General features: G+C 35.0%; 2 protein-coding genes and 1 pseudogene across 4 annotated transcripts; 2 read left to right on the top strand and 1 right to left on the bottom strand.

Moving 5' to 3' along the window:
- Positions 1-459: 459 nt before the first annotated feature.
- Positions 460-185,801, bottom strand: Gstcd (glutathione S-transferase C-terminal domain containing). The gene is made up of 12 exons (XM_034636144.2): positions 185,622-185,801; positions 176,604-177,044; positions 175,472-175,939; positions 167,949-168,200; positions 164,630-164,723; positions 36,435-36,550; positions 36,229-36,273; positions 32,900-33,028; positions 10,509-10,642; positions 9,295-9,325; positions 5,564-5,633; positions 460-2,115 (listed from the first exon to the last, which is right to left on the bottom strand). The coding sequence occupies exons 2-12, from the start codon at positions 177,030-177,032 to the stop codon at positions 1,979-1,981; spliced, it is 1,905 nt and encodes a 634-aa protein (XP_034492035.2). The 5' UTR covers positions 177,033-177,044; positions 185,622-185,801; the 3' UTR covers positions 460-1,978.
- LOC114092806 (uncharacterized) lies at positions 56,031-119,157 on the top strand (annotated as a pseudogene).
- A 75-nt stretch (positions 185,802-185,876) lies between the features above and the next one.
- Positions 185,877-208,764, top strand: Ints12 (integrator complex subunit 12). Of its 3 annotated transcripts, XM_027935480.2 has the most exons (8): positions 185,877-185,983; positions 186,381-186,494; positions 194,377-194,541; positions 195,873-196,025; positions 197,740-197,927; positions 199,392-199,551; positions 203,141-203,287; positions 206,889-208,764. In XM_027935480.2, exons 3-8 carry the CDS (start codon positions 194,386-194,388, stop codon positions 207,471-207,473), a joined length of 1,389 nt encoding a protein of 462 aa, XP_027791281.1. In that variant the 5' UTR covers positions 185,877-185,983; positions 186,381-186,494; positions 194,377-194,385; the 3' UTR covers positions 207,474-208,764. The 3 variants fall into 3 exon arrangements, with proteins under 3 accessions (XP_027791281.1, XP_027791282.1, XP_027791283.1); XM_027935481.2 differs by lacking the exon at positions 186,381-186,494 and having other exon boundaries at positions 185,882-185,983; XM_027935482.2 differs by lacking the exons at positions 185,877-185,983; positions 186,381-186,494 and adding an exon at positions 195,422-195,512 and having other exon boundaries at positions 194,396-194,541.
- The last annotated feature ends 5,693 nt before the right edge of the window (positions 208,765-214,457 follow it).

The raw sequence follows: 214,457 nt of genomic DNA on the forward strand, positions 1-214,457 counted from the left end.
AATGGATCTAGAACAGCAAATACAATCTAGAGAATGAAAAATTAAGTTGGAAGACTAACTACCTGCTTTTCTGACATACTATAAAGTTTTTGCAACCAATAAATTAGTAAGACAAACAAAAGAATTGAGAAAACACACACAAACCTGTATATCCATATGCATACACACACACACACACACACACACACACAAACACACACACAGATTTTCAACTGAGGTACCAAGTCATTTTAATGGGAAAGGATTTTTTAAAAATGGTACTGAAATAACTATTCATCAAAATATACCTACCTCTTTATGTGAAAAATGATTTGGGATAGATGATAGACCAGAATATAAAAAGATGGGATCATAAAGTTCTTATAATAGGAGAAATCTTTATGACCTTAGGGTAGATAAAAATTTATTAGAGAATATAAAGAAAATATGTATCATAAAAGAAAAAAAGATAAATCCAGCTTCATCAAAATTAAAACTTTTATTGTGAAAATGAATAGTCCACAGACTACAAAAATATTCTCAATACATATTTTTGGCAACATCTGACAGAAATATTCTACATCTTATTTTGGTGGAAGTTGTGTAGTTACATACAGTTGTTAAAACTTTTCAAATGGAACACTTAAAAACTTGTTATTATATTGTATATAAATGATATCTTGATTTAAAAAAGAAAGTCCACAGTAAAGGAGCATTGTAGCTACAGGCACAAAAGACTAAATTACTCAGAGCCAGTAGTGCTTTCCTTAAAATTTATGCCAGGAAATCAGACTACAAAACTCCCTTCTCCCATTCATATTATTGTAAATTATTCCTATTTTTATCTGAGTGATGAACAATCCAAGTTCTTTCCTCTTATGATATATGTCATATAGGAATTAAAAACAATAAAATAAATCTTAAATTGAATAATCTAGGACATGTGAAGTTAAATAAATAGCAGCATATGAGAGAAGATTACTACCTGTCTCTAAAAATGTTATCTGGAAGAAAAAGAATTTAGGCAGACAGAACTATTCAAATAAGCTTCCATACTCCGCACTCTTCACATTCCCAATTTATGCTTGATAATTTTTACCAAGAATTAAACAAAACAATAAGACCATACATTATGGTCTGACATAAAGAACTTCACTAATTCTTCAATATTTCCTTCTAATTGATTTACTTGCATAGGTAAAATTGTATTTCTTGCAATTCATCTTCATATCTTCAGAAAAATCTAGGCCAGGGTTGTGAAAAATAATGGATCCTAAATTATTATGAATAGATTTGAATTAAGATATCAATGTATTTGCCAATTAATTAGAATTTATGTCCAAATTCCATATTCCCACAAGATGAAACTTACTGCAATGACTTTAGAATCTTTTCACCCAAAATGTTTGAACCAGAAATGATCACATTTGGTAATTTATGGGCAATTATTTAAAAGGATAATCCTAAATGTATATAAGTTCAACTGACCCCAGCTTAAAAATACCCATACTGTAATTGCCTTCCTAGAGTTTTATAAAATTATAAAAGTACCATTGTTTGAAAAATATAAAAAAAACACAAAACCCCCACAAAGTTTTTCAGTTTCTGTGTGTAAATATCTAAGATTATAAAATAAAGGCTGCAAGTACATTGTTTTGAATTAAATATCACATTGGCAAGATCAGAAAAGCTTGTGAAATGAGAAGGAAATTGTTATTCCAGTAATGAAACCTTCAATGGTGAGTATTATTCTTTTGGCAGCTGAGACGTCAGGGGATTCTCACTATGAAAACCACCAGCCCTTGATCGCACATTGTAAGAGTATTTGTGATGCTTTGCAGGCAGCCTTTCTTCCAAGATTTTCCTGTTGCTTTCCTTCCTGAGCACAATAGGCTCAGGATGGCTAATGCTGTTTCCTACTTATGCCAAGAACCTCCTGAATGCCACTGGGCTTTCATCATGGAGCCAATGGCAAAATATCAAATGTAAACATCTCAATCTAAGTGGGGACTCCCACTATCATGTTGTTTTTGGGAGAGCAGCTCTCTGGCTCCATGGATATCACTTGAACAGAATAACCACGTTCTTCTGCAGCTCTTGCTCGGTCCAGATCCACCAGGCACATGCACTGTTTTCCTGAAATACAGTGAAATGGTATCATGAGAATACCCTTCTTCTAGCAGGACAATTTCATTTGGTCTAAAGAAATCCACACAGTGACAAAATCTACAAGTACTATGAAGAATACTGTTTACTCCCAAGTACTGTTCAGTTTTTTTTTTTATTTAATTCTTAATCAGTATGGAGAGAAGGTAGGTATAAATAATCACATTTCACAAATTAACTCTGCTAATTTAAAGACTAGTAGCCTTTTAATATATTTATAAATAAACCTCAAATATAACTTTAAATTCTGTTTTCTAATTTGGTTAAAATCCTTTTAAACATCTTGTCATTGTTTTCCTATAAAACTACATTTTCTCTAATATTGTAAAAAAAAAAAATCTGTATTTGAGAATATCTAAAGTAACATGCTGACAAAGGACCATCTGATAGTCATGCTACATTTTCTACCCGGAGCTTTTTCAGACTCCAGGAAATAAGAAATGGAAAATATGTTGAGAAATTCTCAATCGTGTACTCATTATTTAAGGTAGATATGTAATGTTGAGTAAAATATACTCTTAATTTTCAGACCTTGCCATCCCTATTAAAATATCAATTCTCTTTTTCCTTTGTAATCTCTGGAAAACAAAAGAGGAAACCTGACTGGCAAGCAAAACAGTCAATTTGTTTTCCTTTGGCAAACATGAACTTCAACTTTCAAAAGTAGCTCAGGGGAAAAAAAAAAAACTGATTTGGGGCTGAATATATTCAAAGCCATGGTTGTCTTTCCCATTTTTTGATTGCTCTAAATTCAATATGTAAGCTTCTTCGTCTTCTTGGGAACCTCATTTATTCTATTTTTCCTCAATAATTATAACAATGCCTAAACATTATTTTAATTATAGTAATTTATTTCCACTGAGTAACAGTGAAACTGTTAAACTAAAATGACTTCAGAAGTGAAGATAGTTAAATAAAATAGAAAAGAAGACAGAATTCTCACATTAAAAAAACAGCAGAAGGTGTAGATAAGAACTAAGAACAAGAGACTCAGAATGTTGATGTCACACACTTCCTTAGAAGGACCCATGCCATAAATAATGAACTGTGTTAGAAATGATGATATGAAGAGATATCCACAATTTTATTTAGGCAAATCACCCTTTCTTCATTAAACAGCTATTATGGCTAACTTTCTTTTTTTCTTTACTATCTTTCCTTTAAGATATCTGTAAATGTTCACCTCATCAACTTTTCAGTTTAAAATGAAACATTCTCTGTCATAATGGGATGCTCTACATTCCTTCAGTACCCACCCTTGGTTTACATTGCAGCTCATTTACCCTTGGCTTTGATCCCAGTTCAGTTAATTTTTTCTTTTTCATTATGCTGAAGAATCTCACTTTTTCACGTGTAAGTGCCATTACAACTGAAACTCGGTCATCAACATCTACATTTTGGGACTTGGTAAACATCCTAAAAATATTCAGAGAACACAGAAATGGTCTGTGCACAGATTCAGACATCTGATGGAATCTATAGCTTTATAGAAACCCATTCCTTTTCCCCTTCCTGTCCACATTATATCAAATGCTCTTCCTCCTCAATGATAGACACTTCCGTTACAGTTACTCCCCTTAAAATGCATATCCACCATAAATATATCCATCTACCATTATGTATTGATTGAATTGCTATGATTTGAACATGCCCCCCCAACAGTGTTGGGAAGTGGGACACAATAGGTGGTGATGAGTCCATAGGCACAAAATAACTGGATCAATGCTGTTATTATTGTAAGAGTGGGGTTGTTATCATAACTATGGGTTCCTTCTCATGTGAGCATTCACTCCCACTTTTCCCTCTCAGTGAGATGGCCACCATGTTATAACATAGCAAAATGGACCTTACCAGATGCCAGCCCCTCCACTGCAACTTTCTGATCCCCAGAATTAATAAGCCAAATAAATTTCTGTTAATTATAAATTACTCTGTGATAGTCTGTTATAGCAGCATAAAACAGACTAAGACATAGGTCTAGTGGTGTTACATCAAATGTATATTTCACTAACTCAAACTGTTGATGAGAAAAGGAAGAGGAATGGAGAAAAAAGAGCAAGTTCCTTTCATGTTATGTCTAAGAGTGTAAGAGAGAGAAGGAATTTCACTGTTCCCTCAATATCAGGTCTCTCATGCTTCTCCAAGTGTGAGCATCTTGCCCTGCTAACTCTTATTTTAGTGTTTAATGGTAGTTATTTCTTATACAACATGGTACCTGCATACAAGCTAACTACTTCATTCAAGCTAACTACTTTGGTGCTCGACCAAAGAAATAACAATCAGTTTTTACCAGTATAACATGGAAGAAAAATAGGCTCTGTACTAGAATTTTGGAAAGTGTGACAGTGCCTAATGTGGTGCTTCTCTGAATAATTTTTAAGATTAGTTTGAATTTGACCCATTTATGTAAAGCCCTAATTTCAGAATCTGAACTTGCAATAACGTAATTCCAATATGCTGAGAAGCAGTATCACAAAAGTAAATAAGAATTTTGTGTCTGGAATCATCTAATTTGCGTTCATAGTGTGGCTCTATCATCTGTTAGGTGAAGATCTCAGGTAAACTTTTGTCTCCATCCACTCATTAAAATTAAATAATAGTACCTATCCCATAAGAATTTATGGAGATAATAAGTGAGGACATTTAACTCAGTGTTTAAATTTATAGTAACAGTTGCTATTATTTTTCTAAATGTGATTTTTTCTAAAGCAATATCTTTTGATAAAACAATTACTTAATAAACTTGAAACACTTCTGTGGTCTTCCAATTTAGGCAACAATTTAATGTTGCAAATGTTGAGTAAAATGTTCTATTATAAATAATATACAAACATACTTTTTTTTGAAAGAAAACATTATCATTCTTGTTCATAACTTTTTTTTTTTTGTGGGGGGGGTACCAGGGATTGAACTCAGGGGCACTCGACCACTGAGCCACATCCTTAGCCTTATGTTGTATTTTATTGGAGACAGGGTCTCACTGAGTTGCTTAGCGTCTTGCTAAATTGCTGAGGCTGGCTTTGAACTCGTGATCCTCCTGCCTCCGCCTCCCAAGCAGCTGGGATTACACGCATGCACCACTACACCTGGCCATAATTTTTAAAAATTCGTCAATTTTGGCATAATGGTTGACTTTTCCATTTTTTGTTATTTTCTTTTGTGGCTTTTGATAGATTTTGTAGTTGGTTCATAATTGTTAGTGATTTAATTCAGTGTAAAAACACTGAAAATTTACTTAAAGGTATTGTTAACCCAAACAGGATAAAATGCTATTTTATATGGATTAAGTTTCTTGAGAAGAACAAACTTTAGTTTCTTATTGATAAATGGACTAGTTTTTCCCATATGGAATCTATCCATTAATTCCTAGGCATACTGTGAATAATCTACTCAACAGCTGTTGTATTAAAATACATACCTATGAGCCTTCTTTGGGGTGGAAGCTGGACAGCTGTCTGATCTGCAAACCGGCAAAGAATCATATGTTCCTAAAAGAAAAACCAATAGAATATGAGTTTATTTTAATCTTCTGCTTCAAAGTTATAAAAACAAACAAACAAAAACTACCTAATTTTTTCTGGAGTTCAAAATTGTTTAATTAAATAAAGCACTGCACAAAATGGTACTTTCAAAAAAGTCAACTCTGTGAATATGTTACTTGATAACTTCTTTTTTTCATGTATACTGCTCTTCAGCTGTAGTTCTTTTTTTTTTAAATTTTTTAGTTATTAGGGTAGATAAAAATACCTTTGTTTTATTTTTATTTATTTTTATGTGGTGCTGAGGATCAAACTCAGTGCCTCACATAGGCTCTACCACTGAGCCATAATCCCAGCCCCCAGATGTAGTTCTTAAGAAGAGATATACAGAAAATCTTCAAGACAATTTTGTCAAGTTGCTTTTAATCAAAATATGAAATAGTTACATTTTGTAATTACAATGTATTAAATTAAAAGACCAACAATTCACTTATACTTTTCCTTTTTAAATTTTATTTGAATCTTTTGAATTGTGATTCCAAGAAGGTGTGCTCTGTGGCTTCTCATACTACCAGAGGAAAAGGAAGTCATGCAGATCTCAAATTGCAGCTTCATTAGCTCTCTAGGAGTGCCAGCAGCATGCCAGCTACACCCTGGCTTTTCTTGACTCTTACTTCCACCCAGTCACTTTAGAGGACAGGAGCCTGGCTCCCTCTACTCTCACTCCACAAGGCTGCAGAGTGGATCTCTCTCTCAAAGACAAACCATTAGAAAGACCTGACGTAATGGGGCAGCTGGTGTTATTATTTTCTGCTTAACAATTTTAGGAAAGACTGAATTAATAGAAGGCAGCCCCTAAAGGGACAGAGTGAATGAGTTTGCACAGTACTTTTAAATCTGCATGTAGCCAAAGGTGAGTGACTAGGCAAACTCAAAATAAATATAATGCTCCTATGAGCTGTTCATTCAGAACAGCTTGAGTTCCCAAGAATGCTAATGATCTTCCAGCTGAACAAACAGGTTTAACTCATATTCAACATTTATCTTCTTCTTTTTTTTTTTTTTTAAAGAAAGGCTAAGAAGTTTCCTCCTCCCTCCCTCCCTCCCTCCCTTCCTCCCTTCCTTCCTTCCTTTCTTCCTTCCTTCCGCTAAGGATTGAGTTCAGGGCCTTACACATGCTAGGCAAGCACTCTACAGCTGAGCCACAATCCCAGCCCCTCTTCTTAGTATTTTGTACATTAAATTTGAAGCCTCTGGTTTTACATAAGAAAAGTGAAATGATTGCAATGTTGCAGGTTTTTTTTTTTTCTTTCTACAGGGATATCTTTGTCTCAACTTTTATGTATTTAAAAAACATTTTAATACTTACTATGAATTTAATGGCAAAGGGTAGGAAACTAATAAAGTAAGTCAAATGAATAACATTAATTAAGATTCTACAAACTAACTGCCATCAACAAAAGGACAAAAGAATAATTGAGAATTCCATGATTTGAGAAAAAGCCAAGAAAAAGCACATCCTTTATCCCCATGGTGTTTGTAATCTAAGATTCACTGTATATAAAGGTAATACTGAGGTAATTGCAACTTCAGATGGGATGCAATTCTATTGTCCTGATGGGTTTTACTATATTTTATTAAAATTATTCTTCTTTCTATTTGGTAGCAGGAATTGAACTTAGGGGTACTTAACCACTGAGCCACATCCCCAGCCCTTTTTTAAAAAATATTTTTTTATGTAGAGACAGGGTCTCACTAAGTTGCTTAGGGACTTGCTAAGTTGCTGAGGCTGGCTTTGAACATTTGATCTTCATGCCTCAGCTTCCCAAGTTGCGGGATTCCAGGCGTGGGCCACCTTGCCTGGATCTTTGTTCTTTTTAATCAAAGTTAAGTTCTGAAAGAACAAGGCATAAAGCAGGTACTCAGTAAAGGTTTCTGGCTAAATTTAATTGAGGAGAAAGACATTTCCCAAGTTGCTTCCAAATATTTGGGTAATAAGTCCATTTAGTTGTGCCTACGAGGCCACCCATTTTTATGAAGCTAAATGAAACTAAGAAACACTGAGATATTAGCTTGCCACAGAATCCAGGAAGTGAAGGCTTCTCTATAAAGCATTTATACCTGAGATCTTCCAGGGCTGGTGGCCAAGCAGCATTTTTGGGGGTGTGGGAGTTTGAGGAGATAAACTCAACTTTGGGGGTTCTAGAGATTTTCTGCTTTTGTGTGCAACATCTCTGCATTTCAGAAATTTTACATTCTTTTCCAGCCAGTGACATTGCATGTGCCCTACCCCATCACCTCCCTAGTTTTCCTTATTCATCCTCTTATTGTTTGCTTTACCTGTATAAGAATATGTGAAAGATTTGTTTACGGCTGGTAAAACCTAAAATATTTATTATCTGACCTTTTATAGAAAAAATTCTCTCTATTCCAGGTTATCTTTTCAAGTATATTTTTTATAGTGAACAAACTTGAAAAAAATACACTCTCTCTCTAGAACAAAAGGCAGGTATCCTTTGGCCCATTTCCAGATGCCCTATGGGAACTAGGCCTCAGTGAGTCAGTGTAAAAATGATGGTACTCTGTTTACTGTTATTGCTATGAACAATCAACTCTTTTGTCTCTGATTCAGGATTCTCATATCTTCTACCAGCATCCACCATATTGACCAATATGTTACAGCAGAATAACTTGAAAGTAGGTTAAAAATATCAGACCCTTCACACATCTCCAACTACTAAAAGAGTTCATCTGGGTTTGTTAATCCAGATACAATACATATTAGATGCTCATGAGTAATTTGCATATAACTAAAGATGATATACTCCCTCATAAATTCGAGATGGAAAACTATAAAGAGAGGATAAAAAGTAGCAGAATACAATAGTTACTAATAGGGCATTATGTATAAATGTGGATGTGTAACCGATGTGATTCTGCAATCTGTATTTGGGGTAAAATTGGGAGTTCATAACCAACTTGAATCTAATGTATGAAATATGATATGTCAACAGCTTTATAATGTTTTGAACAACCAATAAAAAAAATAAATTAAAAGTATTTCATAAAACTATAAAATTTTAGAAAAAATTATAGTATAATAAATGTGTTTCATTGATTTAATAAAGAATTTAAAATACCAAAATAAAAATAATAAATACAAATGTTGATGGATTTGATTGTTAATTTTAATTTCTATTAACCAATGGTATCATAAAGCAAAAATGTTGACCAAGTACTTGGACAAACTGTTTTCAACACAGTAACTGACAAAATATTAGTATCCAGCATATGCAAAGATTGCATGAACTAACAAAAGAAAAACATATAACCAAAAACAAATGGAAAAATGGGCAGGCATTTTTAAAATGATAAAAACAAAGTGATAAATCAACATAAAAAAGATTGTAAATCTTGTTATCAAATGATAAAATGTAAGTCAAAATTAAAATGCACTGTAATTTAAATTCATCAAGATGGCAAATATTACAATCTATAAATGTTACAAGTTGAGTTTTGATGTACATGGAATAAACACTTTCTGTAAAAATTCGACATTATCCTTTAACATAGTACTTGTATATAAAATATCATTCATTGTGTCTAGTGCTATAAAATTATCCTTTTATGAAAAAAAGTATATTATCTACATCTAGATCATTAAGAGTACCTTGTATGATAAAGTTTTCTTGAATTGTTCACTGAAATAGAAAAGAAAATGGAATTAATCACTGTTCTAATATTAAGAACACTGAATAAACTAAATTACAAATAAAAATATATATTGTAGCTGAAGAGTATAAAATGCTATCTGAAGTAAAAACTGACAGTTTGAAATATTGTGTAAAAGAATAAAAGCATATTATCAGCATATTATTAATTTTTAAAGAATTTCTTTCATAGGAAGAAACATTATTAGAGAAGTACGACCATTTTTTTCCCCCTCTTCTCATAGGAGCAAATAGATTCAGTGTTTTACTGTGTGAAATTTATTATTATTCAAGGGTAGTGAGCAAATATACAGGAGGTAATAAACATTGAAAAATTCCTTTGTTTCTCACAATTCCCCAGGAAGAAGGGTTATGCCATGTCATGCAGGCCATGTATTGAAGCATCAGGCCAGTTAGGAGGCAGAAAGACTATAGTAAGACACAGGCAATAGTCTTTATTGTGGATTCTATGTTAAAGGGTGAAAATGTCATAAACATGAAGAAGGTGATTCTCCTCTGGTGGGTTAAAGCTGCAAGAATGAAAATGCCTCCTCCTATGTGGGATTAGAAGGATTATAAAAAATGTATATCAAATTTAATCATCAACACTACAATTTAAAAATATTACTGCTACTACTGTTATAAGGAACACTTCACACTTATTGAGTGCTTACTCTCTGCTGCTTCTAAAGTCCTACATTACTACATATATCATATTCTCACAAGAACTTTGAGATAGTTACCAGTATAACCTTTATTTCATACATGAGAAAATTCAGGCAGACAGTAATTTGCCCGAGATGAAATAACTTATACAATGACAAGGAGACAGTATCGACACCCTGGTGTCCAGGTCCTAAACACTTAACCACTGTACCTCACTGCATCTTCCAAGTGGTATGTTTAATTTCATTTAGAAGAACACAAAGAAATTCTGATACTGACAGACTTCTAGTTAGCTGACACCTAGATAGACTTACTTCTAAATTTCAGCAAGAGCTGGATGCATGGGTAAAATCAGAGACAGACACAGAGAAGATCCTTTCTTGTACAATTTATAAACAACACTTGCCATGTGGAAAGTCAATAAACTGCATGTAAAATCTCACTGCAACTTCCTATCAAACAAGTCTGGCATGCACACTGGTGTCTAAGGTAGAATACTAAATTTCACCTTTTTGGAAAATTAAACTTTGAGGTGTTCTGAATGAAACCATAACAGCAAGGGCATGTGACAAAGGAAGCCCGTGTTTTGATGCAGTGCTCAATCACCATGTCTGTAGCCACTCCACAAGCATGCAACGCCACCTGGAAAATAAAACCCGACCTTAGCATTAAGTTCTTTCTTAATGAACAGTGCAACTTTTGTGCCTTAAAATTTGTGTGTGCATGTGTCTGTGTGACTTATCCTCAAGAGATTTCAATTAACCAGAGTATTATTCTATAATAGTTTAAATAGTTCTCATGTGAACATTTCAAAGGACTACTTACCTATTCATATATTAACTAAGAAAATTAAGAAAGGTTGAAAGATTATAAAAGGAGCACTGCAAAAGAAGTATAGGATTCATTCAAAAGGATATGTGAAGCAATCTTAAAAGTGGAAAACTGCATATATATGGATTACTAAACTAGCACTCTGGCTGATTATGAATTTATTTCAGTGGTAGTATTGTGACAAGAACACTAATAATATGCAATGAAAATTTCTAGTCTAGAGCGCTGGTTGGCTATGAGACCCTGTGTCGGACAAAACTTTTCAAGTCTTTGTCTATTCAGCTATAATCTATGCTAAATAATACTGACATAGCATACTCTTAATGCAAAGATTAAATAAAATGTATTTAAAAACACATTTTAAAATTCTATATGAATATAATATGATTAGTATTATATAAAATTGATTGAATCATATTTATGTAGCACCTTTCTGGGTGTTTTCCATGAATGAAAACTTGCATAAAATACTTTCAAAGGGTTTACTTTAAAAGGAAGGAGTGAGGGGCTGGGGCTGTAGCTAAATGCCAGAGCTCTTGCCTAGCTCTGTTTTAGGCACAGGGTTTGATCCTTAGCATCACATAAAAATAAACAAAATAAAGGGATGCTATTCATCTACAACTACCAAAACATTTTTTTAACAAAGTATAAAAAAAAAGGAAGGAGTGAAGTTAACTCTGAAAACAATTTCAATTTTAAAAAGTTTTCAAAACACATATCCTTAAACACAATTTATTACAACCTAAAATAAATAATTTTGAAAATTATTAGACTAAATGAGGCAAAATACAATTCTATGAAGGAAAATCAGATATGAGGATCCTGAAAAATAAATTATTACACTTTGCCAGAAAAATGTTCGGCTCTCCATTTCATTTTAGGCAGAAACATATTGTATTATACTTTCCCCTCCTAGGGACAGATCACATAAACTTCTGGGTAGAGGAGCACAATCATTGTGAAGAGGAGAGTTTCCTGGAAATGTCTGGATGTAGATTATTTTAGCTAGATTCCCTTTTGAACTGAAAAGCTAAAACCAATGCTATTCTGGGAAGAGAAAAGCCCTGTACCCCTCTGAATTCTTCCCTTCTTCTAGACTTATATAGGCTACACAGAAGTCAACATCTCAATTTCTATGGTAACTATGAACTCACCTTTCCTGTTTCATGGTGAAAATGGCCTAGGAAGGCAGCCATCCCCTGAGGGCAGTACCAACTATCAAGCAATAGGAGAATAAAGAACCTTGATTTCTCATCTGCTCCTTTTATTTAGTCAGCTTTTCAGTGTAAAAATCTTTCCTTTCATGAGTAGCTGGAGAAAATCTAAAGGTAAAGTTATGGGTGAATATTCCCTTGGAGTAAGAACAGAACTGAGGCTCACTGAGTGCCCTTTGCGCACAGGCACTATGAGGGCATGCTGACATTTCTATGATCACAACAACTCTGAAAGAAATGTATTATCTCCCTTTTAAAAGGGAGGAAACAATGACTTGGAGAAAGGAAGAACTTGCTCACAACAAAGCAGCTACTGAAGGGCAGGACTCTGACTATGGAGCATGACCCCATACATTAATTACACCAAGGTGCTTCTCTACAAATCCCTGTTGAGGCTCTGAAGAAAGAAAAGTTTAGACAATTTATTTTTAAGTATCTACTTAGGTTTACATTCTTTTAGCTACATGTAAAAGAGTGAATTTCTTTTCCTCATTTAAACTAAAGAAGTTAATCACAGAAAAATGAGAAATTATATCCCATCTGATTCAAATGTATGATATGTCAAGATCATTGTACTGTCATGTGTAACTAATTAAAACAAATTAAAAAAAGAAGTTAATCAACTATTTACACAATGGATTTTAGGTCTAAAAGGTTTTACTGCATTACATAATCCTAATTTTCACTGTAACCAAATGCAGGTCAGAAATAATAGGAAAAAATGAAAAGAGATATAGAGCAGTGGAATTATTTGAATATGGAAATTTAGCACATATAAGAAAGGTAGTATTTTAAACCAGGGAAGAAAAGATGGATTCTTCAGTAAGTAAAATTACATTAACCTGATAACATGTGAAAACCAAAAATTAGATAGTTCCATGTATCACATAAGAAAAAATAAATTTCAAATGGATTAGAGTTTTAAAATACAACAAATTATATATGTATATATATATATGTATGTATATAATACACACTATATATAATTATATATGTATATATGTATATAATACACACACTATATATAATTATATATGTATATATATATATATATAATACACACTATATATATATAATTTTATATAGGCTGCAGGTAAACAGGAAATATGAAAATGTCACAATCTTATGGAGGGGAAATTTAGCAAGATCTAGACAGATTACAAACATAATGTCTAAAAATTATGAGACACACTGGCAAAAATATATAAATATCTATTTATTGACCAATATTTGAAATAATAAGAAAATGATAGCAAACCAATTTCCCATTGACAGGAGACTAATTCAATAAACAAAATGGAGCACTCTGCAGTTCTAAAAAAGAATCTAATCTATAGACAAGACCATGGAGTAATAAACTGCAGGAAATACTGTTAAATAAAATGTTAAGGATTTAGGAAGATGGAGGCGAGGGGAGTGCATTGCCCCCGTGTGCTGCTTCACTGTGTGGGAGTATGACAAGTCAGGACGGCTAAAGGCTATCTTGTTAGGAATTTCCAGCAATAGTGGGGTGCTCCGGAACCTGGAGGAAGGATTTCCATCGCACGAGGATCGGCTACGGGGACTCAAACGCGAGAGGTTTGTCGCACGGAGGGTAACACTGCTTATTCAGCAAATTGCCCCGCGGCTAGAGTCTGCAGCGCGCGCTGGGAAATGAGGAGATAGCGACGCAGGGATACAGCGCTGCAGTTTCTGCCAGCCGTGCAAGCACCGTACTCAGGGCTGAATTCTGGGTTCGAGACGGGGGAAGGAAGCGGTCCATCTCGGTTCTCCACACCGGTCAGACCACAGAGGAGGCCAGCAGCCACCATGTTGGAAAGCTGACGTCACCATCCCTGTTTTCGACTGACCGCAGCTCATTCAGCCACAGAACAGGTAATTTCAGGCTGCCATTCGCCTGCGGCTTGCAGACAGATTGATTGCTAGGGTTCAGTGCCTGGGTGCTTCTTAGAACCTGATCTTATCAGAGCGAACACTGAGCGCGGGGCGGCCGAGTTCCGGCTCCCGGAACCGCCCTGGCCCAGGGCTGCGGAGCCTGCGGAGGCTGCTTCTTGGACCCTGCTCCTATCAGAGCATACACCAAGCACTAAGCGGCCGAATTCCGGCTCCCGGAACGGAGCCCGCGGGGACTGCTTCTTGGAGCCTACACTGCTTCTTGGAGCCTACTTATAGGAGCTTACACCGAGCACGGAGCGGCTGAGTTCGGGCTCCCGGAACTTCCCTGGCCCGGGGCTAGGAGCCCACGGAAACTGCTTCTCGGTCCGGGTCCTGCTGAGGGCCGGTCAGGACTCACCCATTGCTTTGGTTGCCCGGCAAGGGGAACGAAATGCTGCCATTCGCATAGGATACCAAGATGGCAGAGATCTGATGTCATCAGAAAGTGGTGGAGGAGAGAACTTCATCAATACCAGCGGAGACATAAATAGTTGGTCTCCTGGTAGGGGGAGTGAGGCACAGACACCCGAGTCTCCTCAATTTGTCGTCCAGCCAGAGGGGAGGAGCCGGGCCGCCGCCAGCGCCCGGAGCAGGCCCAGCGGCTCGCCAGCGTGGTGACCGCGTGACCCCAATTGGAGAGGGGGCGGAGCGGAGCCACCACCCGCACCCGCAAGGTGGGCAGACCCGTGACACAGTGGTACATGGGCGTGGTAGGAGGGGCAGGGCAGAGCCGCTGTTCGCGCTTGCAAGGTAAACAGACCTGTGACAGCCTGGCGGGTCAGGCCCAGTGGCCTGCCAGTGTGGTACACACGTCACCCCAACTGGAGTAGGGGCAGAGCAGATCCTTCTCCCACTCCCGGATCAGGCCCTGCCGGTGTGGTGGCCATGTGACCCCAATTGGAGTGGGGGCGGAGCGGAACCGCCACCCGTGCCCACAGGGTGAGCAGACCTGTGACCAACCTGCAGATCAGGCCCAGGGGTCCGCAGGCGTGGTAGGAGGGGCAGGGCAGATCCGCCGCCCGCACCTCCAAGGTAGGCAGACCTGCAACAGACCGGCAAATCAGGCCCAGGAGCCTGCTGGCGTGGTACACACACCACCCTAATTGGAGTAGGGGCAGAGCAGAGTCGCCGCCCGTGCCAGGAACAGGCCCAGCGTCCTACAGGCGGGGTAGTCACGACACCCCAATTGGAGTAGGGGCAGAGCAGAGCCTCCACCCATGCCCGAAAGGTGGGCAGATCTGCGACCGACCAGCGGGACAGGCCCAGTGGCCTGCCGGTACGACAGACACGTCACCCCATATGGAGTAGGGGCAGAGTAGAGCCGCCGCCCGCGCCTGCAGGGTAGGCAAACCTGCAACCGACCGGCGGATCAGGCCTGGTGGCCTGCCGGCGTGGTACACTCGTCACCCCAATTGGAGTAGGGGCAGAACAGAGCCGCCGCCAGCGCCCAGAACAGGCCCAGTGACCTGCCGGCGTGGTAGCCACGACACCCCAATTGGAATAAGGAGAGAGCAGAGCCGCCGCCCGCGCCTGCAGGAAAGATACGCAAGCAGTATGAAAAGACAAGGAAAGAAAGGACCACAAGCAATGCAGGTCAACGCAACTTTAGAAGAGGTAACAGCTGAAGCAGATGGAATGTCAGATAAAGAATTCAGGATATACATGCTTCAAATGATCTGGAGTATCAAGGAAGACATTAAACAGCAAAATCAGACAATGAAAGATCACTTCGACAATGAATTACGCAAACAAATCCAGGAAGCAAAGGATCAACTATACAGGGAGATAGAGGTTATAAAAAACAAACAAACAGAAATCCTAGAAATGCAGGAAGCAATAACCAACTTAAAAACTCAATGGAGAATACTACCAGCAGAGTAGAACACTTAGAAGATAGAACATCAGACAATGAAGACAAAGTATTTCAACTGGAAAAGAACATAGACAGCTCAGCAAGACTGTTAAGAAACCATGAGCAGAACATCCAAGAAATATGGGATAACATTAAGAGACCAAACTTAAGAGTCACTGGGATACAGGAAGGTATAGAACTCCAAACCAAAGGAATGAGCAGTCTATTCAATGAAATAATACGAGAAAACTTCCCAGACTTGAAGAATGAGACAGAATCCCAAATCCTAGAAGCCTACAGGATGCCGAATGTGCAAAATCATAAGAGATCCACACCTAGACACATTATAATGAAGATGCCCAACATACAGAATACGGAGAGAATTTTAAAAGCTACAAGAGAAAGGAAGCAGATTACATTTAGGGGTAAGCCAATCAGGATAACAGCTGACCTTTCAACACAGACTCTGAAAGCTAGAAGATCCTGGAATAACATATTTCAAACACTGAAAGAAAATGGGTTCCAACCAAGAATTGTGTATCCAGCGAAATTAAGCTTCAGGATGGAAGATGAAATTAAAACCTTCCACGATAAACAAAAGTTTAGAATTCGCAGCTAGAAAACCATCTCTTCAAAACATCCTCGCCAAAGCATTACAGGAAGAGGAAATGGAAAATAACAATGAAAACCAACAGTGGGAGGTAGGACAGTAAAGGGGGGGAAAATAATCAAAGAGGAAAACAAACCATGTTTAGTAACAGAAATAAACAAATATGGCTGGAAGAACAACCCATATCTCAATAATAACCCTAAATGTTAATGGCTTAAACTCACCAATTAAGAGACACAGGCTAGTAGAATGGATCACAAAACAAGACCCAACAATATGCTGCCTACAGGAGACGCATTTGATAGGAAAAGACATACATAGGCTGAAGGTGAAAGGTTGGGAAAAATCATATCACTCATATGGACTTCGGAAACAAGCAGGAGTGTCCATACTCATATCAAATAAAATAGATTTCAAGCCAAAGTTAATCAAAAGGGATAAAGAGGGACACTACATACTGCTTAAGGGCACCATACACCAACAAGACATAACAATCATAAATATTTATGCCCCAAACAATGGTGCAGCTATGTTCGTCAAACAAACTCTTCTCAAGTTCAAGAGTCTAATAGACCACCATACCATAATCATGGGAGACTTCAACACACCTCTCTCGCCACTGGACAGATCTTCCAAACAAAAGTTGAATAAGGAAACTATAGAACTCAATAACACTATTAATAACCTAGACCTAATTGACATATATAGAATATACCACCCAACATCAAGCAGTTACACTTTTTTCTCAGCAGCACATGGATCCTTCTCAAAAATAGATCATATATTATGTCACAGGGCAACTCTTAGACAATATAAAGGAGTAGAGATAATACCATGCATCTTATCTGATCATAATGGAATGAAACTGAAAATCAACGATAAAAGAAGGAAGGAAAAAGCATACATCACTTGGAGAATGAACAATAGGTTACTGAATGATCAATGGGTTATAGAAGACATCAAGGAGGAAATTAAAAAATTCTTAGAGATAAATGAAAACACAGACACAACATATCGGAATCTATGGGACACATTGAAAGCAGTTCTAAGAGGAAAATTCATTGCTTGGAGTTCATTCCTTAAAAAAAGAAAAAACCAACAAATAAATGATCTCATACTTCATCTCAAAATCCTAGAAAAAGAAGAGCAAAACAACAGCAAAAGAAGTAGAAGGCAAGAAATAATTAAAATCAGAGCTGAAATTAATGAAATCGAAACAAAAGAAACAATTGAAAAAATTGACAAAACTAAAAGTTGGTTCTTTGAAAAAATAAACAAAATCGACAGACCCTTAGCCATGCTAGCGAAGAGAAGAAGAGAGAGAACTCAAATTACTAGCATACGGGATGAAAAAGGCAATATCACAACAGACACTTCAGAAATACAGAAGATAATCAAAAACTATTTTGAATCCTTATACTCCAATAAATTAGAAGATAGTGAAGGCATAGATAAATTTCTTAAGTCATATGATCTGCCCAGATTGAGTCAGGAGGATATAGAAAACCTAAACAGACCAATATCAATTGAGGAAATAGAAGAAACCATAAAAAGACTACCAACTAAGAAAAGCCCAGGACCGGATGGGTATACAGCAGAATTTTACAAAACCGTTAAAGAAGAACTAATACCAATACTTTTGAAGCTACTTCAGGAAATAGAAAAAGAGGGAGAACTTCCAAATTCATTCTATGAGGCCAACATCACCCTGATACCTAAACCAGACAAAGACACTTCAAAGAAAGAAAACTACAGACCAATATCTCTAATGAACCTAGATGCAAAAATCCTCAATAAAATTCTGGCGAATAGGATACAAAAACATATCAAAAAAATTGTGCACCATGATCAAGTAGGATTCATCCCTGGGATGCAAGGCTGGTTCAATATACGGAAATCAATAAATGTTATTCACCACATCAATAGACTTAAAAATAAGAACCATATGATCATCTCGATAGATGCGGAAAAAGCATTCGACAAAGTACAGCATCCCTTTATGTTCAAAACTCTAGAAAAACTAGGGATAACAGGAACATACCTCAATATTGTAAAAGCAATCTATGCTAAGCCTCAGGCTAGCATCATTCTGAATGGAGAAAAACTGAAGGCATTCCCTCTAAAATCTGGAACAAGACAGGGATGCCCTCTCTCTCCACTTCTGTTCAACATAGTTCTCGAAACACTGGCCAGAGCAATTAGACAGACGAAAGAAATTAAAGGCATAAAAATAGGAAAAGAAGAACTTAAATTATCACTATTTGCAGATGATATGATTCTACACCTAGCAGACCCAAAAGGCTCTACAAAGAAACTATTAGAGCTAATAAATGAATTCAGCAAAGTGGCAGGATATAAAATCAACACGCATAAATCAAAGGCATTCCTGTATATCAGCGACAAATCCTCTGAAATGGAAATGAGGACAACCACTCCATTCACAATATCTTCAAAAAAAATAAAATACTTGGCAATCAACCTAACAAAAGAGGTGAAAGACTTATACAGTGAAAACTACAGAACCCTAAAGAGAGAAATAGAAGAAGATCTTAGAAGATGGAAAAATATACCCTGTTCATGGATAGGCAGAACCAACATCATCAAAATGGCAATATTACCAAAAGTTCTCTATAGGTTTAATGCAATGCCAATCAAAATCCCAACGGCATTTCTTGTAGAAATAGAGAAAGCAATCATGAAATTCATATGGAAAAATAAAAGACCCAGAATAGCAAAAACAATGCTAAGCAGGAAGTGTGAATCAGGCGGTATAGCGATACCAGACTTCAAACTATACTACAGAGCAATAGTAACAAAAACAGCATGGTACTGGTACCAAAACAGGCGGGTGGACCAATGGTACAGAATAGAGGACACAGAAACCAATCCACAAAACTACAACTATCTTATATTTGATAAAGGGGCTAAAAGCATGCAATGGAGGAAGGATAGCATCTTCAACAAATGGTGCTGGGAAAACTGGAAATCCATATGCAACAAAATGAAACTGAATCCCTTTCTCTCGCCATGCACAAAAGTTAATTCAAAATGGATCAAGGAGCTTGATATCAAATCAGAGACGCGCCGTCTGATAGAAGAAAAAGTTGGCTACGATCTATAGTCGGTGGGGTCGGGCTCCAAATTCCTCAATAGGACACCCATAGCACAAAAGTTAATAACTAGAATCAACAAATGGGACTTACTCAAACTAAAAAGTTTTTTCTCAGCAAAAGAAACAATAAGAGAGGTAAATAGGGAGCCTACACCCTGGGAACAAATCTTTACTCCTCACACTTCAGATAGAGCCCTAATATCCAGAGTATACAAAGAACTCAAAAAATTAGACAATAAGAGAACAAACAACCCAATCAACAAATGGGCCAAGGACCTGAACAGACACTTCTCAGAGGAGGACATACAGTCAATCAACAAGTACATGAAAAAATGCTCACCATCTCTAGCAGTCAGAGAAATGCAAATCAAAACCACCCTAAGATACCATCTCACTCCAGTAAGATTGGCAGCCATTATGAAGTCAAACAACAACAAGTGCTGGCGAGGATGTGGGGAAAAGGGTACACTTGTACATTGCTGGTGGGACTGCAGATTGGTGCAGCCAATTTGGAAAGCAGTATGGAGATTTCTTGGAAAGCTGGGAATGGAGCCACCATTTGACCCAGCTATTCCCCTTCTTGGTCTATTCCCTAAAGACCTAAAAAGAGCATGCTACAGGGACACTGCTACATCGATGTTCATAGCAGCACAGTTCACAATAGCAAGACTGTGGAACCAACCTAGATGCCCTTCAATAGACGAATGGATAAAAAAAATGTGGCATTTATACACAATGGAGTATTACTCTGCATTAAAAAATGACAAAATCATAGAATTTACAGGGAAATGGATGGCATTAGAGCAGATTATGCTAAGTGAAGCTAGCCAATCCCTAAAAAACAAATGCCAAATGTCTTCTTTGATATAAGGAGAGTAACTAAGATCAGAGTAGGGACGAAGAGCAGGAGAAGAAGATTAACATTTAACAGGGATGAGAGGTGGGAGGGAAAGGGAGAGAGAAGGGAAATTGCATGGTAATGGAAGGAGACCCTCAGGGTTATACAGTGGAGGGGGTAGAGAGAGAGGAGGGGAGGGGAGGGGAGAGGTGGGGAGGGGGGAGGGTGGAGGATGGGAAAGGCAGCGGAGCACAACAGACACTAGTATGGCAATATGTAAATCAATGGATGTGTAACTGATATGATTCTGCAATCTGTGTATGGGGTGAAGGTGGGAGTTCATAACCCACTTGAATCAAAGTGTGGAATATGATATGTCAAGAAATTTGTAATGTTTTGAACAACCCACAATAAAAAATTTAAAAAAAAATAAAAATAAAAAATAAATAAAATGTTAAAAATTATTAAACTATTCTCAGAAATTACCATTGATGGTTGTGTTGTGTGCTTCTAGCATGCTAGTGTGCATACTGTAAAATAAAGCAAATAAAAAATGTAGTGCCACTAGGAAACGATGCTAATTTTTAAGCATGGAAGAAAGAAGAAAGAGGAATAAGACTTAAAAAAAAAAGAGGCTAAGTTAAAACTCCATACTTCTGAATTTCAACTGGAGATATCAGTATAAATTCATGATGATTTTATTGTGTGTAGGGGAGGTATGGCCTGACTCAGAATACTAAAAAGAACAAACCAGCAGCAATGACTACCCTCAGTATCTAGACCAGGATATTCTAAATACTATTTTATCCTTAAAGACCCTAAGTTCAGCTCAGAGGAGAAATAGCTGAGATATGAAGTATAAAATACACAAGAAAGCAAGGAAGTTATCAACTGTTATTGAAGCCTTGTCCAAAGAACTCAAAACCCAAAACCCAAAGAGTAACCTGGTGAGCTTCACACTGAGCAAAGATGGGAATATCGGAACATCAATGAGAACAATAACTGTAAATGGATTAAGTTTTTCATTATCAAATTGATGAACCAATCATGATACTACAAAAATTCTATGGGTCACTTTTTGGTAGCTAGCTCACTTTGAAAACTGGAAAATATAGAGAAACATTGAATTGGACTTTGCTATGTGCACTGTACCTTAGGGTAATCAAATAGCTGATGGAAAGCAAATGAAGATGGAATGATAAAATTATAATATCACCATTTTGCAGTCCTTATTGATATAAGGGAAGCAGGGACAATGATCATTAATATTTCTAACATTCCAAAGTGACAACCAAACTGCTGATAGAACATACTATTAGCACCTATGATGTAATCTTACCCCCAAATAGAACCAGAATCTGCTTACACCTCTACAATATAGATCTAATCACCAATTTTCAGACAATATACAGAACAGGGTAATATATTAATACAACAATATCAGAGGGATGAAATCAGCAAAATCTTCATGTGGAAAACTTTAAAGGAAAAATATCATGGTTTTGTAAGCAAATAAGATGCAAAGACAAAACAAAACAAAACAAAAAAGGTGGGTAATGATGTGGTAGGCAGCATCATTCCACAAAGAGGCTGCATCCTAATCCCTGAAAATACAAACAAGGCTAAAGGATTTTTGCAGATGTGATTAAGGTTATGGTCTTTAGAATAACAAGATTATCCTGGTTGGTCTTAATCTAACTACACAATGCCTTAAAAGCAGATAATTTTCTCAGGTGGGAGCCCAGAAGAAATTATATAGAAGAGAAGGTCAGAGAGATTTAAAGCATGAGAAAGACTTCACCCACTATTTCAGGCTTTCATGGTGAAGGAGGGCAGGGAATGTGGGTGGCCTCTTGCAGCTGAGAAGACTCCTGGCTGACAGCCAGCAAGAAAACACAGACCTTAGCTCTATAACTACACAAAACCAAATTCTATCATCAACCTGAATGAACCTAAAGGTAGATTCTCCCTTACAAGCTTCACATAAGAGCCCAGTCAACATCTTGATTTTGGCCTCTGAGACCACAAGTGGAGAAACCAGTTAAGAAGACCTAGACTTCTGACATACAGAGTATGTCTGTTTGTTTGTTTGTTTTTTTTGGCACTGGCTTATTTCATTTAGCATAAGATTTTCCTGTTCTATCCATTTACTGGCAAATGCCATAATTTCATTCTTTATGGCTGAGTAATATTCCATGACATCAAACTAAAATGCTTCTTCACAGCAAAGGAAACAATCAAGAACATGAACAGAGAGCCTATGAAATGGGAGAAAATCTTCGCCACATGCACCTCAGATAGATAAATTAATCTCCAGGTACACAAAGAACTAAAAAAACTTAATACCAAAAAAAAAAAAAAAAACCAAAAACCCACCCCTAAATAACCCAATCAATATAAATGGACTAAGGAACTGAACAGCACTTCACAGAAGAAGAAATACAAATGGTCAAAAAATATGTGAAAAATGTTCAACTTCTCTAGCAATTACAGAAATGCAAATTAAAACCACACTGAGATTCCATTTAATTCCAGTCAGAATGGCAATTATTAAGAATATAAGTAACAATATATGCTAGCGAGAATATGGGGAAAAAGGTTTCATACATTGCTGGTGTGACTGAAAATTGGTGCAACCATTCTGGAAAGCAGTATGAAGATTTTTTAGAAAACTTTGAATGGAACCATCATTTGACCCACTTATCCCATTCCTCAGATTATACCCGAAGGACTTAAAATCTGCATACTACAGTGATGCAGCCACATCAATGTTTGTAGCAGCTCAATTCACAATAGCCAAGCTGTGGAACCAACCTAGGTGCCCTTCAACAGATGAAAGAATAAAACAAAATATTTTATACACACACACACACACACATACACCATACACACACACACATACACACAAGATTTTATGTCTTAAGACTCACATTAACTATCTCAATTTTTGTATCTTCTTTTAATACTGATTAAAATAAATAAATTGTTAAAAATTATCAGATACTAGGGAAATTTGAACATTGGCTGTTGTTAAGGTATGAAAATGGTATTGTGGTTATTTCTTTTCTGTTTAAAATATTTTTATTTTATTTTATTTTTTGTGGTGCTGGGATTAAACCTAAGCTGATAGCATAACAGTAGAAGCAATTGAGAGAGACAGATAAAGATAGAGATAGATAGATATCACATCATAAGCCAGGAAGCCAGAAGGTAGGAGATGACAGTTTTGTCATCTCTGAGTAGGCCCCACCTGTTAAAGGTCCTGCCACATCTTCACATCACCTTACCAGGGACCAAGCTTCCAACTTGGGAACTCTTGGGGAAAAACCCTTGGTGCATGCTAGGCAAATGTTCTACCACTGAATTACAACCCCAGCTAAGGATTTTAATTTTTTGTAAACAAATATTTTAATTATAGATGGACACAATATCTTTATTTTGTTTATTTTTATATGGTGCCGAGGATCGAATCCAGTGACTCACATGTGTGAGGCAAGCGCTCTGCCACTGAGCCCCAACCCCAGCCCCAGGATTTTAATTTTTTAAGAGCAGTTTTAAGCCGACAGCAAAACTCAAAGGAAGATAGAGTTTCTCATATGCACCCCGCCTCCAGATATACATAGCCTCCCCTATTATCAACATCCTGGATCATCCTAGACTGCATTGACACATCATTATCACTCAAAGTCCACAGTTTACATTGGGGCTCACTCTGCATGAGGGCTTGACAAATTGGTAATGCCTTAAGTCCATCATTGTAATATCATGCAGAGTATTTTCACTGACTTAAAAATTCTCTGCACTCTACCTATTCACCCCCAACCTCACCCTAATCTCTGGCAGTCATTTGATCGTTTTACTGTCACCATAGTTTTGCCTTCTTTAGACTACCATATAGTTGGAATCATACAATGTGTGGCATTTTCATACTGGCTTCTTTCATGGAGCAATATGAATTTAAGATTTGCTTCTTTTCATGATGTGATAGCTCATCTACTTTTAGTGCTGAAAAATATTCCATTGCATGGATGTACTAGAATTTATTTATATATTTACCTACTGAAAAACATCTTGGTTAACTCCAAATTTTGGCCATTACCAGGGAAGTTGCTATAAACATCCATTTGTCTGATATGTTTTCAACTCCTTTGGGCAAGTAAAAAGAAAAGCAATTTTTTGGATTGTAGGAATATATTTAGTTTTGCAAGATACTGCTGAACTATCTTCCAAAGTAGGTTGTAACCACTTTGCATTCCTACCAGCTATGAATTGGAGATTTTGTAGCTTCATAGTCTTACCAGCACTTGATGATGTGTTCTGGAATTTGGCTGCTCTAATAGGTGTATAGTGTCATTTCTATTTGCATTCCCCTGATGACATATAATATTGAGTATATTTTATATGCTTATTTTACCATCTTTATATCTTCTTTGGTTAGGTATCTGATCAGGTTTTTGGCTCATTTTTCAGTTGGGCTGTTTATTTTTTTTTATTGCTCAATTTTAAGAGTTCTTTGCATATTTTGGGTGACAATCCTTTATCGGTTCTTGCATATGTCTTTTACAAATATTTTCCCCATTGTGACTTGTTTTCTCATTCTCTTGACAATGTCTTTGCAGAGTAAAAGTTTTTAATTTTAACGAATTCCAGCTGATAATTCTTTCTTTCTTGTATCATGCCTTTGGTGTTTGGTAAATCATCACCAAACCCAATTCATTTCAACTTCCACCTAAGTTATCTTTTTGAAGTTTTATAGTTTTGGTTGTGGTTGATTTTGAGTATCTTTTGTGAGGGGTGTAAGTATATGTCTAGATTCTTTTTTTTTTTTTTTGCATGTACATATCCAGTTGCTCAGGCATTGTTTCATGGGAAATATTTTGTTTTTAAGTAATCATTATCCTTAAGAGATAAATGCTCTACTATTAAGAGTAAAATAAATTGATGTCTAGAATTTGCTTCAAAATAGCCCAGAGGTGGGAGAAAGCCATTGAGGGTATAAATGAAAAAAGAATGAACAGAAATTAATAACATAACTGGGTCATAGATATATGCATGCTAATCTAAACTTTTTAGTATCTAATGGAGACTAATGTGTTGGTGGGAAGGAAGCATTTACTCCATTGTTTACTTAACTTGATGGCAAACAACACTTTATTGAATGATGCAACAGTCAGTGGTTCTCAAATAGTGAATTTCTTATTATCTACCCGTTTCTCTGTACATACACGGAATTCCTATAAAGCTAAAAACTTAAGTTGTATACTTATCTTTTGGTCAAGGTAATGCATATTCTAAAGTAAATATAAATACTTTAGATTGAGATATATACTGTGAAATTCATGGATTATAAACTAAAAAACTTTCCTGTACATTTTATTTTTTCCCATATTTTTTATTAGTATATTATAATTATTTCTTATACATTTTTAAACTTCACTTTATCTCTATATAATAAAAATTCTCAGTAGAATTCTTATCATTTAAGTGATCAAAATGAAACTGAACAGACAAGGAACCTTATAGTACATGTTTTCTTACATGCAGTAGTAAGTTAATGAAATAAATCTTCATTCACTCTCATGTCTTTCAAATGGCAGTTTCTTAGGCAGACTCTAGACAAATGGACATAATTCTCTAGGAATGAAAAAAAGTATTCCTTGTAGTAGATTCTAAGAAAAAGAGTCTATATTGACTCTGAATATAAAGTATATCTTGAAAGATAATAAGCTTATGCTTTAGTTGTACCCCAAAGGTACACTGTTTATGATTCGAATAGGCTCCCTGTACTTATTTATTTACTGAGACTCATTTAACAGTTACTGAGCCTTTCCCTAAGCCCTGTCATACATACAGTTATTGTTATTTCCCATTTTGCAAATAAAGAATCTGAAGGTCAAAAAGGTTGAGTGGCTGGTTCAAGGTCACCAGTACTTAAAATTAATCTGTCCAACTCCAAACCAAACTTTAGTTCTCTGTGCTTGCATTTACTTCTATCTTTAGATATGGGGAATCAATAGGGAGTCACTGATTGGACTCTAGGTCCAGCTCTCACATTAACTTGGGCTATGTCACTTAAACTCTTTTGGAGCTTCATATTATCTATCTATATAGAATGAGAAGGTTGAATGAATGATCTCTAAAGTTCCCCTAATCCAAGCATGCCCTGACCTTTGCTTCTCAGGAAGGATTCTTAACCATAAATTTTGCAGATCAAAGCAGCCAAGGTCCCAACTCTGTAGTCATATCCCTCTCTTTAAAAAGTTTCATTCAATAATAATATGGGCAGTCAGCTTCAGAATTCAAATGATGCTAAAAGGCTTGCAGTTATAGAGTCCCTTGTTCTATACTCTTTCACTTCTGAAAGAATCTGGTTACCCAAGCCAATGTTGTTCAAAACATTGGTTTTCTTTCCTGAAATATGTTCTCCTATATAATAAATGTACATTTTCTTTCTTAATTTGTAAATATTAGATCTTACTTATTATATTTCTATTATGAAAGATGAACATTTTGACATGTTTACAACCTCTTCCTATTACCATTCTCTATGATAGTGTCATTTATACTGTGCACTGCTGATCCAAGTTTTTAAACATCTAAGACTTTCCCCACTCAAAAGCTATATAAAATGCTGAATAAATACAATTTTCCACAGTATGAAAAATACCAAATAATCACTCAGTTCCATTTTTCTTTCCTGAAGACATCTTTCTGGGCCTTCTGACCTTTGACTAAAAGACAAACTCAATGCTTTATAGATTTGCTGCCCAGAAGTTGTAAGACTCCCTATACTTATTTACTGAGACTCTGCCATAGACAAAGATTTCTCTTCATCCCTCTCTTGTATTAAATGCCACTTATTCCTTTTTTTTAACTTTTTTTTTTCATGCAGCATGTCTTCTAGTAGTTTGCCGAAAAGTGTTACACATGACATACATTTTCTTGAGAGCTTGAATATTTGGAAATGGTATTTTACTTTCATACTTGATTGATGGATTGGTTAGGTATAGAATTTTTGATTGAAAATTAACTGTTAGGATTTTGAAGGCATTACTTCTCTGCCTTCTAGCCTTTCATATAAGAAGTATGAAGGAATTTTTTTGTGGGGAGGGGGTACCAGGGATTAAACCCAGAGGGGCTTAACCACTGAGACATATCCCCAGCCCTTTAAAAAATATTTTAATTTGAGACAGGGTCTTGCTGAGTTGCTTAGGGCCTCAATAAGTTGCTGAGGCTGGCTTGGAATTCATGATCCTCCTGCCTCAGTCTCCTGAGCTGCTGGGATTTCACGCATGGGCCACCATGCCCAGCTGTATGATGGAATTTTGATTCCAAATTATTGTATATGACCTACATCTTTTTTTTCCTCTGTGGAAACTAGTAAGAATTTCTTGTCATTCTTGGAGTTCTGAAATTTCATACTGTGCCGTTAGTCTTGATAATTTTTCAAGTGAACTTCATCAATCAAGAGAAATGCATACTTCATTAATAGGATATTTTATTAAATTAGTTCTTTGATATTTTCCTCCTAATCATTTTATCTGTTTTCTCTTTCTGGCCTGTTTCTTGGACTAAATCTCTACTGTTTTTTTGTTTTGTTTTGAATGCTTCTCTTCATTTTTTTGTCTTTTCTTTGTTCTATTTTTCAGGTAATATCTTACACCTCTTTTTAAAAAATACCTATCTTTTAAATTTATTACTTCTTAATTTTGATTAGCAATTACAGCAGCACAATTCACAATAGCTAAATTGTGGAACCAACCCAGATACCCTTCAGTAGATGAATGGATAGGGAAACTTTGGTATATATACATAATGGAACATTACTCAGCATTAAAAGAGAATAAATCATGGCATTTTCAGGTAAATGGATGGAGTTGGAGAATATAATATGCTAAGTGAAGTAAGCCAATTCCAAAAACCCAAAGGCTGAATGTTTTCTTTGATATGAGGATGCTGACTCATAATGGTGATGGGGGGAAGGGAATGGGAGGAATGGAGGAACTTTAGATAGGGCCAAGAAATACTTTCTTATTCTCCAATCATTCATTTCTTTTTCTTTTTCATTCTATCCTAGCTTCATTAATTCAACATGTATTATCTTCTCTGATTTTTCTCTGAACAAGATCCTCTGTCATGTTGTTGCTTTCATCTTAGTCTTACATTCTGAATTTTCCGTCTTTGGTGTTCCATGTCTGTCAGTTTATATTAAAGAGTGAATCACTAAAAAAGGTGATTATAAGTTCTAAATGAAAGAGTAAAACAAAAAGGCTAGTTACTGAGTGGGTGAGTGGCTAGCTGACTTTTCTTTTTATAATTATAGCTCTAATATCTGTAGCTCTTTGAGGATAGTTCTGCTTTTACATAAGAGTAACTCATTCAGTCTTACTAATGATTCTCTGGTTTCTGAGGTTTTTGAATTAAGAGACAGATGTGGGTAGGGAAGATATCCATCATTCAGTATGCAGATTCTCACACAGTCCTTACATGACAAATCACCATTGCCCACCTATGGGCCTACATGGCACATACATCTTTTTTAAAATAATATTTCAGGTATCCTGTAACATGCTTCGTAATAACTTTCTTACCACCCTCCTTTCCATTTAAGCTTGATGTTCTTCACATCTACTTAATAACATTGTTATGGTTCAGATATGAGGTATCTTCTGAAAAGCTCATGCATTGATGCAGGAATGTTCAGAGATGAAATGATTAGATTATGAGAGCTGTAACTTCATTGGTGGATTAATGATTTGAATTGATTACTGGGTGGTAACTATAGGAAGGTAAGGTATGGTTGGAAGAAGTAAGTCATTGCGGGGTGTGCCTCTCTGGATTATATTTGTCCTCAATTGATTTCTCCCTGTCTTTCAGCTTCCTGGATGCAATGAACTGAGAAGCTTTCTTAAGTCACACCTTTCTTCCGTCACATCTTATACCCAGAGCAATGAACTTGGCTTATCATGGACTGAACTTCTAAAAATATCAGCTCCAAATAAACTTTTCTTCATCTAAAATAAACTTTTCTTCCAAATAAACTTTTCTTCATTGTTCTTGTCAGGTATTTTGGACACAGAGACAAAAAACTGACTACCGCACTTATTTTTTTTTCCCTTCAGTCTGCCTTCTACCTTAATACTTTGTATCATGATTTGAGTTAAAGACATTCAAATGCAGTTTCATCAAACATGGAGTTTGATCTTTTTTTTTTTTTTTTAATCACTCTTGTTATTTGAGGGTCCGATCTTTCTTGGGGAAAAGAGGTATTGAAATATCTCTATCTGCTTTCTCATCTTTTCTTTTTGCCTTTGTGATTTCTAAAAATTGTGTTTTCAGGATAGAAAATTTCTCTAGTCCTCATATGATTACTCATCAAAAGTATTACTGAATTATCATGTATAATTGCATATGCTTCTTTTAATTATATACTAACAGACCTAACTAAAAATGAGCTTGTAATTAAGCACTCACCACTGATAAACCATCAATAATCACATTAAAAATTATGTTATAGGCAAAATAGAAAAAAGCAAATGCAAATAGCTGGAAAATAAAACATTTGAGTTTTTGAAACACAATAACAAATCAAAAATATTCACTTATACTTAGAAATCAGTACCTTAGCACCCGGTTAAGATGATAGTTTGGAATTGCCCACTAAAAACATTTAGCCTTGAGAAACTTTTGTTTTTAATATGAAGTGTACACTTTTCCATAGTCATCACCATTTTATAACATTATAAACATTTTTGTGTTATTTTTTGAGAGCATTAGTATTAATATATATTATAAATTAAGTCTTTATTTGCCGCAGTCTGGCTGGGCACAAATGCCGCAGTCTGGCTGGGCACACAATCACAAGCCACCACACAGCTTGTAGATTCAAACAGCAACTCTTTATTCCTGAACTCACACCAGCCGTCTACAATCACGTTCTGGGGAAACCCACGTTCTCTGCCCAAATCCACCCCTACTGGGCTTCTGTCTCCCGAAAAAATACTGTCTGAATCCCGTGAGAACTCAAGGGGAACTCAGGCAGCAGGATACGCCCTATTCCCAGCAGGAATAATCTTAAACCTGGAACCACCCTAAACCCGGATAGTTCTAAAAGGTTAGTTCTAAACCGGGAACGCCCTAAACTCGGATCCGCCTTGGTCCTTGAGCAAGATCACCTACATGCAATGTCACTGCAAAATGTCCTATTTCCACGAGTCCTTCCACTAAGCAACATGGGGTACGCTGGCAAGGAAATTGTCATACCTACTTGGCTAATGGCTCCCAGCATTTATTAAGCTTAATCTTATAAATTTTCACAAGAATGAGACTAATCCTATACTACACAAAAAGAGGAAACAACATACCTTTTGTAAAAACAGCCTTAAAAAGTATACTTTTATAAATAATCTTTTGAAACTTACCCTTTAAGTGTATGGTAATAATGAATTGAATCAGGGTCATGCAGCTACATATATAGAAATTGGAAAAAAATTGCAAAACTTTTTGGGATGTTTCTTACTTTTGAAAAGACATATTTTCCTCAGGGAAATAATTAATCATTATAATCAAAATAAAAACAATTCAATTAAAAAGTATCCCTGTAACAATCAAATACTTGTTTTGAAGAAAAGAACATAGATTACAATCCCTGCTTAACAGTAGTTCTGCTTACAATGTTTTGATTTTACAATGGTGCAAAAGTGATAAACATTCAATAAATACCATACTTCAAATTTTGAGTTTTGATCTTTTTTGATATGCTTTGTGATACTCATTTGTGATGTTGGGCATTTGCAGCAGCAGCAGCAGCAGCAGCAGCAGCAGGAGCAGCAGCAGCAGCAGCAAGCCTCCAGTCCAGTCACATAATAACAGGCTAAACCACCACTTTTCTATAAGTACTGTATTGCTAAGCTTTGATGTACAACAGGTTAGTGTACTAAACATATTTTCTATTTATGATATTTTCCATTAAGTGTAAGTTTATCAAGAGGTAAACCCATCATGTATCAGAGTGAATCTGTATATATCTTATATACCATATAAAATATATACTTCTATATATAGAATTTATTAAAATAAATAACTATATATTTATTTCTATCTTTATTGCTTACATGTTTATGAATATAAAAATAACAAGTTGAGTGTAGTATATTTTAAAGATATTAAAAATTAAAAAAAATATTATTTCACAACATATAGGGACAGCCACCTTAAAAAAGTACATATTAGCATAATTTACTTCCATTAATTTCTTTTGGAAATGATTTTTAAAAATATTTTTCATTGTAGATGGACACAATACCTTTATTTATTTTTATGTGGTGCTCAGGATTGAACCTAGTGCCTCACACATGCTGGGTAAGTGCTCTTTTACTGAGCTACAACTCCAGCCCGTTCCATTCATTTGTAATGCAGTTTTCACCTGGTTAAGATCACATTGCAAAAAGTAGTAGGCTCAGTTCATTGAGTACTTCCTAAATGCTAGGCAACTCCTAAGGGCTTCACATACCTTGTGTCAACATTTTACCAGTAAGTTTTTTATGTTTATTTTATAGATGGAAATAGGATCAATAGTTTGAATAAATTGCCTAAGACCACAGTTATTGAGTGCCAAGCAGGAATTTAGCACAAGGTTGTCAAATATTAAAATCCATACTCTTAATAATAATAATATTTATACAATTTTGTCCATGTTAACTAAATTTTCATATCATTAATAAATCAATGCAAACATCATGAAAATGCAATTTTCAAAGCTCCTGAGCAGGCTCCTCTCACTGAGTCCTTGCAGTCTAGACTAATAATATTTTTAAAAAATCTTTGCAAAATTGAAAGCAAAAAAATGAAATGTCATTGTTGTTTAAATTAGAATGCACTTAATTACCAAAGACTGAGTTTTCATATGCTTATTAGTCACTTTTATTTCTAGAAAAATATATTCCTCAAATAAACCCAATGTAAATAAGAAACTTTAATGAGGGAGCTATAGTAAGTAGTAGGGGTGTTGGAATACCTGATATAAGAAAAAGCTAAAAACATTTTGATTTATTTCCTTTGATTATCTTAAGTCAAACTAAGTTAACAAAATCTAGTAACCCTAATTAGATTAGTAACTTTAATCATTTTTGCTTGATACAAGTTGTTGTATTAGTGGAGATAAGGCTAACAATTAGTATTTCAATTCTGATGTATAAATGATTTATTTAAAACTACTAAGAGTAGTTGGTTAAGACTTTAAAATTCTCTCCTTAAAATCTCCTTTACATCATTATTTTTTATATTTTAAGAAAAATATTGCTTTGAAAAAGACAAACATATACTTTTAATAATGAAGTACTATGAATATAATAATATTAATTAGTATACTATATTTTGTTGAGAAAGTATAGAAAGTTATAGATTTCTTTGTTTAGGAAAGAATATAAAATTAAATCCTTTATTTATTCTAAGGCATATAATTTTATTTAGCTATAATTAGGAAATTGAAATTGCATGATGACTTACCCCAATATTAAACATCCCTGTAAAATACTCCATGTTTGCTTGGATGAACCAAATGTTGCTTAAACCTAGATCATCACTTCTCTTCTTAGCACGAATTAGTGATAATTCCTTGTTTTCTATTAATATAACCTAGATTTTCCCGGGAAAAAACAGTATATTCAGTAACATAACACAAAATATTAGGACAAAACATTATTGCTATATTCCATAGCCTTAATAATGTTGAACATATTATATTGATCCTCTATTCTGTGCCAGGAAGTATGTCAGTTAATCTGATACTAAATTGAACAAGGTATTTGAACTCATGAAGCTTAGGGTGTAGTGATATAAGTGAAACAAGCAATAATAACACAGTGTGAAAATGTTTAATAAAAGATAAACAATGTATAATGGGAGCACTCAGACTTGATGACTAAGGAAGGATTTATTTGGGAAAGTAACATATCAACTGAGGTCTGAAAAATAAAAAGAACATAGCAAGGGGAATGGAAGAGTGTTAGGCAGAGAGAGAAATACATATGAAGGCCCAAGGTGGGAAAGAGTGTAGTATGTAAGAAGAAGTAAGAAAACTGGTATAGCTTGGCACAACGTACATGTTAGTGATAGTGGGGATGGAGGCAAAGGGTATGGAGGTGGATTTGAGGATGGAGAAGTAATGGACTCAGGTCATGCTATGATAAAAGAAGGTCCAACAGCTTCCATGAATAATACAGATTATGGAAGAGTGGGAGAAGCAGGGACAACAGGAATCTGCAACAGTGATTTCGAGTAGAATTAAGACAATATCATCACTATTATTCCTGGTTCTTATTTTGTACTTATGATTACATTTATGGAAAAATCTTGGATCCCTTTGAATAGAAATCCTGTCAGAGTATAAGTGGTATTAAAGGCTTTTCAGCCTTTATTCTAGCCAATCCAATCTAAGTTTTCAGAATTATTAAGAAGGGAACTAAAGATACTACGTTCCTGGCTCTGGTTCTCTATTCTATGAACTTTCTTCCTTGAAACTGTTATTTTCTTTAATAATAAAAAGGCACTCACCTCTTCTAGGATTATTGGTTTATTTTTTCTTTATTCTCTAATTTATCCCTCACCTCCAATTATTCTGTTAAATATCTTTCTGACCAGTAAATCAGTTTCTCCATAATTTTTTCTTCTGCAAGTAGTTACTATAGTTAGTTCACATCTCCCAGAAAACTCACAAATACTGTGCCCTAGTTGAATTTGTATTAAAAAATGACTTTTCTTCCGAAGACTTTTATGTTATAAGATGGCCACTGTGAGGAATTGATTTAATATGGTAGAAGATTAGAAACAACACAAATTTCTAACTGTACCAATGACTGAGTGGTATATTTACTTAAAAACATATCATCACTAAGATATGATGATATGTAAAACTATTAGCAAATGAAAAATATTTGTGATAAAATAGTGAACAAAGAGCAAGGGGACTAAAATTTTATTTGCATTTGTAGAATTTGTAACAGAAATATTAGTATGGGCATAACTTAATGAGAACAAGGGAAGAAAAACATTTGATGGATCAAAATGGTAGGTTTGGGTATTATTTTTTATTTTCTTTTTAAAAAATTGTTGTTATTATTTGTATTCTTTATAGCTGCCATTCTGACTGGAGTGAGATGAAACCTTAGAGTAGTTTTGATTTGCATTTCTCTAATTGTTAGACATGTTGAACATTTTTTCATATATTTGTTGATTGATTGTATATCTTTTTCTGAGAAGTGTCTGTTCAGTTCATTGGCCCATTTATTGATTGGGCTATTTGTTTTTTGGTGTTAAGATTTTTGTGTTCTTTATATATCCTACAGATTAGTGATCTATCTGATGTGTGTGTGGTAAAAATTTGCTCCCATTCTGTAGGCTCTCTATTCACCTCACTGATTGTTTCTTCTGCTGAGAAGAAACTTTTTAGTTTGAATCTGTCCCATTTAATGATTCTTGATTTTATTTCTTGTGCCATAGGAGTCTTATTAAGGAAGTTGGGGCCTAATCCAACATGATGGAGATTTGAGCCTATTTTTTCTTCTATTAGGCATAGAGTCTCTGGTTTAATTCCTAGGTCCTTGATCCACTTTCAGTTGAACTCTGTACATGGTGAGAGATAGGGACTTAATTTCATTTTGTTGCATATGGACTTCCAGTTTTCCTAGCACCATTTGTTGTGTTGGTGAGGTTGTGGTGATGAGGTTGTGGGGAAAAAGGCATACTCATACATTGCTGGTGGGGCTGCAAACTGGCGCAGCCAATATGGAAAGCAATGTGGAGATTCCTTGGAAAACTGGGAATGGAACCACCATTTGACCCAGCCATGTCACTCCTCGGTCTCTACCAAAAGGGCTTAAAAACAGCATACTATAGGGATACAGCCACATCAATGTTTATTGCAACACAATTTACAATAGCTAAATTGTGGAACCAACCTAGATGCCCTTCAATAGGTGAATGAATAAAGAAAATGTGATATTCTTTATACACACACACACACACACACACACACACACACATATATATGTAATGAAATATTACTCAGCATTAAAAGAGAATAAAATCATGGCATTTGCAGGTACATGGATGGAATTAGAGAACAGAAGCTAAGTAAGCCAATCCCCCCAAAACAAATGCTGAATGTTTTCTCTAATATAAGGATGTTGATTCATAATGGAGATGTGGGGAGAGCATGGGAGGAATGAACGAACTTTAGATAGGTCAAAGGGGAGGGAAAGGAAGGGAGGGGGCGGGAGGTAGGAAAGATGGTGGAATGAGACAGACATCATTACCCTAAGTACATGTATGAAAATATGAATGGTGTGACTCTACTTTGTGCACAACCAGAGACATGAAAAATTGTGCTCTACTTGTGTAATATTAATTGTAATGCATTCTGCTGTCATATATAACAAATTAGAACAAAACAACTGTTGTTATTTTTGTTAGAATTTTGATGTAATCGATCAAAAGAACATGCTCAACAAATTTTAGAAGCCATTATTTCCAGTTATAGTTATATTGAAAGTTAATTTAATTATAGATATTTTATTTAATGGAATTGCAATTAAAAATTTTTTAAAGACATGCAACTTTTTAAAAATTTGACAACTGTACTTTGGTCCTACTTTAATAATTTTCCCCTTAAGATTCTAAATCTTAGAAGTTTACTTCAAAGAAAAAAGAAAATGCCTGCGTCACATATTTAATTAGGGTGAATGATTAGGAACTCTTGAGTAAGGGATAAGCCAGACTTGGCTAGTTGAATTGTGTTAATCTTAAACATTTCTTTTTATATATTATTCAGACTTTACCTGGCACGATGGCAATATGTGAGCAAGAACAATTCCAACATGGCCCTGAAAAAGTCAGTAAAAGAACCAAGTTAACTTTGGTCCTCATGTCTTTTGCTCATTGTAAGACAACAATCTTGCCAAATGAAAACATGACCTTGAGTGTAATATAGACAAGTCACACACTCTTGGAAAGGCTAAAAAGTATAAAAGGAGACATATAATACCCCGCCACTGCAGAAATCCACAATTCTGTCACCAGGTTTGGCCTGTTTTATCACCACATAAACAAGGTTGTTTAACTGTTGCTGTTTCCTCAAAGCTCGATCACTGGACATTTTGCCTAGGAAAAACAAGAAATGAAAACAATATGTATTGTGAGAGACCAACTACACAACTTAGAACAGACTATTAGGATACTGGAGAAGGGATAAATATATGCATGTATGCAAGTATACATACACTCTCACATAAAAGAATAAATTTCACATAATTAGTAGAGGACTGGAGTATTAGAATCCAGAGATTAACTCTATTTTTGCTTATTTTACTTTTATTCCTATTCTATCAATGAAAAAAAGTCTTCTAAACAGTAGAAACAATAACTGAAACATTAAGTTCAGAGCCATAAACAAAGGGTTCAATAAATTTTATCTAGATGAAAAAAGTAATAATCATCTCTTCCTTTTGTCCCTCTCAGAGACATTATAAAGACTATCTATTTTCAACACATTGTTTAAATTTCCTTATAAAAAGATGTATAATAAATAATAAAAAATTTATTATTTCACTGGCAGGCACATCCTTGAACTCTGAATTCTTCTGGGTAGGATACTTGGAAACTTTGGAGTATGGATGTCACATGGCTGAACTATATTAATGGTTATTGTACTTAGAGAGAAATTGGATTTTTCCTTTTTCACTTTGAAGCTTCCTTTCCTCATGAGTCAGACATAGAACATTAATGTAATTAGAGATTAAAGATAGGGCACTTCCAAGTATGAAATGCCATGGACTCAGTACCATGAAAACATCTTAACTTCCCTTTCAAAAGCTACTGGGAAAGTTCACAAAAATATCTTCAGAAGGATGAATGACACTATTTGTTTTTACATTTTTCAAGTGCGTTCTTTACAAGAGTGGTTTGATAAAAAAAATCATATAAAGATACCAAGGTTTCCTTGTTCCATTTCAAAAGAAAAACATGTTATTTTCCTTTTCTCTCTTATGTTACTAAATAAAATTTAAAAACATTAGGAAATTTTTATTTTAGTAAAAAATAGAAAATTATAATTTCATAATTTAGAGGTAATATTTATATACATATACACATATTTTATATATATAATGTGTTTCTATATGTTATATTCATAAATTCTTAATTTTCTAGCCAGTATATAAAATTACAAATATCTTCTTATGTCAGTACATTTTTTCTGTATTGTATACTTTAATGGGTTCATAATATTCCTCTCACTATATACCATAATTTACATAACCACTTCCTTATTGTAATATGTGATTGTCATCATACTACATAATATTTAAACACATTCTGACAAGTTTCAAACATAAAGGGCAATTGAAAGCCTCCCACAGCAAATCCCTCTGTATTAGTTAAGGTTTTCATTAATATAAAAAATACTTGAGGTAGGCTACTTAAGAAGAAGCTTAGAGACCAACTGAATGCTGTTTGCTCAGGAACATCTGGCAATGCTGGGCTGAAGAGGATCTTGGTCGAGCAGTTTGAGCCTCTCAGAGGCCACATCCAGCTCGGCGCAGGTGAATTCAGGCTGCCCCTTGTACAGAGTTTCTGGATGATTGTTTGTGCCCCGCCACCAAACCGCCACGACTCAGCGCTACAGAGACGCTCCAGAGGAATAGAGAAACAACTCTTTGGTTCCTTTGTGAACCTTTTGAGGTGATGCCAACAGAGCCTCCATAGGCCAGCAGGCCGAGAGCTGAGGGGGGACCTGGGAGAGACAGACCGGACCCACCAGACCAGACCCACCCTTCCCATCGGACACCCCAGCAGAGAGAACAGCGTCCACCATGGAAGAGAACTGACGTCACCAGAGTTCAGCGGATAGGATCACTCTGCAGCGAAAGCGGCGACTGCAGGTGTGTGACCCTCAGCCCTCCTTCTCCACACAGCGGGGAAATCGCAAGGGCCCCTCTCCCCAGCTCTCCATGAGCGTGATTGTCGGACCGAGGGAGTCAGGAGGGGCACCTGACCCCTGGCTCCCTCTCCTACCAGCGCTGACAACTGAGGCCTCTTTCGCCAGCTCCTGGGGGCGTGGCTACTGGAGGGAACCAGGCAAAATAAGCTGACGGCCCACAGCCCTGCACTCCACAACCTTGGGGTCTGGGTGAATGGCAAATAGAGAGAGTGCCCAGTCGTTCAAGAGAACAGGGCACCCAGGGGGCTGTAGGCCCGGCGTGTAGCTAGTTCTGTGGAGAACGCCACCGGTGAGTGGGGCCTGGCTGGCAGGAGAAGCAGGGAGGTGGCTGGAGACCAGCAATGGCCCTGGGCAATCAGGACTGGAGAGCCCACCAGTGGGGGAGGAAGAGCCGCCTTACAGGGATTGTTTCCTGCATATTGAGAGGAGAAGCTTGGCCTGGTGGGTACAGCTCCACCTACTGGAAGAGAAGTTAATCGAACTTTAAAATTGCATTTATCTTTTTTTTTTTCATTTCTTTTCAATTTTCTTTTCCCCCTTTTCTTGTATTCTACCTATTTTCTCCTTTCTCTCATTCTCTTTAGTGACTTCTTCCTTCCCCTTCTCATACCTTTCCTCCCAGGCATTATGACTCCATTTATGTGTAATTTACTAAATGTATATAGGTAAATGTTCCGAGGCAATATATAGTGCTCCCAAGTCCCTAGCTACGCCCAAATACTCTGGTCCATTCTCCTGTTAATATCCCCCTTCAGTAGAGCAATCTTTCAAGGTTGCCAAGATATAAGAACCCCTATACCATCACATCACCCGACCTAAACATAAAGTCCCAAGACCAAACCGCAGATCGCTATGTGAATCTGTACGCATTTTATGAATAAAATGAATCTGCTTTAAAGTACAATAAAACTCAACATTTCTAGACATAGTCTCCCATCACAAAGAAGAGATCCTGGAAATATACAAAACCAAAATAAATTTATAGGAGTAAACAGTAACATAGCAGTCAAACAGAGCTGGAAGTAACATGAGTATCATGAAAAAACAAGGAAGAAAAGGAGTACAAACAATGCAGGACAGCCTAAATCTACAGGAGAACCTAGAGGCATCAGAAAAATGGTCAGATAAAGAACTCAAGGTATACCTGAGTCAGATAGAATGGAATCTTAAAGAGGTCATTAGACAGCAAATGCAAAGAATGAAAGAACACATTGAAAATGAATTACATAAACAGATGCAAGAAGCAAAAAATCAACTCTTCCAGGAGATGGAGATTATAAAAAAAATAAAACGATAATCCTAGAAATGAAGGAAACTATAAACCAAATTAAAAACTCAAACGAGAGTATCACTAGTAGAGTAGATCAAGTAGAAGTCAGAACGTCAGACAATAAAGACAAAATATATCATCTCGAAAAGAGTCTAGTCAACTCAGAAAGGCTGGTAAGAAACCACAGGCAAAACATCCGAGAGATATGGGATAACATAAAAAAAAAAAAACAAACTTAAGAGTCATTGGGATAGAGGAAGGTATAGAGGTCCAAACCAAAGGAATGAGTAATCTGTTGAATGAAATAATTTTAGAAAACTTTCCAGACATGAAAAATGAAACAGATGTACAAATCCAAGAAGCACACAGGACGCCAAGCACCCAACACTACAGTAGACCAACTCCAAGACACACTGTTATGAAGATATCTCATATACAGAACAAAGAGAGAATATTAAAAGCTACAAGAGAAAGGAGGTAGATTACATTCAGGGGTAAACCAATTAGGTTAACGGTTGATTTTTCATCAGAGACGCTGAAAGCGAGAAGATCCTGGAACAACGTATTTCAAACACTGAAAGACAATGGATGCCAACCAAGAATATTGTATCCAGCAAAATTAAGCTTCAGCTTCGACAAAGAAATAAAAATCTTTCACGATACACAAAAGTTAAAAGAATTCGCAGCCAGAAAACTGGCACTGCAAAGCATCTTGGGCAAAACACTACACGAAGAGGAAATGAAAAAAAACAACCAAAACAAACAGTGGGAAGTACCTCAGTAAAGCGAGGGCGGGGGGAACTAATCAAGGAGGGGAAAACAAACCAAATTAAAAATAAACAAATAAATAAACAAACAAACATGACTGGAAGTACAAACCATATATCAATAGTAACCCTAAACGTTAATGGCTTAAATTTACCAATAAAGTGACATAGGCTGGTAACCTGGATTAAAAAAACAGATCCAACAATATGCTGCCTTCAGGAGACTCATCTGATTGTAAAAGACATACACAGGCTGAAGGTGAAAGGTTGGAAAAAATATACCACTCACATGGTCCTAGGAAGCAAGCAGGGGTGGCCATCCTCATATCGAATAAAATCGACTTCAAGCCTAAGTTAATCAAAAGGGTTAAGGAAGGACAGTATATACTGTTAAAGGGAACCATTCACCAACAAGACATAACAATTATCAATATTTATGCACCAAACAATGGTTCGGCTACGTTCATAAAACAAACTCTCCTCATGTTCAATAGTCAAATAACCCACAACACAATAATTATGGGTGACTTCAAAACACCTCTCTCACGATTGGACAGATCTTCCAAATAAAAGTTGAATAAAGAAACTATAGAACTCAATAACACAATTAATAACATAGACTTAACCGTCATATAGAGAATATATCAACCATCATCAAGTGGATATAAATTTTCCTCAGCAGCACATGGATCCTTCTCAACAATAGACCATATATTATGCCATAGGGCAACCCTTAGAAATTATAAAGGTGTGGAGATAATACCATGCATCTTATCTGATCATAATGGAATGAAACTGGAAATCAGAGCTGAAATCCATGAAATTGAAACAAAAGAAACAATTGAAAAAATTGACAAAACTAAAAGTTGGTTCTTTGAAAAAATAAATAAGATCGACAGACCCTTAGCCATGCTAACAAAGAAGAGAGAGAACTCAAATTAGTAGCATACAAGATGAAAAAGGCAATATTACAACAGATACCACAGAAATACAGAAGATAATTAGAAATTATTTTGAAACCCTATATTCCAATAAAATAGAAGACAGTGAAGACATCAATAAATTTCTTAAGTCATATGACTTGCCCAGATTGAGTCAGGAGGATACACACAACTTAAACAGACCAATATCAATGGAGGAAATAGAAGAAGCCATCAAAAGACTACCAACCAAGAAAAGCCCAGGACCGGATGGGTATACAGCGGAGTTTTACAAAACCTTTAAAGAAGAACTAATACCAAAACTTTTCAAGTTATTTCAGGTAATAGAAAAAGAGGGAGCTCTTCCAAATTCATTCTATGAGGCCAACATCACCCTGAATCCGAAACCAGACAAAGACACTTCAAAGAAAGAAAATTACAGACCAATATCTCTAATGAACTTAGATGCAAAAATCCTCAATAAAATTCTGGCAAATCAGATACAAAAACATATCAAAAAAATTGTGCATCATGATCAAGTAGGATTCATCCCTAGGATGCAAGACTGGTTCAATATACGGAAATCAATAAATGTTATTCACCACATCAATAGACTTAACGATAAGAACCATATGATCATCTCGATAGATGCAAAAAAGCATTCTACAAAGTACAGCATCCCTTTATGTTCAAAACACTAGAAAAACTAGGGATAACAGGAACTTACCGCAACATTGTAAAAGCTATCTATGCTAAGCCTCAGGCTAGCATCACTCTAAATGGAGAAAAATTGAAGGCATTCCCTCTAAAATCTGGAACAAGACAGGGATGCCCTCTCTCACCACTTCTATTCAACATAGTTCTCTAAATACTGGCCAGAGCAATTAGACAGACGAAAGAAATTAAAGGCATAAAAATAGGAAAAGAAGAACTCAAATTGGCACTATTTGCAAATGACATGATCCTATACCTAGCAGACCCAAAAGGTTCTACAAAGAAACTTCTAGAGCTAGTAAATGAATTCAGCAAAGTGGCAGGATATAAAATCAACACCCATAAATCAAAGGCATTCCTGTATATCAGCGACAAATCCTCTGAAATGGAAATGAGGACAACCACCCCATTCACAATATGCTCAAAAAAAAAAAAAAATACTTGGGAATCAACCTACAAAAAAGGTGAAAGACTTATACAATGAAAACTACTGAACCTTAAAGAGAGAAATAGAAGAAGATCTTAGAAGATGGAAAGATATACTCTGTTCATGGATAGGCAGAACTAACATCATCAAAATGGTGATATTACCAAAAGTACTCAATAGGTTTAATGCAATGCCAATCAAAATCCCAATGACATTTCTTGTAGAAATAGATAAAGCAATCATGAAATTCATCTGGAAAAATAAAAGACCCAGAAGAGCAAAAGCAATTCTAAGCAGGAAGAGTGAAACAGGCAGTATAGTGATTCCAGAATTTAAACTATACTACAGAGCAATAGTAACAAAAACAGCATGGTACTGGTACCAAAACAGGTGGGTGGACCAGTGGTACAGAATAGAGGACACAGAGACCAATCCACAAAATTACAACTACCTTATATTAGACAAAGGTGCTAAAAGCATGCAAGGGAGAAAGGATAGCATCTTCAACAAATGGTGCTGGGAAAACTGGAAATCCATATGCAACAAAATGAAACTGAATCCCTTTCTCTCGCCATGCACAAAAGTTAAATCAAAATGAATTAAGGAGATAGGTATCAAACCAGAAACTCTGCATCTGATGGAAGAAAAAGTTGGCTCTAATCTCCATCTCGTGGGGTCGGGCTCCAAATTCCTTAATAGGACACCTATAGCACAAGAGTTAAAATCAAGAATCAATAAATGGGACATACTCAAACTAAAAAGTTTTTTTCTCAGCAAGAGAATCAATAAGAGAGGTAAATAGGGAGCCTACATCCTGGGAACAAATTTTTACTCCTCACACTTCAGATAGAGCCCTAATATCCAGAGTATACAAAGAACTCAAAAAATTAAACAATAAGAAAACAAATAACCCAACCAACAAATGGGCCAAGGACCTGAACAGACACTTCTCAGAGAAGAATATACAATTAATCAACAAATACACGAAAAAATTCTCACCATCTCTAGCAATCAGAGAAATGCAAATTAAAACCACTCTAAGATACCATCTCACTCCAGTAAGAATGGCAGCCATTATGAAGTAAAAAACAGCAAGTGTTGGCGAGGATGTGGGGAAAAGGGTACACTTATACATTGCTGGTGGGACTGCAAATTGGTGCAGCCAATCTGGAAAGCAGTATGGAGATTACTTGGAAAGCTGGGAATGGAACCACCATTCGACCCAGTTATTCCCCATCTTGGACTATTCCCTAAAGACCTAAAAAGAGCATACTATAGGGATACAGCTACATCAATGTTCATAGCAGCACAATTCACAATTGCTAGACTGTGGAACCAACGTAGATGCCCTTCAATAGATGAATGGATAAAAAAGTGGCATTTATACACAATGTAATATTACTCAGCACTAAAAAATAACAAAATCATGGCATTTACAGGGAAATGGATGGCATTAGAGCAGATTATGCTAAGTGAAGCTAGCCAATCCCTAAAAAATAAATGCCGAATGTCTTCTTTGATATAAGGAGGGCAACTCAAAACAGAGCAGGGAGGAAGAGCATGAGAAGAAAATTACCATTAAACAGGGACGAGAGGTGGGAGGGAATGGGAGAGAGAAGGGGAATTGCATGGAAATGGAAGGAGACCCTCATTGTTATACAAAATTACATATAAGAGGATGTGAGGGGAAAGGGAAAAAAAACAAGAGAGAGAAATGAATTACAATATATGGGGTAGAGAGAGAAGATGGGAGGGGAGGGAGGATAGGAAGGGGATAGGAAAGGCAGCAGAATACAACAGACACTAGTATGGTAGTATGTATAAACGTCGATGTGTAACCAATGTGATCCTGCAATCTGTATACATGGTAAAAATGGGAGTTCATAACCCACTTGAATCAAATGTATGAAATTTGATATGTCAAGAGCATTGTAATGTTTTTAGCAACCAATTAAAAAAAAAGAAGCTTATTAGAGGCTTCTTCTTCAGTTCATAGTTTTTGAGGTGCAAAGTCCAACCAACATCATACTGGCTGTTGAGGGGATCCAGTGACAGAAGACAGAAATCACATGGCAAAGCAGGAAGCTGAAGAGACTTCAAGGTTCAGGGTCAGGCTTTTATAATAGTTTGCCCTTAAGAGAACATAGTTTCTTCCTAGGCCAGTTTCGCAAATAACCTCAAATAACCTCAAATAAATCTCCCCTTAGGTCCTACCTCCTAAACGTTCCACACCACCTCCCAATACCAACATTGTAGGGACAAAGAAAGCTTCTAACAGATGAACCTTTTAAGGGACAAACAGCATCCAAGCAATGGCTTCCTCTATACCTGCCACCTAAATTCCAACACTGACAACTCACTTTGCTTGATTTATCACACTTTTATCTATCCACCCCTTTATTCATCCAATATGCCTTTTTTAAATGGCAATGCAGATTTAATTTGGAAAAGGAATAATAAGAACAAGGAAGAGGAGGAGAAAGGGTGGAGATCAGAAAAAAATATATTCTTATGTTTTTTGGAGAGGTAGAGTCACAAATACTGCTATGAAGCTGGGTGTGGAGGCACACACCCGTAACCACAGTGGCTGAGGCAGGAGGATCATAAGTTTAAGGCCAGCCTCAGAAACTTAGTAAGGCTCTAAGCAACTTCACTGAGACCCTATCTTAAAATGAAAAAAAAAATTTAAAAGGATTGAAGATGTAGCTCAGTGGTAAAATGTCTTTGGGTTCAATCCCAGTACCCACCCCCCCCAAAACAAAATGAAACAAAACAAAACAACCTCAAATACTGCCATGGGAGCCATCATGAGGCAAGGAACCGGCACAGGCATTTCTGACTTTGTTCTGTCTGGGGATTTCTTAAAAGTTCCTAGCCAAAGGATTTTTACAAAAGAAAGTCAAAAGAAATTATCTTTTTATTAAGAACAGGTGATACAAAAAGAAAATTTAGTAAATGGAATATATAATGTAAATCCTATATCATTATTTCTATTAGAAATTTAGAATTACCTAATTTCCTTAGATCTGTTTCAAAAGCAAAGGTTGACAGAGCTCTGTTTTTCTTACTAGGTCTGCATTTTGCATATAAAAATATTTATCGTGAAATGAAGGCTGAAGGTAGAAAGGTACTTTCCAGGGTTGTGTTTAAGTAGAGAGTATTAAGTAATGCTCACAGAGTTTGAGCTAAAAATACAGAAGCCAGATGCCCAGATGCTTTAAGGAAAAATTGCCTCTAATAAAACATTCCCTCTTCCCATTCCAGTTTTATAAATATTATGAAGCTCCTGGAAACATGAACAGGATCTCAAACATATTCAAAGGCAAAAAAGTGGTATTTTCAGATATGGTATTAATTTAAAAATCAAATCCTACTTTCTATTTTTATTCTCTATCCTTGTCCTTGAGACATCATTTACAAAAATAAAATTACAGTCTACTTTTAGCTTGAGTAAAAATGATGATTCTTTAGGTGCAATGGAAAAAGAACCCAGACATAGGATGTTTTAATACACATGATGCCAGTTGTTCTGTAATGTAATTCTTCTGCAGTGGAGTCTTTGTCTAATTCAAGTTAGAAGGTACTTGATTATTTGGACAACTTTAGTGTTGTTTGCACTGCTCTCAAAGAAAGGTAGACAAAGCCGATTTTTAAGCTAAGGACAAGACATATTAAAACAGTAGCATTTTTAGTCAGTTCAAAGCAACAGAAAAAAAAAAAAGGAAAAAAATCCACTGGACAATGTACACATCTTAGTCTAATAATTTATGTCCCAAATCAGGAGCTCTTAATTTTTTGTTTCTTAGCCTGAAGTGACAGAGTACCTTGTATGTTATAACTTACTTGTTAAAAAAAAAAGGGTTGGGTTGGATGTGTATTAGATTTCTTTACCAAAGATTATTTTTCTGTTTTGTTTTTAGAGCATTTCTTTGAAATATGGTACAAAAATCATATTCTGTGAATTTTTTTTAAAAAATAGCTAAATATGGAGACAGATGGCTAAAACTAATGGTTTAAAGATTTGTAAAACATACTTTTTGCTTGAAAAGTTATAAAATCAAGAGAGCAAAATCAAATTCCTTCAGTACACATCTGTGTAGTGGATGCCACTCTTCTGAAGAAGATGTAAGACAATTAAATACACAAGACCTTAGGGGAGAGAGAAGATAACCACAAATTTTAATGTTTTCAAACAAGTCCTTAAGAAAGACAAGTTGATGAATGGTCTTTATCATGTTTTATAGGACAATGAACAGTTCATGAAGCCCAGGTTCCACCATGCTAGATTTTAAGGTTTTCATGCTTAGAACAATTACTAAGGCACAAACTCTATGCCAGTACTTAGTATATACTAAGGGCACATTTCCTCAAAATGAATAAGATGCAATCCCTTTCTTTAAGAACTAGCAGCGTTCCTAAGAAGGTATGTGTGTTTATTCTATGCAAAGGTGTGTATACTAAAAATTAAATACTAACTTCTTGAGATATTATAGTCTATTTCACTGAAATTAGTGACATTTCAGCAACCCTTTGTAAAGGATCAGAAATTTTCCAGATAGAGTGGGGTGGGGAAGCGAGGTCAAGAACAGTCTAGCTTATTTAGGGAAAACCACAATTAACTCACTCATGCTTGAAAATAAGGGATCAACAGAGAAGTGGTAGAACATCAGTCAGAAAATACAAGTAGGGCCAGATGGGAAAAGAAATTGCTTGCTATTTTGCCTCTCTGCATCCTATAGAAAATATGACTTTGCTATAATACTTAATGTGTTTAGAGCTCCTTAGAGACTAGTTCTCTCAGGATATATAGCACTGTTATTTTTATGAAATTACATATATATTCTTTTATAATACCAGCCTACCTCCTTTTAGCTTTCCCCCTCTCCCCCTCTGGGGCATTCAACCTCAATTGATGCTCAATACATTAAGTGATTTAATTAAGCAAATGCAAATGAATCACTTGAATTCATTGAGTCATTCTGAAGCCTGGTTTACAGATAAAACAAACTCTTAGAGTCCATTTTGGATTCTCCTCACTCTCCTTCCCAGGTTCCTGAAGGGAAAGCCTTGTCATAATCCTGAAGTGCTCAACTTAACCAGCGTCTGTCTCTTTGTGCCATGGCTAATCACTGAGTGTGCTTTTCTTGGGCATATTACTAAAATCTCTTCCAAATCTACCCATGAAACTATCTCTCCTTTTGCTTAAATACATTTAAGGCTTCATTCTGTCTTAAGGGAGAAAAAAGTCTTGAAATGATCTGGGCTCAAATTGATTTGTCAACCTCACCTTCTGCTCCTTTCTATACATTCCCAATGTTCCAGCTTATCTAAACAAGCGACAGTTCCTTGAATTCATGACACTTCATGAGTCAAGTCAGTTTCTTTATATAATTTGTTACCTTTATTTGAAGCCTCTATCCTTGCTTTACAACCTCAGGAACCTTATCACCTTTCCTCACTTTAGGCTAAGTTTAAAATATATATTATTTTTGTGATAATAATAAAAAATATAATAATATATAGCTCAGTAGCAAAGTGCCCTTGGGTTCAACCCTCAGTACCAATAAACAATTATTATTATTATTATTATTATTATTATATTATTATTATTTTTAAAAGATGAAAGAGAACAAATTAGTTTTTCAAGTGCTTTGTCATTACCCCAAGTAACTAATATTTTCTACTATGAAGCTTATTCTTGTTAACTAGTTGAAATTTTTTTTATTATGAAATGATAGTATACAGGAACTCCCAAAGAAAGAACCATCAGTGGAAATTGCTTCTGTCTCCCTGAAATAGACACAGATGATTTTTCCTGGAACTACATAAGCTTGGTTCCAATTATATGGAAAGAGTAGTAGGAGACTGATAAGCACATAACAGGTACTCAATATAAGTTTTAATGAATGAATTTTCTCTTCAGTTGTGACTTAAACTGCATTTCAAGACAGTGCAATAATTTTTGCAGGTATTAAATATGAAAAAAGGTTAGATATCAATGCTATGCCTATACGTGTTGAAATAATAAAAGAGGTCAACTATGAAATAGTGTTTTAAGTAAGGAAGGAAATGTTTCTGAAAATTATTGTAAGGTAATAAAAAAGCAGCTATTTAAAGATGTATGAGTAGACTGTAGAGGTTAGAAGTGTAGGAAAAGAATTCCTAAAGAAACTCCCGAAACCATGCATGAAACTAAACAGCAACAGAGAATTTACATTTAAGGACAATTTTGTTTTAAATTTGAGATAACATGCTGAAAATACTAAAAATTTAATGCAGTCTTTTCAGTTTTACATTTTTAAATGTCAGTTGCAGGCATATATGGTAGTACATGCCTATAATCCTAGCCACTCTGAAGGCTGAGGCAGGAGGATTGCAAGTTCAAGACCAGCCTCAGCAATTTAGCAAGGCCCTAAGCAACTTAGTGAGACCCTGTCTCAAAATAAAAGATAAAAAGGGCTTGGGATATAGCTCAGTAGTTAAGTGTCCCTGGCTTCAACCCTCAGTACCAATAAACAAAGACAAAAATGTCATTGCAGGCTAGCATCACTAATCCTCCTGAACACACTGACCTAGGGGCAATAATACTGTTAACAATATTTGATATCTCCAGTCCCACTCACATACCCTATTGTTCAGTCTATGAAATCAACAACAGTGTAACAAGGTGATGGCATTTTTACTCTAATAATTTTGTTATGTTTACTATTAGAATGTTCAATAAGTATTAAGTAAAACAAGCGGAAATTCATAATGTTAAAAGAGGCCAATTTATACTTCCTAAATGGACAAATAATGATTTCATAAATATCATTCTCAATCTTTCAACAAGTAAATCAGCTAACTGGGTATGCATAAAACCTTTATAGAAAATGTTAGGGACACAAAGATGTATAACACTTGGTTTCTGTCCTTAATGAATTAAAACCTTGTTTAACAATATATTTGCGCTCATAAAATATATGTTTACATTTAAAAATGTTGTTTACTGTACAACACAGTTTTATAGTAATTTTAATAGCCATAATTTACAAAAATCCACATATGGATTCTAACAGGATTGAGAATAACTTTTGCTGATATGATGCTTTGCAATTTAATAAGCACTTGCATAATTGATATATTATCTAACCCCCAAATCTCTGATCAGATTGTTGGGGTGGATGACACCTTCCTTAGTTTACAGATGAGGACACTGAGTACTAAAGAGTTTGCTTAAACTTAGCACTTTCTCAAAGTAACAAAGCTGAAAAGTAGTGAAGCTGGGATTCTAATGAACAATTTCCAACTTCAGGTTCAGTCTTCTTTCAACGTGATCTGCTTTTTCTTAAGCAGAAGATTTTGATTAATTAATTAATTTCAGAAGCTCAGTGCTAGTATCTTTTATATGTGCGAACGTTCAAGGAAATGAGGCACTTTGTAGAAGGGAAGTAGGTGATTTCCCTAGTAATTACATCTTAGGAAAAAATTAATTCTTTAGAATCAGCCATAGAATACATTATATTTCAGGTTTTCCTCAAAGTAAAATTTCAAAGAGAGGCTTACCAGTAAAAAAGGATCAATTTAAGTTCTGAAAGTCAGTGTTTTGGAATAAGGCATTAGAGGCCTCATAAATCACTGTGTTTAATGAATTGACCTTTGATTGTCACCCTTTCCAGATAGGGACTGTATTTCCCCACCTTGTGATTATAGCAACCTTTCTGATTTTATAGAAAAGTGACCTGGCGAGGTTGAGCAATCTATTTGTTGTAAAATTGGATTACCCAGGAACAAAGAAATGAAAATAGACTGGGAAGATCTTTAATGTTATATATAGTATTGCAGATGCTGACTAAAAATAGTATGTACCTCTCACCCTTCCCTATCCAATTCTAAGGCATCTTTTAAAAATTTGATAGCTAAAAATGTTTAGGCAAGGTGCTGGATTGAGGGACAAAAGTTGAAAAAAGTATATTATTTACCAAATCAAAGCTCTGCTTTTTTATAGAGACGCTACAGTGAATAATGGAAATTTAAAAACCTTATTTCTTATTTTTTCCTCTAAGATGAATAAAAATATTTTGACTTCAGAATACCAGAATCCAGAGTTAATTAAATGCATATATTTTCATTTCATTCAAATACTATTTATGCTAGACAAAGTAAACATTACTTTGTTCTGATATTTTGGTTTGGAAAAAACAAGTCCACAATATCTTCCAAGTTGCCCACAAGACCCAACTGAAATACTTTTGGAAAACAGTTTATTTTCCTTCTTTTTCAGTGGCTTAACAATAGGAAGGTATTTTAATAGTTTCTTTAAGTTTTTGAGGCCATGCAAGTAATTCTTTGATAGCTTCTAGTATGGTGTGTTTCACAATAATTAGGTTAAACCAAACTTTTGTGGCCCCAAATGTTGAGTGCTAACTTTCCCAGAGTCAAGAGATTTAAGAGAAAAAATAGCACCTTTTGGCACCATATTCTAATTCCACTATGCTCTTATCCACAAGTTTTCTTGTTTGATTTTTTTCACGTTTGACTTTGTTTGAATGCTGAATATCTATGATGACATAACTCCAAATCCTTGGATAATACTATGTTGATATATACTATTCCTACTGAGATGTAGTATCTTTGTTACCACTGAATCTGAGCTCCATGACTACTTAATCTATTTAATACAGAAGTGACACAGTTTCCTTTTCTGGATGCTTCCACTTTGTATATTTTAAGATGCTTGCTCTTGGAACACAGCATCATGCTTTAAGAAGTCAAGCTATCCTCACTGATGCTGCTTTCCTACTATTTTGGTTTGGAAATGAGGTGTCCCCCAAAAGCTCCTGGGTAAATGCAGGAATATTCAGAAATAAAGTGATTCCATTATGAGAACTGTAACCTAATCAGGCCATCCTGATTTGAATGGACTCACTGGGTGGTAATTGTAGGCAGGTGAGTATACCTAGAGGAGATAGGTCACTAGACCTATCCTAGAACCCTAGAAGGGTTCATCTTCCCTGTAGCTTCTTCCCTTTTCTCTCTCTGCTTTCTGGCCACCATGAATGGAGCAGCATTTCTCCACCATGCCCTTCTGCCATGATGTTGTGTCTCATCTTGGGCTCAGATCAATAGAGTTAATCTACCATGGACTAAACTTTTGAAACTATGAACCAAAGTAAGTTTTTCCTCCAAAGTTGTTCTTGTCAGGCAAAGTTTGATAGATGTGTTAGTCAGCTTTTTGTCACTATGATCAAAATACCTGACATCTATCAAACCTTGCCTCAATAGCACAGCTGTGAATAAATCCATAATTGTCCTTTAAAGACACCAAGGCACTAAGTTTTGCAGTGGTTATTTATGCAATAGAGCACAGTCTCCTAACACTGCCTTGAAAGGATTACCACATACAGTAGTATTTATTAGGGCAGCAATTATATGTGAAATGGTGCTGGATAATAAGAATAGCCAAAGTAGAAAATGGTTATTGTACCTAGGAGTTAAAAAGAGAGCCCTATTGATATAAGTTCTATAAGGACTACATAAACCTTGAAAGAAATTTGCATTCCAGTTCCACTACTCTCTTTCTCTTCCTAAAGGTCCTAATCCTTGTGGGCTCAATGTAAAGAATGTTGGGATCTCAGTAAAGGATAAAAGAAAGGAAAAGACTTTGAGAACTCACCCAGATGTAGACATTTGTAGAGATGTGATGAATGATACAAATTAGTACTCAAAAGGGATCCAATATGAGAAAGTTTTTTATTTTGTATTATTTTTTGGTACCAGGGATTGATTCCAGGGGCTACTTAGGACTACTGACTGATTACTATATGCTAACTATGTTTTATTGATTATTTCAATGACTTTTTATAACAGCTTAATGAGGTTTGTACTGTTATGGCACTATCAGATGGATAAATGTAATTAAAAATACTGAAGTAACTTGCCTTGTATATGTAGTTACTCTGTGCTACAGCCAGGATTTCACTCTTGCCAATCTAGGACCTGAGACTTTATTTACCAATTCAGAAATCACAAATCCTTATCAGAAACATATTTCAAATAAGGCCCAAATATATGTAGTGCTATCATTTTTTTCTGTTAAATAGTAGTAAAGTTTTCTATCTTTTAAAGAAAAAAATTAGTACTTTTTTCTATTTTAGAATGTACTATGTTGCCTCCCCTATACAGTATATTTCTGACACCAGAGAACTTTATTATTATTATTATTTTGTATTTTGATAACATCCCATTCTAATCTCTAAACATATAAGACATGCTGAAGTCTATTTTTTTTTAAAAGGCATGTGGTTGGAATTGAAGCATAAATTATAAATGGCTTAGATTTTGTAAAAATAAAGTTATTCAAGATTTATCTTGGTGGTTATAATATATCAAAGACAAGTAATTTTTTGGGCTTCAATCAGATTCAATAAGTACTTCTTTTCCTATGTCTTCATTACTTAGACCTGTAAATGTTCAAGTAACGTCATTAGCTGATTAAAAACTATAAAGTTTTGCTGGGGATGGTAGCACATACCTGTAATTCCAACTATAAAGGAGGATGAGGCAGGAGGATTGGAAATTTAAGGCCAGCATGGGCAATTTGAAAAGACTCTGTTTCAAAAATAAGAATTTTTTTGGGGAAAAAGGGCTAGTTCATTGGTAATATGCTTGACCAGCTCAAGTGAGACCCTGTATCAATGCCTGGTATCCCTCAACCCCAAAATCAAAACCAAAACCAAAACCAACCAAACAAACTGTAATTTGTGAGCACTCATAAGCACACATACATTCATATACAAATTAACTAACCAATCAAATAACTAAATTACTCACACTACTCCTCATGTTTACTTGTTAAATGAATATTTTCTATATTCAGATAACTATTAATATGAATTTTCAGAAGTTCAGAACAGAATAATCTGTAAGTTAATTTGAAATAACTGCAAAAAACTAAATTGGGATGGGTAATTTTTTAAAAAAAATCAGAAAAATGTGCTTCTTTGTTCTTTCTCTGTCCATCAGTTCTCTTTTGATTTGTATCTATACCAATGACACCAATGACATTCAGATCTATATAGTTCAGTTAGTATTGTTCTCTGGAACTCTGAATCAAATCTAGATATTTTCCAAATGCATCATTAATATCTCTGCCTATTCATTCAGTGATCTTAAATCAAACATGTACAAACATGAATTTATCTATTTTCCATCATGAAACCTGTTTCCTTTCTGGTATCCTCTTTATTTGTTAATGGTACCATCATCTCTTCATCATCCTGCAACCATACCCATAAGCTCAGTTCATACTCATTTCTCACACTATTGCAGTAATCTTTAAATTAAAAACTGCCCTATATTCTTATCCTTTCAAGCCAATTCTTTCTAAAATGCAAATGTGTTCATGTTACTACCTTTCTTAAAAGTCTTCAATGTCTCCCCATAGCCTGTAGCATAAGTTCATTATCTGGTCCAATTCATATTAAAAGCTTAGGCCCTAGACTGGCAGGAGTGAAACTCCTGCCACTCCTTTACTCTCACACTCTTACTATTTTGATGAGAGGGAACCACCAGCTATTTTCCAAACACACCATGATCTATTGCATGAAAAGTTAAATATGTTATTTGCTTTGTCAAGCATACTACTCATTTCTCAAGCTATTAAGCTATATTAAAAGTAAAAAAGAAAAAAAGACAAGCAAACCACAAATTCCACCATCAGGCAGATTTGAGAAATGTGTAGACTGTCGCCCCATATCCTAAGTTTCACTTTCTATAATTTTAGTTATTCCCAGTAAAATGCAGCTTGAAAATAATAAATACAAATTTCCAGAAAGAAATAATCCCTAAGTTTTAAAATGCATGCTGGTTTAAGGAGCATAAAATCTTATGCCATCTTGCTCTGTCCTACCCAGGAGATGTATCATTCCTATGTCTTGTATATCTGTATTGTATATGCTACCTATCCAGTAGTCACTAAGTAGTCATCTCAGTTATTAAATTGTTTGTCGAGGTATCATAATGCTTATACTTATATTACCCTTATTTACTTAATAATGGTGCCAAAGTATAATAATACTAATTTTATTGTGGTACGTTTTATAACTGCTGTATTTTTAGTTATTATTAATTTTTAATTGTGCCTAATTTATAAATCAAACTTTATTGGAGATATGTGTGTATATGAAAAGATGATAGTACAGGGTTTGGTACTATCTGTAGTTTCAAGAACAGACTGGGGATCTTGGAACATATCCTCTTAGGATGGTGGGATGCTACTATATTATTTAATTTTGAAGGAAATCATAATGCCCATTACTGTATTAAAGCTCTAAGGAGTCTCACAGTTTAATTAGTTTCATTTAGAACAACGGTGTTCCTAAAGTTACTTGATAACTGAGTGCCTTTACTATCTAATTCTCTTGAGGGACTATTCTAGGAAACTGCCCCTCTTTGCTGAAACTTTCCCTTCAAAAATCTAGTTCCAATGAGTCCAGGGAGTCAACAACGACAGAGACCTGATTTGTTAAATTACAAACCTTTCCACCTCATGATTACTGTGTTTCCCAGAGACCTCTACAAATTACTTAGTATCTAAAACCCAGTCACATGCTAATAAGGTTTATAAGTAAATCAGGAGTAAAAGGCACCCAAATAATTATTTTCCCCTTGAAATTAGAGTTGTAAAAGCTATGTTAAAAAAAGACATATGCCATTTTAATGCTTCTTCTTAGATATTTACTTAGAAAAGAAAGTAACATGATATTTTTTAATGTAAACTTTTGAAATATTCTGAAAACATATAATCATGAGTAGTGTTTACCAAAAAGATGACATGCTTCTTAATTATATACAAAAATGGTTAACTGCTTATAAAACTCTTGAGGATCATGTTTATTATTTAACATTTCTGGATATCCAATGACAAATACAATACAAATATCATTCTGTCCTCTGATGTTAGAGATGCAGATGTGATAGCATGAGGGCATTTATAAGTAGCACCCACACATAGGCATATGTACAGAATAGGCATGGCAATTTTTCTCATTCTTTAAACCAGATTTGAAGTTTCATGTATTTCCTTGTGTTTCTTAAATCACACACATATGATACACAGAAAAATCAAATAAATATAACAAAACACCAGGAAGATGGTGGTGAGTCAAAAATTTCCATTAGTTTCCAGTAGTTTAATCTTATAAACGTGATTAGTCTTTACTTTGAAGTTAATAAATAAAGAATCTAGAACTTTCTTCTTCATTAGACAACATAAAACAACTAGACTTCCCAAAGGCTTGTGTAGACAATAAAATAAATACTGTTGGACCAAAAGCCTTTTAAAAATCATAAATGAACAATCTGTAAAAGACCTTGTGCTTTCATTTATAATAAAATAAATAATGCTAGGTTATCTTAGGACAATTTTGGTTGTCTTTTAAGGAATCATATCCAAACACTGAGCAAAACTATAAGTAACACATTAATCTATACAACCCACAGAAGCACAATTTCTTCCCTAAAGTATAGTGTGAAAAATTGTAAACAATATTTCGGAGATCCAACATGGCGGCCGGCGAGGAAGCAGCACTTTCAGTATCTCCACATTAACGGGATCAGAAAGACCCATTAATACACCTAGATCCTACCTACTGAGGAACTTCTAGCAAAATTCCGCTGAAAGGAGACCTGCCGGGAATTAGTAAGTTTATTAGAGGTGACAGTTTGTTCCAGACGAGTGAATCGTGAATCTTGACCACGTGGCGCAGAGGTCCAGTCCCGCGGCCTCCGCCTGCCAGGCTCTGCAAGCGGTCCCCGGCGGCCCGGCGCGGCGAGAAGGGTCCCCGCCCGGCCTGGCAGATGGCCCCCGCCCTCCCAGCTCTGCTGGCGCCCGGCTCCAGCTGCGAATGGCCCCCCCACCCGCCCGACTCTGCGAATGCCCCGCCCACCCGGCAAATGGCCCCCCGCCTGCTCGACTCTTGGCCACGCGGCGCAGAGGTCCAGTCCCGCGGCCGCCACCTGCCAGGCTCTGCAAGTGGCCCCTGGCGGCCCGGCACAGCGAGAAGGGTCCCAGCCCGGCCCGGCAGACGGCCCCCGCCCTCCCGGCTCTGCTGGCGGCCCCGCCCGTGCGGCAAACGGCCCCCCGCCCTCCCGGCTCTGCTAACGGCCCCGCCCGCACGGCGAACGGGCCCCCGCCCGCCCGGCTCAGGAGGGGACATGAAGGGAATCTACCAAGCCTTTATGAAATAGCGAACTGGGAACTAAAACCAGAGATTGAGTCAGACCAGAGACAAGCCAGTTCCACCCCTCCCTTCGGACACTCCGGCAAGGAGCCAGGGGCCCGCCATAGCAGAGAGGGGAAGTCACCAAAGTTCAGCCAACGAGATTCCTTCCCAGCGGAATCTACTTTAGCAGGTGTGTGACTCCCATCCACATCAGATACAAACAACCGGGAAACTTCAAAAATCTCTCCGTGGGCGCGACCGTAAGGGCCAAGGGACTCCCGACCCCCAACTCCCCCTAATGCCAGTGACATGGGCATGACTCTAGGGGCGGAGGGAAGCAGAGAAGACTCCCCACCCCCAACTCCCCCAACCGCCAACTGAGAGGGCGTGACGGTAGGGGCGGAGGGAAAAAGAGGACACTCCAGACCCCCAACTCCTCCTACTGCCAGCGGAGTGGTCGTGATTGTAGGGGCTGAGGGAAGCAGAGGGGATCCTCGACCCCCAACTCCCATTACCACCAGTGGCGACACCAATGGTCTTAGCCGCCAGACTCCGAAGGTGTGCCCACCAAAGGGGTCAGGAAAAATTAAACTATTGACTCCCAGAACACAGCTCCACAGCACTGGGGCTTAGATGAATGACAGAGAGAGTGCTCAGTCGTTTGGGAAATAGGGCACGCGGTGGGGCTGAAAGTGTAACCAGATCCTTGGGGAACCGCCTCCGGTGAGCAGGACCTGGCTGGCTGGCAGGAGGAAGGGGAGGAGGGGCCGTAGAAGTGAAACGGCTCTGGACCAACAGAATTGAGAGACTCCCAGGAGCCGCCTTACAGGGATTGCTGTCGACACATTGAGGGCAAAACTCAGCCTGGAGGGTACAGCTTTGCCTACGGGAAGAGAAGAAAATGGATCTCTAAGACCTAATTTTATTTTATTTTTCTCTCCCTTTTTCCCTCTTTCTTTCCCCTTCCAAGTTTTATTGTTCTTTCCATTCTCCTCTATGCTATCTATCTCCCTCTCCTTCTTTCTTTTCAAGAACACCTTCCTTCCCCTTCCCTCCAACTTTCATCCCAAGCATTACGTCCTCCATTTCATGTAACTGTCTAAATGCAAACAGGTGAATGTTTTGAGGCTGTCTATAGTGCTCCTAAATACCTAGCTACTACCAACACCCTGATCCAATCGACGGTTAGTATCCCCCTTCAGTAGAGCAATCTTCTAAAGTAGCCAAGACATACTAACCCTTATACCTTCACAGCACCTAACCTAAAGTCCTAAGAACAAACAACAAATCACTATATGCATACAAAATCCGGAAGCCCTTTATAAATTGAATGAAGGAGCTCTAAAGTACAATAAAGCCCAACATCTCTAGGCATAATCTCCCACCACAAAGGAGAGACAACAGAGATATAAAAAGCCAAAACAAATGTGTAGGAGAAAGCAGTTACAAAGCAGTCAAACAAATCTGGAAAGTAACGTGAACAACATGAAAAAACAAGGGAAAAAAGGATTACAGATAATGCAGGACAACTTAAATCTACAGGAGGACCTAGAAGCATCAGAAACATGGACAGGGAAAGAAATCAAGGCATACCTAACTCAGATGGAACAGAATATTAGAGAAGACATGAGACAGCAAGTCCAAGCATTGAAAGTATATTTTGAAAATGAACTAAACAAACAAATTCAAACTGCAAAGAACGAGCTTTACCAGGAGATAGCGATCTTAAAAAAAACCAAACAGTAATTTTAGAAATGCAAGAAACCATAAACCAGATTAAAAACGCTAACGAGAATATTACAAATAGACTAGATCAAGTAGAAGTCAGAACATCAGATAATGAAGACAAAGTTTATCAACTTGAAAAGAATATAGTCAACACAGAAAAGATGCTTAAATCTCATGAGCAATCTATCCAAGAGATATGGGACCTCATCAAAAAACCAAATTTGAGTCATTGGGATAGAAGAAGGCACAGAGGTTCAAACCAAAGGAATGGACAACTTATTAAATAATCCTAGAAAACTTCCCAGAGATGGAAGATGGAATGGATTGCCAAATCCTGGAAGCCTACAGGACCCCAAACATCCAAAACCATAATAGACCAACTCCAAGACATATAATTATGAAGATAGCCAACATACAGAACAAGGAGAGAATATTAAAAGCTACGAGAGAAAGGAGGCAGATTACATTCAGGGGTAAACCAATTAGGTTAACGGCTGATTTTTCATCACAGACTTTGAAAGCGAGAAGATCCTGGAACAATGTATTTCAAACACTGAAAAATAATGGATTCCAACCAAGAATACTGTATCCAGCAAAATTAAGCTTCAGATTTGACAATGAAATTAAAATCTTTCACGATAAACAAAAGCTAAAAGAATTCGCAGCCAGAAAACCAGCACTGCAAAGCATTTCGGGCAAAATTCTACAAGAAGAGGAATGGAAAAACAGTGCCCAAAACTAACAGTGGGAGGTATCTCAGTAAAGGGGGAAGGAAAATAACCAAAAAGTAAAAACTAGCCAAACTAAAATAAATAAATAAATAAATAAACATGACTGGAAGTACAAATCATATTTCAATTGTAACCTTAAATGTTAATGGACTAAACTCACCAATCAAGAGACACAAGCTAGTAACCTGGATCAAAAAAACAAATCCAACAATATGCTGCCTTCAGGAGACTCATATGATAGGAAAAGACATACACAGGCTGAAGGTGAAAGGTTGGGAAAAATCATACCACTCACATGGCCCTCTGAAGCAAGCAGGAGTGGCCATACTCATATCGAATAAAATCAACTTCAAACCGAAGTTAATCAAAAGGGATAAAGAAGGACATTATATCCTGTTAAAAGGAACCATCCACCAACAAGACATAACAATTATCAATTTGTATGCACCAAACAATGGTGCGGCAACGTTCATAAAACAAACTCTCCTCAAGTTCAAGAGTCAAATAGACCACAACACAATAATTATGGGTGACTTCAACACACCGCTCTCGACATTAGACAGATCCTCCAGACAAAAGCTGAATAAAGAAACTATAGAACTCAATGAAACAATCAATAACCTAGACTTAACCGACATATATAGAATATATCAACCATCATCAAGTGGATACACGTTCTCAGCAGCACATGGATCTTACTCAAAGATAGATCATATATTATGCCATAGGGCAACTCTTAGTAAATATAAAGGTGTGGAGATAATACCATGCACCATATCTGATCATAATGGAATGAAACTGGAAATCAATGATAAAAGAAGGAAGGAAAAATCCTGCATCACATGGAAAATAAACAATATGTTACTGAATGATCAATGGGCTACAGAAGACATAAAGGAGGAAATCAAAAAATTCTTAGAGATAAACGACAATTCAGACACAACATACCGGAATCTATGGGACACAATGAAAGCAGTTTTAAGAGGGAAATTCATTTCCTGGAGTTCATTCCTCAAAAAAAGAAAAAACCAACAAATAAATGAACTCACACTACATCTCAAAACCCTAGAAAAGGAAGAGCAAAACAACAGCAAATATAGCAGAAGACAAGAAATAATTAAAATCAGAGCGGAAATCAACGAAATTGAAACAAAAAAAACCATTGAAAAAATTGATAAAACTAAAAGTTGGTTCTTTGAAAAAATAAATAAGATCGACAGGCCCTTAGCCATGCTAATGAAGAGAAGAAGAGAGAGAACTCAAATTACTAACATACGGGATGAAAAAGGCAATATCACAACAGACACTACGGAAATACAGAAGATAATTAGAAAGTATTTTGAAACCCTATATTCTAATAAAATAGAAGACAGTGAAGATATCGATAAATTTCTTAAGTCATATGATCTGCCCAGATTGAGTCAGGAAGACACACACAATTTAAACAGACCAATAACAAAGGAAGAAATAGAAGAAGCCATCAAAAGACTACCAACCAAGAAAAGCCCTGGACCGGATGGGTATACAGCGGAGTTTTACAAAACCTTCAAAGAAGAAATAATACCAATACTTTTCAAGCTATTTCAAGAAATAGAAAAAGAAGGAGCTCTTCCAAATTCATTCTATGAAGCCAACATCACCCTGATCCCGAAACCAGACAAAGACACTTCAAAGAAAGAAAACTACAGACCAATATCTCTAATGAACATAGATGCAAAAATTCTCAATAAAATCCTGGCGAATCGAATACAAAAGCATATCAAAAAAATTGTGCACCATGATCAAGTAGGATTCATCCCTGGGATGCAAGTTTGGTTCAATATACGGAAATCTATAAATGTTATTCACCACATCAATAGACTTAAAGATAAGAACCATATGATCGTCTCGATAGATGCGGAAAAAGCATTCGACAAAGTACAGTATCCCTTTATGTTCAAAACACTAGAAAAACTAGGGATAACAGGAACTTACCTCAACATTGTAAAAGCTATATACGCTAAGCCTCAGGCTAACATCATTCTAAATGGAGAAAAACTGAAGGCATTCCAGCTAAAATCTTGAACAAGACAGGGATGCCCTCTCTCACCACTTCTATTTAATTTAGTCTTGAAATACTAGCCAGAGCAATTAGACAGACAAAAGAAATTAAAGGCATAAAAATAGGAAAAGAAGAACTTAAAATATCACTATTTTCAGATGATATGATCCTATACCTAGAAGACCCAAAATGGTCCACAAAAAAACTCCTAGAACTAATAAATGAATTCAGCAAAGTGGCAGGATATAAAATCAACACGCATAAATCAAAGGCATTCCTATATATCAGCAACAAAACTTCTGAAATGGAAATGAGGAAAACCACCCCATTCACAATATCCTCAAAAAAAATAAAATACTTGGGAATCAACCTAACAAAAGAGGTGAAAGATTTAGACAATGAAAACTACAGAACCCTAAAGAGAGAGATAGAAGAAGATCTTAGAAGATGGAAAAATGTACCCTGTTCATGGATAGGCAGAATCAACATCATTAAAATGGCGATATTACCCAAAGTTCTCTACAGGTTCAACGCAATGCCAATCAAAATCCCAACGGCATTTCTTGTAGAAATAGATAAAGCTATCATGAAATTCATATGGAAAAACAAAAGACCCAGAATAGCAAAAGCAATTCTAAGCAGGAAGTGTGAATCGGGAGGTATAGCGATACCAGATTTCAAACTGTACTACAGAGCAATAGTAACAAAAACAGCATGGTACTGGTACCAAAACAGGCAGGTGGACCAATGGTACAGAATAGAGGACACAGAGACCAATCCACAAAATTACAACTTTCTTATATTTGATAAAGGTGCTAAAAGCATGCAATGGAGGAAGGATAGCATCTTCAACAAATGGTGCTGGGAAAACTGGAAATCCATATGCAACAAAATGAAGCTGAACCCCTTTCTCTCGCCATGCACAAAAGTTAATTCAAAATGGATCAAAGAGCTTGATATCAAATCAGAGACTCTGCGCCTGATAGAAGAAAAAGTTGGCTCCGATCTACATGTTGTGGGGTTGGGCTCCAAATTCCTTAATAGGACGCCCATAGCCCAAGAGTTAAATACAAGAATAAACAAATGGGACTTACTGAAACTAAAAAGTTTTTTCTTAGCAAGAGAAACAATAAGAGAGCTAAATAGGGAACCTACACCCTGGGAACAAATCTTTACTCCTCACACTTCAGATAGAGCCCTAATATCCAGAGTATACAAAGAACTCAAAAAATTAAACAATAAGATAACAAATAACCCAATCAACAAATGGGCCAAGGACCTGAACAGACACTTCTCAGAGGAGGACATACAATCAATCAATAAGTACATGAAAAAATGCTCACCACCTCTAGCAGTCAGAGAAATGCAAATCAAAACCACCCTAAGATACCATCTCACTCCAGTAAGATTGGCAGCCATTATGAAGTCAAACAACAATAAGTGCTGGCGAGGATGTGGGGAAAAGGGTACACTTGTACATTGCTGTTGGGACTGCAAATTGGTGCAGCCAATTTGGAAAGCAGTATGTAGATTCCTGGGAAAGCTGAGAATGGAACCACCATTTGACCCAGCTATCTCCCTTCTCGGTCTATTCCCTGAGGACCTTAAAAGAGCATACTATAGGGATACTGCCACATCAATGATCATAGCAGCACAATTCACAATAGCTAGACTCTGGAATCAACCTAGATGCCCTTCAATAGATGAATGGATTAAAAAAAAAGTGGCATTTATACACAATGGAGTATTACGTAGCATTAAAAAATGACAAAATCATGGATTTTGCAGGGAAATGGATGGCATTAGAGCAGATTATGCTAAGTGAAGCTAGCCAATCCTTAAAAAAACAAATGCCAAATGTCTTCTTTGATATAAAGAGAGCAACTAAGAACAGAATAGGGAAGAAGAGCATGAGGAAAAGATTAATATTAAACAGAGACAAGTGGGGGGGAGAGAAAGGGAGAGAGAAGGGAAACTGTATGGAAATGGAAGTAGACCCTCATTGTTACACAAAATTACATATAAGAGTTTGTGAGGGGAAAGGGGAAAAAAAAACAAGGGAGAGAATTAAACAACAGCAGATGGGGTAGAGAGGGAAGATGAGAGGGAAGGGGATGGGGGATAGTAGGGGATAGGAAAGGTAGCAGAATACAACAGTCATTAATATGGTATTATGTAAAAATATGGATGTGTAACCGATGTGATTCTGCAACTTGTATTTGGGGCAAAAATGGGAGTTCATAACCCACTTGAATCAAATGTATGAAAGATGATATGTCATGAGCTTTGTAATGTTTTGAACAACCAACAAAAAAAAAAAAGAAAAAAAATAAACAATATTTCAAGAGAAAAGAATAACAGTTATAAAATTAAAATTTTCTTTGGAAATAGGGGAAAACCTTATTTTCCCCCATTATTAATAGAAGAGGAATAGGAATTCTAGTAGTTAATTCAACAAACTTTAAGGTAAGCACTGTCGCAGGGATTGGTTATACAGCAGCCCCTGCTGCCAAAGAGAATACATTCCAGTGGGGGTGGGAAGACAGATGATATGCACAAGACAAATAAACATATACTGTATCAGGAAGAAAAATTAAAGATGGAATATAATAAACAAGAGACTTATTTTAGACAGGATGATCTGAAAGAACCTATCTGATAAAGGTTAACATCTGAGATCTGAATGAAGTGAGGAAATAAAGTATGGATTCTCTGGCAGGAAGTTTTCCAGATAAATGCATAAAAAGTATAATTAGTGAACAGGAGACTGGCAGAAGAGAAGACAAAGAAGTATCCAGGGGCCTGAGTATAAGAAGCTTTATAATTTATGTAGAAACTTTGGATTTTATTTTGAATTAGATGGATTTGGGGACATTATTTGGTGTACATTTTTAAAAGGATCTCTACTGGTAAGGAAGAACAGAAGCAGAGAGTCTAATTAGCAAGGAAGAGTAGAAATAGGGAGTCTAACTAGGATACTGCTACAATAGTCAAGTCCAAACATGATAATTACTTAGACTAAGAATATAGCAATGGAAAGAGTAGGAAATGATTTGGTTTGAGATATAATATATAATAAATATATTACATATATATGTACATATACTTATATACATATCTATATATATTCTGGGTTAAGTATACATGCATATTAAATGTACACGGTTATATAGCAGCCCCTGCTGTCAAAGAGCACACATTCCACTGGGGGGAGACAGATGATTTTAAATATACACATATATTTAAACTAGAGCTGAGGGAATTTGCTGATGAATTGGATGTAGAGCACAAAAGAAAGAGAAAACTTAATGATGGTGTCATAGTTTTGAGCCTAAGCAGTTACAAAATCACACTGCCATACACTTAATTATAGTAGAGGTAAGGTTTGAGATTTTTCAACTTTAAAAGGTTTAGAAACTGAAGAAGAACCAGGAAAGAAGACTGATAAGGGGTCATCCTATTGGTTTCTCAGAGGAAAACTAAAAACAGTAATATAAAAAGGGAATTATATGATTTGTCAAATGAAGCTAACACCCTACACAAAATAAGAAATGTCCATTAGATTTAGTACACAGAAGTCAGTGGTGGCCTTGACAATAACAATATTGTTAGAGTGCACAGTTTCTGTGATATCACTCTAACGAGTTCAGGTATAGAAGCAAAACTAATAAATGAACAGGCATAGTATAAATAGAAAAATCACCATTATATATAATGATGCTTGTAATATTTGATTTGGGTAAGAATCACCAATGAGTTGTCATTCATTGGTGTCATCTACTATCAGAATTTATCCCTTATTTTAAGGGATTCTCAAGGAGACTATAAGCTCTTGTATTTTATTCAAATCTATACTTCCCCATGCCAAGAAGATTTTCAAATATATTTATTAAACCACATGCTTCAGTCAACTTGAATCCTAATACGAAGGATATTAAGACACAGTGCTGATCATCAGACTCTAAGGAGGAGAGGTGAATGGAGAAAGAACACAGGCAGAACCTGAGGTAGGAAAGGTTATGTAAAAACAGCCCAAGTGTCTTCATTGATTAAATATACTGATGAGCAAACTGAACTCAATGCTGACTAATGTTCAAAAATTTCTAAGAGAAGCAATGGGAAAATTTCTAAGAAAATAATGTTTCATACATATATGAACAATAAGGGCTTACATACTGGAAGGCAAGGAAGCAGAAGAAAGAGGTCTGAATTAAGTAGAAATTTATGAATTCTCACATAACAAGGAGGAGCTTAAAGAAGTAAAACTTTCATTGCTTCACTTTAATAAAGTGCCAGTGTTTTAATCCCTTCCTGACCTATTTTTATTTAGCACTGAAAAGGGTACATTGTTTGATTTGGGTATTAGCTTTTAAGGAGATTAGTTTCCAGGAAAAGTAAAGCATTTTGTATATGAAGAAGAACCGTGATACAAGGCATTAGATTGTACTCTGTTCCCAAACCACCTGTTAAAAAGCAAAGGGGTGGGCAGGGTGGGGAAAAACAAAAAAGAGCCCAAAATCAATCCTTCTAATTAGCTCCAGAATCCAATATCTATTCCCTTCCAACATTATAGATGAAATTAAAAATTACTATGAAAGAAAAAAAAAAGCTTCTCAATGAAAAATATTTAAAACCTTTCAAAATATATATGTGCCTTAGAGTTTTAACCAAAGGGAAGCTGAATCCTTTTACGTACATGCCATATGCAAGAAACGAAAATAGATCTTTTTCTTTTTAATCACAGATATCAATCTGTATTTGATTATTAATTATGGACCACAGTGCAACTAAGATGCAAATACAGTGGGGAAAGACAAAGCTTCCTAAATCTTTTTGTTTTGAGGAGGGGTTATTGGGGTTGAACCTAGGGATGCTTTACCACTGAGCTACATCTCCAGTATTTTTTATTTTTAATTTTGAGACAGGGTCTAAGTTAATTAGCCTGTCCTTGAATTAACTTTCCTTAGATAGTTCTGGCTTGATCTTAACCCTTAAGAAAAATTGATACCTAGAATTCCACGTGGGTACAGATTAGGTGTTTTTCAGTCCTGTTATAACATCCTTTATATAACAAATATTTTATAATATTTATCTTAATTATATTGAAATGAAAGGAATAGCTGGGTCAGCTTGTATACCTATGCAATAAAAATAAAAATAAATGTAATCACTTAGCTATAATAGAAATGAGAAAATATTTTATAGAATGATATTAATGGAAGAGAATAAAAATGCCCTAAAATTTCTAAAACATGCTCAGGGCTTAACATTCAGTATGATAACACGTAAATCCTCTGAATTATATGATATTTTCTCAAGAATTTACTGAGATGTTTGTTACTGGAATTTTGTTCTTCACTAATCCAAAGCACCATAGGTTGTAGGTGAAAGAGCATATAGTAATTTAGAAGATCAGACTTCTCTTCCAAATAATTCCTCCTTATAAAAAACATCTAATGCTGCTCTTCAGTGGATGAATGAATAAAGAAAATGTGGTATATACACACAGTGGAATATCATTCAGCACTAAAAAAAAAAAAAAAAAAAAGAACAAAATCATGGCATTTGTAGGTAAATGGATGGAGCTGGAGATTTTGGGTTTGGCTAAGTGAAATTAGCCAATCCCAAAAAACCAACTGCTTAATGAGTTCTCTGATTTAAGGATGCTGATCCATAATATGCTGTCGGGGCGGGGTGTGATGGAAGGATTAAATGAACTGTAGATAGGGCAAAGGGGAAAAGAGGAGGGAGGGAAAGGGAAGGGACATATGGGTAGGAAAAACGGTGGACTGCGATGGTCATCATTACCCTAAGTACATGTATGAAGGAAGACACGAAGGATGTGACTCTACTTTGTGTACAACCAGAGATATGAAAAATTGTGCTCTATATGCTTAATATGAATAGTAGTGCATTCTGTTGTCATATATAACAAATTAAAATTTAAAAAAAATCTAATGCATACTGGTACACAAAACTTTAATATAAAATGTTTTTTAAAAATTTTATTTATTTTTTTATTTATATATGACAGCGGAAAATATCTCTGGTTGTATACAAAGTATATTTACACCAATTCATGTCTTCACACATGTACTTTGGATAATAATGATTATCACATTCCACCATAATTTATAACCCCATGCCCCCTCCCTTCCCCTCCAACCCCTCTGCCCTATCTAGAGTTCATCTATTCCTCCCATGTTCCCTCTCCCTATCCCACTATAAATCAGCCTCCTTAAATCAAAGAAAACATTCAACATTTGTTTTTTTGGGATTGGCTAACTTCACTTAGTATTATCTTCTCTAACTCCATCCATTTACCTGCATATGCCATGATTTTATTGTCTTTTATTGCTGAGTAATATTCCACTGTGTACATATGCCACATTTTTTTAATCTATTCATCTATTGAAGGGCATCTAGGTTGGTTCTACAGTTTAGATATTGTGAATTGTGCTGCTATAAACATTGATGTGGCTGTGTCCCTGTAGTATGCTGTTTTTAAGTCCTTTGGGTATAGACGAAGAAGAGGAATAGTTGGGTCAAATGGTAGTTCCATTCCCAATTTCCCAAGAAATCTCCAAACTGCTTTCCATATTGGCTGTACCACCAACAGTGTATGAGTGTACCTTTTTTTCCCATCCTCACCAACACTTATTGTTGTTTGCCTTCATAATAGCTGCCATTCTGACTGCAGTGAGAGAAAAGATAGCCTCTTCAACAAATGGTGCTGGGAAAACTGGAAATCCATATGCAAAAAAATGAAATTAAACCCCTATCTCTCACCACGCACAAAACTCAACTCAAAATGGATCAAGGACTTAGTAATAAAACCAGAGACTCTGCGTCTAATAGAAAAAGGAGGCCCTAATCTGCATTATGTGGGATTAGGCCCCAACTTCCTTAATAAGACTCCTGTGGCACAAGAATTAAAATCAAGAATCAATAAATGGGATGGGCTCAAACTAAAAAGTTTCTTCTCAGCAAAAGAAATAATCTGTGAGGTGAATAGAGAGCCTATATCTTGGGAGCAAATCTTTACCCCTCACCCATCAGATAGAGCACTAATCTCTAGGGTATATAAAGAACTGAAAAAGGTAAGCACCAAAAAAAAAAAAAAAAAAAACCAACAAAAAAAACCCCAAAATTCAAATAACCCAATCAATAAATGGGCGAAGGACTTGAACAGACACTTCTCAGAAGATGATATACAATCAATCAACAAATATATGAAAAAATGTTCATCATCATTAGTAATTAGAGAAATGCAAATAAAATGTTTCTTTAGATAGAAAAATCAATATTGCTTCTTAAATGAACTTCCTTTTAATAGCATCCAATTGTTTTTATTTTATTTTATAATAATAACAATAATAAGTAATATATATGATATTTTAGGAATATTTCTCATTACTAAATATTTCTAGATATCAAAAATATATCCCTCTTAAGAACCAGAAACTTCTATATTAAATATTTTAGACATTTAAGTAATTTTAAACATGTTTTATAAATAATAATTATGATAAAAATGAATATTGAGATATCCAATGTACAGTTTAAGAAACAGAATATTAGCCATACTTTTGAAATCTATTTCTCTACCTTGAGATAAACACTATCCTGAATTTTGTGTTTACCATTCTATTGGTTCTCCTTTTAGTTTTACTACATTGATATGTATCTCTAATATTATTATTTAATTTTGAATATTTCTAAACTTTAGATAAATGAAATTTCATACATACATTTTTCCCACTCAATATTATGTTTGTAAGTTTTGTGCATGTTGATATATGAAGTTGTACTTCATTTTCCCTACTCTAAGTATCCCATTGTAGAGCTATGATTTATCCATTCTCTAAAGGATAGTCATTTGGAATGTTTTCTTTTTTTTTTTTGCTTTTACAACCAACTCAAACATTTTTTGTGTGTGTACAATTTAAAAATTTCTTTATCAGTTACATATTTTTTGGCCTCCTTGGGAAAATCTGAATTACTTAATTTCTTATGATTCTAAGTCACAGTAATGACTATCAATTATATATAACATAGCAGTATAATAATGTCCTCATATGTTTCTGAGATTTTATATATATACACACTAATTTTTATTAGAGTTAGTAAACTCTGATTTTTACAGTTCTTCTCTCTCTTCTCTTACTCTGGGGCTCTAGGCAAGAGGAAGCTCTGAATATTTATTTTAGCAGTCTATTTTTAATTTCCTCTCTGTAGATCTAGTTAGCTAATGACATTTTGAGAATTATGCCAAATTCTAAAAGACAGAATGAGAGCTTTTCTTGGAGAAATGTGTGCTGCTATATGAGAAAAATGGTATTATGAAGGAACAAAATTTTGGTATTTCATGTTTGGTTCAAGCATTCATTATCTATTTTACCTTGTCAAGTTACCAATCTTCTGAGATTTACTTTCTCATATATAAAACATAAAAAAACAATAGTATTTGATAGTATTATTGTGAGAAATAAATTGCACCATAGCATACTCCTGGTCAAACCAATGTCCTTCAGTAAATGTAGGTTGCTTAACCTTCCTATCTACTCACTTTCAGTGAGAGATGGTATTTACCCAACTATTCAAAAGACCAGAGACTTCTTGATTTGCTTCATGGTTTGCAGATACATTCTTCATAGTCCCAAACATACATCAACTTTCATAGAGGTGAGGTGTTATTATATCTTTAAAAATTATAGCAAATGCATCATTACAAATGTTAAGAAGCATATTTGCTACTGCAGAAAATTACAGTGGCTTGTTATGGTTTGGAAATAAGTGTCCCCCCAAAACTCATGTATAGGAAACATGATGTCCAATGTAGCAATGTTCAGAGGCAAAATGACTAGATTATGAAAGTTGTAACCTCATCAGTGGACTAATGTATTTGATATATTAATCTTCTAAATGGATTACTGGATGTAGGTAGGTGAGGCATGACTAGAGGAAGTCAGTCACTAGGGGCATACCCTTGGGCAATTATATATCGACACTGATTCCTTCTGCTTGCTCTCTCTTTCTTTCTTTTTTTTAAATTTTTTATTGTTGGTTGTTCAAAACATTACATAGTTCTTGATATATCATATTTCACACTTTGATTCAAGTGGGTTATGAACTCCCATTTTTACCCCATATACAAATTGCAGAATCACATCAGTTACACATCCATTGATTTACATATTGCCATACTAGTGTCTGTTGTATTCTGCTGCCTTTCCTATCCTCTACTATCCCCCCTCCCCTCCCCTCCCCTCTTCTCTCTCTACCCCCTCTACTGTCATTCATTTCTCCCCCTTGTATTATTTTACCCTTTCCCCTCACTTCCTCTTGTATGAAATTTTGTATAACCCTGAGGGTCTCCTTCCATTTCCATGCAATTTCCCTTCTCTCTCCCTTTCCCTCCCACCTCTCATCCCAGTTTAATGTTAATCTTCTTCTCATGCTCTTTGTCCCTACTCTGTTCTTAGTTACACTCCTTATATCAAAGAAGACATTTGGCATTTGTTTTTTAGGGATTGGATAGCTTCACTTAGCATAATCTGTTCTAATGCCATCCATTTCCCTGCAAATTCTATGATTTTGTCATTTTTTAAAGCAGAGTAATACTCCATTGTGTATAAATGCCACATTTTTTTTTATCCATTCATCTATTGAAGGGCATCTAGGTTGGTTCCACAGTCTTGCTGTTGTGAATTGTGCTGCTATGAACATCGATGTAGCAGTGTCCCTGTAGCATGCTCTTTTTAGGTCTTTAGGGAATAGACCAAGAAGGGGAATAGCTGGGTCAAATGGTGGTTCCATTCCCAGCTTTCCAAGAAATCTCCATACTGCTTTCCAAATTGGCTGCACCAATTTGCAGTCCCAACAGCAATGTACAAGTGTACCCTTTTCCCCACATCCTTGCCAGCACTTGTTGTTTGACTTCATAATGGCTGCCAATCTTACTGGAGTGAGATGGTATCTTAGGGTGGTTTTGATTTGCATTTCTCTGACTGCTAGAGATGGTGAGCATTTTTTCATGTACTTGTTGATTGATTGTATGTCCTCCTCTGAGAAGTGTCTGTTCAGGTCCTTGGCCCATTTGTTGATTGGGTTATTTGTTATCTTATTGTCTAATTTTTTGAGTTCTTTGTATACTCTAGATATTAGGGCTCTATCTGAAGTGTGAGGAGTAAATATTTGTTCCCAGGATGTAGGCTCCCTATTTACCTCTCTTATTGTTTCTTTTGCTGAGAAAAAACTTTTTAGTTTGAGTAAGTCCCATTTGTTGATTCTAGTTATTAACTCTTGTGCTCTGGGTGTCCTATTAAGGAATTTGGAGCCTGACCCCACAGTATGTAGATCGTAGCCAACTTTTTCTTCTATCAGACGGCGTGTCTCTGATTTGATATCAAGCTCCTTGATCCATTTTGAATTCACTTTTGTGCATGGCGAGAGAAAGGGATTCAGTTTCATTTTGTTGCATATGGATTTCCAGTTTTCCCAGCACCATTTGTTGAAGATGCTATCCTTCCTCCATTGCATGCTTTTAGCCCCTTTATCAAATATAAGATAGTTGTAGTTTTGTGGATTGGTTTCTGTGTCCTGTATTCTGTACCATTGGTCCACCCGTCTGATTTGGTACCAGTACCATGCTGTTTTTGTTACTATTGCTCTGTAGTATAGTTTGAAGTCTGGTATCGCTATACCGCCTGATTCACACTTCCTGCTTAGCATTGTTTTTGCTATTCTGGGTCTTTTATTTTTCCATATGAATTTCATGATTGCTTTATCTATTTCTAGAAGAAATGCCGTTGGGATTTTGATTGGGATTGCATTAAACCTATTGAGAACTTTTGGTAATATCGCCATTTTGATGATGTTAGTTCTGCCTATCCATGAACAGGGTATATTTTTCCATCTTCTAAGATCTTCTTGCCCTCTCGTTCTCACTCTCACTCTCTCTGCTTCCTGGCTGCCTTAAGCTGAGCATATTTCCTCCACCATGCCCTCTGCCATGAATATTTTACCTTATTTCACGACCAGAGCAATAGACTAACCATAGGTCCCACATCTGAAACTGTAAGAAAAAATAAACTTTTCCTCCTCTAAGTTTTTCTTTTCTGGTGTTTTGGATTCAGCAAGGAAAAACTAACTAACAAGGCTTAAGGAAACCTTAAGAACATAAAGAGGTACAGAGAGAAAAAAGATTTAAAGGAAAAGAAAGATGATTTATGTGGTAAAGAGACAATGAAAAGATTCATGAACAACCAGTATTTCTGAGAAGAAGACCAGAATAAATGGAGTGACATTTATTCTGCTTAAAGAATTCTTAGGCCCCAATTGTCTGGAAGGAAACTTTTCCTAGATAGAAGATATGAATTCTATTTGAAAATCTCACATGCTATAGCAAAGTTAATGAGACTAATGCCTTTGAACATCCTTCCTTTCAAAAAAAAAAAAAAGTTAAAGACAAGAAGTTTTGATCAGACAGAACACTTTTTAAGTATTAAGGCACAGACAGGACAGTATTTAAGTATTAAGGTTGGGTTCAGATCTCTTTTAAGTACTACATGCTGCATAATTGAGCAATGTTTAAAGAGACAATTGTGGCCTAAGAATTCTTTAAGCAGTTGCATTTACATATGAAGGCAATAGAACCATTTTCTCTAACATTCAAATGTTAAGGAATAAAAATCCCCATCTCTGGGGAAAAAAGCAAACAAATAACACATATCACACATATAATATATATCTTAGTATGCTAACCTCTTGTATCAGTAGTTTACATATATGATTTTATTTCATCCTTATAAAATTATCCTCATTTTATAACTGAGAATAAATTTTATCCTTTATCTTTATTTTACAACTGGGGAGAGCCTTCATTATATACATTACATAATTGATAAAAGAGTATGCTCAGAAAAGTTAGTCAGCTTGCCAAAGTCATATTGTCATTAAGTAGAAAATCAGAGGTTTGACTACAACTGTTAGATTCCACAGATTTGGCTTTGTAAGTACCCATGCAACGGTTCTTAGAAAAGAAAATTGTAAATAGAGAAGATTAAAAAAAAGCAAATACCAATTATTGCCACAACGATGGGTAGATTTTATGTAATTGTGATGTGGGTAGTCTTTCTAAATTTGAGTTTGGAGTTTGCTTTTAATTATATACACTTTAAATTTTTGTTCCCAACATAATTATTTAAAATTTTTCTTTTCATTAAAAACTAAAATCAAAGAAAATGACAAACTATAGCAGAAGGATGAATCAAACTATACTGATGAAACTTCCTATAGTCACATTACTTATAATCACTATTTACTCTTAATTCAATTTTATAAAATCAGACCAGAGTTTTAACTTACCATTTATTTAAGTGATTTCATTATTTAAAAAAAATTATAAGAAAGAAGTGTTCATCTCTATCCCTTACCCCAACAACCCTACCATAATTCACTTATCAAAGTCTACTCAATTTATCTTGGTATTTGCAAGGCCTAAAGTAGAAGGAGTAAATAATGTATGGTCAATCCTCATTACTCACCAACTGTGGAATTGTGAATTTCCCTCCTCATTGATATTTGTGGTGCTTTCATGGTCACTAGTGTACATATACAGAGCAGTGAAGAATTGAAGTTGCTACTGCATATTTTCCTACTTGAGATTGAACAGGTAACTTGTTTTCTTGTTTCAGCTCTCCTACTGTAAACAAGCATCCTTTTGTGCTCTATATAATGCCATTTCACCCCCCCACACCCCCACATTTTTTTGTGCTTTATTTTGGCGGGAGAAGTGATATCACTGTTCCAAATCACATCCATGATGAAATGTTATGTAGTGTTCCTAAGTGCATGTAAGCTGTGATGTGCTTAACAGAGAAAATTTGTGTGTCAGGTACGCTTCTGATTCAGGCATGCATTAGAGTGCTGTTGAATGTAAGTTCACTATAAATGAACCAACAGTATGTGTTAAATAAGATGTCTTTAAACAGAAGCACACATAAATTAAGGTTTATGCTGATTGGTTGATAAAAATGTAACTAGAGGCTTATCCCTGGACATTTGCAAAACTGATAATGCATTAGAGATTTTGATCATAATGCATCAAAAACTGTCATAAATTTACCACAATAATAAAAAAACACACACAGTATACCCTTGGAAGTTAAAAATACTGCATAGTAACTCTTAGATGAATATATTAATCAAAACTGAACTATATACTATTAAGAAGCAAATATCAATTAAAACACTATATATATTAATATACATTAGCCAAAATAAGTCTCAGAAAAAAGTTTAGAGGCTTTAAGAAATACATTTGTTAAAAAATAAGAAGAAAAAAATAAATGATTTAAGCATTAAATCTAAGAAAAAAGTAAACAACTATAATATATAAGCAAGAAAATGATAACATAAAAGCAAAAATAATAAACCAAGAAGGCAAACATGGTAGAAAGTAAAAGAAATCTCCAACTCAAAATTTGGAAATGTAAAGGACTTCCATAAATTCACAAAAGCAATATACTTAGAATATGTCTAACAAGAGAAGATATTTTATAGGCCATAGAGTTGTTAAACTTTTGCATAACTCGGGAAAAAACACAAAGATGCTAAGGTATGTATGATTATAGTCTTTGTTTTTTAGAGAAGTTTCAAGTTCACAGAAAAAATTAAGCAAAAGTTGTAGAGAGACTTGCTATATACCTGCCTAACCATTGCCCCCCACCAGCTTCTTCCATTGTTAACATTCCAAATCATAATATTATGTCTATTAAAATTGGTGAATCTATAATATCACCCAAATTCTATAGTTCACATTAGTGTTCACTTCTTGTGGTGTACATTTTATGGGTTTGAATAATCTATAATGGCATATGTCTGCCTTTATAGTATTATATAATGATATATAGTATTATATCACCGTTATATATAGTATGATATATAGTATTATATCACCGTTCAACAAATGCTCTGTTCTCTGCTTATTTATTCCTTTTTTTCCCTACTAACCCCTGAAAAACACTGATCTTTTTACTGTCTTCAGAGTTTTGGCTTCTCCGAATGTCATATATCTAAGAGGTATTTTAAAATTATATTTAAAGTACATGAATAAGAAACCTTATTATATAAGTTATAAGGAATTAAAATACTTTATGAGTACATGTAAAATATTTTTCTGTACATGTCTCAAAATCTTCATAGTATAAACAAATCTTTTCTGGACATAGAAATAAAAGCAGATCCTCTCTTTTCATACTAAATTAACCCACAAACAGTTTGATAGTAACATGACATATATTCTTGGATTCTTTCAAAGTAGAGCCAATCCTATTAAAACTCAAAATTATCAGTACTATGTGTTTCTAGATTCAAATTTTACAACATTATAATTTAATGGGAACACCCTGCTCAGTGAGTACTTAATCCAACTTCAAAAGACACTGCATAGTTCTGTCAGGGTGGGTTTCATGCTATACTCACATCATTTATGCAGATAAAAACATCTAGCAACCCATTAATCCTTTTATCTGGCCTATGGAAAAGAGATTTAGATTTTCGCTAGAGTGGATGGGAGTGAGGAATGAGAAGCAATATTCTGTAGTATGCTGAGATTTTAGGTAGAAGTTGTATATTGTAACAGGTATCCCCTTAATTATGCATGTAAAAATGTAGATAGGGTGGAACTTTAAATATGAAATAATGTTGAATTTAAAATCAAGGTAAAATTGATTTGCAATTCAATTAGCACCATATTAGGACATATGTTAAAATGAATTCTGTTGTAATCTTAAAGAAAATCCCAAAGAATCGTATTTCATCTCTAATTACTGCAGTATGTATCTTTAACAGAAAAGGGCTTTCTTTTTTCCAATATAATTATGTATCACACCCAACAAAATTAGCAATAATTTCTTATTTGTATGCTAGAATACATTTTGATCAGAGATGGGGATTTTTAAGTAAGCTAGCAGAATATAAGAAACACCAGGATTTTGCTAAAAGTGAAGAAATCTAGTATTATTTCTTATTTGTTGTTATACATTAGGGATATTTTAATAACAACTAATTAGTAGTGGCTGATTAGAGGAGATTAAGAATTAGATAATAGGGCTGGGGATGTGGCTCAAGTGGTAGCGTGCTCGCCTGGCATGCGTGCGGCCCGGGTTCGATCCTCAGCACCACATACAAACAAAGATGTTGTGTCCGCTGAAAACTAAAAAATAAATATTAAAAAATTTTCTCTCTCTCTTTAAAAAAAAGAATTAGATAATAATTATAAAGGCTGGCATATGGTATAAATGTATTACATGCTTTTATAATATCACAAGCTTGACTATTTAAAAAACTCTAATATATATACATATATATCTTAAGAAAATTTTATTACATCATTGCATTTGATATTAAGAAACTTTATACCATGGAAACCATAGGCTTTGCTGGTTCATTAAAAACAAGTTTTTAAGTTCTTGAAAGATTGCTTTATCTTTGCACATAAAATCAGCTATGGAACTAATTTCACCAATTGGGAAGCTGAGGCAGGAGGATAACGAGTTCAAGGCTAGCCTCAGAAAAAGTGAGGTGCTAAGCAACTCCAAGAGACCCTGTCTCTAAGTAAAATACAAAATAGGGCTGGGGATGTGGCTCAGTGATTGAGCCCCTGAATACAATCCGTAGTACCAGGAAAAAAAAAAAAAAAAAAAAAGAAAAAAGAAAGAAATGCTGCTATTTTATGTAGAGCATTTTACAAGAAATTTACAAGTGACCTGAATAAGTCATCTAGTCTAATCTCATTTTCAATGTTCAACATCACAAAAGTACTTTAAGTTTAAAAGACTAGTTTTGATACTAAAATCAGCTAATGGTAGCAGTTTGATAGTCTGTTACAGTTTAAAGACTCTTGTTTGGCAGCCTGGCTCTGGTCCAGTACTTCTTAATATGTCTCAATTCTAATTTCTTAAGTATTGACTATGACTGATTTCTCTAACCTTTGTCTGGTAATATGGCTCCCATCCTAGATTGCTTCTTGTATGATTTGGCTTGCTTCTCTTCCTCATTACTTTAATTTAGTACATAAAAAATGAAGTAAATTTAAATCATTTAAACTATTATTCCTCAAGGTTCTGTGGGATATTTAAATTTTTGAAGGAAACAGCTTTATTGGATACCACTCACAGTACATTTGTTTCACTGGCATATTTTTGTGAAATTGGATTTTTGGGCAATTGCTATCATACATGATCATCATGCAATAGGACATTCTCCTGTTTGAGAAGCTGTGTAGAACCTAACAGGTACTCATGTCCCATTAGTAAGTAACCACCATTAAAAAGAAATAGAATCTCGTCTTTCTTAAATTCATGAATAGATTTTTTCCTTAAGGGATTCTAAGATTTTTACACATAAATACTTACCAAATTGTTTGAAGATAATTATCTCGAATAATAAAGAGAACTGTTAGCTTTTGAGGGAATGATACTATGAAAAAAATTACCAACACAGTTAAGGGTGAAAGTTTGAAAAGCTCTGACATAGATTCTTTTGCTCTATGTGTTTGGAACACTCTATTCATTCAGCAAATAAGAATTAAGTACATACAGTGTTTCAAGAACTGTTTTAAGTTCTAAGAACCCAGGAATGAAGAAGATGGACAAAGTCTCTGTTCTCATAGTATATACATTCTCATGGAGAGATAATAGACAATCAAAATTAATTAAGTGCTATGAATTAAGTGTATAAATATAGGACAGCCTGATAATGACATCAATAGGAAGGAGTAAGTTTAGATAAGATAGTCAAGGAATGTTTCTCTGAAGTGGTAACTTTTGGAATGACAAGGGGGAATCATTCGAAGCATTTTTTTGAAAATCATGTTGTACTCATCAATAATAAAGTAAATTTACATTATGGTATTTCTTGTTCCTTTTGTCCCCCTCCCATAATTCTTTTTTTTTTTCTTAGAAGACATCTTAATCAGTATAATAATGGCTGTCTTCTACGTCTGTGATAACTTTTGTTTTTGGCTGTAAGAAAAAGATCAATTCACTTAAATGAAAAAGTGGCACTTGAGTATAGGCATAATAAATCATTGCTAGGTATACATTAGCTGGCCATTCTTTAGTACAGTGGTAAAATAATAAGGATGACTGGATGTTGGTTGGTTAGCTCAATTCCTTATGGATGTTGGTTAGCTCAATTCCTTTTGAGCTAACAACTGCTCTAAGGACACAAAAGTAAGAAGAAATCAGTAGGAATAATGTGATGCTTTCTTATTTATATACATTTTAATAAATCATAAATTTGGCATATCTCCTTTGCCACTGTATCTCCATCACTCTCCAAATTTTATTACTCAACATTTGACAATAACAAGCACTACTGGATACAAGCACTGTATTAGTATTGCTGTTCACATTTTAAAATCTTATTAACTCTCCTACCAGGCATCAGCCTATTTTATTGGTACCATAATAGAAGTTAATATAAGGATTTGTGGGGCATACTAGTATTTATATCTATCATTTTCTTTAAAATGTGGGTTTATAATGGAAGGATTTAACCACAAAATATGGACCTAGTTGTGCATTTTGAAGTCTCAACTGGGAGATCTCTTAGTTGCTATCAGCATCTCCACTTCTCCCTTACAACCTTTATTCTGTACTTAGCATAGATTTGCACTGAGTGGGAAAGCAAAATTAGTAATGATTTCCCGCTAAACTTTCCTCTCTAAATTTTTCCCCTACTGCAATATTATGAATTATCTTCTGAGTTGTGAGAAATTAAAAGTAATTTCTCCTCTCAAAGAATAAAGATTATTGTTTCATCAATTTTTATTTTTTTTTAATAAGTAGAGAAAATTTAAAAGAAAACTGGATTGGAAATTGAGAGATCAGAAGACCATTCCTGCTTTGACACTAACAAACTGTATGTATGAATTTTTAAGTATTTCACTACTGGGGCCTTTGTGGTAGGTGGTTCTAAGATGGCTTTTGATGATCCCCTTTTTTGTATGCACACCTTTGTGTAATCCCTACCCCTTGATTGTGAGAACTGATCATCGTGACTCATTTCAAATAAAAAGAATACAATAAAAGCCAGGTGCAGTGGCACACACCTGTAATCCCAGCAGCTGGAAAGGCTGAGACAGGAGGATCATGAGTTTAAAGCCAGCTTCAGCAATGGCAAGGTGCTAAGCAACTCAGTGAGACCCTGTCTCTAATAAAATATAAAAAAGGGCTGGGGATGTGGCTCAGTGGTTGAGTATCCCTGAGTTCAATCCCAAGTACCAAAAAAAGAATAATAATACAGTAAAAGCAATGGTAGCACTTCCAAGTTTAAGTTATAAATAAATAGGTTCTCTGTGATTTTCCTCCCTGGCTAACTTCTGTCACACTGAGGGAAGCCAGCTGCCATGCTGTGAGCTGTCCTATTACAGGCCTTTAGTAACTAAAGTTCTCAGTGAACAGCCATTGAGGATCTAAGGCCCATTCCAACAGCAATTCAGGAACAGGATCCTGATGGCAGACATGTAATTGGATTTTGGAAGTAGATCCTCTCCAAGTCCAGCCTCATGATGAGACCACAGCCCAACCAACACATTGACTGGAGTCTTTGCATTATAAAAATATCAAGAAAGATATAAGGAATATATTTGTGTTATTATTTTAGATGTCAATAATGTACAAGTGTCTAATATTTATACTAATTTAACATGATATATTTTATTAAAATTATATATCTGTTATGTACTTTATTTTATTCTGGACTGAGGATGTAGCTCAATGACAAAGCATTTGCCTTAGCATGCATGAGGTCTTGGTTTCAATGCCCAGTACTACACACACACATACACAGAAATATATATGTAGAAATCTATCTAGATACATATATCATTCTAAAGCTTTTTCTGAAAATAGTGTTTGCACTTTGATTGGTATAGATTGGTATAAAACTAAAGATGTATATTTTAAATCCTAGGGAAACTACTAAATTTTTCATTCTTTTTTTTTTTTTTTTCAGTGCTTACCATGACTCTCCACATGTAAGGCAAATGCTCTACCACTCAGTTTCATTGAAGGCTTCTTCCCCCCTCCCAATGGAATATATCCAGCTAATTTATCATGAATATAAAACAGATTTGTAAAATATACTCAAAATATCCAATAGGAGGGAGGAAGAGGGAAAAAAATAAAGTGCAGATAGAACAAACAGAAAACAAGGTGGTTGACAAATCTAAGATTCTTGTTAGTATATTTTAAAATATTAGAGAAAATAGAGGAAACAGTGGAATAATCAGTATAAAAGGAGTGAGAAAACTTGGGCTTTGGCTTTTTAACTTTATGACTTTGGGAAAGTTAGTTTAATTTTCTAATAATATAGGAAAGATGAAATCTACTTTTGTAACTTCCAATAATAAAATTCTATGGATCTAACGAAAAACAAGAGCTATAAATCCAAAATATCTAAAAATATAAATAAATGGCATACAACTATAATTCAATGGATTACGCTTACAAAGTATTTTAAAAACCATAGGGAGGTCTGGGGCTGTGGCTCAGTGGCAGAGCACTTGCTAACATGTGTGAGGTGCTGGGTTTAATCCTTAGCACCACCTAAGAATAAACATATAAAATATAAAGGCATTCCCTCCATCTACAACTACAAATAAATAAATATATAAATGAAAATAAAAATTAAAAAAAACACATAGGGACATATTTATGACAAGTACTTCTGGAGGAAAAAGGAAATAAAACACCACATATTGCACCATCATTAATATAAAGAAACTAAAACCAAATAATAACAATAAATCAATTCTGTACTAAAAAATATTGTAAGGAATTCACAAGCTTCACCCTAATAGTTAGACCAGGGATAAATATTTTTCTTTGTTTGCCAATTTTTTTAGTTAAAAAATGTATGTGAAGGTTATGATGTTCTAATGAAAAAGAAACAGTTTTTCAAGTGTATAGTTTTAAAAGAATAACAGTGGTACACAATAAAGGTACTTTGCATAATTTTTATAATCCTGGAAATATGTTTACAAACAAAGTATAAATCTAGCTCCCAAAGAGAAGGAAGGCTTTCAAACATTCTTCTTTATGGAATTTTTCTCACTGGCTCATGTCTCTTTTTCTCCATCAATGTGGTTTAAAAGGGAATACAGACAAAAATTTTCTGGCTTTGAATTTATTCCCAGCCTCTGAGAACATTTCAAAAATATTTTCTAGTTTGCAAAAGGAACAGTGGTGCTTTTCCCTGCCTGGCCCTCAGTGTCTTATCACCCTCCTCTATAAGCCCCCAAAGAAGTATTTTCAAAATGTGGTGATCTTCAGGCCTGCTGAGTCAGAATCATCTTTATTCACTGTTAACACAAATTCTGAGGTTAATCCTTGGCCTACAGATGCATAATTCTAGGGATTGGGGGCTGAATATATATACTTTCACAGGCATCCTAAGTAAGCTTTAGCACAACAAGGGCAAAGATCTAAATTCTCAAAGTATGGCACCTGGATCAGCATCACGGGCATCACCTGAAAATTGCTTGGAAATGCAAATTTTTAGACTCTACCTTAAACCTATTGAACTAGAAAGACTGAAGTTGGAGCCCAAAATCTGTGTTTTAACAAACATCCTTGAATCTGGTACACTGTTCTAAGGCAATGGTCTCTATACTTAAACCTTTCATTAAAAAAATATTTTGAGCACATTCCTTAATCTCAATATATGTAAATTACATCAATATAATACTGTTGGTCCATATACCAAATTTATGTTCTATATCACACACAGGACCATTTACTGTATAAATTTTAATAAATGTGTGCTTTCATTTCTCTTGGGTATGTACCTAAGTGTGGAATATGCTGTAGTACTATCATGTTTAATCTTTTAAGAAATGATCAAACTCTTTTCCAAACTGGCTGCACCAGTTTACATTCCCACCATCTCGATTTGAGGATGCAATATCTCCACATATTAGCCAATGTTTATTATCATTTGTCATCATTTTTGTCTTTATTTTGTCTTTATGGTATTGTTTTGCATTTCACTAATGGCTGATGATGTTCAGCATATCTTCATGTGCTTGTTGTTTGTCCATATATCTTCGCTGCAGAAATGTGTGCCCATTTATTTCACTGCCCAGTTTCAAGCTGGGGTTTTTATTTAGCTAATAGATCTTTATATATTTTAGATACAATTCCCTTATTAGATATATGATTTGCAATATAGTCTTCCATTATGTGGATTATCATCTTTTTTATTTTCTTGATGGTGCTTTATGAAACACAAAGTTTTAAAATTTTGATTATGTCTAATTCATTAAATTTTTCTTTTGTTACTTATGTTTTTGGTGTCATATCCTAGGGGACTTTATGTAATCCAAAGTCATGAATATTTGCTGTTATGTTTTCTCCTTAAGAGTTTTATCATTTTAGGTTTTATTTTTACATATTTTATCAATTTTTAGTTCATTTCTGAGTATGCTGTGATGTAAGAGTTATTTTATTTATTTTATAGAATTTTAAATAGCACTGTTATTTTATACTTTGTGTGTAATTAAACTCACATTTTAAATTGCTCTGATATCCTGCAACATTGGTAAACTTGTTTGGTAGTTCTAACAGTTTTTTAGTGAATTTCTTGAGATTTTCTATTATATGACTATGTCATCTTCAAGGAGAGATAGTTCTCATTCTTCCTTTCCAACCTGGAGGCCTTCTTATTTTTCTGATTAACTGTCCTGGTAAGAGAAGACATATTGACTACCCTGATTCTAGGGAGAATACATCCAACTTTTCAACTTTTGTTGGATTTTTTCAAATGTCTTTTTAATGTGTGCATTTGGAAAAATGAGTATAAAAATAAGTATTGACAACAATGAAGTAAACCCACTGAAAAAAGAAATAATCCATGAATTCATGAATATAAATATAAGTGGTTATTTCTCTGTATTCTATTGATTTTTTTTTTGTATGCAAAAACAAATATTGCCTTCTGGGAATAAAATCCCATTTGGTTACGGTGTATAATTCTTTTTTGTTGTTTTTCTTGTTTTTATTTATCTTTGGTATATAATTCTTTATAAATTTGTTACTGGGTTTGGTTATTTAATATCTTGTTGAGAATTTTTACTCTATATTCATAAGACATACTGTTCTGGTTTTTGTGTGATGACTTATTTATTTTTTCTCATGATCCAGTTGCCTTTTTTTTTTTTTTTTTTGTAAGGGCACTAGTGGCATGCATGGAATAATCACTGTGCTTTCTTTTTGGTAAACAAGAACAAAAAAATAAATGAATGACCATAGCACGCTTGCAGGTCTAGGCATCCCACCTTATTCTTGAGTATCACCTGCTCTCTGTAAGCATCTCCTTTCAGGCTAAAGTTTCAATTGAGAACTACTATTGTCAGGGTACAGTTATTCTCAGTAGTTAAACCATATTGTTCTTCCTCTGTGACATTACCAGTGCCCACCTGTGGTGTGTGTGTGTGGTGGGCTACTGAGGCAGGGATGTATATAACTTGAGGTTGACTGGGCACCAGGTATTCAATACTGCCTCAAAGACTCCAACTTCTAGTAACATGCTGCACAGATACTACATCTGCTGTCTTAAGTGATCAAAATTTGCCCTTCTCCCAATGAAGAGGCTTCCTGTGAAAGTTGTGATGATAAGAGCCACATTAGTAGCAGGAACCAGTAGGTGGGGAGCTGGTAGGCTGGAGGATGTCATAACAATTCTCTTGAAGCTCTGATAAACAGCTGTCAATTTCAGCACATCTTATACTTGGCTTTGGAGGAAGCTGGCAGAGGATCCTGGTGGCTACTTTGTCTCCCAAGACTTGATAACACCAGTGACTTTTAGTGAGGTGGTTTAGATTTGTCTGGAAGCCTTATAACAATGAGGGGTCTTGATTCTGTAGTTTCCTGCTAATTATGTCATTTCTCTCCCTCAGATGGTGATCCCAAATCCAACTGATGACATTGGATCATCTCTCCAGGAAGTTTGAGCAGAGAGCTTCCCAGCCCACCTTCTCAGGTAAACAGGCTGCTATGATTATACCCTCTTCCAGGCTGGTCCACTGTCTCATAGTGATTATGTTCAATGCAGAAATTACCCTCAACGTCTTTTTCTTTAAAAGTTCTTCTCCCCCAAACACAAAGAATGAAATCATCAGGCCAGACGGAGCGAGTATTTGTAGAAGACTCGCAGTTCAACACATTACGTGAGGATGAGTCTTCTTCAGTGTTCCTCTTCAGTCTTCTTCTTTAGCCGTCTTCTTCTGTTATCTTCCGTGATGACTTTATATTAGGCTTACTTTACAAGAATTATAGGTTAGTAATTTTGAAAATACTTTCAATGTATTTGACAAGTTAGCAAATGCCTAAATTTATTAAGGATAATAGTGTTCTCATGATTCTTATTATGGGGGAAGTAATGCAAGCACAGGGAAAGAATATGAACATGGAGGACTAGAATGAACTCTCTGTTACTGGAAGTATCTGTTTGGATTAGAAGTATCTGTTTGACCTGATTTCACTTAAATATATACAAATATGTGTTATATCTATGGTCACTGAGATGGCCTAGAAGCAATGGCATCCCAGTAGTTATTATTATACTTTGCATCCAGATCTTGGAATAAAAGTTATTCTCAGGGCTGAATCTGGAAAACAACAAGATAATCTTGGAATATTTAAAAATGCTGGAAATTAAGAAAGTGCTTCATAGCATGATGGGGATATGTCAAAATGATGTAAAGTTACTTTGAAGAGGCTCTTACTGGTCAAATCTGGAACAATTTATTCTTTCCTTTTTCTTTTCTTTTTTATATAGTACTGGGGATTGAAGCTAGGGCCTCTCACATAGTAGGCAAAATCTCTTCCACTGAGCTACACCCAGCTCTTTTTATTTTATTTTGAGACAGGGTCTTGCTAAATTGCAAAGTTGTTGGGATTACAGGCAAATCTGGAAAAAAATTCAATATAAAAATAAAGAATAGTAATAAAATGTAATGCATTAAAAATAAGAATCTGGTCGGGGTTGTGGCTCAGTGTTATAGTGCTTGCCTAGCACAGGTTAGACACTGGATTTGATCCTCAGCACCTCATAAAAATAAATAAATAAATAAAGGCATTGTGTCCATCTACAACTAAAAATATTTAAAAAATAAGAATCTATGAATTTATACTAAAATAAGTAAGAATGAGGACAAATAAATGAATAAATAGGGGAGGAGAGGGCAAGCTTTTCCTATGTTTGCCAATTAATGAATGCAGAATAATGACAGATGCTAGAAAATCACCATTTTACAAACATTATAGTAATTAATTGATTCTGGAAAAAAATCAATAGATGCTAAATTAAAAGTTGATGAAGAACAAAATATGTTCATCATTTAGTGAATAAAAAACAGTAACTTTACAGTAGAAAAACCTGGCAGATACCATCTTAACTAGTAATTGACATTACCATTACCATTAAAGGGAAAAACTCACATCACATGCCTCAGCCATGGCATATCACTTCTGTGGTATTCTTGGTACTAGGGATTGAACCCATGGGCTCCTAACCAGTAAGCCAAATCCTTAGCCCTTTTAATTTTGTTTTTCTTAGTTTTAGACAGTTTTGCTAAGCAGCTTATGAAGGATAATAGGCCCCAGCGAACTTATCTTACCTATAATTGCTCCCCTATTTGTCCTCCTGCCCTTCCCTAATGAACCTACCACCCAAACTCCTCCCATGACCTGACGCTACTAAACCCTATAAAACCCAAACATTTGTTGGAGCCCATTGCCATTTTCCCCTAGAAAATGTGACCCTCTGTTGCTTAATAAAGCATTGCCAGTCGGATGGCGGTTTGTCTCCATATTCTTTTTCTTTTTGTATTTTCTTTCATGTGCTACATTTGGTGCCAAAACTTAGGAATGGGGGTTTGGGGCTTGTTACCCCTCCCTGTCCTAACAATCCTCTACCACTTTTTCAAAATTCCCTCCCATTTCTTACTCTTTCCTACCAGTCATGTTAAATGGCCGATGAGACCTGGAAAGTGACCATCAATTGTACAGAAATTCTGTGGCACTCTGAGGTCAGGGAAGACCCCAGCCATACTAGCATGGCTGAATTCCCAGACTGTCTCTTTCTCTCTCTGCCTTGTGAGTCCTGGGCTAGATTTTTGCTACCTTACTGACACATGGGTGGTGAAAGAACCCGTATCTGGTCCTTTATTGATATTAGAGTCATCCTCTTTATAACCCTATATACTCTAATTCTTTCCTTCTCTTTTGTATTCAGACCTCGGGATTCAAGGCCACTTTCTGCCATTTTGTTCCTGCTTAAAACACTGGCCTAATTCTCGCTGACTCTTTGCTCAATAAATCTCCTAGAGCAGGTCATGACTCCCAGCTCTCTTCTTCATTTACTGCCCTCAAAATAGCAGATAAACCCCCACCAAAAGTAAATAAAGTTGGAGGCTATAAAGAAAAGTTTCATAGACAGGAATGTGTGATAACTATCAAAAAAGCCTGTCAGAGTCATAAGATTTTTTTCTGAGTCAACTTGAGACCTACAAATTTTCCTAACCTTCTACATAGGCAAGGTTGATCTGTGTTTCTGTGTCTGCTGGTATGATTATCTAGACCCAATATTTATCCCTCATAGTGATCTAAAAGATGTCATGTGGCACATAAAAGTCCAAACTAACTTTACTAAGAAAGCCCTAAGTAAGAGAAATAAAGGGATCTCTACTAACTAAACACAGAGATTATGACAATAAAAAGTTATTTTGTAAAAATTAGATGAAATTAGATAGCTAACTACATCTTATGGGGGCATTATAAAACTAAGTGTTGTGATAACTCTGGCAATGTTAGAGATTTATATTTCCAAATAAAGGCCTTTTCCTCACTGGCCTTGTTATGGGAACAACTTCTTAGCTCTTGCACCTACCGGTGAGAGATTAATGGTTTCTGTCATCTTCATATTTAATGACATGTTCCAGATGCTGCAACATTTATTTGTATTAATGTCATTACAGTACTCCTGTCTTTTTGATTCTCTCATAGAAGCACCGCCCGCCCCCCCCCGCCAAGATGACTTTACAACCTGTTCTTTCTGAACTAGACTTTTGCCATGGATCCCTAGACTGACCCAAAAGATTCCTAAAAGGGAAATCCATGTGCTTGCCCCACATCACCACCTTTCAGCTTGAAGCAGCCAGAGTGGTGATTGTCCATTTTCACTTGCAGGAGGTAAGATTTCCATTTTCAGAGGTGGGGACTGAGGCCAGGGGACAAAAAGACAGTCAGTGTAGGTAATAAAAAATTGAGTCAGAAAGACTGTGTCTGATTCAGGAGGCAAAAAAATGTTAATACCTTCAGGGAACCCCCCCCCCGCCCCCGCCCACCAACACACACATACACCTGTTTCCCAGGTGGCTTGCCTCAAGAGAATTGTTCCTCCCAGGAAGGAGTTGTTAATGAATGAATGGGCCCATGGGAAACTCTCTTCCTGCCTATACTCCTGGGTGGCTTTGATTCTGCCCTGGGATCACTCCACCTTTAGCCTGTCTTTTGTCACCAGTCACAAAAGGATAGGGAGAAGAGAGAGAGGGGCAAGATGCGGGGAGAAGAGAGCAAGCTAAATATGTATAATAATTCTATCAAGCGAGCCCATTGTACTGATCCCCTACTTTTTTTTCCAAGAAGCGATTTATCTGTAGCCCTGCCTGGCCTCTAAGGACAGGATATATCACATTCCTCAGCATACTACCTACATTCCTCAGCATACTACCTGTTCACTTCAGGAGAAATGCAGGTCCAAAATAACGTTGATAAGAGGAACCCAAGTTTCCCTGAAGGAGGAGACTTTTATGACCAGATCCTGAAATTTAGGGAGATTCTCAAGATAGAGCTTCCCTAGGTTTAAAATTAGACCACCTTCTTTTCTCTTGTACTCCTCTCATTCAGCAGGAAAAAGACCAGAAAATCTGTCTTTAATTAGATTAAAACTATCCTTCATCTTTCCTAGTTCAGGAATCCAAATTATTTATTTTCTCTAGTGGAGACATCACCCAGAGCACTAATAGGCTTGTCTCCCACTTCACATTGAGGAGCATAATATGAAATCATGGTCCTATGAGTATGAGGACCCAAAAGAACATAGGAAATATGTAAGAAATTTTAAGGGCACATCTAACAGGCAAATGTGTTCCCTTAAATTAAAATAGTTATCAACCTGTTAGTATCCTCCATTCTGAGTTAGGTCCCAGCCAGAGGTCATGGAAGGAAAAGCATAAACTGAAAAAAAAAAAAAAAAAAAAAAAGTGTCACTTTTAAATCCAGACTACTTGTGGGATCCAAATGGCTGTTTATCTTACCACAGTGCTTTCTTAACAAGCTACTCCCGAAATACTACCACACAGGGAGGGAAATAGCTTGAGAATCTTTACCCAAGGATTTCAGGGCTCTCTCTTTCTCATTCTTTCAATATCTAAACAAATTCTTTTCTGATAAAGATGTTCTGGTTGCTCCTTTACTAGAGTAATTAATGGCCACGTCATTTAAAACAAAACAAAACAAACAAAAAAAACCCTCTTTTAAAAAAAAAATTTATATTTTTGAGCTCATGGCTTTATGGTGAAGTCACATTTGATTCTGCATGCCTAAATTAATATACTTTTCTGATCACTCTTATTTTATCCAACGATAGAGGTTTTTACACTCTGTCTTTGTTCAGAGGCCAATTTTCAAGGGTTAGCCCTCAAATACATTGGGAAAATTTTCTCTTACAAGATTCTAACTAGGACATAGACATGGTGGATTCTGGGAATAAATACAATAAAGGCTTTAATAAACATCTGTAGCACTGCCTCCTGCATGAGGAGATCTACCAACAAACTGTTGCAAGATATTTGTTTCCTATCAGTTTTGTATATGTGTGCACACCTGTGTATTCTGTTAGGTCTCCATGTGCTTATGTCCATATATCATGTACATCGTATCAAAATTGGCATATGAGAACTCATAAATTAAAATTTAAATGAGAAATGGATGCAAATACCTTCAATTTATGTGACTTTAAAAAGGGGTTCAATTTAAAAACAGATGAATGTAAAGATGTCTTTAAAATTACAAGTTTTTCTAGGTTATCAGACAACTAATAGAGTGTTGGTTTCTATAAAATGTCTAAAATGTAATATCCATTGTTTCTAAAATTTTTCCTCAAGGAAAAGATGGATAGTACTGTTAACTACACTTGTCTGATATATTGGTTTTTACAGTTAAAAATAAATCAATCAGCTTTAACATCAATGTGATTAATCCTCATAGATGTGTTTGTTAGAGGAGATGTCTAATTAACTTGCAAATTAAAGTGTTTAAAACATTAACTGCTAAATATAAAATCAAGTACCTTAACTTCTTAAATTCTATAAGGTAATATATTTAAACGTGTGTTTTCATAAATTGGTAAATGGAAAAAGGTTTAAGATTGCTTTGTGTCTTCACTGAAAATAATATTAACTCACTAAGAGTTAAGATTCTAACAGATGTAATTTATATGCAGAGAGTATAGGAAGTTTCAGTTGGGCTTCAATTAAATTACTATAAAAATGAAGCATTTTATCTTATTTAAGTGGAGTAATTTATCTAAATTCAGAAATTTCATAAGGGTTGTTTCAGAGTGTGAATTAAGAAAAGGGTCAACAGGTAGGAAAGAGATACAAGAAGGTTCTAGGTATGGAAATATATTTTAATATGGAAAGCAGAAGGAAAAAGAAATGTTTCTGGATAAGAAAGATTTTGTGTGGTAAAGTAAAAAGTTGTAAAATGTCTAAGTAAGTTGCAGGTTTATGGAGGATAAATTTCAAAAAGTATGTGTAACTAAGTTTGATATATATAATTAGCACAAAATTATTTAAGGCATTTTCCTAAGGTGAAATATTAATGTACTGATGTAACCAAAGTTTGATTTTCTATGGAATAAGTAACAGAGTTCTTAAAACATTCATCTGCTTTCTCTTATTTATCAAGATAATTTCTTGTGTCAAGTTTTATTCTTTAGAGCAACTAGTCTTAAAGGAATTAGGGTTTCTACAACTCTGGTTAAACAACAACTGTTATTTTAGAGCATTACATTACAGATTCTGAATTTTTCTTTGAAAGCTAAACTTGGTCGATATAAAAACATCAATGTAATTGTGGTGCTATTACTGGCCTCTTTGTATACTAAAAGTATTCATATCTTCCAAGTATACAAATCTTTAAAGTATAAGATTTAGAACAACATTTTACCAAGCTGATATTCTTTAAACTAAGGTTTAAAGTAAAGGTTTGGGATTATAAAAATTATGTTTCTTAGTTCATAACTATTATACAAACTTAATATGGTTTTACTCTTATTAATTTCATTTTGTATTTTCCTAGTAAATTTTAACTGTTATCTGTTAGTGATTTAGAGAAATATAACTTTCAATATAACAACATAAGTTAATTTGAGATATAGGCCATCATCTATAGACAGGATACAAGGCTAAATTCCAGTACTAATACTGACCCCAATTAAATAAAGGGGATGAATGACTGTAAAGTTATAGATATTCAAGTTAAAGCTCAGTACTACAAATTGCATTGGGAAAACTGGAAATCCATATGTAACAAAATGAAATTAAACCCTTCTCTCTCACTCTGCACAAAACTCAACTCAAAGTGCATCAAAGATTTAATTTAATTTGATGCACTTTGAGTTGAGTTTTGTGCAGAGTGAGAGACCAAATAGAAAAAAAAAAAAAATAGTCCCAGATCTTCCCCATGTCAGTTTAGGAAGTGACTTCCTTAACAAGACTCTGAAAGCACAGAAATAAAATCAAAAGTCAACAAATGTGCTGGGCATGGTGGTGCATGCCTAAGGATCATGAGTTCAAACCCAGCCTTAGCAAAAATGAGGTGCTAACCAACTCAGTGAGACCCTGTATCTAAATAAAATACAAAATAGGGCTGGGGATGTTGCTCAGTGGTAGAATGCTCCTTTTAGTTCAATCCCTGATACCCATCCCCCAAGCACTGAGAAAAAAAAAAAAAAAGAATCAACAAATGGGATGGATTCAAACTAAAAAGCTTCTTCTCAGCAAAGGAAACAATAACACGAAGACAGAATCTACATAATGGGAGAAATTTTTTACCACATGCAACTCAGATAGAGCACTAATCTCCAGAATAAATACAGAACTCAAAAAATCTAACACCAGGGGCTGGGGATGTGGCTCAAGTGGTAGCGTGCTCGCCTGGCAGGCGTGTGGCCCGGGTTCCATGCTCAGCACCACATACAAACAAATGTTGTGTCCGCTGAAAAACTAAAAAATAAATATTAAAATTCTCTCTCTCTCTTTAAAAAAAAAAATCTAACACCAAAAAGAAAATAATAATAATAATCTAATCAATACATGGGCTAAGGAACTGAACACATACTTCATAGAAGAAATGTGATAGATCTGAACAAATATATTAAAAAATCTTTAATATCTCTAATAATTAGAGAAATGCAAATTAAAATAACACTGAGATTTCATCTCACTCTAGTCATAATGACAATTATCAAGAATACAAGCAACAATAAATGTTGGTGAGGATGTGGGGAAAAGGGTATAGTCCATTGCTGATGGGGCTGCAAATTGGTGCAACCAAACTACTCTACTCCTTGGATTATACCCCAAGGTCTTAAAATCAGCATACTTTAGTGATGCAGCCACATCAATGTTTATGGCAGCTTAATTCACAATAGTCAAACTATGGAATCAACAGATGAATGGATAAAGAAAATGTGTTTTGTGTGTGTGTGTGTGTGTGTGTGTGTGTTTCACAAATATATATGTGATATATATATAAACATTTTCTTTATCCATGCATCTGTTGATTCCATATATATAATAGAATATTATATATATTCTGCCTTAAAGAATTTGTAAGGTAGTAGGTTTAATTCTTAGCACTGCATATAAATTAATAAAGAAAAAATTTAAAAAAGAATGAAATTATGGTATTTGCAAGTAAATGGATGGTGCTGGAGAATATCATGCTAAGGGAAACAAGCCCAACCCCCAAAACCAAAGGCTGAATGTTTTCTCTGATAAGTGGATACTAATTAATAATAATAATGGGGGTTAGGATTAGGGTTGAAATAGAGGTACTTTTGATTAGGCAGATGGGAGTAAAGAGAGGGGCAGGGGTATGGGGGTAAGAAGGATAGCAGGATGAATCTGACATGAATATCCTATATGCATATATGACAACTACTACCAGTATAATTCCACATGTGCAACCAAAAGAATGAGAACTTATACTGCATTTATGTATGAGATTTCAAAAGTGTGTTCTACTGTCATGTATAACATTAGAACAAATAAAAAAGAGTTTTGCTTTAAAAAAAAACACCCAAATCCCAGTACTCTTACTTTAAGATTGGTAAAACTGGCTTGCTGATGTTTAAGACAAAAGCTTAGAGACTATTGGTAAGAAAATAAGAGGGGGTAGGAGGAGAGAAAGGAGGGGATATATGAATATGAATATGAATATTCAATGTTTGGCTTTTGCCCTCTAATCAGCTTGAACCCAGGGAACAAGGGAATTTTTCTAAGGGCTTTGCAACTTTGGGCCACATATCCTCCCACTCAGAGACATCCATGAGACTCTGGAGAACAGAAAGCTGACAAGTACACATGCTGCTGAGAGAGGGTCATTGGAGAAACAGACATCTCTGATGCTTCCAAGGGAAGCCACGTGGTCAAGGAAAACCTGAACCATCCTGGCAGATGACACTAAAGGAGCTAGGAGGCTGCTCAGAAGTTCTTAAGAGTGACCACCCTGTGGGAACTCAGCTTACTCTTACCAATAGATAGAAACAAGGTCCATTTGACCAGCTTGGTCTTGAATACCTAGTAAAAACACTTATAACCACAGTATAATCATCCTTGGACATTTAAAAGAAAGACAATAGGTCTTTTAATGGAACTTAAGATATACACTTGTGTCAGCCCCTCAGCCCTGGTGCCTACCAAATTCTGAGGCATTTTTTCCTTTGTGTGGCTCATATTTTCCCTTGCCTACTGAAAATTAGAATGGCCTCTGTACCTGGGTCTTGCTTACTCCTCAAATTGATGTTTTACCTAACAACCAAAGTTTGCCTATTCTGATAACAGCACACACCAGAAACAAGACAGCACTTGAGTTTAATCCCTTACTCATAGAGCTAGAGATAGCCTCTGGGATTGGCACAGGAGCAGAGGGATTAGGAATCTGTATTCACTACTATAAAAAATTGTCAATACAGGTTATTGAAGATATCTATCAGGTCAACGATTTGGTACTGACTTAATAAAATCAATTGGATTCTCTGGCATCTGTTGTTCTGCAGAATCATGGGGGCCTAGATCTGAATGAGGTGGCCTCTGCCTCTTCCCTGGAGAAGAATGTTGCTTCTATGTCAATCAATCAGGACTGATAAGGGATAAGGTTATACAACTACAGGACTGATTTGAACAGCAGAGACAAGAACTAGCTGATTCCTAAAATGGTGGACTTCCTGGCTTCTCCCTTTTTAACCCTTCTAATACTCATTTTTTCTTATAATAACCTTTGTCCTCTGCCCTGTTAACTTTGTACAGAAGCCACTTCTTGACAAGGTGATCTATCTAGCCCAGACTACCTCCAAAGATCGTGCAAAAGCCAATTATCCTCCTTCACTCACAATGTGAATCTCCTGAGCCCCATAAGGAAGGAAGCACCCATGACGATATTGAAGTTTCCTCCCTCTACACTCCCCTAAAGCCACAACTGCCAGCACTGTATAGGAGCCTGAAATACCTCCCACCTCCCTATCTTCTTCCAGATCTGCTTCTTAGGAGAAAGTAGCCAGCTATGATAACATTGCCCCAACTCATTATGCCCCTTTCAGAGTTCGGAATGAAGTATGCACAATAGGCCCTAGCAAACTTCCCATGTCTACAACTGCTCCCTATGCACCTTCCTGCCCTGCCCTAAATGAACCCACCAACAAAACTCCTCCCATGATCTGGCCCTGCTAAACTCTATAAAACTTGTTGGAGCCCATTGCCATCTTCCCCTTGAAATGCTACTCCATTGCTTAATAAAGCATTGCTGGTCCTTTCCTTTGAGATCTGCCTCCATTTTATTTTCCTTTTTATATTCTCTTTCATGTGCTTTCAACTTAGGGCCTCATTATGTTGCTGAGTTTGGCTTTGTACTTTTGATCCTCCTGCCTCAGCCTCCCAAACTGCTGAAATTAAAGGCATGCGCCACTGTGCCTAGCTGGACATTCCTCAAAATAACTTGCCTATACTCTTCAAAAATCTCAATATCAAAAATGACAAAAATAGTTGAATGTTCCAGATTAAAAGAAACCAATGAAACATAGAAGCTAAATACACAATCTTAGACTGGACCAGATAAAAAATAAATATAAAAACAATATTATGAAAACTGATGAAATCTGAATATAGGCTATGGAGATAACAGTAGTATGTCAACATTAAAATTTCTGATTTTGATTATTGTATTGTAATTTTATGTGAGAATATAAGGAGTACAACACCTATAATTCACCTTTAACCAAAGTACATATGTATATCTACACACAGAGAAGGGGAGAAAGGAAGAGAAAGAATGGCAAAACCAAAATGTAAAAAATTGCTGTATGTCAACATTTTAATACTATTCCTTCAATTACCTGTATATTCAGATTGTACTAAAATAATAGAAAAATTTAAGGCATACATGTCAACACTAACTACAATAATCCCTTTCTCAACTACACTGATAATCATAACCATACAATAATATTTCCTAAGAATGTATCAGGAAATTAGAAAGTATATTAAGTGCCAGAAAACTAACTTTTTTGGTAAAACTAAAAGGTCCTACATAGCAAAGTAAAATAATAATAATAATAATAATAATAACAACAACAATAAAAAAGCTAACACTGTCTATAACATATTCATTTCAGGAAGCTGTTTGTTTCAAAAGGTAAACAGAAAAAGTTCAGTTTCATGAAGATGTAATGTAGCATTATCCACACCAGGTACAACATCCAATCCTATCCAAATAAATCAGCCCAAACTTATGATTCCAGAAGTAAGAAATGTCAAAATTTGAACAAATTGTCCATTTCAAACAGAGGGAAGGAACGTGAGAAATGCTCTATACAAATAAGGTGAACCTGTGCTCCAGCACAGTTGCTATTTTAACCAGAGGATTTGGCCATTAAAGAAAGAATCACTTATGCTAAGTAAAGCTAGCCAATCCCTAAAAAACAAATGCCAAATGTCTTCTTTGATATAAGGAGAGTAACTAAGAACAGAGTAGGGAAGAAGAGCATGAGAAGAAGATTAACATTAAACAGGGATGAGAGGTGGGAGGGAAAGGGAGAGAGAAGGGAAATTGTATGGAAATGGAAGGAGACCCTCAGGGTTATACAAAATTACATACAAGAGGAAGTGAGGGGAAAGGGAAAAAAAAAACAAGGGGGAGAAATGAATTACAGTAGATGGGGTAGAGAGAGAAGAGGGGAGAGGAGGGGAGGGGAGGGGGGATAGTAGAGGATAGGAAAGGCAGCAGAATACAACAGACACTAGTATGGCAATATGTAAATCAGTGGATGTGTAACCTATGTGATTCTGCAATCTGTATTTGGGGTAAAAATGGGAGTTCATAACCCACTTGAATCAAAATGTGAAATATGATATATCAAGAACTATGTAATGTTTTGAACAACCAACAATAAAAATTATAAAAAAAATAAAAAAAGAATCACTTGCGGTTAGGCAAAATTGGTAGTTTTGTTGTTTTACAATATACACACAAGATAAATTATCCCTTTCATTTAAATTTAAATAAAAAATCTTAAACTCTTTTATTTATTAAGACAAAAGATCAGAAGTAATAAGAATTCTGAAGTAAAAACTCCTATGTATTATGAACCATGAATGACCCTTTTGTCTTTTTCCTGATTTTTCTTTTTCTTCCCTTGTTCCTTGTACATGTCTGTTCATTTCTTTCTTTCTCAACTACCCTGATAACCATAAACATTGGTCTTTGACCTTGTATAAGGAACACACAACAATTGGCACACTTACCTTGACAGAGCATTTAAATGAAGCAAAACTTCTTTCAAAGCATCTCACTGAAAAACAATTCCTGCTGGGAAAGGAGTTTCTTGGTTTCAGCATATAAACCACCTCCTACTGAGATGCTATGCATCTTAGCTAAGAGCACTGACAATCCCTGACAGCTGTGGGAAAGGTTTCCTTTGGCTTATAGCAGCTTCACCCAGATCTGTATTATTCTTGTCCAAGAAAAAGATACACAGTTTAAGCAACTAAGAGAAGGATTATAAATGACCCACACAAAAGTGAAAATTTAAACTTCATTTTCAACAATCTTACCAAAAATACATTCAGGTTTTAGTTCTTCCTTCCCTTAGCAACAAAAATATTTTCATATTTCCCTGCTCATTTTACTTCTGTTCTGCTGCAGAATACTAAGAATGTTAATATATCCATGAATCCACATTGATGTCAAAAGAAAGGAAAATTAAATGAAATAAGTTCAAAGAAAAACAAAATATGATAAAATACAAGGTCATATTCACATTTATATTACACTGTCTATGTATCAACAAACATATCCAAACACTGGGTGAAAGGAAAAAGTAAAGCCAGGTATTGTGTAAGTTATTTTACATATTATTTTACTTAACAATGTGATGTAAATATTATGATTTTCCTTTCTGAGAAATCTGAGGGTTACAAACTTTAGGTAATTTGCCTAAGATTACAGAGCAAGAAAATGACTTTAAATTCAGACCTGCTTGAAAACTACATTTCACTCACATGTCTATATACTGCCTTCTTAGAATTTTTAATACTATAGCAACATAAAAATATCTTGACTTTTTAAATAAAGCAGGAAGAAATAATGCCAGGAATATATAAAAATTTCTGAAATAAACTGTAGAGATATAATATATTCTGTACTTCCAGATTCTCTGTTGAACTAATCTGTATTTAATTTGACTAATCAAGCAATTTCATAAATCAAATATAAATTAAAAATTAATCCTTCTTATTGAAAATGAATGTTCAGACTTGAGTTAACTGCAGGAATCACTAATATAGTAATCCCCAAAAGAAAAAAAGAGGTGATAATAGTACATTTTTCTCCTTTGATGTCTATATCTCCCTCAGTCAAAGATATGTTCCCTCATAATGACCCACTCAAATATTTCATCTATACTCTATCCAATCATTTTTATATGGATCAGGCTTCTTGTTATCAGCCGGGGTCCAGGATATAGTAAAACTTTCTAAAAGCTTTAGCCTAGCAATCTAGTTGCTAGCTGGATACAGCAGCACATGTTAAGTTAGCTAGGAAAACATTTCCAGAATATCATAAAAACAAGCCTTAGGGAAAAGCAGTAAGCCAATGAACAAGGCAGTTGAATATTGTAAGACTCTTCCCTAGCCTGGAAAGCTCAGATCAAATTCCCTGCAGGCCCCATCAATTTCACACTTCATCATTTAGAGCAGGTTGCTGTTAATAAGCCATGGGCTACTGGTGTGGTGAATACACTATCTGAAGCACTCCTGGGTCTATCCATCAAGGGAAATGGCAGAAACACATTTGTGCTGCTCTGGTTAAGCAAGGTTGATTATTCATTATTATTAACATGTATTTGTTGGCAACGAACAATATGGAACGTATAATTAGTTTCAACATCTGCACAGGAGGCTTTGTAATCAGGCAGTACCTTTTCTCTCTAGAGAGGAAAAATAAATAAAAAAGAAGGATCAGATTCACAGTATTAGATGTCTATATAAATAACACTGCTGATTTAAAATTAGTTCTGACCTAACAGGAAATATCTTCACTCCAATGTCTGAAAAACTAACCAACATTAAGTGAACATTAATAGGAGGTCCCTTGAATCATTTTCCTGGCAGAGAATAGGAAAAATTTCACAAAAATTAATATCTCAAATAAAAGTTATTTAATTCAAGGTCTTTGTTTATATCTGTCAAAAAAATCATTGCCACAATACTTCTATTTCATATCAAACCCATGTCCACATTTACTAAATTTCTTAATAAAGACTTCCTTTCTATATTTACCTTCATTTAACAATAAATATATTTAATAAACTGCAATGATTTGATAGAGAACACTGTGCATAAAGAGCTATTCCATACTTAACTATTTACTGATAGGCTAAAAAAAGGAACAACGTGAAGCAAAAATAAAAGAATTGAGAAAAATAAGAATTACAGTAGTGTTTCTTTTCTAAACTAAAATTCATCTTCTAAATTTTTTGTTGCCTTCTTGAATTAATGCACTGAGAAGAAAATGGTATCACTTCGGTGCTATTCATTCTCAAAGTGCATCACCTGAACAGAATCATTAGAAAACATTGGACAAAGCCAAAATGAGGGACATTCTATAAAGTAATCAGTCCTATTTAAAAGTGTCAAGGTCAAGAAAGACAGAGGATATATTTCAGATTAATGGAGAACCAGAGAGATGTAACGACAAAAAGCAATAAATAATATGGAATTTTTCTGTTGTTATAAAGAATATTATTGAAACAATATCAACAAACATATCCAAACACTGGGTGAAAGGAAAAAGTAAAGCCAGGTATTGTGTAAGTTATTTTACATACTATTTTACTTAACAATGTGATGTAAATATTATGATTTTCCTTTCTGAGAAATCTGAGGGTTAGAGACTTTAGATAATTTGTCTAAGATTATACAGCAAAAAAATGGCTTTAAATGCAGACCTGCTCGAAAACTACATTTCACTTACATGTCTATCTATTGCCTTCTTAGAATTTTTAATACTATAGCAACATATGGTCTATTTTATTTTATTTTTTTTTTTAATTTTTATTGTTGGTCTATTTTAGAGAAGGATTCATGTGCTGCTGAAACCAAAACCCCAAATAAGGCAAAACCCAAATAAGATCTGTGGTTTATAAAATAATATTGTACCCATGTTGATTTCCTAACTTTGATAATTATTTTTTGGTAAATTATGAAAACATATTTGTAGTTAGTAAATATAATCATAAGTGCTCAGTAGTAAATGATATGCATCTTATACGGCAACAGTCTGAAACAGTTCAGAGAAAAGAGTGTGTGTTTGTGAAGTAAATGTGGCAAAATGCTAACATTGAGAAATCTAGGTTAAAAGAATTTTTTTTGTACTATTCCTACAACTTTTGTGTGCCTGGAAAGTATATCAAAATAAAAAACTTACAAAGAATATAACAGAAAAAATCTTATTTATATTGTTATAGAATATACTATAATTCAAGTTATGTTTAAAGTCACCTTGAACCCCACACAATATATACCCCTTGATTGTTTTCAGATATTAAGCAAGTGCAGCTGTTGTGAGCTCCCACTTAAGTTTCTCTCAAATTTACCTATACCAATGGGAAACAATGACACAATAGTCCCTAACAGCTAATAATTTAAAAACTATTTACAAGGTATTATCTCATTATTTCAAATAAACAGGAATAATAATATATAGCTGAAATAATATTTGAAAATGAATGCTGTATTCTTACGTTTGAATAGACAATGCAAACAAAGATTAAAGAAATGTTGCAAGAAATCCTTCAAACCAGTGTGAAAAAATGTGTGTATATAAATATACACATAAAAAATATAAATGAGTTATTGTTGTTAGCTAACATAGTTAATAATAGATTGTTAAAATAACAGTTAATATTTACTGTGTTTTTACTATGTATACTTTAGATACATTTAATATATAAAATATTTCTATGGATTAGGTTGTATTATTATAAATGTAAAGCTTAGCTAGCACTTCTAAAATCTCATGTGTTTCTCTTGGCTTCAAGTGCCTTTTTTTGCTAGTTTAACCCATAAAAATTATATATCAGATGTGAACATTCAAATACTACTTACAATCAAGTCTTCCTCAATTCTATAATTGGAATCCCTCCTTGTCTGCATTCCTATAAATCTTTATTCAACAACATTCATTAAAGTATTTCTAAAAATCATATTAAACACTATATCCAGGACACTGAGTCATCTGCAAGAGGTCACAGGACAAAAAGAATTATTAATGTAACTGTAATTGTATAATAAAACAATAAAGTTATAAAGAATGCCTTGAATTTATTAAACACTTGACAACATGCCAAGCCAGGTACTAAGTACTTCGCAAATATTATTTAATTTTGCTCTTCCTAATACCATATAAAGATGTCACTATTAACATCTTCACTTTGCAGATGAGGAAACTAAGGCTTAGAGAAAATAAGCAAGTTATCTAAGTAGGCATAGCTGCTAAATGACAGACACTAGTCTATCTGATTCTAATGCCTAAATCTTTAAACAGCTATCTGCCCTCAAAGAGTGGTGGTCTAATGGAGGATAAAAAGCATATGACAATATACAGCACTCCTTCATGTTCAAAACACTAGAAAAACTAGGGATGGAAGAAACATACCTCAACATCGTAAAAGATATATATGCTAAACCCAAGACCAACATCATTCTAAATAGAGAAAAATTGAAAGTCTTCCCTCTAAAACTGGAACAAAACAGGGATGCCCTCTTTCACCATTTTTATTCAACATCGTCCTTGAAACTCAAGCTGGAGCAAGTAGACGTTATAAAGAAATTAAAGGGATACAAAAAGGAAAAGAAGAACTCAAATTATCACTATTTGCCCTTGACATTATTTAGAAGACCCACAAAAATTTCACCAGAAAACTTCTAGAATTCATAAATGAATTCAGCCAAGTAGCAAGATATAAAATTAACACCCATTTATCAATTGTGTTCCTATATACTGGTGATAAGTCTACTGAAAGAGAAATTAAAAAAACTACCCAATTCACAATAGCCTCAAAAAGAAAATATATGGGAATCAATCTAACAAAAGAGGTGAACGACCTCTACAATGAAAACTACAGAACACCAAAGAAAGATAGTGAAGAAGACTTTAGAAGATGGAAAGATCTCCCATGTTCTTGGATAGGCAGAATTAACATTGTCAAAATGGCCATACTACCAGAAGAGTTATATAGATTTGATGTGATTCCTATTAAAATTCCAATGACATTTTTCATAGAAATAGAAAAGGCAGTGATGAAATTCATTTAGAAAAATAAGAGCCCCAGAATAACCAAAGTAATCCTTAGCAGGAAAAGTGAAGCAGGAGGCATCACAATACCAGACCTTAAAATATGCTACAGAGCAATAGTAACAAAAACAGCATGGCACTGGCACCAAAAGAGACACATAGACCAATGGTATAGAACAGAAGACACAGAACAAACAAAAATAAATATAGTCATCTAATACTAGACAAAGGCGCCAAAAGCATATATTGAAGAGAAGACAGACTCTTCAACAAATGGTGCTGGGAAAACTGGAAATCCATATGTAGTAAAATGAAATTAAACCCCTATCTCTCATCATACACAAACCCTAACTCAAAGTAGATCAAGGAGTTAGGCATTAGACCAGAGACCCTGTACCTAGTAGAAGAAAAAGTAGGTCCAAATATACATCATGTCAGCTTAGGAACTGACTTCCTTAACAAGACTCCTAAAGTGCAAAAGTAAAATCAAGAATCAACAAAACGGTATGGAATCAAACTAAAAAGCTTCCTGAGAGCAAAGTCAACAATCAAGAATACAAAGAAAGAGTCTACAGAATGGAAGAAAATCTTTGCCACCTGCCCCTCCAATAGAGCATTAATCTCTAGGGTATATAAATAACTCAAAAAACTAAATACACATACACACACACACACATACCACACAGAGAAAAAAAACAAGAAAAACAAATAACCCAATTAATACATGGGCTAAGGAATTAAACATACACTTCACAGAAGAAGAAATTCGAATGGTCAACAAATATACAAAAAAATCTTCAACATCTCTAGAAATTAGAGAAATGCAAATTAAAACTACAATGAGGTTTCATCTCATTCCAGTCAGAATGGCAATTATCAAGAATACAGGCAACAAGAATTGTTGGTGAGGATGCAGGCAAAAAGGTACACTCAAATATTGCTGGTGGGATTGCAAATTGGTACAACCACTAGAGAAAGCAATTTGGAACCACTATTTGACCCAGTTATCCCACTCTTCGGTTTATACCCACAGGTCTTAAAATCAGCATACTACAGTGACACAGCCACATCACTGTTAATAGCAGCTCAATTCACAATAGCTTAACTATGGAACCAACCTAGATGCATTTCAACAGATGAATAGACAATGAACATATGGTATATATACACAATGGAATATTACTCAGCCTTAAAGAAGATTGAAATTATGGCATTTGCAGGTAAATGAATGGAACTGGAGATTATCATGCTAAATGAAACCAACCAGTCCCCCCAAATCAAATGCTAAATATTTATCTGATATGTGGATGCTAACTTACCATAGGGGGCATGAGGAGGGAAGAATATAAGTATTTTGGATTAGACAATGAGGAATGGAGGGAGGGGAAGGAGAATGGAGATAAGAAAGATTATTAATAGTATTATTAATTAGACATTATTATCCTATGTGCATATATGATTACATGACCAATATAATTCTACATCATGTACAACCAGAAGAATGAGAAGTGATACTCCATATATGTATAATATGTCAAAATACATTCCACTATCATGTACAAATAACTAATTAAAAATGTTTAAAAATAAAACATGCATCTGAATAAACTACAGTTCAAAATTAAAAAATCAATGTTCCTCCAAAGAGACGTTGAGAAAAAATTGCTAGGTAACATCGAAGCTGCACATTGAAAGATAAATAGACATGATAAAGGGAGAAACACTATTTTTAGATTCACAGTGATAGACAGGTGTTGGGATACTGCATATGTACACTGGAAATAGAAACAAGTTATGCTCACAAGATTCATATTCTGCAAAAGGAAAATTGATATCAGAAAGATTAGAATATATATCAGCTAAGAAGGTTTAATAGCACATTACAATATTTGAACATTTCTACTAGTATGAGATGCATAAATTCTAAATCAATTCACCATCCTTAACTCTCAGAATGTAAAGACATAAAAATATACCAATAAATTTTTGTTTAATAAATATAATTACATTCTAATTTTAATAAATGGTTATTCATAAAAATCCCATTCCATGAAACGAACTAATATTTTAGTCTTTTCTACTCCGAAACTGAGCTATATGTTATGATGATTAATCTGGCAACTGTCTTAGAGTGAGTTTGAAGGAAATGGAAAATGGAGAATGGTAAAAAAGAAAGTAAAAATACTCCTCAAGACATATGATTACATATTGGATTCTGATGGCCCCATAAAGATCACCAACACAACTTCCTTGTCATAGAGATGAAAAAAAAATTAAGATAAAGTTAGACTCTTTAAGAATATAAGTAGCAGATAGCTAATTGTTTTTTGGGGGTGGGGGGATACTGGGGATTGAACTCTAGGGCACTCAATCCCTGAGCCACATTCACAACCCTATTTTGTATTTCATTTAGAGACAGGGTCTCACTGAGTTGGTTAGTGCCTCGCTTTTCTTGCTAAGGCTGGCTTTGAACTTGTGATCCTCCTGCCTCAGGCTCCCCAGCTGCTGGGATTACAGTCAATCATCACTGCAGCTCACTCAGACAGTTAATTTTTGTTAAGCAAATTATTCTTAGAAATGCTAAAACAGAGAATACTCAGGATAAAAACTAAATAAAAGTAATACAATGTTAGAAACAGAACAGAGGAAAAACAGTAATACATAGCTGAACTTTTAAGACCTGAACTTCATATTGTATTCAGCATGTCACTCTACAGTTAAGACAAAATGGACTTTAAAATCAGTATTTTCTTCTGTCACTCTCTGTCATGCTCTGTAAAAAATATACAAGATGTATATAAAGAAAGAAACAAAATCTGTTTTCTGGATTGTGAAAGTCATGTTCATACCAATGGCAGAAATTATGGAAAAACGAAAAAGCAAATAAATGAGCAAATTAAATGGCCAACTAGAAAATCTGCCAGCTAAAGATAGCTATTGATAACAATTCTTTGGCTTCTCGGAAGAAAAATAGCAATTGCAAAAGTACAGAGGCAAGAAACCATATGGGATTCTCAAGAATCTAAAAAATAGCCACTTATAATAAAACTCCAGGGATGACAGGGAGATGCTGCTTCCTTCATCATCATATCATCATTGGTTCATGAAGTGTACCTCTCTGTTCCATGGCAGGAAAAAAGTGAAAATTGCATGTATTTGTGTATGTGTGTGTATATATATAAAATGCTTTAAAAAATAATTTCCTACTTCTGTAAAGAGAAAAGACTGCAGTAAGACACTGTTTAATAATATTTAAAGAAATGTATTTTTAATTAGTTGGTATAAATCTTCATATGTAAAAGTAAAATAATTTCCACATTTAGATAAAACATCCTCATACTTTATGATTTTTGCCATGTACTAGTTTTATAGTTTATATGAGCATAATATTAATAAAATAATTTTCTCAAGGGAAGAACAGTCATAACCATTACTTTAGGATAGCCAGCAATAGAAAATGAATCTTACATTAACCATATTAACATTTAAATTAAAATCAGCATACCTTAGCAAGATATTTTATATATATAATCAATGCTAATTAAATTTTTTTTTTTAAATTTAATTTAAAGTATGCTGTCTAATGCTTTCAATGGAAGGAAATAAAGTATTTATAGGGAAATAAATTAAGCTTTTTATGGTCTTAAGCCTTAAAGATGAAAATTATTTTTATTTTGAAACTAATATATTTTCCTATGTTATTGAATGTATAGAAAATAACGTGGTAGGCATGATTTTCCTCTAAGATATTTTCAAATTCTAAGGAAAAATTTTCATACCTATATAAAATTCTAAGAGCTAATGTTCAAGGCAATAATAAAGCTATAGCCTATAATATGTACAAAAATATAGATTTAATTACATAAAACTATTATGCTATTTCTTGTTAAATCACTTCTTTTATTTGTGAAAAAAATGTAACTGAAAAGAGAAGTGTAGGCTGGGTTGTGGCTCAGTTGTAGAGCACTTGCATAGCATGTGTGAGGCACTGGGTTTGATTCTTAGCACCACAGGGAGATCCTCAGTGGGCCTTTATTTATTTATTTACATAATATAAATAATATATATTATATTAAATATCATATATTATATAATATGTATATATTAGAATACATATTATATTATTATAATATACACATATTATAACATATACATAATATATTCATATCATATAGTATACATATCATACAATATCTATTATATATAATAAATAATATATTAAATATATGTATAACATAACAATATATTATATATAATATAAATATAGATAATATATAAATATAAATAAATTAATATTAATATATAAATGAATAAATAAAGGTCCACTGACAACTAAAGAAAAAGAAATGGGCAAGGAACTACAGAATTCTTTTATGAAAAAGAAAATTTTGATCATTTTCTTATATCTTACTATTATTTTTGCAATTTTATAAAATGTAAAATCAAACTTTAAGAACTAAATGGTTTATTTGTTGAAAGAGTGACATCTCCACACCCCCAGTTCTAAAGATATAAAGAAAAAAAAAAAAGACAAAGGAGGCTATTATTGAGAAATGCAATAGAAAATGGTCAGGCTGGATGCTTTAAGAAATATGCTTTAGAAGATCTTTCAAAATGGTTCATTCTGGTCTACCTCCTAACATCCCACAGGGTACATGGCCTAAGGAGGGATACAACACTTTTAGATTTTTTTTTCCCCCACAATATGAGTGTTCATGATCAATTGTTTTCTGGCTTCTTCACAGTCTTAGCAAACTTGTTAAAGAATAGGCAAAAAATGTGAATAAACTATTAACAAAATAGAAAATGGTACTAATCAGTAAATGTGTGAAAAATACAATCAAAATTCTAGTAATCCAAGAGGCAGCAATCCAAAACTAGTTAATATTACTTGACAACTAAAGATAACAAGATTTTTTAATAACACTATTACAATAGACCAAAGTCAGTAAAATTTGTTCTATCATAGGTTGATCCTGGAACACTGGAATAATGCTGTAGAAAAACAATAAGGTAATGAATAATAAGAGCCTACTCTTTGTGCTTTTGGCAGAGTAACCCATCTTCTGGGTTTTAAATAATAATTAGAACAATATGGGAGGAAGACATTTTCATGAACATTGACACTTCAGAATAATTTACGATAACAAATATCAAATGTGACATCACTCTTTAATGAAAAGAAAATGGTTAAACAAATTATGTCACATCAATTCAATGAAAACATGGTAGATTTTCCAAAAGTCTAAAACTCATTCTATGAATACATCATCATGAATGCAATTTACAACAGTGACAAGGAAATTAATCCAATTAAAAAAAGAGAGAGATGAATCTTGGTGTCTACGCCAATTGTTTGTCCCAAATTGGTTCTAATCTACATAGGTGTGAGAAATAGCAAGTCTAGTGGTTCATTTTCAAAATACAGTACTTAGCCTTAAATGTAAAACTGGGTTGTAAGAAAGATAGCCATAGGGGAAATAGAGCAGAAGGGAAAATTACAAGCAGTTAACTCATACAATAGCACCATAGCCTGTGGGTACAGACAGAATTAAAATTCATGCACCTAACCAGCCCCTTGACAAACAGGAAGTGAGGCAAGGGTTCAGTCTGACCAATAGAAATATAAATCTCCTTGTTAAGAAATAGTAAAGAAGAACTGCATATATGTCAAAATGAATTCACCAGAAGAAGACTTTCCTGCCACAAGAGAACAAAGGGAGGTGGGAAAAACTAAGGGCATACTTCTTTAAATAACCCAAAGGAGACAATAAACTCTAGGTGATGTTTGGGAAGATTATGTACCACATAGTACTCAGCCAATGAGGAACCATGGGAGGAACCTTGTACACTAGGGGACAAAATGCTGACTGTAACCATTCTGGGTGTGCTTGCTCACCCAGACACCCAATCTTGCAAGACCATCATCAAAACCTTACTATTTTTGCTGAGTCCATTCTTAGGTTTGGTGTGAATATCACAGCAGGGAACTGCATCTCTCTATTTCCTCTACTCTCTGGCTTCTATAGTTTTGACCAAGGAGTGCTATTAGAAGAGCAGGGGAGAACCCAGAGTATTTCTCCTCTCATCTGTTTTCTGTAGTGTCTCCAGCAGCTGCTGCATTGTCTCTGTGGTTTCTTTACATAGTACCATCTTTTGCCAGGGGACCTTAGCTATTGGGTTCCAGTAATACTTCTTCCTCTCAGCAGCACCTGCTGTTGATATTCTCTGGAATGAGTCACCATACTCAGTTCAGCTTTTAAATTTTTTTTATCATCACTACACCTAAATACCCCATATCAAATGAACCCTGTTTGATGTACTTAAGAGTAGCTTCTGTTTTGGAAAAGAGTGAATAACAGAGAATTTCCAATTAATGTAAAAGGAACAAGGATTGTTGATGACAACAAATACTTTGATGTGTGTGTGTGTTAAATTGCTTACATCACTGCACATTTAAACCTGATTTACACTGAAGTGTGGTTTTGAAGGAAGCCAGCCTCAAAAATGCGAAATCATGGCAAATCTCTTTTCTATGGTTTAATATGGGTAGTCTCTTCCAAGTGTTAAAGGTTTGGTCCCCTGGGTGGTGTACTGGGAGGTGCTGTGCACTGTTAGGAGGAGGGGCCTAGTGGGAGGTCCTTAGATCACTGGGGTCAAACCTCCAAAGGGGAGTATGGGACCTGGTTTCTTTCTCTTCTTTTTTCCTTGCTCAAAAGTTAAGCACTTTGCTCTACCACATGCTTCCACTATGACCTGTCACCCTAGAGGCAGGCCTAAAGGAATGGGAAAAAACAGTAAAGACTTCTCTAAAAAAAGGGTTATACTTTCTACGGAGTGTTTTTCTAGCATTTGAGTACTTGAGAGTGGCTAACAACACATAGCAAAATGCTCTGCTACAGATACAACACAAACTTATATTCTAGGGAACTTATTAGGAACGAACACACACCAACATTGTTACTGAGATAATGCTGGTCAAAGAAGAATTTTTCCTATGAAGCAAAAAGTTTTTCAAAGTTTTGATAACAACCACAAGTGAATTTAATGGATAATGACCACCATTTAAATTAAATTAAATGAGAACACAGAATACCAGAAAAATAAACAAATACTTATCAGAGGATAAGGTATGGAATTTCATAAACTCTTATTTTACCTACATGGTATGCATGCATTATTGTGGGTGCTTGTAAACTGGGCTGTGATGTACAATCTATTTTTATGTGCAGGTCAAGATTAAAAAAAATAAAAACAAGCAAACAAAAACATTTTTTTTTTAAACAACATCACACTAGTATACGCCCACACCTGGATTTTAAAAGATGTGATTACAAGACATATTCTGATTTTTTCTCTGTGGGGTAATTTAAATTAAAAAAATCTTAATTTGCTTCATAAAGCTCATTTGTTGAACATTAAAAATAAGAGGAATATAATTTGTAGAAACTACAAAGCATAGATATGCACTGATAATAATTGTAATTATTATGTATTAATGTCACTAAATGTATTAAAGGTCACTAAATTGTGACCTTTCCCTCAATCATATGTTGAGCCCAACCCCTAACACAACTTTATTTGAAGAGAGGGCCTTTAGGAAGATAATTAAAGGTGATTGAGGTCATAAGGGCAGGGCCCTAATCCAACAGAACTGGTGTCCTTATAAAAAGAAGAGACAAAAGAGGGTATGTACACAAAGGAAAGGCCATGTAAGGACACAGTAAAATGGCAGCCATCTGCAAACCAGGAAGAGAGGCTTTAACAACAGAAAGCAACCCTGCTGGCAACTTCATTTTGGACCTAGAGCCCCCAGAATCATGAGAAAACAAATTTCTATTATTAAAACCACCTAATTTAGCATTTTGTTATGATAGCCCAAACAGAAAAATACACTAATCATCTCACATCTTTCATTAAACCTGTATAGCCATTCATAACTAAATAAATTGTGAATGTCTAAAATAAGTATTATCAACTAGAGAGATGTATAGTGATATAAATTAGCAGTTATATGAGTCTACCTTTGGTATGTCTAAGTTGAAGGTACAACATTAACAACATATTTTAAAGATACTAAAAGTCATTTAATTTTTTTGACATTTTTATTTTTCTATATATTTTTTCACTTACAATATTGTAAGTACATACATTACTGGTTGAACAGTTGATATTAAATGTATGATTTGGAGGAACAATATTAAACTTTGGTGCAATTTTCTGTCTTGTTTTTGTTTTTATTTTATCCTTTTAATTTTTGTTTATTGAATCTTCAGAAAAGGTTTTTAAGTGGCGAGAAATACTAAAGAAATATATGTAAGAATAAGAGCAAACAAATGCAAATGATGTCTCTGAAAATGTAAACAGTCAAGCCTTTTTTCTTTGGCCAATGATAATTCTAAGATGACTTTAATAGTCATCCCTGGAAGTGATGGGTCACAATTAGCTCTGAAGAAAAGTTAAACTATTATTTAATATTTATTTTTTGAATTGATGAGAAATAGACAAATGTTAAAACTTTGTAATGGTTTGAAACAGGAGAAATGTCTTCAGAAAATTCAAAAGAGTTCAACTTTGACATAAAATTCTACTGTGATATATAAATCTCTGAGCATCTCAGAAGTATAGATCAGATTTCTAGAAATAGCAAAATGACTGTGTTATCTCTATAATTAATTATTCCTCCGGTACTAAAAAAAATTATCTATGATATAATGGGACATTGAAAATAGATGTGCAGTCTCAAAAACATACAAGTGCAGTATAGTGTAAGTGATTAAAAAGACAGTCTAACTTGAGAGTTCAGGATGCTTTTAAATCACGATCTGGCTTTAAATTCTAGCTCGGCATTTTAATAGCTGTGGATACTTGAGCAAACAACTTAATTTCTCATATCTCAGCTCTTTATCTGTACAATGGGGATGATATTATATGAATTAATATTAAGACTATATTTTCTACATACTAAGCACTTTGCAACTTTTTTTAAAGACATATACAAATGTTGAGAAGGAAAATGCTTAACATCTAAATTCTTAAGTATAGCTATTCCCTTTGTCTCTTCTCTTATTTCTGTTTGGTTTATCCTCATAGTGATATCTTTAGTGAATAGACAATAAAGGGCTTCATAAAGGATTTTTAGAAGGAATCTTAGCATCCTCTGCCCTCTTAAATTATAATTTGAACATGTGAAATTTCCAAGTTTATGAACCATCTACATAAAAGGAAAAATTACGACAGGTTTCATATGATACCAAAATATTTTGATGTTAATTCATGTTTATCTTGTTTATTACATAGAATATATTTGAAAATATGATAGATTGTGCTTGTCTGGAATGAATTAAGTCTGTTCTTAACTGAAAACTGATAGATGGACTAACCAGTTCAAAATCTAAAGTATATTTTTACTTAGAAACATGAACACCAGGAACACCATTCTCAAAAATGTATTACACCCAAGGATAAACTATTCAGGGGAATTCAAACAACCTTACCTGAAAAACAAACAAACAAACAAACAAACCATGAATCAATTTTTAAAAGATGCTATGTGGGTCTGTAAGTAAAATAAGCAAAAAATTCATCAATAGAAACTGATCACTGTAAATGGTAACTTGGAGCTCTGAAATGTCAATTTCACACTGCACTAAGCATATCCTACCAAACATGACCAAACTGCTGTTTGGAAAAATATCAACACCTGCTACCACATTCTTTGAAGTGATAGGTCAGACATATCAGCCAGGTCAGGTAAAAACCTATTTCAGCTTGGACCTATTCACTCACACAGGAATCATTTTCTTCTGTTTTAATGTTGATCACTTTTAAATCAGATGTGTTAATTAACTCAGAGCAAGTAGCTAATTCCAAATAAACTGTAGTTTGGCCTGGTGTTTTAGAAAAAAAAAAAAAAAACGCTTAAGAATAATCTTATAAAGCATTGGGGAGAACTTAAATGAGCTAGAATGTATTCATCTTGGATTTCAGGCTGAAGGTCAAAATACATAACCTATTGTTTCAATCTGCCACTCATATGCCCCCTTCAGTCAGGTGCCCACCATGGTGATGACAGCCCCAATATGAATAATTTATTAGGTGAGAAAAATTATGCAGGGGAGGACTATTTTCCATATAAGAGTTTCCTTTGGGAAAACTGGCCTGAGGGACTGAAGAAACAGACACTCCAGTCTGACAACAAAGCAAAGGAATATGTTGTCTATTCAAAACCTCTAGGGAATTTTCTTCCTTGGGGAGAGTAGGGGTGGAAAGACCCACCACAACCTAGTCCTTGAACTCATGTAAATGACGGCTATCAATGTAGAAGTAAAGAATAACTCTAGAAATCGAATTTTCAAATTCACACAAATTCAATTGAGGCTGACAAACCACAGACACAAAAAGGTAACTTAGATATAAAACACACAAAGAGGCAAATGAGCATATGACAATAATAAAAGATGATTCTCTGGGTGCTTTTGGTCATGTTTCTTTCCACAGTATCTTCCTATATTGCTACACTCCAGAAGCAAATGGTGAAATAAGCCAGTTAGCAGTCAACTTCACAAAAATGTCAGGTTTTTATTATATTGTAAACAAAATGGTAGTCAAAGAAGAGTCGGTAAAAAAATGCATAATCTTTGAGTGAAAAACAATGAGCAGAGTTGAATAAAGTTTTACAGAATCAAGAAGACAGAATAAATATAGTAGATTTAGTAAATTGAGTCAGAGTCACTTCTCAAAGACAATCAATTCTCCTATTTAAAAAGAGAAGCCATAGCCTCTGGTAATCATACTCAAGAATGTCACTTACCAATGTCCACAAGGCTGGAAAATTAACAGATCATAATGGTACAGAAGTCTCTGTTCTCTTTAGAAAATGTGTTAGGAAATAACACATGAAAGTGTAAAGAGATATAGAGAGGTAGAAAATTGTTAATTGTTACTTGTCCCAGAGTTCTAAGAACAGAGAAAATTGTTTGAAATCAAAAGGAAACAATGTTTCCTACCCTCTGCCAGAAAAACAAAACAAAAACAAAAACGAAAAACAAAAAAACTGTAAGAGCTTATTTAATTATGGGGGAGGGATGGAATACAGATTAAAGCTGGTCCCCACTTTACCAATCCATCTGTATCTGGCATTACAAAACTAATTTTTTGATACTCATTTGATAGTCCCTTCTTACACTTATTCTCTCTATTCTGCTTTTATTATTATTGTTTTCTCTCAAATACTTTACAGACTTCTTTGTTTTAATCCAGGGTTGACTTTCTACTTTAGCCAAAGTCAAGACCTGTTTGATCTGCTTGGAATCTTTCCCAACCAAGAATTAATCTCCCTCCTTTTTGGCCTTCATAACACCTTCTTCCCACCACTGTCTTTACAACTCATCCCCAAAGAATCATTAAAATTCCACTCTTCAAATGTAATGGTTAAGATCAAAGTTTCATAGAAAACAGGGGATTAAGAAAAATGCATATATTTTCTTAAAAAGAAAATTTCTAGAAGGTATCTATTCTAAAACAATATGAATTTATTGGAGTTACCTGATCCCATGGGCTTCCAAATACAAAATCTTACTGCTGAAGAAGCAAGTTCTCTCTCAGTTTAACAATAGGACAATAGGAGCCTTTAATCTCTTTTCCAGGAGGCAGATCTTATTGACTTAGAATTCACTATATTTTATACCAGAATTCTCCTCAATATTTTTTTTTCTTTCTGTAAAACTTAAAAATAAACTTCTGTCATAAACTGACCAAATTACTTTTCTGGACAAGTCATACACACACACACACACACACACACACACACACACACATATATGTTCTCTATCATCACTATAGATTATATATATAATATGTAATATAGAATATATAGTGTAATATGTAATATGTTATATATATTATTTCAACCAGCTTCAGTCATATATATATACATATATTATATATATATAATATAATTATACTATATATATAGTGATGATAGAGAACACATAGTTGTCCTGTCTCTGTACTGCTTCTAAGACCCAATGAAATGTCCTACTGAAGAGGATGTAGCAATAATTGCCACATTCTCTTATGTGGGGACATAATTGTAAGAATGAGTTATTTGAAAACATTAGTTTTGAGGAGTTAATGTATTTCATTTTACTGATTCTACCATTTAAAAATGAGTCTCAAGGAGATTCAAGATGCATTAGAAGAAGGCTGCTTTCCCAGTTGCTCTGTGGCTTGGGATTTGAGCAATAAGAGTATAGCTTCTCAGTGAGGTGGGTGAAAAAGGGATTTCATTAAAATTCAATATTGGACAGTCAGAGTGTCTTAGAGACTCAGAAATTTGGGAACATTAAACAAAGAAGAAAGACTACATTGGACCCAAGCCAGTTGTGGCAGTGGTAGTAGTGCTGGGAGGGAGAACACAGAGAGAAACATATAGATTTGGTACGGAAAAACCCTGAGATCAGAATAGCAACTGATCCAGTGACTGCACTGTGCACTGATGTTTGAAAAATGTGCTCTGTTTCTCCACTGGCTATGGAGAGCTGAGGCAGGAGTCATCTTGAGATAACCACTCTGCAGCTACTGCTGCTGAGCTGGGAGAACATACCAAATACTGCCACACTGTCCTGGCAAGCACCTACCTACTGTGAGGCCCAGGGTATACCCAGCAGAATGTGAGTGAAACACACACAGAGACGATCTGCCCAGGGGCATTTAAGTCAGAAAACTGTTGAGAAGCCCAACTTACTTTTCCTTTGAGTCTGAAGCTTATGTGACCAGCTGAAGGGAACTGAGAATCTGAACAAGTAACTGTGAATACATTTAGGGCTAAGTCTAGGAAGGCTGTGTTCTTAGGCAGCAGAGTGTGTGGAGGATTGGTTCTACTGCCCCATGAGTAGAATTCTGTGGAGGCACCTGAGATCCATACTTGCAACTGCCAAACCCTAGGGATGTACTGATCTAATCTTTCCAGAGCAGATATCACCCAATAATTTGACCTAAGCCCCAGCTGCTGGAATTCCACTAATAGAACTCTGTAGCAGCCCCAACCTGGAAGTGCATTGATCTGGTCTGTGCAGAAAAACCCCATTTGTACTTCCCCATTCTATCCAACTTATACTGGTGAAAAGGGAAACTGAGAATTATTTCAACCAGTTTCAGTCTTAGGCCACTTCAATTGGCAGCTTGGTAAGCAACACAAAAAGAGAAAGGGGTTAGCAACCCCCAGCCATTGTTCTCTCCCTCTCTTTTAGTACACAGCTCAAGAAGAAATGGAAGAAAAGACAGTTGGCTGTAAACAGTGACCATCCATTCTCATCGACCACCTTAGTGGAGATAATTCTTTCATTTTTTTTATTAAGAATCTTTCTTTTGTGTGTGTGTGTGTGTGTGTGCGCGCGCGCGCGTGTGCGTGCATGTGTGTGTGTGTGCGCGCGCGTGTGCGTGCATGTGTGTGTGTGTGTGTGTGTGTGTGTGTTCTTGCTGTGCTGATTGATTTCTGGACATATATACATACACATATTTGGGATTTTTCCCCCTTCAATTTTAGCATTTTTAAATGTAGTTATTTTTCTTTGCCTTGTCTTTTGGGGCTTAGGGCTTTTGGATTCTATATTTTGGTTTTGTTTTACCTTGTTTTCATTTGTTTGTTTCTCTTTCTTATTCCTAACAGCCAAATTCTCATGTTTTCCTGTTTCTCTCTCCCTTCAATTTTTTCCATTTTTTCTCTTCCTTCCTTATAACTATCACCTGCTACATCTTTTCTGCATTCTCTGTCCATTAGTTGAAATTATAAACTCATTTCTATCTTCTTATCACATTTTCTTTTCTCTAATTAACTGTATTATTATCATCTTTTAAAACCAATTGGTTTCTATAATTCCTGTTCCCACCATTCAAGCTTCTGCAATTATTACTGCTGTGGATGGCATTGTTGCATCCATTGTTTGCTTTAATGCCAGATCTAGTTCATGGTTACTTACTGTTTTTGCTGTTGGCAAATGCTGACCCCACCATTTCTGGATTTGTGTGTATGGTAATTAACATCTGTCAGTGTCATAGTAGGAACCCGGAATTTATATAATGCTGTATTACTGTTTGCATAAGTTGTTGCTATTGTTTGTTTTCCCCTATTCTTTGAGCTGCTGGGAACCTACAGGGGCACTATAAGTTCACAGGATAGAGACTCTGGTGCTGAGCTAAACTCATCCAAAAAAGATGGCACAGCTTGCTGTATACACAAATTAATGACACGCAATCTTCAGCAATACTTAATACAAAAAATAGAAGAAAAATATCCCCAAATAATCACCAGGCTTCAAGGAGAAACAGCTAGTGGTGGGCCCTCAGGTCACACTCACAGACATCTACTGCTGAAACAAAAGTGGAGAGAATCCACAGAAACTCTGGATACCACACCTACAGGAGGGTCTCAATCTTGATCACTCTAGGACATTTTGGTAAGTAAAGACTGTGTCCTAAAAAGGTCCACACATAAGAGTGAAAGAGAAATACCTCCCTATACATGCATAAAACCCAACACAGGAACTCAAGAAATGTGAAAAAATAAGATAACATTATACCTCCTAAAGATCATAATTCACTATCAAATAATCCCAAAGATATTAAAGTAGATGAACTATCAGATAAAGAATTCAAAAGAAGGATTTTAAAAATGATCAATGAATTCCAAGAGAATTCAGACAAATAACTGAATGAATTAAGGAATTCAGTATAGAGTATAAATGAGAAATTTAGTACAGAGAGATATTGAAAAAGAACCAAACAGAATCTTGAAAATGAAAGACAAAATAAATCAAATAAAATGTTCAGTATAAAGTCTTTCGATTAGAGTAGACTATGTTGCAGACAGTATCTCATAGCTGGAAAACAAAGTGGCTGACCTTGAATATTCAGACAGCATTAAAGAAAACGAGTAACCATGATTAGAATATACAAGAACTCTGGGACAACATTAAGAGACCAAATTTAAGAATCAATGGAATTTGGGGGGTATGGAAGAATAAATATAATATATATAACTGCAAGAATGGGATCCTAATTAGAATAAGTTATACTCCTTGTATGTATAACATGTCAAAATATACTATATTGTCATGTATAGCTAAAAAGAACAAATAAAAAATAAAATAAATGCAAAAAAAAAATCAATGCAATTGAGGGGGATTGTGAAATGCAGGTTAATACCTCTCCAGGGAAATAATAACAAAAATTTCCAATCCCTGAAAATGAGATGGACATCTAGATAAAGAATTGTTATGGTTTAGATGTGGTGTCTCCCAAAAGCTCATGTGTGAGACAATGGAAGACAAGAAGGTTTGGAGGAGAAATTATTAGGTTATATTCTTAACTAAATCAGTAAATTAATCCCTGATAGGAGTAACTGAGTGGTAACTAGAGGCAGGTGGGCTGGTACTGGAAGAAGTGGTCACTGGGGACAGAACAATGAGATATATATTTTGTATCTGGAGAGTAGAGTCTGTCTCTGCTTCCTGATCAACATGTGAGCTGCTTCCTTCTGCCACACTCTTCCTCCATGATGTCTTATCTCACCTTGAGCCCCAAGGAATGCAGCCAGCTGTCTATGGATTAAGACCTCTGAAACAGTGAATCCTTAAACTTTTCCTCCTCTAATACTATTCTGTCAAATCTTTTAGTCACAGCAGCAAAAAAGCTGACTAAAAAAAGAATACATTCAGAACCCAAAACAGACAAGATTAAAGAAGAACCTCAACACAACATATTATAATTAAAATGCCTACATAAAGAACAAGGACATATTTTAAAAGCCTCAAGAAAAAAAAATAACATCACATTTAGAGGTAAGCCAATCAGGATCAATTCTGAATTTTCAGCACAAACTCTAAAAGCCAGGAGGCTTGAAATGCTATGTTCCAAGTCCTGAAAGAAAATAACTGTCAACCAAGATTGCTATATCCAGCAAAGCTATCCTTCAAAATTGATGAGGAAATAAAAACCTTCCAAGATAAGCAAAAACTAAAAGAATTCATGAGTACTAAAAACTGGCCCTATAGAAATCACTTAAAGAAATATTCTGCACAGAAGAAATAAAAAAAACAAACTTCAGAACTTACAAAACACTAAATCAAATTTATGAAAAGTAGCTAAGCAATGAGAAAAAGGACCCAATTAAATATTATAAATAAATCAAAATGGCAGGAATTTATAAATATCTTTCTATAATAATATTGAATGTAACTGGTCTCAAATCTCCTATTAAGACACAGACTGGCAGAATGAATTAAAAAATAAGACCCAACTATATGTTATTTGCAAAAGAAGCACCTTACAGCAAAAGACAACCACAGGTTGAAAGAGAAAGCATGGAAATTGATACAGCACTTGAATGGAGCCTGAAAATAAGCCGGAATAGCTACTCTCATATCTGACAAAGCAGAATTCAAGCCAATCTTAAATCAGAAGAGAAAAAGAAGGTCATTTCATACAGATAAAGGGAACAATCCAACAAAAATAAGATACAACAATAATAAATATTTATGTCCCAAATGTGAGCACAACTAATTATATAAAAGAGATGTTACTCAAATTAAAACCTCAGATAGACCCCAATATAATACTGAGTGATTTAAACACCATTCTCACGGTTAGATAAACCATCTAAACATAAACTAGGTAAATACTCTTTGGACCTGAAAGATATTATAAATCAAATAGACTTAACAGCTATAGACTAGTGCATTAAGCAACACTTTAATATAAAATTTTCTCAGTGGCTTGTGTAACTTCACCAAAATAGACCATATTATAGGCCACAAAGAAACTATTAACAAATACAAAAAGAAATTGATATAATTTCCTGCATCTCATCAGATCCTAATGAAATGAACTTTGAAATCAACACAATAAAACTCAAGGCTTTGAGTCAGTAGAATCTTACTTGAGCAGGTCTCTTTATTGGCTTATGAAGGTGCTTCCTTGTGCTAGTGTGTTGGTAGTGACGCCTGCCAGACCAGACCAACTCTGGGACAGGACTCAAAGATACTGAAATCTGCCTGGCTCCAAATTCTTTCTAAGCTAGAAGAGGAGAAACCAGAGGGCATGGGAGGTTTGAGAATATTCAGCTTTGTTGCAAACCTGGGTAGAGATCACTTCCCTTTGTGCAGGTTGGAGCCAAGGAGTACAATGAGTACATGAAAGCACTACAATAGAATAGTAAGTTCTAGGCAAGCCCAGAAGTGAACTTGGGAAGTAGTCTCCACCTCTGATATTTCCTTAGAAGCAAAACCCATAGAACTTATGGAAACTGCTGGAGATGAAATTGTGGACCTCACCTGTGAATCTTTAGAGCCTGTGGTGGTAGATCTGACTTACAATGACTCTGCTATAATTGCTTATGAAAGGAGGATGACAAAGAAGAATGCCAGGAGGCTGCACCAAGACCAAGCTAACAGTTGCATGGTGAACTGTGATGATGAGGAGCTGTCCAGGGATGGAGATGTACATATGACCACCCACACTCCCAGAAACTTCAGGGATGAGAGGGCCACAGGACTCAGGCCCTCTGGAACTGTTAGTTGTCTCATCTGAATGGATGGATACTCAGAGATTATATAGAATGGATGTCTCATTGTCTCTACAGAGTGTGGCCATGTCTTCTGTAGCCAGTGCCTCCATGATTCCCTTAAGAATGCTAACACTTGCCCAAATTGTAGGAAAAATATCAACCACAAATGGTACCATCTCATTTATATATGAAGTATCAGATCTTCTCAGGAAAGACAGATGGACAGATAACCTGGCCAGGCTCTTCAGATGGTATCTTCCTCCAATTTCCTGAGCTCAAAAAAACTATTTCAAAACTAACATCTGGTCTATAAACTTATCTTTTGTTTCCAACCCCCTTAGATCCTTTTGTTATGCTCTAGAGTTTGACCAGGAGCTTTCCCCATTTGGCTCTGTATCTCTGATCCTCTGTAGTGGTTTCATCCCAAAGTAGGACAAAGGAAGTCAGGCACATCAGAGTTGAAAATTGGAGTTACAGTTGAAAATTGTGTTATTTGTCAAGAAGTTTCCCTGTTTGGAAAGCTTGCCCCAACTCTGCCAGGCATACAACCTTTCCAGGCACATGCCAATCGACCACTCTGCATACCCCAAAGTATCCAAACCAGACACAGTCCACTCAACCCAAGGGTTCTAGTTGCAGGACTGGCCCCCAGGAAAGCCCAACCACTGTTTTTTTTTTTTTTCTTTTTCCACCTTGAGGGTCAGAGATGACCTGTGATTCTGCCTGTATGTTGTCATTAATGTGCAGTGTTTTCAGGAAATAAAAAACTCTGAAGGGCAAGCCTATTTCCTAAGAACAAAAAGTAAAATAAAACCAGTTCTTTACTACTTTTTAGCAGTCAAGGAGATGTAGCAGAGTTAGTGTCTTCCTCAGAGCCCTAATGTCACCTGTGGAGTCGTACCCATCCCATCATGTCTCTGCTCACTAATTGTTTTCAGGAATCTTATCCACGCTCCAAAGTTCTCCACCTGGTACAAGGTCAATAGGGCAGCCATTTTGGGTATCCTCTCTTTTCAGATAAAATCTGTCCTGTGTTGACCACCTACCCTCCAGCCTTCAGTTATTACTGCCTATGTCTGCTCAAGCATCAATATTGGGAGATGGTGGCAGCATCTGTGTCCTTATCAGCCACTCACTTCTATGCTTTTGTCCAAGTTTCTGGTACCCCTGTTTTAAAGATGTTGGCTCACTGGATCTGGCCTTGATTTGGCTTCTTACTCTCCCCCACAAGTTGACATTTATTTCAGAAGCTGCTCTTCTGGTCAGTTGGGCTGTAATCCTTTGGGCTCTTTCACTGCAAGTGCCAGATGACAACCTTTACTCCATAGGTGTGTGAGAGCCTCAGGTTTTCTCAGAGGCAACAAGGTGATCCAAACTGCCCCTGAGGGCACTGGGGTTGGGGTGGCTGGTTGGGGAGAGGCCATGCCATGCAGGCCAGCTTCCACCTCCTCACCCTCTTTCTTCAGAGGGCTTCAAGCCAAACCAACAGCCTTTTCATGTAAAAATCTTCATGATGAGAAAGGGGTTCTTCTAGCTTTACTAGCAATAACTGACTTTCAGTGCACTCTCCTGAAGGAGCAGGGACTCCTCACAGAGTTCATTTCAGACAGGGCTGAAGGAATGCCCCTTCTCTATAAAAAAGAAAAAGATTTTATTCTTTACTCTAAGTTCTCAGCTGCCTGGCTCACTTCCAGTTAGTTTAAATGAGGTCATGACATTCTTCATGGAGTTGAAGAGGGTAAGAGCTTCAGTGCTCACCATCAGGGTGCATGCCTGCCCCCCACCAGATGTCATGGCCATTATGTCTCCTTAGGGCTTCATGGAAGTGCTCCTTAGACTTCAAGGGCCAAGGCGACCACACAGCTTCTCAATCCATAGATATGGTAATATCCATTTAAAATTTTCTTTGTATTTTATCTTCAAAGACAACTTATGTGATGACTCATAAAAGTTACATTACTTTGCCAGGTAGGGTGGGCACATTCCTGTAACTCCAGTGGCTTGGGAGGCTGAGGCAGGAGGATTCGGAGTTCAAAGCACCTTAAGTAAAAGCAAGGTGCTAAGCAACTCAGTGAGACCCTATCTCTATATAAAACACAAAATAGGACTGGGGATATGGCTCAGTGATTGAGTGCCTCTGAGTTCCATACCTGGTACCAAAAAAAAAAAAAAAAATTGCATGACTTCATCCTAAATTAAACTGGGGAAAAGTGTGTTTAGTTTCTACTAATGAGAAACTGAAAATTAGGAAAAGACTGGAGTAAAAAATCCTTTTCCTCAGTGTATATAGTTCAGCTCTTTGTTACATTTAAACTGTATTCAAACACAAAATCTGTTTTGGACTTCTCTAATAATGTTAAAGATGTGAATAAAACCATTAATTTGGACCAAAAAAAAAAAAGAAAGAAAGAAAAAAATACTTTATAAACACATGGAGACTGAACAAATACTATATAAACACATGGAGACTGAACAGTACACTTTTGAATGATGAATAGTTGAAAAGAAACCAAGTGAGAAATTTAAAAAATTTTAGGCTTAAATGAGGTGATACAACATACCTGAACCTCTGGGGCACTACGAAGGCTGTTCTAAGAGTGTTTATAGCTATGAATGCCTACATAAGACAATAATAAAGATCCCAAATAAACAACCTAATGATGCATCTTAAGGTCCTTGAAAAAGAACAAACCAATACTGAAGCCAGGAGGAGGAGGGAAAAATTAATATCAGAGCTGAAATCAATGAACTTAAAAATAAAAAAATACAAAGAATTAATGAAACAAAGAGTTGGTTTTTAAGAAGATAAAAAAGGTTGACAAGCACTTAGACAAATTCATCCAAAGAAAAAGAGAAAATCCAAATTAATAAAATTAAGACATGAAAAAGGAGAAATCACCACAGATGTCACAGAAATCTAGCAGATCATTAGGGACTATTTTCAAGACTTGTACTCCAATATGTTGGAAAACCTAGGAAAAATGGATATATTTCTAGATAAGTATGATCTTCCAAAACTGAATCAAGAGTACATAGAAAACCTAAACATTATACAATATATACACCAGATGCTATCACATTGATATGTATAATTTTTATGTTTTTATGTATCAACAAAGAGTAAATTTAATTTTGAAAAAGGAACACCAACTAAAGCTCTTCTCCAATAATAAATTCTATATGCTAAGTAACTGAACTTAGCAATCAAAAACTGGCTATCTATGGACTGAGACCTTGAAAAGTATAAGCCCCAAATAAACTTTGCATCTTCAAAGAAAAAGAAAACCTAAACAGACCAATAACTTGTAGAGAGACAGAAGTAGTAATAAAAAGGCTTTCAATAACGAAAAGCCCAGGACTAGATGAATTCTCAGATGAATTCTACCAGACCTTAAAAAAAGTACAATAATTCCATGAAACAGAAAGAGATGGTATACTACCAAATTCATTCTATGAAGCCAGTATCACAATAATATTAAAACCAAATCAGGGACACATCAAGAAAGAAAACTATAAACCAATATCTCTGATGAAATTAGATGCAAAAATACTTAATAAAATATGAGTAAATTGTGTCCAACAATATACTAAAATGATTGTACCTCATGATCGAGTTGATTTTATTCCACAGATGCAAAGATGCTTTAATATATGCAAATTAATAAATGTTATGCATCACATAAATAGAATTAAGGACAAAAATCACCCAGTCATCTCAAAAGTTGCAGAGAAAGCCTTTGTCAAAATTCAGCACCCATTCATGAGAAAAACACTGAAGAAACAAAGGACAGAAAGATTATGTGCGAAAAACTCAAAGTTAACCTCACAGTAAATGGGGAAAATCTGAAAGCATTTCCTTTAAACTCTGGAAAAAGAAAAGAATGTCCACTCTCACCACTCCTATTTAATAAGTGTTAGAGATTCTAGACAGATTAATTAGTCAAGAGAAGAAATTAAAAGGGATAAAAATTGAAAAGGAAGAAGCCAAATTATCAATTTGCAGATGATACGATTCTGTACCAAAAGACTGCTAGGGCTAATGAACAAACTTGGCAAAATCACAGGTTACAAAATCAACATAGAAAACTTAATAGTTTTTCTGTATGCCAACAATGTATCTTCTGTGAAAGAAATCAGGAAAACAATTCCATTCATAATAGTCTAAAAAATAAAAAAAAAATACCTAGGAATAAATCTAACCAAGGAGGTGAAAGACTTCTACCATGAAAACTATAAAAAAATGAAGAAATAAATTGAAGAAGACCTCAAAAGATGGAAAGACCTCCCATGTTCTTGAATAGGCAGACCATTATGTTAAAATGGTTCCATGTTACCAAAAGCAATATACAGATTCAATGTAATCCCTATCAAAATTACAATAACATTCTTCACAGAACTAGAAGAAATAAGCCTACAATTCATTTGGAAGAATAAGTGATTTAGAATAGCCAATGCAATTCAAAGCCAAAAAAGCAATGCTGGAAGGCATCATAATATCGGACTTCAAATTATACTATAGAGCTATAGTAACAAAAAATGAATGGTATTAGCATAAAAACAGACACCTAGACCAATGGTACAAAACAGAAGACACAGAGACAAACCTACACATCAACAGTCATCTGGTCTGATCCTTGACAAAGGTTCCAGAAACATTTTGGAGAAAAGACAGCCTTTTTAACAACTGATGCTGGGAAAATTGTTTATCCATTAGTAGAAGAATGAAACTAGACCTGTATCACTCATCCTGTACAAAAATTTACTCAAAATGGATCAAAGATCTAAGAATTAGACCAGAAATTACTCAAATCCTACAAGAAAATATAGGATGGACATTCCAATGTATGAACATAGGCAACAACTTTCTCAATAGGTCCCCTGAAGCTCAGGAAATAATGCCAAGAGTGAATAAGTAGAATGGCATCAAATTAAAAAGCTTCTGCCCAACAAAGGAAATAATTAGGAACATGTAGATAGAACCTACAGAATGGGAAAAAATCTTTGATAGCTACTATTTTGATAGAAGATTAATATCTATAATATATAAACTCAAAAAACTTAAGACCAAAAAATCAAATAATCTAATTAATGAATAAGAAAATGAATAAAATAGACACTTCTCAAAAGAAGAAATAAAAATGATCAACAAATATATGAAAAAGTGTTCAACATCATTAGCATTTAGGGAAATCAAAACTACACTGAGATTTCACTTCACACCAGTCAGAATGGCAATCATCAAGAATACAAACAATAATAAATGCTAGAGAAAATGTGGAAGAAAAGGAACTCTGTTCCAACTACACTGTTCTTGGGATTGTAAATTGTTCAACCACTGTGGAAATCAGTATGGAGGTTCCTCAAAAGATGATGCATGCTATACCACTCCTAAGTATTCATCCTATAAAACTAAAATCATCATACTACAGTGATACATATACACCACTGTTTATAGCAGCATAGTTCACAAAAGCCAATCTATGAAACTAGCCTAGATACTCATCAACAGGTGAAGAAAATGTGGTATATATACACAATGGAGTTTTATTTGGCCACAAAGAAAAATAAAATTATATCATTTGCAGCAAAATGGATGAATCTTAGACCATGATATTAAGGGAAATAAGCCAAATTCAGAAGTCCAAAGGTCATATTGTTTTCTCTCATATATGGAAGCTAGAGAAGAAAAAGGAAAAGAAAGGTGGGGGGTGGTGATCTCATGAAAATCAAAGGGAGATCAGTAAAGGAAAGGGATCCTGGGGGTGGGACTAGGGAGGGGAGGTCTTGGGAGTGGTACTGGCCAAATTATATGGTTATATCACGGGCATGTGCAGATATGTAACAACAAATCCCATCACATTTACAACTATGATACACCAATTAAAATGTGGAAAAAATGAGTCTCATTGTAATAACAAAAAATAAATCCATTTTGCTCTGAGTCCATACAGATATTAAAAGCTATTCTGTTATGTGGGATGCAGTGGCACATGCCTGTAATCCTAGTGGTTCAGGAGGCTCAGGTAGGAGGATAGCGAGTAAAGCTAGCCTGAGCAATTTAGTGAGGCTCTAAGCAACTTAGTAAAACCATGTCTCTAAATAAAATATAAAAGGGGCTGGGGAGTACCCTTGGTTCAATCCCCAGTACCAAAAACCAAAACAACAACAACGAAAAAGCTCTTCTATTATTTGTTATCATTATAGTAAATTTTTAAACACCAGATCTCTGAGATAATTTTTTAGTTTCTTAACTATTTTCTTCTTCCAAGAACTCAGATTCAGAATTATATTTACAACCCCAATTACTTCTCATACTATTTACCTGTACAATTCATTCATTATATCATTTCAGTATCCATTAAATCTCATTCTTTGTAGTGATCAATTAGGTGGATATAGAGTTATAAACAGGAACAACTGGTCAGTGCCCTCCCGGAGCTTGGTCTGTTGGAAATAAATAAGGGAATCACCTTCTTTATAAACTCTCCAGGAGAACGAGCAACTGGACCAAGTAACTTCCATTCTGTTCCCTAAGCTTCATCTTTCTAATGGTGTTCACTTGAATGGCCACCACCACCGTTCATGTTGCCCTTTGGAGGTATGCTAATCTCCCATAATAATGCAATCAATCAATCGTTCTTTGGCTTCCATAAGCACAATGGAGAATGGGCTGGTATTTTAAAAGACTTTGTCAAGTCATTAAGGAAAAATATAAGAACATTAATAAAGATAACAAATAATATGCAACCTATTAAAATTCTTAGATTTCTGCTCTTACCATTGTTAGCTGACTTGACTTCCACTATGTGGTTTAACCTCTCTGAAGCTGCCACATCCTAACAACCAATAGAAACTGTCTTCTTTTGCTGCAGTTTTCTGCATGTAAACTAGAGTTAGGTTCTGCATATAAACTAGAATTAGGACACAAAACCTCAAAAATTACTCATTTTAAGAAACACATTGATGGTGATAAAAAATAGTATAACCTTTTTGGAAATCTATATAGCAATATATATCAAAAACAGCAGAAATATTCATATCCTTTGATCCTATTATTTCCCTTCTGAGGAACTATTGAATGTAGAGACATAGTTATGTGGAAGATATTTTCATCATACTGTTATCTATTAAGTTGATAAGTTGAGAGCAACTTTATATTCAACTTCAGATGATTTAGCTAAATATATTAAATCTACTTGTAAATATTATGATATCATTAAAACTTGACATTCACATTAGGAGTGGTGGTATTATGTTTCAAATATTTTAAATTTTTTCAAGAGCAAATACTATAATACTCAATTCAAAGTAGCTGAATTCTTTAATATGGTTGATATTAAATGACACCTTCCACTAAACTGCCTAATAAAAAGGAAGTATGGAAGAAAAATGTCTAAAGATCCAGTAAAACTATTCATAAAGCTACTCTATATTTAGACTAATTATAGCTTATAACTTTTTTAAAAAGGAAGAAATGCTATATTTATACTGAAATAAATAACTAGAACTTTTTATATTCCATAGGTTTTTAAATCTAACAAAGGCCTCTCTCTAGTAGAAAATCAAGGAATATAGTATTGTGAAATAGTTTAGATGCAATGCATGGTTACAATTAAATATAATAATCGCAGATGTAGCAGAAAAACCCAGCTGACATTGATCATTTCTGCTCCTTGAAACAGAGATATAAAAGCCCTTATCAGGAACTTACACACGTATAGCTGTTTTGGTTTAAGAGTTTACTCATTATAGCCAAAATACACAAGCTATATAAGAAAGAAAAGAGAGACCTGCAATGCAGGGAGAACGTTTGTGTGAAACATGCACAAAATTTGTTCTTCACAAGCATGGCTTTAATTTCAGAGTGAGCTTTATGATTAAGGGTTTCTAGTATGTAAACAGTTTGAAAAGATGCTTTTTCATATCTCACTCTTTCTGCTTGTATAATATAGGCACATTCAACATGTGGGAAATTACTTGACAGTAATAACAAAATGACCTGACAGTAATAAAATAACAGTGAAAACAATAAGGCAATAAAATGTTGACAGTAACCATATTCCAGCAACAGAGTGTAGAATTCATCTTGGAAATTGGAAATTCTTAATGTTAATTTTGTGTGCTGCTTTTAATCAAATGGGTTCAAATTTTAAGGTTCTTAAGCAAAGACTCCAATAGTTAAGAGAGTTATTACAATTGCTCCTCGCAAACTCCCTCCCTTACAACACTGAGATTTAAGAACAGTCACATTTAAGAACAATTTTCTATAACAAGTAATTGTCAGGAAAAATTATAACATGGACTGAAAGTTTCATGGGATAAACTACTTCTCCAAAACATTTCCTGTAATATGGTCAAACTCCCTACCCCAGGTTAATAAATTTCAAATTTTATTAGTTTTGATTTGACAATAGCAAAACGGGTTAGTGTAACTACATATGCAGAGATCTGCATAGCCACTATAGGTGTTGACAGTGAGATAATTATCAAGTATAATAGATGGAGAGCTCCAGTTCTGGAACCAGACTGAATTTGGGGCCTCTATAAATTAGAACAAAATTTCTCTTGCAGAGAAAGGAAGCTAAAGGACTGAGACCCGCCCCCCCCCCCCCCCCCAATGTGGACAGGCATGAAAGAAGATGGGAGAGAGGACTGCCCATTTAGGCCCAACACAAGGTTTAGTTTTATAGTTCTGAGCCCTCAAACTAAATACACATACATGTATTTCCTGTCTTTTGTTACTTCTGAACCTCTTTTCCTACAGAAATTTGGATAATTTCCAGAGATTTCAGATTATGGAATCTTTGAAATAAGTTTCTTTCATCTTCCTTCAGAGCTGGCTTTGAATAAAACTGATTTTCTTCCCAATTTTACTGTGAATATTTCTGGAGCAGTGAGCATTGGAGCCTAGTTTCTTCTTCCCTGGGCAGGATCTTATGCTGCCCAGTAACACTCTCAATTCAGCTGACAATCAGTATGTCTTTAATGTCTATCACATAGCATGCACACATACACACATGAGCATACACACTCTGCCCCTAGTCACTGACAGCTGCTAAGATCTTTGTTAATACCTGAGTGATTGGAGAATCTGCAACAAAGCTCCTAAATCCCTAGGGATTTCCTATGTTCTAGAAGCATTTTTGTTCTAATGAGAGTTCTCTTGGTGGTTTCTTGGATGGAGGCTTGTCACCAATAGGCCAACCCATGATTATAAGACTTGACACAGGATAGAGACTAGAAATAAAGTTAATAATCAATTATGCATATATGATAAAGCCCCCATAAAAATTTCTGACTATGGGATTCTAAGAACTTCTAAATTGGTAACATTTGTGTGCAGGGTGGGTAGTACACCCAAACTCCATGGCGACAGAAGCTCCAACATTCAGGACCTTTCTACACCATGTCCTATTTATCTCTTCATCTGGCTGTTTATTAGTGTCCTTTATTAATAAACTGATATGTGTAATAAACTGACATCTGTGAGCTCTCTTTGCAAATTAACTGAATCCAAGGAGAATATTGTTGGAGCCCCAACTTACAGTCAGTTGGATAGAAGTACAAGTCACAACATAGTACTTGAGATTGGCATCTAAAGTAGAGAGCAGTTTTATGGTTCTGATCCCTCAACCTGTGGGATCTGACTCAATTTTCAGGTAGGTCCTGTCAGAATGGATATGAATTAGAGGACACCCAGCAGGTTTCTCTTGGAGAATTGTTTGTTATTAGGTAAAAACCTCTACCCATCTAGTGTCAGAAGTGTTGTGTTAAGTGGAGAGTGAGAGCAGGAAGAACACTGTTTTTGTTGTTGTTTGTTTGTTTTTTCTCAGTCTCAGAGAAGCCCCAGCAGGAGATGAGAAAAAGGAGACTGAGGTCAGGGTATTTATTCTTCTGGCTCAACATGAGTATGTATGTATCACTGTAGTATGATGATTTTATTTTTTTACGATAAATACTTAGGAGTGATATAGCATGGTGGTTCCATGCATAGTCTTTTGAGGAATCGCCACACTGATTTCCATAGTGGTTGTACTAATTTACAATCCCCAAAACAGTGTAAAAGAGTTCCTTTTCCTCCATATTCTCTCTAACATTTATTATTGTTTGTATTCTTGATGACTGCCATTCTGATTGGTATGAAGTGAAACCTCAGAGAAGTTTTGACTTGTATTTCCCTAATAGCTAATGATGTTAAAAGATTTTTTTCATATATTTGTCGGCCATTTTTTATTTCTTCTTTTGGGAAGTGTCCATTCAATTCATTTTCCCATTTATTAATTAGGTATAACTACATTTTTGCCCTATGATTAAGGTTAACAATTATTCAAACTTAGACAGCTGTATTATTTCAGTGCTTGTGAGCTATTGTTATTGTATAGCTATTAGAGAAATTTCCTTGCTGCAGGTATCTCTGCAGTGTGAGCTGCCCTAATTAAATAAAAATAATAAATGAGTTTGGGTGTGAGAGGAGCTACTTCACAGCACAGAATAAAATAGTTCATTGTGGAGTTGAGCTGATTTTTATCATAACTGTGTGGAATAATACACAGGATGCCAATTTAAACTAAAATGAATAATACTAATTAGTTTCCATTAGTGGAATTATAAGGATCCTCATCATTAGTTCCCTCCATCTTCTAAATGTGATTTTAAATATTTAGGTTTAAAAATAGTTATTATTGAAAGTTTAGCAATATCAAGAATTTTTAAGTTTAAAAACTGTTATTGTAAAGTATTCAAAAGGAGTATGGAAAAGTAATAAAGGAATAAATTATGTGACAAAATACCTCTTTACAAATGTATAAAATGGAATCAATACAGAGCTAGTTTTGCATTAATTATAAATGGAAATCTTCTCTCAGGGCTTTCAGAGCAGTTACATATATTTTTATATAACTCTGTGAATAATTCTGTCAGTGTTTTCTGTAGCTCATTCCTTGATCTTCATTAGAAATGATGTTGAAGGCTGAAACTGTTCATTTTATTACAGATATCTTTATTTTGGAGCAAAAGTTTTTCTCTCATCCTTGTGTTAACCACTAGTAAGTTGTGGTCTACTTAAAATGAGGTCTTAATGAATATTTACCCATTCATAATTTATGTAAAATTATTTATGAATTTTCATCAAAAGCTGCCTCTTTCTAAAACATGAAAACCTTTTATTATAGTATTTGTTATATGTGACCACGGGAAAAACATCAAAAGAAATTCTTAGAAAAAGTGTTCTTGAATCATATATCTTGAGCTCTTTTATCACATGCAATAGTTAATTTTTTTTTTTTTTTTAAAAAGACATGTATTTTCCTAAGAAGAAAGTCTAGTTTCATGGCTGAGAAACAAAGAATGTAAAAAAGTGTTTTTTTTTTTTTTTTTTTAAGTGAGCTATGTGGTAATTTAAGGTACAAAAGCTGTAGGCCATTTTACCAGTGCTTCCTTAGTCAAAGAATTGCTTCCTCTATGCTAAATACTGGTCCTACACTTATTTTTGTTGAGGACTCTCAAGGAATAAAACTTGAATTTAATCTTGCAACTCTTTTCAGACCTTGCTTACAGCAAAGTAGTTCTAGAGGATTTAGCTAGTAGTATGTTACACAACTGTACTCTTTGGATATGTAAGCTGAATTTAAAGTTTAAAACAAATTCATTCACTCAATCATTTTGACAGTCAAAACAAAATACTCAGTCTCAGTTTTCAATTGCAAATATATAATTAAAATTGAGCATTAGTAAGCTGTTACTATTAAAAAAAAAACTTTCCCCACTTCTCCTCCTCATGAATATAACATTCACAATATTATCACATAACATCAAAACATTCTCAATGTATCTTGAAGTTTACAGGGCACCTAATGTAAACTAATCAACAGAGCACAATACTTGAGCTATTCCTATATTATATTATCACTATTCTGAAGCAATGTTGATAATGAAACTCAAATTATACCATGTCGATTTGACTTTTTCCATTTCTCTGACAGCTTGGGAATAGCAACTGGGATTCCAGAAAAAGATTTTTTTCTTGAAAGAAACTATTAATTTTACTTTCATTATCAGAATGCTTCTACTTCCATTTAAATTGCTAGTAAAAATGGCCTAAAGTAAAAGGTTTCAGTTAGCAAATCGTTCAGAGGTATGCATAAATAAGCTCTTACATCTGACTAACTCCATGATAAAAACATAGAAAGAACTAAGTCATAAAGAAAAATATGGACAGCTTTGATAGTGTGTGTTAGGTTTGAGGCAAAGACTAAAATCGAAACAGCCTAGGGTAGTACTTCAAATGGTGTGGTCCACAAAGCAACAGAAGTAGCAGCATCTGCATACTTCTTAGAAATGCAGTTCTAGAGTTCCACTCCAAACCTGTACAAGAAACTTTGGGATAAAGCCTAGGAATCTATTTTAACAAGACTTTCAAATGATTCAGATGAAAGTCCTAGTTCAAAAAACAACGATTAAGGGCCAAAAATTACAACCTATCTAACGTCCACAAAACAAGCTTTTATGTTTTGGATTCTGATGTACTATTGATACTTGTGGGTAAGATCATTCTTTGCTATGGTGAACTTTTAGTACACCTGACCTTCTGATAAGAAGTAATGCTCCTACACATTCAGTGTATCCAGGAGGTAACCATACTAAGAATATGGTTAAGAATCAGCAAGGGGGGCAAGGCTCACTTTAGCTCTTTCTTTCTACACTTTAGAATCCACCCCTCTTCAAAAACCTTGACTTCAAAACCTTGACAAATTCTCTTACTTATCCAAATCCCTTCTGCTAGGGGTGGTCCTGTTGGTCTATAGAGGCATATGACAAAGAGGGTGGGGACAAGAGCATTGACTTTGTATTGAGGCCAATTTTTACTAGTTATATCATTTTTCACAATTTTATTTTATATTTTTTCTGCTAACTTTAAGAATCAGTGGAGACTTCCCCAAGATGTCAGATTACAGGCATCCATAACTCACCTGTACCTCCACAAGATAGAATTAAAAAAACTGGAATGCAGCTGCTCCTGATGGGAGAGAGTGTGGGAGAATGCTAGCATAAATGGTCAAAAATAAAAGTTCAACAATGTACAAGCAGAGTTGGGCTCAGAAAAATTAAATATTGGAATAGAGTGAAACGGAACTCCTTAAAACAGAATGCACAGAAGCACAGCAGGAGTAGCGGGGTCAAGTGCTCCTTTGGCAGGGATAGAAGAGAAAGAAGGAGAGTCCCAGTGAACACAACTGGTATAGGATTCAGCACCCTAAAGAAATACAAACTAAATAAACAATAATTCGAAGAACTTCCTGGAGAACTGACTCTGAAGAAGTTTTCCGCACTTTAAAGCTATTTTCATGGTGGTGTAACTGGGAACCATCTTGAGAAGGGCCCTACTATCTGACTTTATTGCTTTGGGATTCAGATTGTGGGGGAACAGAAGGTAATTCTCTTTATAATTGACAGTTTGCTAGACCAACTATTAAGAGTCTGGGGGAGTGAACAGATAGGTGCAATGGTATGTGGGAGCCAGTACTGGGAATATCAGAACTGTGGATAGTTGATCACATGAGATTTGCCACTTCCACCCAGCACAGATGAGACTCCATATCCTATTTTTGCCCTTAAGGGCATATGGGCACATGCACAGAGCTCATGTTACTCCTGCCTTCTGAGTGTGTAGCTCTTAGAAGTTCTACATTCTCTACTAGCTCCTTGAAAAGCTATGGTGTCAGCAACTACCCTACTCTTGATATATATAATGCAAATAGCTCCAGAGGGAATTTGTTTCTAGGGAGCTCTGCATTTGGTTCTACCTCTTTCCAATGTATAAAGCAGCTCAGAGGGATTCCAAACAATTCCAGTCACAAATCACTTTTGCTAGTCACCTGACATGCTCCACAAAGGAAAGAAGGATGAGGGATGAATAACCCCCATGGACTTTGCTCTATTCAAAGGGTGTAGAGCTTGGGACATGTAGCGAAACTGCAAATTTATTCTCATGTCCACTTATTTGAGCACCTTGGTAGAGAGGAACTTCATTTTTTAATTAACATTTCTGTTTTTGTTGCTCTTTCATGCTTGTTTATCTCTCTCTCTCTCTCTCTCTCTCTCTCTCATGCTCTTTTTAATATTTATTACGTTTTTCTCTTTTTATTTTTTTTATTGGTTGTTCAAAACATTACAAAGCTCATGACAAATCATCTTTCATACATTTGATTCAAGTGGGTTATGAACTCCCATTTTTACCCCAAATACAAATTGCAGAATCACATCGGTTACACATCCACGTTTTTACATAATGCCATAGTAGTGACTGTTGTATTCTGCTACCTTTCCTATCCCCTACTATGCCCCCTCCCCTCCCCTCCCATCTTCTCTCTCTACCCCATCTGCTGTAATTCAATTCTCTCCCTTGTTTTTTTTCCCCCTTTCCCCTCACAACCTCTTATATGTAATTTTGTGTAACAATGAGGGTCTCCTTCCATGTCCATGCAATTTCCCTTCTCTCTCCCTTTCCCTCCCACCACTCGTCTCTGTTTAATGTTAATCTTTTCCTCATGCTCTTCCTCCCTGCTCTGTTCTTAGTTGATCTCCTTATATCAAAGAAGACATTTGGCATTTGTTTTTTAGGGATTGGCTAGCTTCACTTAGCATAATCTGCTCTAATGCCATCCATTTCCCTGCAAATTCTATGATTTTGTCGTTTTTTAGTGCTGCGTAATACTCCATTGTGTATAAATGCCACATTATTTTTTATCCATTCATCTATTGAAGGGCATCTAGGTTGGTTCCACAGTCTAGCTATCGTGAATTGTGCTGCTATGAACATTGATGTGGAAGCATCCCTATAGTACGCTCTTTTAAGGTCTTCAGGGAATAGTCCAAGAAGGGCGATAGCTGGGTCAAATGGTGGTTCCATTCCCAGCTTTCCCAGGAATCTCCATACTGCTTTCCAAATTGGCTGCACCAATTTGCAGTCCCACCAGCAATGTACAAGTGTACCCTTTTCCCCACATCCTCACCAGCACTTATTGTTGTTTGACTTCATAATGGCTGCCAATCTTACAGGAGTGAGATGGTATCTTAGGGTGGTTTTGATTTGCATTTCTCTGACTGCTAGAGATGGTGAGCATTTTTTCATGTACTTGTTGACTGATTGTATGTCCTCCTCTGAGAAGTGTCTGTTCAGGTCCTTGGCCCATTTGTTGATTGGGTTATTTGTTATCTTATTGTTTAATTTTTTGAGTTCTTTGTATACTCTGGATATTAGGGCTCTATCTGAAATGTGAGGAGTAAAAATTTGTTCCCAGGATGTAGGCTCCCTATTTACCTCTCTTATTGTTTCTCTTGCTGAGAAAAAACTTTTTAGTTTAAGTAAGTTTCTTCTCTTTTTAAATGCACTTTCTTTGTTCCTTTCTTCAACTGAAATCCTACATTTCACCCTCTGATTAACTTTAATAATGTTTTTTACTTTTTATTTTATTCTATATGATTTTCCTCCTATCTTTGTGATTGTTGGTTATGTTGCAGTTATTTTTATTTGCCTTTTAGCTTATTTCTCCTTTTCTCTCATCTTTTCTCTCATCCCTTTTCTCTTAGCTTTCTTTGCAGTGTTAGGGATTGAGCCCAGCGTGTTGAACAAATTGGATGGGTTTCTGTGGGTGAGCTATACTTCAAGCCCAACTGGGAGGAATTGCACATTTTTTCCAGCCATTATTTAGTATTTAAACTTAAAGGTATTTAAACTTAAAGGATGATGTGATAAAACCCCAGCTGATAATCCATTCCCAAATACACATGTCTGATTCCCCCTCCTAAACACCAACATCAGAAAGAAACAACAAAATGGTTGCGAATACCATACCTACAAGAGATCTCAATATTGGTAGCTCTCATACCTTATCAGATTGTACATTGCTGGCAAGATGAGGTGAATGCCACTGTGACCCTGGCCCATACCTCTTTCATGAAAAAACTGGAGCTGCCGTAATGCCTCAACAGAGGGTAAAGGTTCTTGGCCCATCGCTAGAATCAGAACAGCCAACAGCAGAATTGTTTTCAAGTAACAAAATCAATATCACCAGAGCCCAAGGAGAGCCCCAACACCTGAGAGGACTTCCTCAAAGATTACACCCCATATACTCTCCTATTTATTCTACAGCTGTCTGAACTTCCAGGGGGAAGTTCTACTGTTATTAGACCTATTGAGAAAATAGGTCCTTCAGGTTCTGATACAGTATGCACTTTTTCAAGATCCATAAATCTCAGAGGAAGAAGCCACAAGGAAACTACAATATGAAGTCTAATTGTAATTAAACTCAACACTACAAGATAAACTAGACATACAATAAGAAAAGGATCTCATATAAAGGATGTCACACAAATAGATACCCATCCTAACAGATGAAAAAAAATCTCAACAAACAATCACAAGAAATATGAACAAACAAGGCAATATTACATTTCCCAAAGTTCATAACTTTCTAATCATGGATGCCATGGATACTGAAGTAGGTGAAATGCCCAACAAAGAATTCAGAAGGATGATTTTTCTTTTTTAAAAAAGGCTCCATGAAATCCAAGAGAATACAAATAAACTGAATAGATTGAGGAACACAATGCAGGATATATATGAGCACTTCAATAAAAAGAGATTTTGAAAAAGAACCAAATAGAAATCTTAGAAATAAAAAGTCAAATTAAAGAAACTCAATTTAAGGGTGGTGATGTAGCTCAGTGGTAACATACTTGCTAGCATACATGAGGCCCTGGGTTTGAAGAGAACATATGAGATATCTGGGACTCCTGCATACCCAAATAATTGGCATAATAGAAAGAGAATATCAACATATTGGGAGTATAGAAAACCTATTTGGTGAAATAATAGCAGAAAATTTCCCACATCTTGGGCAAGACATGGATATTCAGGTATAGGAGAAATTTATAACTTGAAATAGACATGACCAGAAATGAAACTCTCCACAAGAGTGTCAAAAGAAAAACAAAACAAAAAGAGCTGCAAGAGAGATGTGCCAAATCACATACAAAGGTAATGTATCAAAATGACAGCAAATTTCTCAGAAGAAACTTTTAATGCCAGCAGGGCATGAAATAATGTATTTTAAATCCTAAAACAAAAAACAAAACAAAACAAAAAAAAAACTCACAATCATGATTATAATACCCAGCAAGGTTATCTTTCAGAATCATAGAAGAAATAAAAACCTTCCAAGATAAGAGAAACTTAAGAAATCCATGTAAATAGTCTTAATTCTCCAATTAAAAGATGTAGTGTGGCTGATTGGATTGAAAAAACAAGACTCAATAATATGCTGCCAGCAAAAACTCACTTTACCTGTAAAGACTTACACAGTCTGTCAGCGAAAGGATAGAAAATGATATTCCAAGCAAATGGAAAACAAAACCATGGATAAGTGGCTATACTTATATCTGACAAAATAAACTTTAATCCAAACTCAGAAGAGACAAAGCAATTCAATAATAGTGATCAAGAGAATGATTCAGTAATAATTTATAACTGATGACACATTATTTAAAATATCATTACTTTTTATTATCTCAACATAAAAATGATAGGAAAGCAACTATGATATCAAAAAGCCCCAGCATGTTTCTTCATGTTTGCTTAGGACCTGACTTCTTTTAAGATTCCTAAAGCACAAGAAGTAAAATCAAGAATCAATAAATGGAATGGATTCAAACTAAAAAGCTTCTTATCAGCAAAGGAAACAATCAATTATGTGAAGAAAGAGCCTACAGAATGGGGAAAAAATCTTTACCACACAACCTCAGTTAGAGCACTAATTTCCAGGATATATAAAGAATTCAACACCAAAAACCCCCAAAATAACCAATCAATATATTGGTTAAGGAACTGAACAGATACTTCACAGAAGAAGAAATACAACTGATCAACAAACATATGGAAAAATGTTCATCATCTCTAGCAATTAGAGAAATGCAAATCAAAACTACTCTTAATATTTCATCTCACTCCAATCAGAATGACAATTATCAAGAATACAAGCAACAATAAATGTTGGCATACACTTACGCATTGTTAGTGGGACTGAAAATTGGTGCAACTACTCTGGAAAGCAGTATGGAGATTCCTCAGGAAATTTAGAATGGAACCACCATTTGACACAGTTATCCCACTCCTTTGGTTTTTTACCCAAAGGATTTAAAGTCAGCATACTGTATTGACACAGCCACATTAATGTTTATAGCAGATCAATTCACAATAGCTAAACTATGGAACCAAGCCAGAGGCCCTTCAACAGATGAATGGATAAAGAAAATATGGTACATATACACAACGGAATATTACTCAGCCTTAAAGAAGAATGAAATTATGGCATTTGCAGGTAAATAAATGGAACCAAATAATATCATGCTAAGTGAAATAAGCCAATCCCCAAAAGCCAAAAGCCAAATGTTTTATCTGTGGATGCTGATCTATAGTGGTGGGGATTGGGGGTGGAGGGAAGAATGAAGGAACTTTGGATTGTACAGAGAAGAGTGAGGGGAGGGGTGGGGGTCATGGGGATGGGAAGGACGGTAGAATGAGACAGACGTTATTACCCTATATATTTGTATGATTACACTACTGGTGTGACTCTTCACCATGTACAGCCACAAGAATGAGAAGTTGTGCTCAATTTGTGTACAATGTGTCAAAATGCACTTCATTGTTATATATAACTAATTAGAACAAATTTAAAAATTTTGAAAAATGAAAAGGAAAAAAAAAACCCAGAAACAAATATTACCCTGGTTCCAAAACCTGGTAAGGACACTACAACAAAAGAAAACTGTAGATCAATATTTCTGATGAACAAAAATATTATAGATATTCTCAACAAAATACTTATAAAGCAAATTAAACAGCAGATTAAATGAATCACTGGACTCAGGCACCTATAATCCTAGTGACTCTGGAGGCTGAGGCAGGAGGATCAAGAGTACAAAGCCAGCCTCAGCAAAAGCAAGGTGGTAAGCAACTCAGTGAGACCTTGTCGCTGAATAAAAATACAAAATATGGCTGAGGATGTGGCTCAGTGGTAGAGTGTCCTTGAGTTTAATCCCTGGTACCTCCCCCCTCAAAAAAGATCATAGAGCTAGGGATGTGGTTCAGTAGGTAAAGTGCTAGCCTAGCTGTGTGGGGACCTGAGTTTGATCCCTACACCACACACACACACACACACACACACACACACACACAATGATATATCATCATCAAGTTGGTTTCATTCTGGAGATTGAAGGAAGTTTCATTATACACAAATTGAAACGTAATACATCACACATTAGAATTAAGGATAAAAATCACACAATCAAGTCATTAGTTGCAGAAGAAACTTTTGAAAAATTAAACATCCCTTCATGATAAAAGTCCATAATAAATCAGGTATAGAGTGATCATATTTCAAAATAGTAGGCATTACAGATGACAAACCCAAAGCCAATATCATATTAAATGCGGAATAACTGAAAACAATTCTTCTAAGATATGGAATAAAAAAAATAAAATATAGGCCACTCTCACTATTCGTGATGATAATCTAGATTGTCTACTTGATTAGATTTAAGGGTGCCCAGGATTTAGAAACCGTGTCTATGAAAGTGTTTCCACAGGCATTAGTATGTGGGACAGCAAACTGGCTCACAAGCTGCTAATTCTGAGTGGGTCCCAGAAGAGAAGGCTTTGGCAGTTCTGGCACTTGTGTCATATAATCCAGCAAACCCAATGATAATTGAAGTGTTAGTGGCAGACAGTGATGTTATTTGGAGTCTTTGGTAGGCCCCTGAAGGAGAATCAGGGGAAGCTGTTGGAATTTTGGAGTAAGACTCTGGAGTCATCTGAAGAAAACTACTCTTCCTTTGAGAAATAGCTCATGTCACTGGACCTTAGTAGAAACTAAATATTTCACCATGGGTTATTAAGTTATCACACAACTTGAGCTGCCCATCATGAACTGAGTGTTATTCCACTAACCAAGTCACAAAGATGTATATAAACAGTAGCAATCCATCAACAAATGGAAGTGCAAATATATGACTGAGCTTGAATGGGTACCAAAGGTACAAGAAAACTACATGAAGAAGTGCCCCAAATGCCTTTTTTTCTTACTCCTACCACAATGCCTCTGTCCCTCAGCATGAATCTATGGCTTCATGGGGTATATATACCCAATGATCAGTTGACAGAGGAAGAGAGGACTACAACCTGGTTTACAGATGGTTCTGCATGATATGCAGACACCACAATAAATCTGTAGCTCTATAGTCCCTTCAGGTTGTGCACCTGGTTGTACATATTGCTTGGAAGAAAAAATGGCCTAATGTGCAACTACATAGTTGTTTCTGAGATGTAGCCAATGGTTTGGCTTGATGGTCAGGGACTTGGAAAGAACATGATTGGAAAATTGGTGAAAAAGACATTTGGGGAAGAGTTTTGAAGATAGACCTCTCCAAGTGGGTGAAGGATATGAAGATATTTGTGTCCCATATAAAGGTTCACTGAAAGGTGACCTTGGCAGAAAAGGACTTTAATAATGAAGTGGATAAGATGACCTTGGATGGAACTTGAGCTCTTTCCTCAGTCACCCCTGTTATTGCCCAATAAACTCATGAAAAAAGCGCCCAGGGGCTGGGATTGTGGCTCAGCAGTTGAGCGCTCGCCTTGCATGGGCGAGACTCTGGCTTTTGATCCTCAGCACCACATAAAAATAAATAAATAAAGATATTGTGTTCAACTACAACTAAAAAATAAAATAAAATAAAAAATAAATAAAAAATTTTAAAAAGTGGCCAGAGTGGCAGGGGTGGACATTATGCATGGGCTTCCTTCCATTCACCAAGGCTGATTTGGCTATAGCTACTGCAGAGTGCCCAATGTCCTAGCAGCAGAGACTGACATTGACCACTAATATGGCATCATTCCCCTAGGTGACCAACCAGTTGATTATACTAGGCCACTTCCATCATGGAAAGGGCAGCACTTTGTCCTTACTGGAATAGGCACTTATTCTGGGTGTGGGTTTGCCTTCCCTGCACATAATACTTCTGCCCAAACTACTATTTGAGGACTTACAGAATGCTATATTCATAATCACAGTACTCCACAAAGTTTTGCTTTCAAACAAGGAACTTACTTCACAGCCTAAGAAGTATGACAATGGGATGATGCTCATAGGATACACTGGTACTACCAGGTTCGCCACCAGTCCTGAAGCAGCTGGTTTGTCAGAATATTGGAACAGCTCTTTGAAGATGCAGTTATATCACCAGCTAAGTGTAAACACCTTGCAGTATATGCTCTAAATCCGTATCTAATATATGACACTGTTTCTTCCATATCTAGAATTCACAGTTCCAGGGATCAAGGGGTAGAAATGGGAATGGTACCATTCACCATTACTCCTAATGACCTTCAAGCAAAAGTTTTGCTTCCTGTCCCCATGACCTTATGCTCTGCTAGCCTGAACATCTTGATTCCAGAGAGCAGGGGGTTCTTCTACCGGGAGACACAACAATGATTCCACTGAACTGGAAGTTAAGACTATCCCCTGGCCACTTTGGGCTCCTCATATCTCTGAGGAGGCAAAGAAAGGAGTTACGGTGTAGAGTACGGTGACTGATCCAGATTACCAAGGGGAAACTGGACTGTTACTCAACAATGGTTGTAAGGAAGAATATGCTTGTAGTGCAGGAGATCCCTTAGGGCATCTATTAGTATTACCACATCCTGTTATTTAGGTCAAAAGGAAGGGACAACAGCCCAATCCAGGAAGGATGACAAATGACCCAGAATTTTCAGAAATAAAGTGTGGGTCATTTTTCCAGCAAAGAACCATGACCTGTTAAAGGCAGAGGGAATACAGAATTGGTAGCAGTAGAAGATAATTATAAATACCTGCTACAGGTATGTATCTGGTAACAGAAATCAAGATTATAATTATCATAAGTCTTTTTTTTATGTTTATGTGTAGAATTCTTTTTTTATAATTTTTATTTTGGTTGTTCAAAACATTACACAGTTCTTGATATATCATATTTCACATTTTGATTCAAGTGGGTTATGAACTCCCATTTTTACCCCGTATACAGATTGCAGAATCACATCGGTTACACATCCACTGATTTACATATTGCCATACTAGTGTCTGTTGTATTCTGCTGCCTTTCCTATCCTCTACTATCCCCCCACCCCTCCCCTCCCCTCCCCTCTTCTCTCTCTACCCCATCTACTGTAATTCATTTCTCCCCCTTGTTTTTTTTTTCCCTTTCCCCTCACTTCCTCTTGTATGTAATTTTGTATAATCCTGAGGGTCTCCTTCCATTTCCATACAATTTCCCTTCTCTCTCCCTTTCCCTCCCACTTCTCATCCCTGTTTAATGTTAATCTTCTTCTCATGCTCTTCTTCCCTACTCTGTTCTTACTCTCCTTATATCAAGGAAGACATTTGGCATTTGTTTTTTAGGGATTGGCTAGCTTCACTTAGCATAATCTGCTCTAATGCCATCCATTTCCTTGCAAATTCTATTATTTTGTCACTTTTTAATGCAGAGTAATACTCCATTGTGTATAAATGCCACATTTTTTTTTATCCATTCGTCTATTGAAGGGTATCTAGGTTGGTTCCACAGTCTTGCTATTGTGAATTGTGCTGCTATGAACATCGATGTAGCAGTGTACCTGTAGTATGCTCTTTTTAGGTCTTTAGGGAATAGATGGAGAAGGGGAATAGCTGGGTCAAATGGTGGTTCCATTCCCAGCTTTCCCAGGAATCTCCATACTGCTTTCCAAATTGGCCACACCAATTTGCAGTCCCACTAGCAATGTACAAGTGTACCCTTTTCCCCACATCCTCACCAGCACTCGTTGTTGTTTGACTTCATAATGGCTGCCAATCTTACTGGAGTGAGATGGTATCTTAGGGTGGTTTTGATTTGCATTTATCTGACTGCTAGAGATGGTGAGCATTTTTTCATGTACTTGTTGATTGATTGTATGTCCTCCTCTGAGAAGTGTCTGTTCAGGTCCTTGGCCCATTTGTTGATTGGGTTATTTGTTTTCTTATTGTTTAATTTTTTGAGTTCTTTGTATACTCTGGATATTAGGGCTCTATCTGAAGTGTGAGGAGTAAAGATTTGTTCCCAGGATGTAGGCTCCCTATTTACCTCTCTTATTGTTTCTTTTGCTGAGAAAAAAACTTTTTAGTTTGAGTAAGTCCCATTTGTTGATTCTAGTTATTAACTCTTGTGCTCTGGGTGTCCTATTAAGGAATTTGGAGCCTGACCCCACAGTATGTAGATCGTAGCCAACTTTTTCTTCTATCAGACGCAGTGTCTCTGATTTGATATCAAGCTCCTTGATCCATTTTGAGTTAACTTTGGGGCATGGCGAGAGAAAGGGATTTAGTTTCATTTTGTTGCATATGGATTTCCAGTTTTCCCAGCACCATTTGTTGAAGATGCTATCCTTCCTCCATTGCACGCTTTTAGCCCCATTATCAAATATAAGATAGTTGTAATATTGTGGATTGGTTTCTGTGTCCTCTATTCTGTACCATTGGTCCGCCCGCCTGTTTTGGTACCAGTACCATGCTGTTTTTGTTACTATTTGTCTGTAGTATAGTTTGAAGTCTGGTATTGCTATACCGCCTGATTCACACTTCCTGCTTAGAGTTATTTTTGCTATTCTGGGTCTTTTATTTTTCCATATGAATTTCATGATTGCTTTATCTATTTCTACAAGAAATGCCGTTGGGATTTTGATTGGCATTGCATTAAACCTATACAGAACTTTTGGTAATATCGCCATTTTGATGATGTTAGTTCTGCCTATCCATGAACAGGGAATATTTTTCCATCTTCTAAGATCTTCTTCTATTTCTCTCTTTAGGGTTCTGTAGTTTACACTGGATAAGTATATCACCTCTTTTGTTAGGTTGATTCCCAAGTATCTTATTTTTTTTGAGGATATTGTGAATGGAGTGGTTGTCCTCATTTCCATTTCAGAGGATATGTCGCTGATATACAGGAATGCCTTTGATTTATGCGTGTTGATTTTATATCCTGCCACTTTGCTGAATTCATTTATTAAATCTAGCAGTTTCTTTGTAGACCCTTTTGGGTCTGTTAAATATATTATCATGTCATCCGCAAATAGCGATAATTTAAGTTCTTCTTTTCCTATTTTTAAGCCTTTAATTTCTTTTGTCTGTCTAATTGCTCTGGCCAGTATTTCGAGAACTATGTTGAATAGAAGTGGTGAGAGAGGGCATCCCTGTCTTGTTCCAGATTTTAGAGGGAATGCCTTCAATTTTTCTCCATTCAGAATGATGCTAGCCTGAGGCTTAGCATAGATAGCTTTTACAATATTGAGGTATGTTCCTGTTATCCCTAGTTTTTCTAGAGTTTTGAACATAAAGGGATGCTATACTTTGGCGAATGCTTTTTCTACATCTATCGAGATGATCATATGGTTCTTATCTTTAAGTCTATTGATGTGGTGAATTACATTTATTGATTTCCGTATATTGAAACAACCTTGCATCCCAGGGATGAATCCTACTTGATCATGGTGCACAATTTTTTTGATGTTTTTGTATCCGATTCGCCTTTATGATGTCTAAGAGTTGCCCTGTGACATAATATATGATCTATTTTTGAGAAGGATCCATGTGCTGCTGAGAAAAAAGTGTAACTGCTTGATGTTGGGTGGTATATTCTATATATGTCAATTAAGTCTAGGTTATTAATTGTATTATTGGGTTCTATAGTTTCTTTATTCAACTTTTGTTTGGAAGATCTGTCCAGTGGTGAGAGAGGTGTGTTAAAGTCTCCCATAATTACTGCATGGTGGTCTATTAGACTCTGGAACTTGAGAAGAGTTTGTTTGATGAACATAGCTGCACCATTGTTTGGAGCATACATATTTATGATTGTTATGTCTTGTTGGTGTATGGTTCTCTTGAGCAGTATGTAGTGTCCCTCTTTATCCCTTTTGATTAACTTTGGCTTGAAATCTATTTTATTTGATATGAGTATGGACACTCTTGCTTGTTTCCGAAGTCCATATGAGTGATATGATTTCTCCCAACCTTTCACCTTCAGTCTATGTATGTCTTTTCCTATCAAATGCGTCTCCTGTAGGCAGCATATTGTTGGATCTTTTTTTTTGATCCACTCTACTAGCCTGTGTCTCTTAACTGGTGAGTATAAGCCATTAACATTTAGGGTTATTATTGAGATATGGGTTGTTCTTCCAGCCATATTTGTTTATTTATGTTACTTAACATGGTTTGTTTTTCCTCTTTGATTATTTTTTCCCTTTAGAGTACTACCTCCCACTGTTGGTTTTCATTGTTATTTTCTATTTCCTCTTCCTGTAATGTTTTGCCGAGGATGTTTTGAAGAAATGGTTTTCTAGCTGCAAATTCTTTTAGCTTTTGTTTATTGTGGAAGGTTTTAATTTCATCTTCCATCCTGAAGCTTAATTTCACTGGATACACAATTCTTGGTTGGAACCCATTTTCTTTCAGAGTTTGAAATATGTTGTTCCAGGATCTTCTATCTTTCAGAGTCTGTGTTGAAAGATCAGCTGTTATCCTGATTGGTTTACCCCTAAATGTAATCTGCTTCCTTTCTATTGAAGCTTTTAAAATTCTCTCCTTTTTCTGTATGTCGGGCATCTTCATTATAATGTGTCTAGGTGTGGATCGCTTATGATTTTGCACGTTCAGCGTCATGTAGGATTCTAGGATTTGGGATTCTGTCTCATTCTTCAAGTCTGGGAAGTATTCTTGTATTATTTCGTTAAACAGATTGCTCATTCCTTTGGTTTGGACCTCTATACCTTCCTGTATCCCAATGACTCTTATGTTTGGTCTCTTTATGTTATCCCATATTTCTTGGACGTTCTGCTCATGGTTTCTTAAGAGTCTCACTGAGCTGTCTATGTTTTTTTCAAGTTGAAATACTTTGTCTTCATTGTCTGATGTTCTATCTTCTAAGTGTTCTACTCTGCTGGTAGTATTCTCATTTGAATTTTTAAGTTGGTTTATTTCTTCCTGCATTTCTAAGATTTCTGTTTGTTTGTTTTTTATAACCTCTATCTCCCTGTATAGTTGATCTTTTGCTTCTTGGATTTGTTTATGTAATTCATTGTTGAAGTTATCTTTCATTGTCTGATTTTGCGGTCTAATGTCTTCCTTGAGACTCCAGATCATCTGAAGCATGTAAATCCTGAATTCTTTATCTGACATTCCATCTGCTGCAGCTTATTACCTCTTCTAAAGTTGAGTTGACCTGCATTGCTTGTGGTCCTTTCTTTCCTTGTCTTTTCATACTGCTCACGTTTCTTTCTGCTTGGTGAAACTGTTGTGTTCTTGAATTTTCCCCCTATATATTTATATTGCTCTTGTATAGTTGCAAAGTCTCCCTTGCAGGGGCAGGCGGTGGCTGTGCTCCTCCTCCAATTGGGGTGATCTGTCTATCGCACTGGTGGGCTGCTGGGTCCCTTCTCCAGGTCGCGTGGTCTGTCTACCTTGCGGGCAACGGCTGGGCCCCTCCTCCAATAGGGGTGATCTGTCTACCATGCGGCGGGCCGCTGGGCCTGTTCTCCAGGTTGTAGGTCTGCCTATCTTGCAGGCGCGGGTGGCGGCTGTGCCCCTCCTCCAATTGAGGTGATCTTTCAACTAGGCTGGCGGGCCGCTGGGCCCCTTCTCCGGGACGCGCGGTCTGCCTACCTTGCGGGCGGCAGCTGGGCCCTTCCTCCAATTGGGGTGATGTGTCTACCACGCCGGCGGGCCGCTGGGCCTGTTCTGCCAGTTGGATCATATTTCTTTCCTATTTTGTTAAGAATATGTTTGTGCATATATACACATATATTAAGTGGATTTTTTTTTGTTTCCTTTCTTCTCTTATTCCTTTATTATACAGCATTATTGATTGTTTTAATATTAGTACTTAAGTCTTGTCTTTATTATACTATTTAAATTGTGAAGTGTCAGATTAAGATTCACTCATAAACTTTGCTTTCTTTTCTGGGGAAGCAATTATTGCATTTTTTGGTTGTATGCAGCAGTTACACCATGTCAAATAGAATTATGACCTTATTATTGTGTTTACTTGGAGATTAAGTAAAATTTAAAGAGATATGATTGGGTATCAAGTTGACAAATAATGGACTTGTGTGGGTTAATCTGGACTATCAATTTGATTGCATCAAGAGACACCTAGGATTAAGAGACTTTTGATTACATCTAAAAGGGTGTTTCCAAAGACACTGGCATGGGAAGAAAACAAACTTAGACTCACCCTGGATGTTGATGGCACTGTCCAATAGGTTGAGGGCTCAGACTGAACAAAAAGAGAAGAAAGAGGAAGCCACATTGGATGTAAGCGCAATTCTTCCCTAGCAAGTGTATCTACTGCTACCACCATCACCCATGGATGCTGAACTCTAGCTTCTTCACCTTTACAATGTGAATTATCACTAGCTATTTTCCAGGAAATTTATAGGGCTTCAGTCTTAGACTGGGGCTGCATCATTGGTCCCTCTAGTTTTGAGGCCCCAGATTTTTGGACTGAGTCACAACTGCTTCCTCTGGCTCTCCAGTGAGCAGAAGTCATCATGAGACTATTCAGTTTCTGCTCATATAAGCCACCCTAATTATATATGATATATACAAATAATTATACATGTAGAATACATGCGTGAGTGGATGTGTGTGTGTGTGTGTGTGTATATATATATATATATATATATATATATATATATATATATATTCATTCATTCATATATTCTGTTGGTTCTGTCCCTTTATAGAATGCTGACTAAAGAATCATTCTTATTCAACATAGTACTAGAAATTCTAGTCAAAGCAATTAGGCAAGACAAAGAAAAGGAATACAAAGAGGAAAGTAGAAAATTAAATTATGTCTGTTTACTGATTATATGATTCTTCATTTAGAAAAACCTTAAAGACTCCACTGAAAGTTTATCTTAAAACTGATAAACAAATTCAGCAAAGTAGGCAAAATCAACATACAAAAATCATTAGCTTTTCTATAAACTAATGTGTTAAGTCAACTTTTTGGCAGTGTGACCAAAATACCTGACAAAAACAAATTAGACAAAAAAAAAAAAAAGTTTACTTTTGGGCTCACAGTTTCAAGGTTCAGTCCAGAGTTGGACAACTCCATTGACCTGGCCTAAGATAAGGAAGAACATCATGGCAAAGTTCATGGTCAGGAAAGCTGCTCAGCTCACAGCAGCTAGGAGCAGAGAGAAAGAAAGCAACAAGCCAGGGACAAAAAACAATCCCTAAAGCCATACCCCACCTGCTCATAGTTACCACCCAGTTAGTCCTTTTAAATTACTAATCCATCAAATGAGTTAATCCACTGATTTGGTTCCAGTTCTCATAATCCACTCATTTAACTTTTGAACATTCCTGCATTGTCTAACACATGAACTTTTTGAGGGATACCTCATATCTAAACCATAATAAGCAACAATGAACTTATTGAGAAATAAATCAACAAAAGCAATCCATTCACAATAGCTTTTTTAAAATCTAGGAATAAAACTAACCAGAGAGATGAAAAACCTCTAATTGAAAATTAAAAAACACTGAAGAAAGAAATTCTAGAAGCCACTAGAAGGTGAAAAGATATCCATGTTCATGATTTGATATTGGTAAAATGGCCACAGTACTCAAAGTGATCTACAGGTTACCTATAATCCCCATCAAAATATCAATGACATTCTTCACAGAACTAGGAAAAAAAATTCATATGAGGAATTCGACTCCAAGATGGCCACGAATAGAGTGCATCACACCCCGTGTACCGCGTCACTGTGCAGGTGTGTAACAAGTTAGAACGACAAAAAACTATCTTGTTAGGAATTTACACCAAAATTGGGGTGCACCGAAACATAGAGGAAGGATTTCCAGCACCGAGGTCCGGTAATTGAGTCTCAAACACGAGCCAACTGTGCGACCGGAGATCCAGGCTGACTGATGCTCGCGGCCCGCCCCACGGCTACAGACGGCGGGGCACCGCCCAGAAGCCATCAGCAAGCAGAGAGAAACGGTGCTACGGATTCTGTGGAATTCTGCCAGCTGTGCCCTCACTGAGCCCCAGGCTGAGTTCGGGATTTCAGACGGGGAAGGAAGCGGTCCAGTTCTATCCCCCACAACGGAAACTCCAACAAGGAAGCCAGCGGCCACCATCTTGGAGAGCTGACATAACCACCACCAGTCTCCGACAGATTACAACAATAAAACAGGTGTGTGTTACTCAGCCCATCTCCCATATAGCAGGGAATTCGCATAAAATCTCTCCTAGGCTTTCTGGGGGAGGGATTATCAGAACGAGCCTGCATAAAGATGCGGGGAAAGGGAGAGACACCTGACCTCCAACTCCCCCTCCCATCAGCGGCGAAAACGAAACCTTTCTTGCCAGTGCTGGGGGAGGGGCAAGCGGAAAAAATCAAAACAGTAGAGTGTCGGGGTTCCCAATAACCCCCCTCCACACCCAGCAAACTGCAGGCTCAGAGTACAGTTTGATCTGCCGAGAGGCATCACTCAGGGGAAGACTGGGCTAGCAGGAGAAGCCAGGAGTAGCAGGAGAAACCAGGGGACTAGAGGCCGGGCCCTCACGACTGGGCGGCTGGAGACCGCCCGCCTGCCGGCAACAGCCCACCCGCTGCCCGCATGACTGGGCGGCTGGAGACCACCCGCCCACCAGCGACTGACCGCCTGCCGGCTGCCCGCGCGATTGGGCGGCAGGAGACCGCCCGCCCGCCGGTGACAAACCGCGCCACTGGGCTGCTAGAGATCACCCGCCCGCCAGCGACCGATCGCCCGCCGGCTGCCAGTGCGACTGGGCGGGTGACGACCGCCCACCTCACGGCGTCCGCCCACGCGACTGGGCGGCTAGAAACTTCCCGCCTACCGGCGACCGACCGCCCGCCCGCTGCCCACGCGATCAGGCGGCTAGAGACCGCCCGCCCACAGACAACTGCCCGCGGCCCCCACGACTGGGCGACTGGAGACTGCCCGCCCACCGGCGACCACGCGGCTAGACCCCGAGGTGCGGCCCAGCAGGTACGGCACAGAGACTCTAGGAAGAGGTCTATAGCCAGGCCTTCATGAAGTAGCCAACCAGGAGATGAAACCAACCACAGACAGTCCAGTCCCACCCCCCCCTTCGGACACCCCAGCAAGGAGCCTGGGGCCCGCCATAGCAGAGAGGTGACGTCACTGGAGCTCGGCCGTCAGAATTCCTTCCCAGTGGAATCCACGTTAGCAGGCATAGTCTATCAACACAAAGGAGAGACAACAGAGATATACAAAACCAAAATAAATCTATAGGAGAGAGCAGAAACACAGCAATCTAATAGAGCTGGAAATTAATGTGAACAACATGAAAAAACAAGGGAAAAAAGGATTACAAACAATGCAGGACAACTTAAATCTACAGGAGGACCTAGAAGCATCAGAAACATGGATAGGGAAAGAACTGAAGGCATACCTAACTCAGATGGAAAGGAATATTAGAGAAGACATGAGACAGCAAGTCCAAGAAATGAAAGTATATTTTAAAAACGAATTAAACAAACAAATTCAAGTGGCAAAGAACGAGCTTTACCAGGAGATATAGATCTTAAAAAAAAAATCAAACAGTAATCCTAGAAATGCAGGAAATTATAAACCAAATTAAAAACTCAAATGAGAATATTACAAATAGACCCCAAACATTCAAAACCGTAATAGACCAACTCCAAGACATATAATTATGAAGATAGCCAACATACAGAACAAGGAGAGAATATTAAAAGCCACGAGAGAAAGGAGGCAGATTACATTCAGGGGTAAACCAATTAGGTTAACGACTGATTTTTCATCAAAGACTTTGAAAGCGAGAAGATCCTGGAACAATGTATTTCAAACGCTGAAATGGATTCCAACCAAGAATACTGTATCCAGCAAAATTAAGCTTCAGATTTGACAATGAAATTAAAATCTTTCACGATAAACAAAAGCTAAAAGAATTCGCAGCCAGAAAACCAGCACTGCAAACCATTTTGAGTACAATACTACAAGAAGACGAGTTGGAAAATAGTGCCCAAAACTGACAGCGGGAGGTATCTCAGTAAAGGGGGAGGAAAATAACCAAAAAGTAAAAACTAGCCAAACTAAAATAAATAAATAAATAAACATGACTGGAAGTACAAACCATATTTCAATTGTAAACTTAAATGTTAATGGCCCAAATTCACCAATCAAGAGACATAGGCTAGTAACCTGGATCAAAAAAACAAATCCAACAATATGCTGCCTTCAGGAGACTCATATGATAGGAAAAGACATACACAGGCTGAAGGTAAAAGGTTGGGAAAAATCATACCACTCACACGGCCCTCGGAAGCAAGCAGGAGTGGCCATACTCATATCGAATAAAATCAACTTCAAACTGAAGTTAATCAAAAGGGATAAAGAAGGACACTATATACTGTTAAAAGGAACCATCCACCAACAAGACATAACAATTATCAATTTGTATGCACCAAACAATGGTGCTGCAACGTTCATAAAACAAACTCTCCTCAAGTTCAAGAGTCAAATAGACTACAACACAATAATTATGGGTTACTTCAACACACCGCTCTTGCCATTAGACAGATCCTCTAGACAAAAGCTGAATAAAGAAACTATAGAACTCAATAGTACAGTCAATAATCTAGACTTAACCGACATATATAGAATATATCAACCATCATCAAGTGGATACACGTTTTTCTCAGCAGCACATGGATCCGACTCAAAGATAGACCATATATTATGCCATAGGGCAACTCTTAGTAAATATAAAGGTGTGGAGATAATACCATGCACCATATCTGATCATAATGGAATGAAACTGGAAATCAATGATAAAAGAAGGAAGGAAAAATCCTACATCACATGGAAAATGAACAATATGTTACTGAATGATCAATGGGTTACAGAAGACATAAAGGAGGAGATAAAAAAAATTCTTAGAGACAAATGACAATACAGACACAACATACCGGAATCTATGGGACACAATGAAAGCAGTTTTAAGAGGGAAATTCATTTCCTGGAGTTCTTTCCTCAAAAAAAGAAAAAACTAACAAATAAATGAACCCACACTACACCTCAAAAACCTAGAAAAGGAAGAGCACAACAACAGCAAATGTAGTAGACAAGAAATAATTAAAATCAGAGCAGAAATCAAAGAAATCGAAACAAAAAAAAAAAACCAATGAAAAAATTGATAAAACTAAAAGTTGGTTCTTTGAAAAAATAAATAAGATCGACAGGCCCTTAGCCATGCTAACGAAGAGAAGAAGAGAGAGAACTCAAATTACTAACATACGGGATGAAAAAGGCAATATCACTACAGAAACTACAGAAATACAGAAGATAATTAGAAAGTATTTTGAAACCCTATATTCCAATAAAATAGAAGATAGTGAAGATATTGATAAATTTCTTAAGTTATACGATCTACCCAGATTGAGTCAGGAAGACACACAAAAATTAAACAGACCAATAACAAAGGAAGAAATAGAAGAAGACATCAAAAGACTACCAACCAAGAAAAGCCCTGGACCAGATGGGTATACAGCAGAGCTTTACAAAACCTTCAAAGAAGAATTAATACCAATACTTTTCAAGCTATTTCAAGAAATAGAAAAAGAAGGAGCTCTTCCAAATTCATTCTATGAGGCCAACATCACCCTGATCCCGAAACCAGAAAAAGACACTTCAAAGAAAGAAAACTACAGTCCAATATCTCTAATGAACTTGGATGCAAAAATTCTCAATAAAATCCTGGCGAATCGAATACAAAAGCATATCAAAAAAATTGTGCACCATGATCAAGTAGGATTCATCCCTGGGATGCAAGGCTGGTTCAATATACGGAAATCAATAAATGCTATTCACCACATCAATAGACTTAAAGATAAGAACCATATGATCATCTCGATAGATGCGGAAAAAGCATTCGACAAAGTACAGCATCCCTTTATGTTCAAAACACTAGAAAAACTAGGGATAACAGGAACTTACCTCAACATTGTAAAAGCTATATATGCTAAACCTCAGACTAGCATCATCCTAAATGGAGAAAAACTGAAGGCATTCCCTCTAAAATCTGGAACAAGACAGGGATGCCCTCTATCACCACTTCTATTCAATTTAGTTCTCGAAATACTAGCCAGAGCAATTAGACAGACAAAAGAAATTAAAGGCACAAAAATAGGAAAAGAAGAACTTAAATTATCGCTATTTGCGGATGACATGATAATATATTTAACAGACCCAAAAGGGTCTACAAAGAAACTGCTAGATTTAATAAATGAATTCAGTAAAGTGGCAGGATATAAAATCAACATGCATAAGTCAAAGGCATTCCTGTATATCAGCAACAAAACTTCTGAAATGGAAATGAGGAAAACCACTCCATTCACAATATCCTCAAAAAAAATAAGATACTTGGGAATCAACCTAACAGAAGAGGTGAAAGATTTATACAATGAGAACTACAGAACCCTATAGAGAGAGATAGAAGAAGATCTTAGAAGATGGAAAAATGTACCCTGTTCATGGATAGGCAGAACTAACATCATCAAAATGGCGATAATACCCAAAGTTCTCTACAGGTTTAATGCGATGCCAATCAAAATTGCAACGGCATATCTTGTAGAAATAGATAAAGCAATCATGAAATTCATATGGAAAAACAAAAGACCCAGAATAGCAAAAGCAATTCTAAGCAGGAAGTGTGAATCTGGAGGTATAGCGATACCAGATCTCAAACTGTACTACAGAGCAATAGTAACAAAAACAGCATGGTACTGGTACCAAAACAGGCAGGTGGACCAAATGGTACAGAATAGAGGACACAGAGACCAATCCACAAAATTACAACTTCCTTATATTTGATAAAGGGGCTAAAAGCATGCAATAGAGGAAGGATAGCATCTTCAACAAATGGTGCTGGGAAAATTGGAAATCCATATGCAACAAAATGAAACTGAATCCCTTTCTCTCGCCATGCACAAAAGTTAACTCAAAATGGATCAAGGAGCTAGATATTAAATCAGAGACACTGCGTCTGATAGAAGAAAAAGTTGGCTACGATCTACATACTGTGGGGTCGGGCTCCAAATTCCTTAATAGGACGCCCATAGCACAAGAGTTAATAACAAGAATAAACAAATGGGACCTACTTAAACTAAAAAGTTTTTTCTCAGCAAAAGAAACAATAAGAGAGGTAAATTGAGAGCCTACATCCTGGGAACAAATTTTTACCCCTCACATTTCAGATAGAGCCCTAATATCCAGAATACACAAAGAACTCAAAAAATTAAACAATAAGAAAACAAATAACCCAATCAACAAATGGGCCAAGGACCTGAACAGACACTTCTCAGAGGAGGACATACAATCAATCAACAAGTACATGAAAAAATGCTCACCATCTCTAGCAGTCAGATAAATGCAAATCAAAACTACCCTAAGATACCATCTCACTCCTGTAAGATTGGCAGCCATTATGAAGTCAAACAACAATAATTGTTGGCGAGGATGTGGGGAAAAGGGTACACTTGTACATTGCTGGTGGGACTGCAAATAGGTGAGGCTAATTTGGAAAGCAGTATGGAGATTCCTGGGAAAGCTGGGAATGGATCCACCATTTGACCCAGCTATCGCCCTTCTCGGACTATTTCCTGAGGATCTTAAAAGAGTGTACTATAGGGATACTGCCACATCAATGATCATAGCGGCACAATTCACAATAGCTAGACTGTGGAACCTACCTACATGACCTTCAATAGATGAATGGATAAAAAAAATGTGGCATTTATACACAATGGAGTATTACGCAGCAATAAAAAATGACAAAATCATGGAATTTGCAGGGAAATGGATGGCATTAGAGCAGATTATGCTAAACGAAGCTAGCCAATCCTTAAAAAACAAATGCCAAATGTCTTCTTTGATATAAAGAGAGCAACTAAGAACAGAACAGGGAGGAAGAGCATGAGGAAAAGATTAACATTAAACAGAGACGAGTGGGGGGAGAGAAAGGGAGAGAGAAGGGAAATCATATGGAAATGGTAAGAGACCCTCAGTGTTACACAAAATTACATATAAGAGGTTGTGAGGGGAAAGGGGGGGGGCGGGAAACAAGGGAGAGAATTGAACAACAGCAGATGAGGTAGAGAGGGAAGATGGGAGGGGAGGGGAGGGGGGATAGTAGGGGATAGGAAAGGTAGCAGAATACAACAGTCACTAATATGCCATTATATAAAAATGTGAGTGTGTAACCGATGTGATTCTGCAATTTGTATTTGGGGTAAAAATGCGAGTTCATAACCCACTTGAGTCAAATGTATGAAAGATGATATATCATGAGCTTTGTAATGTTTTGAACAACCAATAAAAAAAAAAAAAAGAAAACATGCTGGGGACCCAAACTAGATTATTTTAATCATAATATTGAAGATTGAGGGTCATGGGTTAAAAATGTTTTTTAATGTGATTCAGGCGATTCTTATGTGCAGCCATGACTAAGAACTAACTGGTCTAGTTAGTTGTTACAGTGCACCTGGAAAACGCTTACTTTTGGGATCCAATATACTTGGTCGAATTAGCAGGTCATTTTGATTTGTGAAGGGAAATGACACTCTAATCTGTTTTTTTTTTAACCTGAAGAGTATTTTAAGACAAACATTAATGCACATCCATTGTAAGAAAGCAAAGTTATTCAGTTATTCTTTTTTTGAACAGGAAGAAAGACTAGTTATTGTCATGACCTTGAATAATCTTTTATAGATGGGTGTGGGAGTATGATTTATTTTCTCAAACTCAGAGAAGTAAAAGCATCTGTGTATTGACCTGAAAGAATGTGTGGAAAACATAGCATGAGGAGAAGAATTACTACACCGTTTGGATCAGGAAATGTCAGGGTGGGCGGATGTGGGCTGGTAGAAAAGGAGAGTGTGGTGAATACTTCATAAGTGGGCCCCTTCTTCACATTTGTAAAGTGTCATTTATAATGAGATGATTAATAATGTTAGGATGTGTGCACTGTGATATGTCCCTTTATATAAACAAATTCAAAGCAGCCCAGATAAAACTATTAACCAAGTTTAGCCAGAGATGTGGTGTTAGTGATTTAAGTTCCTGGTCCTACCCGGAAGTTAATTTATCCAGATAATTACTTCAGTTTCTCCATTTTATTCAGAAGTGGAGAGTTTATGATCAAGACTATACATCTTCCAACTGTTCTACCCATTAATTTTGTTTTGCAGTGTAGCTTTCTAGAAAGACATGAAATGAAGGAAATGATGTAGTGTGTAAAGAGATTTGGGCTATAGTTCTAGAGATATACTCCAGTCAATTTAAAACAGGTTAAAAGAAAAAAAAATACAGACACTCTGATCATATTATGTTAAAGGGTACCAAGCCCAATAATATCCACTGTAAAATTCCCACCATTATATAATGTGTTAATCCCCTATTTAAGAGAAAAACTCAAATGATGTTAGAGGACTAAGAGTATTAGTGATTGATATTAAATAGGTTCAGAAGGAAAACCAATGAAGGAGTTCATTTATAAGGACTGACATATGGCTTAGAGTTCAGAAGTGAGGTTGTATCCTAACTTGCATCTTTGGGTATACAGTTTGCTTGAGATACTACCAGGATAACTGACACAGAATAACTATGACTATTCCTGTTCAGGCATTTTATCTCCGCCCCCTACCCCACCAAAAAAAGAGTAGTTGGTCTCTTCATTTAAACAAAGGTGAATCTGGCTTTAGAATCAAATGTTTGAAAGATGGTATGTCATGAGCTTTGTAATATTTTGAACAACCAATAAAAAAAAAGAAAAAAAATTCATATGAAAGCGCAAAATGGCCAAAGCAATCCTGAACATGCTGGAGGCATTATAATATCTGATTTAAAAAATAGTGTGTATGCATATAATAAAATCAACATGGTATTGGTATAAAAGCAGACATGTAAACCAGAATAGAGGATCCAGAAATAAACCCATGTACCCACAATAAACTGATTCTTGACAAAGCTGCCCAAAATATACATTGGCAAAAAGACAAACTCTTCAACAAATGATGCTGTGAAAACTGGTATCCATATGCAGAGGATTGAAAACTAGACTCCTATCTCTCATTCTGTACAAAATCCAACTCAGAATGGATGAAAGAAATACCTTATGTAATATTGGAAACTTCTTGAAAAAAACATAGGAGTAACATTCCAAGATACTGGCACAGACAACAATATCCTTAATAGGAGTCTAATTTTGAGAAACAAAAGCAAGAGTGGACACATGGGATTATATCAAATTAAAAGCTTCCTTTCAGCAAAAAAAAAAAAAAAAGAAAATAGTGGACTGTAGGCACAGCCTATAATGTGGGAGAAAACCTGCCAGCTATTCATCTGACAGAAGATTAATATCCAGAATATATAAGAAGCTCAAAAATCTTAACAACAAAAGAGAATACAATTTTTTTTAAAAAATGGGGGCAAACGATCTGGACACTTCCTAAAAGAAAAAACATAAGTGGCCAACAAATATATGAAAAAAAATGTTCAATACCTTTAGCTATCAGGGAAATGCAAATCAAAACTACATTTGATAATCTTTCTCACCCCCATCAGAATGGCTACTATCCAGAAAACAAACTAAAACAAATGCTGGTCATAATGTGGAGGAAAAACCCCTTATACTATTGATGGGTATGCAAATTACTCTAGATACTATGGAAAAACTTCATGCAGGTTCCTCAAGAAACTAAAAATGTAAATGCAATATGATGTAGCTATTTCTCTTGGGTGTATATCTGAAGGATATAAATATCTTTTGCATATATATATACACATATATATATATATATATATATATATATATATATATATATATACATACATACACACAAGAGATACCTGCATACATTCATGTTTACTGGGGTAATATTCACAATAGCTAATGTATGAAATCAGCCTAGATGCTCAGTAGATGTACAGATAAATAAAATATGGTATATATACATAATGAGGCATTAGTTAGCCATAACTAAGAATGAAATCTAACATAAATATGACATAAATAAAAGTGTCATCTTCAGAAAAATGGATAGAACTGGAGATCATCATGTTAAGCAAATAAGCCAGATTCAGACATGTAAAACATGTCCCCCCATATGTGGAAACTAAAAAGAAAGAAAGATTAAAAACAAAAAAGAATCTTTAGGGAGGGAGGGGAAGGAGTGGAGAAGTAGGGGAGGCAAGAGAAGGCAGAAGGGAAGGTGGACATGATAAAGATACTATATACGTATGTATGTAAATGGTGCAGTGAAACCCATTAATTCAATAAAAATCTTAATAATTATACTAAAAATAAAATTTGGGGTAGATAATGAAAGTTTAACTGCAGATAAAAATTATAACTGTGTCAAAAGTGACTGAGGAGTGAAGTTGCAAATGAAATGGAAATATCAAAGCCATGCAGATAACACATTACTGTGTATTAACTTCTGTAGGTAAAAAGGAAAGGAAAGAAATGATAACAGTAAAAAGTGGAGCTCATACTTGTCTTTGAGAATCACCAATAAGAGGGCAGATAACAAAATGATAGCCCTAGACATGGATAAAAAACAATTTATTCAAACATTCATTCTGAAGAAAGTCAATTTTTAAACATTTGGACAATCTGGATATCCTGCCTTTTAAAAAATTTCCCCAGAGGTACTAGGTTAAACCACACACAATTACTGATGATATTCAACAGTTACTGAATTGTCAATTATAGATGGTTCATTAATTCAATGCTTAATGCCATTAACCATTGCTTAATGCCAAAAATAATCATTTGTGAATTAGTTCTTGGATTCTCTATGTAAAACATAATTAGGGTCTAATGAAAAATAAATCCTGGCTAATCTGGGAAAAAAATCAATTCATTATTTTCAACCTCAAATATGTTTAAGAACTGGAGAAAAATGAATATTTACATAAATGATCCTAATCAGGATAAGCTTTCAAATGTAAAACATTAGTCATCTATAATAACTGTATATAAAAGTTGATAAAAAGAAATGTTTTGCTTCTAAAAGAGGATAATACACTGCTAGGATTGAAAAATTATATATTTTCTTAAAACAATAAATGATCTATATAAAGAGTTAGAATACATCAGTTATGATCCTTCTAAGAATTTGCATGTAATTATACAAAGCAATGGCATTTGCTTGGTTTAATGCCTTCTGAAGAAGAGAAACCTTACCTCTTTTAGATAAAATTTGGCATTATATATATATATATATATATATTTTTTTTCATTTATCTGAACTGAGAAGTATACAATCCAAACTAAGTAGCAAAGGGTGAGGATGAATGAGTAGTAATAATTAATGTTTTATGCATTATTCCCATATCACTTTGGGATACTCTCATGTAGCTTAAAAGCAAAACCAAGACCTCAGATATACCTAATTGGGCCATATTTCTAAGTCACTAAAGCATTCAAAGAAAGATTAAAAGAGGTTATAACTCGCCAGCATGGTGGCACACACCCACAATCCCTGCAACCTGGAGACTGAGCCAGGAAGATGGCAAGTTCCAGTCCAGCCTCATCAACTAAGTGAAGCCCTCAGCAACTTAATGAGATCTTATCTCAAAATAAAAAAAAATAAAATAAAAAAAGCAGGGGAGGTAGCTCAATTGTAAAGTGTCTCTGGATTCAATCTCCAGTACCAAAAAAGAAAAGGAAAGAAGGAAAGGAGGGAAGGAGGGTGGACAGGGAGGAAGGAAGATTATAACTTGAGTAAAACCTGAGCAACTACCTTCTCGTCTTTATCTTCTGTAAGGTCACACTTCTGGCTCTCTTATCTTCTTACACCATTAATGTGGTTATTCTGAGCCAAGCAAAAAATTTTAGTATAGGAATTACCTACCTAAGAACTACTGGAAAGCTGGGCATGGTGGTACATGACTATAATCCCAGCAGCTTGGGAAGCTGAGGCAGAAGGATCGCAAATACAAAGCCAGTCTCAGCAAAAGCAAGGCACTAAGCAACTCAGTGAGATCCTGTCTCTAAATAAAATATAAAATAGGGCTGGGGATGTGACTCAGTGGTTAAGTACCCCTGAGTTCAATCCCTGGTTTAAATAAAAAATAAAAAATAAAAAAAAAAGAATTACCAGAGAACAGAGAGAGCCACACAGGCAAATAATGCATGAGGTAAGTATATCTCTATTCTAGGTTTTAAGGAAAAAGACTGTATCTATTCCCTCTTTCATACTTGAGGGGGAAATTCACAAGACGAGAAACAGGGGGTTAGTAAAGAACTTGAGAAAAGTGATCCTCAGACTCAAACAGTACTTATTCTAGTTTCTCACACAAAGGAGGAAATCACACAGGTTTTGATACCAAACTGAAGTAGGAGACTGCTAATTGAATATTTGAGATTATATCCAAATCTCTTTTTGTCATAGGGCATGATTAATACCCACTCTTCATTCCTTACATTTTTTAGAATTCATCTTGTGAAAAACCATTTGATCACAATTATCTGCATGAGAATTTTGATGATATAGCCCTAAAAAAATTCTAAGATGAATATAACTGTAAAATATATATGGAATTTGATTTAGAAGTTATACTTTTCACACAGACATGCTTATAGCAATTCTGAGACTACTGTCCATATATCCTGGAACTGAACAAATGAGCAAATACAATAACAATGTTGGGAGACATGATTTTTGCTATTCAAAAAGACAAGTACAGATAGTGAATTTGAAAAAATTAGGAAGAGTCTTGTGGAGTTTGATCGGAATTAGAAGTGTCAGCATACAAAATAGACAGATATATCAGTAGATATTGATGTATGATTGTATAATTGTGTGTGTCTATACATTATAAAATTGACCTATTTCATAATTAATTCTACATATACATTTATGCTGAGATGACCTAGGTAGTGCTGGAAATTGAATGCAGGGGTACTCTACCATTGGCTAAATACCCACTCCTTTTTATTTTAAGTCAGGGTCTCACTAAGTTATCCAGGCTGGCCTTCAAATTGTGATTTTCCTGTCTCAGCTTCCAAAATATACGCATTATGATACCTGGTTCCAAATCTGTTTTTAAATGCTATTTTCTACTAACAGGAAGCACAGTACCTTGGAGAAACCACTGATTCTAGGATTGGGGCAGGAAAATAAGATGACCATGCAACATTTTGTTATGCCATAAATTAAGGAAGTGGCCATAGAATGAATGGGGCATTTCCAAAAGAGTAGGAACCAGCTCAAAAGAACTCAAATCCTAGGACAACTTGAGCATTAAAATAATGATAGGGTTTGATTATAACTCATTCAATAAAATAAAAATTCATGAGTAGATACTGATAACAAATACAGAAAAATAAGAAGGGAGAATTTTTCATATGTAGTGTGGCAACTAATAAATATAGAAGGATGACACAGTTTTTAAAAATCACCATTTTGCAACTGTCATAGGCAAGAGGCATCAAGTGAATGTAAACTAGTGAATGAAAGTGTGAAAAGAAACAAGATCATACATAGTCTCAAAGTATCTACCCCCCAAATTGCTTATTAATTCAAAAAAACAAAATAGTGAAATTATAGAAGAGATACCTGGTAGACATTATCTTAACCAACATTATATTAGTGGGAACAAACTGATATAATGTGCTTCCTGATAGGATGCATGGGAAGACACAACATTACTTCTGTAGTATTCCTGCTTAAGCATAACTTGAATCTAATCATGGAGAAACATCATATAATTCCAAATCAAGAGACAGTCTACAAAAGGCCTGAACTATTAAAAAAAAAAAGTCCATATTATAAAAGACAAAGGCTAGAAACTGTCTCATATTAATGTAGACTAAAGAAACATAAAATTAAATATGCCACAATCTACTAGACTCTAAATTATACAGTAATATGCTTTCAATATCATATTTAAATATACAGTTCTTATATTTTTATAATTGTAACTATGACTATGTAAGAAAATGTTCTTAGAAAGAGTTAGGTATTTAGGGATAAAGGGGAATGATGTCTATAACTTACTTTCAAACAGACCATAAAAAAGTAATGCATATTAAATTCTAAAGTTCGGTTTTCTTTAAACTGAATAAGTTCCATTATTTTAGTCATTTCAATTTACATGAGACAAAACAATTCAAAGAGTTGCTTAGTTTATGAAGAAATTTGGCAAGTTAAAAAAAAAAGGTATTTGTAGTTTTAATTCATTCTATTTAATACCTATCCATAGGAATTTTATAATCAAAGTAATTCTACTGGAAAAGGAAAACATGCATGTAAATAAGTATAACGTAAAAGAAGCATAATTTAAGTATCAAAAATGAAGTATAAGAAAGCACTAAAGGAATGTTGATAGGGAGTTATTAATTCATATCACTATATTAGCTAAATTTAACATTTATAATTTACTAGTCATGGTACTTAGTGCTTAATTCATGGAATATATCAATAATCCTATAAGACATATTACTATTATTATTCCATTCTATAAATGAGGCAACTGAAGCATAGAAAAGTTTAATATCTGGCTATAGAGTATCTAGCTAGGTGGCTGCACAGCTAGTTTTCAAATTCAGGCAAGTTGATACCATGGTAGAAGGCTTAATGAAGGAAGAAGCATTTGAATTGACCCTTAAAAGATGCTTATACTTTCAGCCAGCAAGAAAAGCTGAAAAGACAATACTCAAGACTGCTAGAAAAATAAAAGTGAGGACATGGAAATATTACAAATAAATTGTATAAAAGAAACTGAACAGTTAAGGGAGGGTATGTAAGATGTGAGGAGAGAAGCAGGGGGCAGATTGAATAGATTCAAAATTAGATTCCATCTTGAGGATTAACACAGCCTTTGTCAGTAAAGGGAATGATTATTAAAGGGAATAATATGCACCAAATTTTTCATGTAGTTCAATAGATTTAGTAGAAGGAAGGTCTTTGAGACATCCACATGAACCAAGTATCAACAAAATTTTATTACAATAAAATCTGTCCTAAAAGTTAGTATAAGAACATAAGTAATGTGTTCTTGTAACATTCATAGTGATCCTCCATGACCTAATATAATAATTTTATTTCACAAAGATCCTACCATCATGCAATGTTGGAAACTGCCAGATCTGAAAACAGCAAATTTAAAATGCTACAACACTGCCAGAGTTTAACGAAGTCTACAGCTTTTTAGGAAACATTAAATGAAATGTGCATAAGCATGTAGCTCTGCTATTTCAGTTCATTCCTTGTCAAAATATTTATGAAAACAAGATGATCCAATTAAAGGAATACAATGAATAATATATTCAATGAACTCTTACAAACAAACCAGAAAAATGACTGGCATGAATGCTTAATGTTAGATATTCTTGAAATGGCAGTTGACATATGATTGTTCTTATTAATAATAGAAAATACTTTGGTTCTATGGTTAGTTAGGCATAAAGAAAAATGTAACATTTAGAAAATTTTTCATTTCTAAATAAATATAAATATTGATGAAAGTCTGATTTTTATTTCACTTATTATTATTATTATTTTTTTTTTTTTTTTGGTGCTGGGGACTGAACCCAAGTCCTCATGCATGGTAACTACATGCTCTATCATTTAGTTATACCCCTAGTCTGAAAGCCTGAATTTTTTTATTTAGTAAACTGTAAGTTAATCAAAATTTATATCATAACCAAACAGTATATAAACAAAATCCAATTGCTAGTTATCATAAAAATATCTAAATATTTGAAAGTTAAAAATCATTTATAATTAAAATACTAACAAATTCATTGGCGATATGTTTGTACATAATTACTAAAAGACAAAAGAATATCTATTTCATTTTTATAAAATATCCTTGAAGCACAGAACTTAATTCCCCAACATAAACTTCTTCTATTCTTTAAGAATTCGAATTATTTATTTGATCAAAAAATAGAATTGATTTATAAGATGGAAATATTAGGTAGTATCACAGACGAGAAGAATGTGAAAAGAGAAGGCAAACTACTTCAAAAAACATTTTAAAATCAAAAGTTATATGTTGTTAAATATAAAACTTATAAAAAGGTAAATAACCAAAGAAATAGGTCTTTGAACTAGTCTCAATTTTCCCCTTAAAAAAAAAAAAAGCTCTTTAAATGGTATATGAAATCCAACAAGTATCTTTTATATGTTTAACTTGGTTTCCAAGATTGAAGGAAAACCATACAGTCTTTAAAAATGGTGAGAGGGTTTATAATTTGGTGAGAGGCTGAAAACTGGTATGATAATCTTGAACTGATACCGCAGCTGCCCTGAGAATATTTTCTAATAATTGGGAATGTAAATTTTAATAGCAGGGACAAAGAAGAAGCTAGTCCTTCATCCTTTGCTTGGTAAAGTGTTATAACTAATATCACAACATAAAAGCAAAAACCTTGAAAAGCTCTATTCCCTCTGAGAATTGTGCATTAAAAGTGTGGTACAACAACAAAGGAAAATGATAAAAGAAAAGTTATCTATTTAAATCTCAGCTCCAGATAGAAAAATTTAAAGAATTTGCAGCTGAAAAACTAATACTAAATGATCTTAAAGTTCTAATACTTTGAGAAACCTGATATAACAAATAAATACAAACACTTTTTGTGGGAATTTACCCTTAACTCAAATCGTATAAAATCTTACAATTGAGATAACCCAAAACTGAATAAGACACCAGGAATAAAGTCAAACAAAAACAAAAAAAAAACCCAAATAGAATTAAACCACTTTGAAGATCAATTATTAGAAAGAATAAATATACAATATAAAATCATAAAAAATGGGAAATTAAAAAATAAACAAGAAAAGGTTATCAAAAACAAATCAGCTGGAGACAGTGGCATATAATATAATTCCAGCTACTTGGGAAGCTGAGACAAGAGGACTGCAAGTTGGAAGTCAGCCTAGGTAGAAACTTAATGAGACTTGTCTCAAGTTAAAAAGGGCTGAGAATGTAGTTCAGTGTTAAAGTGCCCTTGGGTTAAGTCTCCAGTATCACAAAAAAAAAACCAAATATAATTTCAAATAATAATATAATTATTTACCTAAATATCCATCAATAAGAAAAAATTTTTCAAATAATATTTTGAGCAGCTGGGTAAAATGGATTATGGACTATTAGATGATCAATGAATTTTTGTTAAATTTTATTAAGTGCAATAATGGCATTCTGATTATTTGAGATGTCATTGTATTATTAACAAATGTACTAAAATATTACATATTACCTAGGATTTGTTTTAAGATGTGCCAGCAAAGAAAAAAAAAGGACTAAATGAAAAAAATGTGGAAACTATTAAATCTGAATGATGTATATATAAAATTTTTATAATAAAAATAATATTAAAACAACAGTATAACCAGAATATTAGATACAGACAAAGTGAGAAGTAGAGAACTGGAAGATGGATCTGAAGAGAGCATTCAGATTATGACAAAAACTTAAAAGGAAAAACAACAACAACCAAAAAAAAAAAACTCACCTTCCTTTGGACTCACTGCTGCAGGAAGACCATTCCAGTCAAGGGTCCAAGTAGGGCAAGGGTGGGGAGAAAACATCACTTCAATGCCATTTTCCTAGAAAAGGAAATAGGCTCTTTCCAAATTAATGAATCAATAAAACCCCGTTATGTTTTTAAAGACCAGATTTCTATTTTCTATACTGGCAAGGAGGAACACTACTAACTAGCAATAATCATTGGATCTTTCACCAAATATTTAGTTATGTAAAAAACTACATGTTGGGGCTTTTTGTTATCATAGTTACTTTCCTATCATTTTTATGTTGAGATAATAAAAAGTAATGATATTTTAAATAATGTGTCATCAGTTATAAATATATATGTACAGATAAAAATATTTTAATACCTGAGAAACACACATAATTAATAAGCCATCAGAAATCCATCGAATATCATGGAGAAAAGTTATTTGAGGATAAAACTTTATCAAAAAACAATCCACAAGAAAAAACAATCCACACAGAAATTATAAAAAACTAGCTTTGCATTATGTCCATCAAAAGGTCTATTTTTAAATTTATTCTGATTTGTTATACATGATGGCACAATGCAATTCATTTCATATTAGACATATAGAGCACAATTTTTCAAGACATCGATGGTACACAAAGTATTTTCACACCATTCATGTCTTATACATGTACTTAGGGTAATGATGTCTTACTCATTCCACCTTACATCATTCCTACCTGCTTTCCCCCTCCTTTCCCTCCCTCACTTTTGCTCTATATAAAGTCCCTCCATTCTTTCAATGCTCCCCCGCCAATTCCATTATGAATCAGCATCCTCATATCAAAGAAAACATTGGGCCTTTGGTTTTAGCATTATATTCTCTAACTTCATCCATTTATCTGCAAATGCCATGATTTTATTCTCTTTTAATGCTGAGTAATGTTCCATTGTATATATACCAAAGTTTCCCGATCCATTCATCTACTGAAGGGCATCTATACATGAAAACTGTCCAACATATAAGCTCCATTTTAAAGTACCAAAAAATATCCACCATATCTGTCTTTTATAAGGGACAATAATGCCTCTAGAAAAGGATTCCTCTGGTTTAACTAAATGGATCCCAACATTTTTAAGGAGGACCACTTTTTAAAATATTAAATTTTTATCAGGTTCCTCTCTATGTTGGAAGTTGTACATTTATTATTTGATCTAGAGATACTGGCATGACATACACATGGATTTACAGACCCTCCCAATCATATTCTAGGTTCACATCCCACCATTGTTCAAGGTATTTTTACCTCTAGAAAAACCCTACTAAAAGAAAGATTTAAGGCAGACATGGTAGTGAATGCCTATAGATGCAGCACTTGGAAGGCTGAGGCAGAAAGATAGACTGAACCCATGAACTGAGGCCAAGCTGGGCAGCATAATGAGACCCTGTCTCAAAATTCAACAACAAAAAAAGAAGGAAGGAAAAGAAAATTAAGTTCTTAGAATTCAACAGTAACCCCTTTATATCAATTAATTAATGAGATTAATGTCCATTATGAAATTGGCTGTTTGAGTCTCAAAGGAAACAGTATAAAGATCCTTTGTTAAAATTAGAGATATCACTGTAAGTCTAGACATCTAGAGTGCTCATTTGCTTACAGAAATAAAAACACATCTCTCTGACAACTTTCTTCTAAATCCTTAATGTTAGTTACACTGAACTTGTTATTCCTCATTTTTATCATACAAGTATGTTGAGAAACTACTTATATCCCATAAAATTTACTCTTTCAAAACATACAATTCAATACTTTTTAGAAGATTCACAGTTGTATAGCCATTAACCCTATCTAGTTTTAGAACCTTTTTATCATCCTCCCCAACAGCCTTATACCCACACACTCAAGAGATGAACCAAAGATCCCTCAGCAGTTTAAACCCACCTGATCAAGCACATCAAATTCTGGATATGCCTCGATAACTTTTAAAATCAACTATATACCTACCCAGATATGGTATATAGCCAGGTGGTACACACCTGCAATTCAGTTACTCAGGAGGCTGAGGCAGAGGATTACAAATTTCATGCAAGCCTGTGCAATTTAGTGAGACCCTGTCTCAAAATAAAAAATAAAAGGGGCTGGATATTGCTCAGTTGTAGAACATTCCTAGATTTAATTCCCAGTACTACAAAATAAATAAATAAATAAATAAATAAAACCAGCTATTTAATCACAATTCATTGTTTTATCAGTAGGCTACAGAGTTTGGCTGAAGAGCAACAGACCTGGTGTCACTACTATAAAGTTTTCTTCTTCATTTCTAAATCAGTAAACTTTCTTTTCCCTAGAGAACTCAAAATACTTGCTGAAAAGAAAACTAGGAAAATATAATAAGAATTTTTCCAGCGAAACTCAGAACAAATAAATTATATCAGAAAAATTATATTTTAAAAAATATTCAAGGGGCTGGGGATGTGGCTCAAGTGGTAGCGCGCTTGCCTGGCATGCGTGCGGCCCGGGTTCGATCCTCAGCACCACATACAAACAAAGATGTTGTGTCCGCCGATAACTAAAAAATAAATATTAAAAAATTCTCTCTCTCTCTCTCTCTCCCCCCCCCCACCTCTCTTTAAAAAAAAAAATATTCAAATAGTCTATTAAAGACAAAACACTTTTTCAGAGCATTTCATATCGTTTCATATCAAAAGATAGGGAAAAAAAACCCTATTGGTAAAAACTTTATAATTAGTAAAATAATGCCCTAAAGAGAGAAATATATATCATATGTGTTCCTTTTATATGTATAACAAAAGCATTGATAAAACCAAAAAATAAAATAAAAAGAAAATTCAAACAATTCCAAAATCATAAATTTAGATAAAAACTTGATAAATAAATTGAGAAATTTATCTTTATATTTCTTTAATTTCAAAGTACCATCTCAAAATTAAAAAGACCAAGGCCAATACCTTGCAATAGAAAAACATCTGGTTAAAACAACACACTTGACCAGATATGATACTACATTGTTCCATGTCCCAAATATTAAAGAAACGTTTTAAGAAATACATTTTAAAATTTATATAAATGGGACTGATTTGGATCTAAAGATACATAATATTAAAAATTTTCAATTTTAGTAAATTTTTAATTTACTGCTTAAATGCAAAAGACTAGCAGAAATATTAATCAGTAAAAAAGTAAAGTAAGATTGCTATAAATAAAATTTATAAGAAAAGTTATGTCAATAAAAATTAGCAGTCAGGGTAGAATGCACAGCAACAATATCACATGGAATTTTGCAAAGAAAATTTAAACAGTTTAATTACCATTAATTTGGTCATAGTTGGTCTTGGTCCTCCTATAAATAAAGGATCATTTTGCTCCTCCACACCTGGGACCTCAGTTAAATTCAGATGTTGTTCACCTGAAGTAGTCAACAACTCTGGAAAATGGAGAAACTGGATCCCACACTTAGAAGCTGCTGTTTTTACTCCTGGAACTTCCTGAATCCTCTGGTACCAAGATGCAAGCAGTGGAAATTCTATCAGCTTCTCAGAACATTTCTTGCATATAATTGCCTAGGTAGGAAAAGGATAAGACACATTATTATGTATTTTTGTTTATAGCAGCTGTATTGAGGTTAACTTTCAGATCATAAAATTCACACATTTTAAGGATACAGTTCAAGCAATCCATTTTAGTAAATGGGGTGTTTTTGTTTTTGCTTATCCATTCACTAATTGATGTATACTTGCATATTTCTAGTTCCTGGCTATTACGAACAATGCCACTATACATAGGTGTATACCAGTGTTTGTGTAGAAAATTTTTTCACTTCATAAGAATAGATAATTCAGAAACAACTTTCTAGGTTATATAGTAACTGTACATTTAACTTTTAAATAAACCATTGAATTATTCTCCATGGTGGCCATACAATTTTATACTACCACTAGCAATGCACTGAGATTCCAATTTCTTTACATTTTGCCAATTATTGACATTGTGAGTAATTATTATCTTATCCATTCTTGTGGGTATATAGTTGTATCTCACTGTGACTTTCATTTGCATTTCCCTCTGATTAAAGATGCTGAGTTTATTCACCATTTGTGTATTTTCTTTGGCGATGTCTTATATGTTTTTATCATTCATTTTGTAATGTAAGAATTGGAAATAACTCAATAGTAAGGAAATGAAAAACTCAATTTAAAATGAGCAAAAGTCTGTACAGACAGCTTACTAAAACATATACACAGATGCCAACAAAACATATGAAAAAATGCTAATTTGCATGTCATTAGAGAATTGCATATTAAAACAAGGAGGTATTACCACGTATTTGTTATGGTTTACATATTAAGTGTCTCCCAAAAGCTCATGTGTGAGACAATGCAAGGAGATTTAGAGGTGAAATGATTGGGTTATGTGAGCTTTAACCCAATCAGTGAATTAGTCCCCTGACAGGTGTTATATAGGTAGGGTGTGGATGGAGGAGATGGGTCCCTGTGGGTGTGCCTTTGGGGTTTATATTTTGTGTTTTGTTGAGTAAAGGTGGGAGTAAAACTGGGGCTTTAAGGAAGTTGTACTTGTTAAAAACATTGCCAATATGTAATACTAGAATAAATAAAAATCTAGAACATTGACTACACCAAATGATAGTGAGGATATGGAACATTAGAAATTCTCCTTCTATGCTGGGATACAGATTGTAATATACTGTCACGACTTATAAAGACAGTTTGGCAGTTTCTTACAAAATGAAATATACTGTTACTATTCAATCTATCAGTCATGCTCTAGAGTTGAAAAATTATGTTGTCAGCTTATAATAGCTATATTCATAATTCTCAAGAAGATATACCAATGAAAAAATGAGGTATCATCTCAATCTACTTAGAATATTTATCATCAAAAAGACAAAAAATAAAAAATCATAGTGAGAATTCTGAAAAAGGGAAACTCTTACACACTGCTAGTGGGAATGTGAATTAGTACACCTATTATGAAAACCAGTATGGAGATTCCTCAGAAAACTAAAATTAGACCTACCATATGATCTAGCACTTCCACTACTGAGTATATATCCAAAAGAGATGTAATCATTATACAAAAAAGATACTTGCTCCCCCATTTTTATGACAGCACTATTTGCAATAGTCAAAATATGGAATCAATCCAGATGCCCTTCAATGGATGCATAAAGAAAATGTGGAGGCTAGGGTTGTGGCTCAGAGGAAGAGCACTCGCCTAGCATGTGTGAGGCACTGAGTTCGATCCCCAGCACTACATAAAAATTAAATAAAGGTATTGTGTCCACCTACAACTAAAGAATAAATTTAAAAATAAAAGAAAGAAAATGTGATATATTTCCTCAATGGAATAATATTCAGCCACAAAAGAATGAATTCTGTCATTTACAACATGGATGGAAGGTCATTATACTAAGTGAAACAAGACTGCTATGTGTTCTTACTCATTTGTGGAAACTAACAAGTCAACCATGTAGAGGATGGAATGGAATAGAGGCAGGAGGGAGGAAAGATAAAAAGAAGTCACTGAGGGGCAACAAAAGCACAGGGTAATCACTTCTGATTCTTCTTTAGCACAGTAGGGTAATAAATGAAACAACCTATTATATATTTCAAAATGACTAAAAAAGAATAATATATCTAACACATAAAAATGATTAATGGTTGAAGACGGAAATGCTTATAACCCTAATGTGCTTATGACATATTGTACATATATATTGAATTACCATAATGTATCCCAAACAAATTCTTCTCAAGTTCAAGAGTCAAATTGATCACAACACAATAATTTTGAGTGACTTTAACACACCTCTCTTACTACTGGTAGATCTTCCAAACAAAAATTGAATAAAGAAACTATAGAACTCAACAATATAATCAATAACTTAGACTTAACTGACATATATAGAATATTTCAACCTGCATCAAGCGGATAACACTTTCTTCTCAGCAGCACATAGATCCTTCTCTAAAATAGATCATATAATATGCCACAAAGCAATTCTTGGCAAATACAAAAAAGTACAGATACTACCATGCATTTTATCAGATCAAAAATGGAATAAAATTAAAAATCAATGACAAAATAAAAAATAACAATTACTCCAACATCTGGAGACTAAACAATATGCTACTGAATTAACAATGGGTTGCAGAAGACATCAAGGAGGAGATTAAAAAATTCTTAGACATGAATGAGAACATAAACACAACATATCAATATCGCTGGGACACTATGAAAGCAGTACTAAGAGGAAAGTTTATTGCATGGAGTTCATTCCTTAAAAGAAGAAAAAAATCAACAAACAAATGTCATCACGTTACATCTCAAAGCCCTAGAAAAAGAACAAATCAACAACAAAAGCAGTAGAAGGCAAGAAATAATCAAAATTAGAGCTGAGATCAATGAAATCAAAACAAAAGAAACAACTGAAACAATTGAAAAAATAAAAAGTTGGTTTTTAGAAAAATAAATAAAATTGACAGACCCTTAGCTACGCCAACGAAGAGAAGGAGAGAGAAAACTCAAATTACCAGAGTAAGTGATGAAAAAGATAATATCACAACAGACACTACAGAAATACAGAAGATAGTTAGAAATTATTTTGAAAACTTATAATCCAATAAAATAGAAGACATTGAAGGCATCTGCCACAGTCTGGCTGGGCACAATTCAGGAGCCACTTGTCAAAAGAAACAAACTTTTTATTTTTAGAACACACACACCACACCACACAGCTCCTCAGGAAAAACCCTCAGAGCCCAACTGCCACCACCGGGTTCCCACAAGCCTCTCAACCTCCCCCACTCCTCCTGCTCTTGAGGACAATTGGCTGGGTCGCGTGGGTGGAGCCAAAAAATGTCTCCCAATGAGCAGCTCCGTGGTCTGAAAGGGCGGGGAAACAGCCCAATGAGCATCACCGCAGAGGAGCCAATCAGTTGGCAGCTAGAAGTTTGCTGGGGCCACTGCGAGCCAATCATCAGCTGGCAGCTGGAAGTTTGCTGGCAGCTGGAAGTTTGCTGGGGCCCCTTGGGTTGTGGCTCTCAACAGGCATCAACAAATTTCTTAAGTCATATGATGTACCCAGATTGAAACAGGAAGATATACACAATTTAAACGGACCAATATCAAATGATGAAATAGAAGACGCCATCAGAAGCCTACAAACCAAGAAAAGCCCAGGACCGGAAGGATACACAGCCGAGTTCTACAAGACCTTTAAAGAAGAACTAATACCAATACTCTTCAATTTATTTCAGGAAATAGAAAAAGAGACAGCACTTCCAAACTCATTCTATGAGGCCAAAATCACCCTGATTCCAAAACCAGGCAAAGGCACATCAAAGAAAGAAAACTATCTCAAATGAACATAGATAGCAAAATTCTCAATAAAATTCTGAAAAATCGAATACAAAAAAAAAAAATCAAAAGATTGTGCACCACGATCAAGTGGGATTCATCCCAAGGATGCAAGGTTGGTTCAACATATGGAAATCAATAAATGTAATTCATCACATCAATAGATTCAAAGATAAGAATCATATGATCATCTCAATAGATGCAGAAAAAGCATTCAACAAAATATAGCATCCTTTCATGTTCAAAACACTAGAAAAACTAGGGATAACGGGAACATATCTCAACATCCTAAAGGCTATCTACGATAAGCCCCAAGCCAACATCATTCTAAATGGAGAAAAATTGAAGGTATTCCCTCTAAAAACTAGAACAAGACAGGGATGCCTATTTCACCACTTAACATAGTTGTTGAAATACTGGCCAGACCAATTAGACAGATGAAAGAAATTAAAGGGATACGTATAGAAAAAGAAGAACTTAAATTAGCACTATTTGCTGATGATATGATTCTATACCTAGAAGACCTAAAAACTCCACCAGAAAACTTCTAGAACCAGTAAATGAATTCAGCAAAGTAGCAGGATATAAAATCAACACCCATAAATCAAAGGCATTTCTGTATATCAGGACAAATCCTCTGAGAGGAAAACTACCCCATTTACAATAGCCTAAAAAAAAAAAAAAAAACAACTTGGGAATCAACTTAACGAAAGAGGTGAAAGATTTATACAATGAAAACTACAGAACCCTAAAGAAAGAAATCAAAGAAGACCTTAGAAGATGGAAAGATCTACCTTGCTCTTGGATAGACAGAATTAATATTATCAAAATGACCATACTTCCCAAAGCACTATTCAGATTTAATGCAATTCCTATCAAAATCCCAATGGCATTCCTCATAGAAATAGAAAAAGCAATCATGAAATTCATCTGGAAAAATAAGAGACCCAGAATAGCTAAAGCAATCCTTAGCAGGAAGAGTGAAGCAGGTGGCATCACTATACCAGACCTTAAACTATACTACAGAGCAACAGTAACAAAAACAGCATGGTATTGGCACCAAAACAGACTGATAGACCAATGGTACAGAATGGAGGACACAGAGACTAACCCACAAAATTACAATTATCTTCTATTAGACAAAGTTGCCAAAAATATGCACTGGAGAAAACATAGCCTCTTCAACAAATGGTTCTGGGAAAACTGGAAATCCATATGCAAAAAAATGAAATGAAACCCCTATCTCTCACCATGCACAAAACTCAACTCAAAGTGGATCAAGGACCTAGGAATTAAACCAGAGACTCTGTGTCCAATAGAAGAAAGAATAGGCCCTAATCTTCATCATGTGTGATTAGGCCCCAACTTCCTTAAAAAGATTACTATAGCTCAAGAATTACAACCAAGAATCAATAAATGGGATGGAATCAAACTAAAACGTTTCTTCTCAGCAAAAGAAACAATTTGTGTGGTGAATAGAGAGCCTACATCTTGGGAGCAAATTTTTACCCCTCACACATCAGATAGAGCACTAATCTCTAGGGTATATAAAGAACTCAAAAAGCTAAGCACCAAAAACACCCAAATAACCCAATCAATAAATGGGCCAAGGACCTGAACAGACACTTCTCAGAAGAGGATATATAATCAATCAACAAATATATGAAAAAATGTTCATCATCTCTAGCAATCAGAGAAATGCACATCAAAACTACTCTAAGATATCATTCTCATTCCAGTCAGCTATTATGAAGACAAACAACAGAAAGTGTTGGCAAGGATGTTGGGGAAAAGGTACACTCATACATCGCTGGTGGGACTGCAAATTGGTGCAGCCAATATGGAAAGCACTATGGAGATTCCTTGGAAAACTGGGAATGGAACCACCATTTGACCCAGCTATCCCTCTCCTTAGTCTATACCCAAAAGACTTAAAAACAGCAAACACAGGGACACAGCCATATCAATGTTTATAGCAGCACAATTCACAATAGTTAAACTGTGGAACCAACCTAGATGCCCTTCAGTAGATGATGGATTTAAAAAAATGTGGCATATATACACAATGGGATATTACTCAGCAATAAAAGAGAATAAAATCATGACATCTGCAGGTAAATGGGTGGCGTTGGAGAAAATAATGCTAAGTGAAGTTAGCCAATCCCAAAAAACAAATGCCAAATGTTTTCTCTGATATAAGGAGGCTGATTCATAGTGGGGTAGGGAGGGGGAGCATGGAAGGAATAGAGGAACTCTGGATAGGGCAGAGGGATGGGAGGGGCAAGGAGGGGCAGAGGGTTAGCAAGGATGGTGGAATGTGATGGACAATATTATCCAAAGTACATGTATGAAGACACGAATTTGGTGTGAACATACTTTATATACAACCAGAGATAGGAAAAATTGTGCTGTATATGTGTAATAAGAATTGTAATGCATTCCACTGTCATTTATTTTTAAAAAAAATTTAATAAATTTTTTTTAAAAAAAGAATCAACTAGAAGATTGTAGCAAGCTAGCTTTCCATGTTCATTCTGATATATTTTCACCCTGTTCTTTTTTACTCCAGAGAGGATAAAACATAGGTATAATAAATACAGATACAGATAGATCTCTCTACTAGGAAAGAAAATGTTCCATCCATTTCTCCCACAACATAAAATAGCACTTAATCTTATAGAGAACTAAAAAATATATAAACAAAGATAAAATCTTTCTGATTTGATAATACCTGGAACAATGAGATTAATATTTTAGGTGATTACTTAATTATAAAATATAGCTGATAAGATTTTTTTGTTTTTGTTTTTTTATGCAAGACCCCCTAATATTATAAGGTGATTATAACAATTTGAAATTCATGGTAACAATTGCTACCATTATGGTAATTTAAAAGTCATAATATTAATTCATTTTTCTTTTTATTGATTATATTAGAGTGTATGTGAGTTACAACTGTAACAACTACCTAAGATAATCAACTAATAGGGAAAAGGTTTATTTTGTCTCAATTTGAGATTTCAGATCATGGTTACTTCATCCTCTTAATTTGGGCCTGTGGTGATAGCTTATAACAGCAGGAGCGCATAGTAGAAGAGGCCTATTAACCTCATAGCAATCAGGAAGTAAATAGAGACCGAAAAGGGCAGTGTTCCAACACTTTAAAGGGCGTGCCCCTAGTAATGTAACTTCCTTCCATTAAGCTCCACATTCCTAAAGTTTCCACCCTTGGGGAAACCTGGGGAAGCCTTCAACACATGAGCCTTTTGGGGACTGTCAAGATCCAAATTACAACAAAGAGTTCTTATTATCTCCATTTTAAAGATAAAAAGAAATGGAGACAGATATTAACAATTTGCTCAGAACATAATGATTTAATAGAATTGGAATTCAAACTAAGCAGATTCATAGATTGAAACTCAAAGAAACATAAACACTTTAGATAAAATCTTACCAAAAAATGATGGATACAGGGCATAAGCACAATATCTGCCAAAGTGAAGTAAAGCCCTTCTGCAAATACATGTTCCAGAGGTGGAAGGTCAGAGGCTTTTGCTTTCCTTATGTGAGAAGGCTCCCTGTTGGTAGTAACTGGTTCCTCCTGCACTCTGAGCTTGGAGAATGCCATGTTCAATTCCAGACTCTTGGATGAAGAGTCCAACTCTTCAGATATTTCCTGTGTTTGGACCTTGTTCTTTGCTTTTCCCTTAGCAAGGGCAGGCTTATCTCCAGCAGTCCTCTGTTGTTTTAGCTTCTGCCTTCGGAGTTTGTCATCATTGTGCACTCTAACAGGTTCACTAAGCTTCTTCTCCAGCTGTAGTACTTCCATAGGTATAGTTGGGAGTTGGTCAGAAGACTCTCTGAGAAAATTCTCAATAGCCAATGGGATGGTGAGTTCACATAGCCTGGTCCACTGACTAACCTATAAAACAAAATAAGAAATGAAAGGATTCTTCATTCTCAATATAACTTGAACAAAAATAACTCTTATTGAGAAATAACACTGGTTTAGATCATTTAAGTCTTGGTGCAAATCATCCCTGGGCTACGTTTTATGCTTTATGGAGATATTAGTACAGTGCTTCAGACATGAAAAACATTAAACAATGAAGGTTTTGCAAGGCTGTGTCCTCTTACTGAATAAGCATTACTTCCCAAACTTTTAAAAATACATCTCCCCACACAAAAAACAAAAACAAAAACAAAAGCACATGACTTCCAAAGCACTAAAAATTCTCTAAGTAGGCTCTGGGGACGTGGCTCAGCAGTAGACTTTGCCTGATACAGCAAAACAGAAAAATAAATAAAATTAAATTAAAATAAAATACATAATCCTCAATCTAACTGAAATAAAGAATAAAAACAAGTTATTCTCTTAAAAATGTCTTCAAGCTTCATAAATTAAATCCAAATTCTTATTTTTCAATACTTCAGTGTAATACTGACATACATGAAGGACTACTTTATTTCATTGGTTCTCTGGGTTTATAAATAAATTTTATTCCTAACTGAAAGTGAAAATAAATGGTCAAGTGAATATGTTATTATCATTGTGTAGTTTTAATAACAAGAGACCTTATACTTACTTCAGCGCAGGCTTTCAAACAAGTCTTTTTAAAACCCAGAAGTTCCAAAATTTCCTTCCTTGAAGGGTCTGCTTCATATGATTTCTGGATAATGTGTCTTAGTACAACAGCAAGTCCTGCTCTACAAAAATTGTCTGGTCGTTCTACCACCGCAGGTAAACAGCAATTCTGGACTATTGGTGGGAGCTCCTCCTTTGAGATAACCTGAATTTCAACATCCTGGGACAACACATCTCTAAGTAGTTCAATATCTGTACTTTCTCTGGTGAGGACTAAGTAAACTTTAAATATTTTGCAGTCACAGTATGATAACAAGAATAAAGTCACAGCTGTATGAAGAGGAAAGATGCATCCTTCTGTTTGGTGAGAAAAGTCCAGGTATAGATATTCTTCTGTAAGACTTTTCTTAATGCCTTTCATTTTCTTCATTCATTGGGCCACCTAAAGCATAAATTGAAGTAATTATAGGCCTTGAATAGAATTTGATAATTCAGAAGCTAAAATTAAAAAATGAATGTTTTAAATCCTGTTCTGAAAATCAGTAAGACTTTGTGATGTTACATGAATGTGTCTCTCAAGACTGAAATGTCTTCCAGAACTTTCCCCCAACTTGTGAAATAAACTAGTCTCAGGAGGCAGTTTTTACACCAACTTCTTTTAAAATGAGCATACTATAGTGCTTTTTAATAGAATATTCTTAATTTCTCTTTTTCTTTACACCCCCATAACTAATTTATTAGCAGCTCTATCCTCCAAGTATATTTAGGATCTAATTATTTCACAGCATTTCCATTGCTTCCACTGTGACCCCAGTCATTACCACCTCTTTTATGAATTACAACAAATGCTTCCTATCTTTGCTTTACATCTTACCTCCCCTCTAGTCTATTGTCAAAACAGCAGCCAAAGTGATTGTTTAAAATGAAGTAATGCCATTACTCAGTTCAAACCCTCCAATGTCTTCCAAGTTTACCGGTAGAAGAGCCAAAGTTCCTACAGTGGTCTAAAAGATCTCCTTTCATGTGTTCTTTGTTCATCTTATCAACTTTCCTCATTGCTCACTGCTCCAACCAAAGTAAATTGTTATTTCCTACAAAAACTCTGGGAGCATCTCCTACTTTGGGGCCTTTGCATTTGTTGTTTCCAGAATCTAGAACACTCCCTTAAGGTATTTCTCAAAGGCACTGCTTAGGGAAACCTTCCCTGGCTACTCTTTTTGATATTGTAAATCCTAATCCTATTCTCCCTGAAAACAGAAAATTTCTATGCTTTAATTTTCTCCATAGCACTTATCACAATTATAGCATACTGTTTGTTTGGTGTCTCCTAACTAGAATAATCCATGAGAGTAGATATTTTGTTTTGTTAACCACTATGCCTGAAGCAGGGAATACTATATATTTATATATAATAAAGTATTTTTGAATGAATGCATGGATAAGTACATACATAGGGTGTTTTAAAGATGCATACACACACACTTGAGGTCAAATTATTCCTTTAAGAGTTCTGTCAATTATCAAGACTTCTTGAGTCATAAATTTTCTGGATCCAGCATCTTCCATGTTCTAATACATAAATAGTGATTCCAAAACTGACACTAGATGGTGCTCTTTAAAACCATTGGCTACACAAGTATGTAAAAGGAAAATGGCATATAGAAGGAAAAAAATTGTTTTGTTTTAAAGCCTTAAAAAGTACACATGCAACTTTATCATTTAAGTGCATTTGAAATGTTAGTGTACCCTTAATTTTAGAAAACCTTCAAATTTTCGTTTAATACTCTATATTCCTCTGGATTTTTGTTATTGTTGTTCATCAAAAGCATGAGTCATCACTGTTTAATTAATTTTCTTGGTTCAACTATATTTTTTCTTCTATGAAAGCGTTTATAATCCATTATAGCAAAGAAATGTAGTGAAGTACCCACTTATAAAACTTTTTGGTAACATGAATACTGTTATTTTGTTGTTGAAACATAGAGATCTGTACCATGGTTACTTTATTAAAGGATTATCTGAAAAGCTGGGCACAATGGTACATGCCTATAATTCCAGGAACTCTGAAGATTTAGGTAGGAGGATTACAAGTTCCAGGCTACCCTCCAGCAACTTAGAAGCTCAGCAACTTAGTGAGATCCTGTCTCAAAATGAAAAATTAAAAGGACTATGATGTTGTTCAGTGGGTAAGTATTCCTGCCTGGTTTAAATCCACAGAACCACCTCCGCCCCCCCCCCCCCCCCCAAAAAGGAAGAAAGAAAGAAAAAACAGATTATTTAAGAACAATCATTTTTTAACCCGTGGAAACCACAATCCTCCCTAAGATTGATTTTTTTTTTTTTTGGTAGGGGAGCACCTAGAACTCTTTCATTCAAAACAAAAGAGTAAAGGATATTTATTAAAGTTAACATTCACAGGTAAAAAGAACCAACCGTACTTTCTAGGAAATCTCTTTGAGGAGTTTACCCTCGAAATTTACAGCTGATTAATTTGTCAATCCTCTTGAATTATTCTCCTGACAGTGGACTATAATGAAAATACCTAAGTGCTTTAAGAAGGTAGATTTAAAGGAAACATGATCAATTACCTCATTTATTTAGCAGTATAAAAATAGTAACTATACAACTAGTCCTGCTAGTACTTTCTATTAAAAAAAAAATGCCAGGCTATTTTAAAGCTTTTGAATTAAGATATGGAGATGGGGGATGGGAACACATTTATATTTGCCACTTTCTAAGGAACATAAAAAGTATGAAAATAGGCTTCTACACATATTCTATAAACTTTCTTTACTGAGAGCACTTAATAAATATTAAATGTCATCAAAATAAAATAAAAATGCCTATGATGAAATCCAAAACTTTGAGATACCCAAAGGAAAAGTACTGTGAATGGTGTATATAAATACATAATTTTTCAATATAGATGTTGCTATTTTATCTTGGGAGATTAAAATTTTTACCTAATCTTTTTTACCTAAAATTTTTACCTCTTAGAGCTAAAAAAAAAAAAACCCTCCTTGGGCAATTTCTCCCCATTATGTTTTTAAAATAAATCTTAAATATTTAGTAAATCTGTACTAATTTTATATCTTTCTTTTTTGGGGGGAGGTGGTACCAGGGATTGAACTCAGGGGCACTCAACCACTGAACCACATCCCAAGCCCTATTTTGTATTTATTTTATTTAGAGACAGGGTCTCATTGAGTTGCTTAGTACCTTGATGTTGCTGAGACTGGCTTTGAACTCAAGACCTTCTTGCCTCAGCCTCCTGAGCTGCTGGGATTACAGGCATGTGCCAATTTCGCCCAGCTACATAACTTTTGAAAACTTGCCCTGAGCCTTGAATTTTTCAAAAAAGAACATAGTTCTTGTTAGAAGTTCAAATACCACACACACACACAAAATTCATTTTCTCTTCTTTTTCTACCTTGAGAATTTCTAAGTTCATTAATTATATATCATGAGCTTTAAGAAGGTAGGTACAATAGAAGCAACTTCTGGGTCTCCAGGGCTTCTGGGAATGACTTGTGTTACACCATATTACATTTTTGCCATGTACAGAGATAGTTTCATTTGCTCTGCCTCTGCTTTTACATGTGCCACTCTGTAAGCACTCCTGAGAGGGAGTGAAAAAGCAGAAGACAAAACCACAAACTTCAGAAGCCAAACAGAGCTAGTAATGTGTGCAGCTCTTCCCTGGACACACGAATGTGCTTGTGTTTCTTGCAGAAAGAACAAATAACTAAAAAGAAAAAAAATGAACCATTAGTTTCATTACTTCAGAATCAAGTTCAAATGGTTGCACTAATCACAGCTTTAAAATTTAGGCATTTAGACTTTATCTGCATTCTCAGTCTAATTAATGGACTTTGGCTTTGATCAATTAAAATGTTTCATATATAAAAAAGGGAAATGAGTTTAGAGGTTTTTTTAAATATCAAATCTCCTTGCTACTTAATTCCAGGCATGTTTTCATGAAAATGTTTGTGTATGTGTATTTATGACAAAAAGGGAGAGGAAGAAGGAGGAGAAGGAGGAGGAGGAGGAGGAGGAGGAGGAGGGGGAGGGGGAGGGGGAGAGGGAGAGGGAGAGGGAGAGAGAGAACAGTAAACACTGAAAATAAGCATGTTTCTCCATAAGCTGGAAAAAAAGTTCAAAAGTGTTGTGCTCAAAATCAAAACAAGCTCTTTGGCAACTAAATATTACATAATAAGTCATACACTATATGAGAATACCAAAAAATTTGTTATGCAGCATATTATAAGCCAGTGATTTTTTTTTCATTAAAAAGGGAAATAATTGAATTTATAAGGGGAACTTTGAAAACACTCAGAATAGGCATTTTTCTAATATAAATAGTACTATTAGGGGTTGTGGCTGTAGCTCAGTGGTAGAGCACCTGCCTCACATGGGTAAGGACTGGGTAGATCCTCAACACCACATAAAATTAAATAAAGATATTGTGTCCATCTACAACTAAAAATTATTTTTTAAAATAGTACTATTATATAAACTTAGAATTTTATAAATTGAAATCCATTGCAATTTTATTGAAGCAATAATTTAACCAAAGTGAAAATCATTAGAAACTTTGTTATTTTAAGTGAGGGTATTAGTCTCAATAACTCTTGAGAAAGATCTCTACTCTAAGGATGGCAAATTCGAGGCCAGCCTTAGCATCACAGTGAGACCCTGTCCCAAAATAAAAAATAAAATGGGTTCAGGATGTAGCTCAGTGATTAAGCATCTGTGGTTTTAATCCCTGGTATAAAAACCAAACCAAACCAAACCAAAACAAAAAACTCCATTCCAAAGACTGGTCTATTGGGTTATTTGATGATTCTCAGTACTGGATTAAGTTTGGGGCAGTTTCTTGCTGATTTCTTTTACTGGATACTTCTCAGACCTGTCAGTGACCCAAAGCTCAGGGCTTTGCCCTCTATACTTAATCTTTTGATTACTGGATTTCAAATTTTTGATCATGCCACACAATAAGAAATGAATTTTATAATATCACTATGCACAGAATAAAAACAAAACAAAAATGTCTTGGAAAAAATACTTTACTACGTGGGATAAATCTGGTATTTTTAGTTCATACTTTTTCTTTCTTTTAAAATGCTATTAATTCAATAAATTGATTTCATGCGCCCTTAATGGGACACAATTCACACTATGACATCACTGTTCTAGGTGATCTCCAGTGCCAGTTTTAAATATCATCTGACTCCCATATTTATACCACAGCCATATCCTCTCCTCTGAACTCACTCCTATATTCTATTTGACATCACCACCTTGATATTTTTCCAAACCTATTCCTCTTTCCTTATTGGTCCTGTTTTTGGTCAAATGAAACACCATTCACCCAGCTACTTAAAACAAAGTCTGAAATCCTGCTCAACTGCTTTTTCCTCTCATACCCTGACTTGTCTACCTTTGAAATATAGACTAAATTTAATTTCTCATTGCCTCTCCCACTACAAATCTAAGTCATCACCTAGTCTTAAAAGTACTACTAAAAAAAAAAAAAAAAAAAAAGCCTATTAACAACCCCCCTCAGCCCCATTCTCCACATATTATTGTACTCTCCAATAAGTCAGAGTGATATTTTAAAAATATAAATTAGTTCATGACCCTGCCCAAAACTACCCAATGATTCCCCCGATACTTAGAATAAAATCCAGATGTCCCATATGGCCTATGGGGATTAATGAGATCCTACCTATCCTTTTCTGACCTCATCTACTATTCTTTCTCACTCCCTTTCAACAATAGTTTTTGCTGTTCTTGGAAGATGTCAGGAACACTTCCACTTGAGAATTTTTGTACTTGCTATTCCCTTTGCTCAGAATGCTTCTGTCCAAGATACTCACTTTCTTCATCTCATTGATTTCTCTGCATAAGAATTATCTCAAAGCAGCCTCTCCTGACTACCTGAATGGAAAAATCTCTCCCAATCACTTTCTAGCTTCTTATCCAGCTTTTTTTTTTTTTTTCCTTTGTAGCACATATTACCTGACACTTATCTCCAATACTTAATAGTGCTCAAATTTTAGTTCAGGGAATGAATAAGGAATGAATATACAAATTAATGGCAATAATTACTACCTTGAGAATACTATTGAGAAATTCATTCTTGGTAAACACAAGCCTCATTCTTTATGATGCCATTTTTTTTTTCTCTTTCAAATTCATCTGTTTAAAGGGTAAAGGCAAATTAATAAGAAAAAAAACAAGATCACCTTTGTGAGCTGATTCACAAAAAGTATAACTGGAATACACTCAAACTTCTGAATAAACTATAAAAATTTTTGTTATATTGATATTTAGGCAAAAGTAGTAAGAATCTAAAGTAGATTCTATATACTTATCTAGCAAGTACAACATTTATACAATAAGAATTATAAAGTAATGGATAAGAGCCCAGACACTTGGCCAAACTCTATTCTGGTTCTTAGTACCTATAAAACTTTTCTTCACCTTAATTTTCTCTTTATAAGAATACTAATAACAGTACCTATCATATATTGTGCTGTGAGAACAAAACAATGACTGTCATATAGTAAGTCTCTAAATTCCAGCTATTATTATTCTCTTTGTTTTTCTCAAGTGCTGGTCAAAACCAGACCCTTGCACATGTTAGGTAAGCATTCTATCACTGGACTATTTCCCCAGCCCCTATTATTCATTTATAACTTATCTCTGAATTCTTTATCCACTGACATTATTGAAATGCACAAATGTTGAGGCACAAAAATCCAAATTTTGCTTTACATTCCAAAATATCTTCTCAGGAAAAGTAGGGAATATTATGTATTTTGTCCATCAAATACTGGAAAAACTTGGTAACTGAGTCATAAAATGGTACACTAGAAATGGGAAACTCTGTAAGTCCACATATTAACCAACAATATTGTACAAAATAAGTAGTTTGACACAATTTACAAGTACAAAAAATACTTGTTTTAAAGATTAAAATTTAAACCTGTGTAAATTCTCTCATGTCAAATTGCTCAGCTTTTTGAATAATTAGAACTTAATTCATATTTTATACCTTTCATAAACAGCACTATTTGTTTTCAAATTCTATCATATTTTATTACAATGATACAAGTCTGTAAAAAAAAAAAAGAAACGAAAAGCTTACTTCTCCAAAGATAGACAATGCTAATTATATTAAATATTAAAGATCAAGGAAAATGAAATCTGAACTTTTCCAGCATTTATTACATTATATAAAGAGGAGGCAGGAGATAGTTAAGTTCTAAAGGATAAATCCTATGATTAAAATTAACTGCTTTCTTATCTGGGCTAGAACTTCAAAAATAATTTTAAACTAAAAAAGAACTTACTATAACCCTAGTCATAAAAGAAGTTTGTAATCTCTCTGGAGAAGCAGGGTATCATCTGTTGCCATGGAGTCAATTCTGGCAGCTAAGCTTGACCTCATAATTAACAGGGATCCCCAGCATGAAATATTTAAAAGATTAAAAATATTAGCAAGCCCAACACAAAAATTACTGAATTTCTACAGCAAACATACCTGTTCTTGTTATGATCTATATAGTTTAAAACCCTGCATTCCAAGTACTAATCATAACAGAATTCAGTAGGCTACCCTGATTACTTATGGATAAAAACACATATACCAGGTACCTGTGCATATTGACAAATATGTCAGTTGGCTACCTTCATGGGTAACCTCAGAACTTGTTAGTTGCAAGGCCTGCTAAATTGTTGCTAATAAAAGGCAAATTGGATATTAAGTATTCTTATTTCACATAGGCCCCTATATAAAAGCTACAAAGTAAACTATGTTTAAAACAAAACTCAATGGGCCCATTCCTACAGAAGATCAAGTTTGGGCTTTGTTTCAAGTAGGGAAAACACATAGGAGTGTAAATAAAATAATAAACTAATAAAACAGTTCTCAAATCTCAGACTTTGTCAGTCTTGTTCTTGAAGAGTTAGGCTTCTTAATATGATGTCTTCAGGTATAACTCAAACACAATTTCAAGTAACAGATATGCTTAGGGCAATCATATCAGTAGCATATACTTTCCCCCAGGAGTTAAGAAAATATTGCTTAATGTCTGATTTATTAAATATGACAGCAAATCACTCAGTTGTGTTTAATATTAGTTTATTTTCATAATATCTAAATGACCATATTTACATGTTTAAATTTATCACATCACTAGTTCTTGCAAGCTTTTGCATTTTCTATTGTAAACATTTTCTCCAGATGAGCTTTAAAAACACAGAAATTATTCATTTATTCTTTATCAATAATTTAGAACGAGAAATACTGAGTGTTACCATCCATTCGAGAATTTATGATAAGGAATAAGATCTTGGCATTAAGAATAAAGAGAGGGAAAAAAGTCACCTAAATCCAAAACCAGGTAGGGGGTGAAATGGGAAGTACATGTATGAGAAAACATTTTTGAAGCCAGAGTAACTTTTATGCATTTTAAACAAATTTTCTATATAAGTTAATAACCGAAGAGAAACATTGCTTTGATAGTGTGACATGAATAAATGTCTTAAAATGATGCATATCGTGTGGAGTAACTATTAAATAGTATTCACTTCCTCCAATCAGGAAGAGCTGCAATGGAAAACTAAGTGACAAAAGTTAAAAGCATGATCCAAGAAGTCTTGTAATCACTTAACAGCAAACGGCCCCGCAAACCCCAACAACTGGAAGTTGCTCCAGACCTCAATAGGTAAAGAATAGGTGAGAACTGGTTGGGGAAACAGGACACCGCAAAAAAAAAAAAAAAAAAAAGCTGCTAAAGGGAACAAACCCCTCCACCTGCGCACCCTCACGAATTGTGGCCAGAAAGTCTGAGGTTTACTCAGGGTTGAAGAGACTTTGGAACAATGATTTCAAGTCCTTGCCCTTCCCACCCTTTCCGCGCATCCTCAACCCTCTCAACTCCTACTGCAAGAACGGTGATTAAGGGGTCGAGGGGGCCGAGTGAGCCAGCCGCTAGAGCGCCCTCTTTACCTGGTCGCAGAGGCGCGGCCAGGCAGGGAGGGTGCGTGAGCGTGTCGGCGACACCTGCCGCCTGCGCCTTTCCGCCCGGCCGGAGCCGGGATGCCGATGCTACTTCTGCGAGCCACGGCCCGCCTCGCTTCCAGAGAGAAGAAAGAACAACAGGCAAGACGTCTAGAATACCCGCGCCACCCGTCATTCATAATCCGGCGGACCGGAAGCCGATGGGTTACGTCACTTCCTTCTGTCTCACTGCCAAACATTTCCCTCGCCTCTGCTGCGGGAACCTTTGTTTTACCTCTTTCGGAGTCGGCTGATGCGCGGACCGGTTCGAAAGAAGCCACCGGGAACGGACCGAGTGGCGGGGCGGAGCGGTGAGTTATGACGAGGGACTTGCTCCCAGATGCCTCTGGGAGGCTCGAGACCCCCGCGAGGGGCGTGTGGGACCTCTGTGGGGTCTTGGTGTTCTCGCTTAGTTAGGGTAAACCTCGTAATTTGCTGCTGGAAGCGTGCCCCAGCCTGATCGCTCTCCCCTTAGAGTGAACACTACTGCCTCCTCCGAGGGTGTTGTGGACTAGGGACCCAGCTCAAGGGATTAAGTCCTTGGAACTGTGTCTTGGTCCTTAGAGGGTTACAGTGACCTCTCTGTACAGCAATTTAATCATCATCTGGTTCCCATGTCAAGGACCTTCCCCCGTGCTAGGCCCTCGGTGTGTTTTGCTTGATCAAAGGATTGACATTCGTTTTTACTTGTCTCCTGCTGTTTTTCAGCTTCTCTACAGTTTGACTAATTTGGGATTCGGGGCCTTTTTCGCCTGTCTTGCGTTTCCAGACGTGTCTCTGAAGCGTTAATGTAATTCAAGGCTGAGTACTCCGTGGAGGAATGTAAGGGAGCATCTTTAAAAGAATATTTATCGAAAAAGATTGCAAAAGCGTTGCAAAGACATGAACAGAAAGATTTCCCTGACCCGTCGTGAGATAGTAGCTGTAATATTGCATTCTGCATGAATTGAGTCATTTTTGTTTATCTTGTGCACATGCAGATGATCAACTTTGAGCTGATTCTGAGATTATCATGTAGGGTGGAAAATGAGATCTAGGAAATAACATTTATATTTATTTATAACTACCCAATTTTGATTGGACAAACCCGGAAAAAAATGACATTTAAGCAAAAATCTAGTTCTTTGATTCAATAAAAATGTAAAAGCACCCGTTAAATTCCAAGAACAGAGAAATAACTGAACAAAAATCCCTTCTCTGGTGAAGTTTACCCTTCAGTGGCATTAATGAATTTAAGCCAAGTGAAAGGTTAGGAAAACAGCATTGTAGATAAGAACATTGTACAAGTTCCTAGTCATACAAGAGGCGGGTTTTGTTTCATTTTTTTAACATTTGGTTTTGTTGGAGGCTGGAGTTTCTTTTTTACCTTTTGCTGAAGTGACCTGGGAATGATTAGAATTATGTAGGAGAGAGAAGATGGTTATACTTTGCTTTGATCACTTAATCTAATAATTCTATATCCTTTCTTTTGTGATAATTTACAAAGAAGCAAAAAAAATAGTAAAAAAAAAAAAAAAAGTACTCAGTTTTATAGGGATAATAACACCTGTGTGAAAAAGAATGTGGCTCAAAGTAGAAAGTCCTGGCACCATGAAAAAGTATTAAAAGATACCTTAGGAAAGAAACTATTAAAAGAATTTGGGATGGAAAAACATAGCAGATTCCAGAGTCTTCATGAGAAGTAATATTTGAACTGGGTGTGGAAGTATATTGATATAATATTGATAGGATGTGGAAGTTAAATAGGTAAAAAGCTTTCCAGGCAGGGAAAAAAAAAATAGTATTGGCTCTGCTGTAAGGAATTTCTGGGTCTAAAGAATGGAGGTCTTTTATGTCAGTTAATGAATTGTCTTCTAAATGCCAGGCCAAGAAATTTGGGCTCTATTTTGAAGGCAATGGGAAAGCTTAATTTTTCAGACAAAAATAAGAAAAGAAAAAGAAAGCTGCATTTCACAAAAATTAATATGGCAAATATTGAAGTTAAGGAGAATAACTAGATTATTGGTATAATTCAACTAAGCTAATTTAGACCTCTGAGTTTTAGTAGCAGCAGTACAACTGAAAAACAACACATTCTGAGTCAGAACCTACAGGATAGGCCGGCTTATAGTTTTGGATATAAGGAATAGGAAAAAACTCAATGAGAGAAAGATTTAGACCTCAGACCTCATTACAGAGAGTTATATCATTTACTTAAATAGAGTACAAGTTAAGGAACTTTTGGGAGAGATATTCATAATATCAATTTTAGTTTTAACTGGGTTTGAGATACCAATAGGGCATCTAGGTAAGCATGTCTGCTAAGTAATTGGGCATATGAGGTTCCAGTTTAAGAGAGATTAGAGTGAAGGAAAGACATATGAAATAATCTGTCTGGAGATGATAGTTAAAACATAATATCTATAAAATTACCAAAGAATAAGTTGGTAACAGAAATAAAGTAGCTAAGGATATAATACTTGGGCAATACTAAGAGCAATAGAAATGAGGCAATGAGCCACAAAATAAGTAGTTAGAGGTACAAGTGGAAAAACCAAAAAAAAAAAAAAAATGAATATAACAGAACTTATAGTAGGAGAAACTTTTCTGAAAGAGAAAGTACCGAGCTTATATTTACTTGATCAGCATTTACTGAAGACCAGCTGTTTGCCTGGCATTCTGGTAGACACAGAGATTACAGCAGTATGTAAAACCTATCCAACCCTCAGAAAATTTACATTCGATTGAGAAATATAGGTATCATTTATATGATTAACACTGATGACTATTACCAATAAATATAGAAAGTTTGGGAGCCATACAATAGTAAGACTTCTAATTTTGTTGAGGAAATGAGCAGGAAAAAAAACACCCTGAGACTTGAAGGATGACTAAAATGTGGTAAGGCAATCTTTCTACTAAAGCACTGAGATAAGAAAGGTTATTATATATTGGAGACTTGAAATAAGTCATGTGGCTATAACAGAGTGAGAGTAGCCTGAAATAGAAAGTAACATTTAATAATTTTATATTTTGTGCCATATACTGTTGTAACTGCTTTAAATGTAATACCAGATCTTCATGTAAGGCATTAGAGACCTTGTTAAGAATCTTGTTCTTTAACTTTGGACCATGAGAAGTGATCAAAAGTATTTTTAAATAAATGAAATGAAAAAATTTGAAGGAGGACAAGAATGGTTATGGAGAGACCAGTTAGGCTATTGCACTGGGCCAGATAATAGATGATGATAAGTTGAGTTAGAGTAGTAGTAGTAGGAATTGAAAAAGATAGATGGATTTGAGATATATTTAAGAGGTTTGGTGATTGAATTTGGGGGTAGGAGTTGAAGAAATGGAGGAATTCAATCTGATTCCCAGTTTTCATGCTGTTACAATGGGGTAAATATCATTTGAGAAAGGTAATACTAGAGGAAGAACTGATGAGAAGAAAAGAGTGTATGAGAGGTTTTATTAGAAATGTGTTCATTAGGAGGTCCCAGTGAAATAGCCAGGTCAAGCTGGCAATTGGATCTTGTAAGAGAGCCACAGGCTGGAGAAAGAAATTTAAAATCATTGGTAAAAGACTGTAGATCAAATGATCTAGGGTAGAAGCTGTCAAACTATAGAGTGGATCAGACTTGCCGAAGAGTTTAACACAGATTTCTGGGCCTCTCAGAAAAAAGAATTTTTTTTCAGTAGGTCTAGGAGTGGAGACCAGAAGTTTTCATTTCTAATATATTTCCAGGTGATGCCTATGCTGCTGATCCGGACAACATGTTTTTGAAGGAGTAGACTAAGAATTCCAGAATCTAGCCTTGAGGATCTCATTTTTAATTGAAACAGGAGGAGCCTTTTAAAAAAGACTGAGAAAGAAGCAGAAGGGAAAAATTCTATTATATTTGCTGAAAAATGACTTTGGTAAAAGCATTTTCATAGAATAGTGAGGCAAAGGTCAAATTGTAGAAATTGCAGTCCAAGGGGAAGGAATGAATAAAAAGTGCAAAAAATAAAGATGTTCTGAGGAAGTTTGCTAGAAGACAGGATAGGCAAGTCTCAAATAAATTTAAATGCCACTAGAAAGAAAAAGTCATAAATAATAAAAAATATTATAATTTATAGCTCAAGGCTCCAGAAAGTGTAAGAAAATATAGGATCCAAGTACAAGAGACATTGTGTAAAGAACCATCTCCTTTTCTATCAGGTGGAAAAGAGGAAAGGATGGGTGGCAGGAAGTTGGTTTAATTCCCAGTGATAGCTTCTGCTTTCTCTGTGAAATCCGTGAGGCTATCTACTGAAGTAGAGATGCACTTTTAAAGAAAATGGAAAATGTATAACTGGTATTTGTAGGAAGTGGGAAAGGAGTTTATCAGGGAAACATGATAGGATTGATAAATTGTATTGAGGGCCAAGATGAAGTTGGTGACTCTGGAGATACAGAGTGTATATGTTTTCCTCTCAGCTATACTTAGAATTTTGGTGTAGACAGGGAGAAAATAACTGGGTGGTGTCTACACGTAGGTAAAACTACAGGACACTGAGGCAAGGATGCTTACAGTGCTGGCAGAGTTATTCAAAGGTTAGACTATGCAATGTAAGGTGGATAGGATATAAAATAACATACTACATTAAATCAAAAAGGATAATAAGAAGTAGAGAAAAAGATCATTGTTTAGTGATGGGGATTTTGTATTACTTATATATATTTGCTGTAGAATGATCTAATAACTCATTCCTAGAATGATCTAATAACTCACTCTTACCAACACAACTGCTTTTATTTCCCTGGGTCATTGACAGTTTTTAAAGTGTTAAATATTGATTTCTACATTCTCTCCCCCCCTCTCTTTTAAAGCAACACTTAGGTTTCTAAATTAAGCCTTCATTTAACATATTAAATTTCATGTTTTGTTTTTCATGTATATAGGACTTTGTTTTCCTCAACTTTAATGTACAGTAAAAATAATATGGTTCTTTTACAATGTACATTAGTTATGGGTTTTAAATGTACAGGAAAGGAATTGTATGGAAGTAACACAATTTGGTATAACTCAAGGAAAATGTCTTTGGAAACAGCAAAGAACGTACTCCTTTATGACTTCCTTATGACTATGTATATTTGCCAGTAACAAGGGAGAATAAAAAATAGAGAAGGCAATAGAGATAGGTGGAATAGGTAAAAAATTAAAATATAAAAGATAAAACACATAACCATGAGTATTTTACTTTAACCTTAACCGTTGTTTCCTGTTTGGTGAAGAAAAGAAGTTGGGCATGAAGGTGCCAGTAGGCAGAAAGTGCAGGGAACCAAAAATTGGAGGCCTTTATAAATTCAAAGACCAGGTGGAATGGGAGTAAAAAAAAGAAAAAAATAAATAAATTGAGAAGAAAGGTTGACTTGTTACCCTGAGGAAGTTACTGATTTAAGGCTATGGAAAAGAGTGGTGGAGATGGTAGTCAAAAAGAGGATTGATTGTAGTCAAAAAGAAGAGTACTGTGACAAGTTTCAAATTTTACTGGCTGAAGATAAAGCACCTTAAGGTTGAAATTCTAAATAAACTGAGTGTAGAAGTTGGAGAAGATCATTGATAGATTCTCAGTTGTCAATGATGATGGCAGGGAGAGAGGAATAAGAGCCTAGTGCAGATACTTTATATATTATTAACAGTGAAGATGCCGATGTGAACTTCAAGAGATGATAAATAATAGTCATGGACTATTTTTCTAAAAGAAATAATGTAAAGTAAGTTCTCTGTAGACCTCTTTTTTACTCTTGAGAAGGAACAAGACAAAGGAATACTGCCTTGGTGGAGGTTATAAGGGATGTGATGTCATTGAGGAAGTGGTGAAAGTAAAGAGAGATAAGGAGTGCTTGAGGAAAAATGGAAAATGTAGGGTAATAGAGTTTATAATTAGTAGGAGCTAGCAATGAAGTTAACGTGGAGAGGCAGAAGAACTGAGCTGAATGAGAGCACTGGAACAATTTTGAAGTAAGAATAGTTTGTACCTTAAAGCAACTATGATGTATAGAGGAAAGGGGTTAGGGAAATGGATGGCATTAGAACAGATTATGCTAAGTGAAGCTAGCCAGTCCCTAAAAAACAAATGCCAAATGTTTTCTTTGATATAAGGAGAGTAACTAAGAACAGAGTTGGGAGGAAGAGCATGAGAAGAAGATTAACATTAAACAGGGGTGAGAGGTGGGAGGGAAAAGGAAAGAGAAGGGAAATTGTATGGAAATGGAAGGAGACCCTCAGGGTTATACAAAATTACATACAAGAGGAAGTGAGGGGAAAGGGGAAAAATAAAGGGGGGCGAGAAATGAATTACAGTAGATGGGGTAGAGGGAAAAGATGGGAGGGGAGGGGATGGGGGATAGTAGAGGATAGGAAAGGCAGCAGAATACAACAGAAACTAGTATAGCAATATGTAAAACAGTGGATGTGTAACCAATGTGATGCTGCAATCTGTATACGGGGTAAAACTGGGAGTTCATAACCCACTTGAATCAAAGTGTGAAATATGATATGTCAAGAACTATGTAATGTTTTGAACAACCAACAATAAAAATTAAAGGAAAAAAAAAAAGAGGAAAGGGGAAACTGAAAGTTGCTAGATAGACTAGAGCAGTGGCCTCCAAAACTTTTTCCATTTATTCCATGAGTTAAAAAATTGCGAGGGTCTGTTTATGTGTATGTATACATATATATGGCCAATTACATGCATCACTCTGTATATTAATAGCTTATTTTGTAATTAAAAAATAGAAATTTTAACATTTTCGTCCACATTGTATACTACTGGACTTGTGGACATGTCTGTAATTAGACTGGGGTACAAAGCCTGTTAAGTTGTGTAATTATAGAATTGTATATAAAGAACTGACTCCAAAGTATAAATATTGATATTTATGATTTCTTATAATTTATGTGCTGTTTTCACCTGATTTTAATATAAATATTTTATCTCTTATTATAGAAATATGTAAAAATAGTTTGGTTCCATCTTTTTTAGCATATAAATTTAAAATAATTTCTTTCTAGAATACTACAAGGTTTCTTTTAGGTATCAACCCTTGGTCAGTATTCAGTAAAACAGATTGTTCTAGATATAATAAATCCCTATTCCCTTTACTTACATAAAATTAGGCTAATAGAAAGGTAAGGTTGTGTTCCCTTTGTACATTCTGGAGGAGTGGCAGGTTTATACCTTTAATCATGGAAATTATACTGAGGAGTTGTTTTTTCCTTAAAGTATACATGATCCCCAACTCCATGAGTAAATTTTAAAATAAACTATCTTTTCCTACCACTTTATAGAAAAAATATATATAATAATACAGTTTTAAGCAGTGACAAGCTGCTTTTCCATTTTGTCAAATCCTTACTAATAAGACTGTTTGAACAGTTACTTTTTTTCTTATAGTATTGGCCTTTGGACTCCTTTGTAGAGGTGATGTAGATGATACTTTGTAGAGCACAGAATTTGACAATAACTTTGAGTTTATCAAATAGATAAATAATGCCTTCTTGGAAACTTGAAAAAACCCTAAGGGTGTTTGCATGTGCTTCCTGTCAAACATGACGAGGGAAGTAGAAGGAAAATGCATAAAGAAAATTCATTTTTGGCCCATGCTTTCATATACCATGATTCAACCTACAACAAGCTTTAAATGGTATTTTAAGTCCCTGAAAAATGGAAGATTACTGTAGAATCGCTGACAGACCCTTAACTGCAGTGAAGCTAGTGTGTTGCATTATTATAATATTAACCTCAAGGATAGAAGAGAAGTTCAAGCTGTAGTATATTGATCAAAGGATTGAACACACAAAAAAATACATTTTTATTTTAATAATTCTTTGCCTGGAGAGATATTTGAAAAAGTGACAACCAAAAGTGGAACCACCTGATAGCACTGTTATTAACTAAAAGCAAAACTTTTTAATGTTTTAGAATTTTCTAAGCCTTTGATGTATGTGTTCAACTATCTCAGCTTTTCTTTAAGCTCCTTAAGACACACAACATTGTAGGCTCTGTGAGATATGTGTAGTAGATATGGAGCCATCCCTCAGAAACCTTGCTGTTTTAAAAAAAATAATAAGGTTAATACATGAGATTCCACAATCTAAATGTGAACTAATAAAGTTTTAATTAATATGTTTTCTGAGACAGTCAATATTTGGGGCAGAGCACCAAGGAAGTAAAAAAAAAAAAAAAAAAAATTGAGGTAAAAGTTGCAGTAGTTACTTCTGTAGCCATCAATTAATGCACCTTTTAACTGTTGCTCTCCTGTGACCTGCCTGCTCCCCAACCCCACATGCACACTAAATCTTTGTTTTTATTGTAGAAATAGGTTTAAGAGGAGAAATTTTAATATGTAATAAACTTGGCCTAAATTCAGTTAGTTTCCTGTGTGCTGAAACTATACATGTATCTTAAAACACCTAAGAATGCGCTCTGTAGCATGAGGGATATAATCAGCACTTAAAATTATGTCAGGGATGTAGATACATAAAAAAACATAACACTGGTTGTTCCAGATGAAAAGAATTAGATAACACCAGTCAGGAATAAGAAACTTTTATCTGTAATAACCTTTTGGACATTTTAAATTTTGTATCATCTTCACAGTATTATCTACTATAAATAAAAGAACAAAATGTATAAAACTTTGACTTAAGTCATTGTACATTTTCACTAATTACTTCTACCTCTTTTATTCCTTCAGGTGTTTGCAATGGCTGCTACTGTGAACTTGGAACTTGATCCCATTTTTTTGAAAGCACTAGGTTTCTTACATTCAAAGAGTAAGGATTCTGCTGAAAAGCTAAAAGCACTGCTTGATGAATCCTTGGCTCGGGGCATTGATTCAAGTTATCGTCCAACTCAAAAGGTACCTACATAAATTTAAAAAAAGCTTGGAAAGAAATTTGTAACACTTGTAGTAGTATAGTGGTAATATTTAGACTATCTCACAACAATCTCTGCCATGATAATCTTTCTTTCTGGCATGAAGAAGTTGTATTCTTTGACTTTCTTCCCTTAAGCTTTCAGGGAACTGTTAAATCACACAGAAAAGTTAGTTTGGTCTAGGGAATATTCTGTTCTACTGCCTGATGTGTATAGAGACCTACTTTTTCACAGTTTACTTCAGTTTCCAATACTTTATGATCAGAATTTTTTTAAGCTTCTAATTATTCTCTTAATGTTTAGGGACAAAAATATAATAAAGTAAAAGGATAGGGGTTTTTCAACAAAGTAAATTAAATATGGACAGCTTAATTTAAGGGAAAAGAGTAGGTATGGATGAAATCAGATGTATAACTCCAATCTTGATAATAACAAAGCAGCTAGTGTCAGCCATTATGTAATAAGAATATATGTTTTGGAACCAGAGAAACTTTTTAAAATATAATTGTATAATGATAATGATAACAGCTTGAACATTTACTGTGTCCCAGGCGCTTTGCTGAGTGCTTTATGTGTTTAGTTAATTTCAGTTGTGATAATGATCTTTTGTAAATAGGTATTGTTTAAATGTTTGACATAGGTATTGTTTAAAGTGTTCCCCACATTTTATAGTGAGGAAACTGAGAAACAGTAAGTTCATTTCACACAGACTCTGATTATTGGCAAAATGAGAATAATAAGATTTCAGAATTGTTAAAATTATATTATCACCTAGAGTAGTATCTACCTGGCACATCATGGGCTCTATGTGAATGACAATGCTTATTGTGTTCTTTAACACCTATTAAGACATTCTTTCAAAGTTTTCAGGTCTGGGAACCTAGATACCAGACTGAGAAGGGGGAGATAGAATCACAAGATTTGCCAAAGTTCAATCAGAATCTGAAGCTCAAGGTGGGGTCATGTCCCAGGCTCAGTGCCTAAGTTTCTCTAGTATATATCTTTGTAATCACTATCTTTGTAATCACTTTGTAATCACCACAAAGAAATTTGGGGAAATGATGGATATATATGCATTTTATTGATAGCAGTGATGGAGTTATGGGTGTGTACACATGTCAAAATTTATCATACTTGAAGTATATGCACTTTGTATATCAATTATTTCTCAATTCCTTTAAGAAAAGTATGTTATATTGGCCATGATATCTTAGTTTTTAACTGAAAATTGTTTGGATATATTATCTGTTCTTTACAATTTATTAGTCTGAATATTTTATTTAATTACTGTTATTTTTTTATTTTATTCTTTAGGATGTGGAACCTCCCAAAATTTCAAACACAAAATCTATTTCTATTAAGCAAGAGCCAAAAACATCATCCAGTCTTCCTTCTGGCAATAATAATGGCAAAGTCCTTGCAACAGAAAAGGTAAAAAAGGAAGCTGAAAAGAGACCTGCTGATAAAGTAAGATTTTATTATAACTTAATTTATGAAAGACTAATTCAGATGTTTCATAGGCAAAAATAATGCTTTGCCTACTTCTTTTACATAATATTATGTATAGATACAGAATAACCACTCAATAAATATGTTTTGATTGCTGTAGATACTGAATTTTTGAAAAATGAGTAAAATTTAGAAGCATTTCTCTTATCTATTTACTGAAGTCATTGTCAACAGATATTTGAGCCCTAGGGGTGTAGTAATTTCAAATGTAAGCTTTACTCCATAATTCAGAGATTTTGGATGGAATGGTTATAAAGAAATAAAGATAGAAAAGAACCAGGTGCTGTGGTGCATATCTGTAATCCCAGCTGTTTGGGAAGCTGGGGCAGGAGGATTGTGAGTTCAAAGCCAGCCTCAGCAATTTAGTGAGGTCCTATGCAACTCAGTGAGACTCTGTCTAAATAAGATATAAAAAGATCTGGGGATGTAGCTCAGTGGTTAAGTAGCCCTGGGTTCAATTCCCAGTACAAAAAAAAGAAAAAAGAAATGAATAAAGATGTAAATGCCTAAACATGAATTTTGTTACCTAATGGTAGCACCTTAAATATAGATAATTCTTAGATTGTATATTTTGGATGATTTCTGCAAATAGTAATTAGAATTTTAGTAATTAACAAAATAATTACACTAAAAATATTTTCAATAATTTGCCCTCAAAGTAGGGGCATACTTAACGCATATTTTCATACTTTTACTACATAGTGACTGCTCATAAACTACATGATATTACTTTTTGTACTTTTAAACTTATACACATGGTACATACTGTGTATATATGTCCTCTGGTGGGGGAAAAAGTTATTCTCCACTCAACAATGTGTGTTAGAAATTTATATCAATGCATGTTGATCTAGATATTTATTTTAGCTACAATATAAAATGCATTCTATGAATAAAACAGTTTATCCATTCCCTTCCTGATAAGCAGTTAGGCTGTTTTTCCTTTTGTTTTTATAATGGAGCTTTCTCCTTATCTCTTTATGGACATATTAAATAGTTTTTTAAAGCATTATACCTAAAGTGTATGTAGTAGGATTTGTACATCTTCAACAGTACTAGGCTTTGCCAAATTGCTATCCAAAGTGGATGTATTAAATTTATAATCCAACCAAAAAAGTACAAGAATTCCAAATTCTTCACATCTTACCAGATTTTAATTTTTGCTCATCAGGTTTATCTATAATATTTATGTCTTGAAGGAGCCAGAATTAGCTTTAGAGCAATGAGTTAAGTCTGGGTGGCTGGTAAATAGCTCATTATTTACTTTTTCTCAATGTATTTTAAATATTAGTAGTTCATGATTTAAAATATCTAAAATAAAAATAGCCTTAATAGTGCTATTATTTATCAAACCAAAGCATCTTTATAAGAAAAAGAAGATAGCGTAAGTAAATTCATTTGAACTTCCACAATTTTTTGATAGAATGCCAAGAGAAATACAGATATATACTAAACTGTTCTGATTTATTTATTTATATATTTCTATTTTTATATGCTGATTATAAATTAATTATAATTCTTTTACAAATCTTTAATGTGCATATCTGCCCTTATTTGAAAATATCTGTAAAACAGACTTGATCATTGCACACTGTCCATCTTATTTATCAGTGATTTAAAGTTTGTTCTAGTATTACTTTCATTATTATTTCTGATTGGGTACTTTTTATAGATGAAACCAGATGTCACTGAAGGAGTTGATATTCCAAAGAAACCTAGACTAGAGAAACCAGAGACACGATCCTCTCCCATTACCGTCCAAACAAGCAAGGATTTAGCTATGGCTGATCTTTCTAGTTTTGAGGAGACTAGTGCTGATGATTTTGCCATGGAGATGGGATTGGCCTGTGTTGTTTGTAGGTAAGTTGTAGCTTGCCACAGATGATGATTCTTCTCCTTTTTTTTTCTTTTTAAGAGCAAACATCTTCCACCTCTCCTCTTCCCCCACAAAATCATTGTAATTAATGGGTACCTTCTTTTTTGTTTTGATTATTTGGGAGTGAAGAGGAAATAATAGATTATAACCTTATGAATTATGTCGTATGGCAATTTCAAGATGTTAATCTTGAAAATTATCAAATTTTTTATCTTCTTAACTATAGCTTCTTTAATCTGCGTGTTATAGTAACCCTTTTTTTATTCTTGGATTCTCGAGGGGAAGTGATCATTGCATATTTCTGAGAAAGAATCTATTCAGTTGTAGACTTAGTTACCTCCATCTTTCTTTTTAGAAAGTATATGTCACTTTTTCCTTTCTGAATTATTGATAGCACTCATAAAAATAAGCTGATATATATCATTTCCTAAAATACCATTACATCTTTTTCTAAGAATAGTGGAAATGAAAGAGGCATGTAGGTTATATTAAGTGATGTTTAAAGACTTGAATGCATAGTTATACAAAACAGATAATTCTGCTTAGTATAAAACCCATTTCAAAATCAGAAATAGCTTGATGTCAGGGGTTAGTTTTAAGTGTTAATTGTTTTCATCACCTTACAACAAAAAAAAATTGCCATCTTTGTTGCTATTTACTTAATAAAAATGTTTTCATTTGAGTACATTGAGACTGAGTAAGCAACTGTATTTTTGTGATTCTTATATAAAATAATTGTGCTTCTAAATAAGGTCATTTGTGAGAACTTCATTGTTTTCAAATATGTTTTTTTATTTCAGCCTTTACTATGAAAGTTACTATTTTATAAATAAATGGTAAAGTATTAATAGGGAGTGATTTAGTTAACTGTAACCTTTCAAGAGACTCACTATAATAATCTGTATATGTAATGATAGATTTTTGTGCTATTAGAACTTATTTTTTTTTGGTACATGTATTACTTCATTCTATTCATTTGATCAAACATTTATTGAATGCCCCATGTCTACATAGTGTTATGCTAAGCATTGTAGATAATTAGGTTCAGTTTTTACATTTTGGTAACTCATTAATGATGATGACAGAACAATTTAACAGCTAACTATCATAAAGAAATGTAATAGATAACGCTGAAAAAGAATTATGAGACTGTTAGAGTACTGGTCAAATTCTACTACCTTTTGGGAGAATGAAAAAAAAATGGGAAATGATGAGAATATAGCCAAACTTAATTAGTAAGTCCTATATATTTATTGATGATTGGGCGTACACTTTTAAAGAAAGAAAGTGTTTTTGCAGGCTAAATATTGGGATTTATAATTTTTTTATTTGGTTTTCTGGGTTTCTTTTTTGTTTGAATATACTAAGCTTTACTGGAACAATCCTGCAATGACTTTAAATTGTTATATTCAGAAAGGTATAATGTTTAATGGTATATTTTTTCTTAGACAAATGACAGTGGCATCTGGTAATCAATTAGTAGAATGTCAAGAGTGCCATAATCTCTACCACCAAGATTGCCATAAACCCCAGGTGACAGACAAGGAAGTGAATGACCCTCGCCTGGTGTGGTATTGTGCTCGATGTACCAGACAAATGAAAAGAATGGTAGGAATCATATTTTTTTTCTATTTAAACTGTCTCTCATGCTTTTTTTTTTTTTTTTTTTTTTTTTGATATGTGCTTTCAGAATAAAAATTTGGACATTTAACATTGAAAATAAAAATAAGCTGATTATTTTAATGTTTGATATATAGTATATTTGTGGGATTTGTTTTCTATGCCTGAAAATCACATTACATGCATTTTTCTCTGTTCAGATTTTAACTTATTCTAATATAGATTAGCAAGATTGAAGACTCACTAAATATGAACATTCCTTATTTATGTCAGTGTATTTATAAGCAGCATATAATACAATAAAGCAGCGTGAAAAGTGGTAAGATAAAAAGCCTCAGTGTTTGTTGAGTCTGCTAAGAAAATATGTCTATATCTAACTGAGTTTAAAACACCAAACTTACAAGTTGTATGCAGAGGCAGCATCTATTCATGAATCTTTATCTTTCCATCTGTGTGTGTCTGTTCCTTAATCTTTTCATTCTCATTTTCTCTGGCCATTTATCTCATTTTCCCAAAGTACTTTCTGTTTTTACTGTTCACTAACATAACTTGTTATATTGGATAGTTTTCTTTTATTTATTTAAAAAGTAATTCATTTCATAATTTTCCCTTTAAAGAAATTAAGAAGTTGCTATGTAATTCAATGAGTTGTCTCTCCCCAGGTCTTTCTTCTCATGCCTTAGATTAAGAACTCTTGGTAGAAGAGATTTCCTGTCTGTTAAAGGCATTTCTACATAAATTTCCTTGACTACCTATTTCTTCTTAAGCTCAAAAGTTCTTAGTTAAAAATAAAAGTTCCAGATATTCATTTTGTGTTTAATTTGTTAATCAGAAATATGAAGTGTTTTTATTTATTCCTGTAGAAAGTAGTAAAATTTCAATTGTATTCATACTTTTTATTTATAATAGTAAATATCTTTGACATGGTACAATTTTTTTGTTTAATCTGATTTTTATTTAGTTTATAAGATACTCTCTAGTACCTTAAACAAAATTTTTTCACATGAGCAATATAGTGCATTTCAGTATATTGACAAGAAATTACCAAGAATTGATAATTGTCAAAAGAATGGGTAACAGTAATCTATTTTTAGTATATTTCCAAAGTTAAAAAAATTGTTTCACTGTAACTTTCTTAATTGCTAAAGTAAACAATTTTCTCCCACATATTTATATCAAATCTGTATTTATGGTTCTAACCCTCTTTCTTCATGAGGTTTTACAGCTGACTAGATATCCTATAAGTCCTTTAATTTCAACGCCTTTAAAATTAAAATTGTTCTCTTCTCTAGTTTTTTCCCACAATTTACCTGAGTTAGAAAACATTCTTGATGTTCTCTTAGTTCTATTTTAGTTTGTTTGCTAAATTTGTTGATTTTACCTCTTACATATCTCTGTCTCTTCATTTCTCTTATTATCCTATTCCACAACTCTGTCACTGTTTATTGCAATAGTCCCTTAAAAGTTCTCTTTGCTTCCCTTCAACCTATTTTATTCACTATAATATTTAGAATTATTCATCTAAAATACTTAACCAGGGGCTGGGGGGCTCAGTGGTAGAGCGTTTGCCTTGCATGTGTGAGGCACTGGATTCGATACTCAGCACCACATAAAATAAACAAAATAAAGGTATTGTGTTCATCTACAACTAAAAATATATATAAAATACTTAGCCAGTCTTATCTAAGTAACTCAAGTAGCTCTCACTTACTTATATGAGTTTATACTCTTTAGGGTACATATATGGGCCCTCTGTTTTTGAACCACAGCTGCCCTTGAAGCCTTCTCTCTCTCACTGCTTCACTATATACCAATATGCTCTGACCTTGCTAGATTAAGTGCATCATTTCCTGAATATCTGAACTTTCATGTTATGTATGTTCTGTTTCTAGACATCACCTTTTCATGTAAGTAGTGTTTGTTTTTATTTGCTTTGCAAAGGAAATGAATGAATTACATGGATGAGATGAGGTTTTATTCATTTGTGTAGCATCAGAGCAAGAACCCAGGACAGGACACTTACATTCTGTTGTTCTCATTCTAAGATAAGTAATATGGAGGAAATGTAGATCAGTACCAGAAATCAAGAGTCATATTTCATATTTTACCACATATAGTCTTCTGACATCCTCAATAATACTCTTAATCTAAATATTGCTTTATAAGTAATGTTTGAAGGTAGATGTACTTTGATGTGGAAATTTAATATAAAAAGAAGCATTAATTGAGACTTACGGACCAAGATTATGTGGTATGCAGATGATAGCAGAAGATGATGACACAAGAAGGTTCAAACAAGGATAAAATAGGTCAAACTTGGGCTTACAGAATGGAGACAAATTATTGACAATTTCCTCGGTATTGTATGGACCTGTGAGTATTGTCCAAGACTGTGGAATAGCTGACTGAGAGTATCTTTTCCCATACAATATTAGTAGGCTCCTCTGGATTGTTTAATTATGCTTTGTAAATAATGATGATGAATAAAGAATAACAATTATTATTGTTGCACACAATCTATACCATACCCTTTGCTAAACTCTTGTGTAACCGTGATTCATTCTCATAACCCACCTTTGAAACAGATGGTATTATTCACTTGGCAGATGAAGAGAATGAGCCTTTTAGAGATTTACATGTTTTCCTTGAGGAAACATAGCTTAGGAAGTAGTGAGCTGTATTTTAATCCTGCTTCTATTTGACTCTAAAAGCTGTGCTCTCAAGCACTGCATCATACTCTTTACACAGTTATTATTATCTACCTATAAAACACTGAAATAAAACTGAAAAATGATTAGAATTTATAGGAGAATTTAGTAGCATGTTTAGTTATAAAATATAGGAAAGAAATTATTAGACAAAATAAACTGAAAATGCTTAGAAAGGAAAAGGCAATGAAATTCTTTCTTGATAACATAGAAATTTTTATTTATGAACTTTCTGTAAGGATTTAGTTCACTTAGTTATGCAATGTAGGAAAAACTCAGAAATATTCGTTGCTTAACAATAAATTACTTCCCCCCCCCCCATTCTTTTTTAAAATCATATAAATGATCTGAGCTTTTTTTAACTCACCCTCTAACTCAGTGACTCATGCTTGAACCCCAAGAAGAAAGCTCTTAAATGCACTTAATGACAAATAAAGCTAACTGGTTGCTTATGTGATTGGCCTTTCAAATGCATAGGTTTAGCATCAGTGGATTCAACCAACTACCCAATGGATCAGAAATATTGATGGGGAAAAATTATTTCATCCTGAACATGTATAAACTTGTTTTCTTTGTCATTATTTTCACAACAATGTAATATAATAACTATGATTATTTCCAAAACAGTACAACTAAGATTTCTAATGCTTAATATTAATACTATGTAGAAACTAATGAAATGTGTCAAATTACTAATATGATTATGATCATAAAAATAATTTGTCTTACAGTCTGTATTTTCAGTGTTGTCACAATATTTTTAAAAATATTTACCTCTATTTCTATTCAGTGATTAGTCCTATGACAAATTTCATGTTTTATGCATTCAATTAAGATTTTTGTATTAATTTAATACACTGTTTTTATAGGCTCAAAAAACTCAGAAACCACCACAGAAACCAGCCCCCACAGTGGTTTCTGTAGCTCCTGCTGTCAAAGATCCATTGGTTAAGAAACCAGAAACTAAACTCAAACAAGAAACAACCTTCCAAGCATTCAAGAGAGCAGAAGTCAAGGTACATTCTATTTCATCTTAGTCTATATTTATATCTTAATTTATTTGACTAAATAATAGTTACTTAATAAGAAATTTCATTAGAAACTTTATATTTTGAATTTAGATTCATTACTATTAGGAAAAAATCATTATTTTATCTCTACTCTCTTTTTGTCACAAATAGGAACAATCTGTGATCATTTCAAGATGACATTTCTTGTTACTTTGTGTAGTTGGATACTTATTTGCAGCAGGAATTTTGATCAAATTCTAAGTACTGCAGTAGCAATAATTTTATACCTTATAGTACTTGAACTGAATATCCTCTTAATTTTTTTTTCCTCTACTCATTGAGTATTAAGGAAATTTTCTTACATTGTCTTTTTTTCTCCTTTATTATCATGAATTTTCATGGTACCTACTTCTTATACTAAGGGTTACTATCTAATGTATAACACTTTTCTCATTCCTAGGTTTGCATTACATTATTTATTACTAATATTCTGGAATTATTATATCATAGAATAAAATAGTGTTATTAATAAGAATACTTTTACTGAGTTATATATTCCAATTTTAAGCGTAATACTAAAGATATAGGAAGAGAATATTAGCCCTAAATTTTCAAAGATGGAATACAGAAAATCTAAGGATACTACCTTGTCTCAGTAGCTATGAGTAGCAAATTCAAGAATCTTGGTGTGATGAAAAAGGTTATCAATACAAGGTACTCTGAGAAAGGTGCTAATATTTATTTGCAGATCATTTTTTATTTAAATTTACTAGTGAAGAGTTGATATCCAGGGGATATTCATTATTGGTTTGTCATATAGCAATTTGGCAAACTGAGATAGGAAAGAGAAATACTAATTTATTAAAACTAATTTGGGTTGCTATATCCAGTACTTACCATTTTTTAATAATTTTTATATTAATCTGTTATTAACATTTATTTTTATGAAATCAATATGACAAATCAGTTAAAGTCTTGGCTTTCATTTTTGTCTGCTTATGAGGTTTGGGTGTTTTATGATTAAAATGAATAACTTTACTATGAAAACATTTTGTTGCCATTTACATGTAAAAAAAAAAGGCTGTCTAACTTCAATAATGACAAGAAAAGTATTGTTAAAAATATTTGAAAAATTTATTTTTCATACTGAATAGTAAGAAAATTACTTGGTTTCCATGTTTCTCTTATTTTACTTCTATGTGTCCTGATAATATTATAAGCCATCTGTCATTGTGCTAAAAAGCAATACCAGGCAGTGGCACCATTAAAATAAAATGCCAAACACATAGAACTTGCTTTCTTGTTTATACTTTATCAATGTTGTTCTTTTTAATTACTTCAAATGGGTTTTCTTTGGTGAAGTTTGTTGAAATATCACTTAGCCATATGGCAGACAGTTTTATGTTTAATAGAAAGAAAAGAGAAAAAAAATAATCTTTTAAAAATGAAATTAAAAACTATACTACATCTGTGTTCTTTTGCTTTCTTGACTAATTTTTTTTTCTTATTACCAGTATGAATTCCTCTAGGAATTTATTTTTTATGTATTTTTCCTTATCAGGATAATCTCTTAAGATAGTTACCATACAGTATTATTACTTAAAAACAAATCTTAATCATTTTTCAGAGCATGTGAACAAAAGTCTGGACTCCTCCTCTTACAAAGCAAAGATCACAGAGCATACTGTTTGGTTACTTTTCCATTGGTTAACAATGTTGCTGTATGCAGTGGCACACATCTGTAATCCTAGTGACTTGGGAGGCTGAGTCAAGAGGATTTCAAGGTTGAGACCAGCCTCAGCAATTTAGCAAGGTCCTAAGCAACTTAGCAAAACTGTGTCTCAAAATAAAAAATAAAAAGGGCTGGGGATATAGCTCAGTGGTAAAATCCCAGGTATTAAAAAAAAAAGAAGAAGAAGTATATATGTAAACACCAAACATTATCTTGTAAAAGCGAAAAATGTTTTATTAGTTCTTGCAGAGTTCAGTTCTAATATATAACCTGATATATTTTAAGCATAATAATAACAGTTTTTTTAAAGTAGGATATTTTTTATGAGGCTTTACCCATTACTTATGTGTGACCCTAACACTTTGGTGAGATCTTTTAATATGAAGGTAGAATATCATTAAGAAGTTCAATTCAATCAAGGCATGGTCTAATTCTCTGATTATACCATATTCAGGAGGCTGAAGCAGGAGGATCACCAAATTTCAGGCCAGCCTTAGTAACTTAGTGTGACTCTGTCTCAAAATAAAATGGATTCAGGATGTAGCTCAAGGCAGCACCCCTGGGTTCAATTTCCAGAAACAAATCAAAACCAAAAATAAAGAAGTTCAGTTCAAAATAATTTGAACAAAATATAAAAGTACATTTTTGCCCAAAGTGAAAGTGAAAAAAAAATTGTGAACAAGAGCAATACATATTTAGATTGTGGCATTGGTATCACCATGAGCTTCTTATTAGCCAAGTTAGGGAGTTGATAGAGTAGTTGAAGTGGTATATACCCTTAAGAAACATTTGGGAATAATTTAGACCTACCTAAATGCCACCTGGCACCTTATGAAGCAATTGATAGTATCTTCTCTATGGAAGTAGAAATCTTTTATGTGATAATTTGTAATAGAAATGTGGACAAATCATGACACTAAAATCATGAAATATTTTTATTTTTATCTATTTTGTATTTATTTTTTGGTACTAAGGATTGAACTCAGGGACACTCAACCACTGAGTCACATCCCTAGCCCTATTTTGTATTTTATTTAGAGACAGGGTCTCAGTGAGTTGCTTAGCACCTCACTATTGCTGAGGCTGGCTTTGAACTCTCAATCTTCCTGCCTCAGCCTCCTGAGCTGCTGGGATTACAGGTATGCACCACCATACCCAACAAGATATTTTTATCTTAATATATTATAAAAATTGTACACTGCCAAGTAGTTAACTTTTGTACACTTGCATGTATTTTGCAGTGCAGTAGCTGCTACTCAAAATTTGGTAGCAATTTTTTTTTAAAAAAACAAAAAATGGCTTTAGAATCTATATGTAGCTATTTCCTTTCTCTCACACATTCATTCAATAAATAATTATTGACTGAAGTTTTATCTGAGGCATCTTCCTCCTGAATGTTTCAGTTGTGAGCGTTATTGTCCACCAAGAGTGGATTCAGTTTTCGAAATGATTCACAAGTCATTTGAAGCAGAGTCTAAAGAATGAGGTGTTTTTTTTCCTGAGCTAGGTAATACCTTTTCGGGTTTAAAAAAAAAAAACAAAGTTAAAGTACTAAATTTTATTTTCTTCTCTGATTTGTAACAATCTAAAAGGAATTCCTTGTATTTTATTTTGGAATCATTTGAACAAGAATATGGCATTCAAAATTTTTTGTTTTACAAATTGTGACACTCTCACTAACTATGGATAAGTTTTGTTCTGTGTGTTTTTTCAGATTCGTTTTTTAAAAAAACGAATTTTGTGTTACTATTTAAATTTTACGAACCATTACTTTTGTATAAAATGACTAAAAAGTAAATATGTTATATATTCAAGGATACTATATAGGTTTTGATTATACTTGGCTCTAATGTAATGTTTATTTTATTTTTTTAGACACCTCCAGTTATTTCAGGAAATTCTTCTAGTACCAATGTTTCCTCTTCAGCAACTAGTGGCCTAACTGCGTGGGCAGCTTTTGCAGCCAAAACTTCCTCTGCCAGTCCATCAACAGCAAAATTAAGTTCAACAACACAAAACAATAGTGGAAAACCTGCTACCTCATCAGCCAACCAGAAACCTGTGGGTTTGACTGGTCTGGCAACATCATCCAAAGGTGGAATAGGTTCCAAAATAGGTTCTGGTAATAATAGTACACCCACTGTGCCATTGAAACCCCCTCCACCTCTAACCTTAGGAAAAACTGGCCTTAGTCGCTCAGTTAGTTGTGATAATGTCAGCAAAGTAGGTCTTCCCAGTCCCAGTAGTTTAGTTCCAGGAAGTAGCAGCCAACTAAGTGGAAATGGAAATAGTGGTACATCAGGGCCCAGCGCAAATACCACTAGCAAAACAACTTCAGAATCCAGCAGCAGTCCCTCAGCATCCCTTAAAGGTCCAACTTCACAAGAATCACAGCTCAATGCTATGAAGCGATTACAGATGGTCAAGAAGAAAGCTGCCCAAAAGAAACTCAAGAAGTAATATGACCAGCCAGGTTTTTATATCATTTTACCCCAAAGATACAAAAGTTACTATTAGGATATAAATTGTAATACACTGTAATTTAATAAAAATCTTGGTTATCAAATTTCTATTATTTCTTACCTTAAAATATTAAATATTATTTAGCAAAATATGAAAATGTTTTAATTTTAAATTGGTCCTTCACATTTTTTATTTTATTAATTTTCATATTGTGTAAAAATAATGGGTAGAATGACTAATTCTTGATGAGAACTTCAGAAGATGATAGTATATGCAAATTTAAAGAAAAAGAAATAGTTCATTTAGCAAAAAGCCCAAGAGTTGATCCTGCTGAATGTGGTGCCTTGCAAGGGCAGAGATGACCCAGTGTAAAGCTTTCTTGTTCTTCCCCCAATATTCTGAGTGCTCAGTGTCTATTATCAGCATCATTTCAACAGATTCCCTCTCTCCAATTTTTTCATCTTTTTTTTAAATTAATTTTTTGTAATTAACTTTCCAGATTCCTCTATTATATCTTTGCCTTTTTAATAACCTCCTTTCAATTATTTCAGAATCTATTTCTTCCAATAGATTGTGTATACTCATGCCCTTTTGATAAACAGTATTTTTCTCACATTACCCACTTCCTTCCATGTTGCCAGTGTAATACATGCATATAGTATATAGCCAATAAATTTTTGAATATTGACTCATCCTCATTATGCACATTCCTGAAAACTGAGTAAAATATCTATTTCCAAGAGTCTTTGTGGATAGGAATTTATAACTTGTTTACTTACAGTTTCTTTTTATACCATAAAAGAAAAGGAAGTTTTCACTACTCAAAAATGTGATAGCATTTTATCTAAATTTTATATAAAAGAGGCTGCTATACAATGATTAATTCTTGTCGATGTTTTGTACATTGTTAAGTCAGAAAGTGCTTATAGTTTTGATTTCTTTGTCCACCAAGATTTCATGTGTTGGAAGCCCAAGGGTCATTAGTAGGAGGTAGTAGGAGGTCCTTAGGTCATTGGGAATACTATTCTGGGAAAGGATTAAAGTTCTCCTGAGGGTGCTAAGCTCTCACAGAGTGTGCTATTGTGTTATAAAAGCCTGAGCCTGACTCCTGAATCACTCTCTGGTTTCCTGTATTATGAAGTAATCTCTCCCTCTAGTATGAACTCCAATCATGATATCATCCTCCATGAGGTGGTGCAGCCAGGGGATTTGTTGTGAAAGCCTGTGACATAATTTTGGACTTTGACTCTCCAAAACTGCAAGCTAAATAAACTTCCTTTCTTTATAATGTTGCCTAGTCTCGGGTATTTCATTATAGCAATAGGAAAAAGTAGCCAGTATAGAAAGTGTGAAGGCTCCAAGTTGTTGCCTTATAAACTAACAAATTAGCTTCCCATCATTTTACATATATAGAATGACTTAAGACAGGAAATTTTCTGGACCAGAAAAACTGTCTATTATTCCCAGCAAAATATAGCAACCATTTAATAATCCATGAATACCTCATTTCTTCTAGAAAGTATTAATCCAGCAAATTTCCGCATTTAGAAAACTGTGAGTAACATTGTTTTATCAACCTTCAGGTGTGGAACAGAATTTTCATTCTGTCAACCACTGATCTCAAACTCTTAATCCCTAGGTTTTTCTAACTTTATTTAAAATATATTGATAAATTATCTCTGTGAAGATAAAGCTTTTAAATTAAGATTGCTCTTTTTCTAGGAAAAGATTATTTTAAACTTTTCTCTTAAATAATGGTAGTAGATTATAATAAGAATCTAAGAATCCATACATGGAGTACAACCCATTCCAATCAGGATCCCAATCTTGTGGTTGTATATAATATGGAGTTACGCTAGTCATGTATTCACATGAGTATAGAAAAAATTATGTCCAATTCATTCTTCTGAATTTTCTGTTCCCATTCCCATCCCGCTTCATCATTCTGTCCCTTGTCCAATCCAATGAACCTCTATTCTTCCCTTCCCTACCCTCCCTTATTGTGGGTTAGCATCCACATATTAGAACATTTGGCCTTTGATTTTTTGGCACTGGCTTATTTTACTTTCCATGGTAGTCTCCAATTCCATCCACTTGCTGGCAAATGCCATAATTTCATTCTTTTTTATGCCTGAGTGATATTTCATTTTGTATATATACCATATTTTCTTTACCCGTTCATCTGTTGAAGGGTAGCACCTAGGGTTGTTCCATAGTTTAGCTATTGTGACTTGAACTGCTATAAAGATGATGTGGTTGTGTCACTGTAGTATGCTGATTTTAATTCCTTTGAATATAAACTGAGGAGTGGGATAACTGGGTAGAATAGTGGTTTCATTCCAAGTTTCTGAGGAATCTCCCTACTGCTTTCCATACTAGTTGGGCCAGTTTGCATTCCCATGAGTGTACCTTTTTCCCCACATCCTTGCCAACATTGTTACTTATATTCTTAATAATTGCCATCCTGACTAGAGTGGGATGAAATAAAAATCTTCCATGATAAAAGTTAAAAGAATTCACAACTAGAAAGCCTGTACTACAAAACATACTCAATAAAATGTTTCATGAAGAAGAAGTGAAAAATAAAAGTGAAAACCAGCAAAGGGAGGAACTAACTACACTAGAAGAATAGTCAAAGGAGAAATCAGTTCGAATCCCCATTCAGATTTAAGGCATATGAGGAAAGAGGTCTTGTTTGTCTTGTACACATTGATGCCATCCCACAACTGATATTTTATGTAGCTCTTGATAATGAGAGGGTAAATTGTTGGCTCAGTAAATAAGTGGACAGATGAACTGGTGTGCTCATACATAAGCTTTTGGGCTTGAATATTGAAATTCTGTTTTTGTAGAAATCGGATATCACTTTCCTGCTTTGCATATTGTTTTCTGTAATATTAACCGTAAATTTTAGTGACTTTAAAAAAAGTAGAACCAGAAAAATACTGAAAGAACACTGGTCTTGAAACCAGATGACCTGGTTTTTTTCTTTTGTTTTCTGTTAACATTTCTATTTTATTCCTTTTACTTTTTCTCTATGCACACATACAAATTATTCTGCAAACTTAGAATTATTTACATTTTCAATTTTATGCTTGTCTTTTTAAGTTAACATTGTCATTAACATTGCTTAAGTATGTCTTGACAATATTTTTATTTGTTCTTTTTAGTTATATACGACAATAGAATTCATTTTGACATAATAAGCATAGAATATAATTTGTTCTAATTCAGTTCCTGGTATTTCTCCTTTCCCTCTTTTCCTTCCTCTCCCTGTTCCCTTTCTTCTACTCTACTGATCTTTCTGATATTTACTTATATATTTTTTGTTAGTGTCTTATGGATATATATGAAGGTGAGATTCACTGTGATATATTCATATATGTACATAGGAAGGTTAGATTCATTCCCATGTCCCATCACATTTCTGCTCCCTCCCTTCACTGCCCTTTGTCTATTCCACTGATTTTTTTTTCTATTCTTTTTTATCTGCCCCCTCCCCTTATTTTGGATTAGGTTCCACGTATCAGATAAAATTTTCAACCTTTAACTTTTGGGGACTGGTTTGTTTCATTTAGCATGGTATTTTCCAATTTTATCCATTTACAGGCAAATGCCATAATTTCATTCTTTATGGCTGAGTAATACATGTGTATGCATACCACATTTTCTTTATCCATTCATCTGTTGAAGGGCTCCATAGCTTAGCTATTGTGAATTGTGCTGCTATAAATATTGATGTGGCTTCCTCACTGTAGTATGCTGATTGTAAGTCCTTTGGGTATAAACTGTGGAGTGGGATAGCTGGGTCATATAAGTTCCATTCCTAGTTCTCCATACTACTGTACAGAGTGGTTGCACTCATTTGCAGTCCCACCAACAATGTATGAGTGTGCCTTTCTCCCCACATCCTTGCCAAATTTATTGTTACTTTTATTCTTAATAATTGCCATTCTGATTGGAGTGAAATGAAATCTCAGTGTAGTCTTAATTTATATTTCTCTAATTGCTAGAAATGTTGAACATTTTTTCATATGTTTGTTGACCATTCATATATCTTTTTTGAGAAGTCTGTGTTTTAGTTTCTTTGCTCATTTATTGATTATTTGTTTTGTTATTTGGTGTTTTTTGAGTTCTTTGTATATCTTGGATATTAATGCCCTATCTGAGGAGCAGGTGGCAAAGATTTTCTCCCTTTCTTTTGACTTTCTCTTGATGCTCTTAGTTGTTTCCTTTGTGTGAAGAAGGTTTTTAATTTGATGCCGTCCCACAATTGATATTTTATGTCTTGTACCTTAGGAGTCCTTGTTAAGGAAATCAGTTCCTAAGCTGACATGTTGGTTGGAGTGTTGGGCCTACCTACATTTTCTTCTAAGAGGTACAAAGTTTCTGGTCTAATTTCTAGATCTTTGATCCATCTTCATTTGATTTTTGTGGAGGGTGAGAGATGGGGGTTAAATTTTATTATACTACATATAGATTTCCAGTTATCCCAGCACCATTTGTTTAAAAGGCCATCTTTTCTCTAATGTATATTTTTAACACCTTTGTCTAGCATCATATAACTGGATTTATGTGGTTTTGTCCCTGTGAAATGACCTGATTTTGAATCACCATCTTTCCACAGTTACTTCCTTTATAAAACATAGATGAGAATGAGATGGAATGGAAGCCATCTAATATAGATGATCTCTGAATTATGATGGTTCAACTTAACAGTTTATCCATGGTGTAAAAATGATACACATTTAGTTGAATCTGTACTTTGAATTTTTTTAATATTTATTTTTTAGTTGTAGTTGGACACAATACCTTTATTTCACTTATTTATTTTTATGTGGTACTGAGGATTGAACCCAAGTTCTCGCATGTACAAGATGAGTGCTCTCCTGCTGAGCCACAGCCCCAGCCCCTGGACTTTGAATTTTATCTTTTGCTCAGCTAGCAATATTCTATATGATACTCTCAAGTTTCAGAATGGGGTCAGGAAACTACAGCTCCCAGTTATTCATGCAATCATGCAAGTAAACATCTGATTTTCTATATATACTGATTTCCTAACTATACTGTGTTACTGAGCTATGGTTGTCAGTAGGTTAGGTATATTAAATGTATTTTCAACTTTTTAAAAAATATTTTTTAGTTGTAGGTGGACACAATACCTTTATTTTATTTATTTATATGTGGTGCTAAGGATCGAACCCAGTGCCTCACATGTACTAGGCAAGCACTCTACCACTGAGCCACAACCCCAGCCCTATTTTCAACTTTTAATGGGTATGGGTTTATTAGGACATGACCCCATCATAAATTGTGGCTCATCTGTATTTAAAGGTTAGATGATTTCAATTTTTTTTTTTTTTTTTTTTGGTAACACGGATGGAACCCAGGGGTGCTTATCCACTGAGCCACATCCTCAGTCCTTTTTCATTTTTAGAAAGGATCTCACTAAGTTGTTTAGGGCCTCCCTAAGATGCTGAGGCTGGTCTTGAACTTGGAATCCTCCTTTCTCAGCCTCCCAAACTGCTGGGATTGTAGGTGTGTACACCATGCCTGACTAGATGATTCCAATTCTTAACAAGGATTTACTTACTTCCTCATCAACTATATTGTAAATTGGTATGTCTAATTTAGCTTGAGTTTTGTGAGGTCTAGATGTTCTCACTATTTAGCAGTGCATATGCTTTTTATTAGTAACAGATTAAATTGTCTATAGGTTGTATAGAAAATACATTCCAAAATAAAATTTTATTAATACAATAATTTAAAAATATATATAAAAATTAGAGAAAGGCATACATTTACCTACCACAGTGTTTTTTAAGTAAAAATAAATTTAATTTACTAAGAATATCTTTCCTAGATTTTTTGACAAGAACATTTCATTTGTTAAAGTATGATTTATTATTCCAAAAAACATAAAAAAATATAGCAAATCTTGACTTTATCTAGTTAGATTACAAAATTTTGAAAACAGCAGCTGGCCTAGAGACCCAGTTTAGTTCTAATAGCCCTGGAGTAAAATGTGTTATGGAATAATTTTGTATGTTATAGAGAATTATTGACTGAGTTTTTGTATGTGTATATATAGGAAGAGAAGTAAAGAAAAAAATAGACTTTTGAAAGAGTAACATTTTCTACATTGTGATCTATCCCTAGAAAGTGTAAAGTCCAGTGTCCTTCTGGTCAATTAAATGTAATCACTTCTGTTCATCAACTATAATATAAATGTCTAATTTAGCTTAAGTTTTGTGATGACTAGATGTTTTCACTGGTTAGCAGTGCATTAAATACATTAGGAACTCATAAACAGGATTCAAATAAGATATTTTTGGACATCTTAGAATATAAAGATAGTCTCATTTTTATGGCTTTGATTCAAAAAAACAATAAGAAAGGCAAAGAGGTTTTAATTCCATGCATCAGTTGTGAAAATACTAATTTTTGTAAATCATCCAAACACTATATTTATCACAAATAGAAGCAGGCACTTAATATCCATCTTTTTTTTTTTTTTTTTTTTTGGTACTAGAGATTTAATCCCGTGGCACTTTACCCCTGAATTACATCCCCTGCCCCCTTTTTTTCTTAAATTTTGACACAGGGTCTCACTAAGTTGCTTAGGGCCTCACTAAGTTTTGAGGCTGGCCTTGAATTTAGAATCCTCCTGCCTCAGCCTGTCCTGAGCAGCTGGGACTACAAGTATGTACCACCATACCCTTAATATCTATCTTGAAAGTACAAATTATATTTATACTAGTATGGGATACTCTAGCATTGGAAGTATGTCATGTAGTTCTTCTTTGCTCTGATTAAAAATATGCATTCTGTCTCTTCTGCATTCTTCAACCTTTATTTTAAAAATATGTCTCTGAAATATAAAGGATATTAAAAGGGTGACTGGATTTTTTATATGATTTCAGCATTCTTGGTAATTTGGGATTTTTTACACTTTTAAAAATATTATATAGACTTAGTTAA

This window comes from Marmota flaviventris, chromosome 7 (assembly GCF_047511675.1).
Source record: "Marmota flaviventris isolate mMarFla1 chromosome 7, mMarFla1.hap1, whole genome shotgun sequence".
Classification (NCBI taxonomy): Eukaryota; Metazoa; Chordata; class Mammalia; order Rodentia; family Sciuridae; genus Marmota; species Marmota flaviventris.

What these genes read in the sequence shown, in the direction of transcription:
- Ints12 (XM_027935480.2), top strand. Translation starts at nt 194,386, where the DNA reads ATGGCTGCTACTGTGAACTTGGAACTTGATCCCATTTTTTTGAAAGCA. An exon ending in GTTATCGTCCAACTCAAAAG is followed by an intron (nt 194,542 to 195,872) that starts GTACCTACATAA and finishes TTTATTCTTTAG; the next exon opens with GATGTGGAACCTCCCAAAAT. An exon ending in AAAAGAGACCTGCTGATAAA is followed by an intron (nt 196,026 to 197,739) that starts GTAAGATTTTAT and finishes TACTTTTTATAG; the next exon opens with ATGAAACCAGATGTCACTGA.
- Gstcd (XM_034636144.2), bottom strand. Translation starts at nt 177,032, where the DNA reads ATGAAGAAAATGAAAGGCATTAAGAAAAGTCTTACAGAAGAATATCTA. An exon ending in CAGGGATGTTTAATATTGGG is followed by an intron (nt 10,643 to 32,899) that starts GTAAGTCATCAT and finishes TTTATTTTCCAG; the next exon opens with GTGGCGTTGCATGCTTGTGG. An exon ending in AGAAAACTTTATCATACAAG is followed by an intron (nt 5,634 to 9,294) that starts GTACTCTTAATG and finishes TTTTTCTTTTAG; the next exon opens with GAACATATGATTCTTTGCCG.